General features: G+C 40.1%; 2 protein-coding genes and 2 long non-coding RNA genes across 7 annotated transcripts; 2 read left to right on the top strand and 2 right to left on the bottom strand.

The window, feature by feature from the left end:
• Positions 1-1,299: 1,299 nt before the first annotated feature.
• Positions 1,300-80,006, top strand: RASGRP1 (RAS guanyl releasing protein 1). 4 transcript variants are annotated; one of them, XM_082442960.1, is made up of 17 exons: positions 1,300-1,562; positions 6,025-6,206; positions 40,131-40,236; positions 49,054-49,116; positions 50,052-50,183; positions 52,112-52,265; positions 55,857-56,030; positions 57,043-57,159; positions 59,459-59,734; positions 61,244-61,324; positions 65,860-65,964; positions 66,782-66,891; positions 67,635-67,779; positions 68,517-68,553; positions 69,224-69,376; positions 69,584-69,774; positions 70,235-70,345. In XM_082442960.1, exons 1-16 carry the CDS (start codon positions 1,528-1,530, stop codon positions 69,748-69,750), a joined length of 2,037 nt encoding a protein of 678 aa, XP_082299086.1. In that variant the 5' UTR covers positions 1,300-1,527; the 3' UTR covers positions 69,751-69,774; positions 70,235-70,345. The 4 variants fall into 4 exon arrangements, with proteins under 4 accessions (XP_082299086.1, XP_082299083.1, XP_082299084.1 ...); XM_082442957.1 differs by lacking the exon at positions 69,584-69,774 and adding an exon at positions 77,411-80,006 and having other exon boundaries at positions 1,302-1,562; positions 70,235-70,620; XM_082442958.1 differs by lacking the exon at positions 69,584-69,774 and adding an exon at positions 72,789-77,399 and having other exon boundaries at positions 1,302-1,562; positions 70,235-70,620.
• On the bottom strand, positions 26,848-40,122 carry LOC309651109. Its single transcript, XR_014257930.1, has 3 exons — positions 32,796-40,122; positions 31,492-31,623; positions 26,848-31,291 (listed from the first exon to the last, which is right to left on the bottom strand). It is a non-coding gene; the product is annotated as an uncharacterized lncRNA (long non-coding RNA).
• A 2,737-nt stretch (positions 80,007-82,743) lies between the features above and the next one.
• On the bottom strand, positions 82,744-116,457 carry FAM98B (family with sequence similarity 98 member B). The gene is made up of 8 exons (XM_082443305.1): positions 116,310-116,457; positions 107,825-107,970; positions 106,536-106,670; positions 100,953-101,131; positions 97,793-97,873; positions 97,071-97,187; positions 85,891-86,058; positions 82,744-83,806 (listed from the first exon to the last, which is right to left on the bottom strand). The coding sequence occupies exons 1-8, from the start codon at positions 116,378-116,380 to the stop codon at positions 83,474-83,476; spliced, it is 1,230 nt and encodes a 409-aa protein (XP_082299431.1). The 5' UTR covers positions 116,381-116,457; the 3' UTR covers positions 82,744-83,473.
• Positions 116,458-131,406: 14,949 nt separating this feature from the next.
• LOC309651107 lies at positions 131,407-134,929 on the top strand. Its single transcript, XR_014257929.1, has 2 exons — positions 131,407-133,256; positions 133,710-134,929. It is a non-coding gene; the product is annotated as an uncharacterized lncRNA (long non-coding RNA).
• Positions 134,930-214,164: the final 79,235 nt, after the last annotated feature.

The following is a 214,164-nucleotide window of genomic DNA, read 5'->3' as shown; positions in this document are numbered from 1 at the left end:
GTTCATGAGGATTCTCTGGAGAAATTTCTTACCGCTCTCAGGATGAAAAGAGTTGATCTTCTCTTGAGCAATTTTTTTTTTTTTTTTGTCTTGCATGTGACAGAAATTGAATTTTAGACAAGGCTTCCCTTTTGAACATGACTGCTAGAAATCCAGGAGACAAATCTTCGGTCCCACTTGGAGCAAGTGTTTTGGACTCTATGGAATGCATTAAAAAAAATTCATTTCTGGCTCCATTTTATGTACTTTAATTTTCACTTTTCATTTCATACACTTCTTTTTGTGAGTTACACACCTTTGTAAGCTATCTTGGACTGTTTGTTTGTTTGTTGTGTTTAGGATAAGGTGGCATATACGTATGAGGCTTTAAGGTCCAGAACATTATGGCTGGGACGGGACTTATTAATATGACTAGAGTTAGAGCATGTGACACTGATAATGGGTATGTTATTAGGACAATCCCACAGCGATTACAGGGAGTCAGCCAGATCTCAGCCCAGGTTGTGGTTCTCTCTGCTGTGTACTAGTTGTGTGATGGGAAGCATATTATTCTCTAACCCTTCATTTATTTCATCTTTAAAACAGTGACCTCTTGGTTTTTGGGGGAGGCGGCGTACATGAGGAATGTACACAAAGCACTTAGCACAAGGCACTCAGTCAACATTAGTTACTGCTGTTACCACTATCTTTTCGGCAAGCAGGGGTAGGCAGCCATTTCTGACCAAATCTGCCGTCAGAAAGTCCTCCCCAGCCCTGACCCCTCTCTCCCATATCCACAGACGCCAGTCAGCTGTGTCCCGCCTGACCTGCAGCGCACCTGCACACTCGCTGCCTCCCGCAGGGTGTCTTGTTAATTGCTACCAACAAGACTCCCAAAGGCACAGGCTAAGGCGGACGCACAACCGTGTATTCGTTCTTTACCCCACCCCCGACTCTGCGCTCTGATATATACCAGAGAGGCCTGCGAGGGCACGAGGGGTCTTCGGGAGACTGGACTGAAATTCGGGAAGGCGGGAGCAGGGTGGGGGGCGGCTGTTGCCCCGGGAGCCGCCAGGTGAAGCCGGTTTCCCCCGGCTCCCAACCCCTCTCCTGGCGCTGGTTTGGTGATATCCAGGGCACCTGGAGCCTCCTCGCCCTTCCAGCTCCGCTTCCGTCTTCAGCCACGGGCCGGGAGAAGTAGCCGCCAGGGGTGAAAGGCGAGGTTGGAGGGAGGCGCAGGCCTCCGGGGACTACCGAGTAATGGGGGCAGGTTTCGGGGAAGAACTGAACAGCGCCACACATTTCCTCGGCGATAACATCAGCGCTTGTCAGGTGGTTGGAGCGGGCGTGTGTGCGCGCGCGCGCAAGGAGGAGGGCGGGGGGGCGCGCTCACACAAAGTTTGTGCCTGCGGGTTCGCCGCGGTCGGGCGTCCTGGGCGAGGAGGCCGGGGCGGAGGGGCCCGGCAGGCGGTGGTGGCGATGCGCCGCACCCCGCCGAGCCCGTCCCGCCGCGCTGGGTGAGGCGGCTCCTGGAGCGCGGCCGCGGCCATGGGCACCCTGGGCAAAGCGAGAGAAGCTCCGCGGTGAGTAGGCGCGTCCGTTTCCTTTCTTGGGGCGGGGACCACAGCGCGCGCGGCCCCAGGACCTCGCCGGGATGGGAAGTGGCGGGGCCGGCACGGCGCCGCCGCCTCCGGGAAGTTGCGGGCCCGGGGTGCGGGCGGCAGCGGCGGCCTGTCGGGGTCTCGGCCGAAGTCTCGGCCGAAGTCGGGGGAGACGGGCGCGAGGGACGGACGAGCCCGGAGCGCCCTGCGCGTCTCGCCCGACGGACTGGGGAGGGAGCCGGGTTGCGCGGACGCGCGGCCAGAGTTGGCCCGGCGCGCCCCGGAATCGCGTTTAGCGACCTGGTCCCCCGGCGCCGGGCCCCTGGAACTCCCACTCGCGGACTTTCCGCGCCCCCTGCACCTGCCGCATCTCCGGCAGCGCCACCTGGCGGCCCGTCCGGCCCTGCGGACGTCGGGCCGGACCCAGAAGGCCAGCTGCCTTTGCCGGGAGTGCACAGGGGTCAGTGAGCCACATAACCACCTGGGTGGAAACCTGCACTCGCCTTCACCCACCGTGATCCTAGAGACTTGTTTTAGGAGGGTCTTGGGGGTGACAGAAGATGAAGGAAAAGTGACCGTGAGTGAAAAAGCTATTGGCAGGAGAAGGAGGCCTGGAGGGGCCAGGCAACTTTGAGTTTGTCCCCCAAAGGGCCGGAACTGGACAACTGCCTGGCAACGGCCTGGGCTCAGCATAGGGCCGGGAAAGCTGTGCTCTTCCCACCTCCATCCACACAGACTCTGTTGCTCCTGGCCGTGCCCAGTCGAGGCAGGAAGCGTTGCCCTGCTGGACCTTATGGATCTAAAAGTTCTTGGTCCTTTATACCCTCCCCCACCCCGTCCTGTACCGTGAAGGTCCAGCACTTTGCCTTGCACCGGACTGAGAGGAGGAGCTTCAGTACATTCAACTGAGTCTGTATTATGGGAACGGGGAGAGGACAGGACTGGAAGAAATCCTCACTAGAAACCAATAAAAGCCATCTTCCACTGCAAAGAAAGTTGTGGAAGCTTCCGTTCGTTCTCCTTGTCCATTTCATCCCTTACTCTTCTGGGCTGAATTTCATGAAAAGTTCAACCCGAAATTGTGACCTCCACTGAGATACCTGAGGCTGGAGTGGATTGCACCTGAACCACTTCAGAGTTTTGACAGTCTCCTTCAGCAAACTGGATGGGGCCTTAGCAAGTTTTAGCCTCAGGAAACACTTTCAAGTTGTTTCTCTAGGGCGCTATTTTTTTTTTTTTTTTAATACTTGAGGGAGCTGGTGAGGAGACATTTGCCTACTTTCCTTTAAAAATACATATGCCTTTGCAGACTTAGAGGTGAATTCATTCTATGTCTAAAATAAAGCATTTTATAAATCCTTATCTACAGCCATTTCACCAGAAGAGAACGATTTGAAGGTTTGTCACATAGCAGCCAGTCAAGAGACTCCACAGCAAAATTGCCCAGCTTCCTAGTTTATGGTGCACATAACCCCCATCTTCCTGACCTCTCAGGATGCCATTTGGGTTTTAGCAGTTTCTCTTCTCCCTGGTTTCTCCTGCCCAAGCCCTCTGAGTCTCAGCGGCCTCCCCCCGACTGCATCTCACCCTCCCTTCCCCGTCGCCTAAATACTCCCTTCAAGTTCATTCTTTCTGCTTGTATTTTACCAGTCCCTCCTAGTTCTGATGATAAAAGCATCTACCTCTGAGAATCACCTCCTGCACCAAAGTGGTTTCCCCTACAGGTGACACTAGGAAACATTGCCAGACTTAGAGCCAGGGCAGTTTTTGGAGTCCTGAATAGTTGATGCTACCAACTGAGGGAGAAAATGGAATTTTCCCTGGATTGGCCAGATGAGAGACAGAGGTAGACACCGACATCCCGGCCCCAGCGGGAAGAGCTGTGTGTGGAGACAGCCTCCAGTTGCCGTGGCCTCTTCTCTTGGGGCTAAGGGGAAGTAATATGGGAGGCCTAAGAGAAAAAGAGGCTTCTGACAAGAAAGACTTTGTTTTCATCTTTCCCAAGTCTGCCTTGGGTAGAGGTCTTAATGGTGAAGAGGCAGCAGCTAAGGCCAAAAGCTGACTTATCCCAACACTGGACAACCAGTGCCAGGTTTAGAGAGCCCTCACTGCTTCTGCGGAGGGAAGGGAGCATGGCATGGACACGGGAGGCTTGGCTTCTACCTGGCTCTGCACTGGTGCCCAGTCGCATTGCCCTTCCCAGCCCAGACCTCCACACGCATGGGGGAAGGGCTTGGAGAATGGCCATGGAGGGGCCATCCAGCTCTGGGGTCTGAGGACTTCTGGGGACCTGAAAAAGAAGTAGGACCCAAGATTCAGCCTTTATGTTATCAGCTATGCTTTTGGAGGATTTTACTTTTGTCTTAAGTTGAATTGCCCTTTTCAGCTCCTCTTGCTAATTCTGATGTAGTGAAAGGTGCATAGTCCCAGGCACAGTAAATATTTATTAAACCAAACCAGAGAGGTGCCAAGTACAAATCCCAGATCAAGTACGTATGAGTTCTACAACCTTGTCTATGTCCTTTAGCCTCTTTTAGACTCAGTTTCAACATCGTGAAATGGAGATAACATCTCTCTGGGCTGTAAGCTTTAAAGACCATGTAAATCCCCAGCCCAGAGCCTGCCATATCAAAGGTACTCAATTCAGGGTGGCCATTATTTTCTTTCATTTTCAGATGCTGATCTGATCTTGGGGCTATCACAGGGCCTGGGTAAAAATCAGTAATGTCCAGAAACTTGATCAAGTCCTGTAACACCAAGCTGATCTTTCAGAAATCACTGCCTTGGCTTAGCAGATTCCCAAGAGCCAGTTTCTGATTGGATTTCACTGAGCCCATCCTAGGTTGGAACAGATGGCAGCAGCCAATGCCAGACCAGCATTCTGGAGCTACTTTGAAAGGGAACTCGAAGGTCAGGGTGTTCCCTTCACTAGTCTGGCTTTGTACTAAGTGGTCCCACTGTCTTTTTAACAGGGTGGTTTCCCAAAATCCATGTGTGCCCTAGCATTTTATTTTGATCTGAGTACTTCTTCAGCTCCTTCTGAGTGAGGTTACATCTTGTCGAGAAGCTTTCCTCAACACTCCACTTAGAACTGGTTTTCCCTCCTCTGAGAACATCACACGTCTTGCCCTTGACACTCACAGGACAGTTATTTAAGATTTATAGAGTTATCTTTTCTTGGTCTGGTTCTGATTCTTCAACTAGATTTTTGTATTAAGGAACTTCCAGATCACCTTCATACTACAACAACGAACATATAATGAGTATGTTTTACAGTTTGCAAAGTACCTTCACAGACTATCTCACTGGTCCTCTCTGGCCTATCACGCATGTGTTGCTCATAGGATACGTACTTATGATTAATTAATGCCATCATGTGTTTATCAAATATATAGTGGTTAGTTAAAGTTATGGATGTCCGGTATATTTCTTTTCTTCATCTCCTCTTTGGTAATAAACACGAAATAGCCAAAGCCACAGTAAGGAGAGGAGAATATACTCAAAGGAGTTATCAGCAACAACACCTATCACTAGTAAACCTTCAAAGATGATAGATATGTCTCTGTATGTTATGTTTATTTTTTTAATGGAAGGAAAAATAAAATGCTAAATTAACCTACTGATATCATTTTGCAAACAACTTGACTTACACTGATGAGGTCATGACCAAAGGTAAAGCTAAGTGAAAGTGGAGGCAGGTGACCTGTTGGGCTGTAAAGCCATTTCCAGATTCAGACTTGTCCTTTTGTATTCACTTCTGGAATAAAGCTCTCATAATCAGTAAGGACTTGATAGGATAATGTTTAATCATAAAAATGACTCAGAATGATTATCAGTAATGAAAAACAGAATCTTAGAACCAACCAAGATTTGTGAAAAAGACAGGGCTAGCTTAAAATCTAAACACTGCCCCCATAACCCTCACCCCCTGCACGTGGGTCCTCGGTCTTTGCCTTCTCCCCCAAAATCCTTAAAGATGTTTCTGAGGCCACCTGACTTTCTCCAGTAACTCTGGTGTTGCTCAAGAGGAATGAATTTAGCTGAAGATGAGACCAAACTTAAACAATTCTTAAGACCCAAGTCAGTGGTCTCAGGGCTAAAATAAAAATTTATTGCTAGGAGCTAAAAACTGCCAAGAATAGTCTTGCGTCTGCCTCTTCCTTTCGGGAACTGGAGAAAGCAGGCCAAAGCAATCCTAACCCCAGGCTGAGGAGCCCTGTTTGTTGCAACCCTGAAGTCTCACCTTGCTATTAGTGTGAGAGATGTCTCTTTAACAGCTAACCAGTCCGTGTGGTGCCTTTACCAAGTGGGAGGGGTATGTCTTATCAGCCCAACTCCTGGGATTAATTGTCTTATCTCTACTCCTTTCCTCTTCAGTCTGCCTGCAGAGCAGTGTGGTCAGCCCCTGGCCGCTCTACTCTCCCCGCCTTTTCTCTTTCCCCAGGAAACCTCATGGCTGCAGAGCAGCCCCTAAAGCAAGACTAGAGGGGAAGCCCTCCAGCAGCCCCCTCCCCTCCCATCCCAGCCTGGCCCAGATCACCCAGTTCCGAATGATGGTGTCTCTGGGACATTTAGCCAAAGGAGCCAGCCTGGACGATCTCATCGACAGCTGTGTTCAATCTTTCGGTGAGTTGGCGAACTGCCCACATGCATAAAAATCGCTCTCTTACTTTGTTCTTCCTTAAAAAGTGCGTTATAGAATAGCAACCTAGATTGCATTTGGGGTTTAAAAATAGCTCTTGAGCCTTTGAAATGTTGGAGACTGTGCAGTGCCTATGGCACATGACTATGTGGGTGTAATAGGTCGTGATGAGAAGTGCGATTTAAAGCAAGAAAAGTTACTGAGGAGAGTTTGCATTTCCAATTTTCTCAGGATGGAGGTTTTTCTTGTGGTGAAAAATATGATAAAATGCAGTGGTACATCTGGTGCTTTTCTGTCCTTGTGTTCTTGGGGCACACAAAGACTAGGTCACCTGAGCAAACGCTGTTATCAAATAGAAATTCGAAAGCCTTTGGATCATTTGGACAATAAAGTCTTAATCATTCCCCTCACAATCTTGAGGGTGGTTGTGGAGGAATAGGAGAGGACCAGGCAAAGCCAGATGTCTGTGCCTGAAAGGTTCTGGCAAATGAGCGGTGAGATTGAGGATTGAGGATCTATAAAAGGAGCAGACAGACACATGGGCGGGGAGTTATCTAGGCGTGCACTCTGTCATCAGCCGTACTCACAGTGAGGGACGAGCAACTTAGTGCAGCCGACAAGCAATTATCGACCATGATGCCCTATTTGTAGGCACTGTCTTTCTTTTGACTGTTATATGTGAAGTAGTGATTGAAAAGTACTAAATGTTTGTTCCCGTTCCAAAAAAGAAATGATGGAAAATTCATAGAGTTTTCAATATCACCGGCCCCCCTCCTTGCCCCTTTAGAAACCCCTCCACCTCCCACCGGGAAGCAGATAAGCATGTGTGTCTCAGCTCAGAAGCGCCCGCCTGCCCTGCCCCGGCGCCTCCCAGGGAGCATAGGGGAGGCTTGATCAGATCCCAGGTAGCCCAACGTGCAGGACTGTTAGAACGCAGAGCTAGGGATTATTCATTGGCTGGACCTGTTTAGTGCTCAGTCAAACCTTATTTGTAGAATTCAGAAAAATTGACATTTTGGAGATTCTCATTTAGTACAATTTAGCAAAACATTGAAAAGAATAGTTTTGGTGGGGGACAGATGTCTACGTATAGCTGATTCACTTTGTTATAAAGCAGAAATTAACACACCATTGTAAAGCAATTATACTCCAATAAGGATGTTAAAAAAAAAAAAAAAAGAATAGTTTTGGTGATTCCACCATTTGGTTTAGAGCAGCCGTTCTCAAATGTTCCTGCAAAATCACATGGAGGTTTTTTGTAAAACAGATTGCTGGGTCCCACCCGCAGGCTGGCTGCTCTAGCAGGTCTGGGGTGGGGCCCAAGAATTTACATTTCTGTCAGCTTCCCAGGTGCTGCTGCTGCAGCTGATCCAAGAACCTCACTTTGAGAATCACTGCTTCATTGTTTATTTTAGATTTTTTAACTTGGAAAAGAGGGAGTATTTTTACTAGTTTAGCATTACATTTTAATTAAATTTCTATTTAGTTACACTTTAGTCTTTCAGCTGAGGATGAATTTGGGAGCAGAATGAATGGTTTTCTGTTTCAAAATAATCTCTTTGGAAAATATCCATCCAGGGAGAGAAGCTAGAAGATGGGGGGGATGGGTGGAAGCATGGCTGTAATGAGCCATTATTCATCGTGCACTTTACTTTCACCTGGTTCCCAGCTTGATAAGCTGCAAAGTTCCTCACACAGTCGTGACAGTCTTATTTACTGGTCTTTAGCAGGGCACTCTATTTCATGAATAAGCATTTTTATTCTCTTTCCATTTCACTGTTGAGGAAACAAGGTCCAACAATATCTTTTATCATGCCATCTTTCTTCCTCCCCTGCCCGCTCAGTTCAAGGCTGTTGCCCTAACCTTCAAATCATCATGACGTCAACCTGAAAAATACATGACCGATTCTCAGGTCCTGCAAAATAAAAAATAACCAAGCCTGACCCACTCCCCTCAGTGGATCCTAGCAGGGCTAAAGATACTGTTTCCTGGATTATGTTGAACTGAATAGTACCTTAAAATCCCAAAGCTATTTAAAAAAAAAAAACCCCATTGAGTCTAATAGTCTTTTATCCATTATCGTGAAGTATCAGTAGCCCCTAATTAAGCCCCTAATTGCATCTGACATTCGGCTGGGCCTTGCATGAGAGAATTACAGTGACCGAACCCCTATTCCGTTATTCAAGCTTAGAATACCTGAGGATTGCACCATTCGGGGAAAGAAAAAAATGTACCAAAGACAGGGCAATGATAAGGTAAGGTGTGCAGGAAGAATAAATTCTTTGAACCACGTAGGCTCTGAGTGAGTTCCCTCCAAGGGTGAGGGCATAGACTAGGGAGAGCAGCCACGGTCTGTTCAAACCCCTCTCGTGCAGGGCGTGGGAATGCCGCCGGAAGGGCAGCAAGGAGCCACCACAAGGCAAGGCTTTGCACCTGAGGTCCTGCAGGGTTTCCTGCCACAGAATTTACATGAAAGAGGCAAAAAAGAAAAGACACCCTATGTCTGGAGGGAATGGGAGATGACACTTTTGTCTGTGAATTCCACTCTGGTTATCACTTGACGTCTAGTGGGGCAGGGGTGTGGAGCTAGAGCTGGGGGCCGGGGAGGCCAAAGCCGGATTGTGCCAGGCAGCCATCCACGGTAGGACATTGCTTGTGCTTCTGTAGGTCTCCTTGGAGGTGATCCGAGAATAGTAAAGAGCGAAGCTGATGTTTATCTTGAAACTTACCTTACTGGTTATTTTCTCTGATTAGTATAGAAGAGTTTTTGCTTTAGAGTAAAACAGTCTAGCATAATTTTTTGTTCATGAGTTTAGAAGTCTTCTCATTTGAATACCCATGGAAAGAGAGGGAAATAACACCACCAAAGTATGGGGAAAGTTTTTGTATCAGGGGGAGTGGGGCGGGGGTCATCTCTCCCTTCAGACTCAGGTTTCAGCCACTCCTCCCGACAACTTGAAAGAAAAAAAAAAAAAAAGGGAGGAAATAAAACCTCTTTTGAACACAAAGACTGACTAATTAGTCCATTTACTTTTTACTACTGTCTCAACCTCACCTTGGTGCAGATGCTTTGAAGAGGTTTGAACTGACTACAGCTGTGCTGTCCAGTATGGCAGCCACTACCCACCTGTGGCTATTTATGTAGACATTTTAATTAATTACAATTAAATCAAATGTAAAATTTAGTTCCTAAGCTTCACCAGCCATAGTTCAAGTGCTCAATAGCCACAAGTGGTACCTGCTGCTGGACAGAGTAAATAGAAAATATTCCCTTCTTTGCAGAAAGTCCATCGGATAGCACTGGCCTGGGTAGATGGTTGAGCGGAAGGGGAAAAGCAGTGTGGGATTTGCATTTTTCTAGCAGCTCCAGCTAATAGTCTGAATACTGTCTAAGGCATCCTGGGCATTTGGCAGTCTTTACTGATGGCTATCTCTTTAGTATTATTAACCATTAATTACCACCCACACTGTCCTCAGAGGAAGGACTTATTACAAGGCTGTTAGGGATGGGTGGCCTGCACGTACAAATTAAGGCCTCTAGCAAGCCTCTAGCAAGCGTCCCAATGCCACATACAAGGTTACAGATCTGTGATTAGAAATTCAGAGCCTTGAGTCATAGTGCGTTGCTTTCACCATGAAACAACCCACTCCCACCTTCTGTTTTAATCAGAGGTCATGCTTTACATTGTCACCATATTATTGCTTATTAATCCACTCTTCCACTGAACATAATGAGGCAAATCATCACAACCCTGGTACGTTTATGTCAAATGTATGTGAATCACACCATCTGTTTCAGAGGTAGGAAAGACCTATGAGATCATCTGGGCTTTTTATAATGTTTTCACTTTGTAAGAGGGCTGCCAGCTTTGAGGGCCGAATGGAAGGCTTCAGATGTCCCAGTTCTGCCCCCCTCTGAATGCAAGACAACTTCTGACAGCCTCAGAAAGAAAACTGCAAACATGTCCCAGCAAGGGACCCTCAGCAAGCAGCCCTCCTGCTCCCAGGTCGAGTGTGGGAAGAAACTCAACATCTTTGTCTTACCTGACAGCGAGAAAGGAAACACAGCTTAGCTAGTATCTTATTTATGGTGTGTTGTTTCTTTCTTTCTTGTAGGGCTATATGTATTGATTTTCTTTTAAACTCAAAACAACTCTGAAATAGGTCAGGTATTAGTGTCTCTATGGACAGAGGAGACAATAAGTGGAGCCTGTGAGAACTAAAACAACTTGCCTCGTGCCCCCAGCCCCCCAGCCCAGTCTAAAGAGAAAACACGCTCCCAGAAGCCTCTTGAAAGCTGAGCTGGGCCATGCTTAGGTCCTTCTCCTAGGGCAAGCTCCCTCCACTCGGGGGAGACCTGCATGCCCCACAGGACAAGTCTGCACTCTGTGCCCGCAGTCTGCAAGCCTGGTGTCTCCCAGATTAGAAATTAAACAACATTCAATGTAGGAAACATTTATTGGACCCCATCTATATACCAGATATCTGCTTGAAATTCTCTCAAACAAATTCTGAATTAATTAAAATTAGTGTGTGCATTGTATCTCCCAAACGAGAAAAACCTCCAGACTAATAGGTATGTTTCCCGTACCACTAACAGATGTATTTCCTGCAGTTGGATGTTAAAAGCATTGTATAGACCTCAGCTTATTAAGGGTAAAACACTACATCTATTTTTTAAGTTAGATCCAAAAAAGGCAAACACATAACTTGTTGGGACTGTTGTTCCCTCCATGGCAGAGGGAAGATTCAGTGTTCCTCACCACTCTGCAACTTAGTCTGTGCACCAAAGCCAAGTGCCCAGAGGCAACAAAAGCACAAGACCAGATGCCAAGGGTCGTGATGTTGAAGGGCAGTCAGACCCAGGAACCAGCAACTCTAAGGAACAAAGCCAAGTGTAGGGTCAGGAAGGCTGGCCACTGTGAGGACAGGCCCTTTGTGAAGAAGACCACAGCTGTCCCAGTAGCCTCCTCAGTGGAATCTCCCATCTCTGGGAGTCATGGTTGCAAGATTTCGTATGTATAGGATGGTCCTTGGGGCACCCACGTCCTGAGGCTCCGGGACATCAGAGCAGCTCCCGGGCATGACTGTTCTTAGCCCTCTGGAGTGAATTCGTATTCTATGATTGGGATGCTGAATATTGCAAGGAGCCTCCTTGCTGCATCTTTGATAGGCTGGCAGGTCTGCCCTCTCCAGGTGTGAGGCATGGTGACTAGAAGGAATTTCCCATCTCCTCCTTTCTTAGGCCTGGCGGGCTGGGCCTTGACCTGAATTGGCCCCATTCATCTTCACAACAGCTCTGTGAGGTGGATATTATTTTGCTCTTTTAATTAACAGGTAATTGAAGCTCAGGAATGTTAGTAACCCGTGGAAAGTGGCCAAACTCATTAGTGGGAGAGCCGCTGAGACCTGAACTCTGGCACTCCTGTTCTCTCCACTCTACCAGAGGTTCTCCAGCTTCAGCATGAACAGTCATCATTGTGGGGTGTGTTCAACATTCAGGTTCCTGAGGGTCAACTCCAGAGCTTTTCATTCAGTCGTGGTTTTGAAGGAGGTGACCCCACAAACTGATTTTGAGAAACACCATCCTACAGCACACTTGCTTCTTGGACATCCCAGAGCATTTTCTCAGGCTTTCTAGGGAAACACGGAAAACTTGAAGAATACAAATCCTCTGAAAAACGTTAGAGCAAATAGGTTTTCAACTATATGAACTAGACAATCACGAGGCGAAACCAGTGTCCTGGCCATCTCTAAAGCAATCAGTCCAGATCTAACTAGAGAGAGGCCTGCCTTTGAGCAGGTTTGCAACTCTGGGCCCACTTCTGTCAGATTTTCCTGCACTTCTATCCCTTTTCAAATGCAGAAACTCTTGAAAACTTCCCGCCTGTCAGTCTTTTGGCCGTGGAAATAAACGGAAAGTGGTGGTCTATTATTACTATGATTTGCTTCCTTGCACTCAAAGGCAGCATTCCCAGCGTGCATTTCCACCTTTAAGCCACACTCGGACCAGTTTACTGTGGTGCTGGGGGCCTGGCTCCCTAGTGTATGCCAGTTCCCCGTGGGTCAGAGACCCAGAAGTAGTGGCTTAGCTGAGGGGACTGGAGAGGTGCTCCTCTGAGTACTTCTTCAAAAGTGCTGCTTTTGCAGCAGACTTTTTAAGGCCCTATATTGACATGAAGGTTGTTAAGTCCATGATGGAAACACATTAGGAAATAACATGAAAGCAAAAACGGTGTGTTCAGTTGTTGGCTGTGGTTGGCAGTGAGACCACCGGGGAAGGTTATCTGAAGTGCAGACCCACGCCTGGCCCACCTCCTGTTGGTAGGACCTGCCTGCTTCTGCCTGGAGCTGTTACAGCTGCTGGACTCGTTGCCTTGGTCTGCAGGTAGTTTGGGCTACCAGCTAGTTGGGGTTGTCCTAGAGTGGTTATGAGGAAGACAGCAGGGAAAGAGCGAGAGAAGAAGCAGGGTCAGCTACGCACGTCCCACGCAGATGCACAGGGCACCACACTTGACTGGATGCTGTCACAGTCTTGAAAGTCTTACTCTGTGAGAGCAGGTTGTTACATCATCAGGAGTTTAGCAGGCCAATTGCTAAATACAGGCATCAATAAAAATTAAATTATATAAACTTACAGTTATATTAAAAATAAAAATAAACCCTCAAAACTCATCATTTCCTAGTATATTACCACATTTTACTGTCATCCATCTTCTTGAGATGGCCATTGTGTCTGTATGGTACAAATGCTATATAGTGATATGCTATACATGTATAGCACATACGTATCATACATACACATATAGTGGTGTGGAGATAGCTGCGTCTCTTCCCAGCTCCGTGGTCCGTGAAGTCACGCCAGGAGCTTGACGTTCCCTGTGTTGGGAGTATCTATTCCAGGGAAATGGGCAGACACTACCAATCGGTTCGTCTCGACCCCACCCCTGGAGAGGCCATCGTTAAGCATTTACCATCACCTTCCCCCAGCTACAGAGGATGCTTACACGGCAAAGGGAAAAGGCGGCAAGCTGAAAACTGGAAATTTTACTTTGTGTTACCTGTTTAGGAGAAAGTATTATTTGCCGTTGTTTTGCTTCTTTCATCTAAGTATCTTATAAAACAACTCTCCATGTGTTCTTCAAAGAAAAGGAACCATATATCTTAGAGATAAAGAGTCACATATCAGTGAAGTTGAGAAATTTTTTTGAAGTGACAGATCTGTGGTCACAAGAGGGGAAGGGGGCTGGGGGAGTGGGTGAAGGGGGTGAAGGGGGTCAGTTGTATGGTGACAGATGGTAAGTAGGCTTTTGGGGGTGATCACTGTGTAGTGTATATACAAATATTGAATTATAGTGTTGTACACCTGAAACTTATGTAACAGTAAAAAAAAAAATGTCACAGTGGAAATTTAAGACTGAGAGATTCTCATTTTAGAGTCGAAGTTATTCTGTGTTTCTGTTTTTTTTAATTTACCTCCTCTAAAAATTCTCCGTGATTAAACTTTCCCTTATTTCTGATCAACTAAACCTCAATTTTGTGACTTCTGTTCTTCATTAACGCATTAATGCTAGCATTATATGCTGTCTCTCTTCGTTTCTGATTCCATCTGTTTAATCGTTTGCCTTCATTTCTCTCTATGTGGTAACAGGCACTATCGATACATAACACCAGGCTTTTGTTGAGTGTGTTTTCATAAGTTTGTTTGCTAACTATATTTCTAATTTTGTGAGCTGTCCATGTCTTTGCCTATTTATCACTTGTTTAATGTTTTTATTATTAGAGGTTATGAAAGCTTATTATGGTTTTAAAAAAAAAAGCCTGTTAACTTTCTTTTTTTAAACTTGCTTTTTAATTAATTTATTTATTTATTTATGGCTGTGTTGGGTCTTCGATTCTGTGCGAGGGCTTTCTCTAGTTGCGACGAGCGGGGGCCGCTCTTCATTGCGGTGCGCGGGCCTCTCACTATCGCGGCCTCTCTTGTTGCGGAGCACAGTCTCCAGACGCGCAGGCTCAGTAGTTGTGGCTCACGGGCCCAGTTGCTCCGCGGCACGTGGGATCTTCCCAGACCAGGGCTCGAACCCGTGTCCCCTGCATTGGCAGGCAGATTCTCAACCACTGCGCCACCAGGGAAGCCCTGTTAACTCTTTGATTGGCATTTGCTACAGGCATTTTTTTCCTCACTCTCATTTCAGTTTTTATGTTGTTTTTGGGACATTAATGAAATATTACATTTTTATGTCGTTAAATTTTTCATGTTTTCTTTGTCTTTTCCTTTATTAACTCTAAACTTGAAGAAAAAAATCCCTATTCCAAAGATTTGGTGACTATTCCATTGTCATTTTAATAAAAGTTTTATTAAATCCATTGTATGATATAATTCCATATTCCACTATTGTGGATGATCAGTAAAACTTTGTCAATAGTTTTTGCTGAAAAAAAAAGAAGCCTTCAGTCTTGTTTTTGAGGTTGTCATTGGCTTAAACCCAGGGCACCTGGACTGTCACTTTGTAACTCAGAGTCTCAATTTCCCCTCACCGTCATACTCCTGAAATGATTTCTGAGACTGAAAATGTCTGGGAGAAGGCGTAATGGGGTCTCAATCATGATGTTGACTGTGAACTTTTAAGTCCTTTGGGAATTTGTCTGTTTTTAAAGAAAGTACTTTTGATTATTAGAAGAGCCAGTATCCTTAGGGTGAAGACTTAAAAGACCAACCAAATTTAAATCTATTTTTTCCCTAAATTATTAATATAGACTGAATCTATGTTGTACTTACATAGACTTTTTTATTGTGGTAAAATGTACATAACATAAAATTTACCACGTACATAGACTTTAAAATTTTTTCTAGTAATAGTTACCTTTTGAGTATTTACTATGAACAACACAGTGTTTATAGTAATATTTTTATATACATATTCTCATTTAATTCCCACTACTTTATAAGTTCTTGTATTTACAAAGATCTGACTATAACTCAGCTCACATACTTACTTTTTTTCCAGTTTGTTTTTTTGAGACATAATTGACATACATCACTGTATAAGTTTAAGGTGTACAGCATAATGGTTTGATTGACATATATTGTGAAATGATTACCACAATAAGTTCAGCTAACATCCATCTTCTCATATTTGTATTTACAAAGATCTAATTGTAACTCAGCTCTCCTGTCTTACTTTTAAAATTTTAATAACTTTTTTTTAAACATCTTTATTGGAGTATAATTGCTAACATTTTAATAACTTTTAAAATTATTTATGTTCACTATAGAAAGCTTAGAAAATACAGACTAGCAAAAAGAAGAAAATTGCATTCATCCATTCTACCACCAAAAGCAAGATAAGCACTATCGACACAGTTGGGTATATCTTCTAGATTCTCTTCTATGCATGTTTATGTACTGCAATCCTATTAACTATTTTATGGTAGATTGACTACAATTACCTCTTTGCTTTTCATAATTCACATTTTAAACAATTATGATCTTAAAATCAGTATTAGTATTTATAAAGAGGTGTGCTAGCACACAAAGTTGCTATTCCATCCTAAAATTGATTTTAAAAAATAATTCTGGCATAATCTCTTCACATGTGAGGCATAAAAGTGAAGGTTGCTTGGCAACTAAAATGATTCTAATGAGGACTTAAAGACATTACAAGGAAAGAAAAGTAGTTACTCATTTCTTTCCAATGCTAAATGCTAATTATGATAACCATGACCGATTATAGTTGTAATAAATGAAGGAAACAAAAAATGCTCCCATTAACTTAAAAGTCTAGAGGTGAGCTTTTTTTTTTTTTTTTTTCTTTTATGTATAGGGAAAGTCAGCAGGGTTTTGCTGGAGGGAAACAGAAACAGTGGAAACATCTTGTGTCTTTGTTAACTTTCTAAGAGAATCTTAAGAAGTAGCAACTGGGAAAGATACATAGTAGAAGCACAAAGATGCTACAATTTGGTACATTTGTGATTCTTCTGCGGAGATGGTGGGCAGTGGTGTGAGGGAGGACATGTTGTTTGCTTTGGTTTTCTCCAAAGAGTGTTCAAGGGCCCTGGGGCGACTGCTGAGGTTCTTACCAAAATCTTCAGGCAGAAGATGCTGCCAGGATGGAGGTTGGATTAGAGGGACACCAGCAATTAATTGAAATGAACAAAGGGAGTAGGGACCAGAGGTACTGTTCTCGAGGGGGAAGGGGAAGCAGAGATTGGCAGTTTTATAGTGAAGGAGAGAGCGGAATAACCAGAGTAGTAAGGCAGTCAAGGATGAAGTCACTTGGGAGTTTCTGGGGTAGGGGAGCAAAGGTAGCTTTGTCTGGCTTCCCTTCACTGATGTCTGTGAACCACTGTCCCCCCAGGACTTGTTTTTGTAATCTTGCGAAGAGCCCCATTTAAAGGAGGCACCCAGGACATTTAGGAAGCCAAGAAACGTCCCAGCATTATGATTTATGAGTCTATCTTGTTAGAATGTAGTTACAGACTACAGAGTATCCTTAAGTCTGGTGAGCAGTTAATCCTTTTGGTTAATTTTGCATTCACTTATTTAATGCCAGATGCATAGGGATGTTTTCATGCTCCCTTCCCCCGTTCTTCCTCGCCAGCTCACTTGCATCCTGGGTTCCAGATTTACTCCACCCAAACCTCCTTTGGTGGGTTCACCATTTCCCTCCACTCCCAGGTAGTTCAAGACACACAGTGAGTCACTCCGGCTTCTGATGTGTTGCTTTCCAGAAGACAGCTGTAGTTCCCACACTCCTGGCTGCTGGACTTTGTCTTCAATTATTGCCAAGGATGAGCCGAGCGCGTGGTGACTGGGTTTCTCCTGCTTTAAATAAACCCGGAAGGACCTATTCCCCACAGTTACGGTGCCTGTGGCTCCCCCGCCGTCTCTGCCCTCAGTGGCTTAGAGTCCTGTTACCCGGTCAGCAACCACCAACATCTGCCCGAGATGGACTTAGCTTCAGTTAACTGAGAAAGTATGCCCTGAAAATTGCAAGAAAGATAGAGGAGGATTCTCTGGACTAAAAGAGATTTAAGGGACATTTCAGCCAGTCATGACATGTGAACCTGTTTTCTAAATGTACACACACACGCATACTCGTAATTATTATATAATTATATGTACTTGGAAATTTGTATGCTGAATGGATATTTGATGATATTAAGGAATTACTATCGATTTTATTTGAGGCATGTTAATGACGCATTGGGTTTTTTTTTTCTTTTCTTAGGAGTTCTTATTTTTTAAAATACATACTGAAATAGTTACTGATGAAATATCATGTTTGGGATTTGCTTTTAAGTAATATGGGAGGGAGAAGTGAGTGGAGTATAGATGAACTGGCCGTGTTCTGATCATTGTGGAAGCCAGATAGGTCCATAGAGGTCCCTTACATTGTTTTTGCCTACTATGGTATATGCTTATAATTTTCCATGTTGAGATCTTAAAAAGAAAAGTATTCTCAAACCTAAGAAAAATAGATGATTAAGAATTCCAGAAAATTCAAAGGAATCTAGTCTAATTTTCTTGGGTGATGAAATAGAGTGCTATGTCTGTCTTAAAGAGGGAAGAGGAAAGTCAAGAATAAACATAGGGTACTTTGGTTGCACAGCACTGAAATACCTTATTCATGTCCTGTACTTGACATCCCACATCACATTCAGCCCACTCCCTGCTTCAGCACTGAGATGTTGAATTCCCGGTATCCAGAAAGACCAAAACAAAACAAAAAAACTGCAGACTTTAATCTTTAACCCTTCTATCAGAGGCAGGACTTGGAGTTATGTGACTGAGAGAATGTAATACTCTCCTCCCCACCCCACATCATACATACACACACACACACACACACACACACACACACACAGTTTTGATCAGGGAAATGCCGTGGTCGTGATAGAGCCGTGGTCGTGATCCCAAGAAGGCAGTGAGCAGATTACAGAGGAGGCCATGGGAGGCCACGCATAATGGTAGTCTTTGGAATCCACTCCTGGCTCTGCCATTTACCAAATGTTGGCAGGCAAGTTATTTTACTGCAGTTTTCTCATCTGCAAAACAGATAATAATGGTGAAAGGTTTTAAAGGTCATTTTAGTTTGGGTGAAAATTAAATGTTTGTCTTAGTTAGGTTTCCTCAGAAGCAGATCCTGAGACAAGGATTTGAATACAAATAGTTTACTTCGGAAGATGATCCTAGGAAAAAACTGGGAATGTGGCTTGTAAAGGGTGCATTGTCAAGTGGGTTATTACTCTAGAATCAAGGTAGAAGACTTCAGAACTATCCTACCGAAGGCAAAGGAGCTGGGGTATTTATATGGCAAGTACCTCCAGTCATTGGTTAAGGGCTGCTTCTAGGTGTTAATTCTCCGGCATGTTTTCTCCAGCATGTCTGGGCTACCTTGCGTACAGGTGGGGATGGGAAGGACCTCCAAAGGAAGCCCTCAGGCAGGTGGAAGTTGGGCGGGCATACACTATAATGGGAGGGCCTGAGAGTATGTGGGTGGGGTACTGACGGCTCTGCTACAAAGTAAATGCTCAGTAAATGTTGGATGGGCAAATATAGGCTACATATAGATCCAGATAGACAGATTCAGAGCTGGTTAATAATCATACTCAAAGTGTATACATACAGACACGGGTATGGGTGGATGTCGTTCTGCAGGTGTAAACACTTATGAGTGGCTCTGGACATTTTCATCAGACTTAAACACAATCTATGTTTTTGTTAGACACACTGATGGAAATAAGTACATTAGATGAAAATCAAAGTTCAGGAAGATCAATAAGGAAGAGCAAAGAACTTGGACAGCACTTCAATAGGAATAAATGTCTTGTGCTGAAATGTAATAATATTGCTTTATATATATTCTGGATGGAGAAAAACTAGGGTAATTGTCATCTTATGAAAAATACCAAAGGATATTAGTAGATTTTAAATTCAATATGAGCCTATAGTGCCATGTGACTTCTCAAAAAGTTAAAGTAATCTGGGATTACCTTAATAGAAATAGACTTTCCAGGTTAAGGGACTAATACCCTGATTGAATTATGAGGTCTACTCATAGTGCTAGAACTTTTTGCCCTTAGCGAGTTTCTTAATGTTTCTGAGACTCAGTTTCTATCAACATGAAAGTTAATACATATCCTCTATATTGTTGTGAAGTGGATATCTTAGTAGAAAGAAATCATTTATGTAAAATTTTATCAAAATACCATTATAGTAGATAATCAAAAATAGATAAATCAAAAATAGTAGATAATCAGAATGTTAGGGTTAGGATTTAGGGTTTAGGGTTGGGTTATAGACTTGAATGTTAGTCTATCATCCTCCCAGATTAATAATGCAAACTGCCAAAGGGTGCATAATTGCATCTTGGAGATACAGGATGGAGATATCTGGTTGAAATGGCTGTGTCAAAAAAATTACCGGATGTTGTCATAATAGACACAGGCAGGTATGAACCTAGTACATAGTACTATAATTTTAAATTTTACATGAATATGAGCTATATTAATAGGTGTTTAGTGAATAAGACCCCAAAACGTAATTCCCTCATTTTTCAAAATATTAGGACAATGACAGAAATCCAACATGAACTATCTTACGGAATTTATTGAAGGAATACAGGTATTTCATATAACTGAAGCACAGAAGGAGTACAAGATACCTGTAGGCCTTGGAAACATCTGAAATTAGGGACTAGAACACCATCAGGAGATACCTGCACTAGAGTGCAGGGCATTATTAAATTTAGGTTTAGTCTCTGGGTTTTAAGACAGGAATGGAAGGCTAGAAAGAGTACAGAGGAGATAAATAGTTAAGGAATGATATAGAAATAAAATCTATGAAGATATAAGATGGCAGCACCTGAAAAGAAGACAAATTAGTGGTTTTTCCTTTCTTCTTAGTCTTAACAGTGTTAAGCATATGTATGTCTTGATAATGTTATGCGTAGAAGAGTTAGTATGTATATGTCCTCCCAGAGGACAGATACAGAGTAAATGGACTTCCCATTTATACACATATTAAATATCAAAACACGAACTCCCGGTTCTAGCCAAGATAGATTATTGGGTATTGGAATTATTTTTCTGCTGTAAACAACTATAAAACTGGACCTAACATGTGAAGCAGCTATTTTTTTTTTAACATGCATTTTTTAAATTTATTTGTTTATTTATTTATTTATTTTGGTTGAGCCGGGCTTAGTTGCAGCATGTGGGATCTTTAGTTGGGGCATGCGGACTTCTTAGTTGCAGCTTTCGGATTTCTTAGTTGCGGCATGTGGACTCTTAGTTGTGGCATGTGGACTTCTTAGTTGCAGCATGCATGTGGGATCTCGTTCCCCCACCAGGGATCGAACCCGGGCCCCCTGCATTGGGAGTGCAGAGTCTTACCCACTGGACCACCAGGGAAGTCTGAAGCAACTATTTTTAGGTATTAGAAAACAGGACAGACTTGTGATTAGGGATAAAATGAAAAGATATAAGGTAACCTCAAAACTTATCTTGGCTTTTTCCTGGCACTATACAAATTGTTGTACAGAGGACTAGAACTCAGAGAGCAGCATCTTGCCTGGCAGAGGATACAGAGTTTGTGTTCAGGGCTTCTGGGATGGCTGGAATTTGTGGAGTAGGGTATTGGAAAGAAGGGATCTCTTTTGTCCTTGGCCAAGTGCTAAACTGTGTACAAATATGGTAAGACTCCATGCCACCAAATTGTTACTGGGGGTCTGTGAGTCAGAGGAAGTCTTACAGTCTGGGAAATATTGCAGTTTGGAACCAGCCAGAATGGAGAGATATAACACCTGAGGCATTCAGCTGAGACATGGAAAAGACCACACCACAGGGGTAGGAGTACTAGAGCCCTAGAATAAGAGCTACTCTTGAGCCACCCTAACAAAGCCTAAATCCAGGCCTTGACAGGATGAGTTTAAAGCTCCAGTAAATTAAATGTGTCTATAAATTAACATGATCCAAATTCTAAACATTGTATCCACAATGCCCAGCATGTAATATAAAATTACAGGACATTTTAAAAAGCAGGAAAATGTGACCCATAACCTGAAGGAAAAAAAGAGAAATAGACTCAGAGTTGACACAGATGTTGGAATTAGTAACTAGGGAATTTAAAACAGCTATTATAAATACGTTGAAGGACTCAGAGTAAGGTAAACAGAAGAATAACTCAACAGATAAATGGAAACAATAAAATCAGAAGACTGACAGCACCAGCTGTTGGTGAGGATGTGGAGCATCTCGAACTCTTAAACATTATGAATGGGATGTAAAATGATATAATCACTTTGGAAAACTGTTTAGCAGTTTCTTATAAATATACACCTCCCCTATGACCCATCATTTGTACTCCTAGGCACTTATACAAGAGGAAGGAAAACATGCCCATGATATGACTTATACAAGAATGTCCATAGCAGCTTTTGCCATAAAAATCCAAAACTGGAAACAACCCAGATATCATTCAACATCAGAAAGAATAAACAATACTCTATACAGTGGAATACCTACTCATCAATAAAAAGGAATGCACTGCTGATGTAGTCAACATTTGTTAATCTCAAAAATGTTTTGCTTCATGAAAGAAGCATTACACACAAAAATACATACTGTATGATTCCAATATATGAAGTTCTCAAATAGGTAAAACTAATTTATGATTTAAAAAAAATAAGAAATATGGCTTTATGGCAGGCTGAGTTGGAGGAACTGACTGGGAAGATAAGGGAACTTACTGGGTCATAGAAATATGCTAGATCTTGAGAGGGTTTGGGTTATAAGGATGTATGTATTTGTCAGAAGACATCAAACTATATGTTAAAATTTGTGCTTTCCACTGTACCTCAGTAAGATAGAAAAATTTTTTTCAAAAAACAAACACCAAAACTGGCTAGCAGAAAACTGGTAGAAATTTCTTCTGTAGGAACTTTAAGTGAGAGGACGTCTTTTCACAATCTATTCCCATGTGGTAGAGCTTGCTAGAAGGCAAAGCCAAGATTTTCAAGGCCTACCAGATAGCAAGTGAAGATGACTAACTTTTGTTTCATCTCTGGTTTAATCCTTTGGGTTCCTCTATGATTGTGTGTGATCAAATATGTGAGGGCCAAGATCTGAGGGACAAATGTCTAGTGACTCAGAAACCAGAGCCCCCTTCTGATGGTCATTGGGCAGGGGTGGGGAGATAAATAAAACCCTGCCAAGAACATCCTTATTTAATCAGTTGACCTGCTGCTAGTGAAATACTCTTTGTAACACCCCACGAACTACAGAGGTGAAATGGCAGACTACTTGAACGTTAATTCATGAGACCATGCCAGTGTAGAAGAGGGGTTCATTGAAATTTCCCAGGAGCCCACACATTTCATTTTAATCATACTTGTGAGTCTGTTCCAGTTGTTTTACCAGAGTTGCTGAAATACTATAAAATGACTAATGTTCAATCCCCTTATGGTTCCTCTCTCTGGCAGAAATATTAAGAGTGGTAAAAGGCCCAAGAGTTGGATGGTGGGAAAGGGAAAATGATTTGTTTTCATATCCTGGATAAAATGCCCCTGGCCAGACAAAGTACAGCAGGGTCATCCCTGGGATTGAGCTTTTGGTGCCCCTTCATTAATGCCTGGAAAGTGATAGACCTCAGTGGACACTTCCCAGGGTTCCAGGGAAGGGGGGAGACAGAAGAGTGCCCAGACACCACAGGCAGAGACCCTTAATCAGCAGAGCCTGTGAAGGCCCCAGGAGAACTGACATCTTTATGTTGGAGAGTGTGAAGGACCCTGGTCTCCGGCTTCAGGGATAAAATATCCCCTAAGAATATGGCTGTGCAAGCCCGAGGGAGAGGGGAGCTTTACTGATGTACAACGGGAAGCTCCCTGTGGCCCAGATCAGTTACCTTTGATCGTGGTCCTCTGGCTCACCCCACATTGATTTCTGATGTGCTTCATGAGTCCCCACCCAGGAGTCTGTAACGCTGGCACCAAATCACCTATTTGTTAAGTACTTCCCTTGTGTCTAGCCCTGAAAACGACTGAAAGACCTCACCACTGATTTCTGAAATTGGAAATGTCTTCATGAGGTCATTTAGTAGCTTATAGACCTACCCCAGGGCACGGAATAAACTAAGTGGTCTAAAGCAGTCTAATCAAACTTGACTGACCATCATATCATTGGAGAGATTTTTAAAAATACAAATTCTATGTCCATCCCTGAATATTTTGATGCAATAGGTATGAGATAAGACCTTGGGATCTATTTGGGGGGAGGTCGTTTGGTTAATTTTTTGTCTCGTCTTATTTTTAAGCTAACCAGGAGGTCTTGAAAAGGCAGTCAGGTTTAATATATTCATTTACTTCTGGGTAAGCCTGAACATATGCACCCTAGGATAGAAAACCTTTGATTTTTTTCTCCTGAAACTCTCCATTAAATTAAGACCACCTCACTAGAAAAAGAAAAAAAAATCACCCACTAAAGCCCCAAAATTTACCAATTGTGAATTTTTTTTCATTATGTTATCTCCTCTCAGAGTGACAATTATTATACAAATATGACCAGAGGAATACTGAAGTCTCCAACACCTTAACACAGGAAGATCTTTCCTATGGTTTCCACAGGTGACCAGGTGTGTGGAAAGGTGAGAGGTAAAGGGGGAAAACACACCAAGTGGGGAAAGTATTGAAGTGCTTCCTACTACACAGCCTGCCCTATACCTATTCAAACTGGCTACAGCATCCTCATTTTACCTAAATCACTAGCATGGATCAGGGACACATGTGCCAGCTGGTGCACATGAGAGGCCAAAGATGAAATAATGATATGGACCCACTGTGACCAAACTCTGAGCAAGCAGCTGAAGCCAAAGCCTTGCCAACTTTCATACCCCATCCTTGCTGACTTCTTGTACATTTGGGGGTCTGAATTTGTTTGGAATTGGATGATCCAGCATCCCTGTGACAGATGGGGGAAGCCCTAGAGTCATTGCTGTCTTGTAATCATAGATGGCCATCTGTATGGTTCCTTGGCTTTTAAAGCAGTCTGGGAAGGATGTTGACAGGGAAGGAAATTGAGAGTTAAGATACTAATGCTGACCAAGTGTGGGAGGAAAAATAATCAATTCAAGTAACTGAGCTTCCTGAATAACAGCAAAACTAGTCGTGTTAGGCAAAAACCAACCTTTATTTCATGCTCTGATATGATCTCACTGTAGCAGTAAGTGTACACACATGCCCACATACACACACACACACTCACCCACTCTGTAACCTTCCCTTAGTAGCTATGCAGTTAGGGAAAAGATGCAAGTAGAAATTAAAATAAGGTACTAGGTTCTTTAGAAATGATCCACCTTGAAAAGAGCCTTTAGGGCTCGGGTTGTAAGGTATAACCAGTTTTAAAAGATTGCTAGGTGAGAGGGTGCTGCTTTCCTCTTTCTGTAGACAGACCATCTGCTTTTGCAGAATTTTAAAGTAAAGATCAGAGTAAGGGCAACTCCCCAGTTTGGTATATGAGGTCCCCAACACTGTGACCCTTATCCACATTTTCATACTTCCTATCTACAAATGCTTTCTAATTAAACCAAACTGGACTTCGCATCCTTTCCTGAATATACTTTTAACTCTCTAATCTCCAAGAGTAGAAACCATTTCTTCCGTCACCCAGAATGTCTTTACCTCCATCTTAGTCTGTCAATATTTGACCCCTCCTTCAAGACCCACCTCATGCCACCTCTTCATAAAGGTTGAGCCATTTCTTCTAGTCAAATCTAGCCTTCCCCTTTCCCCACACTGCCTTAGTGTTTTGTTTGTACCTCCCTCCAGGCCCTTCTGTGTTCTGTACCATATTATAGCCGGCAGCTTCTGGACAGTTGCTGGGACAGGACCCTGGTTATCTCTGCATTCCCCACACTACTAGGCACAGCTCTCTTAGAACAAAGACCTTGGACTTGTTATGAGAACATCCAAGCCTGGAACACCATCCCCATCCCACTGGTGGTGGTATTATCCACGGGCCAGTTGTTCATCCAGGGTGATATTCAAAATACTTAGTAACTGGTACGGCACAGACCCCATCAGTCCACACAGATGCCACTTGGACAGATTGAACATCAGCCCTGTTTTTGTGCCTTTCTCATCTGCAAAGTGACTGTGTCCCTACCCACCTTACAAGGTGGATGTGATGGTCAAATGAGACCAAGCATGTGGAAGTACTGTGTAAGGTGAAAAGTGCTGTGCTCAGGCGTGTCCAGCTGTTTAGTGGTATTTTCAGTGCCGTGTGGGGTTGGTGGCCCTGCCCTCGGCATCCCCTCCTACTCTGCTCTGCTCAGAGCAGGCTCCAGGGCTGACCAAGGACTTGCTGATCAGTTGAGGACACAAGTCGAAGAAATCTTGGCATCAACCTATTAGATCCCACAGAAACTCAGGATATCAGTTTCTTCAGGCATCTCCCTTTACCCTTTCAGTCCTGAAAATGTCAGTTTTTCAGTGGATATATTTTGGCAATTCTTATCTAGATCGCAAGCCCAGGAAGGCTTTTTGAACTGTAGTCTAAGCTTTTCTCACTTGAGGAGAATTGTTCTATTGCACAATGACATTAAATTTCAGGACCCTTAAAGATATCTGGGAATCTCTGACTGTCACCGTGTCAAGGGGATGCTCTGTCTAGATCTGTAAATGGAATTAAATGCCAGTGGCGTTAACACAGATTGAAAGAAGAGCCTGAACATTAGGTCCTGCTTTTTGTCCTTATAGTTTCTTGATTCGTCTTTTTACCCTTTCTTCTTAAAAACTGTGATTATTCCCTTACCATCACCTCCCTGCATCCCCTCACATCTCAGGCATAAAAATCCTTTCTACATACATCTTTCTTCCAAAGACATGTAACTCTTTCAATAAATGCACTGCTACTGCTTTGTGTTTATCATTGGCTACTAGTCAGTATCTGTTCTTATACAGAGCAATCTCCGTTATCTGAGGCTTTGCTTTCTGAAGTTTGTTACCCAAGGTCAACTGCAGTCTGAAAATATTAAATGGAAAATTCCAGAAGTAAATAATTCATAGGTTTTATTTTCTTATTTTTTTATAGGATATTTTTAAATTTGTGTTTTTTAATTTTTTTTTTATTGAAGTAGAGTTGATTTACAATATCATGTTAGTTTCAGGTGTACAGCAAAGTGATTCAGATACATATATATGTATATGTGTGTGTGTGTGTGTGTGTGTGTATATATATATATATATTCTTTTTAAGATTCTTTTCCCTTATAGGTTATTACAAAATATTCAGTACAGTTCCCTGTGCTATACAGTAAATCCTCATTGTTTATCTATTTTATATATAGTGGTGTGTATCTGTTAATCCCAAATTCCTAATTTATCCCTCCTCCCCTTTCCCCTTAGGTAACCATAAGTTTGTTTTCTATGTCTGTGAGACTGTTTCTGTTTTGTAAATAAGATCATTTGTACTCTTTTTTAGATTCCACGTATAAGTGATATCATAGGATATTTGTCTTTGTCTGGCTTAAATTCACTTAGTATGATAATCTCCAGGTCCATCCATGTTGCTGCAAATGGCATTATTTCATTCTTTTTATGGCCAAGTAATATTCCGGGGTGTGTGTGTGTGTATACACACACACACCCCCCACATCCTCTTTATCCATTCATCTGTCAGTGGACATCTAGGTTGCTTCCACGTCTTGGCTATTGTAAATAGTGCTGCAATGAACAAGGAGTTGCATGTATCTTTTCGAATTAGAGTTTTCTCTAGATATATGTAGTGGGATTGCAGGATCATATGGTAACTCTATTTTTAGTTTTTTAATTGCACGGCATTCCGAGTACGATGATGAACTCTCACACCATCCGGCTCCCTCCTGCCCAGGATATGAATCATCCCTTTGTCCAGCAGATCCACAGTGTAGACTCTACCCACTCGTTGGTATAGGAAGAGACATACATGGTGTATATAGTATAGGGTTTGGTACTATCTTTGGTTGCAGGCATCCACTGGGGGTGTTGGAATGTACCCCCCGTGGATAAGGGGGGACTACTGTCCTGTGATTTGGGTGAAAGAAATGGCCCCATTGTAATGTGCACAGCAGGGGACCGGAGACTGCAGGGAACTGACGGGAAGTCAGCAAACTTGTGTCCTTATCCTCGGAGGATCCCCATTTAGAAGGCAGTGCAGGACTGCCAGAGACTACAGCCCTGGACTCAGAATGAGAAAATAACCAGCACAATAATTTGTAGGCCCTTCCTGCCGCTTCCTAGCTGTGGGACTACAAACGAGTGGTAAGGATGAGTTATTTTACCTCCCTTGAGTCTGTTTCTTCATGTGTGAAACAGCAGCGTCTACCCTGCAGAGCTGTGACGAAAATTAGAATGCCTATAGCAGGGCTCTTTTGTGCCCATCTCAAAAGGAGATGGTTCTTACTATGGTTCTTATTATGATTACAAGATACTGTTCAGCAATAACCATCAGGAAACTTTGGAAAAATAAAAATTTATTGCTTACAAGACCTGGAAATTACACAGCATACCTAGGGCCACACAGCAAGGTTGGGGTGGGGGGAGGGAGAGAGGAGAGAAAGAAAGAGAAAGGGCACGCAGGCCAGGGGTTCTGAGTATATTGGGGTCGAGGGTGGGTCTAATGTTTGATGGGCTCAGTCTTTATTGGTGAATTTAAAGCATAAGGGCAGGAGTTTAAAGCATGAGGAGAGGAAAAAACAAGTAGCCCAATGGTCAGTTATTGAAATCAACCACGCTGTCTAAAACCAAGGAGCCTCAGTGCGGGGAGGTGGCCTGGCCCTTTATCTGGTCTTGTGGCTGGCCGTGTGTTTATTTGAAAGATAGCCGTCTTTGAAGGATGCCTCTTTGAAATGGATGCCTCAGCAATCAAAGCTTAGGTCAGGTCCTTGCGCTACAAAACAGAAAAAACAAATACAACTATCAGCACAATAGCCTAGCCCACCCAAGCACCAGGGATGCTCAGTACCTTCCCAGGTAGGCTGGCACCAGAAACCCTCCAGAGCTGAGATGGAAAGGATGTGCCTTTACTCTTCTCAACCCAGATTGAGCGGCAGTGGGATACGGTGGAAAGGGCCGGGCTTGAGTTGAAAGACCTGGCCTCAGGTCAGGCGCTCACCACGCGTGTGACTTTAAGCAGCTCACCTCACCTTACTCCGTTACCTCGTCTGTAAAATAGTAAAAATAACACCCATCCTGCAGAGTTGGTGTGAGGTTCAAATAAGCTAACGTGCGAGGAGCGAAGGCCCTAATAAATGCGTGTTGTTAGTACTTCAGCAGTGGCGCGAGGTTTCGTGTGCTACGTGACTACCGTACTGTCAGGCAGTCTAGATCTTTGGGACCCGCCAGTCAACCAGATATCACAGTGGTTTGGACTTAGTGCAGGACCTTGTTCTCCCCAAAAGATATCAAAGTGCTTTCCTTATCTTGACTGATCTCCTGATTATTTCTCTGCTGGGAGGGATGGAGGCAAGATATTATCAAGCTTTTATTCTGCAAATGAGCAAATCGAGGCTCGGAAATGACAGAGCTATCCCAGGGCTTGGCAGCCTGGGTTCAGATCCCAGGACTGCCATTTACTAGCTCAACTTGGGCACGTTGCCTTACCCCCTTTTTAACCTCGGTTTCTTCATCTATTATGACAATACCACCTACCTCGTAGAGTTAATACATGTGAAGACCCTCTTGGAACAGGGCCTGGTACTGCACTCCGTGTATGTTTAACAGCAGGAGAGCAACAGAGACCGCCAGCGGGAGAGGGAGAGAAAGTCAGGCTGGACTTTGAATGTAGTTCACTTGTTCCGGTCAGATGCTGTATTTCCTCCGGCAGAACACCAAATGGTGCTCCCGGCCTTCCCATCTTCTGATTGGTATCCACTTTGTGAGTTTCAGTTGCATTTTGGCTGTTTCTGTAAGACGGTGACACAGCACCAGTTCATGACTTGGGCTGTTTTGAAACCCCTTCTGATTTGGCTCTTGGCTCCTGAGTAGAGGGCAGTTTTTTCTTTCCTTCAGTTAATAAGAGATTCCTCACCCAACTGTGAAGTTCTCTCTTTCAGAGTCATTCCTGGGTCCTCATGCAGATTTCTCTCTAGCACCTCAGTAAACCCTGAGAAATCCTTCTGTCTTGAGGACCTGAGGGGCGGGTTGCACTTAGAACCTAGAACTGGAAAGAAGTTTGGAAGGCCCCTACTTACTCTGCCGTGGATTGGAGCCATGCTTGCAGGAAGCCACATCTGGTCTCATTGGCACGGGCAGTGTGACAGACCAGCGTGGAGAGCCCCTCTTTGAGTTGTGGTTATAATGAAGTATTTCATGAAAAATCATTGTTCCACTCTGGAATAACCAAAGCCTAGCAGGAGCAAAGTAGTGTTCCAAATCCAGCAAGAGAAATAAGAACAGTTCACCCCTGTGACAGTGCTTCCCAGTTTACTAAGCGTTTTTCTGTCTTTAATCAAAGGTAATCTAATCCTAACTACAACCAAAGAAGGGGCGAGGAGACTTTCAGAATAACTTCTGTCTGATTACAGAAGATTTTACTCAGTCCTTTTACCATACGTGATGGTGTGATGTCTTTTGTCCAGGCCTGTTCACTGCAGAGAATGAGCCAAGGACAGTTTGTACGGTGAAAGCACAGTTTGTGGTGAGACAGCGTTGGGGGCAGTGCCATTTTATGGTAACGTACACCAATTGCTTCAGCCCTGTTGTGCACCGGAACGAGATTATCTAGGCGTCTAGGTCTGTTAGGATCAAATCAATATTGAGAAAAACTTTCTGAAGAAGGCTGAGTTCGTGGCTAACCAGTAAGTCTCAGACAGGCCTTGTGTTATTTCACTAGGTCAGTGTTTGGAAAGTTCCCTGAGTTGCTTCTTAATTCCTATCCAGCCTGTCAACAAATATGCAAAAAAAGGCCCAGGATTTAACAGACAAGATGGAAGTGATAGGAACGCGCTCCAGTAAGCAAGGAGAGAGTGGAGCGAGCGCTGCCCCAGATTCCCTTCCCTGTTGTGTTGTGTCTTTGTCTTGGGTCCGCGCCCCTTGTGCTGGCCTCCCTCCAGCCACCTGTGGGCAGCTCTCTATGTCCTCGGGAAGCTCAGCCGCGGCCCTGCTGCCTGTCCGCCCCCCGCCGGGCACACCCTTGTGGTGCTGTGCGGGGGACGGTCACTGTGTGAGCCAAGTGGGCTGCGTTGACAGCAGCTCACCAAGGACTCAGATCACAGCTTCTCTACCCAGCTGGACAATTCGATTGTTCCCAGGGACTTAGGTGGGCACCGGAGAAGCGGCCACCTGCCCGGGGTGTTCAGTTGGTGCCGCCTTCCAACAACAGCTCTTAGAATTTGAGGTCACGGCTTCGTCCCAGAATCCATCACCGGGTCGCAGAGTCCATCACCGGGCCTACCCCACACCCGTCGCGCCTCCTCCCGCCCCTTGTCTTTCAGTGCCGGCCCAACCCGCCGACCTCCACACTCGGGACTGTGTCCAATTTGCAGAACTGAAGAGGACAGCTTCCCTCACGACTTCTCAGACCCCTGATTCTTGAGACGTGACAGGTCCGGATGGAGGCTGCAGTCCCCAAGGAAGGCCCCGGCCTTGCTCAGCAGAGGCAATAGAGCTGAAAGCTCTTTTTCACTTTAGGCAATTTGTGCGCATGGTTAGACATTTATAGATTGCAGTCGCTCATCCAAAAAATCTAGGTCATCCTTTACATAGAGCTTCACGCTTTGGAAGCAAAGCCGTGCGCAGGGAGGACCGTCCCCATTGCCGTCTGGTTTGGCTGAGGGAGTGGAGCTTCTGTTGCAGGAAGAGGGGGAGGTGGGCCGCTCAGGGGGCTGTGAGCTCTCAGGGCACTGGGTGTTTTCACCCACGTGGCCACAGGCTCTCTGGGGTCTAGTCATCCTAGGTAAATGGTGCCAGTAACAGCCTTTGTGTTGATGTCATGAGAAGTGGTGGGTTTAAGGGTTCGGGTCTCCAGGAAGATTTTTAGTCTGTACCGTGACTGCAGCGAGAAGGGCAGGGTTGGTATGTGGGTGTAGGGCTTTTTGGGGAGAAAAAGGAGATATGGGTGTAAGAGGTTTAGCCTTGTAGCATGCACGGCTGGAAGTCAGGGCTCTTCCCAGTACGCCTAGGCCTTACCCCACTGACTTCCCAGCAATCCCCTGAGGAGAGGTAGATGCCAAGGAAGGAGCCCTGGGCTGGGGGCCAGAGGGCCGATCCTGTCCAGGACCTTCCACTCACCAGCCCTAGACCATGGCCAACGCACGACACCTCAGTCCTCCTCTTTAAAATTGTGCCCACGGTGCCTGCTGCTTGCAGAGCGGTACGACTCAGGTGCCCAGCACAGGTGATTCTGTCCGTTGAGCCTCAGTGCTGTGAAAACAAAGTCTTGCTCTCAGACGTTCCCGTCCAGGGAGAGCAGTGGCTCTCCAGCTGCTGGGGGCTTCAGGGACAGCTGTGTGTGCACGCTTGTGTGTATCTAGATGCCGGGCAACTTGAATGCCTGCCCCACCTCCCACTCCACCACCCTGGCCCAGCAGGATGGTGAATAAATCCAATAGCACAACAGGAGCAAATGCAGTTCCTTCCCTTCACTAAGCGCCTCCAGGTCAGCCTCTCTGGGACAGGAGTTGAGAGAAGCCTGATTAGACCAAACCCCCTTTACGTAGGGGTCGATGAGCAGGTTTTTCTGTTCTCTGTGTCCCTGGCTTTGGCTGTCAGCACCCTCAGAGAGAAGAGGTGGGTCCGCCCAGCCCTAACCCACTCGGGTGAGACGCTGGTTAAAGGCCTGTTGCAGAAGTTTGAAATTGCAGCTCACGGTTAAACTGAGGCTGCGTCTTGTCCAGGTCAAGGTGCCCCCCAGCCGGTGCAAATAAGTAATTTAAAGCTAATTGTCACCAAGATATTCAGAGCTCCTGGACAGTGTGCCGTGCCAAGGAACAGAAAATACTCCAGCTAGACCTCCACTTTCTCACTCACGTGGCAGGCCCCCCGCCATGGGTCCGGGTATGACATACCAGGTTATCCCGGAGGGAACCAGAGCGGGGCTTAGATTTATGAGGGCTGGGAGCTTCCCTTCTCCCGAATTCTCACCCTACGTTAAAATGTTCTTCCTTGGGTTAGAGCACCAAGTACTCCAAGAAGTTAGGGTTAGGGTTATGCAGACATCTGAGAGGATTCACCCGTGCGTCCTCCCCTCCTCCCGAGGAACGCGATCACCAGGATTAACTGGTCAGTCAGTCACCAGGCAAGGCCCAGAGGGCGTGAGATCAGGAGTGGGGTGAGGAGGAAAGCGGGTTTGGGAGCACCTGGGAACAGGTGCCAGGTAGGACGGAAGCTGAGCAGGCACCGCCCTTCCGACCCCGGGACCGGCAGCGTGGTGCTGAGAGCTGACTGCAAGCATCTCCTCCCAGCTCCACCGTCTGACTTCATATTGGTGGCTCGGCATTGGCCTCAGTGGGAGTATTAATACCACAGAAATCTGCAAACACTACAAATCAGGGTCCCCCTCACCCCCCCAGGAGAGCTGTTGTTGAAACTCTTACCAGTGCATCCCCAGTGGCAGCCACGCGGGTTCTCACGCTTGCCCTGTGAAGCGAGACTCCGTCCTTAGCAAATCACTTGCTTTCTCCTGGTTGGAAAAAAGATTAAGGTGCTGCCGATACATGTTGTAAGCTGCTCAGGTAGTAGAAGCTCTAAGAGGTCAAAGTATGTGCGCGTCACCACATTCTTTCTTCACGTGCACTTCCTACCCCAGCTGCAGCTGTTGGCCCTAAAAAACCAGACCAACAAACCAGTAAACTTATTTTCAGCTTGTCAATTTTTCTGCACTCTCCAGACAGGATCTAATGAGTGTAATAGTCTTGCTGTCAAGTAGGGTTTATTTCTTTGGAACATTCATCGTGTTGTAATCCGTTCACAACTCTGTGTGTTATCTGTCAGGTTCTGCCTGAATCCAGCCTCTCCTGTTACTGGAGATACTGACCTGCATTAGCAGCTGCAGCCCTGCTCTAGGCTCTGGATCCAAACCTGCCCCGTGGCTTTCTGATACTAGCTTTCCCATTACCATTTTCTGGCCCCTGGTTTCAACACACCTGTTCTTTTGTGTGATTCCCTCCCAGTGCTGATAGCTTGCTTACCCTCAATATACCAATTTCTGACATTCTGTCTTTGGTACATACAAAATCCCTTCGCACATCAAGGGATTTCCATGGAAACCGAAACAAAGGGGAAGAAAGGACTCTGTACTGGAGTTTCTCTGGTGTTGGACATGTTTTATGTCCATTTTGCAGCAAGTCATTCCTGCCTCATCCCCCAGACAAGCCTTCACTGTAGGAAAGTTGCCCCCACCCCTCGTCAGCAAGATGCAGTGCCTCGAATGCAGCCATTTGCAAGTTTGTTGTCACAGGAGTCACATCATCAGGGAGCAGGGCATCACTCTAGGAGGCAAGCAGCTTATTTAAGATTAAACCACAGAAAGGAAGAAAAGAGTCTGTGGGCAGATTGAGAGGCAGAGGGCTAGACCAGATGGCCTCTTGAATCCTGAAGCTTTGGGTCACCTCACTGCAGATGGTAAGAGATGCTTCCTGAATCCCCACGACTGGATAGGATCTCTCCTTCCCCTGAACTTTGCCACCATTCAGCATGATCTCCACGGGTTTCACTTCTACCATTGACTGCCTGATATTATGAAGTATGTTGGGTGTGTGTCTTATTCTCCAACTAGACAAGAGTTTTCTTATAACTCTTCATATCTCCTTTGGTACCTAGGACAGTGCCTTGCACAGAGTCGATTAATTATAAAATGTTTTTAATTGAAGTAGAATGAAAGTTGCTCTATAGTGTAGTTAGAGAGCTGTATCCTCTCGTTGGAAGGGTGTTAAGTAGAGCCTAGTCAGCCAGTTACCTGTGATGCCTTTAGGAGGAAGTAATGCAACGGCTAGAAGGTTGAAGTGGAAGACAGCTAAAGTCTTTTCCACCCTGAGATTCTGTGATTCCATGAAGCATAGCTAACGCCAGCACTGAGTCTAATGATGGAAAACCAGTTGCTGGCTCACAGAGAAATGACTCTCCACATGGCTTGTCTGTTTGCTCTGTGGAACAAATGGTCCACAGGTCGGGTGGATCTTTGACTAGCATACTTCCCTAGCAGCACACATTGCTCCCCAGGTTGAGTGATGGAGTACGTAAGATGGGCATTTTATGTCACACTGAGGTTTCAACCCTTTAAAGAAGTCTCCCCCTGAAGTAGAAGGAGAAGCAGATGGTAATGAGAAAATGTGCACATTTTATTATGCATTGCACATTTTACTTATTAGAATTTTTAGTATGACACCCTACATTTTTCAAAAGCCTAAAGCTGCAAACAAAATTAAATTATTCACTGAAATGTTTAAATCAGCTTACAGCAATTATATCAAATTATCAAAATAAAATCCAGCAGTCTGGAAGGTAGATTCCCCTTGACCAGCCACTTTGAAATCTGACTTTGAAAGGGAGGCTCTTCCCCTCAAGAAGGAAGAAGTGCTGCTCCGTGAGATGAGGGCGGGAGGGGAGTGCATCCTTGATGAGGTCGCAGGGAGCTCGATGCTCGAGTTGGGGAGAGGTGGTGGCGGGAATGAGGGCAAGTGAACATGCCAGGAAGTTCTCCTGTGGAAGACGGGGCACCGACGAGGGGGTTGTGAACCAAGGTGCCGAGACATGCCCTCCTGGCCTTACCGTATGCCAGCCTGCCCTCCCACAGAGCACGTGGGGATTAACACGCCGTACTGGGGGACCATCACAGGACTCTGTGGAAGAGGGGGTGCAAGGCAAAAGTGGAGAATGACCGTGACTGTGAATCTTAGGCACAGCACCCTTCTTATTTTAAAGCCAACTTGAATGATCACTATCAATCCACCAAGGCATGTGAGAGTTTTTCAGAAATCATCAGATGCAAAAAGCTATCCTTTCAAATGTGCATTAATTGGTTCCAATCCGATATTCCAGTGGCATCTCTTAGACTTGTAGCCCTATAGGGACTGGAAGAGATCTTAAAACTCATCTACTCTAGCCCCCTCCCCCCATTTAATACTTGAATTCCCTATCCTGACAAATGGTCATGCAGTGTCTTGGAAAAAGCTGGGGATCTGGAATCAAACGGACCAGGAGCCAGATCCTGAGCTCCTCCACCCATGGTCTCTTTGACCTAAAACGAATGACCTAATCTCTCTGTGCTTTGATTTCCTCAGCTATAAATTGTGAGCAGTACCAACACTGCAGAGGTGTTGTGAGAATTAGAAATAACGTCGTTAAAGTGCTGAGCGTAGCCCCTGGTATTGAGTAGGACTTCAGTAAATAATAGGTGCAATGCCAATTACAAAAATTGAATTAAATGTCCCTCCCCAGCCTCCTCTTGAATACAGAGGTCTGTGATGCAAATGCTTCCGTTGTTGGGCAGGCTTAATGGTTAGAATTTTCTGCCACGTGTTGTGCCCAGTTCTCTTTCCCATAACTTTTTCTATTCATCCTCTCTGGTTCTGCCATTTGTGGCCCCACAGAACAAGTCTAAACATTCTCCCACAGTTAACGTTACAAATATTTGAAGAAAATTTTAATATTTCTACTGAGTCTTCTCCATGGTAAACCTATTTGGGTCCTTGAACCCTTCTGTATGTGACTTGGTTTTCATCTCACCCAGGACACTCCTAAGCCCCTTTCCCTAATATATGAGCATCCATGGAAGGATGCTAGCCAGCCACAAAGAACAATTGCGATAGCAAGTCTTAGATTCTATTCATACTGAATAAGTCTGCGACTGTGTCCATAACTCCAGGAACATTCTAATGCATACCCTACAAATATATTTCAGTTTCTCCTGCTTTGTACCGTAACGTACGGGAATAGGAGCACGACTGTATAATTCTGTGAGGAAAGGTGCATTATCAAAACTATATTGTCAGACGCTGACTTGAAAACTTACATCTGTGTAGTTGTGGTAGATTTGATCGTGTTATTGCCCCCTCGCCCAATTTTACCTTCTCTGTGTCAGTGATCTTTTCCATATGACTTTGAGGTTCCTGCCCTTTGACTTGAGATTCAGCAGTGACTTTCTTTGGCCAACAGAATAAAGCAGAAGTGACAGCATGCCAGTTCTAAGCCTAGGCCTAAGAGGCCTTGGATATTTCCAGTTGCCCTACAGCGCCCTGCCATCACCATGAGAAGAGCATACCCCGGCTAGCCCACTGGTCCAGGGAAGTTGGGGGGGCATGTAGGATAGGAGCCCTAGCAAAGCCCAGCCTATATCAGCCAACCCCTAGCCAACTTATAGACACTTGAGGAAAAAAAAAAAAGATTACTGTTTTCAGTCACTGAATTTTGGGGTGTTATGCAGAATTTTTGTGTCAGGAAAAAAATATTACAGAAATTACGTGGGCCAGAAAACAGATAGCAGTACTAACCCCACCTCACCAGAGTATAAGCTTAGAATAAGTAATGAAAGATTTATAAAACTATAAAAGGCTAGATGAATACTTCTTAAAAATGATTTATCAAATTGTAACTTTGTTCCTTTTATAAACTGTGGCCAAGAAGAAAATATGTGTATATTATATATCATTAATGAAATAGCTGATGAAAAAAGCAAACTCAATATCCAAAGATACATGAAAAGTTAAGGGGTCTCCTATTTGGTGTAGTTCACTCATTTACTCAAGAAGTGTTTAACGAGTAACTGTCATGTATCAGCACTATTCTAGACCCTAGAGATATGGTTGTGGAAAAAACAGACAAGGTCAGGTCTCATGAAGCTTATATTCTAGCAGAGACTCAGAAAATAAAAATCAAATAATAAAAGGTAACTTCAGATCACTGATAAGTGTTGTGAAGAAACTCAGGCAGGATCATGGCTACCTTAGGTAGTTCAAGGAAGACCTTTCTGATGATGTGACGTTGAAACTGAGACATAAATGACATGAATGGGCCAAGGGAAGAAAGGCCACATTAACGGAAATAACAAACGCAAAGTAGGAATAAGCTTGGAGGGTTCGAGGTATAAACAGTGGTATAGAGAGGAGTAATATGGTATGAAATGAAGTGGGAGACTAACAGGGGCCAGAACATGTAGAGCTCTGTTGGCTGTAGCAAGGAGTCCATGTTTTATTACAAGTATAATGGAACCCATTGAAGCGCATTAAGCACATGACCTGATTTATGGGTTTTAGGAGCTCACTCCTGGCTGCTGTGTGAAGAGCAGTTTGTGGGTAGGTGGATCAGAGTGAAAACAGGGAGGTCAATTAGGTCATCATGGTAATGGCTACAACTAGCATGATGGCAAGGATGGGGAAACATGGAGAGGTTTGAGGCATATTTTGAAAGTAGAATCAAGACTTGCTCATGGATTGGATGCGAGGAAAAGTGAGAAATGAAGGATGACCCCTAGGTTTTTTGTTTGGGTAACTGAGAGGATGGCTGGTGGTACCATTTCCTGAGATGAGGAAAAATGGAGGAGAAGTGAATTAGGGGAGGGAGAGGTCATGAATTTTGTTTGGATGAGTTAAGTCAGAAATTACACATCTACGTGGATTCACCAAGTAGGATGTGGGACACACGAATTCGGTACTCAGGGCTGAAGATATCTGTTGGGCAGTCATGAGCATATCAATGGTATTTTCGCCAAAGGACTAGATGAATTCCCCTACCTAGAAGAAAGAAATTAAATTTTTTAAATTTAAAGCTTAAAAAGTTTTAGACTTTAAAAATTGTTAGAGAAAAAGGAAGTGGGAGGACTAAGCCACAGAGCACAGTGACATTTAAAAGCTCAGCAAAGGAAGAGGAGACAGAACAAGAGCTGGAGAGGGAAACTGAGAGAGTGTGATGTTGTGGAAGCCAAGCGAAGAAAGTGCTCCAGGAAGAAGAGAGTTGTCAGCTTGGGTTGGGTTGGGTTGAATGCAACTCAAGTCATAAAGTAAGATGAGGACAGAGGCATGAACCCTTGGATTTGGCAATGTGGACCTTGAAAATAAAAGATTGGAGACCTTGAAAATAAAAGATTTTGTGGAATAAGAGAGGTAGGAGTCAAAAATGGTATGGATGAAAGGGAATGGGAGATGAGAAATTGATGACTGAGGTTTTGCTGAAAAGGGGAACAGAATGGAGAGGTGCCTAGAGTTTCAGGTTTTGTTTTACTTCATTTCGTTTTAAATAGGAGATTCTGGGGTGTGCTTAAATGCCAGTGGAAGTAAACCAGGAGAGAGAAAGAGGAAAGTTGATACTGGAGGAGAGAACGTGGACAAAGACAGTGTCAGTGTCCTTGAGACAAAGGAGACCCAGAGCTCAGTGGAAGCATTGACCTGTGAAGTGCCTTCCATGGTAATAGAGGAAGGCAGGCAGTAAGAGTAATAGAATGCGGGTAAATTGGTGGATTTGGTGGTGGGAAGGTGAGCGATCTTGTCACGTTTGCTTATATTTTCTCAATGAACTATGACTTTAACTCATTATTTGCGAGTGAGCCAGAACTTCTGAATCCTGAGCCCAAATGCACTATGTCCTTCATTTACCATTTGGTACACTTGGAAAGAATGAAAATGATAACCCCTTTTGTATAATGTGCTTTAAAGAGCTAGCAAATGATAAAACAATTCATGTATATTCTTTCATTTGATATTTTCCCCTGAATCATTCAAGTTCCCAGCAGGGAACAGAATTCACATGCTTTGTTTAAATGAAGACACTTTAATGATGGGGGACTACTTACAGAGATGAGAGATGCTGCACCCAGAGACTATCAACAGCCGGAAGTCATTACCACCCTCAGGAGCAAAGGGTCAAGGGAGATTAGTATATAGTATTAGATCCCAGTGAGAGCTAGAGCCCTCAAAGAGGGACCAAGCAGCGTGATCACTCACTGAAGAGACCTGTAGCTACAGGGAAGTAGTGCCAAAGCAGAGCAGGAAGGAGAAAGAAATACCTACTTCCCTCTCCTCCCATCTCTTGCCGATGCATCCCAATGGCTGAACCCAACTGGAAGCTGGCTAGTAAGGAGCCTGGTGATGCAGTCCATGGTGAAGGACAGAGACTAGATCTGCAGTGAAAAACCAGCACAGCCCCTAACACTTCATGCCGTAAATGTTAAAAGATTTTGAAAACCACTCCAGGGGGAGTCTTTGCACCCAATGCCATTGTATGGAATGCATCTTGTTATTTGGTACCAGCAGGATTTGGAAAACCCAAGTAAGGAGCTAACCATGATCTCTGATACAGATCATCATGGGTACTGGTAACCCACCCATCATCTCCAAAAGTCATGTTTGCCCATATTCTTCCTCCTTTATTCCCATCCAGAGCGCATTGCCCGTAAAACTAGGGAAGCTTACATTTCAGGGCCCCTCATTTGCATGAGCCCCTTTCCAAGACCATGGGGCGGCCCTAGAAATGTATTCATATGGTCATATGTTTTTGTAAAACTAGCAAGAGTAAGGTATTTTAACTGTAATCTGTTAAGACTATAACTTTTTTCCCTCTGACCCCAGAAAGGACTTCCTCCTTCCCCCGTTATATGCCTTTCAGGCATCACAAAGCCTGGATCTGCTTCTGCTTTCAACAGAGACTCGCATGTACCGGTGCAAACGTTATCCTTTCCCCACGATTCTACCACCTTTCCGGCAGCGTGGTTAATGAGCCTCAAAATGGACACTTGGGGGTGGGGAGAATGCAGCAGGAGGAGAAAGAGAAGCGAAGAACGGAGGGATGTGTGGTGCTAGAGTCAGTGGGGGCGGGGCGCTGGGCCTGCAGAGCCCGCACTCTGGTCTTCCACCGGGAGTGATGGGGGGCTGGCAGGTGTCCCACCAGGTAACTAATTCCTCTCTGGGGCCTCGCTCAGAAGCTGCTCTTTGTGTTTTCAGATGCAGACGGAAACCTGTGTCGAAGTAACCAACTGTTGCAAGTCATGCTGACCATGCACCGAATTCTCATTTCCTCTGCTGAACTGCTCCAGAAAGTTATCACTCTATATCCTTTAACACAGTGCCTGGCAGTCCCCAAATGGGATTCGTTCAGCAGTATCTTGAAATTTGAAGGATGCTTTCACTTTGGTTGGCTTGGCATAACCGTGAGTGGTTAATGGGTTCATACGTCCTTTCAGGGAATGGTGTGCGTGTCTGTGTGCATGTGTGTGTGTACATATGTATGTACGCATATGTATGTGTGTGTATCTTCTGTTGGGCGAGGCAATGTTATTGATGCTGATTGCTCTGGGAAGAGGCCAAAGAAATCAACACGCAAACACAGTCTTCTTTGTTAGTTCTTGCTAGTGAAAAACACTTTTCCTGTAGATTAATCAAAATTCATATTCATCCCATGCAGATTGACAAGGGTGCAAGCCTGACTCAAGTGATAAACTGCACTCTGGCTTTCCTGTGCAATTCTTCAGCCTTCCCCAGGTTCTGAAGAGAGCTTCCTGATGCCAGAGCATCTGGAGAGTCTGCTGGTGCCTTTTTGCTTCAGGCAGAGGCACTGGCTACGTGCCAAGCAAACCCTGCTGGATTCTAACCTTCTTTTGGGGTGTGAATGGAGTTGGGTGGAGAAAACGGCTGCCTTCTCCCTCTCCCTGATGACGGATGACACTGTGGGCTGTAGGTGGGCTGAGACTGTTTAGCACCTTGAAGCCCAGGTCCCTGGCACTGAGTCATGCTTTGTAGCTCTTCTCATCCTTTACCACTCTCCTCAGCCATCCCTTTTCATCTCATGGCACACAGAAAAAAACATAAAAGCCGTAAAGACTGAATCTCTTCCCTAAAGCGACTCGTAAACCTTTACCTCTCATCTCAGAGGACATGTTTTCAGTGGCATTCCAAGGGTGCAGCCTTGGGAGGGGTCCACGTGATGAGAGGTGCAGGTAATAATTGGATGTCTGGTCTGCAGAGAATTTTAAAACCATAATAAAACAGACTCAAGAGTTGGTCTACTTTTTATTAACTCCACGTACCAGCAGTTCTAAACAAGGCCAGTGATTAAATACTCCTTGCTGAAAAAATTTTGTTGCTCTAAGGACTGAGCTGTACCTGGGGTGCCCGTCTTGGTGCCCCGCCGGGTACCTGCCCCCACGGTGGAACCAGAGCCCTCTTCTTCCCCGTCCTCCCTCCCACTCTCACAGAATCTTTCTCTTTCGGTTATCTCCCCTCTCTCCTGTCCTTTTAAACCCTGCCTCTTCAGGGGCACCTGCCCCTCAGCCTAAAACACATTCAAGTCTCCCCAACCTAAAAATAAACTCTCAACCCTGCCTCCCCTTCATTCCATTGATAGGGTTAGAAATGTGATGCACAGACTTCTTAAAATAGTCCGCACTCACTATCTCCCATCGCTCAACTCCCACTCGGTCCTTAACCCGACTGCGGCCTCCACCCCTGTACTCAGACTTTCCTCTGATGTCACCAGTGACCTCCTAGCTGCCAAGCCTGGTGGCTTTTGTTTCCACCCTTGTTTACAGCGATCTCCATGTAGAAGCATCGGTGACACCCCCTGCCTCTCCAGACTCCCTCCGCGGCCCCGGGAACTGCACCTTCCCGGCTCTCCCTCCTCCTGGGCTGCCCTCCTCCACCTCTCCATCCAGCCTCTTCTTTGCGTACCTCCTCGAGATGGGGATAACATCCTGGTTTCTTCTCACTGCACTTCCCCTGGGTGATTTCCCACCAGGATTTCCACCACCATTCCTCTGAGGTCTTTCAAGTCCATATTTCTCTAACCCAAACCTTTTTTTTTTTTTTTTTAACATTCGGACCACTTTGTCCTGCAGACACTGCAATCTTAATATGCTTAAAACGTAACTCATTAACTCACCACCTCAACTACTACTACTATGAGTTCTGCTTTGACACCTGTATTTTCAGTTTCAGTTCATGGTATTGCTGCCCATCCGATGGTCTTAAAGCGGCAACATCAAAGCACTCACAATCCTCCCTGCCTTTCACCTCCTACAGAGTCCGTCACCCAATCTCAGGGTTCCTGCGTCAGAAGTGACTCTTTCTCTTCTCTCCGTTCCCATGCCTCTGCCTTCGTGTGGGCCCTCACGGTCTCTCTCCCCAGCCCCTGTCCCATCCTGGGCTTCTCATCTGCACAGCCGCCCTCTCCCTCGTTTATCCACCTCTGCAGTTACTTTCCTGAGAAGCGAATCAGGCAGGCCATGCTCCAGAGCCTCTGCAAATAGAGGGTAATGGCAGGGCCTCGGTTGCCAGGAAATGGTCCTCCACAGGCTGGCCCAGTGGGCCGCTCCTGCTCCGTCCTCAGCTCTCTCAGAAACCCTTTCCCCTCCTCGGTGAACGTCTCAACATTCCAGACTGGAGTGGCTCCTTTTACCTGTCAGTTAAAGAAGCTCGGATGGCTTCCTTTTGTTTCCAGTTTTTCCATTATCAAAAGAGAGAGAGGAAAAAAAGTTAACAACATGCTTTGAATAGTTCAGATGCCTGAGAAGTACAGCCAGAACTGTCCTGGTACTTCATGGCCACAGCACTGCCTATGGAGATGTGGAGCCTGAAGCTTCCAGCAAACAATGACGATTACCCCAGGTCAGCAGATGCCTGAGCCCCTGATTACTGGCCTGCGTGTGCTGCTGTTTGCTTCATCTCCTCACGTGAGAAAGCAGTGCCTGCCTCGCTCGAGGCTGCCTCCGCTGTGGCACAAGGGCTCTGCGACCTTGGGAGGCTCTGCCCTCCTGGATGGCATCTGCATGCCCACAGGCTCAGCCCTCACATGGAGACTCAGTGGGTTCACAGATCCTGCCCCACACATGGCGTCAGGCACTGTGCATTGGGGAACAGACGTGTGAAGAGAAGGTGAGGGAGCAAACAGAAGGAAGATAAACTCCACGATAAAAGGCACCGTGTTGATTCTTATGTCCACCCAGTTGTTTTAAAAGAAAAGTGGGTTTTTTTTTTTTGTGCCTTCCTCATTAATAAGGAAGAAGTTAAAAATTTCAACAACTAGATCAAATAATAAAAATATAGACTCTAAGACGTATTTATCTAGAATGTGCCTTATGCTTGAATCTCTTTGCACCGAAGGGATGCATTTTCTTACCCATGTGGCATAGAGAAATGTAAATTCATGTCATTCTCACTCCTCCCATTTATGTCCAAAGAAAGGCAGGCATTGGAACCATTCACTTCATGAAATTTGCCAGTTGCCTGGGCTTATGTTTTGGATTGATTACCTTTGTTGGTGTGTGTGTGTGTGCGTGTGTGTGTGGTTTTGCGTTTTGTGTTTCTGTTTGATTTTGGTGCTCTCAGGGACAGATTTTATAACAGTAAATCTATCAAAATTTAGGTTTTTTAAGTTAAAGTCATTTTATGAAACGTACAAATTTCACAGCCATAGTTTTTCTTTAGGGGTTCAAGTTTAGCTTGCAAATCTTACTGTTCTTCCTATAAGTCTAGAATGTCCCACCAAGCACTTTTAAGGAACCTTGAAAAATGTTTGGTTAATTGGAATAATGGTTTTAAACTACACTTATGAATTTTATTTCTTCTTCCAGTTTTATTGAGATATAACCGACATAAAATACTGTGTAAGTTTAAGGTTTGAAGCATGATTCATGATAAGTTTAGTGAACATCTATCATCTCATATAGATACAAAATTAAAGAAATTTAAATTTCTTTTCTTGTGATGAGAACTTAGAATTTTCCCTCTTAGCAACTTTCATGTATAACATCGAGCAGTGTTAATTATATTTTTATCATGTTGTACATTACATCCCTAGTACTTATTGATCATATAAGTTTGTATCTTTTGACTGCCTTCATGCAATCCCCCCTTTTCCCATCCCCTGCCTCTGGTAACCACAAATCTGATCTATTTTTCTATGTTTGTTGTTTCTTTGCCCGTTTTTGAAGTATAATTGACCTACAACACTATGTTAGTTTCTGTTACATAACAGTGATTTGATATGTCTATACATGTCAAACTGGTCACCAGAATAAGTCTAGTTACGGATATGTCACCCTACAAAGATTTTACATAGTTATTAACTGTATTCCCCATACGGTGCATTTCTTACCCATGTCTCATTTATTTTGCAAATGGAAGTTTGTACCTCTTAATCTTCCTCACTTATTTCTTTCTTCCCCCTACTTCCCTCCCCTCTGGCAAACACCTGTTTGTTCTCTGTACCTATAAGTCTGTTTTGTTATGTTTGTGCATTTTTTTTTTTAGATTCTACATATAAATAAAATCATACAGTATTTGTCTTTCTCTGTCTGACTTACTTCACTTAGCATGTACCCTCTGGGTCTATCCATGTTGTCTCAAATGGCAAGATTTCATTCTTTTTTATGGCTGAGTAATGTTCCATTTGTGTGTGTGTGTGTGTGTGTGTGTGTGTGTGTGTGTGTGTGTGTGTATGTGTACCACATCTTCTTTATCCTTTCGTCTCTTGATGGACACTTAGGTTGCTTCCATATCTTAGCTATTGTGAATAATGCTGCATTGAACACATGGCTGCATATATCTCTTCTAATTAGTGTTTTTGTTTTCTTCAGATAAATACGCAGGAGTGGAAATTCTGGACCATATGGTAGTTCTATTTTTAATTTTTTGAGGAACCTCCATACTGTTTTCCATAGTGGCTGTACCAATTTATGTTCCCAGCAACAGTGTGCAAGGGTTCTGTTTTCTCCACATCTTCACCAACACTTGTCATTTGTTGTCTTTTTGATAACAGCCATTCAAACAAGTGTGAGGTGATACCTCATTGTGGTTTTGATTTGCATTTTCCTGATGATTAGTAATGTTGAGCATCTTCTCATGTGGCTTTTGGCCATTTGTCTTCCTTGGGGAAAATGTATATGCAGATCCTCTGCCAGTTTTTTAATCAGGTTGGTTTTTTGATGTTGAGTTGTATGAGTTCTTTCTATGTTTTGGATATTAACCCCTTATTGGGTATATCATTTGCAGATATCTTCACCATTTAGTAGGTGGCCTTTTCATTTTGTTGATGGTTTCTTTTCCTTCACTGTGCGAAAGCTTTAGTTTGATATAGTCCCATTTGGTTTTTTAAATACATTTATTTATTTATTTATTTATTTTTGGCTGCGTTGGGTCTTCGTTGCTGCGCACAGGCTTTCTCTAGTTGCAGTGAGCGGGGCTTCTCTTCGTTGCGGTGTGCAGGCTTCTCATTACAGTGGCTTCTCTTGTTGTGGAGCATGGGCTCTAGGTGAGCAGACTTCAGTAGTTGTGGCATGCAGGCTCAGTAGTTGTGGCTCATGGGCTCTAGAGTGCAGGCTCAGTAGTTGTGGCGCACAGGCTTAGTTTCTCCACAGCATGTGGGATCTTCCTGGCCCAGGGCTCGAACCTGTGTCCCCTGCACTGGCAGGCAGATTCTTAACCACTGTGCCATCAGGGAAGCCCTAGTCCTATTTGTTTATTTTTGCTTTTGTTTCCCTTGCCTGAGGAGACATATCCAAAAACAGTGTTATGAAGACTGATGTCAAAGATCATATGCCTATGTTTTCTTCTATAAGTTTTATGGTTTCAGGTCTTACATTTACGTTCGTAATCAGTTTTGAATTCATTTTTGTGCATAGCGTGACAGCATAGTCCAGTTTGATTCTTTTGCATGTAACTGTCCAGTTTCCACAATACCATTTATTTAAGAGACTGTCTTTTCTCCATTGTATATTCTTGCCTCCTTTGTTTTAGATTAATTAACCATAAGTGTGTGGGTTAATTTCTGGGCTCTTTATTCTGTTCCATTGGTCTACTTGTTTGTTTTTGTGCCAGGACCATACAGTTTTGATGACTGTAGCTTTGTAGTAGAGTCTGAAGTCTGGGAGTGTGATACCTCCAGCTCTGTTCTTCTTTCTCAAGATTGTTTTGGCTATTTGGGGACTTTTCTTTCCATAGAATTTTAGAATTATTTGTTTTAGTTCTGTGAAAAATGCCATTGGTATTTTGATAGGATTGCATTGAATCTGTAGGTTGCCTTGGGTAATATGGTCATTTTAACAATATTCTTCTAATCCATGAATATGGTATATCTTTCCATCTGTTCTGTCATCTTCAATATTTTTCATCAGTGTCTTAAAGTTTTCTTAAGACACTTCAATTTTTTTCATCAGTGTCTTAAAGTTTTCTTAAGACACTGGGTCTTTTACTTACATAGTTGGATTTATTCCTGGATATTCTATCCTTTTCGATGTGATTTAAATGGGATTGTTTTCTTAATTTCTCTTTCTGATAGTTCCTTGTTAGTATATAGAAATGCAACAGATTTTTATATATCAATTTTGTACCCTGCAACTTTACTGAATTTTGATGAACTCTGGTAGTATTTTGGTGGTATCTTTAGGATTTTCTATGTATAGTATCATGTCATCTTCAAACAGTAACAGTTTTACTTCTTCCTTTCCAATTTGGATTCATTTCTTTTTCTTGTCTGATTGCTCTGGCTAGGAATAAAAGTGGTGAGAGTGGGCATCCTTGTCTTGTTCCTGATTGTAGAAGAAATTCTTTCAGCTTTTCACCATTGAGTATGATATTAGCTGTGGGCTTATAATATGTGGCCTTTACTATGTTGGGGTATGTTCCCTCTATACATCTTCATGGAAAGATTTTTTTAATCATAAATTGTTGTTGAATTTTCTCAAATCCTTTTCCTGTATCTATTGAGATGATCATATGATTTTTATTCTTTATTTATATATTTTATTCTTCAATTTGTCAATGAGGTATATCCCACTGACTGATTTGTGGATATTGAACTATCCTTGCATTCATTGGATAAATTCCACTTGATCATGGTGCATAATTCTTTTAATATATTGTTGTATTTGGTTTGCTAATATTTTGTTGAGAATTTTTGAATCTTATGTTCATCATATTTTTATCACTGATATTAGCCTGTAATTTTCTTTTTTTGTGATGTCTTTGCCTGGTTTTAGTATCAGGGTGATGCTGGCCTCATAGAATGAGTTAGGAAGTGTTCCTTCTTCTGCAGTTTTTTAGAATAGTTTGATAGGTGTTTACTCTTTTCTAAATGTTTGGTAGAATTCACCTGTGAAGCCATCTGGTTCTGGACTTTTGTTTGCTGAGAGTTTTTTTTTTTTTAAATTACTGATTCAATTTCATTATTGATAATTGGCCTGCTCATATTTTCTATTTCTTCCTGGCTCAGTCTTGGAAGACTGTACATGTGTAGGAATTTGTACCTTTCTTCTAGGTTGTCCATTTTATTGGCATGTAACTGTTTGTAGCAATCTCTTAACATTCTTTTGTATTTCTGTGGTATTGATTGTAACTTCTCTTTTATTTCTGATTTTATTGATTTGGGCCCTCTCCCGTTTTTTTTCTTGAAGAGTCTAACTATTTAGATCTGAAGTGCATCTCTTGTAGGCAGCATACATATGGATCTTGGTTTTGTATCCATTCAGCCACTCCATGTCTTTTGATTGAAACATTTAGTCCATTTACATTTAAAGTAATTATTGATAGGTATGTACTTGTAATTTTAAATCTTATATTTTAGATTTTTAAAATACTTCAGAGGCTTTTCTGAATTCTAAATAGTTTTTATAACTTCAGTAAATTAAAATTATAAACAGTAAAGCTAACATTACCGTAGATGTTCCAAAGCTATGCATAAACTTAATAAGATTTGAATTTAAAATCACAAGTGTAAATCCCTTAATTGTATATTCCAGATTGAAGTTTCAAGACTCTCATTCCAATATGCTCTTAAACATTACAGGTATATAAGATTTCAAAAGGCACAGATCCCTTCCTAATTAAAAAATCAGTAATATGATTTGGACTGTTTTTTACTTTGCTATATTTAAGTCTGAGTTTTCCAAGGGTTAAAATATGCATAGCCACTGAAAGAAGACTGCACAGCCCCAGTTAATTGAGACATCTGCTGGCTGCTCAGTGGATTCCTCTCAGGGGCCCTGCTGAAATTCACGGAGCCCTGGATTGTGGTTAATTTGACATGGTTTTTAGAGGAGAAAGAGGGCAGTGTCTTGGGGGGCACACAGCCCACACAGCCTGATTCCTCAGTATGTTGATGGAAGAGGGTAGGACCACCCAGGTTCATCACTGGATAGGATTTTGCATTTCTATGACCTTTACAGTAAACACTTATTCTTTCCATATATCTCTAGAGATGCGTGAACTTGGTGGAACTTTGCTATTCTTTCTTGTTCTTAGAATGGCATCATTCTCGTGGAATATTCCAAATGATATTGATCCTTAATGTGCTCTCCAGTTGTATTTGGATCATTCACATGGCTTTTTCTGACTTGCTATTACAACCTGTAAGATCAATCTACTGACATTTTCTAGGCATATATTATAATTTTTGTATTATTGCCTTGATTATCATTACAGTATATCTGAATATTTATTCCTTCCCTTTCTTCTAATTCAATGCACAGATTTTTATCAGTTGCTGAAAAGATAAGAACAAGCTCTTCTTTTTAGCTTGTCTCCAGCAGACTCCTAGTCTTGGGCATGGGCAGAGGTCACTTGCCCCTTCTTTACTTCATACAGGTCACCTGTGTGGGGGCATTGCTGTGCTGTTGACTTCCTACTTCTGCAGAGGAGATACTGTGGCCTTATTCCATAAGCGACTTCAGCATGGGCTAAAGTCACCATCTTTGCCCTTCATAAGCATACAGCTGCACACATTGAGTTGGTTTTATCCTATGGCCAGGGAGAGAAGAAACATTAAAAGAAACTATTTGCGGGGCTGGAGGAGGGTAGTTTTAGCAATACTCCCAAAGATGAAAAGTTGTTTGGTTTCTATAACAGAGGCTTCCATTTCCCTTAACCACAGCCATACCTATAAGGATGCCTTGGCAAAGAATTCACCAGGGCTTTGCCTGAAGATCTGCTATTTTGTAAGGTAACATTTCTGCATGCATTTGGGACTTCGTGGAGTGGGGTGAAATGAAAGAGCCAGAGACTCTAGCTCTTTCCTTGTCCTTCCTGCCTTTCCCTTCCTGACCATCTGTACAACACCTCTGGGCAGACCAGAAAGGGCAATTGTTAGTACTGGGAATTCCTCAAAGAGCATAGTCAGTTTTTTTCTGATGTGCCTGAGCTTAATATTTTATACCAATGTTTTTGTCAACCTTACAGCATTTTGGTATCAAGTGACATAAGGGAAAGGTTATTTTGTTTGTTTTTATTCCTAAGTATAAAACTAATGTAGCTCATATTAGAGCACTTTGAAAATATAGAGAAGAATATAACTATAGTAATAATCACTTATATCCTACTACCTATTTTGGTATATTTCCCTTGTCTCTTTCCAAGTAGGTTTTTTAACATAGTAGAGATCAAAATACATACAAAGTTTTGTATCCTATAGTTTTCACTTTAAATCATAGGAATCTTCTCTAGTCATTAAAAACTTTTTATAAACATTTTTAATGGCCATATAATATCCTGAGGTATAATAAAGTGTAATTTAAAGATGCATGGTCCAATCTTTGGACGTTTGGTTTGTCTGCCATTATCTTATTTATCATTCTCTCTGATACACATGGTTGTGCCTAAATCTTTGCAGTGGCTTCTTTCATTATGATTCACCTCATCATAGCATAGCATTTAATATGTGGGGCGCAGAGGATTGTCAGTGGGTGGTTTTCTTCTCTTTCCCCCCACCCCCACTCCAGCTCCTTATATTCTGTATAGAGAATATAGATTCTATATTCCCAGGAATATAGAACAAACCAGCCCCTGTCTTTTTCTGAATCCTTTTTGCGGGAAGAACCCACCACAATGTGAGTCCTTGGCTTCAGTTTTGGCTTGTGTTTTTTAAATCCCACCACGTAGGTATTGGATAACAGAATTCTGGATCATGTTTAAAATGGATGCCAGCTTGGCAAGCACTATGGAAGAGTTTCAGGAACTGGTGAAAGCTAACGGCCAGGAGCTGCACTGCCGCCTGATTGACACAACTCAAATGTGAGTGTCGCGGTTTTGACGCCTCTTTCGAAACCACCTCCCTCCTGTAATACAACCCAGGCCGCTCAGCAAGGCTCTGTGTCCCGCTGTGACGTCTGCTCTACCCACCCCAGGAAGCCCTCAGGCAGGTTCAAATGGCCTCATGAAAGAAAAGCTTGACATGTAGCAGGAAAGCAGAGAAGCCCCCTGGTGATACCGCTGTACGTGACTACTATCCAAGAGTAGGAAAAAAGAAGTCTCAGTGAACAAGAAATCAGCTAGCCAGATATTGACTAAAATTTATATAAGTCCCAAGAAACTGAAAGTGTGGTGACTAAATTGGTGCCTCTTCAGCAGCTAATGCCCGGAGGGCCCCTGCACTTATAAATGGGGAAGGGACTGCTGGAAAATGGATTGAGCAGAGGGTTTATAACATATTCAGTAGGCCAGAAAGTTCTGCAAGAGACACTTAGACCTATGCAGAGATGGAAAGGATCTCAGGAGTGTTGCATATTATTCCTTGGATTTCTTCTTTATGAGATGGTCCCACTCTGGAAAAATGAACGCCTGTCCTAATCTGGGGAGAGGAGCGTACACTCATCATATGCTAAGGTTTCCACAATGTGGCCCCTTTGTTTTAGAATAATACAGATCCCTAGGACATAGAATTCTAGGACTGAAACATATTTTCAAGATGATTTTATCCAACGTCCTGGGAAACTGAGGCTCAGCAAGGCTTGCTTGTCTGGGGTCACACAGCTAGCTGAGTTAACGGCAGAGCAGAATCTGGACTGGGAGAGCCCTCAGTGCCCTGTGCCGTGGCCGTATGGACATGATTTCCAAATCACATGTCAGAGTCCCAGTTAAATCTACATAGCAGGTTGGACTCTCTGTACTTCTTTGCTTAGAATTATAATAACTTGAGAGATAAAAGAAGGTTCTGCAGTAACAATGTCTTCATTTTTTAGATGCAGCACACAGGGCCCAGGGCAGTTCTCAAACCCTGATTTCCTTATCCCAATACATCCCTAGCTGACTTTCCTCTACCAGTATTTTCCACGGTATATTCTTTAGGAATTTAGTCAGTGGGATATTGCCTGACCAGATATACTTGAGAAATAGAGAGTTGAACTTCCTTTTTGCAATGCATCTCAGAGTCTGTAATATGCTCTTTGGCTAAGGGGGCTGCAGAATTTGTAGCATTTCCCAAACTCATTTGACCACAGAACCCTTTTGTCAAGAGACAAGGTTCTCAGGAATACAGGTTTGGGAAACACAGATCTGCAACCTGCTACCTTTCTCTTTGCTTCCTTAGTGTAGGAAATTGAGACTGAATAAGAAACACATGGATTGATTACAAGAAAATGTGTGTGGGGCTAACTCTAGGGTTAGCTAGGCTTCCTTGGTCATTTCAGTGGCTGGGGACACTTGAGGAAAATGCCACAAGTCTGCCCAGAGTGACCACCTGTTCCTACACATGACTCCCCAGCATGGCATCTCCTCTCTGTGGTTCTCTGTGCTCTTCTGGCATGAAAACTGCCCCACTCCCTTGAGATTTCCAACCACATAGAGTCCCCGTCACCCTCATGAGATGAGGGAACACACAGAAGGCATGGAGAGAGCAGACCTGCCAGGGCTACACAGAGGAGCCAGGACACTGTGAACAGTGCCCGAGACTCTGTCCTTCCCGCAGACTTAAGACAAATGCATTTTACCCAGTTCCCATGGCACGTTCAGAAGGCTCAAGGAAAACCATCAAAGCTTCCTAGTCGCCACCATAGGAAAAACTGATGTGGGGAAACTGTTAATGCATTGTTTTGACCAAGGAAAGTTAGGTAACGGTGCTTTGCATAGTCTTGTGGGAAGCGTTAATGGATTTATTTGCATTAAAAAGCAATTTTGATTTATTCTTTTTCCCTGTCTTCTCCCTTTCATTTTACCCACAAAAGCAATGCCCGTGACTGGTCCAGGAAACTGACTCAAAGGATAAAATCGAACACCAGCAAGAAACGGAAAGTCTCCCTGCTCTTCGACCATCTGGAACCAGAAGAGCTCTCCGAGCACCTTACCTACCTGGAGTTCAAGTCCTTCCGGAGGATATCTGTATGTACCCGAGGGGCCGGAGAAAAGCTTCCCTGGGATATCTCTGAAAATAAGCAGAGGAATTCAACAGGCCATCCACCTCCTAACCCTAGAGGCCCCCTCAGCACTGGTAGGCTTTCCCATCAGACTTTGTGTCGTTGGGAAAGTCAGGACACGCTGCCTTATTTGCTGCTTCAGCTCTGCTCCACGCTCCCATCCTCCAAGCCCAGCTCACCCAACCCACCACTGGCTCAAGTGGCAATACTGTGGGCACACATGATACCCTGCACGCGTGAGTGTACACACGGCATGCATGCGCATACACAAACACACACACATTTTACTCCTGATAATCATGAGGCTTCCAGAATGTTTTTTTAAAATTTTCCTCCAAAAAAATGAGGGTAAGTCCTGTAAGAGGACTTGAATTCATTCTAGAATAGGCTTTGGATGGCTGTGGGAAATCTCAAAATAAATCAGATGCTACTGGTCCAGCCCAGAATTTACCTAAACCCTTGAGGTGGTGCTGACATGGCCCAGCAGTCCACCCCTGATTCTAGAGAAACTCTGCTGACCCAAACCTTGCTCACTGAAACTCCATATGTGATACCAAAGAACACCGGCTCCATACAAGAGAACTTGCCAACAGAGCCTCACTGGCTGATGCGATTTCCTGAGAAATGACTCCACTCAGCCCCCAGCGCTATGGAAAGATAGAGTTTTCAGCTTTGCTCTAAAAGTAGAGACTACTAGTTGCTGGATGCATTTCTTAGATGCACCTGTTCCCTGATGAGGTGATGGAGGCCCAGGGGTGGCTTGGACCAGGTCACACAGTTTATTAGAGTCAGAGCTGAGACCAGGATCACAAGCCTCTGTCGGTCACTCAGCACCAATTTATTGAGGCTGCTTGTGTTTGGAAGGAGAGCTGCAAACCAGGTTACAGGGGTTATTATAGCTTTTCTCCCATAATGTTGACAGCCTCCCTGTTTTCACACAGCTATTTTGCCAATCAGCCAGGAACCTCCCCGCCCCCTCCAGCCCAATTTGGAAATACGTCTCCAAGCATTCATCTGCACGGGGACCTCCAGTCTCCTCACTGGCTCCCCTCAGACAGAACCACAGGCCCCAACTGGAACGCTCCCCCTGGGGGGTTTCCATTTGGCAGTGCCTCTCCTGTCACAGGGGAAGGACACTGAAAAGAGCCATTTATCACACTGGAAATCTGAGCTGTTCTGGGGCCCAATTGGTAGGACTGCTCTGTCAGGCCTGTGGGACGTCTGCTCCCTGCCAGGGCTCAGATCAGTGGAGGTGGAAGGGAAGAGTCAGTGCAGAACAAGGCCCCTGCATCAGTGCCCCCCCCAGTGTCGGTGCAGGGTTCTAGCTGTAAATGAAGGCGTCAGCTTGAACCTTATTTCTTTTGAAGGTCACGGTCGCCCCATAGAAGAAGACTTTTGGGGGGATCTTTTTGTTTTCCCTACACAGTTCTAAACACTTTTCCCCACGTAGGGTGGGAGGGAAATTTATCTCTGCTATGAATTGAGTGGCATTTGATATTTTCTGCTTATTATTATAATACTTTGGAGGGGGGAAGAATTATACTGAGATAATTCTTTTAAAAAACAAGTGGATTCAATATGTTACATTTAGAACGGGAGGGGTATATAATAAATGTATCCACTGGAGTGAATCAGGGGAACTTTTTCTTAGAACCAGTAAGATTTGTGCTGTATATGTCTCTCTTAAGGAGTAGGTTTGGTCTACTCATATTTTTCCACCTATCAGCAAACACAGCACAGAAAAGTGGGGCTCAGTTAATTTGCATTCGTTTTATTTAGGTTATGAGATCTCCTCATCAGTGTATTACTAGTCAGGCAGGGCTAAGGTATGTACACTGATAACAACCCCCTCAACCCTTCCCACCCCATCTCAGTGGCCTAACAAAGCAAAAGTTCATTTTTCACTCCCGCTGCACGTCTGACCAGGGGCCTCTGCTGACCACAGGCGCTCAGAGCCTGCGTGTGGGAGGCTTCATCCTGACATGGATCTTCACGATCTCTGCAGCCTGGAAAGGCAACATAGCCAATCATTCACTGGCTCGTCTATCTCAAAAGTCGTCACGTCTATCAGCAACTCCTAAATATCTAAAGATCTTTAGTGTGTGAAATGATAGTGTGCTCAACTTCCTAAAAGAATTTCCCTGAAAAGCATTCGTTCCAATACAATCCCAGCGAGAGGATTTTTCTTTATTTCTGGAATGTGCCTATTACTAATATAAACATCATTATTAAAACAGTTTCCTTGTTTCTGCAAAAAAAAAAAAAGTCATCACGTCACTTCCACTGACATTCTCCTGGCTAAACTGTGTCATGTGGTCACACCTGATCTCAAAGGGCAGAGGTGAGAAATGGAGAGCTGGAAATGGCTGGGGAACAGCACCGAAAACTCCCATGGGAGCGTTGGAGCAGAGCAAACTCTCCTCCCTCTGTTATACTATTTGAGCAAAAGGATTGTTTGTGACAGGGACACAGTAGCTACAGTCATGACTTATACAGTGATCTTCTGGGACATTTCCAGCTTCACATCTGCTGTTTGTTTCATTGTCAGCCATAGTGAATGCCATTGCCCAGGTGAATGGGAAGCTGTGGTCCCCAAATAATAGCTAACCAGTGTCATGTACCCCACTCGCTTCACCCCTGCTCGAGTTGGTGAATAGAGGGAAATCCAAATAGGTCTGTTTGATCATGAGGTTAATAATATCCTGTTAGCACCACCTCACACTTACGTAGCACTTTGAAAAGTTACAGTGCTTTCACAGATGATCACGTTTGATCTTAATAACAATTCCGTGTCCTAAATAGGACATGTTATCCCATTTTTAAGTTAAGAAGACAGCTAGGAGAGAGAGAAAAAGAGAGTGTGACACAGTAGATTTTGTGAGATTATCTTTTTTTTTTCCCTTACCTTCAGCACCAGAGCTGGAACTAGTACTGAGATTTTTCTTTTTTTTTAATAAATTTATTTATTTATTTATTTATTTTGGGCTGTGTTGGGTCTTCGTTTCTGTGCGCAGGCTTTCTCTAGTTGCGGCGAGCGGGGGCTACTCTTCATCGCAGTGCGCGGGCTTCTCATTGTCGTGGCTTCCCTTGTTGTGGAGCACAGGCTCTAGACTCACAGGCTCAGTAGTTCTGGCTCACGGGCTTAGTTGCTCCGTGGCATGTGGGATCTTCCCCAACCAGGGCTCGAACCTTTGTCCTCTGCATTGGCAGGCAGACTCTTAACCACTGCGCCACCAGGGAAGCCGCTGAGATTTTTCTTGTACACTGTATTCTTTAGAATTTAGAAGGGACACTACCCCTATCTACTCAACACAATATTTGGGTTAACTTGTATGTGTACACATCCATTTAGGCCTAATGACTTGATGTAGAGGGACCATGCTGTGGGTAGAATAAGAAAGATGTCCTTCCTACCATCCTTGTCTGCAGGAGAGGAAGGCCAAGAGCTCCTCTGTCCCTTAGCAGAGTCTAGCCATCAACTCAGCAGAGGTTAATATGCCCCTCGGGTCTCCCAGAATACCAGAGCGGCAGTCCTGATGAGTTTCTTTTTCCCCAGTTCTCCGATTATCAGAATTACCTTGTGAATAGCTGCGTGAAGGAGAACCCTACCATGGAGCGGTCCATTGCCCTGTGTAACGGCATCTCCCAGTGGGTACAACTGATGGTTCTCAGCCGCCCCACCCCCCAGCTCCGAGCTGAAGTCTTCATCAAGTTCATCCAGGTGGCTCAGGTGAGTGACTGGATTAAGACTTTAGGCCTGGGCTAAGAGGTAAATTATCCCCTCTTCCCCCAGCCTAGTCTATCCATTAGAGCTGCTTTCTCCTCATGAACCTCCTGGTGGGGTTTTTGCACATTTACCTGTCCCCAGATCTAGATACGGTGACTCTTCTACATCCCACACAAGGGCAGTATGGAGAGGGCCCTACAGGCCATCTTCAAGGTCAGGATATGGTTAGATCTCTTTAGATCTTTAACATTTTTCAGAAGATGTTTACCAGCCTATATTGTTTTACCAAATGTGGCCCACATGGCAAAGGAAAGGGCAATTTCAGGTTTTAGTGGAGCTGGAACAGCCTGATTTAGGTCTGTGAGCCCATGTTGTGTTGAATGGCTGGGTTTAGTGTTTGAGGGGCAGAGCTTAGGCATCTGATAAGAGAAAAGCAGATACTGTGAACACGTATTTGAAATTTCACAGAGATTCTAGCATCTCTGTCCCAGTTACTGTCCTATATAGGCACTGGCGTTGCCCTCAGAAATAAAAGTCTGGCTACTTTGGGGTGAAGGATATAAAGGATTATGCTGAATGATATATTTTTTCAGCTCTAGATGTTCTAGACCAGTGTTTCTTTAAGTGTGGTACATGGACCACCTGCTCTGATGTTAACTAAAGGTACTTTAAAAGCACAGATCCCTAAGCTCAACCCCAGATCCAGGGAATCAGAACACCTGCACTTGGGTCCAGAAATCTTTGTGTTAAACAAGTACTTTGGGTGTTAGAAGCCACTGCTGTAGAGAGTGGTCCACAGACCAGCTGAAACTAAAGGAGGAAGACATGACGCTCTGCTAGATTTGGGACCTCCTGGTCTGGAATTATGCCTTAGGAAAGAAATGGACAGAAAATTGCAATACCTGATCGCTAGCCTTTGGCCAGAATTAGGAAGACTCATAACACAGAGATGAGAGGCAGCATCTAAGCTCCAATGTAACTGACATGTACAGTGACTCTGTTTTCTGTGTCACAGAAGCTCCACCAACTACAGAACTTCAATACGTTGATGGCTGTGATAGGAGGGCTCTGTCACAGCTCAATCTCCAGGCTCAAGGAGACAAGTTCACATGTCCCGCATGAAATCAATAAGGTCAGTGCTCCCGCCTCCTCCCGGGCCCCTTAGCAGCATTCCTAGGACCAGTGTCAGCGTTTCCTCCTTGAGGGGCAGCCCAGAGAGCATTTCCAAACCACACCATCCCTTTTCAACCAGGCAAAATACCAAGGAAGCAACCCCTAAGAAAACCCACAGGACAGGAACGGGGATGTCACAGATTTGAGAGTGACTGTGACTCAGTCTGGCCGCAGTGTTATTGCACCCATTCCCGCTGGTGATTTGAAACAATGTGTGTGTCTTTCCCATGTTCGTATGCCACTGAGTATCCGGAGTCACCATCTTTAGTACCAACTCCCTTGCTCTAGCAAGGAAAAGTGGTTCAGTGACCATAGTTCAGTCTGCATTTCAAGTGAGGTTATTTAGTGACACGTTAGAAACCTAGCTAGCTGGAACCCTGGGAGAGTGACATTATGGAGAGCTGAATTTTCCCAGATAGTTGGAAATGAGCTTTTCAGGTACCATTTTTTAATAGATGGTGTTTTGTCGAGGAACATTTTTCTTAAGTGTCCTATGCACTTTCCTACGTTATTAATTAGATTTTATAGAAAGGACTTTAATCCTTTATACATGCGGCTGTTACCACACATGGAAACCACTATGATATAGTACAGATATGAATGCAGCTACTTATGGTATGGGTTTGATAACAACTGCTCTGAGTATTTCATCTCGTTTGGCCTCCCTTACTGAACTCAAACCCCAGTCCCCCCGCGAGCTCTCTTCTTAGGGAGAGATGTCTGAGCCTCGTTGCCCCATCCGTTTTCCCAGGTGTTCGGCCTCCTTTCGGAAAGCCTCTTATTAATCATCCTTGCTCTGACAATGCTGGGGTCTGGGGACACCGCTCCACCCCCACCTCCCAGTGGTCTGGTCACCTTATAATTCCCTGATAGTGCTGGCTGGGAGCAGGCAGAACAACTGAAAAGATTGCCTGTGTCTCAGAGGGAGAGAATCACAGAATTTAAAGTGCCTTCGTGTCATTTCGTTTACAAGATGTAGCTTGCTGCTCTGCAGCTTGGGGTCCCCCCATAGCAGTGCTTCCTGTCTGTAGCTGCTTGACCTTCAGGGTGGCCTGCATAGTGAATTCCTAAGTCCAGAATGAAAGCTAGTGTCCTCCAGTAGTTTATTTCACCTTCCAAGGGGAACAAAAATATCTCTGTCATCTTTGCTGCTAGTCTCTCGTCTTGCGAGCATTTCCCACACTCCACACTCGCCCACCCTATTTTCTAGAGGTGTGTGAGGAGGCTCTCTTGCCAGCCACATGACTGCCGGGGGCTGACTCCCAGACCTCAAGCTCTTCATCGGGCAGAAAGGGTACTTCTTTAGGCCACGATTCTATTACAGGAATTTCCGGCACAGTGTTTAAAATGGTTGTTTTGTGTTGTGACGTGACTGGCAGGCAGTCTCTCCTTCCTGTCTGCTTCTGAGAAGGCTGGTCACCACACATGGGGGTGGGGTTCTGTGAACTGCGTGCTGACTTAAAGCAGGCGCATTGGAAGGAACAGCAGACCTGGCTGTGCCCTTGCTGTGCTGGGAGCGGCCACGCGCCCTCTGGCCGTGGCAGAGCACAGGCTCTAACGCAGAGGCCCCCACGGCCTCCGCCTCGTCCTCTCTCAGGTCCGCTGCTGAGAATTGGTTTAGTCTGTTCAGTCTCCCTATCCAGGGTTTCGGTCCGTGAGTGGAATGTCGCCTGCTTCCTAGGCATAGGTCCATCTTGAGACTCACCGAGCCAAGGCCCACAGAGCGCAGCATAAGGAATAACAGCATGCGATAGGTGACTGAAGCGCCACGCTGGAAACACACGCTTCCCCGCGCCAGCTGCGTGGGCAGCACACTTGAAGTGTTATGCGGTGCGGTGTCTTTGGAATCATTCAGAAGACACTAGGGAAGGGGACTGAATGGCTTGGGGTAGAGGTCAGAGAGACACTTACTATGCACTGTATACTCTTGTACTTTTTAAATCTTTTTTATCATGTGCTAATTTATTTTTTAAAAGAACAATTTTAGCATAAAAATGGTAAATAAAACCTCATCTAGAATTTTCCAGTTATGTAGTAAAGCACACCTTGCGTTTTCTAAACCTACTCTGCGATGTTTGACGTAAGCTGGAGTTTTAACTGGGGAGTCAGAATCTACACCTTTAGATGGACCACCCCCTGCCTGACGAATCAGGGACGGGGTGAAATTATGGTAGGAGCTGAGAGTTAAAGGCGGCCGCTGCAAAAACGCAGCCTGCCTGGATGGTACCTGTGACTGGGTCTCTTCCTCTGCTTTGTAGGTTCTGGGTGAGATGACCGAGCTGCTGTCCTCCTGCAGAAACTATGACAACTACCGGCGTGCCTATGGGGAGTGCACCCACTTCAAGATCCCCATCCTGGGGGTACACCTCAAGGACCTCATCTCCCTGTATGAAGCCATGCCCGACTATCTGGAGGAGGGGAAAGTGAACGTCCACAAGCTGCTGGCCCTTTACAATCATATCAATGAACTGGTCCAGCTGCAAGAGGTGGCCCCACCCCTGGAGGCCAACAAGGACCTGGTGCACCTGCTGACGGTGAGGCTCCATGGGAGACAAATTACTGGGCGCTACCTTATCAAAGATCAGCTCAGTTAAGCCTCACAAGAACTCTGTGAAGTGGATACTATCATTACCTCCATTTTATGGATGGGGATTCTGAGGCACAAAGACGTAACTTACCAGAAGCCACACGTTATTAAGCAGCAGATCCTGGGCTCAGACCCGGGTGGTGGGGTGGTGGGACTCCGGGGCTGTGCTCTTAAGCACCATGCCCTTTGGACCCCTAGGAGTGTTCCCCTCCCCCTACAAAAGCCAGTCCTAAGCTCTCTGGGAGGAGCTGATAGCAAATCAGGATACAAGGCTTGGTAAGAGATTGGAGACCGTGGGTTTTCATTAAAAAAAAGGACAAGGCATTGAGTTAAAAACAACAAAAAAAAATAGGTTCATTATTTGGGTCCTGCTACCACTGGCTTGGATCCCAGAGACATGTAAGCCAAGGGCAGGCGAGCACTTGTAGTGATGCGGGAGACCAGGATTTGCACTTTGGGTGCGGGCTGAGGTCAGATGAACTCCCTTCCAGACCTGTGATTCTATAGTTATAGCTGTGTGACTGACTGTGGGCACATAACTCGCTCTGTTTCCTTCTCTGTAAAATCAGAGGGATTCATCTCTGCGATGACTTCTCCCTTCTCTTTCAGTTCTAAAATTTGACAATTTTTAATGTGCCTTTTTTTGCAGAATGGAATAATCACTGTAGCCTCTTCGTACCTCACAGGATTATTCTGATAGTGCCTCAGGCTTTGCATCCAGCTGGTGTCTAATGCCAGCCCTTTTGCTAGTTGTCCAGGTGACCTTGGCTAGTTTCAGCCTTAGACAGCATCATTTGAGGAAAGAGGTACTGAATCTTAACTTTCTTGGTTCACAAATTCTGTGAGGAAAACTGTAAGCATTTCCCCCCCAAAATATACATAAGCCATATATACTCAAAAATATGGATGTTTCTGAGTTCTGAAACCCCTGAAGCCCATCCATAGAATCCAGATTAAGAACAAGATTATTTCTAAGACCTCGCTCCTCTAAAATTTTATAGTTCTAAGGTATATGAAACTCTTAATATCGTTTGATATTACCTGTTATCATTTAAACTGGGTTCTGTTGCTGGAATCAAATTTTAATGGTATCAGGCCATGCAAACTGTCCTTTCAGATCATCCATCTGCTTTGGGAGAGAACACGTGAGATGTGGACCATCTGATAGGGCCTTTGGCCTAAGCTCTGCATAGAAGCTTAGCTATTAAACCATAGTTTAAAAGTGGGCATCTTGAGACTTCTCCAAAGTTTAAAAATATTTTAATAAGAACTAACACTTGCCCTACTGCAGTAGTAGATGTTATACCCCCAAAATTCTGTGAATTTTTAAAAACAAATGACTTAACAGCCTAAAAGGGTAAACCACTAGAGAGGAAGAACCAAGAAAGAAACACATCGGCCCTGGGAAAGGCAAACAGCATCCTAGCAATTAACTCTGTTCTCCTTTGATTTGCAGTTATCCCTAGATCTCTACTACACTGAAGACGAAATCTACGAGCTTTCTTATGCCCGGGAACCCAGGAACCACAAAGCCCCAGTGAGTTTTTCACATTGACTCCCGTGTGTAACAGGTGCTTTACAAGCCTCTCATCAAGGTCATCCACCTTGAAATGGACTTTAGTTCAGTTTAAAAAGCATATTATGTTTTTACTATGTGCCCAACATTGTGCTAGGAATAAGGAAAGCTTCAACATATGTATTAGGAATAGTTCCTGACCATAAAGAGCTTGTACACTCCTCGAGGGGATAAGACTAATATGTGAACAGTAAATAACTACATGCCATGAGTGTCAGAAGGAGTGAGGGAATCGGCCAGTGGTTTACTAGTTAGAGAAGGGATATAGCATGGTGGGCTGGAGTGACCTCTCCCGCCTATTAATTATAAAATGTCCTCAAGGCAGTTGTTTCTCTTCATGATTTGTTGATGATAATGATATGTATATTAATCAGATGCTCAGCTTCAGAGAACTTTCAACTTGGTAGATAGAAAAGCCCCCACATCTTGTATTCACGTGGGTCAGGAAGAGCAGTCTGCTGGGTCTTTTGACCTCTTCTGATGAGAAGTCCTCAAAATTGTACACAGTCCTGGCTGCACAGTAGGGACTTCACAGGTTATCTGGCCCTGGCTTCCTACAGGCAGGTGAAATAATTTCAGTCTTCCTTCTGAAGAACCAATAATTCCCAGTCTCCTGGGCAGCTCCCTAGCTCCAAAGCAAGTGGTACTCAGGGGCAGAGAGTTGCCCGTACGTGAGAAATTCAGCTTATCTGTTCAGATGGCTAAATTTCATTGTTTCTATACAGAAAGATCAAGTTCTAGCATCCTGTTGTAACCAAAGATGTTTACTGAACATATTCGGCAGGTTTCAGGGTGTTAGAGGGCATTCCAATGAAAAGGGGACCTTCTTTCGTTTTTTGAAGAGATTTTAATTTGGGCCAAGTCTCAGATACTTAGGAATGGATTCCATCTCAGCTCGTCTAGGCCTCACTTTTTTTTTTTCCTTGTGTGTCTTCCTGCCTCTTAGCTATTTTTCTCCTCATCCTTCTCTCTACTAAATAGTAAGTAGAGAACAGAGAGGAAAATTTTTTTTTAATGTTATTGGAGTGTACCTGCTGTTCAGGTGTACAGCAAAGTGATTCAGTTATACGTATACATATATTCATTCTTTTTCAGATTCTTTTCTCATATAGGTTATCACAGAATATTGAGTAGAGTTTCCTGTGCTATACAGTAGGTCCTTGTTGGTTATCTGTTTTATATATAGTAGAGTGTGTATGTTAATCCCAAGTTTCTGTTTTATCCCTCCCCCCAACATTTCCCCTTTGGTAACCATAAGTTTGTTTTTGATATCTGTAAGTCTGTTTCTGTTTCGTAAATAAGTTCATTCGTATCATTTTTTAAATTAGATTCCACATATGAGTGATATCATATATTTGACTTACTTAGTATGATAATCTCTAGGTCTATCCACGTTGTTGCAAAGGGCATTATTTCATTCTTTTTTATGGCTGAATGAATAATATTCCATTGTATATATGTACATCTTCTTTATCCTTTCTTCTGTCGATGGACATTTAGGTTGCTTCCATGTCCTGGCTATTGTAAATAGTGCTGCAGTGAACACTGGGGTGCATGTATCTTTTCGAATTATGGTTTTCTCCAGATATATGCCCAGGAGTGGGATTGCTGGATCATATGGTTGCTCTATTTTTGGCTTTTAACTGTTCTCCATAGTGGTTGTACCAATTTACATTCCCACCAACAGTGTAGGAGGGTTCCCTTTTCTCCACACCCTCTCCAGCATTTATTGTTTGTAGACATTTTGATGATGGCCATTCTGACCAGTGTGAGGTGATACCTCATGGTGGTTTTGATTTGCATTTCTCTGATAATTAGTGATGTTGACCATCTTTTCATGTGAATTTTGGCCATCTGTATGTCTTCTTTGGAGAAATGTCTATTTAGATCTTCTGCCCATTTTTTGATTGGGTTGTTTTTTTTTTGATATAGAGCTGCATGAGTTGTGTATTTTGGAGATTAATCCTTTGCCGGCCACTTCATTTGCAAATATTTTCTCCCATTCTGTGGGTTGTCTTTTTGTTTTTTATGGTTTCCTTTGCTGTGCAAAAGCCTTTAAGTTTAATTAGGTCCCAGTTGTTTTTGTTTTTATTTTCATTACTCTAGGAGGTGGATCAAAAAAGATCTTGCTGTGACTTATGTCAAAGAGTGTTCTGCCTATGTTTCCTTCTAAGAGTTTGATAGTGTTGGCCTTACATTTAGGTCTTGATCTGTTTTGAGTTTATTTTTGTGTATGGTGTTAGAGAATGTTCTAATTTCATTCTCTTACACATAGCTGTCCAGCTTTCCCAGCACCATTTATTGAAGAGACTGTCTTTCCTCCACTGTATATTCTTGTCTCCTTTATTATAGATTAATTGACCATAGGTGTGTAGGTTTATTTCTGGGTTTTCTATCCTGTTCCATTGATCTATATTTCTGTTTTTGTACCAATACCATACTGTTTTGATTACTGTAGCTTTGTAGTATAGTCTTAAGTCAGGGGGCCTGATTCCTCCAGCTCAGTTTTTCTTTCTCAGGATGCTTTGGCTATTTGGGGTCTTTTGTGTTTCCGTACAAATTTTAAAATTTTTTGTTCTAGTGAAAATTGTTCTAGTGAACGTAAAAATGTTCTAGTGAAAAATGCCATTGGTAATTTGATAGGGATTACATTGAATCTGTCGATTACTTTGGGTAGTATAGTCATTTTGACAATATTTATTCTTCCAATCCAAGAACATGGTGTATCTTTCCGTTTGTGTCATCCTCAGTTGCTTTCATCAGTGTCTTATAGTTTTCGGAGTACAGGTGTTTTGTCTCCTTAGGTAGGTTTATTCCTAGGTATTCTTTTGATGCAATGGTAAATTAGGTTGTTTCCTTTATTTCTCATTCTGATCTTTCATTGTTAGTGTGTAGGAATGCAAGAGATTTCTGTGTATTAATTTTGTATCCTGAAACTACCAAATGCACTGATGAGATCTAGTAGTTTTCTGGTAGAATCTTTAGGATGTTCTGTGTATAGTATCATGTCATCTGCAAACAGTGATAGTTTTACTTCTTTTCCAATTTGGATTCCTTTTATTTATTTTTCTTTTCTGAGTGCCATGGCTAGGACTTCCAAAACTATGTTGAATAAAACTGGAGACAGTGGACATCCTTTTCTTGTTCCTGATTTTAGAGGGAATGCTTTCAGCTTTTCACTATTGAGAATGATGTTAACTGTGGGTTTGTCATATATGGCCTTTATTACGTTGAGGTAGGTCCCCTCTATGCCCACTTTCTGCAGAGTTTTTATCATAAATGGGTGTTGAATTTTGTCAAAAGCTTTTAACTGCATCTATTGAAATGATCATATGATTTTTTACTCTTTAGTTTGTTAATGTGGTGTATCACACTGATTGATTTGCGGATATTGAAAAATCCTTGCATCCCTGGATAAATCCTATTTGATCATGGTGTATGATCCTTTTAATGTATTGTTAGATTCGGTTTGCTAGTATTGATATTTTGTTGAGTATTTTTGCATCTATGTTCATCAGTGATACTGGCCTGTAATTTCTTTTTTTTGGGGGGGGGGGCGGTATCTTTGTCTGGTTTTGGTATCAGGGTGATGGTGGCCTCCTAGAATGAGCTTGGGAGTGTTCCTTCCACTGCAATATTTTGGAAGAGTTTGAGAAGGACAGGTGTTAACTCTTCTCTAAATGTTTGATACAACTCACCTGTGAAGTCATCTGGTCCTGGGCTTTTGTTTGTTGGAAGGTTTTTAATCACAGTTTCAATTTCAGTGCTTGTGATTGGTCTGTTCATATTTTCTACTTCTTCCTGGTTCAGTCTTGGAAGCTTGTATCTTTCTAAGAATTTGTCCATTTCTTCTAGGTTGTCCATTTTATTGGCACAGAGTTGTTTGTAGTAGTCTGGATTTCTGTGGTGTCAGTTGCAACTTCTTTTTCATTTATAATTTTATTGATTTGAGCCCTCTCCCTTTTTCTTGATGAGTCTGGCTAAAGGTTTCTCAATTTTGTTTGTTTATCTTTTCAAAGAACCAGCTTTTAGTTTCATTGATCTTTGCTATTGTTTTCTTCATCTCTATTTCATTTATTTCTGCTCTGATCTTTATGATTTCTTTCCTTCTACTAACTTTGGGTTTTGTTTGTTCTTCTTTCTGTAGTTGCTTTAGAGAGAGAAAATTTAAATGATCTACTTTACTCTTTGTCAATAGCTTCAACAAAAGGTTTAATGGAGAGGGAAGTGAAACTCTAGGCATATTGAGAATTTTAAATTATCTTAGATGGAGACAGTGTATGTGAGGAGCTCTTTGTAAACTGTAAAGCACAATACTTGGGTCAGCCAAGGTTGCTGTTCTAGATTTCAATTATGTGTGGGCCCTCTGCTCCTTGCCACTGCACATAGTTGAGGGTTGTCCACAGATGCAGCTACCAGGTAATGGGAAAGGAAGGAGCTGAAGGTTATAGCATTGCATTATAGTCATGGGGATTTCTCTGAATATTTCATTTTAGCCACTAACACCTTCAAAGCCACCAGTAGTAGTGGACTGGGCCTCTGGAGTATCTCCCAAACCTGATCCAAAGACCATAAGCAAACATGTTCAGAGGATGGTGGATGTAAGTACAGCTGTGTTTCCACAGACGAAAAGCAAGGCACCGCCTTGCTTAGTTCGGGGTGGGGGGAGAGGGGAGCACAGTGGTAGAAACAGAAAGGTAAGAAATTTGAAACTCGTTCCTACGTGAGCACAGGGAACCCGTTACTTCTCATATTGTGGCTGCAGAACAGTTCAGAAGTTACATTTTGCCAACACACTTTGGCCTCATATGGGGGCAGGTGTACCTCTTAAAGGCCTAGCAAGAGAGCATATATTTAAAGGTTGTCAGTTGATTTGGGGGCGGAGAGAGGTTGGAAAAGGTTTGAGTGTAAGGGGTGATAAGGAGAATCTGAAATTGAAAAGTGTGGCACTGCTTGATTCAATTCACTGTGCTAAATGCTGAGGAGGGGTACATACCTTCATATTTCTACATTTATCCTGTGAACCATTCCAGTGTAACAAGAAAAGTACGAGCCAGCAAGTGACAGAACAATTGGTAGAGGATTAAGAGGGGGTAGGGAGCAGAGAAGTGGCAATCTGAGCTGTGCAGTGAAGAAAGGGCAGAGTGAAGGGGGAACATCCCTCAGTGCAGTGAGCTAGGAGTAGAGAGCACCTGGGGTGAGGGCATATTGACATGCTAATGGAATTGAAAGCATCTGGCCACCCTCCAGATGCTGGTACCTGCAGAGACCTGGGATGTGACCCACTGAAACTCAGCAGCAGCTTAAGGAGCAGGTTTCCTTGTTCCTCTCACTCAGACTGAGGTGTTCTGGCCCCTGTGTCATTTGACTATGATTGGTTTCTCTTTGGTAATCACCAAAGAAACTCCTTTTTCATAGTCTGTCTTCAAGAACTATGATCATGACCAGGATGGATACATTTCCCAGGAAGAATTTGAAAAGATTGCTGCGAGTTTTCCATTTTCCTTCTGTGTGATGGACAAAGACAGGTGAGGGTTTGTGTGTGGGAAGATGTGGCTATGAACCTGTTGGTAAGAATGCTTTATGGGTGTGTCACGAGAAGAATTTGTAAACTCAGATGTGTTGCTGATGTGGTCACTTAATGAATTTCGGTGCTAAGAGAGCCATTATCAAGCAAATGCCTCTCCGGCTTCAGTTTGGACCACAACAGACCATGAAAAATGCATGTTTTAAATGCCTCAGAGTTGAAGACTCCATAATTCTGCCAGTTTAGGAATAGTCAACTGTAAGTAAGAAGAAGTTTAGTCTTCCTTCTTGCTTTGTCCTTACAGATTAGGAGGAACAACTAATATTTACTAATATTTTGCATATTTACTTTTCTCAAGAAGTTGGTTCTCTGTGTGAAACCAAATGTTTGGTTGGTGGGTTCCAGTTATATAGTAGGTGCTGTCTAAAAGTCAGAAACCTCAGCATAAGATATTTCCCTATACCCACATTTCCATCACTTCTTTTTCAAGTCTTGTGGATACTGGTTAAGTTAGTTAGGAAAACCTGGTTTAGCCAAAGAGTGACTCTGGAAATGAGTAATGCCATCTCACCTCCTTACACATGCTACCCAGGCATCCTTGTTAAAAGGAGGGCTCACGGAAGTAACTGTCAGGTAATACATACTGTACTACCCCTCAAGGATACAAAGAAAGTGAGTTTCTAAGGCTAGAAGCAGCCTTGCTACCCAGCCCCGCTCACATCCTTGTTGCTCATTTGTGGGCAGGGAAGGCCTCATCAGCAGAGAAGAGATCACTGCCTACTTCATGAGGGCCAGCTCCATCTACTCCAAGCTGGGCCTGGGCTTTCCTCACAGCTTCCAAGAGACAACCTACCTGAAGCCCACTTTCTGTGACAACTGTGCTGGATTTGTGAGTTGTTCTCAGAGTGCTTCCGGGTTGAACGTGGGGAGGGGTATGAGACAGGTTAAGTGATTAAGCCAGGTACAGACCTCGTGCACCTATCAACTCTTCCTGCCTAGAGCCTAAGCACACACCTACAATAACCTCATCCTCAAAGGCATGGGTTTTACTTGCACTCATCTTTTCCCGTTTCTTCCTGATTTATTTTCTCCTCTGGTAGAAGGGCCTGGGATAAATGGTGAGGAAATGTTGAATTTGGGATATACTTTCAAAGTATTATATCCATATGCTGTTTCAGATGTTAGAAAAGAGAAATATGAGACATCCTCACCCCTTCAAAAGGAACTGCCTTTTAAGAAGTCACTTGGGCTCTGCCCCTCCTCTGTCCCACCCCGACCAACAGTTTCCTCCTAAACTCAGTCCCTGACCCCAGGATTCTGTATACTTGCTCTTTAGTTTGGAGTCTCAAGAAGCCTATTTGTCCTGTAATTCATCCACTTCAGGCCTGGGTCATAAATCCACTGTAGTAAGCTTCTTGAGAACATTTACCTCTGATCAGCACAAACTTTTCCTGTTTTCAGTTTAAGGCCAGGAGGGATTAAGACACATGAGAGATAAATGAGGTTTCCTTCCCGCTTGAGGTAGAGTAGAATGAGGGAAAATAAAGAATGGATGTCAGTGTCTAGCCTCCTACCCGGTAGATGAAGGACGTGTGGTGCATTCTAACCCTCTTCTTTGTCTCACAGCTCTGGGGAGTGATCAAACAAGGGTATCGGTGTAAAGGTAAGGCCCAGCTTTGTCCAGCGTGTTGTCTTCCCTGGTCTGAGAGGCTTTCCTGTAAAGCATGTTCTACCCATAGTAGTTGTCCATTCAGTCCACAGCTTCTCAGCACACCTCACAACCTCATCTTGTTTGCCCTGGAAATAGGGATGATTGGCAGATTATGCTCTCATATGGTCATGGGTCCCCAAAGACAGACAGGCACAGAATCACTTCTGAAACAAAAGATAAGTGATTACCAAAGGCCCTTGTCAGCTTTCCTTTTATCAGTAGATATCTCAGGATAATTGTCCTTCCTTATGACTAGAAAAGTTCAGAAGTAAAGGAGAAAAGACCTTTTACTGCAAGGAAGAAAGAATAAGACCTAACAGCTGGGAGCCTCCAGAGGGGCTCCTTAGAGTAGGCAGTATGTGCAGGATGACCAAGAAAAACACCAGTCCTGTCTAGGAGAGCAGGATGCCACTTCTGATTCCCAGACTCATAAGGGCTGTGACAAGGTTGTGAGATCCAGGGGTTGACCCAGTGAGAAGAATGCTAAGTTCAATAGAAGCGTTAAGTGTCCTAGCTCCAGAAGACAGGACAGGCATGTGTGACGAGAGCACTGCATGCATGTGGTTTTGAGACTCTGGAGGAGAAAGTGAAAGACTTCCTGATCAGGGTGTCTTGTCCACAGACTGCGGGATGAACTGCCACAAACAATGCAAAGACCTGGTTGTGTTCGAGTGCAAGAAGCGAGCCAAGAACTCAACAGCTCCCACAGAGAACAGCACCTCTGTGGGGCCAGCATCCAGCCTTTGCTCGTTGGGAGCCAAAGATCTGCTCCATGGTAAGCAGGCACTGGGAATGTTCATATTGGAAAGTGAAGGTGGACGAATACAGTTTTCAGGGAGGAAAGATTACCTTTATCCTTCCTACTTGTAATAAAAACCACCACAAATATGCTTGTGGAAGATATGCCTGTATATTTTGCACCCTGCATTTTAAGAGTTCCATTTCACCTGTGGGCACCACAATTCTGTCACACACAATGCAGACTTTCTTGGGAGAGAAGTGGCAGAGAGCAGCATGAAGGTCTGCGGCCTCAGAGTGAAGCCTGGAAAGGGGCTGCACCTAGAGGTTTCTCTTCTCCAGACCATCTCTCCCCAGTCCCCAGAGCTTTGTCCAATAGTGACAAGAGGAGGACTTCTGAGGCTTTCCTAGAACTGCCAGGAAGTACACTAATAGGTAGGTTAAACATAGGTGTATCATGGGCAACAAATGAAAATTGCTGTAGAAGTGCTATTTGGCAAGGTCTGCTTGTAATGAAAAAACCAACTACTTTATCTATTAAATGGTAAATATAAACCCTAGACATACAGAAAGCTTGGGACGGAATCTTAGGCACGCTACCTTTTGGGGAGCAAAGGAAAAGCAAGCAAATAGAAAAAAGCAACAGAAAAGGAGCCTTTAAGGATGGCCTTTCCTCAGGGTGGATGCAGCCTGACACCAGTGGCCATAGCTCAGCCAGCAAGGCCCCTGGATTTCAGCCCCCTCACCCCCTAAACTGCCTGCTTGAAAATGAGTCCACTTTGGGCCTATGGAACTCCTGTAACAATAAGAAGAGTCTCATTTGAAACTAATGTGTCAATATTGAGTGTCTGCTTTTCTGAGGCAAAGTACTAACATGTCCCGTACCTTCCTCCAGCACCAGAGGAAGGACATTTCACATTCCCTAATGGGGAGGCTGTGGAACACAGTGAGGAGAGTAAGGATCGGACCATCATGCTCATGGGAGTGTCCTCACAGAAGATTTCTGTTCGGCTGAAGAGGACCGTTGCCCACAAGGCCACCCAGACCGAAGCACTGTCTTGGCTTGGCAGTGAGGGCCCTTCCAGTCACTTTGTGCTATCCTCCCCAAGGAAGACAGCCCAGGATACTCTCTATGTACTTCCCAGCACTACATCTCCATGCCCCAGCCCAGTCTTGGTCAGAAAGCAGGCTTTCGTCAAGTGGGAGAATAAAGAATCCCTCATAAAATCAAAGGAGGAGCTCCGTCACCTCAGACTCCCAACCTACCAAGAGCTGGAACAGGTACCTTCTTTTTCCTTTTTTTCAGACTCTGAGAAAAGTGGGGCTAAACCAGGGAAGAACATGTAAACTGAAGATTCAGACCAGGTTGATTATTAGAATAAAGGGGAAAAAAAAAAAGATTGTGCTTTGTCTCAAACCAGTGGGGGCCCTGGTTCACATTACATAACTAGGACAGGATAGACAGGGCTCCTATTGCCATAAAGGTACAATCTCAAAGTGTTGGTACCAGGGCCCAAAGCTCTGTTCACAGTAGGCTCCTTGAGAAAAACCAGTTTCTATTGATCAGCTTTACTGTGGTGACACCACACCCTTTTTCTAGACTTAAAAGCAAGCTGCCTAAATCCTCCCTCCCTAGAGGTCTTTGGGGGCCTTCATGGTTGCCTGGACATCTTCCTAAAAGAAGGGAGGTGATCACTGTGCTATCAAAAAAAGGAAGAGAGTATTTAGCTCACTGCAGAAAAAGCCTCCTCCTTAATACAGAATGAGGGAACTCTTCTCTAAAACATGAGGGGATGTGCTGATTTACATACACACACACAGCTAAATCATCAACAGCAGTTGGAAAATGCACCACTGATTATAATCTATAGCAATATAATGTAAATGGTAACAGTTGTGGTAGCAGAGTTGCTTTTTTTCTGTTAGGCTCACAATGTCCTAATTATAAGTTATCTAATGGAGGTATTAGAAAAGACAAAATAAGGTTTACCAAGAAAAGAAGAATATGATGCCAAGGTTTGATAAGAAGGGGGGATAATAAGGTTAAAAAAAGAGAAAAGAAAGGAAAGTAGGAGCTAGGACAACTGGGGACAACAGGCAGTTGTCCAAATACTCAATTCCATAGGGTCATCACTAATTACTTGTTTGTTTAGAGTACAAAGCTCAGAATGAGAGCTGGTTTAGACAGACCTCTTGTCATGGGACAGTAGTTTCTTACCAAAGATAGGGTAAGGCCTGTCTGCCTTTTTTCCCCAAAACATCAAGGCTGGCAATGTGTTGTTGGAGGCCTATCAATCAGTACAAACACAAAACCAACATCTAACTGGCTAGAATTCCTTACATAATTCTACACACTACATAGTAAAACTGCCCAAGAGGGTCTCAGGATTCCCTACCTACCTGGTCCTCAGTGTTGCACCTTCCCTGTCAGACCCCCCAGGAATTGAATTGAAGAAACAAGTTAGATAATGTATGTGAAACTCTTGGTTTGGTGCCTAGAACAAAAACATAATGTTAGGAGGAACACTTGAGAAAAGAACAGATTTTCTGGATGAAAAGTACTCACTCATTCAGAATATTTTAAGACATGCTTTAAGAATCAATCAGAACATCTTCTGATGCGGGTGACACAAAGCCCTCTAGGGGTAGAAGCAGCCACAGTCAACTTTCAAGAACAATGAAAGAAAGAAACCTTGAAAAGTGAACTTGATAGAGTAGAAAGAACTTCAGTCTTGGGGACAAAGATCTGTGCTTCTAGTCCCAGATCTTTCTTACTCCTGCTGTTAAACTCTGTGACCTGTTTGGGCCTCTGTAAAATACAGTCCATGCACTCTACAGCTTGTTTCAGATCCTGACATTTTACATGCCATGTAAAAGGAGCAATGTAGTTGTTGGCAACAATGACTTCTTGCTGCAAGAAGTGGGTGGTAGAAAGATTTCAGGTGAGTGAGTTAGTTAGGTCCAGTATTCATTCCTACCCAGTAATACCAGAGCTGGTAAACCCTCTTTACTTTTATCCTTGTCATTGGGACCTAAGGACCAGAATTCACTATGCATGTTTTAGAGTATTTAAAATAATATGTAATATTCATATTATAATAAATATTATACATTATTTTAAGTATGTGTATACCTCTAAACCAGCACAGGACAAAAGAAAATGCAAAGCCTCTGAGGTTCAAATCCCCAGTCTGATACTATATCCACCTCTATTAATCATGTAACGCAGTACATAGCAAATACTCAGTATTACACAGCAGCTAATAGACAGCTATCTAGGTAATTTATGTTGAGAAACAACTCATGTATCCCAAATTACCCCCCCATATTTTGGGGGGTAATCAGTATGGTATAAGTAAGGTAAAAACACGAGATGCAAAGTCTTGAAGACCAGCAACATCAGCATCATGGTGGCATGTGTTGCTCCTTTTTATCTCTCCCCTTTACAGCTAAACTGGTCATTCATAAACAAACAAAAGTGACTCTACACCTTACACCAGACCACCCAGTAGATTTCTACCCACCTGTGCTTCAGAGAAGAGAATAGCTTCATAGGACCTCAGAGAGGGCTGTGAAGCCAAGGGAGTTGGTGAGCCTGCCCCACGTCAACTTGCTGCTATCAGGAGGAAAAAGATCAGACTGGAAATAAATAAAATAGAGACCAGAAAAAAAAATAGAAAGGATCAACAAAATCGATTGTGAATAATCATTTAACAGTAACTGCCCTTGAAACGGCCAGTTGCACCACAGTAAACCAAAGCTTCATGTACACTGACAAAAGATAAACAAAATGGACAAACCTTTATTCACACTAAGAAAAAAGAGGGACTTCCCTGGTGGTCCAGTGGTAAAGAATCTGCCTTCCAATGCAGGGGACGCAGGTTCAGTCCCTGGTCGGGGAACTAAGATTCCCACATGCCACAAGGGCAACTAAGCCCACGTGCTCTGGAGCCCATGCGCTGCAATGAAAGGTCCCACATGCCGCAACGAAGATCCCGCGTGTTGCAACTAAGACCTGACACAGCCAGAGAGAGAGGGAGAGAAAGAAAGGGAGGGAGGGAGAAGGCTCAAATATGTAAAATTAAAATGACAAAAGGAGACATTACAACCGTTACTACACAAATACATAGGACCATAAGAGACTACTATGAATAATTATATGCCAACAAACTAGATAACCTAGAAGAAATGAATAAATTTACAGAAATACACAACCAAATAAGACTGAATCAAGAAAAAACAGAAAATCTGAACAGACCAATAACAGAGACATTGAATCAGTAATCAAAATCCTCCCAACACAGAAAACTCCAGGATCAGACAGCTTCACTGGCAAATTCTACCCAATACTCAAAGAATTAACACCAGTCCTTCTTAAAACCTTCCAAAAAATAGAGGAAATATTTGCAAACTCATTCTGCAAGGGCAGTTTCACCCTGATACCGAAGCCAGATAAGGAAACTATAAGAAAATCAAACTACAGACCAGTATCACTGATGACTATACATGCAAAAATTCTCAACGAAGTATTAGCAAACTGAACTCAAGAACACATCAAAAGATTTTTATACACTATGAAAAGTGGGGTTTATCCCTAGGATGCAAAGACAGTTCAACATAGGCAAATCAATAAATGTAATCATCACATTAGTAAAAGGAAAGATAAAAATCATGTGGTCATCTCAACAGATGCAGAAAAACATCTGACAAAATACAACATCCTTTCATGATAAAAACCCTGCTCAGACTGGATAAAAGGAATATACCTCAACATAATAAGGGCCATATATGACAAACCCACAGCTAACATTATACTCAGCGGAGAAAATTTCAAAGCTTTTCCACCAAGAACAAGACAAGGATGCCCACTCTCACCACTTATTCAAGTACTGACAGTCTCAGCTAGAGCAATTAGGCAAGACAAGAAAGTAAAAAAGCATCCAAATCAGGAAAGAAGTAGCAAAACTGTCACTGTTTGCAGATGATGAGTCTGTATATAGAAAAACCTAAAGATTAAGCAAAAAAAACTGTTGAAACTAATAAACATTTTCTGTTAAACTGCAGTATACAAAGTCAACTTATAGAATCAGTTGCATTTCTATATACACTAAAGACGAAACATCTGAAAAAGAAAGAAATCTTTCCCATTCACAATAGCATCAGAAACAATAGGAATAAATTTAATCAAGGAAATGAAAGATTTCTACAATGAAAACTACAAGACTTTGCAGAAAGAAATCAAAGACACAAATGGAAAGACATCCTGTGTTCATGGATCAGAAGAATTAAGATTGCTAAAATGTCTGGCAGAAGACCTGAATTCTTTCCTTCCAAAGAAGACATACAGATGGCCAAAAGGCTCATGAAAAGATGCTCATCATCACTAATTACTAGAGAAATGAAAATCAGAACTACAATGAGGTACCACCTCACACTGGTCAGAATGGCCATCATTAAAAAGTCTACAAATAATAAACTCTGGAGAGGGTGTGGAGAAAAGGGAACCCTCCTACACTGTTGGTGGGAATGTAAATTGGTGCAACCACTATGGAAAACAGTATGGAGGTTCCTTAAAAAACTAAAAGTAGAACTACCATGTGATCCAGCAATCCCATTCCTGGGCATATATCTGGACAAAACTATAATTCAGAAAGATACATGAACCCCGCTGTTCACAGCAGCACTATTTACAACAGCCAAGACATGGAAGCAAACTAAGTGCCCATCAATAGACGAACGGATAAAGATGTGGTATGGATTTAGTGGTATATATATATATATATACAATGCAATACTCCTCAGCCATAAAAAAGAATGAAATAATGCTACTTGCAGCAACATGGATGAACCTAGAGATCATCATACTAAGTGAAGTCAGTCAGAAAAATACCATATGATATCACTTACATGTGGAATCTAAAATATGACCTAAATGAACTTATCCATGAAACAGAAACACACAGACACAGAGAACAGACTTGTGGTTGCCGAGGGGGGTGGGGGAGGGGTGGATTGGGAATTTGGGATTAGCAGATGCAAACTATTAACATACAGAATGGATAAACAAGGTCCTACTGTACAGCACAGAGAACTATATTCAATATCCTGTGATAAACCATAATGGAAAAGAATATGAAAAAGAATATATATATGCGCATAACTGAATTACTTTGCTGTGCAGCAGAAACTAACACAACATTGTAAATCAACTAGACTTCAATAAAATAAATTTTTTCAAAAAGACTGTTAAAATATCCATACTCTCCAAAGCAATCTATAGATTCAATGCAATCCTCATCAAAATACCAATGGAATTCTTTACAGACATAGAAGAAAACAGTCCTAAAATTTGTATGGAACCACGAAAGATCCTGAATAACCAAAGTAATCCTGATGAAAGAGCACAAAGCTGGAGGTACCACACTTAATTTCAAATTATACTACAAAGCTACAGTAATAAAAACAGTATGGTACTGGCACAAAAACAGACACACAAACCAATGGAACAGAAAAGAGCCCAGAATTAAATCCCTGCATATACAGTCAACTAATATATTCGACAAGGGAGCCCAGAGCACCCAAGCAGAAAGGAAAGTCGTCTCTTCACAAATGGTGTTGGGAAAACTGGATAAGCACATGCAGAGCAATGAAATTCAACCCCCATCTTACACCACTGATAAAAATTCACTCAAAATGGATCAAAGAGGTAAACGTTTGAGACCTGATACTATGAAACTCCTAGAAAAAAACGAAGGAAGAAGCTCCTTGTCACTGGTCTTTGGCAATGAATTTTTGGATATGACACCAAAAGCAAAAAATCAGCAAATGAGACTACATTAACTAAAAAGCTTTTGCACAGCAAGGAAACCATCAATAAAATGAAAAGGCAATCAACTGAATGGGGGAAGATATTTGCAAATGATATATCTGGCAAGGAGTTCTTTAAAATATGTAAAGAACTCATACAACTCGATAACAACAAAATCTGATTACAAAACAGAAGAACTATATAGACTTTTTTTCCCAAAGAAAACATACAAATGGCCGACAGGTACATGAAAAGATGCTCCACATCACTAATCATCAGAGAAGTGCAATTCAAAACCACAATGAGATATCATCTCACACCTGTTAGGATGGCTATCATCAAGAACACAAGATAACAAGTGCTCATGAGGATGTTCAGAAAAGGGAACCCTCGTGCACTGCTGGGGGGAATGAAAATTGGTGCAGCCAATATGGAAAACACTATGGAGATTTCTCAAAAGACTGAAAAAAACTACTATATGATCCAGCAAAATTCCACTCCTGGGTATATATCCAAAGAAAATGAAAACACTAATTCAAAAAGATACACGCACCCCAATGTTCTTACCATTATTTACAATAGCCAAAATACAGAAGCAACTTAAGTGTCCATCAACAGATGAATTGATAAAGAAGATGTATGTATATATATACACATATACGTACATGCAATGGAATATTACTCAGCCATAAACAAAGAATGAAATTCTGCCATTTGCAACACTGGAAATCAACAGCTGCCTCTATAACTAAATCACTGCAAATTAAATAAATCCCAGTTTAGGGGGATGGGATAAAATTCTTATCTTTCTCAAAAGTCTGTTAGTTTTCAATGATTTGGAGGAGAAAATATGTAATATGATTATATATGTAATATCTCATGTGAACTATAATATCACATATTATAGAATTCCAAGTCACTGCTTTCATACCTCAGACCTGACCAAGACTATTTCTGCCAAGTTTAGGTCTGCTACACAATATTCAAAGATTTTCTCATTATTCATCTATTGCCCAGGAATGGTTTATTCTGCCTGCTAGCCACTCACATCTTTGATATAACAAAACTAATTGTTGTTTACACATGCTCATTTGATATTTAATGTGTTATTTTTTATTCAGGGCAAAATATGTGCCTTGAAAACACTTTTTAATTCTCAGCCACAGTGAATAGATGCCAATCAAGTGTGGTACTCCCAATACTGTAACTGATTTGCCATTCATTGCTGCTTTATTAACATACCTCTTTTTTTTTTTTTTTAAGGAAATAAATACCCTGAAAGCAGATAATAATGCTCTAAAGATCCAACTGAAATATGCACAGAAGAAGATAGAAACCCTCCAGCTTGCAAGAAGCAATCATGTCTTGGCACAGATGGAGCAGGGTGACTGTTCTTAGCCCAGAAACTCAAGCAGCACAAACTGCAGAGTGTATCAGAGATCTCATTTCCTAAACCTCTTAACACAAAGACCTGGGAAACCTTAGACTGACTGGCTTTCAAAAGGCTATTTTAAAGAAGGAAAGCTGGTTACTCTTTTGTTACTTAAAAGATTCCAACTGTGCGGTATGGTTTTCTCTTCCAGCCAGTTGAATCAAAGGGAGGAAAGCTGAAGAGTGCAAAATATTTGCCATTCATACCAGAATTTTTTTTTTCCCCTGGGACTAATATCAAAAGCATGATAAAAAACATGACTATAGTTTTCTGACAAGATAGCTTCTTCTATCTATGTGGCCTGCCCAGCTGCTTCTTCCTTAGAACTAAAATCCCTGGAAAATGAATTTGTTTCCTTCCCGTTTTTTCCTGAGGCATTTATTTTGTTCCATCCAAAGCTTGCTTATAATGGAAAAATACTCACATTCCAAACGTAGAATCGCTTCCTCTATATTTCAGCATTCTTTACGAATCTGGTTCCCACTTCACTACCTCACATCTAATCAATTTGCCTTTTCCCCTTCTTCCTCACTACGTTCTTACACACATGAGGATATCTACCTAGAAGAGAACTTCTAGAGATGTAGCCATAAATTTGGGGAGAGCAGGAAGGGGCTATTAAACAACATGACATCATCCAATTACAGGTCAACTCATAGTTTTAGTCTGAGTCATAAAAGAAGTAGCCAAATTAAGTACCTGGAAATGTGGCTATTAGCACCTCACACATGGCTGGCTAATTAGCTAAAACAAACATAACGCAAACATGTTTGTCCCTCATATAATCTACACTGGATAGAATGAAGAATTTATGGCTTTTTAAAAATGTTTAACTCTCATATGCCATCCTATTTTTTTTTTCTTGAAGTAAGTTTCTGAACTGAATTTGTGATTGTACTGTCTTCACTATTAATACTATTTAGAAATAAGCTAATTGGATCAGAGGCTTCAATAATAGCTGACAGCATGTATATATGTACATATTATGTATATACAACATCAGACATGCATGTGGCTTGGAATTCTGTTTCTTCCTTAGTAAAATGTGTGAGTTAAACGACTTTTGGTCATGTACACAAATTCACAAAGTTCAGTTTGTTACAAGACAAATTGCTCAGAATATAAATTGTATTGTTTGGCAAAATCACAAGAGTCCTGTGAGTCTTCTGTTAATGAAGGTTAATGATAAATGGGCTCATTTAATTATCTGGGCAACTATTCACAAACTTCTTTGTCAAACTCTTTATGTCTCTAAAAAAAATTCATATGATCATTTTCTTTTGGTGGGGAGAACTTACCTTCCATGCTTGGAAAGCCTGACACCAAGCTGACTTAAAATTCATACACAAGTAGACCAACTGCCAAGCATATAATCTCAACAACCAAAAGTTCCAAACCTAAAGCCAACAACACCAAGTCTTAATCAGAAACAAATTATATATATAGTATAAGCTTCCTTGGAGAATTCAGATCATTTAAGAAGTTTCTTTGATGAAAGACCAGTTCCCATTTGCATACCTCCTTGTACTGAACTGAGTTTAGTAAAAAAGCTAGTGACTAGCTTTCAGTTAGCGTTTTAAAGAATCACTTTACACACAAATCTACCTTTTTCTAAATCCAAACTCAGAAATCCCCATGGCAGGGCTGCTTAGGTCCACCACTTGGTAGATAATCCTATAAGAAGTACTTTGCTACTTACTTACCTTATGTGGAACAAACATGAGTTTATAATCATCCTTAAAATTCATATTCTTCACCTATTCTTTTCCTCTGTCCAAAGATGGTACAATTCAATTTCTTTAAGCATAGTTATGAAACACAATTAAATTTTTTTCATTCTTCTTACCCAGGATCCAAAATACAGAGCCCAGGTTAGTTTCTATGTAAATAATTTGTGATCTAGAGGAATTCAAAAGGTCACAGTCTCCTTAACTAGCCAAATTAACATGGCTAGAAAGTCTCAAGCATTCCAGAATTTATCACTGAAATGGATAGGAAGCAGTAGTTTCACCACAAGTCTTTATAGTCCAGCAAGGGCCAAATAAGTACAGTGTATAAATTAATATTATTTGCTCTGAACTACATGGGATTAGTGGAATCTACAGAAATAATATGGAACAAATTTTTTGTTTGTCAAGCCTAGGATACAAATTTGTGTGTCTTGTATCAACTTGAAATAAGTTTGGGCATATATTTATCTGCTGAAACAAGGACAAATCTTGTTAACAACAATGTCACTTCTTATTTTCTTTGGTAATTGATTTGCTGTTTTACTGGCCAAATGTGAATTTCTGTTTAAAGATGTATAATGTAAAAGAACTGCAAGGAAAAAACAAAATGTACAGATTGTAAAGGTGTTTTTTTTTGATACCTAATATAAGTTTTCTTTGTGTAATATTTGTATGATAAAAGACATTAGGAGCCCTATGGCATAGGTGTCCTGTGTTTCTTCTAGTTCTTGAACATACAGAAGCCTCACCTTAATTTTTACTATAATCGACAGCTGAGAGCACTCCCTACTTCTGTTAACCAAACTGAGTCTTCCTGAAAGGAAAAGCAAAGCAACTAATTATTCAGTATACATTTTTCTAAATCCTTCTATAACATGAAGTAGTAACATACAGAAATATTCAACCTTTTCCCATCTTATTGCATAATGAATTACACTGATCCCCAAATATTAAGTCTACAAATACTTAACACTGAAGGAGACAAATCTGAGGCTGTCATTCCTGTGGCTTTCAGCTTTAATTCCACAGTTCTAAGAAAACTAGCAAGTAAAGAAGAGAAACTTTGAAGCTGTGGATGGAATTGGTAGAGGATGGTTCAATCTAGTGGACAGATCACCCAGAGCAATTCATTGGGCTCATGATTATTTAGAGTGATTAGAGATAGCTGTGATTTTTCCTTAATCATCAGCCAACTTTTGTTTAACTAGACCAATGAAGGGGGGTGGCGGGGGTGGGTGGAGAACGGGGACAGATTCCAATCACTCAAATTCCATGGTGGAATGTATTCTGGTACACTTGGATGTGGTATATTTATCATTTTGGCATTTCATAGTACTTCATACAAAACAATGAAGTCACACTGACAACTTGGCCCTAGAAGAGAGATTAAACTACCTCCCCTCCTCCACCCACAATTCCCACTCCAAATATCTCTACCCTGTGCCCCTTACAAGGTATAGATAGTATCATTGCTTGGAACATTCTCCATCACAGATATTTTGGGAGTTATCATACCTTCTTTTGACACACATAAAGGTAATTAAATGTTTTTTGGTTTAAAATGTTTTTTTCTGTTTAGTGAGGCAAGATTTCCCTGATCTGCAGAACACAACGGAACAGGTTAAAAGGAAATAATTCATCTCTTCTTTTACCAAGAGCTTATGTGTAATGTTGTGGTAATTATGTATGGATGGACAAATCCAGGTAAGAGGTCAGTTACTTCTTTAATCCAGAAACTCGCAGTAAGATCATGGCTATAGGTGCTATTAGATGCCACAAGATAGACCAAGGCAGGGAGAAGAAAAAAGGGGAGGGAAAATGAGGTAGTAGGAAAAAATAAAATTAAGAACTAGGCAAAAAAGGATGAAGAGGTGGCACAGAAGAAGGTGTTAAGATTTTAGGAAGCAGTGAAGTGCCATTCATCATACTCTGCATTTGTATTGCACTCAATTTATAAAGCATTTTCACATTATGGCCTTTCACATTAAGGCCCCAAATTGCCTTATTGCTATTCTAGATATTTCTTAGCAAACTTTTCTATGAAAGAAATTTTTACTGAAAGAAGATTTTCATGAAAATCCTACCTCACAGGAAAGAATACGATATTAGGTTCTAGACCACTCAGCTTTTCATTCAAGTGAAGTTTATAGGAATGTGTAAATAAGAGTGGTTCCGGCTCCAACAAGATTCCAGGAGCAAGTGCTAAACTTGGATAAGATTTACAGTGAGTAGCAGATAACCCAACATAACCCAACTCCTATGAAGGTACAAAGAAATCTTACAGAAATTAATAAACTAATGTTTCTACCATTATTCGCCATAAACCTTTAGTAATAAAAGAAGCTGAAAGTAGTTGTAAACCCGTCCTGTATCAGCAACTAAAGCTCCTGAAAAGAAATGAAGCAGAAATGTAAAGGTTTTAAATGAATAGTTTAAGTAATAACTTTTTTGAAATATTTTACTCCAGTGGTCTTTGTGTATATATTTTTTAAAATTATTTATTTTTCAAAGTTCATAGCTACTGATAAAAGTGTTTCCTTATATGGAAAGCCTTTTCTTCAACTATCACAAATGAAATTAAATCTTCATTACATATAAAATTTTTTAAAAATCTAAGCTTACGAATAACCAAAAAAATTTGTTTTCCCATCCTGAACAAATTTCCTCGAAGGGTTAAGCTTGAAAAATACATGGCCAAGACTGCAGTGTACACAATATGTAAAGGTTTAACATTATTTTAGATTTCCCCACAGGGTTTACTGTAAAACAAAACAACAACAAGAATAACACTGCCAAATATCAAATATCATTTGTCCACAGGTACTCAGCCTTCTATCTGTTGAGCTGGTTAGACCACAGAAAGTTGTTACGCACAAGAGTTGACCAGGAGCCTACAGATTTTAAAGTGGGATTGAAAAAGTTTATGTGACTGTATCTTTTTCTCTCTCTACACCAAGAGAAAAATGCATTACTTGGGCCACCTCTTAAACCATTCACAACAGGCCTTTATAAATTCTCAACAAATTGGACTTGTACTTAGGTCTTTTTAAAACAACCTGAGAAGGCACAAGTATCACATTCCTTATTTGACAAATGAGGACAAATTAATCCTTGAGAGCTATGGCCATTTCAACCCATAGCACCCCTAGGCTAGTGTCATGATTTGAATTCACAACTCCTGATTCCCAAGCCTTTGACTGCTCCAACCACCAAACCACATTTAATCATTCCCCAACCCTTTGTTTCCCAAATCTAGCTGAGAATCAGAACTACCACGGGATACCCTGGCCCTACCTCTGATCTACTGAAACTGGACATGAGTGTCCTAGTCCTGTGTAGCACAGTGTAGCCTGCCTTTTAATATTCGGAGACCTACAGTGATGGCACAAATGATGAAGAAACCAATTTACAGAAATATTTTTCACACCATCATGTAAAACTAGTACATGTCTTTGTCCCTTTAGAGTAATTCTGACCTCAGTCTTTAATTCTGCTGTCAGTCAAACAAAATTATACAGATTTCAAATCCAGTTGTAAAATAAATCAAATATGCATAGCAAAAAACAGACTTCAGCTTCAATTAATAGAATTTTAACACAAACCTGGCTAGAGGAATTGCTCATATAAAAGAAAGAAAAAGTCAAGAAACCTTCCTCTTGAACACAACTATCAATCAGTCCCTTTCCCTATTTTGTAAAGTAGTATTAACAAACACAAAACACAGCCACAGGAATACAGATGAGGCAATAGTCTATATTCCTTTCCACTACAAGTGGGGTCATTTATGTGTTTCAGACCTGAATAAAATACAGGTAACAATCTAAATTCAATCATGACAATAAAATACTTTCTATTTTCCAAGTTTGATGGTAATAATATATTTACACTTTAAAAATAATTTTTGCTCGGTTTTTTTTTTTGTTTCTTAAAAAGACATAACATGCTCAAGAGTACACAGAATATGGAAAAAATCATCACTTTGTCTAAGAGATCAAATAGTAGTATAAAACAATGCTCTTTACATACTAAACCCAATTCAAGAATGATATCATCAGGGAATCTAACATGGTGTTTACTTCAAAGATGACATTCAAGTAGTTATTTAGAACACTATGCCTAATGTATCTATTAAGAAGTAAGCCTGCTATCTAAATGCTGTAGCTTTTAATATCTTCTATATCCACCACCACCTCCTCCATATGGATCTCCATAACCTCTTCCACCATAGCCCCCTCTTCCTCCATAGCCCCCTCTTCCACCATAATCTCCCCTGCCTTGGAAACCTCCTCTACCACCCCCTCCTCCACCTCCACTCCACCCCCCTCCCCCTCCCCAACCACCTCTTCCACTCCCACCACCTCCTCTACCACCACCTCCACCACCCCAACCACCCCTTCCACCGCCTTCTTGTCTCTTTTGCCAAGGGGGCATTTCAGGGGGTGGTGGTTCAATTTCATTCGGCCGTCCTCCCCTGTCAGGCACCCTTCCCATCAGCACCTGTGTAAAGAAATATTTTCTTTCAGTTTCCAATATTTTAAAAGTTAAAATTTACATAAAGGATACAAGCAATATTGAAGTTATTGTTCTAATCAAGAAACAGAAGTCAAATATTTAAGGACATGAAAGTATCAGACATGGCAGTATGAATTAATATTGAAAATACAAATGTGATTGTGTGACAAATTCCTCACAATGTGCTGTTATTTTTAAGCAACGTGGGGGAATATTTCTGAAACTTAAGGACTTGTTTAAATTTGTTTAGCAAATTTTATAACAAAGGTAGTACCCATCACACTAAGAAATTTTTTTAGCAAAACATTTACAATATACATAAAATACCTACCTTACATTAATTGACTTCATATCCATTTATGCAACAACTCTGGACTTTCTATTGCCATTGGTTTGGTAATAGATTATCCAATAAAAGACTATTTCTGAGCACATTTTATTTCAACAGAGTATGAAGTATATATGATAACATGTTCATCTCTGACTGCATTATACCCACATAATGGCTCTAATCCAAGGTTATCGTTGTAAAGAGATACAAGGATTTTCAATAAACTATTCCTTTTTTATGAGAAATTAAGCTCACTAACTTTCAATGATGATACTAGTTACTATATTATAGAGAAAAGAGAGACTTGACACACTTCCTTAACCATGCTTTATAATGCTTTGAAGGATAAACCAAGGAAGAGTTTGCTTTAAGTCTCCAACTTTCTGTAGAAAGGAGCTACTTTATATGCCCGTGTACAGAGATCAACAGGAAGCAAATAGCTTCCTGCTAGTCTCTTTCAGGAAAGAAGGTAAACCAGAACTGCCTCAACCAAAATGATCTATGAATCAGTTGTGTTCTATTTCCTTTGATTCTCTAATCAAAATCACGTTTTACTACTTTATGTCATAAATGAAAGACAAAAAGTACAACATCCTCACTGTGGGACAAGGTTCGAAGAAGGAAACATTCTTTTAAAAGTCAGCAATAACATCCTAATTACCAAATCCAAAAAATATCAGTAGCTTTTTTCTTGGTCGTTATCTTCATTGAGCTCTCCACCAAACATGCTATGTTGGTGGATATACAGGGACGCTGTTCCAAGATCTCATAATAAGATTGCCCTCAAATAATTAGACTATAAATTACAAACTCAGAAAAGAGATGGGCAATGTCACTTAAAGAAATAGAACTCTTGATCCATCAAGACTAGCTTATAACCTGATGCAAGACATTAAGTAACATATTTAAAGACAGAACACTTTAAGAAGAGAGGGGGTTGGTCTAAAATGGAAGCAGGAAGGCCCAAACACTGGTGCCTAACTTAGTAATAATTAGCAAAACTGACTTTACATACAGCCATCCCTTGATACAGGATACCTTTCTCACTGCACTGAGTGAGAAATGTTTTTAAATTACCCAAATCCCTTACTTCTGATTTCTTGCTCTTTTGTAGTAGTTTGTCATAGAGTGATCTATCTAAATGAAGAGTAAGTATATGCTAATCAAGCTGATATAAACATTCTAAATTAGTTTATTGTTGCTGCTGCTGTCGTAAAGTAAAAAATTCAGACTCTGAGCTTATTTAAGACCACTGTCAGAGCAATGGATCTACACTCTGAATCAGGAAATGGAACCTCCAAGAGATTCCGCAACTTGCCCAAGGTGATTGCTCTAAGTAAATGATAGAGCTAGGATGTGAACCCAAAGCATGTACTCTTCCCTTTACATCAAAAATCTAAGGAATATGTGAGTGCCCGAAATGACTCCTACAGATTTTTACTGACAAAAAATGATTACATTATTGGAAAGAAGGCAAATAATTCTTGCTAATGCTATTCATAAAAATAATTCTTAATTCCTCTAATTCAGATAAAACTGTGGTTTAATTTATGAATACAGAAATTCAAACAAACATGCACACAGAAAACATTACTAAGCCTAAACTGACTGAAGCCCCTCCACTACTCTCTTTTCTAGGAGTTCACTAGGATTAAAAGAAAAATGGATTAAATCTGTAAAAACGTCAAACAAGGATATTATAAATTCATTATGCACTGTTACTGAAAGAAAAACCAACCTTATTAATGGCACATGCTGTCTTCTCCCGGCTGGAGCCACTACTTGTCCTGATGATCTTGGATAGATCTTCACGGGCAGCAAGTAGATGTGCCAAGGTTATTGTTGTCTTGGGTGACAAAGCATAACGCTTAGGCTGGTAAATTCTTGCTATGTCATCTGTTTTTATCTAAATGACAAAATTCAGGGAAAAAAGGAACTAAAGAACATTTCAATGAAAGAGCAATGGCGGGACTTCCCTGGTGGTCCAGTGGTTAAGACTCCACCTTCCAATGCAGGGGACGTGGGTTCGATCCCTGGTCAGGGAACTAAGACCCCACATGCCGTGGGGCAACTCAGCCTGCGTGCCCCAACTACTGAGCCCACACGCTCTAGAGCCTGCGCGCCGCAACTAGAGAGCCCGTGCACCACAACTACTGAGAAGCCCGCATGCAATAATGAAAGATCCTGCATGCCACAACTAAAGATCCTGCATGCCACAATTAAAGATCCCACGTACTACAACGAAGATCCCGCATGCCACAACTAAAGATCCTGCATGCTGCAACAAAGATCCCGCGTGCCACAACTAAGACCCAACGCAGCCAAATTAATTACTTTTAAAAAAGGGAGATGGCAATCATAATCTTCAGAAAGAAGAAAAGGAGATAATAACACAAGCAAAGAAACAGAGAAAAGCAAAACATTCAAATATCTGATAATCTGTAAGTAGAATGAGAAAAAAAAAAAGCCCAACAGATGCTAAAAGACTACATAACTACCAGTAACAACTCATTTAAAAAGTAACCGAAAAAAAAAAATTCCATTCATATTAACAAAAAGCAAAATACCTAAAAATAGCTGTACCGAAAACACACACAGAACCTTTAAGAAGAAAACATTAGTAAATCTACAAAAACAAAAGTAAAACTTGAATAAACAGAAATACCAAGTTTCTGGATGGGGACATTGAGTATTGTCGGTTTCCCTCAAAATTAACTTATAGATTTACTGCAGTCCTACTGGAATGTTTTTTTGGGGGAAGTGGTGGGCAGGGAGGTAGGGGATATCTAAATCATCACTGCCTTAACAGTTAACATTCACTGACTACTTGTTAAATGAGCCAAGCTATTCTTCATCTAACATCATATCTTTAATCTTCAAAACATCCTTTTAGAGTGGTTGTATAGATAACACCATACTATCCTACCTCAGACTAATTAAATGGAACTGGTGGGGGGAATAGATTGATGAAACAAGAGGCAATTGAGGTTCAGGGCCTCATAAATGCATGAATGCAATAAACGATAGAGGAGGCATCAAAGATCAGTGAGACAAAAAGACATGAAGGAAACTTAAATGTCTATTATTAAGTGAAAGAAGCTAATCTGAAAATAATAATCTGTATGACTTCAACTATATGACATTCTGGAAAAAGCAAAACTATAGAAATAGTAAAAAGATTAAATGGGTTGCCAGGGGTTGTGCAGAGGGAGGGAAGAATAGGCAAAGCAGAGAAGATTTTTCGGGCAGTGAAAATATTCTGTATGATACTATAGTGGTGATACATGTCTTTGTGTATTTTTTCAAAACCACAAAATGTGCAGCACCAAGAGTGAAACCTAATATAAACTATGGGACTTTGGATAATAATGATGTATCAATGTAGGTTCAACAGCTGCAAAAATTTACTACTCTCGTGGGGGATGATGATGGGGAGGTTATGTGTGTGTGGGGGCAGGAGGTAAATGGAAATCTCAAAACCTTCTGTTCAATATTGCTATGAACCTTTAACTGCTCTAAAAATAAAGAATATTAAAACATTAAAAAAAAGAGCAATGAGAAAAGAAATAGATTTTTTAAATGGTGCTGCAATGAACTGTTGTCTATTTGTAAAATAATAATAATAATAATAATCAACATATAACTAAGGGGATTCCAAATATAATAAAGAGTTCATTGTTTAACTACAAGCAACTATATGCCAATAAAATGGACAACCTAGAAGAAATGGACAAATTCTCAGAAAGATACAAGCTTCCAAGACTGAACCAGGAAGAAATAGAAAATATGAACAGATCAATCACAAGTACTGAAATTAAAACAGTGATATTAAAACTTCCAACAAACAAAAGTCCAGGACCAGATGGCTTCACAGGCGAATTCTGTCAAACATTTAGAGAAGAGTTAACACCTATCCTTCTCAAACGTGCAGAGAAAGTAACAACCCCCAAGCTCATTCTACAAGGCCACCATCACCCTGATACCAAAACCAGACAAAGATATCACAAAAAAAGAAAATTACAGGCCAATATCACTGATGAATATAGATGCAAAAATCCTCAACAAAATACTAGTAAACTAAATGCAGCAACACATTAAAACGATCATACACAATGATCAAGTGGGATTTATCCCAGGGATATAAGGATTCTTCAACATACATAAATCAATCAATGTGATACATGACATTAACAAACTGAAGAATAAAAACCATATGAGCATCTCAATAGATGCAGAAAAAGCTTCTGACAAAAATCAACAGCCATCTACGATACAAACTCTCCAGAAAGTGGACACAGTGGAAGCATATCTCAACATAGTAAAGGCCATATACAACAAACCCACAGCAAACATCATTCTCAATGGTGAAAAACTGAAAGCATTTCCTCTAAGATCAGGAACGAGACAACGATGTCCACTGTCTCCACTTTTATTCAACATAGATTTGAAAGTCCTAGCCATGGCAATCAGAGAAGAAAAAGAAATAAAAGGAATCCAAATAGGAAAAGAAGTAAAACTATCACTGTTTGCACATGACGTGATACTATACATAGAAAATCCTAAAGATGATACCAGAAAACTACTAGAGCTCATCAATGAATTTGGTAAAGTTGTAGGATATAAAATTAATACACAGATATTTCTTGCATTCCTATACATTAACAACAAAAGATCAGAAAGAGAAATTAGGGAAACAATCCCATCTACCATCGCATCAAAAAGAATAAAATACCTGTACTCAGGAGGCAAAAGACCTGTACTCAGAAAACTATAAGATACTGATGAAAGAAATCAAAGATGACACAAATAGATGGAAAGATATACCATGTTCTTGGATTGGAAGAAACAATATTATCAAAATGACTATACTACCCAAAGTAATCCACAGATTCGATGCAATCCCTATCAAATTATCAATAGCATTTTCCACAGAATAAGAACAAAAAAATTTTACAATTTGTATGGAGACACAAAAGACCCTGAATAGCCAAGGCAATCTTGAGAAAGAAAAACGGAGCTGGAGGAATCAGGCTCCCTGACTTCGGACTATACTACAAAGCTACAGTAACCAAAACAGTATGGTACTGGCACAAAAACAGAAATATAGATTAATGGAACAGTATAGAAAGCCCAGAGATAAACCCACACACCCATGGTCACCTAATCTATGACAAAGGAGGCAAGACTATAAACTGGAGAAAAGACAGTCTCTTCAATAAGTGGTGCTGGGGAAACTGGACAGCTACATGTAAAAGAAGGAAATTAGCACATTCCCTAACACCATACACAAAAAAAAACTCAAAATGGATTAAAGACCTAAATGTAAGACCAGATACTATAAAACTCTTAGAGGAAAACATAGGCAGAACACTGACATAAACTGCAGCAAGATCTTTTTTGATCCTCCTCCGAGAGCAATGAAAACAAAAACAAATGGGACCTAATGAAACTTAAAAGCTTTTGCACAGCAAAGGAAACCATCAACAAAACTAAAAGAAAACCCACAGAATGGGAGAAAATATTTGCAAACAAAGTGACTGACAAGGGATTAATCTCCAAAATATACAAACTGCTCATGCAGCCTAATATCAAACAAACAAACAACCCAATCAAAAAATGGGCAGATCTAAATAGACATTTCTCCAAAGAAGACATACAGATGGCTAAAAAGCACATGAAAAGATGCTCAATATCACTAATTATTAGAGAATGCAAATCAAAACTACAATGAGGTATCACCTCACACTAGTTAGAATGGCCATCATCAAAAAATCTACATACAACAAATGTTGGAGAGGGTGTGGAGAAAAGGGAACCCTTTTGCACTGTTGATGGGAATGTAAATTGATACAGCCACTATGGAGAACAGTATGGAGTTTCCTCAAAAAACTAAAAATAGAATTACCATATGACCCAGCAATCCCACTACTGGGCATATACCCAGAGAAAACCATAATTCAAAAAGACATATACACCCCAATGTTCATTGCAGCACTATTTACAATAGCCAGGTCATGGAAGCAACCTAAATGCCCATCAACAGACGAATGGATAAAGCAGATGTGGTACATATATACAATGAAATATTACTCAGCCATAAAAAGGAACGATATTGGGTCATTTGTTGAGACGTGGATGGATCTACAGACTGTCATACAGAGTGAAGTAAGTCAGAAAGAGAAAAACAAATATTGTATATTAACGCATATATGTGGAACCTAGAAAATGGTACAGATGAACCGGTTTGCTGAGCAGAAACTGAGACAGAGAAGTAGAGAAAAAACATATGGACACCAAGGGGGGAAAGTGGTGGGGGGCAGGAGTGGTGTGATGAATTGGGAGATTGGGATTGACATGTATACACTGATGTGTATAAAATGGATGACTAATACGAAAAAAAAAATATCTGATAGTGGAATGGACCTGGAATCTTTGATCACCTAAGACAGTTCCTTGAACTTTGTAGGTGTCTAAAATAATATTCAGTAATTCTTTGCCAACTATTGATCTTAATGAACTAAATCAGGCTTTTGTCTTAGCTTTCTTAATAAGTTATAACACAGAGAAAAGTGCATTAAGTCATAAGTTTAACTATAAACTTATGACTTATGTGAGTTATCTGAACTCCCACTAGTATAACCACTACTCAGACCAAGAAACAGAACTTTCCCAGCACCTCGGAAGCCTTCCTTATACTATTTCCTGGTCATGACCCCTGCTTTCTGCCCCCATAATAACTATTACCTTCACCATAAATTTGTTTTGCCCAGTTTTGAATTTTTTAAAAAGAAACCATACAATGTATATAATTTTATGTCTGCCTTGTTTTGCTGAATATTGCTCATGAGTTTTATTTCTGTTGTTGCTTATAGCAATACTCACTTATTTTTACTGTCTTCTATATTTTATTATATAAATGCAAAATATATTCTAATGTTGATGAACAAAAAAAAAAAAAAAAAGAAATCCTGGGCATGGATTGACTTCGTGTTAAGAAACTCATTACAGGCAGGGAAAAAAATGACAAAATGAATATAGAAGGTCAAGAATTTGTATGCCCAAAAAAAAAAAAAAAAAAAGCACAAGAAAAGATGCTCAATATCACTAATTATTAGAGAAATGCAAATCAAAGCTACAATGAGGTATCACCTCACACTTGTTAGAATGGCCATCATCAAAAAATCTACAAACAATAAATGCTGGAGAAGGAGTGGAGAAAAGGGAACCCTCCTACACTGTTGGTGGGAATGTAAATTGGTACAGCCACTATGGAGAACAGTATGGAGATTCCTTAAAAAACTAAAAGTAGAGCTACCATATGATCTAGAAATCCCACTCATAGGCATATATCTGGAGAAAACCATAATTAGAAAGGGTACATGCACCCCAATGTTCACTGCAGCACTATTTACAATAGCCAGGACATGGAAGCAACCTAAATGTCCATCGAAAGAGGAATGGATAACGAAGATGTGGTACATATATACAATGAAATATTACTCAGCCATAAAAAAGAATGAAATAATGCCATCTGCAGCAACATGGATGGACCTAGAGTTTATCATACTAAGTAAGTCAGACAGAGAAAGACAAGTATCATATGATATCGCTTATATGTGGAATCCAAAAAAATCGTACAAAAGAACCTATTTACAAAACAGAAATTGAGTCACAGATGTAGAAAACAAACTTATGGTTACCAAGGGGGAAAGGGAGGGGGGAAGGATAAATTGGGAGATTCGGACTGACATATACACACTACTATATATAAAATAGATAACTAATAAGAACCTACTTTATAGTACAGGGAACTCTATTCAATACTCTGTAATGACCTATATGGGAATAGAATCTAAAAAAGAGTGGATATAGGTATATGTATAACTGACTCACTTTACTGTACAGCAGAAACTCACACAACATTGTAAATCAACTATACTCCAATAAAAAAATTAATTATAAATTTTTAAAAAGAGTTCACTGTTTAAAGTTTTATTTTAAACCGAAAAACTTAACCATATTATAGACTAAAATTTCTGCACATCAAAAGACATAAAACAAAAGACCACTGGGGAAAATATTTTCAACAAATAAAGCAACTAGCTAACTTCCTTAATATATAAAAAGCTCAATCAGAAGGAAAACAGGAAGACCTTAAGGGGAAAAAAAGACAAGACACAAATAGAAATTTCAAAAAAGAGGAAATTCAAATGACTAATAAGCTTATGAAAGAGTTCAACTGTACCACTAATAAAAAATATACAAGTTAAAACAATTTAGTCTTTTTTAACCATCAAGTTAGCCATAAAATTGGTAATATTCTAAATATTAAAGAAGCTAAAGTGAAGGCAAAATTTCATTTACCCTACTTGTAGGAACTTAAATTCATACAAACTTTGCAAAAAACAATTTGGTGATGTGAATCAAGAGCATTAAGAGTCATAACCTTTCACACAGTAAATTTCCATTTAGGAATCCCTAGGAATCCAGGGGTTTCACATCTGCAGACATGGAGGGCAGATTGTGCAGTTACATGGGACAACATGGATGAACCTTGAAAGCATTATGCTAAGAAGCCAGACGTAAAAAGCCACATATTGTATGAATCCTTATATATATGAAATATCCAGACAGGCAAATCCAAAGAGACAGAAAGTAGGTTATAGTAGTGAGTGTCAGAGAAGGAAGGTGAAGGTACTGCAAGTGACCACTAATAGATGCGTGTTTCTTTTGGCAGTGAGGGAAACGTTGTGGAATTAGATAATGGCACAGAATACAGTGAATATACTAAAAACCACTGAACTGTATACTTTAAGATGGTGAATTATATCTCAAAAAATAAGAAATAAATTAAAAATTAATTTAAAAAGGACACCGAAATAGAACTTTTACAGATATGGGACAATGATCACAATATATTCAGTAAAAAAAAAAAAAAGCAAACTATAAAAGTATACTCAGTCTTATTTCAATACCCGCAAAATAACAGAGAAACCAGATTAACCATACTAATAAACATGTATAATCTTTTTGAAGGGCAGCTCTAGAGTGTGCATCAAAAGCATTATAATGCATATTCTTTGATCAAGAAATTCCACTTTTAGGAATATATCATGGACATGAACAAAAATTTAGCTGCCAAAAATTTCATTACAGGGTCAAAGGAGACAAAATTAAAGGAAAACTCAATGTCAATCAATAGAGTATATCTGTATGCAAAAGATTTTAAATGCTGTAGAACAATATTTGATGAGTCTTTCAACAACATCAGACACATGAAATAGGGAGAATAAGATAAAGATATATTAAATTTAACAGGAAAAGAAAACTCAGGGTATAAATGTATATACTCATATAATCAATTGAAAAGGATGGCATGAAAGGCCAAAATTTGACCTATACTCTGAGAAAAAAAGTATTTTAAAAATCTTCCGGACTAAGGAAAAAACAACAAAAACACAACCTCCTTGTCCTAAAACATGATGAAAAAAGACCAACATGAGATGATAAAATATCAAGATATTTCCTAAAGGTATCTTCTCAAACACACTAAATTATTTAAAAAAATTAAAAATACACATATACTACAATAAAGAGAATGGAAAAGGGGATACAGGTCAGAAGGGAAAACCAACATCTCAGAAAATGAAACTGGGAGCCAAAAATAGGGGTTAACTGTCTATATGTGGAATAGTCTATTCTTCCAACCCCTGGTGCCATGTTGCCACTCCTCCTCCTCTGGCCAAAGGAGAATAATGTACAGAAAAAATTGAGGTTTCCCTTCTTGAAAAAATGAGCAGCTACAGAGAAAAGACTTCTCCAAGTGAGCATCAGGAATTTCCACAGCACAGGAGGCAGCTCCAAAGTCTGACATCAACAATCCTGATCAACGACTACAGTTCCCAATCAGTTTTTCAGTGTCTTCTCTTAAATATGAACAAAGGACCATCATGATTTGAAGAAAGCCACCACAAGAGAGAGACCAAGAAAAACAAACCAAAAATTGCCCTGGAAGAGACAGAAATAATTAAAGGGAAAAAAAAACACAAAACCTTTTATTAAAAAAATCTTTCATCCCCATTGAAGAAGACAGCACGTTCATAAAACAAGAAAAAAAAGAAAAAAGACATGAAAAAGGAAAACTCAAGAAGCAAAAAGAATTCCTGGAAATGAAAAAATGATGGCAGAAACAAAAATTTAGTGCCAAGCACAGAATAAAATTGAGGACATTTCCAAGAAAGTCAATCAAAAAGGAAGAGATAGAAAATGAGAAAAAAAATAAAGCAACTCAAATGGATCTATCCAGGGGGTCTAATATCTGAATAACAAGAGTTTCAGAAAGAGAAAACAAAAGGGAAGAAATTAATAAAGAGAAATATAAAAGCTAAGAGTCTACAGATTGAAATGCCCACCTAATGTTTAGCACAATGAATTCAGGAAGACCCAGACTGACATATGCTGCGAAATTTCAGAACTCCAAGGATAAAGAAGAGAGTCCAACCACCAGGGAAGTCCCTGTTTTTCTTTAATTAACAATGATCTTATCCACTGCACCACCCAAATGTAAAATAGATAGCTAGTGGGAAGCAGCCGCATAGCACAGGGAGATCAGCTTGGTGCTTCATGACCACCTAGAGGGGTGGGATAGGGAGGGTGGGAGGGAGGGAGATGCAAGAGGGAAGAGATATGGGAACATATGTATATGTATAACTGATTCACTTTGTTATAAAGCAGAAACTAACACACCATTGTAAAGCAATTATACTCCAATAAAGATGTTTAAAAAAAAAAAAACACAATGATCTTTTTTTTTTTTTTTAACAATGATCTTTTGATGTTCCTACTACCTGGTTTCTTGCAAAAACTCCTATATATCCTGGCTCCTTCCTTACCTCTTCAGAGCAGTCCCTCAGAGTCATCTGAGAGGCTGTCTTCCAGGCTTAAGTCCTCAGCAAGTCTGTCAAATAAAATGTAATTCTCAAAAAAAAAAAAAAAAAAGAAGAAGAAGAAGATGGTCCAAAAGCTCCCAAAGAAAAATAAAAGGTCATCCAAAAGGACAGGGAATGGCACTGGGTTTCTCAACAGCAGCACTATATGCTAGAAAACAATGAAGCAATGCCTTCGATATTCTTAGAGAAAAATGTTTTCCACCTAGAATTTTATATTTACCCAAACTATCAATCAAATGTGGCAGCAGAATAAACATATTTTCAGAATTCAAGGGTTCAGAAAAATCACTCCTATGCACCCTTTGTTAGGAAGTTATTTGTGGATTTACTATGGCAGATTGAGGGAATAAACAATAAAAGAGAAGGCCATGGGATCCAGGAAATAGTGGAGTAGCCAAGGATAGGCACGCAAGCAGCCCAATTTGCAGTAGAAGGATACAAGCTTTTAGGAGGGAAAGTATAGAAAAGAGGACTCATTAGAATACTTGATTTTTAAAAGTATATTTAAAACAGAGAAAAAGAAAAGAAAAGAAAAAAGCAGCAGCCGCATATGATAATGAAATACAATGCAGGAAAAAAATAAGCTCCAATTAGAAGACACCTGGTAAACAGAATGGCTCCCCCGAGATCTCCACATCCTAATCCCTGGAACCTGTGACTATGTCACCTTGAAGATACAGATGCGAGTGAAGTTAGGGATCTTGAGATGGATTATCTGGGTAAGCCCAGTGTAATCATAAGGCTCCTGATAAGAGAGAGACAGCAGAAGGCATGTGACAATGGAAGCAGAAGGAGAAAGTCTGGAAGACCCTCCACTATTGATTTTGAAGTTGGAGGATGAGGTCATGACTCGTACACAGGTGGTGTCTGGAAGCTAGTAAATGCAAGGAAACAGATTCTCCCCTGAAGTGTCTGGGAGGAACGCAACCCTGCCAATACCTTCGTTTTAGGACTTCTGATCTCTAGATCTGTAAGCAAATAAATGTGTATTATTTAAACCACAAAGTTTGTGGTAATTTATTACAGCAGCCATAGGAAACCAATGTGGGGCACCACATGGAGAGAGAGACCACCTAAGAGCCAAGATGACAAGTGAAGCACCCCAAGAAACAGTTAGCAAAACACAGACATGTGAGACAACCGTCCTGGATGTTCCAGCCTAACCCAGCCCAGGTATCAGTTGAATGAAGCTGCATAAATGACCCCAGTTGATACAATATGGGGGCAGGACAACTGCCCAGTTAATCCAAAGAATGTAATAATAATATCTGAGAGTAACAGGCACAGATTTACCCTCCTACCTGAAACAACTATAAAACTGGACAACCCATGTGAACCAGTGATTTTCAGACACTGGACATCAAGGAGCACAGGACACAATGATCCCTCAAACAGGGGAAGCCAATGTTTTCCTATAATTGTCCCAGCTTACAGTCTGGAGTGGAGGATCCCAGACGACGCCTGGGTACAGATTACAGGCATAAAATGGGAATGATGGGTGACAGCTCTCTAGAAAACTATCTGAAGAGATTCATATTTGGGAATGCCCCCAGCCTCCAACCCCCTCTTCAACTGGAACACACTCCACAGCCTTAAGCCACCTTTAAGAAGGTTTGTTCAGACATCAGTGCTACCTGACTCATTCCTAAATCCTTCTTTCTTGACCAGTTGCTCACTATATCTATCTCACTATCACATATGATGCCTTTTTTTTATGTATATCCTTGCATAAATCACAACATCTATGAGTTTTAAATAAATGTGAAAGATATGGGGAGAAATTAAGATATTTGCAAACAGGGACTTATACAAGACCAGGATCATTATTTAAGACCAGCAGTTGGCCTGGGCAGGAGCTTCAGACAGAGTGATAAAGTACAAATGTGGCATCGTTACCTAACAGACAAGAGAGCCTGAAGAGCTGTCACAGAGTACCACCTACAGGACACAAATGGAAAAACAGCCTTACCTTTGCTCTATCAGACCATCCAAAGGACTGCACTGTTACATCTAATCGTTTCATCAACATCCGCCGACGGCACTCATATTCACAGGAAAGGGCATCATTGATTCTTTCCAGTTGTTCCTAAAGAATTTGGAAACAAAAATCATAACCTTTAGACTCATTATGCACAGAAAAGAAATTCAGAATTGTGGTCAATACTTCCTATTAATTCAAAAGGTGGTACTTGATGGTCATTTTCTGATCCCATGAGACTTTACAGTAAATTATTTAAATAATAAAGATATTTGATAGAACATTTAAAATATTCGCAAGATATTAAACATACAAATTAAACTCTACAATTGGTACAGTTTACCTGATCTTCAATCAAACATGTTAATTTAAGTAAAACGTCTACTTGCAAAGTAGTCTGGACCAATAAGGAAAGAAAATACCAACAACTTCCCATCTTGTTGGTGTTGAGCTACTTACACTTTTCAAATTACAACTATACTAACATATTAGGCACTATAAATACTTTTGGCCAGGTTTGTTTTTTTTTTTTTAATTAATAATCTGAGTGAAGAAATGTTAGGACCTACTGCTCTAGAATATCATTCCATTTTAATTCTCCAATATAGAAAATGCATGCTACACACTGTAGAGTATAGATGTCCATCTATAAAATTAAGTCATATTCACTACTTTAATTACATAAAGTTAATAAAAAAGGGAGGGTGACTTACCGCCTGTTCCAGACTTAAATCAATTTTTAGCAGTGGTTTTCCCACATGATTTTTCTGGACTTGTGAGAGAATATCTTTCACCTAAAATTAAACATAAAAGATTGTGAAAATGTATATCCCTAATTTAAAACAATCTTATTCTTGCTTAAAACGCTTTGAATGCTAGAAAATAAAATGTTAAAGAGAAATAGTTAAAATATATCTTCACATACTAGAAAAGAATATCACTACAATGCAGAGTATCTTTCTCAAAGAAGCATTAGTTACATTAATTCAAGCTATAGCACACCTTTTCCAGAGTAAGAGATAATGTACAGGGACAACTAAAGAAGTAGCTACTAAAAGGTTTTATTATGAGAATCTATAATGTTTTATGTGAAATAAATTCAGAGTTTCTTAAGATGGCACGCTCTTACATGCTGACAAATTCTCAAAAGGGATACTAAAACCTTTGCTGAGTATGTTGGTTTTACTCAATTAAATATTTTGTACACATTCCACTGTTCAGCAAGACAACACAGGAGAGCAAGCCCTCTCAATTAGTCACCACATACACATTTCATTACTTTTGCAAAGCCACTGATTTGAATTACTTGAAACATTTTTATTTTGGTGAACAAGATTTAGACATTCGCTTTTGCTTTAGCAATATCACAGGTCATTCAAACAGAATGAAATATTTACAGTTGCTTAGTTATAAAGTAACTAGAGAAAATAATCAGGAAGAGTTCACATTTTGAGGAGTATGAACCTTATTTAATGTTGGGGGACCTCTTTTAAAAAGAATTAAAAATTATGAACACAAAATTAGCTTGGAAAGTGGTGGTGGTAATGGGAAGTGACTGTAAATGGGCACATGGTTTCTTCTGAGAATCATGGAAATGTTCTAAAATTAGATTCTGATGATGTTGTACTCTGTAAATATACTAAAATTCATTGAATTGTACACTTTAAATGGGCGAATTTTATAGCACTTAAATTATATCTTGAGAAAGCTATTTTTGAAAAATGAGCTTAGAAAGAACTTGTGCAAATTAGGGGGTCCCAAAGCTTAAGCTTTGCATCACAGTAAATCTACCACTACAACAGTGATTACTGACACTATTCTTACACATTAAAAAGAATTATTATTTTCTTAAAACATACCATTTCTGTAGATTCCTCACTATTGTAAATACCTTCGATTTTGATATTTCATATACTACTAAAAGTTTTAGTCATAACCCCTTACTCAAGAGGGACTCTGAATGCATGCTTAAGTTTCTCACATATAATCACATTCCCTGTATTTCAACATTAGATAACAGTTTTAATAACTTTGAGAATTACTTGTGATAAAGAGGGAGTTAAGAGCAGACTCTGAGGTTGACCACCTGGGTTTGAAACTCCAGTCTACCACTACTCCTACTTAGAAACTTGTCTAATTTATTAAATCTTTCAGTACCTCAATTTTCTCAAATGGCTGTTGTAAATAATAATATCACTACCTCATTATAGGTGATGTAAGAATGCAATGAGTTATTACATATAAACATTGAGCACAGTAAATGCTGTATGTGTGCTGTTAATATTACTATAATTACTTTAGATTTACATTTGAACAGCTTCGAGCTAAAAAATAATGATAAATTTCCTCCCCAATGGTGACAAAGTGTCTGCTGGACACATCGTACATAGAAGAAAATATGGAAATTTCTGCTTTTGATAGGAACTGAATGGAGAAGTAAGTCATTATAGGTAAATATTTAGCCATGATGGCCATAGTAACTACTGCCTTATAATTAGCCTGCCAGCACTTGAACACAGGCATTACAGCCTGCTTTAAGTAGGGAAAAGAGGTTTGGGGGTATTTTTAAATTCTAACTGAAACTCATAAAAGGAAAAAACCTCTCTGGGATCAATATGTGGAAGCACTGGGAGATTAGGAAAAGTCTAGAAATCTGTCTCAATTTGAAATAGCCCCAGATATTTTAGCCAACCCCAGATCATTCTTAATCCAGAGAAACAAATTCTTAAGAGCAATTTATTAACTCTACACCAATGCTTCTGAGCTGGGATTCACAGGCTTATTCTTTGGTTTACAAGTTCTAGAGGAAAAAAATAAGTTTTTATACTGTGTTTTCATCTTAATGATACTAAAATTCTCTGACATTCAGTAAGACAAATCTTTTTATTTTTCAGTTCATAAATTATGAATGCAAAGAGTACTTTATTCAAGAATTTAGTTTAAAACAGCATGTCTAAAAACAGAGTTTTAGTACCTATTCTTGAGGGTGAGAATTTTCTTTTCCTTAAAAATGAATCTTGTATTATTCCCCTAGAGGACTCCTACAAAACCTAGGAATTAAGCCAGAATTTGGTCTGTGAGAGTATCATTCTCTCTAATCTATGGCTTGACTGGGAACAAGGATAGTTTAATAACTGAAAAAAAAAAAGCTAGAAGTACACAGGTTTTAGTTGTTTTTAACTACTCCATCAGGGTACTCATTCATTTATTCACTATACAACAAACATTTACTAAACACTTATCCACCAGAAATTGTGCATTTCAACCACACTGCAATTCTAACAACATCCATTAAAAAGGAATTTAGTTTGCCTTTGACTTCATAGGATAAGTCTACTTCTTTCATTATACTGTAATACAACCTTGTTTAGAAAAGGGACCCTTAAATTTGCAAAAGGATTTCTATCAGGGCAAACCTTCACAAAGCCTAGCACTCACTCATTAAGATCTGATTCCTGAATATTACTTATAGTCAAATTAGGTCACATGCATATTAACTCCAAATCCAAAATTTAGTTTACACGAAGATAAATGTTTCTTTAAATAGAATGTATATCTTGTACTTAAAGGAAATACAGTTGACCCTTGAACAACATGGGTTTGAACTGTGCTGGTCCACTTATATGTGAATTTTTTTCACTAAATAAAATTACAGTACTATCCAATCCACAGGTGGTTGAATTTACAAATGCGAACCGCAGATACAGAGGGACAACAGTGAAGTTGTATGTTAATTATCAACTCTGCAGAGGGTCAGCACCCCTAAGTCCCACATTGTTCAAGGGTCAACTGTATTTTCATTTTTAATTCAACATTTACATATCAGCATTTAATTGAATTTGGGGGAAATGAAAAATAAAACAAATACAATACCTTTGATTCCACTTGGTTCAGCATAAGTGGAATGTCAGAAGTTGCTGACTTGGGAATACCAAGGGTATCGCAGATAGCTTGAACTTCCTGATAAATTTCACTATTTTTATCTAATTGAGAATTTTTACGTTTCTTGTTCTGTAATATCTGTAAAGCTTGAAGCTCTGTACTTAAAAATACTATAATAAGAAAAGGGAAAAACAAATAATGTTAAAATGCACAAGAATGCTTTAAAGATCCCACTTCTGGGTATACATGCAGAGGAGCGAAAATCAGGATCTCAAAGAGATCTTCACTACCATATTCACTACTGTATTGTTTATAATAGCCAAGATTTGGAAATAACCTAGGTGTCCTTCAACAGATGAATGGATAAAGAAAATGTGGTACATGTATACAATGGAATTATTATCCAGCTTTAAAAAAGAAGGAAATCCAGCCATTTGTGACAACATGGATGAACCTGGAGGACACTGTGCGAAGTGAAATAAGCCAAACGCAGAAAGACAAATACTAACGATATCACTTTTATGAGGAGTCTAAAACAGTCAAACTCCTAAAGTAGAAAGTAGAATGGTGATTGCCAGGCTGGGGAAGGAGGAAACAAGGAGTTTAGTTAAATATAAATTTTATATTCGTTAAATATAAATTTCTGAAGAAATGGTGATCTGTTTTATTGAAGTTTTAAAATCAGAGGGACCGGGACTTCCCTGGTGGCACAGTGGTTAAGAATCTGCCTGCCAATGCAGGGGACACAGGTTCAATCCCTGGTCTGGGGAGATCCCACATGCCGTGGAGCAACTAAGCCCGTGTGCCACAACTACTGAGCCTGCGCTCTAGAGCCCGCAAGCCACAACTACCGAAGCCCATGCGCCTACAGTCTGTCCTCCACAACAAGAGAAGCCACCGCAATGAGAAGCCCACGCACCACAACGAAGAGTAGTCCCCGCTCGCCGCAACTAGAGAAAGCCCGTGCGCAGCAACTAAGACCTAACGCAGCCAAAGAAAATAAATTAAGTTAAAAAATCAGAGGGACCTTGGCATAGTCCTCATAAGCAAAGTTTGATACATACTGGTTATATAAGATGAATAAGTCCTAGAGATCTACTTTACAGCATAGTGCCTATAGTTAACAATACTATATTGTACACTTAAAAATTTGCTAAGACGGTAAATCTTACATTAAGTATTCTTATCACAAAAAGAAATAATAATAAAGAGGGCAGAAGGAAATTTTTTTTTTAAATAGTGCCTACTTGCAAAGAGTTTAAAGCCTAGTAGGAGAGACCCACTTGTACCTCAACAATTTTAAAATGCTTAAGAATGTGTAAGACTGATAAAATATTCTCTGATATACACAGCTCAAGCCAGGGGAGAATGTATAGCTTTAACTGATCTATAAGCAGATAGAGCAATTTGAAAAACTGCCTTTAAGACAGACCACCCCAGGCTGTTCACAAGTCCTTTCACTGTCACCATTTTATTTCATCCTTTCAACAGCCATATTTTTAAAAATCATTCAAAAATCTTAGATGGAAAAAACAAAACAAACAAAACAAACAAAACAAAATGGAAACAGACTCATATACACAGAGAACAAATGGGTAGCTGCCAGAGAGAAGGGGTGTGGGGGTGGGATAGAATAGGTGAAGGGGCTTAAGAGGTACAAACCTCCAGTTAGAAAAGGAATCAGCCACGGGGGTGTAACACACAATATAAAATACGGTCAGTAATACTGTAATAACTTTGTATGGGGACAGATGGTTACTAGATTTACCATGGTGACCATTTCATAATGTATGCAGATGTCAAATCACTATGTGGTACACCTGAAACTAACAATATTTTATGTGAACTCTATTTCAATTAAAAAAAAACTAAAAAATATCATTTTGGAAAGCAAAAAATTATCTTAAATCATTACAGTCTTTTTTAAAATTAACTTTTACAACAGTACAGTTAAGATATTGGGGTTTGTTTTTATTTGTTTAAAGTTATACACACACACAATTTAATACAGCAGTTTCGACTTCAGCTGAGCAGAAAAAATATCTGAGAAATTGTTTAAAAGTACAAGTACCAGGGTCCCACCCTCAGAGATTCTGAACCAGTAGGTCTGAAGTAGGATCCGTGAATCTGTGTGGTTTTAGACCCAAGATGACTCTCATGGGCAGGCAGGATTGAGAGCCACTAATTTAAGATTTTTCCATGTAATCTATACACGATAGTCTAAAGAACCCACAAAAAGTTAAGACCAACATGTATCAAACTTTGCGTATGAGGACTATGCCAAGGTCCCTCTGATTTTTTAACTTCATTAAGCAGATCACCAGTTCTTCAAAAATTTATAGTTTGTGCAGAACCATGGCTGAAGTCTGTCTTTGTTCTATGGAAACATGCTGTATGTAATAGTACAAACAAGAGTTCAGTCTAGTATTTAAAATGCTAATCCTCACAGATGGAAAATAATACAGTGAAAAGTCTTCTTCCCACCACAGATCCTCAGATTCCCCCTCCCCAGAGGCAATCACCAGTGTTAGTTTCTTGGACATATTTTTAGGTGTGTGTGTGTGTGTGTGTGTGTGTGTGTAGTATATGTCTCTACCACCTATGCACTTTTATTTCTTTTATAGAAACAAGAGCATACGATACATGTTCTGTATATTTTTTATTTACCAATATATCTTAGAGATCATTCCATATCTACACATTTTATCTACTCTCATTCTAATGGCTATAGAATGGTATCACTGCAAAGATGTACCATTTCTATTTAACTACTACAAACAATGCCATAATGAACATTCTTTTCATATATCTTTGTACAGTTAGTATGAACTCCTAGTCATTAAATTGCCAAGTCAAAAGACAGGTGAATTTTAATTGTGTTATTGAAAATTTGCCTTTCCAAAAGATTGTACCAATTATTCTCCCACCACACTACAATGCCTGTAGTATATGAGAATGCTTACTCCCCCCAAACTTGTATTATGACTTTTTTTTTCTGGTATTTGCTAGCCTGGTAAGTGAAAAATGGTATCCTGTCTTTTTTTTTTTTTGGTAACTCTTTAACTCTGGGGGATAACTGTGCATCTTTTCATGTTTAGAAGCAATTTTTTTTTTAACTTTTTTCTGTAGAATGCCTTTTCATGCCTTATGTACTTTACATATTTTTCCAGTGAGTTTTTATCGCTATAAAAGCTCTCCACATAGTAAGGAATATGGCCCTTTTCATTTTACACACGTTGCAAACAATTCTAAAAGAACATGAAGAAGCTTATTATATCAGTATGTTTTAAAGGTAGTCAAACTAAAGATAAAAATGAAATAGATGCTGGTAAGATTATGAATTGGTATAACCTTTCTGGAGCAAATTATGGCAATATATCTAGACCAGAGAATTTTTTTAAATGTTCATGATCTTTGTCTAAGTAACCAAAAATATGAACAAAGAAATTAATTTAAAATAGAAAAATCGGGACTTCCCTGGTGGCGCAGTGGTTAAGAATCCGCCTGCCAACGCAGGGGACACGGGTTCAAGCCCTGGTCCGGGAAGATCTGACATGCGGCGGAGCAACTAAGCCTGTGCGCCACAACTACTGAGCCTGTGCTCTAGAGCCCGCGAGCCACAACTACTGAGCCCACGTGCCTAGAGCCCATGCTCTGCAACAACAGAAGCCACCGCAACAAAGAGTAGCCCCCACTCACCGCAACTAGAGAAAGCCTGCACGCAGCAACAAAGACCCAACATAGCCATAAATAGATAGATAGATAAATAAATTAGAAAAATCCAAATACCCCCAAATTTGAAATCTATTAAAAATGCCCATTGCATAGAATGTTATGTAGCCAATTTAAATTATTTTTTCAAAATATACTAAGTGATGGGAAAATGCTCACATTAAATGAAGAAGAGGAAGAGCAGGAACTACATCTGTAACAGATCTCAATCTTATTTAAATACGTGTGTACAAAGGAAAAAGAGAAGGAAAAGGAAATACACTGAAAAGTTATTCATGATCCTCTCTGGGGAGTGAAATTATAAATTATTTTCTTCTTTTCATATTTATCTACTTTGTAAGATTTCTATGATGAGCATGTATTTTTTCAACATGTAACATAAAATTTACCATTCTATTTTTAAGTGTACAGTGGCATTAAGTACATTCACACGGTTGTATAACCATCACCACCATCCATCCATCCATCTCCAGAACATTTTCATCTTCCTCAATTGAAACTTCGTACTCATTTAACAATTCCCCATTTCACCCCACCTCCTGAGCATGTATTTTTATAATCAGAAAAAACTATACCAACCTCTCTTATATCTCCTCTTTACTTTTATTTGGACCAGAAACTTATATTACCGTTATTGCTGAGCTTCTTAGAAGCAAAGGCAAAAAGGGAAACATGATGATTTACACAGTTCTCACTGACTAACATAAAGAATTACAGATTACCTATATCTAAGGTAAGGATAAGGTAATCTAAGGATTACCTATATCTATATGCAAGCTCCTCATGGCCAGTGCTTCTTACCTTCCATTTTTGTCCCAATACACCTAAGGGTTACCATGACCTCCCATTAATAACAATGGTTCATTAAATCAGTGACTTACACTGAATGGGAGGAAGACAAGGAAATAGTGTAAGAAATGGGGGAAAGGACACATAATTTTTATCCTCCCCAAAACACACAAGATAATTCAAATGTCAACACTTCCAACATCACCACTAGTTAAACACATAAACATGATTTCTACTCTGATGAAACTAACATTTTAACACTAGAACACAGAGGAATATATCACATGCATCTTTTTATAAATGGTACAACCTAAAATAATAGAAATCTTCAATAATAGAAGATGTTAGAAAAATTCTTTCAAATAGTCACCGCTTGTCGAACTTTCAAAATAGCATGAAATTAAACTAACTGAATTAAAAAAAATTTTAAGGGAGCCAATATAAATAAATGGATGTTATTTATAGTAATTGTTTAGATATAGGTAATCTGTACTCCAAATTCACCCCTGATGAAAATAGGCCACACTCACTAAAATTCAAGTGGCGCAAGGGCACAATTTTTTTTTTAAACTGATACATCCCTAATGCTTAGAGCAGTTTCTGGTACAGTAGAAAGTGATCAATAAATATTTTTGAACCATCATTCAGTGCCTATCATCTAATAATCTGCTTAGCAGCCTAGTTTCAGAGTTTTAAGATTAAATAGGAGTTTGGAGATCACCACTTTAGCCAATTAGTCATAAATATGTAAAGAGATGAATTAGGTGAAGGAAAAATTACTAAAGTACCATACAAGTCACAAACACTGGGCATTCTATATTGGCCAAATAAATCATAAGTGTTAGAAATCTTAAAGAGTACATTAGTAGAATTTATACTACATTTATATAAAAATCTCTGAGTCAGTTTCATATTTTAAGCCAAATATTAAAAACTTTCTAATACACAAAATATCTAATGCTTCATTAATTAAAGTTCATAAATCTTGACTTGAAAATAACGCAAACCAGATTAAACACATGCATTTAAATTGTTCAAAGAAGCATAACTTACATAGAAGTTTCAAACAGTCATCCTTCTTTTTTAAACGGTCTTTAATATCTCCTGATACGAGTACAGAATATGGACATGCCATTTCTTTTAAAAAGCCACTTATCTCAAGCTGGAAGCTTTCTAGATCATCTTTCCCTTTAAACAAGAAAAGGTATAAAACATTTACTAAATATTTACCATGTAATCTGATACTATCAAATCTACCACTAGTTGATTTTAATTTTATATTCAATTCCAAATTTTCACTTTGACATTAAATCCTTAAATGTGTGACCCCAAAAGCTTAGGTCAAAGTAACCAAAACATATTTCTACATATGGAAAGCAACACTTAAATTCAAGAACATAAGTATCTAATCATGAAATTATAAATATTTTTATATTTAAATCTCTGATATCTTCCAATGGGCTTTCCATAAAAGCAGATAAAATGGAAATATTTTATGTTAGTAACTGAAATATTAAAAGCATTATTATGGCTATAATTATTAATTGGCTTCAGAGCAAATGATCCATTTCTATTGTATTTCTATGGATTTGGATAATAAATGCTATCATCAAATTAAGCCTCAGCGCTTATCTTTCTTTCATAATCTAATTATGTGGGAACTTGTGTCATAAGTTCTGAATTCAGCTTATTTTACTTAGCTTCAAGTGAATTCTATTAGATTTGGCAAGGAAAAAAACAATTTAAAAGTAAGGACAGCATCAGAAGGGAAGGCTACTGGTCTCCTAGCAAATGCCCCCCAAATTTTATTTTTTGTTTTATTACACTGTCTGAAATTCTACCAATCAAAGACCCACAAGAACTCCAGCTACCAATACAGTAGTGAATTAAATAAACCTTGTGAGCTAGTACAGGAGTTTTTTTATAAACATATTCCTATGTGAATCCATGTCCTGAGTTATAGGTTTGGTAATACAACTTAAACTAGGGATTACATATATGGATACTTTAGGGAAAAAAACACCTTAATTCAAAATAAGCAGTATTCAAAAATTAAACTTTTTAAATAACCAAATTCAGACTCTTCTTTTTCTAAAGAACAATACTAAGTTCAAGACAGCAGGTAAACAATAATTATTTATAATTTTATATAAATTTCAGAACCAACTTTGGATTAATCAATATAAAATTTAATCCAAAGATATTTAAATCACATATTGAAGTTCTTTGTAGTAATGACTTTTCTTTGTACAGTGAGCACATTATAAATAAAACTGTAAATCATAACCTATCATTTCATTTTACTAGTAAACAGAAAAGTAAATAAAACTCAATAGCAATACCAGCTGAAGTGATACTTTCTTCCAAGTTGCACAATGATTTTATTTGAGAGCCTAACCAAACACAGAGCTCTGAAAATTCAGGTGAAGATAGTCCACCCTCTGCTGCCTTCATAAGGGCTTGCTCCTCTAACAGTGGTCCCTCATACCTAGAAAGGAAGATATAAAAGGTTAAAACAAACAAACAAACAAAACCCTAATACACCTAATACTTTTTAATCAACGTCTGCTGCCTGTCTTTGTAAATAAAATATTATTGGAACACAGCCAACAAATGTACCCATTTACAAACTCTGGCTGTTTTCCTGCATTTGTGACAGAGACAGTGTGGCAAGTAAAGCCTAAAATTTTTACTATCTGGTCTGTTATTAGAAATAGTTTGCTGATTTCTGCTCTATATAATTAACATTTGACTTTGTTTTAAAATTTTTTAGTAAAATTATCAACCAATTTTAAGATAAATATTACATATAACAAAGTCAAATAGAGTCTAATAACTATACTAGTTACAAGAATAAGAAAAAGGTAATATAGTGAAAAAAGAACAGATGCAAATTTAAACTTAAAAAATTAAAACTGAGGACATAGGAGATTATTTTAACCTTAACCATTTCTTTTATAATTTTATACTTTTAAACACTGCTAACAAAGTGTATTTGAATAGAACCTTAAATTTTCAAACCATTTTTATATATTATCTTAATTGAATTTGATACCAGTTTTCTACTTTTACTGTTCTTTCTGTAACTGAGCTTTTTTTTTTTTCACATTATTAAACTTATAAGTTTTAGCACAGTTGATGGGTTTTAATCCATTGCATTTATTTTTCTTTTGATACTCAAATTGTCCTAACTCTGATTAGTGGGAGCCCATTCATGTTACTCAATGAGTCCTTTGACTTGTCCCCATTATTCTTTGAATATTTTCCTTGCTTTCTATGACAATATGTTCCTCCCCTATACCTGTAATCAGCCATTTCTCCAAGAAGCCCTGATTCTCTTTAATGGTATTTAGAATACACAATCTGGTCGTAAAGGTTAGTCACTGTATCTGTACCTTTTTAAAAGAAATTATATCAGGAGTTCACACTGCTATTACCAGTTTAAATTTAGAATTATAGGGTTTTTACCTATTTTGTTTTACATTTTTATCTATTTTTCTCTTACAATGAAAATGCTGGGTTTTTATGACATTTACAGAATCCTAGAAATATAAAAATAAACATAAATTACATACAGTTTCAGAATAGAAAAACCAGCATTATTACTAAAAATAAAATTAATGAAAACAATTTATATTTTTATCTTTAGAATATATTCCAGTAAGGATGTATAGAAAAACAATTCCTTTCCATGTGATTAAATCTCCTACTCAATACACTGATAGATTTTTTTTTCATTTTGCTTTTAATTTTTAGGGATTTGTCTCTCTTTTTTTGTTTTGATTTCATTTTAATTTTGCTTTACAATTATGTAAAACATTTATACGGTTTCAAAGTCTAAAACAAAACAAGGTACATTCAGACAATTCTAGCTTGCAATCTTAATACTGTTCCATCTAGTACTCTGTTTCCTCCCTTCCTCATAGGAAACTGTATTTATTAGTTTAGGGTTGTCAAACCATAATGTTTTTAAATATAAATATATACATACACACAAAAAATATATATATATATAAATGTATACTTTTTAGATAAAAGGCAGCCTACTATCTACTGTTCTATTCCTTTTTTTTTTTTTTTTTTTAATGGCTGTGTTGGGTCCCCGTTTCCGTGCGAGGGCTTTCTCTAGTTGCGGCAAGCGGGGGCCACTCTTCATCGCGGCGCGCCGGCCTCTCACTATCGAGGCCTCTCTTGTTGCGGAGCACAGGCTTCAGACGCGCAGGCTCAGTAATTGTGGCTCACGGGCCTAGTTGCTCCGCGGCATGTGGGATCTTCCCAGACCAGGGCTCGAACCCGTGTCCCCTGCATTGGCAGGCAGACTCTCAACCACTGCGCCACCAGGGAAGCCCATCTACTCCTTTTTTTAAACACATACACACGCACAGACACATATTTATATATACTAGAGATCTGTAGAGATACTACTCAAACATTTTTATAGTTGTATCCACTGTCTGGATATACCATATTTTATTTGCTATGCCCCCACTGAAGGACATTTTGGTTTTTTGTAATGCTTTGTTATTAAAAAAAATTGGGCAAATTTTTGTCAGTGTATATCTGGGATAGATTTCTAGAGGTGGGATCACTGGATCAAAGGGTAAATGGCTATGTAACTTTGCTGGATAATGTTAAATTTGCCTATGCAGGAGATGTACCATTAAAGTAGGAGAGTATCCATTACCCATAACTTACCAAACATTTGACTCATATCAAACATTTGGATTTTTGACCATCTGGTATCTCAGTATAGTTTTAATTTACATTTCTCTTACGGCACGACTGTACATCTTTTGATATGTTTAAAGGCCATTTGCGTTTCTTTTTCTCTAAATTCTCTGGTCATATTTCACGAAGGGTGAGTATTTTCAAAACCCCATTTTGCAGCTAAGAAATTAAGGCTCAACAAGGTTAGGATACCTGCCTTAAGTAACAGGCCAGATGAATATTCCAATTCATCTACTCTTTACAGCAATGATTTGAAGTTATTATCCTAATTCTGTAGGACCAGAAGATAATATCAGAAGATAAATGACGACACTCTGATTTAAATCCAGATTTGACCCCAAATGCTCCATGTGAACTCAAACTTCTGTCTACACTAATAAGAAAACAAAGTAAATAACCTGGCCAGGTAATGCAGCCAGGTAAAGACAGCTGGGACTAGACCAGTCTCTGCTCCTCCAACCAAGACTGGTTCCCCTGTATTACCTTTCTACCATGTCTTACAGCACCTCTCATTGAGACTTAACAGTAAACATCTTATTTCCCCCTATTTGCTTTCACTTCTGCAATAAAGCAATAATCATAAGCTCCTGAAAAAATTTAACTAATTCATATTATTGGTAAGTTATTTTTACTGAAATGCCAATTATAAAATTCAACAAAAATTTACTAAATCACCAAAAATACTAAATCCTGAATACATAAGCTTTAATGCCTCAGTTCATCAAAATAGGTAAAAAGAAAAGATAAATGCATTTAACAAACCTGAATATCTAATAACAATCATAATCATATAGCAACTAACATTTATAAACTAATCTTAGGCCAGTGCTATGTGCTGTATGTATATTACCTTATTTGTCACAATATCCTATAAGATCGGTATTATTATCATGCTTAGTTTGTCCTATAAATTCTTATTTAATTAGGAAAGTGCTACTCTTATTCCAAAGAGTAATTCCAAAGAGTAATAACTTAGTAGTAACTGGGGACACCTCCCCTAGGCCTAGACTCGCCCAGGGCCATGCACACTTGAACCATAGTTGCTGATCTGACACTGCTCTAAGCTGGGTGAACCAAACCTTCAGTCCAGTAGGGCCATTGGTAAACCTTCACGAAGACACAGCCGGGGTCTAATTTACTTTCTGTTTTCTATTTTCATCGGCCAACATATAAAATATTAGACCCTTTCTTTCCCCCTGTCATTTACCCACCCTACTGGCTTGCCTCTGATCCAGCTCTCCACTTCTTCCTGCTTCCCAAACTCTTCCATATGTTCCATCCATAAACAACAACTCTCCTATTCTGTCAATGTCTTCTCAGAAAGCTTTATCCCCACTACCTCTAGCTTTGCGTATTTTACTCTTAAGTGCCTGACAGTCAAATGGTGGGGTTTTTGTCCTCCTTGCTTCCCAATACAGCATCCATATCACTGCTCCCCCATTATCTTTTTTTTTAATTGAAATATAGTTGATTTACAATGTTGTGTTAGTTTCAGATGCACAGCAAAGTGATTCAGTTATACAGACATATATATCTATTTTTTTTCAGACTCTTTTCCCTTATAGGTTATTACAAAATATTGAGTATAGTTCCCTGAGCTATACAGTAGGTCCCTGTTTACCTATTTTATATACAGTAGCATGTATATGTTAATCCCAAACTCCTAATTTACCCCTCCCCACCCACACCCTTTCCCCTTTGGTAACCATAAGTTTGTTTTCTATGTCCTGTGGGTCTATTTCTGTTTTGTATATAAGTTCATTTTTGTATCATTCTTTTTTTAGATTCCACATGTAAGTGATATTATATGATATTTGTCTTTCTCTTGCTTACTTCATTTAGTATGATAATCTCTAAGTCCATCCATGTTGCTGCAAATGGCATTATTTCATTCTTTTTTATGACTAATATTCCATTGTATAAATACACCACATCTTCTTTATCCATTCCTCTGTCGATGGACATTTAGGTTGCTTCCATGTCTTGGCTATTATAAATAGTGCTGCAATGAACATTGGAGTGCATGTATTTTTTCAAATTATGGTTTTCTCCAGATGTATGCCCAGGAGTGGGACTGCAGGCTCATATGGTAGTTCTACTTTTAGTTTTTTAAGGAACCTCCATACTGTTCTCCATAGTGGCTGCACCAATTTACATTCCCACCAACACTGTAGGAGGGTTCCCATTTCTCCACACCCTCTTCAGCATTTATTGTTTGTAGACTTTTTGAAGATGGTCATTCTGACCAGTGTGAGGTGATGGTAGTTTTGATTTGCATTTCTCTAATAATTAGAGATGTTGAGCATCTTTTCATGTGCTTCTTGGCCATCTGTATGTCTTCTTTGGAGAAATGTCTATTTAGATCTTCTGCCCATTTTTTGATTGACCCCCTCATTATCTTATAAATATCTCCTGCTCTCTCCAGGCTCAGGCCAGTCAGATTTGCCACCCTCTTTCTCTCGTGGTTTTCATCTATCAATCTCTTGGACACTCTTCAACATTCCCTGTGCTCAGTTTTTCCTCTCCATTCCTATTTTTTTCAATTATATTGAGTTTCTTCAAAGTCCATATGTATACCCTTTCCAATACCCTGAGCTCTCAATTCCCTAACCTCCTCTTTTCCAACCTTTGCCACTGCACATAAGCCACGCCCAGATCATGCCATCACCTGGAACTACGTCACTTCTGAAATCACTAATTTGAACATGTCACTCCCTGACCATAGCCTACTATCTATCCTTCCAGCTTGCTCTTTTGACCACACTTAATATCATCTCTACCTCAGTTCCTATGGTCCCTCCGCATTCTCTGTATTTCCTAGCTCCCGGCTGCCTTCACTTTCTTCCCTGTCCAATCGAGATTCCAAAGTGTATCATTTTATTTTGTTGCTCAATAAATACCTGTTGAAGAAATGAATCCTTTACACTGTCATCTCCTTCAGCTCTAATATTCAATCAAATCACTAAGACCAGTAATATACTTCTTTCTATATCCACTGCCACTGAGCAACCATCACTTCTTGCCTAGACTACTAACTAATTCTCCAATCTATTTTCCACCTTGCTGAAAGAGGTAAATTTTCAAACTAGACATCTAATCCAACGGTCCCCAACCTTTTTGGCACCAGGGACCAGTTTTGTGGAAGACAATTTTTCCACAGACAGGGGCAGGGGGGAGGGTAGGGGAGTTGGTTCAGCCGGTAACGTGAGCTGAGGGGAGCAGCAGATGAAGCTTCACTCGCTCCACGCTCACCCACTGCTCACCTCCTGCTGTGCGGCCTGGTTCCTAACAGGCCTCAGACCAGTACTGGTCCACGGCCCGGCGGTTGGGGACCCCTGATCTAATCACTCCCTTTTTTATTTAAAATTCTTCAATCATGTCGCATTGCTGTCATGACAAAGAACAAAATCCTCAACATGGCCTAAAAGGTGCTGCATGCCCTGTTCCTCGCTGATCCAATCTTCTAACACTGGTCCTTGCTCTCTGCCCTCCGGCTACATCAGCCTCCTTCCAGTTCTCCTAATATGGCAGATCCTTTCCACTTTAAGGTCTTTCATATTCTGTTCTCACTGTAAGGACACCTTTGTCCTCCTTTCCCAGCCAACTTCACCTAGTTAACTCCTACTCACCCTTCCTATTTCAACTCAAATGTCACTTCCTCAGTAATCTGTCACTAACCCCTAAGACTACATAGGTCCTCCTGCCACATTATGTCACCCTGTTCTTTTCCTTTGAAACACTTATTTTAGTTTATAAATATTTGTGTGATCATGTCTTTTTCTCCACCAGACTGTAAGCTCCATTGGGACAGGAACCAAGTCTGTTTTGCTCACCAATGACTTCTCAGAACAGCGTCCAATACAGAGCTGTGCTCAGTAAATATGTGAAATAAATTCCCCTCCACAATGGTGGTTCTCAACCTAGGTTGTGAAGCTTTTTAAAAATATGCATGCTTATATTGCACCCCTGAAGATCATGATTCACTCAGCTGGTGGTATATACCAGACTGAAACATTTTTTTACAAGCTTCAAACATGATTTTGATGTATAACCAGGGTTGAGATACACTGTTCTACAAAATCATAGACTGTCAGAACTGAAAGAGACTTCTGAAATCTGATCCAGCCTGCTCCTTTCACAGATTAGGAAACTAAGTTATTACTACCTTGTTTTCGTTTATAACGTACTACATCACTAAACTGTTCTTTCACATAGATTTTCCCTTTTAATTCCTCCCTTTAATTCCCTATTTTATCTGAGAAGTACCTTCACTGATATCCTAAATGTTTTAATCACAACAGAAAATGCATTATTCACAATCTACATGGAGACTTTGAAACGCATGTTCAATTACAACACATATTGTAAATAAACAATTACTCTTTTTTCACTTTTCATTATCATTATAGGAAAACTCAAACTTCAAAATCTTGTCCTTAATTATTCCAGGAAAAATCAGTTCTAAAGTGTGTAAACTGTTTTACTTTCTATATTGAATAATCTGAAACTAATTTTCCTTGATAAAAGCCAAGATTATACCAAACTTCATTTTTCAAAACACCTATAATATAAACAAATTCAAAGAATGAAAGAAATTTTAAAAAGCACTGACTTTCCATTTTTCAAAAACTATTTATAGAATCCCACTAGTCTTATCTGGAATACTTGGGAGCTCAAACTGTTTGGGTCCGAAACACTTTAATTATTTTAACTTTTTGTGTTGGTTACTTCCTTAACCAAGTTACGTGAAAACTTCCACGGGATTTCACAGAAGTAAAAATGCCCCCTAAATAATCACTGGCTCTGTTCTTTCACTTGACAAATATTTATTCAGGATCTAGTAAGTGCAAGGCTCTGTAACAATGAGTCGCTGCAAAGTAGGTACTATCAGGGTCCCAAAGAAGCAATTGATAGAGGAGCAAGTGGTTTTAAGAAAAATAAAAGGGGGGTAGGGCGTGGTTCGAGCTTCACGATAGCACTGCAAAGGCACAGCCTATCCTATCCAAGAAATTCCAGATGTGGCAGGGCACACAATTGTACAGATGGCTCCAATGTCTTTAATTAATGTGTATTTTTTGACTTGCAACTATCTGGCCCTATGCTTACCTCTGTGCACTCTCTGCTTTGAACTTTTCTTCATTCATTTACCCATTCATCCAACCACTATTTATTGTAGCAGATCTGGTTGTAGGATGTTTTGGGGAACAAGACAGGTAAGGTACCTGTTCTCCTGGAGCTGACTTTTGTGTATTAGGGGGTGGAGGGTGGGGAGGGTGGATGTTCAAGAGACAATAAATAAATGTTCAGGACAAGATAATTTGGGATAGGGACCCCAGGGCTGTGAAGAAACACAGGATGAGGCTGAAGGAGAGACTATTTTGCATGTATTGATACCCATGCCTGCAGGTATTAACATCATTCCAGGAGCTCTCATAGCACTTAACCACCCTGAATTGCAAACACCAGTAGACTCTTTATCGTCCCCGACTAGGTAACCTACTAGTAATCTGAAAACTGTCTTCTTCCTCGGCCTAGCACATAAATACGCATTAATGAATACAGATTAACACCAAATTAATATGTTGTTAATGAATGGAAGAAACGGTGAAATGAATGGACTTGCATTTAACTAAAACCCCTTTCTCGGGTCAAGGAAGCAGGAGATTCGCTCCCGCCCCCTAATTAAGCCACAGGTTGTACAAGGTAGGAGACAACAGTCGACAGCTGCACTCCGGCTTCCAGCGCCTCGCCCCCGGCGCGTCAACAATAATAGCACCCGCGGGGCAGCAATTCCCCAAAGGAGTTCTGCCAGCCGGGCCCCTCCGCGCCTTCGCCGTGGGTCCCGGCTGCGGAGTTCCGAGGCAAGGAGTTCGGAAGAGGGGGCCAAGCGCCCCAGCTCTCCGGGCCTGCTCCACCCCCCAGGCGGATTTCTCTCCCGCCTCCCTCTTAACTCTGTCCGCGCCGGAGGCGGCGAGGCAGGGACGGAGGCCTGCACCGAGCGGCAAGAGCTCAGCGAAGGCCCACGGGGAGGAGACGGAGGCAGCCAAGCGGAGGGACAGCTTACGTTTGCGGGGGAAAGGCGGCCGCAGGACTACTCACCCCAGCGCCTCTAGAGTGTCAAGCACGTCCCCCTCCATCGTAGCTTTGGGACCCGGTTCCGGCCCTCTCATGGTCCTACGGCCCAAAGCTGTTCCGCGCTCTAAGGAACCCGCCGGAAACCGGCGTCGCGGCGTCAAGGTTCCGGCCGGGTCTCAACCTGGACTGCCTAGGAGTGCCTCTGGCCCTGGGGGGACAAAATGTTCCCGGCCCGGAGGCAATTGGCTCTCCGGCCTAAAACCAATTTATGTAATAATGCTAACTTTTAAAAATAATAATAACAATAAATAGTAGAAATAAAAAGACTTCTTTGAGTTGTCTTAGCAAACATCGTGATTCTACCAAGTTCTCAACCGATCAGATTCCGGCTTTCTCTTTTTATAACAAAAATCCTTAAATGAAATATTAATTATCTTGAGCTAAAGTTGTACATAATATCATGTACCTACACAAATAATTTTTAAATGAATATACACAACAAAGCTCCAACTTTAAAGAAGAAATAGAGAAGGAAATTTATAACAAAATACTGTTTCATTATGAAATGTAGATCAATGAAGTGATCAAATGCTTGCACCTATCTATAGACTCCTCTTCAACACACATACAGACTATGTGTTGCACTGCTGACAAAATATAGGCGAGTTGTATAAAAAACAAAAATTCCATGGGCAGAATAGGGTAGCTGATGTGCTTTTCCAAAATTGTAACTGAATCTCCATAAAACTCCAAACAAACAAAACACAGTAGTCCCTCTGTGTACTATTTACGGAGAATTCAGTGTCTATCTAAAGAAAGCAAAAAATATTTTAGGGTTCATATGTAAAAGAGTCAGCATAGAGCATAAAATCATTAACAGTTATATCACCCAAATGAATAACCAAATGAACTATTGAAAGTTGTGCAAAACAGTAACTATTGGTCCTTGTAAACAACTGTCCCATGCCTCACAGAATACATAACATCCCTGGCCCTAATGCACTAAAGACACTAATGCTCTCACCTCCCAAATCACTGTTACAAATAAAAAGCTTACCAATAAATTTGTAAAATCCCCTGAGGGAAGCTTACACATAAATTTGAACAAATATCAATAATGACTCCTCTACCATATACCCAGGCTTAAGTATAAAATTATTTGCAGCTTAATGTATTTGAATTCATCTCTAAACCAAAGACAGAAAATGTATGTTCTAAGTGGTTATTGCCTCTCTCAAAGAGTTGAAGTCATAGAAAGTACTATTCTTAGTAACCTTAGGAGACATCAATAAGGACATTTCATAATGATAAGTGTGTCAAGACAACACTATGCTATAACAACCCTAAATGTTTACTTGCTTAATAACCAGCCTCAAAATATATAAATAAAAAACTTAACAAACTTGAAGGAGAAATAGGCAAATCCACAATCACAGAGGAAGATTTTAAACACATTAACTGATGTAATAATCAGTTAAAAAAAAGAAAAAAGAAAAAGAAAAAAATCAATAGACATACACAAGACTTGGAAAACATGATTTACAAATCTGATATAAGAATCACTGCTCCCCAAACCTTCAGAATATGAATTTTTTCAAGTTCATATATGTCATTTATAAAATTGACTTTATACTGTACCTGAAAGTAAGTTTCATCACTTTCAAAGACTGAAATCATAAAAAGTATGTTCTCTGACCACATTAGAATTAAACAAGGAATCAATAAGAAAAAAAGAAAATGAAACAAGTCCCCAAATATTTGATGTTCGGAATTTAAGCAATGCACTTCTAAATAATCAGATTAAACTAGAATTAAACTAGGGATTAAACTAAACAACAAATGGATATAAGAAAATATTTTTGAACTGAATGGTGATAAAAAAATACCACATCAACATGTGAAGGATGCAGGTAGACCCATTCTTAAAAGAAAATATATAGCATTAAATGCAAATATTAGAAATGATAAAAGATTGAAAATTAATTATCTAAGTATCAATCTCAAGAAGCCAAAAAGCAAACCAATTAAATTCAAAGAAACAAAAAGAAATAATAAAGAGTAGACATCAATGAAATGAGGGAAAATACAATAAAGAAATTAAGCCAAATTTGAGTCTTTTTGCAAGGACTAATAGTATTGACAAACCTTTAGCCAAACTGATCAAGAAAAAATAAGTACAAAAGAAGAAGCAAATAACCAGTATCAGGAATGAAAAGGGGGACACTGGTACTGGTTATCAGATATTAGACAGTAAGAGGATGTTATAATTTTATGCCAATAAATTTGAAAATTTAGATGAAATTGATAAATTCCTTGAGAACCACAATTTAACAGAAATGATACAAAGAAAATTTAAAATATGAAAAGTTCTACATCTATTAAAGAAATTGAATGACAAATTAGAAATCACCCACAAAGAACACTCCAAGCCCAAAGTGTTTTCCTGATGAATTTCCCCAAACCCTTAAGAAAGAAAGAACACCAATCTTATACAAACATTTCCACAGACTAGAAAAACATGTAGTATTTTGCAATGCTTTTTAAGAGGACATTACCTTAAAACGAACATCAATAAGGACATTATTAAAAAGAATTTATTGACCAATTCCTCTCATGAACAGATACCTCCACTTACACAGTCACTTGCGTATGACAAAGTCACCATTGTAGTTCACGTCTTTTCAATACATGGTGCTGGGTCAATGGGATATCCAAATCGTGCTACCTCATGCTATTATCAACATAAATAATCAATAAACAATCTATATTAAGGAATAGAAGAGAGTTTTATTCAAGCCAAGCTGAGGACTATAGCCAGGGAGCACAGATTCAAGAAGCACTTGAACTGTGTTCTGCCTGACTGCAAAATGCGGGAGGCTTATATAGGCAAAAACCACAAAGTTACAGAAGTTGTTTGTCAAGAAATAGGATTGGAGCCAGCAAGAAGTAAGCATACTTGTTAAGCAAAGTTAGTTGATGTCCAAAATAGTTGCACAGTTACAGAGGGAGACCTTGAGACCATAAGGTTGCAGCTGGCAGCTGCTGGCAGATATTGTTTTGAAAATGAATGGTGGTATCCTTGAGTTTGATACAGCTCAGAAAATTCAAGTTCTCAGGGATGCAGAAACATGTCTGAAACCATATCCACAATGGCCACCAGGCTCCATTTGGGATATGTGAACCCCAGTTACTCCATTTTAATTTTTAATTGATCTTAAATATGTCATCATTGAAATCTTTCCTTTAGAAAGCACTGATGATCAATTTTGGTCTCATGTCCCTTTCATCGCCGGAATGGCTAATAACCTGCTCCAGATCCACTGAGTTCCTCAGAGCTGGGGTAGATTTGCCCCAGGAAACTCACATTGCGAGGAGGAAAAAGAAGAGTATGCTACACGCCTGGGTCACATTTGAGCCCAGATAGACTTCAGGGTATGGTTTCAGGCAGGTCGCGTTTTGATTACAATCGAGGTTAGTTGATCCCTCAGGGATGTAATTGAAACTGCACACCTCAGATTGGGACTCGAACCCATTTGCACTTCAGATGGGACTTGAATTCACAATCTCTGGCTTAGGAAGGGACTCAAACCCACAACCTCCCAGCTGAAATCACATACCTGGTCTCAGGACTTAATGAAGTTCAGCTTCTTTATGTCTCAGCACAGAAGGAATTCTGCAAGAGGCAAAGAAGATAGGCAAGAAGTAGATTAATATAGGATGCTTGTGAAGGATACAAGTGGGCAGGCAAGGGGGCTCTAAGTGGGAAAGCAGGTTTATTTAGAGAGAGACACGTTCCATATGTGTCTGTCTCAAAAGTGGAAAGCAGCCCTGGGAGATACACACTCCATAGGCAGAGTGTGGGCCCTCTCAAAGGTCTGGCGGTGGCTAGTTTTTATAGGGCGGGTAACTCCATAGGCTCATAATTGGGAGGATTATTCCAAATATTTTGGGGAAGGGGCAGGGATTTCCAGGAATTGGGCCACCACCCACTTTTTGGCCTTTTATGGTTGGCCTCAGAACTGTCATGGCACCTCTGGGTGTGTCATTTAGATGCTCATGTTTATATTACAATGAGCATAAAATGAGGCTCAAGGTCTACTGGAAGTCTAATCTTCCTCCATGTTGGGCCTAATTGGCTCTAACCAGTTTTTGTCATATCCTCAACAACTGTGTCATTCTTTTCATGGTTGTGCCCTGCTCCTTCCCCCCCACCACCGCCCCCCCCCACCGTCTCATTCTCCCTTCAGAGATTTTACTCCTGTAATTGTATGGGAAGCAGAGGGGCGATAGATGGTCTGTCTCCTGTAGCTGCTTCAGGGTTGAGCAGGGGCATTGACCCTGCCTGTCAGGGAGTAAAAATCTCTGGATGCCTTATTTAGGGGCTCTAGCTGCAGGACAGCTCCTTGTTTTAAGTCATTGTGGGCTGGAATCCTCGCACAGCCATCCTCTTGATGTGGAACTGTTGTTAACTGCTTCCATAGGCTTCTTATGAATCGTCTTGAAGATGAAGCACTTTTGCAACAGCATCGGAGTACAATAATAACTATCTATAAATAAGACTTAAAAGGCACCATTCAATATCTGGTTACAGAGTAATCAATATAGAAACTTGGTTACAATAACCAGAATTACACCTGATTATATTTAATTTAATTACTTTTAATTTAACAGAGTTTGGGCTTGGTATGGTAACTTAAAGACATAATAATATTTGTTTCTATAGGATTCTTGGCCTGAACTTCCTATCTCTGGTGATAAGGGTGTCCTTCTACTTCCAGATGCAGGGGGTGCACTTTTCACATGGGAGATATATTTCCTGCTTTCAGGGAGACAGAAAGGAGGGTGAGAGTGTCCCCCCTTGCATTGGCTGTTTCTTAAGTAACTTTAATTCAAAATAATCAATATGCCATTGAGGCACATTTTGTGGTGGCCTACCTAGGGCCCCAAGAGTTTCCTCTTCTGAAACGTCTCTGGAAGTTTCACGTATTAAAAGCTGAGCTGGTAACTGTGAAGAGAATGGGTTAGCAGAGTCTTCCATTTCTTTGAACCAGTTTTTAGTTCTGAAAACAGCTCAGTTTAGTTAAATAGTTATATCTCATTTTAGGAGGTGGTGATACAGGTGTGCTCCCAAAGCTGGGACTATGGGGCAAGCAATCAGGTATTTAATAAGAGGACTTTCATAGAAATGAAAGAAAAACAAAGGTTAATAATTAGAGCAACTTATAAACCAGTTTCTGGGCCCAAGAGGCAGTCAATCAAGATTTCTAGATGTCAGGGTCAAAGCATCTTTTGCAGTTTGAAATGTCTCTAATGATGTCATCAGGTGTTCAAGTAAACTTTCTGAGTGGCTCATACAGAAACAAGCATGAGGATTATTTAAATATGAGCTGTTGTGGCAATTTCTCTGAAGTTTGTATCAAGTCATTTAGCTTCAGGAAAAGGGCTTAGTTTGAGAATTCTGGAGAAATCGGATAGGGAGAAAAAGATAAGTGTTTCAATTCTGCTTAAAAATGTTTAATTTCGGCAATTATACTTCAATAAAGATGTTTAAAAAAAAATGTTTAATTTACCAAATTGTTTTAAGTCTTTAAAATTTTATCTGGAAAACAAATGATTAAAAAATCAGTAGTATTTTAGACAAAACGATAAAAAATTATAATCATATTTATCAGTTCATTCAATCCTATGTAATTCTTCTTTCATTTTATTTTTGAATTTTATTTGTTTTTTATACAGCAGGTTATTAGTTATCTATTTTATACATCTTAGTGTATATACGTCAATCCCAATCTCCCAATTCATCCCACCACCACCACCCCCCTGCCATGTAATTAATTCTTTTTTAAAGGATTTTTTTTGTTTGTTTTAAAATATTTGTTTGTTTGTTTATTTGGCTGCACCGGGTCTTAGTGGCAGCATGCAGGATCTTCATTGCAGCATGTGGGTCTTTAGTTGCGGCATGCAGCATCTTTAGTTGTGGCATGCGAGATCTAGTTCCCTGACCAGGGAACGAACCCCGGGCCCCCTGCATTGGGAGCGTGGAGTCTTAACCACTGGACCACCAAGTAAGTCCCCCATGTAATTAATTCTTGTTCTGCTTGAGTCCAGCTTTTCCATTAGTTCCATTGACCTTGCCTGATGATTGAAGGTGATAAGGACAGTGATAATTTCAAGAGGTTTGCAAGGTTTGTTTTTCTCTTTCTTTCTTTTTTGGCCGCACCACGTGGCATGTGGGATCTTAGTTCCCTGACCACGGAACAAACCCACACCCCCCTGCAGTGGAAGCGCAGAGTCCTAACCACTGGACCACCAGGGATGTCTCCACAAGGTTTTTCTTAACACTTTCATCATTTGCCTCGTGAAGTGGGTGTCTTCATCACTAGACATTGTGAAAGGTATACCCCAAGGGGAAAACACATTTTTTAAATAGTTTCTTTGCTATCGTGAGGGCATCAGCCTCATGGCAAGAGGAGGCTTTCACACATCACATGAAAAAGGAGGTTTGCCAGGGAGCTGGGAAGAACCAAGAGACCATCTTGGGTTTCCCACTGCTCTGACTGTTTGTTTCCTTTATAGCTGTTGTTTACTCATCTTTTTTTTTTTTTAATAAATTTATTTATTTATTTATTTTTGGCTGTGTTGGGTCTTCGTTGCTGCATGCGGGCTTTCTCTAGTTGCGGCAAGCGGGGGCTACTCTTCCTTGTGGTGCGCGGGCTTCTCATTGTAGTGGCTTCTCTTGTTGCAGAGCATGGGCTCTAGGCACACAGGCTTCAGTAGTTGTGGCACGCGGGCTCAGTAGTTGTGGCTCGTGGGCTCTAGAGCGCAGGCTCAGTAGTTGTGGCACACGGGCTTAATTGCTCCACGGCATGTGGGATCTTCCCGGGCCAGGGCTCGAACCTGTGTCTCCTGCATTGGCAGGCGGATTCTTAACCACTGTGCCACCAGGGAAGCCCTGTTTACTCATCTTAAATTCTCTGATTCAGGAGCAGACTGTTGCCATGTTACAAGGACATCAGGATGGCAAAAGTCTGGCAATGAGGGATCAAATTTTTGCAGAAGCGGAATGGGCTTTATCCACATGTGTCACACTCTTTACAGATTCTTTTATTGTTTCTGCCTTTGTATGAAAGTCAGTTTGGGCATTTCCCTGATACTTGGGTTCAGTCCTCTTAGTGTGAGCTTCAATTTTGATGACAGATAACATTTTACCTCAGGACATACAAGCCTTCTAGAAATTTCACATAATATTCTGGAACATTTATATCTGTACAGGCACAACATAAAGGAGGCTTAACATTGCTTCTTATCTGATAATGCTTCTTATGTAATTTAACATATCAAATATACATGATTAGTTAAATGTCTCTCTTTTTTGTAAGGAGAGAGGACATCCAAAGTTTTAAGTCAAAAGACTTTATTAGAATTTGATTTGGAGGAAGTTTGTCAAAAATACCAAAAAAGTCTTAAAACAGTTACTCAAATGGGGTCATAGGTCACTGCAAAACAATACTTATTCTCTAAACCAAGGTAATGAAAACGATTTCAAAGGCAAATACAGAAAGTTGCAACAGATTCCTTAAAAGGTTAAAGAAACTTTACAGTGTTTTATCAAAACCAGATAATTATTCCAAGAAGACTTTTTCTTAATAGACAGAGAAAATCAGATTCTAGTTTTGTACCACCCTTACATTTAATATTAAAACTCATTTACTTAATTAAATTCATTCCAACCTTAGCCAGTCCTGATCACATACAAAATTCTTTTCTTAGGGTTTCTTTTCCACAAACTTTCTATAACTTCTTTTTTTACCTTCAGATTTTGTCCTATGCTTTCCCTCTTTCTCTTTTTTTCCAGCCTCTCTTAGTACAAAATTATTTTCTTTTCCTTTAACAAGATGCATTTCCATTCCTTATACTTTCTCTTACTGACAACATATATCCTACTTTTACACATACATTTTTTTAATATTATTGCTAATAACTTTAGTACAATATTTCAATAAAGCACAAAATATATTTATTAATAGTCTCAAACATATTTAGTCTCTCTATAATAAGGGGTCAAAAGTAGATAAAAATAGACTTCTTAAGCAATTAATGTTTCAGTATTTTATCTCATTTAAAAATTATCTAGACATTCAATGAATTCCCATTATTTAATTTAACTTAGCAAAACTCTAAGGTTTAAGTTACCAAAAGTTTTGAGGAAACTATTTTTAAGTAGACATACCCTAAAATATAATTTTTCTATTAGCTAAAAACTCTATCATTTATATCTATTTCATTACTTATAAAAATTTTATCATACCAAGTCATTTTTCTTGTTGACAAAATTTTGTAACAGAAATAAGATGAGGAAAGGTTTCCACACACTGTAAGTCCCCTCACTGACAGGGAGATCAGCTGAGACAAAGGGGAAGCTTTGGAGCCTCAGAGGAGAGCACAGCAACCGGTTTGCTTTGCGGAGGGCAAAGCAGAGAGAGACCTGCACAATTGGTGCCACCACCTGGCACTCCCCAACCTGAAATGCCCCTCCACTGGGATGGGCGGGGGCTGGGGGCTGAGGCTCGGGCTTCGGAGGTCAGACCTGGGGAAAGGACTGGGGTTGGCTGTGTGGAGACAGCCTGAGGGGGCAAGGGTGTGGTGCACCATAACCCAGGGAATACAGGAAGGAACCTGGGCCCACCAAAAAGGCAAGGTGCCATTGTTGGGGAGGGGTTGTGAAAAAAGGGGAGGGACTGCCATAGGAGCTTCTCTCTCCACTCAAGCTCTCAGGTGGCAGGGCACTGCCTACATGAACTTCAGGGGCGGGCGTGAGCTGCCACTACCATCTCAGACTCCAGAGGTGGGTGCAGACCGCTGCCACTGCTGAGGGTCCCACAAAAGGGTGCCAACTGCCGCCCCCACCTTCCTGGGAGTGTGTGTGGGCTGCGCACCTGCACACACCCTATCAAGGGGATAACAGCCAGCATGCACTGAGGAAAGAGATGGCAAGCATTCAAACCAGAAACAGCCTTCACACCAAAAAAATATTATACCCACACAAGCTACACAGGGCCACTCCCACATATAAATAGCCTCCAAGACTACAGTAGATAATTGTTTTTCCTTAGAGAAATATAAGCAAAGTGAAGAAGCAGAGGAACCACTCCCAGTTAAAAGACCGACAGAATTCCCCTGAAGGAACAAACAGTGAAACAGACCTCTTCAGTCTAATAGACACCGTGTTCAAAAGGAGGTAATGAAAATACTGTAGGAATTAAGAAAGGCTATCAACAGAAAAGCAGATTACTGTAAAAAGGAATTAGAAATTTTAAGGAGGAGTCAAGAAAAATTAGAAAATTAATTTGCCAAGACAATAACTGAGCTAAAGGCAATGAATAGTAGAATGAATAATGCAGAAGAAAGAATAAGTGGTCTGGAAGAAAGAATAATGGAAATTACCCAATCAAAATGGCAGACAGAAACCAAATTTAAAAAAATGAAAGCAATATAAAAGACCTATGGGCTAATATAAACTGGGTCAATCTATGCATATAGGGATTCCAAAAGGAGAAGAAAGAGAAAAGAGGACTGAAAATGTATTTGAAGAAATTATGGCTGAAAACTTCCCAAATCTAAAGAAGGAAACAGATATCCAGATACAGGAGGCACAAAGGGTCCCAAACAAGATGAACCCAAACAGACCTACACCAAGACATATTATAATAAAAATGGCAAAAGTTAAAGAGGATTCTGAAGGCAGCAAGAAAAAAACAAAGAGTTAATTACAAGGGAACCCCCATAAGGCTATCAGCTGATTTCTTTACAGGCAAGAAGGGAGTGGCAAAACATACTCAAAGTCTTGAAAGGAAAAAAAAACTTCAACCTAGAATACTCTACCCAGCAAGATTACCATTTAGAATAGGAGGCGAAATAAAGAATTTCTCAGACAAGCAAAAATGAAAAGAATACAGCAATACTAAACCTATCCTAAAAGAAATATTGAAAGTGTTCTCTAAATAGTAAAGAAGCAAGAAGATACAGGAAGGAGGAAATCATAATTGGAACGTAAATCACTTAAATTAGCTAGTAAACAGATCGGAAAGAAAGAAAAGAAAAACTATGAAAGTGATGATAAACATAAGGAACAGCAAAAGGACAAACATGAAGAACTGAAATAGGACATCAAAATCATAAAAGTGGGGAAGGAGAGTAAGAAAATGTAGAATCTTTTTTTTAGAATGTACCTGAGCCTATATTACTATCAGTCTAAAGCAAGCAGATATAGGAAGGGGTTAACATACTTGAAAAACAGGGCAACCACAAATCAAAAACATACAGTAGATTCACAAAGTCCAAAAATAAGAGAACACAAGCATAAAATAGAAGGAAATCATCAAATCACAAAAAGAAAAAGGACCAAAGAAGAAACATCAAATCATCTGGAAAACAATGTTTAAAATGGCAATAAATACATATGTATCAATAATTACCTTAAATGTCAGTGGACTGAATACTCCAATCAAAAGACATAGAGTGGGGACTTCCCTGGTGGGGCAGTGGTTAAGAATCCACCGGCCAATGCGGGAGACATGGGTTCGAGCCCTGGTCCAGGAAGATCCCACATGCCACGGAGCAACTAAGCCTGTGTGCCACAACTACTGAGCCTGCACTCTAGAGCCCATGAGCCACAACTACTGAGCCCACCTGCCACAACAGCTGAAGCCCGCATGCCTAGAGCCCGTGCTCCCAACAAGAGAAGCCACCACAATGAGAAGCCTGTGCACCGCAATGAAGAGTAGCCCCCGCTCACTGCAACCAGAGAAAAGACCGCGTGCAGCAACGAAGACCCTACGCAGCCAAAAATAAAATAAATACAATAAAATAAATAAATTTATATTTTTTTTAAAAGACATAGAGTGGCAGAGAGGATAAAAAAATCAAGAGCCTACAATATGCTGCCTACAAGAGATCCATCTTAGGGCAAAGGACACACATAGATTGAAAGTGAGGGGATGGAAAAAGATATTTCATGCAAACGGAAATGACAAGAAAGCAAAGTTGCAATACTCATACCAGACAAAAATAGACTTTAAAACAAAGGCCATAAAGAAAGATAAAGAAGGACATTATGTAATGGTAAAAGTGTGGTGGCCCCCAAGCTGTAAGCTTATTCAGCTTTCTGCTTTCCGGAGAACTGCTTGTCTCTTTCTTGGTATGCACTCCTGACGCTGTGGTATTGAGCGTAAAAAAGGAAAATGGCTTGCAGCCAGTTTCGTTCCAGGTGCCTGCTCTGAATCTAAGAGCCCCTGGTTGTTCCCCAGAAGAAGGACGTGCTGCCCTGAGGGGGAAGTCTGCATCTCCAAAGAATGGCCCATAAGGCATGCTGACGCATAGATAGTGGTGCATAGATAGTGGTGCATAGATAGTGGTGCATAGATAGTGGTGCATAGATAGTGGTGCATAGATAGTGGCGACAGAACTATGTGGAAATACAAGGTTTACTGATTTGTTGTTTAGTATTCGTTCCGTACTAAACCTATATATACATTCATGCTCTTTGAATAAACTTGCCTTGCAACCATCAGTTGTCTTGGCCCTTCTGACCCCATACTGGTGCTTTTCAGTTCCTTACCCCTCACCGCCAGGAACTTCTAGCTTTCTGCAGCCGGTCTGCGGCAAGTGGCGCCCGCACAGGGACCTGAGTGCGTGAGGCATTTCGGAAGATTTCAGGTAAGTAGAACTCTCGAGTGAGATAGTGTGGCCACAAGAAATAATTTCGTTTTTAGGACGGTAACTCGAGAAAGAGTCAGAAGTAAAATAATATGGGACAAAAGGGCTCTAAGGAGCGTGATTTATTTGCTCAGGTTTTGCTTTCAATGTTAAAAGCCCGTGGAACTAAGGTAACTACCTCACAACTCTTGGAATTTTTGCAAATAGTATATGATGCTTGTCCTTGGTTCCCTGAAGGAGGATCAGTGGACTTAGCAATTTGGACTCGTGTAGGAGATGAGTTATCTAAATATCATGAAGCTCATGGACCATCTTCTGTTTCAGTTTCCATTTTTAGCTTGTGGAATTTAATAAGAGATTGTTTTAATCCAATTTATGATTCAGTTCCAAAATTAACAGCTAAATCTGTAGAACATATTGCTGCAGTAGCTACTGCTCCTCCGTTGCCACCGAGGATAAACAGTGTTAATTCACTTGATGATGATGACTTTTCTTTTGATTTAGCGGGTGAAGAAACCAAATATGAGGCTGAAAAATATCCTGATGAAAATATTCTTCCGCGGTTACAGCAATTACATGTCTCTGTCCCTATCCCTCCTAAGCTTAGTCCTTTACAACAAGCAGTACGGGGAGCTCTTAATAGAGGGGAGGATCCTTTATTCTGCTGCCCGGTGGTGGAACGACCCAATCCTCAAAATCCACAACAAAATAATCGGGAATATCAGCCTCTCTCCTTTAAGGTTTTGAAAGATTTAAAAGCAGCCTGTGCACAATATGGGCCTATAGCCCCTTTCACTATTACTATGTTGGATACTATTGCAACAGAAGCATTGCCTCCAGCAGACTGGAAATCTATTGCTCGTGCTTGTCTCACTGGTGGCGACTATTTACTTTGGAAATCAGAATATTATGAAAAGGCTGCTGAACAAGCTGAAAGAAATACTGCACATAATGTGCTAGTAAATTATGAGATGTTGATTGGGGAAGGACAACATCAGTTATTACAGGATCAATTAGCTTTCCCTTTTGTGGCTTATGCTCAGATCAATCATATAGCTCTACATGCATGGAAACATTTACCTGCCTCCACTAGGACTGAAGACCTTGCTAAAATAAGGCAAGGGGCAGATGAACCTTATGCTGATTTTGTGGCTAGATTATTACAGGCTGTTAATAGAATTATTTCTGATGGTCCTTCTGGAGCAATTATCGTCAAACAATTGGCTTTCGAAAATGCTAATAATATTTGTCAAGCAGCTCTACGTCCATGGAAAAGGAAAGGAAATTTAGAGGATTATATTCGAGTTTGTTCTGATATTGGATCATCTTACTTACAGGGAGCAGCTATAGCTGCAGCCCTAACTAAGGCAGGATTTGGGCCAAATGCTAAAAGTAAAAACTGTTTTAAATGTGGGAAGCCAGGTCATTTTGCAAAAAATTGTACTGTTGATACTCCTAATATGCCTGTCGTAAATTCTGTGCCTCAAGGTAAATCTCCTCCTCCCACAATTTGTCCCCGATGCCAAAGAGGACGGCATTGGGCTAAAGAATGCCGATCAGTGACTCATAAAGATGGAACTCCCTTGTCGGGAAACTTCCGGAGGGGCCTGCTCCGGCCCCATCAAACAATTGGAGCAATGTCAATAATCCCCCCACACCCTGCTCCACCGCCTCCAGCTCAGACCTTTGTTCCTCAGGGAATGGAATCTCCTCCCTTCAAAGGGCCACGCCAAATAGTGCAGGACTGGACCTCTGTGCCTCCACCCAATTCTTATTAACCTCGGATATGGGACCCCAAGCCCTTCCTACGGGAACTTTTGGGCCTTTACCCCAGGGAACAGTTGGTATAATCCTTGGAAGAAGTAGTATGTCTATGAAAGGCTTAACTATTATTCCTGGGGTGATTGATGCTGATTATGAAGGGGAATTAAAGGTTATGGTTCAAACATCAAAAGGATCTTTTCTTATCATGCCTGGTATGCGAATAGCTCAGCTTCTATTAATTCCATACATACCAGAAGGAAAAATTTTACAACATAACAAAAGAGGAACTGGGGCTTTCGGTTCCTCTGATGCAGTTTACTGGATTCAACAAATTGGTAGGGAAAGACCACAATTGGTATTAAAAATAAATGGAAGGCCTTTTTCTGGGTTATTAGATACTGGTGCTGATGTTTCTGTTATTTCGTTTATACATTGGCCAAAAAATTGGCCCGTGCACCAAACCATTACACAGTTGCAAGGTATTGGCCAATCTAATTCTCCACAACAAAGTTCGCAATACCTACATTGGCAGGATGCTGAAGGTAATCAAGGAATATTCAAACCCTACGTATTGCCCGGATTGCCAGTTAACCTTTGGGGAAGAGATATATTACAACAAATGGGAATCCTATTGCTTAGTCCCAACCCTACTGTAACTAATATGTTGTTAAATCAAGGGTATGATCCTAGGAATGGTTTGGGAAAAAATCAACAGGGAAATAAATTACCCTTACAGACTGATAATAAACGGGATAAAACAGGCTTGGGTTTTTTCTAGGGGCCTTGGATTCTCCTCCACCACATGCTGACCCTATAACTTGGATTTCTGATAATCCTGTCTGGGTGGACCAATGGCCCCTTTCTAAGGAGAAATTAATGGCGGCCCATAATATAATTAATGAACAGCTTGCTTTGGGCAGACTAGAAAAGTCTAATAGCCCTTGGAATACTCCTATATTTGTTATAAAGAAAAAATCGGGAAAATATCGTTTATTACAAGATTTACGTGCTGTTAATCAAACTATGGTAATTATGGGAGCTCTGCAACCAGGTTTGCCTTCTCCTGCAGCCATACCTAAAAATTATATGATTATTATTATTGATCTTAAGGATTGCTTTTTTACTATTCCTCTATTTCCGGCTGATAAGTTGCGATTTGCTTTTAGCTTACCCTCTTTAAATTTTATAGAACCTATGCAACGTTATCAATGGAAAATGCTGCCTCAGGGTATGGCTAATAGTCCTACTTTATGTCAACAGTTTGTAGCTCAAGTTATTGCCCCTGTTCGTAAACAGTTCCCTCAGATATATTTTATTCATTATATGGATGACTTATTACTTGCTTATTCTGATAAACATATTTTACTTAAGGCTTATAATTCCCTTCAAAGTCATTTGTCACGATCAGGACTAGTCATTGCTGCTGACAAAGTACAGATGAACCCACCTTTCTCATATCTTGGTAAGTATATCACAAATTATAATATTACACCTCAGAAGATAGAGATACGGACTGACGTTCTTAAAACTTTAAATGATTTTCAGAAGTTATTAGGAGATATTAATTGGCTGCGACCTTCTTTAAAATTAACTACGGGTCAATTACAGCCTCTTTTTAATATCCTAAAGGGAAGTTCTGATCCTTCTTCCCCTCGTATTTTAACTTCTGAAGCTCAACAAGCACTCAAGCTTGTAAACAAAGCAATACAATCTGCTCAGCTAACTAGAATTGAGCCTTCTTTACCTATACTATTAATAATCTGTGCTACGTCACATACCCCTACCGCCTTATTATGGCAAGAAACAGGAATTCTTGAATGGATTCATATGAAAAATACGCCTAATAAAGTCATTACACCTTATTATGAGTTAATAGCAACCCTTGTTCAATTGGGTCGTAGAAGAAATATTCAGTTGGTAGGATATGAACCAAATTCTATTATTATACCTTATACTACTTATCAATATTCTTGGCTATTATTTGTCTCTGATTTTTGGGCTCTTGCTTTTGCTGGATATTCAGGAATTATTGATAATCATTATCCTTCTAATAAGCTCCTTCATTTTGCTACTCAACATCTATTTATTTTTCCTAAAACTATCTGTTCAACTCCTATTCTCAATGCCCCAAATGTTTTTACTGATGGTTCTGCCAATGGCATCGCTGTTGTTATTTCTGATGACTTACTTCATAAAGAACAAACAGATCATACCTCTGCCCAACGAGTTGAATTACATGCGATTTCCTTGGCTTTTCAAATCTTTTCACATTGTTCTTTTAATCTCTATACGGATAGCCATTATTTGGTTACTATTTTGCGTAACATAGAAACTGCTATAATTGGCAATACTGTTGATTCTCAATTGTTTCAGACTTTCTTTCAACTACAAAAGATTATTCGTCAGCATGACTTTCCTGTAGCCATATTACATATTCGAGCCCATTCAGGTCTCCCTGGCCCATTGTCTTTGGGAAATCAATTGGCTGACGAAAATACAAAGATTATAGGCTTAAGTTTATCTCAACCTCAGGATCTTGCTACTCAATCACATAATTTACATCATCAATCTGCTGCTATGCTTCAAAAACAATTCTCTATTTCTAGAGAAACAGCCCGATACATTGTTAAGTCCTGCTCTAAATGTTTACCCCACCTTCCTGTTCCACAATTTGGAGTCAATCCTCGGGGTTTACTCCCTCATCATCTTTGGCAAATGGATGTTACTCATATTCCCTCTTTTGGTAAATTACAATTTGTTCATGTAACTGTTGATACTTACTCTAATTTTATATGTGCTACGCCTTTGGCTGGGGAATCTACTAAATATGTAATTACTCATTTATTTCATTGTTTTGCATCTATGGGAATTCCTAAAGCTTTAAAAACAGATAATGCTCCAGGATATACGAGTAAAGCTTTTGCCAATTTTTGTGCAACTTTCCATATTTCACATAAAACAGGCATTCCCTACAATCCTCAGGGTCAAGGTATTGTAGAACGTGCCAACCAACAATTAAAAATTACATTACAAAAAATAAAAAAGGGGGAATATGATAGATCTCCTCAGATTATGCTTAATCATGCTTTATTTATTTTAAATTTTTTAACTTTAGATGCATTTAGTCACACGCCTTACGAACGATTGTTTACAGGTCTTTCTGGAACCCCTCCTGAAAAAGCGCTTGTTAAATGGAAAGATCCCATGACTAACCTTTGGCATGGACCAGACCCTGTTTTAGTATGGGGCCGAGGCCATGTTTGTGTTTTCCCTAGGGAAGCAGACTCTCCTAGGTGGCTCCCGGAGCGCTTGGTTCGACATTATCATGCCATCACCAATAAACATCCTGACTCGAAGAATGCGTCGCCTGAGGCTCTCGCAATCGACCACAGCACACCCCAACCGGTTCCCCCGGCGGACGAGAAGAATGCGGCGACGGAGTAGGAGACAACTTGTCAGGGAGGCGAGGGGAGATCGAAATCAAATTACTTGGTATCAATTGCAATGTTTAGTATTTCAAGCACGTAGGATTATGGAGGAGAGTGCTCATCCTCGCTCTCCTCTTACCTTTTTTTTTTAGCCATGATAGCTGTATTGGCAGCCCCACCTATAGAGGCTAAATCTTATTGGGCTTATGTACCCGATCCTCCTTTATTACAACCTGTTACATGGTCTGAAGCTGACCTTCCAATTTTCTATAATGATTCTACTTTTGGAAGAGTGCTAGGAAATTTGCCTATTACTAATACTTCTGTTAATTACTCTAATTGGTTTAATACTCCCCCTGTTTGTTTAAGTCCTATGAGTACCAATTCGGGTTGTGTTAAGGCTGTTGCTTTAGAACATGCTATTTCTTACCAAACCACTGTAAATTCTCAATTTTTTACTCATTTACGTAAAAATTATAAAGCTGTGGGATCTAATATTTGTCTTCCTTGCAAACAGACTGTTTCTAGACGAGAAGATTTATCCACCTTTGTATTTTGGTATAAGGATAACGTTCCCATTCACATGAATGCTAGAGTAACTAAGCTTGCTTCTAATACTTCGTTGGATCATTCTCTATGCATATATCGCTTGAGGATTGAAGATACTGGACATTATTTGTGTATTGAAACTACCATAGGTAATCAAGGGACGTTATTAGCTGGACATCAAATTACGGTCGTAAAGACTGTCACAGGACTACAATTTCCTGCTTTTATGGCTTCTGAATTCCCGCAGTTTGATTTTCCTGTTTGTAATGATACATGGACTAAAGCCTCTGTCTGGTGTACTTTAGATTATGATAATGGCACCATACTAGTTTCTTCTGTCCCCGTTAATAATAACAGCCTTGTTTTTTACAAGCAATGGGAATTCTGGAAACTTGCCTTATCCTTTTCTTATAGACCGGTGATTACTTGCGTCGCTCCTCCTTATGCTTTATTGATTGGAGATTTAATTGTAGAAAACACTATGAATCCTATAGGTTATAATATTACTTGTGTTAATTGTATCTTTAGTAGTTGTGTTTTGCCCGTTAAAGGATCTACATCTGTTATGATTATGAAGCAACCTTCTTATATAATGTTACCTGTTAATTTGTCTGAACCATGGTATCATAACACTGGCATGCAAGCCTGGCTGGAATTGACTGAAGCATTAAAACGACCAAAGAGATTTATAGGTGTTCTAATATGTGCAATCCTAGCCTTAGCAGCTTTAACTGCTACTGCGGCCACTGCTGGGATTGCTCTTTCACAAACTATTCACCAGGCTCATTATGTTAATCAGTTATCTAAAAATACTAGTGTAGCATTAGCCCTGCAAAGTCATATTGATACCCAACTAAAAACGGAAGTAGATGAATTAAAAAATGTTCTAATAGGAATAGGGGATCAAGTTATGGCTTTAAAATTAAAAATGCGTTTGATTTGTCATGCCAAATATACCTGGATTTGTGTAACTCAACATTTATATAATGATTCACAATGGGATTGGGAAAAAGTAAAAATGCATATATTAAGTGTATGGACTGATGGACACATTAGCCTTGATATTCAAAAGTTAAATGCCGAAATACAAGCTATTCAAGAGGCCCACCTGGACGAAGATGGACCCCAGAATTTGATTCAAGGATTATTAGATCAACTACAAGGGCTAAATCCGATACAATGGATTCATGGAGGGCTCTCAGGCCTGATATCAATTGGTGTACTACTTTTATTGGTGATCGGTTTATTACCTTGTGTTGTTAGATTTGTAATGGGGCGCTTCGCTGTCTTGCGTCAGGATGTTCATGGCTTAAAACTACATTATCAAGCTTTAAAAAATAATAAAAAAGGGGGAAATGTGGTGGCCCCCAAGCTGTAAGCTTATTCAGCTTTCTGCTTTCCGGAGAACTGCTTGTCTCTTTCTTGGTATGCACTCCTGACGCTGTGGTATTGAGCGTAAAAAAGGAAAATGGCTTGCAGCCAGTTTCGTTCCAGGTGCCTGCTCTGAATCTAAGAGCCCCTGGTTGTTCCCCAGAAGAAGGACGTGCTGCCCTGAGGGGGAAGTCTGCATCTCCAAAGAATGGCCCATAAGGCATGCTGACGCATAGATAGTGGTGCATAGATAGTGGTGCATAGATAGTGGTGCATAGATAGTGGTGCATAGATAGTGGTGCATAGATAGTGGCGACAGAACTATGTGGAAATACAAGGTTTACTGATTTGTTGTTTAGTATTCGTTCCGTACTAAACCTATATATACATTCATGCTCTTTGAATAAACTTGCCTTGCAACCATCAGTTGTCTTGGCCCTTCTGACCCCATACTGGTGCTTTTCAGTTCCTTACCCCTCACCGCCAGGAACTTCTAGCTTTCTGCAGCCGGTCTGCGGCATAAAAGGATCAATACAAGAGGATTTTACACCCATCAACATATATGCACCTAATATAGGGGCACCCAAATACATAAAACAAATGCTAACAGACATAAAGGGAGAAATTGATGGGAATACAATAATAGTAGGAAACTTTAACACCCCACTCAAGTCAATGGGTAGATCTTCTAGACAGAAAATCAGTAAGGCAAAAGATCCTAAATGATACAATGGAACAGTTAGACTTAATTGATATTTTCAGGACATTACATCCAAAAAGCCCAGAATACACATTCTTTTCAAGTGCACATTGAACATTCTCTAGGATTGACCACATACTAGGGCACAAGACTAACCTCAACAAATTTAAGAGTATAGAAATTATTTCAAGCACCTTCTCTGACCACAAGGGCATGAAACTAGAAATCAACCACAGGAAAAGAAATGAGAAAAAAATGATGACATAGAGCCTAAACGACGTGCTACTAAAAGACCGATGGGTTAACAAGGAAATCAAAAAGAAAATTTAAAAATACCTTGATAAAAATGACAATGAAGACACAACCATACAAAATCTATGTGATACAGCAAAAGCAGGTCTTCGAGGGATGTTCATAGCAATACAGGCCTTCCTCAAAAAACAAGAAAAATCTCAAATAAACAACCTAACATACCACCTAAAAGAATTACAAAATGAGGAACAAACAAAACCTAAAGTCAGAAAAAGGAAAAAATAATAATAAAGATCAGGGAGGAAATATATAAAATAGAGATTAGAAAACAATAGAAAGAAAATCAATAAAACCAAGAGCTGGTTCTTTGAAAGAGTAAACAAAATTGACAAACCTCTGGCCAGGTTCACCAAGAAGAAAAGAAAAGAGAGGAAACCCAAACAAACAAAATAAGAAATGAAAAAGGAGAAATCTCAACCGATACCACAGCAATACTAAAAAACCATAAGAGAATACTATGAACAACTATATGCCAAAAAATCTGACAACCTAGAAGAAATGGACAACTTCTGAGAAACATACAGCCCATCAAAACTGAATCAAGAAGAAACAGAGGGGGTCTGGGCAAGATGGCGGAAGAGTAAGACGCAGAGATCACCTTCCTTCCCACAGATACATTAGAAATACATCTACACGTGGAACTGCTCCTACAGAACACCCACTGAATGCTGGCAGAAGACGTCAGACCTCCCAAAAGGCAAGAAACTCCCCACGTACCTAGGCAGGGCAAAAGAAAAAAGAAATAACAGAGACAAAAGAATAGGGACGGGACCTGCACCAGTGGGAGGGAGCTGTGAAGGAGGAAAGGTTTCCACACACTAGAAGCCCCTTCGCGGGCGGAGACTGCGGGTGGCGGAGGGGGGAAGCTTCGGAGCCACGGAGGAGAGCGCAGCCACAGGGGTGCGGAGGGCAAAGCGGAGAGATTCTCGCACAGAGGACTGGTGCCGATCAGCACTCACCAGCCGGAGAGGCTTGTCTGCTCACCCGCCAGGGTGGGCGGGGCCTGGGAGCTGAGGCTTGGGCTTCCATCGGATCCCAGGGAGAGGACTGGGGTTGGCTGAAGTGGTTAGCGCACCACAGCTATCCGGGAGGGAGTCCGGGAAAAGGTCTGCAGCTGCCGAAGAGGCAAGAGACTTTTTCTTGCCTCTTTGTTTCGCGGTGCGCAAGGAGAGGGGATTCAGAGCACCGCCTAAACGAGCTCCAGAGACAGATGCGAGCCGCGGCGATCAGCGCAGGCCCCAGAGACGAGCATAAGACGCTAAGGCTGCTGCTGCTGCCACCAAGAAGCCTGTGTGCAAGCACTGGTCACTATCCACACCGCCCCTCCCAGGAGCCTGTGCAACCCGCCACCGCCAGGGTCCCGTGATCCAGGGACAACTTCCCCGGGAGAACACATGGCGTGCCTCAGGCTGCTGCAACGTCACGCTGGCCTCTGCCGCCACAGGCTCGCCCCGCATCCGTACCCCTCCCTCCCCGCGGCCTGAGTGAGCCAGAGCCCCGGAAGCAGCTGCTCCTTTAACCCTGTCCTGTGTGAGCGAAGAACAGACGCCCTCAGGCAACCTACACACAGAGGCGGGTCCAAATTCAAAGCTGAACCCCAGGAGCAGTATGAACAAAGAAGAGAAAGGGAAATCTCTCCCAGCAGCCTCAGAAGCAGCGGATTAAAGCTCCACAAACAACTTGATGTACCTGCATCTGTTGAATACCTGAATAGACAACGAATCATCCCAAATTCAGGAGGTGGACTTTGGGAGCAGGATATATTAATTTTTCCCCTTTTCCTTTTTTTGTGAGTGTATATGTGTATGCTTCTGGGTGAGATTTTGTCTGTATAGCTTTGCCTTCACCATTTGTCCTAGGGTTGGGTCCGTCCGTTTTTCTGTTTTTGTTTTTTTTTACTTAAAAAATTTTTTTTGTTAATAAATTTTTTCTTAATAATTTTTTCCTTATTTTCTATTTTAAAAAATTAAAAAGAATTTTTTCTTGTTTTATTATTATAAAAAATTAATAAATTTATTTTTAAAAATTAAAAAAAATTTTCTTAACAATTTTTTTCTTATTTTTTATTATAATAGCTTTATTTTTTATTTTATTTTATTCTATCCTCTTTCTTTCTTTCTTTCTATTTTTTCTCCCTTTTATACTGAGCCGTGTGGATGAAAGGCTCTTGGTGCTCCAGCTGGGCATCAGGGCTGTGCCTCTGAGGTGGGAGAGCCAACTTCAGGACACTGGTCCACAAGAGACCTCCCAGCTCCACATAATACCAAACGGTGAAAATCTCTCAGAGATCTCCATCTCAACATCAAGACCCAGCTTCACTCAACGACCAGCAAGCTACAGTGCTGGACACCCTATGCCAAACAACTAGCAAGACAGGAACACAGCCCCATCCATTAGCAGAGAGGCTGCCTAATATCATAATAAGGCCACAGACACCCCAAAACACACCACCAGATGTGGATGTGCCCACCAGAAAGACAAGATCCAGCTTCATCCACCAGAACACAGGCACTAGTCCCCTCCACCAGGAAGCCTACACAACCCACTGAACCAACCTTAGCCACTGGGGACAGATACCAAAAACAACGGGAACTACGAACCTGCAGCCTGTGAAAAGGAGACCCCAAACACAGTAAGATAAGCAAAATGAGAAGACAGAAAAACACACAGCAGATGAAGGAGCAGGGTCAAAACACACCAGACCTAACAAATGAAGAGGAAATAGGCAGTCTACCTGAAAAAGAATTCAGAATAATGATAGTGAAGATGATCCAAAATCTTGGAAATAGAATAGACAAAAATGCAAGAAACATTTAACAAGGACGTAGAAGAACTAAAGAAGAACCAAGCAATGATGAAAAACACAATAAATGAAATTAAAAATACTCTAGAAGGGATCAATAGCAGAATAACTGAGGCAGAAGAACGGATAAGTTACCTGGAAGATAAAATAGTGGAAATAACTACTGCAGAGCAGAATAAAGAAAAAAGAATGAAAAGAACTGAGGACAGTCTCAGAGACCTCTGGGACAACATTAAATGCACCAACATTCGAATTATAGGGGTCCCAGAAGAAGAAGAGAAAAAGAAAGGGACTGAGAAATATTTGAAGAGATTATAGTTGAAAACTTCCCTATTATGGGAAAGGAAATAGTTAATCAAATCCTGGAAGCACAGAGAGTCTCATACAGGATAAATCCAAGGAGAAACATGCCAAGACACATATTAATCAAACTATCAAAAATTAAATATAAAGAAAACATATTAAAAGCAGCAAGGGAAAAACAACAAATAACACACAAGGGAATCCCCATAAGGTTAACAGCTGATCTTTCAGCAGAAACTCTGCAAGCCAGAAGGGAGTGGCAGGATATACTTAAGGTGATGAAGGAGAAAAACCTACAACCAAGGTTACTCTACCCAGCAAGGATCTCATTCAGATTTGATGGAGAAATTAAAACCTTTACAGACAAGCAAAAGCTGAGAGAGTTCAGCACCACCAAACCAGCTTTACAACAAATGCTAAAGGAACTTCTCTAGGCAAGAAACACAAGAGAAGGAAAACACCTACAATAACAAACCCAAAACATTTAAGAAAATGGGAATAGGAACATACATATCGATAATTACCTTAAATGTAAATGGATTAAATGCTCCAACCAAAAGACACAGACTGGCTGAATGGATACAAAAACAAGACCCATATATATGCTGTCTACAAGAGACCCACTTCAGACCTAGGGACACATACAGACTGAAAGTGAGGGGATGGAAAAAGATATTCCATGCAAATGGAAATCAAAAGAAAGCTGGAGTAGCAATTCTCATATCAAACAAAATAGACTTTAAAAAAAGACTATTACAAGAGACAAAGAAGGACACTATATAATGATCAAGGGATCGAACCAAGAAGAAGGTATAACAATTGTAAATATTTATGCACCCAACATAGGAGCACCTCAATACATAAGGCAAATACTAACAGCCATAAAAGGGGAAATCGACAGTAACACAATCATAGTAGGGGACTTTAACACCCCACTTTCACCAATGGACAGATCATGCAAAATGAAAATAAATAAGGAAACACAAGCTTTAAATGATACATTAAACAAGATGGACTTAATTGATATTTATAGGCCATTCCATCCAAAAACAACAGAATACACATTTTTCTCAAGTGCTCATGGAACAGTCTCCAGGATAGATCATATCTTGGGTCACAAATCAAGCCTTGGTAAATTTAAGAAAATTGAAATCATATCAAGTATCTTTTCTGACCACAACGCTATGAGACTAGATATCAATTACAGGAAAAGATCTGTAAAAAATACAAACACATGGAGGCTACACAATACAATACTTAATAACGAAGTGATCACTGAAGAAATCAAAGGGGAAATAAAAAAATACCTAGAAACAAATGACAATGGAGACACGACGACCCAAAACCTATGGGATGCAGCAAAAGCACTTTTAAGAGGGAAGTTTATAGCAATACAAGCCTACATCAAGAAACAGGAAACATCTTGAATAAACAACCTAACCTTGCACCTAAAGCAATTAGAGAAAGAAGAACAAAAAAAACCCCAAAGCTAGCAGAAGGAAAGAAATCAAAAAGATCAGATCAGAAATAAATGAAAAAGAAATGAAGGAGACAATAGCAAAGATCAATAAAACTAGAAGCTGGTTCTTTGAGAAGATAAACAAAATTAATAAACCATTAGCCAGACTCATCAAGAGAAAAAGGGAGAAGACTCAAATCAAAAGAATTAGAAATGAAAAAGGAGAAGTAACAACTGACACTGCAGAAATACAAACGATCATGAGAGATTACTACAAGCAACTCTATGCCAATAAAATGGACAACCTGGAAGAAATGGACAAATTCTTAGAAATGCACAACCTGCTGAGACTGAACCAGGAAGAAATAGAAAATATGAACAGACCAATCACAAGCACTGAAATTGAAACTGTGATTAAAAATCTTCCAACAAACAAAAGCCCAGGATCAGATGGCTTCACAGGCAAATTCTATCAAACATTTAGAGAAGAGCTAACACCTATCCTTCTCAAACTCTTCCAAAATATTGCAGAGGGAGGAACATTCCCCAACTCATTCTACGAGGCCACCATCTCCCTGATACCATAACCAGACAAAGATGTCACAAAGAAAGAAAACTACAGGCCAATATCACTGATGAACATAGATGCAAAAATCCTCAACAAAATGCTAGCAAACAGAATCCAACAGCACATTAAAAGGATCATACACCATGATCAAGTGGGGTTTATCACAGGAACGCAAGGATTCTTCAATATACGCAAATCAATCAACGTGATACATCATATTAACAAACTGAAGGAGAAAAACCATATGATCATCTCAATAGATGCAGAGAAAGCTTTTAACAAAATTCAACACCCATTTATGATAAAAGCCCTGAAGAAAGTAGGCATAGAGGGAACTTTCCTCAACATAATAAAGGCCATATATGACAAACCCACAGCCAACCTTGTCCTCAATGGTGAAAAACTGAAACCATTTCCACTAAGATCAGGAACAAGACAAGGTTGCCCACTCTCACCACTATTATTCAACATAGTTTTGGAAGTGTTAGCCACAGCAATCAGAGAAGAAAAAGAAATAAAAGGAATCCAAACCGGAAAAGAAGATGTAAAGCTATCACTGTTTGCAGATGACATGATACTATACATAGAGAATCCTAAAGATGCTACCAGAAAACTACTAGAGCTAATCAATGAATTTGGTAAAGTAGCAGGATACAAAATTAATGCACAGAAATCTCTTGCATTCCTATACACTAATGATGAAAAATCTGAAAGTGAAATTAAGAAAACACTCCCGTTTACCATTGCAACAAAAAGAATAAAATATCTAGGAATAAACCTACCTAAGGAAACAAAAGACCTGTATGCAGAAAATTATAAGACACTGATGAAAGAAATTAAAGATGATACAAATAGCTGGAGAGATATACCATGTTCTTGGATTGGAAGAATCAACATTGTGAAAATGACTCTACTACCCAAAGCGATCTACAGATTCAATGCAATCCCTATCAAACTACCACTGGCATTTTTCACAGAACTAGAACAAAAAATTTCACAATTTGTATGGAAACACAAAAGACCCCGAATAGCCAAAGCAATCTTGAGAACGAAAAATGGAGCTGGAGGAATCAGGCTCTCTGACTTCAGACTATATTACAAAGCTACAGTAATCAAGACAGTTTGGTACTGGCACAAAAACAGAAACATAGATCAATGGAACAGGATAGAAAGCCCAGAGATAAACCCACACACATATGGTCACCTTATCTTTGATATAGGAGGCAAGCATATACAGTGGAGAAAAGACAGCCTCTTCAATAAGTGGTGCTGGGAAAACTGGACAGGTACATATAAATGTATGAAATTAGAACACTCCCTAACACCATACACAAAAATAAACTCAAAATGGATTAAAGACCTAAATGTAAGGCCAGACACTATCAAATTCTTAGAGGAAAACATAGGCAGAATACTCTATGACATAAATCACAGCAAGATCCTTTTTGACCCACTTCCTAAGAAATGGAAATAAAAACACAAATAAACAAATGGGACCTAATGAAACTTAAAAGCTTCTGCACAGCCAAGGAAACCATAAACAAGACCAAAAGACAACCCTTAGAATGGGAGAAAATATTTGCAAATGAAGCAACTGACAAAGGATTAATCTCCAAGATTTACAAGCAGCTCATGCAGCTCAATAACAAAAAAACAAACAACCCAATCCAAAAATGGGCAGAAGACCTAAATAGACATTTCTCCAAGGAAGATATACAGATTGCCAACAGACACATGAAAGAATGCTCAACATCATTAATCATTAGAGAAATGAAAATCAAAACTACAATGAGGTATCATCTCACACCGGTCAGAATGGCCATCATCAAAAAATCTAGAAACAATAAATGCTGGAGAGGGTGTGGAGAAAAGGGAACACTCTTGCACTATTGGTGGGAATGTAAGTTGATACAGCCACTATGGAGAACAGTATGGAGGTTCCTTAAAAAACTACAAATAGAACTACCATACGACCCAGCAATCCCACTACTGGGCATATACCCTGAGAAAACCATAATTCAAAAAGAGTCATGTACCAAAATGTTCATTGCAGCTCTATTTACAATAGCCAGGACATGGAAGCAACCTAAGTGTCCATCAACGGATGAATGGATAAAGAAGATGTGGCACATATATACAATGGAATATTACTCAGCCATAAAAAGAAACGAAATGGAGGTATTTGTAGTGAGGTGGATGGAGTTAGAGTCTGTCATACAGAGTGAAGTAAGTCAGAAAGAGAAAAACAAATACAGTATGCTAACACATATGTATGGAATCTAAGAAAGAAAAAAAAAAGGTCATGACGAACCTAGTGGCAAGATGGGAATAAAGACACAGACCTACTAGAGAATGGACTTGAGGATATGGGGAGGGGGAGGGGTGAGATGTGACAGGGTGAGAGAGTGGCATGGACATATATACACTACCAAATGTAAAATAGATAGCTAGTGGGAAGCAGCCGCATAGCACAGGGAGATCAGCTCGGTGCTTTGTGACCACCTAGAGGGGTGGGATAGGGAGGGTGGGAGGGAGGGAGACGCAAGAGGGAAGAGATATGGGAACATATGTATATGTATAACTGATTCACTTTGTTATAAAGCAGAAACTAACACACCATTGTAAAGCAATTATACTCCAATAAAGATGTTAAAAAAAAAGAAGAAGAAATAGATAAATTTGAACACCTTGATCACTAGAAGGGAAATATAATCTGTAATTAAAAAAAAAAAAAAAACTCCCTACAAACAAAAGTCCAGGACCAGATGGCTTCACAGGCAAATTCTACCAAACATACAAAGAAGAACCTATACTGATCCTTCTCAAACTCTCCCAGAAGACTGAAGAGGAGGGAACACTCCCAAAGACATTCTATGAAGCCACCATCACCCTGATACCAAAACCAGACAAAGACACCATCAAAAAAAGAAAATTACAGGCCAATATCTTTGATGAATATAGATGCAAAAATTCTCAACAAAATATTAGCAAACCGAATCCAACAACACATAAAAAAGATCATACACAATGACCAAGTGGGATTCATCCCAAGTTCACAAGGATGGTTCAACATATGCAAATCAATCAATGCAATACACCACATCAACAAAGAAAAGTCAAAAATCACATGATCATCTCAATAGATGCAGAAAAAGCATTTGACAAAATGTGATATCCATTCATGATAAAAACTCTTACCACAGTGGTTATAGAGGGAACATATCTCAACAGAATAAAAGCCATTTATGACAAACCCATAGCCAATATAATACTCAGCGGTGAAAAGCTAAAAGTGTTCCCACTAAAATCTGGAATAAGACAAGGATGCCCAGTCTCGGTACTTCTATTCAACATACCACTGGAAGCCCTTGCTCCAGCAATCAGACAAGAAAAAGAAATAAAAGCATCCAAATTGGAAGGGAAGAGGTAAAACTCTATATGCAGATGACATGATACTACTGATATATATAGAAAACCCTAAGGACTCCACGCAAAACTACTAGATCTAATAAATGAATTCAGCAAAGTAGCAGGATACAAGATCAACATTCAGAAATCAGTTTCATTTCTTTACACTAACAATGAAATAACAGTAAGGAAATGTAAACAAACAATCCCTTTTAAAATCACATCCAAAAAAGAAAACCTAGGAATAAATCTGACCAAGGAGGTGAAAGACTTATATGCTGAGAACTATAAAATATTAATAAAGGAAATTGAAGAGGATCCAAAGAAATGGAAAGATATCCCATGATCTTAGATTGGAATAATTCATATTGTTAAAATGGCAATACTACCCAAAGCGATCTACAGATTTAATGCAATCCCTGTCAAATTACCCATGACATTTTTCACAGAACTAGAACAAATAATCCAAAAATGTATATGGAACCATAAAAGACCCAGAATTGCCAAAGCAATCCTGACAAAAAAAACAAAGCAGGAGGCATAACTCTCCCAGACTTCAGACAATACTACAAAATCTACAGTAATCAAAACAGCGTGGTATTGGTACAAAAACAGACATACAGATCAATGGAACAGAATAGCGAGCCCAGAAGTAAACCCACACAATTATGGTCAATTAATGTTCAATAAAGGAGGCAAAAATATAAAATCAACAAGTGGTGCTGGGAAAGTTGGACAGCTGAATGTAAATCAATGAAATTTGAACACACCTCTCACCATGCACAAAAATAAACTCAAAAAGGCTTAAAGACTTAAACACAAGACATGGCACCATAAAACTTCTAGAAGAGAGCATAGGCAAAACATTCTCTGACATAAATCATACCAATGTTTTCTTAGGTCTCCCAAGGCAATAGAAATAAAAACGAAACTAAACAAATGGGACCTAATCAAACTTACAAGCTTTTGCACAGCAAAGGAACCATTAAAGAAAAATTAAAAGACAACCTATGGAATGGGAGAAAATATTTGCAAACAATGCAACCAACAAGGGCTTAATCTCCAAAATATACAAACAGCTCATACAACTCAACAACAAAAAAACAAACAACCCAATCGAAAAATGGGCAGAAGACCTTGATAGACATTTCTCCAAAGACGTACAAATGGCCAATAGGCACATGAAAAGATGCTCAACATCACTAATTATTCAAAAATTGCAAATCAAAACTACCTCACACCAGTCAGAATGGCTATCTTTAAAAAGTCTACAAGTGGGACTTCCCTGGTGGCTCAGTGGTTAAGAATCCTCCTGCCAATGCAGGGACATGGGTTCGATCCCTGGTCCAGGAGGATCCCACATGCCGCAGAGCAACTAAGCCCGTGCGCCACAACTACTGAGCCCACATGTCACAACTACTGAAGCCCACGCGCCTAGAGCCCATGCTCCACAGCAAGAGAAACCACCGCAATGAGAAGCCCGCACACCACAATGAAGAGTAGCCCCCACTTGCCGCAACTAGAGAAAGCCCCCATGCAGCAACAAAGACCCAACACAACCAAGATAAATAAATAAATAAATAAATAAATAAATAAATAAATAAATAATTTTTTTAAAGTCTACAAGTAACAAATGCTAGAGAGTGTGTGGAGAAAAGGGAACCCTCCTACACTTTTGGTGGGAATGTAAATTGGTACTGCCACTATGGAGAACAGTATGGAGGTTCCTCAAAAAACTAAAAATAGAGTTGCCACAGGATCCAGCAGTCCCATTCCTGGGCATCTATCTGGACAAAACTACAATTCAAAAAGATACATGCACTCCTATGTTCACAGCAGCACTATTCACAATAGCCAAGACATGGAAACCACCTAAATGTCCATCTACAGATGAATGGATAAAGAAGATGTGGTACATATATACAATGGAATACTACTCAGCCATAAAAAAGAATGAAATAATGCCATTTGCAGTGACATGGATAGACCTAGAGATTATCATACTAAGTGAAATAAGTCAGAAAGAGAAAGGCAAATACCATATCACTTATATGTGGAATCTAACATATGGCACAAATGAACCTACCTACAAAACAGAAACAGACTCGCAGATGTAGAGAACAGACTTGTGGTTGCCAAGGATGGGGGGAGGGAGAGGGATGGAGTAGGAGTTTGGGGTTAGTAGATACAAACTATTACATTTAGAATGGATAAACAAAAGGTCCTACTGTATAGCACAGGCAACTATGTCCATTCTCCTGGGATAAACCATAATGGAAAAGAATATAAAAAAAGAAATGTACATATGTGTATACTTGAGTCACTTTGCAGTACAGAAGAAATTAGGACAACATTGTAAATCAACTATATTTTAATAAAAAGTAAAAATAAAAGTAAAATCAATATTAATTTAATATTGAGTATTTCCCAGATCATGTGAACCTGAAATTCCTTTGGGTAGTTTCCATTATATTTCTGAGAATTTATACAAGTGTTTAATTTTCTTTAAGCCAATTAAATATAGCCCTTTTACAAGTTAATTTTGGTAATGCCATCTGAAAGTAGAGACATATATTTATAATATACATACATACATCCAGACAGACACAGACAGAGGTCTCAGTTTTCGTTTTAAGACTTAGTCATGAATCAGGTATTACAATATAAAACTCACTAGTCTATATATAACAGATGGAATAAGTTAACTTTACTCATTTGAGTTTAAAAAGGCTTCGTTTCCTTTTTTTTTTTTTCCTTTTAGTTTTAGGTTCCTCTGATTGAGCCAAGGTTGTAGTGTCAGGCAATGTGGGCTGTGTTTACATTTCAAAGACATAAGATTTATAACTTTAAGGGAGAAAGAAAGAAAATGTAAGCTTTCTCTAGAAGGACTTTTGCTCCCTTAGAGTCAGAATTTTGAAAAGACATTTCATCAAGCTGGCTTTCTCACTGTGTATGCAAAAAACCAATTTTGGAATGTCAAAAGAGCCCCATTTTGGCCATTTAAGATCTAACTTATTTTTTGTTAAATCTTCCCATTTGTCAAGTACTTGCAATTATTGGCTCCCTACATGTTGTACATAAAACCAGCCAGAGTTCCAGTGGGTGCCTGCCCATCCTGGAGCTGGTAGGTTTTAAAAGCACAACTTTGCATTTTGTTTTTGTTTCATTTTACTACAAAGTCTGAACAATTTCTAAGGACAGTGTATTGGGTCAGAAGTGTGCTGCTTGTGAGCTTACCTTCTCAAGGTGGCACCCTTGGTTCACCTCTTTTGTGTCTTGGTTTTTCCTGCTGGCAGTCTAAAGCCACCATGCGGGCTTGAAGCACTGGATGACCAATCCTTATGTGTGTGTGTCCCTTGGTAAGCCATCAGTTACTTAAGGTGTCATGATGGGGTTCCCTATGGGACCACTACACATCGCAAGGATCAATCCTCAGACTCTTCTGCTAGGTTCTCAGTCACCTAAGAACACCTTGAGGCTGGAAGGAGCTAGTGTCCCTTCTCTTTGAAGCTGAATGAACTCAGTCTCTCATTTTGCTGTCAGTTTGTTAAGACTATATAGATATAGATATAGGTATAGATAAATCTTTCCAATTTTAATCCAAATGAAAAAGAGGTCAGCCAACCCAGTTCATTCCAAAATTCCCCCTAGGCTTTCCTTGCCTAGGAAATTCCCCCTAGGTCCCTTTCACCTAGGAAATGTACCAGTAACCCTGACCCCTTAAGACTCCTAATCTTAAGATCTTAACAGCTTGAATAAAAGTCAGGACCAACAACTTAAAATAAGGAGGTCCTGATAACAGGGGAGGAACTCACCTAATCACATGAAGAGTTCTGTAAAGCCAGGGGGCTCAGGGGCCCAGGCTTGGTACCATATGCCAGTTCAAAGTAGATTCCAGGTAACCTCAGGTGGGTTTATCTAATATCCTGCCAACTACACCAAGCAATATTGATGCAAATAATTAACAAACAATCTATATTATGGAATAGAAGACAGCTTTATGTGAGCCAGGCTGAGGACTATAGCCTGGGAGACACAGATTCAAGAAGCACTTGAATTGTGTTTCACCTGACTACAAAACGGGGGAGGCTTATATAGGAAAAACCACAAAGTTATAGAAGTTGTTCGTCAAGAACTAGGATTGGGGCTGGCAAGAAGTAAGGATGCTTGTTAAGCAAGGTTAGTTGGTGTCCAAAATGGTTGCACATTACAATGGGAGACCTTGAGACCGTAAGGTTGCAGCTGGCAGCCTCTGGCAGATATTGTTTTGAAAATGAATGGTGGTATCCTTGAGTTTGATACAGTTCAGAAAATTCATGTTCTCAGTGATGCAAGAACATGTCTGAAACCACATCCACAATGGCCACCAGGCTCCATTTTGCATGTCTGAACCCCAGTTACTCCATTTTAATTTTTAATTGATCTTAAATACATCATCACTATACACAAAAATCAATTCCAGAGGGACCGTAGATGTAAATTACAAGATTAAACAAAGTTTCTAGAAGATAATATAAAATATATTCATGAAATCGGGATAGGCAGATGTTACTTAGTCTATTAGTTAGGGCTTTTCTGTCCTATTTAAGAAAATTTTGCCTATTCCACAGGACATATAGATACTTTATATTACATTGACAACTTGGTCTTTATCAAAATTAAGTTCATAGAAAGATCCCATTAAGAAATTGAGAAGGCAAGCTAAACAAGTGAGAGAAAATATCTACAATACATATATCTGACAAGGGTTCATATTCAGATTATGTAAAGAAATCCTTCAAATCAATAAGAAGTCAAACAAGTCAAAGGGGGAAAAACTGGACAAAAGACTTAAATAGCCACTTCACAAAAGAGAGTATTCAAATGGTAAATAACTGTATGAAAGTGTTCAACCTCACTGCCATTAGAGAAATGCAAATTAAAGTAATACTGAAGACTTCCCTGGTGGCGCAGTGGTTAAGAATCTGCCTGCCAATGCAGGGGACATGGGTTTGATTCCTGGTCCAGGAAGATCCAACATGCTGTGGAGCAACTAAGCCTGTGCGCCACAACTACTGAGCCTGCCCTCTACAGCCCGCGAGCCACAACTCCTGAGCCCATGTGCCACAACTATTGAAGCCTGCACTTCTAGAGCCCATGCTCCACAACAAGAGAAGCCACCACAGTGAGAAGCCCGCACACCACAGCAAAGAGTAGCCCCTGCTCACCACAACTAGAGATAGCCCACGCGCAGCAAGGAAGACCCAACACAGCCAAAAATAAATAATAACACTGACATATCACTACATATATATAGACACACACACACACACAGAGAATGGCTAAAATTACAAAAGAACGCAATATCTAATGTCAGCAAGAATGTAAAACTAGAACTCTTACACACTATCAATGGGAACATAAATTTAGGGGGAAAAATTAAGCAGTGTTAATTAAAGCTGAACCTATACAATCCCTATGGCTCAGCACCAAAAGCCATGTACAAGAATGTTTACGGCAGCATTATTCATATCAGCCAAAGACTGGAAAGAATCCAAGTGTCTGTTTACAGTAGAATGGATAAATAAATTAAGGAGTAATCATGCAATGGAATGCTATATGCAATGAAAATGGACAAACCACTGCCACATACAACATTAATGAACCATAGAAACACAACATTAAGCAAAAGCATCCAGGCATAAAAGAGTTCTTTCTACTGCAAGAGTTCTTTAAATCTTTTAAAAAGACTTAAAAGCAGACAAATGGTGATAGAAGTCAAAATTGTGATCTTCTTTGGGAAGGGAGAATGACTGGCAGAGGTATGAGGGAGGGGCTCTCTGGTGTTGGTAATGTTCTGTATCTTGAGCAGATGTGTTCAATTTACAAGCATTCATTGAGCTGTATACTTAGGAATTCTGTACTTGTCTGTATATATGATTTACTTTATTTTTTTAAAGTTTACTTTAGAAATAAATTAATAATGTACACTTAAAAATGGTTAAAATGGCAAATTTTTTATGTTGTATATATATATATAGTCACAATAAAAAATGAATAATGTAAAGTACTCAAAATAGTGTCTGTACACAGTAAGCACATAATAAATGGTATCCATTAGCTTGGGTTCAGTAGAAAACAGAGTTTGTGGAAAAGCTTAGGTGGTAAGACGTTATTGGTAGGTCCAACCCTAGAGAAGCAAGAAGGATAGAAGAAGCAAGCGAGGCGGGAAAGTGGAGCGAATATATGGTAGGGCATCACCAAGCTGGCCACAGCTTGGTAACAACAATTGCATTGCTCTGCCTTTTCACTGATGTGCTATGAAGCTACTGAATTGCTCAATCATCCCTCTGGGTGAAAGATGAAGAATTTATCAGCCAGCTCATGTTTCTGTCTGTCAGAGTTTGCTCCAAGAGGAGGATAACCCCCACACACATCTAGGTTACATGTGCACCTCAGCAGCTATATTGAGTCTCCAGGGCAGAAAAATGCCAGGCACATGACATGGAAATAACACTACAGTGTGCCCACAAGTGGCCTGAAGATTTCAGAGCAGGCAAGGCAATGGGGCCTTCAGTCTGTAGGAGCAAGGGAGGCCACTTAACAGCACAAGCTATTGCTAGGGCCACTCTGGCCAGAGCACAATGTACATGCATGGCTCTGAGTGATGCCTAAACTAAGGCCAGTCAGTTCAGCCGTTGCTTCACTCAGAGCCACTTGCACTCACTTGTAATGTATTACATATCCTCCCTTCTTCCTTGACAGGAGAGATACAAGACTAATCTGTCAAGGTGGTAGACTCTGTAACCTCCTCAAAAGACTTTAAAATGATCAGCAAACCTGAATATCCAATAGGCCATTTCAGCATTCTATCAGGACAGCTGCTTCTCAGAGGGCACATGGTAGGTAGCACCTCTAAACATTTTTGTGTTTCATTCATTGTCTCACCATCTCTGTCATAAAATGGATAACTTATTTCAAGACAATACTGTCATCGGTAAAACATTCTGTGAGCCCTCAATTGGTGATGACAGCAGAGAAACTGTAGCCAGAAAAGGCAGTCTGATCCAGAAACAAAACCCTCTCTAAGATGGAATATAACCAACCTTCCACCAGGTGCCTGGGTGGAATCCCTAAGGAAAAAACCATTGTCAAGCCTTAGCTTCCTGCATGTTAGCATTCAGTAGTGCAATAAGGTACTCTATATATCTTCTCTCCTTTTCTGCCTTACCTTTCTCTTCAATTATTCTTGCTTCTCTAGGATTGAACTTACTAATAACGTGTTAGTACCTAAGATTTTGCCTCCAGCTGTGTTTTCTAGGGAACCCACACTAAGACAATTGATAGCATTAAGTGCTTCCTATGTACCTGCCACTGTTTGAAACACTTTACCAATTTACTAATCTTTAAAGTAAACTTTTAATAGAAATTAAAAGCAAAACACATACACAATCAAGTACTGAGTTCCTCAGCCTTGATGAAGGGAAACCCAAGTTGTTGGGTCAATGCATAACTCATCCTTGCTACCAGGGCTGCTCCATTCATGGGCTCTTTAGGAAAGCACTGTGGTGGCTGAGGATAGGGTCTGGCTGACAACCATGGGATGGAACATCCTGTCCTCCTGCTTGTTGAGTGTTATCTTTTGTGCTAGACATGTTCCCATCAACCTTAAGATGAGACACAAAGATCCATTTCCATCAGGCCCACTCCCTTAGATCTAAACATTATCTCTCCCCCCAGACCTCCTTTATCCCTAATTTTCCAGTCAAGACATTTGCTTTCTCGGGAGTCAATACCCATACCTCCAACATGCTGGACTGTAAGGAAAAACTGTTCTAAGACAGTCCCTGAGCTAGAGAAAAAGGAGGGTATTTACCAGCTCATCTCCTTCTATATCTTTCCCACTGGCCCCAAATTTCCTGCACTTAAGGTTGCATCATTTTTCCCCTTTGACACTCTATCTAGGTGCCAAATCCCATGTCCTGTGGTCTGGGTTTCCTCCAAGTGCAGAAGTACAGAAGGAGCCAGAAACTCCAGATGTGCATGGCTGGTTGGCCAAGAAACATGACAATGGCAAAAGAAGAGAACCTAGAACTCTAAGGACAAGAAACTAGTTGGCCTCAGACAGAGGCCCAAGAGGTGTCAGGCAGATGCAGTGGTAGCTGAGGTAAAGCAAGCAGCTACAAGTCCAGGAGGAAAGCCAAGAAGGCACATAAAATCTGTGTCCAATATACACATGGCCTAAAAGGCCATGCCTCATACGGCTGTTGCTTACCTCTCCACATTCTTCACTTCACTGGCCTCTGATCACTTTCTCTGTTGAGCTGCATCCCTCATTCCCAGAGTGTACTCAGTAACTATTTGTGGAATAGAAAGAAGAGAATAGAACCGAACCACGGTATCCACAGATACATTGTTTTGGATTCTGTGAATATTGTAAAACTTCTGGCCTTCATATCATCTATTATCAGGAGGTATTAACTTCTGTGGCAATTCCTAGATTTCATTCAGGTTACTTTTACCTTCAAGACATCAGTAATAGTGCAGGAACATCATTAGACAGATTGGTTTGATTAGAGGAATGATGGTCCTTTACCCAGGGCCAACTATATAATGTGCATGTCCCAGTGCAAAATGAAAAAGTTAAAAAATTATGAACAATTTCAAGATGGTGGGAATTCCCTGGTGGTCCAGAGGTTAGGAGTCTGTGCTCTCACTGCCGAAGGCCCGGGTTCAATCCCTGGTTGGGGAACAAAGATCCCACAACCTGCATAGCGTGGCATTAAACCAAGCATGGAGCTCTGCTAAAAGTAGGTTCAGTGCAACTGCACAGGTCACATGCCCATGAAGCTGGCCCTCCTGAACCCACCAAAAGGCAGAGGAGCTTATGAATTCTAGTATTGAACTATCAGAGGCTGTACAGCAAAACTGTACTCTTCTGCATCAACCCCAAGAACCTGTCTGACTGGTCTCAGTGCATACTGATATATTCATAAAATGGTCTGTGTTCAAACTTATCTTCTTGACTAAGGGAACTACCTCTACCTTACTAGTTGCCAAGAATGGGTGGGCCCTCCCAGACTATATTACATGTGTAGGAAATCCAAGGAGAGTTTCTACTGGCATCATACACACTGGAAAAAAACAAGCAGTAGCCATACACTCTTTTTTTTTTATCAGCTCTTTGGGTCCCTGAGCAACATAAACAAGACTCTTGGAAAGTAGAAGTGTTAAGACTATACCTTTGACCAATATGTAGTTACCAGGCAAATGATTCGGAGTAGGCCCTACACAAAGAGGTGTATAGCAAGGACCCTAAGAATCTCTTGAAGAATGCTTACAAATAATGCAATATGTAAAATTCATTTGAACATATCCTTGGAATTAGGGGTAAGTTCATTAGGAAAATACCTTGGCAATTGAAATAAGATACTTGGATTTGCAGACTAGAACCTACTATTTGAGGTGGATGCCTGACCTGAACCAACCAGATGTATGGAGGTGGGCAGTTGTGCTTGTTCCATGATTCTGCCTGTAATGTGATTATTTCCCAGTAGAACTTCAGCCAGACCTTTGACTTGGCAGCTGAAACTTGGTGCACCCAAATGGCCATGTGAGTAAACATAACAGGTACCTCCTTGCACCTGGGACTAAATATTCTGCTTGAAATGATGATATCCTCATTTGTAAGATAAGGTTCCTTATGCAAGCTGGGAAGAGGCATTACTGTGAATCTGAGAGACAAGAGGGTGGTCCCCTCAGTTGATACAGTATTATGTATGGTACTCAGGACAAAGTAACCACTATAACAATCCCAAAATCTCAGTGGATTAAGACAATATAAGTGTATATCTGTTCATGTCATAGTCCAAGAGGTGTTTGGTGGGAGAGTATGGCATATTGTGTTTCCAAAGATGATCATGACAATGTTATCAATACCATATGCACTTTGGCAAAGTGACTTTGCCACTCTCCCATCAAGAGGTAGAATTTATTTCTCCATTGAATCGAGGCAGGCCTGGTAACTTCCATCAATAGAATATGGTGGAAATGATGCTGTGCCAGTCCAGGTGTAGTCCTTAACTATCTGGCTCCTTCCACGTCTTGCCTCTTAGAATGCACACTTATGAGATGCTTCCTATTGGAACCCAGGCACCAGGCTAAGAGAAACTCAAGCTACATGGAGATGCCACATGGAGGCATGCCAGGTGACAGCCCCAGTTGGGTTTCCAAAAGATAGCCTGCATCAGCTTCCAGTGTGAGTGGACCCTCTTGGTCCATCAGTTGATTCATCAGATGACTGCAGTCCTAGCCAACAATTGCCTGCAACTGCATGAGAGATCTCAAGTAAGAACCGCTAGCTGAGCCCAGGAAACTCACAGAATCATAAGAGATAATAATACACTGTTGTTTAAGCCACTAAGTTTTGAGGTTGTTTATTATGCAGCAGTTGGTAACCGGAAAAATATTCTTCCATGTCATAATTCAGGGACCTAGTATTCTTCTCATGACTCTGCTATTTTTGACACATAGCATAAAAAGGAAACTGAGAAATGGCAGTTTATACAAAGAGTTTTATGGTAAGATCTAGAAGAAAGCTCATCGCTTTCTGCCCACATTGGACAGATTAAAATTCAGTCACATTAACCCCAACCTATCTGCAGGGAAGCTGGGAAATATAGTCTCCCCAAGTGCATAGAAGAAATAATTGATTGGTGAAGCCACTGAATTTTTTCTATCACAATATTCTTCTAAAAGACTTATTACTCCAATTAGGAACATCTGGCAGGGAGTATCTGAATCCCCTTGATCCCAATTGCTGGCTAGACATAACTCTCTCATTATTGTCTCCTGTCTGAAAGTTCTATTTTTTCTAGCATTGGAGACTGTAATACTGGCCTTTGCTTTGCATCAACCTCTAGGTCTCAGAATTCTGTTGTTTAGAAATGTACTAAAAACAAAATAAAAATAAAAATAAATCAGCAACAAAAACTCAACTCAGTTTGGCTTAACTAATAATTAGGTACATAATTCATTGGTTTACGTACCTAAAAAGTCCAAAATCCAGGCCAAACACATAGTGTAGTCAGGGCTCCAGATCTACTTATCCATTTCTCTATGAATCCCTGAGCTCTGGCCCTATGGTTGGCTTCATCCTCGAGAAGACTCCCCTCATGGTCACAAGATAGGTGCCAGTAGCAATCAAAACTACATACTTCTTCATTTACATTCAAAGGCAAAGAAATGCTTGCTTCCCACCACCACTGGAAATAAAACTAGAACTTCATTTGATTGGTCATCCTCCAATTAATCAGGTATATTAGAGATGGTTGCCTCCCTGACATCCATTCTCCATTCACCCTTCCTAACAAAACTTCAACTCAGTAGACATGCAAAGCCTTCCCATGCAACCATACACTTTAAAGTTAGCTGGTTACAGCCTTGGTCCAGAGCAGGGTTATTTGGTCTAATTTTATGGCATTCTCCTTGTGAGAATAAAAATGTGACCTAAATTCATCAATAAGACACAGCAGGGGATATCTATCCAACAAGAGGATATGACATTTGTAAATATTTATGCACCCAATATAGGAGCACCTAAGTAGATAAGCAAATGTTAACAATCCTAAAGGGAGAAATAGACAGCAATATAATAACATTAGGGGATTTTAATATCCCACTTTCATCAATGGATAGGTCATCCAAACAGAAAATCAATAAGGAAACATTGGCCTTAAATGACACATTAGACCAGACATGTTAACAGACATGTATAGGACATTCCATCCAAAAGCAACAGAAAACACATTTTGCTCAGGCACACATGGAACATTCTCCAGGATAAATCATATGTTAAGCCATAAAACAAGACTTAATAAATTCAAAAGATTGAAATCATATCAAGCATCTTTTCCAATCATAACGGTATGAAGCTAGAAATCACTTACAAGAAGAAAACTAAAAAATTCAGATACGTGGAGATAAAGTAACATGGTACTGAACAACAATGGGTCAAAGAAGAACTCAAAAGAGAAAACAAAGAATACCTTGAGGCAAAGGAAAACGGAAATGCAACATGCCAAAACTTAAGGGATGCAGCAAAAGCAGTTCTGAGAGGGAAACACATAGTGGTAAATGTCTAAATTAAGAAACAAGGCAGGTCTCAAATAAACAAACTAACTTTATACCTCAAGAAGCTAAAAAAAGAAGAACAAATGAAGCCCAAAGTTAGTCGAAGGAAGGAAACAATAAAGATCAGAAGAGATCGATGAAACAGAGACTAAAAGACAACAGAAAGATCAAAGAAACTGAGAGCTTATTTTTTGAAAAGATAAACAAAATTTAGCTAGACTCACCAAGAAGAAAAGAGAGGACTCAAATAAAATCAGAAATGAAAGAGGAGAAACTACAACTGACACTACAGAAATACAAAGGAACATAAGAGACTACTATGAACAATTTTAATTATATGCCAACAAATTGGACAACCTAGAAGAAATGGATAAACTCCTAGAAATATATAACCTACCAATACTGAATTATGAAGAAACAGAAAATCTGAACAGACTGATTACTAGTGATGAAACTGAACCAGTAATTAAAAACCTCCCAACAAACAAAAGCCCAGGATCAGACAGCTACACTGGTGAATTCAACCAAATATTTGAAGAGGAATTAATATCAATCCTTCCCAAACTCTTCCAAAAAATAGAAGAGGAAGGAACACTTCCAAACTCATTTTATGAGACCAGCATTACCGATACCAAAACCAGACAAGGACACTACCAAAAGGGAAAACAGGCCAATATCCCTGCTGAACAGAAATGCAAAAACCCTCAACAAGATATTAGCAAACCTAAATCAGCAATACGTTAAAAGAATCCTCTACCACAATCAAGTGGGATTTATTGCAGGAATGCAAGGCTTGTTTAACATCTGCAAATCAATCGATGTGATACACCACATTAACAAAATGAAGAGTAAAAATCATATAATCATTTCAATAGATGCAGAAAAAGCATTTGACATAATGTTTCAATATCTATTTATGATAAAAAAAAAACTCAGTAAAGTGGATATAGCTGGAATATACCTCAACATAATAAAGGCCATATAAGACAACCCCACAGTTGATATCACACTCAACAGTGAAAAGTTGAAAGCTTTTCCTCTAAGATCAGAAATAAGACAAGGTTGCCCATTCTCACCCCTTTTCTTCAACAAAGTATTGGAAGTCCTAGACAGAGCATGTAGGCAAAAGAAATAAAAGGTATCCAAATCAGAAACAAAGAAGTAAAACTGTCTCTATTTACAAATGACCTGATAATATATGCAGAAAGCCCCAAAGACTCTACAAAAAAAAAAAAAAAAAAAACCTGTTAGAATAAATGAATTCAGTAAACTTGCAGGATACAAAATCTATATACAAAAGTCTGTTGTGTTTCTATACAATAACAACAAACTGGCAGGAAGAGAAATTAAGAAAACAATCCCATTTACAACTGCATTAAAAAGAAAAAATACTTGAGAATAAATTTAATCAAGAAGATGAAAAACTTGTACACTGAAAACTATAAGACATTGATGAAAGAAACTGAAGAAGATGCCAATAATGGAAAGATATTCTGTGCTCATGGATTGGAAGAATTAATATTGTGAAAATGTCCATATTACCTAAATCAATCTACAGAGTCAATACAATCTCTTCCAAAATTCCAATGACATTTTTCACAAAAATAGAACAAACAATCCTAAGATTTGTATGGAACCACAAAAGATCCCGAATAGGTAAAGCAATCTTGAGAAAGAAAAACATAGCTAAATTCATCACACTTCCTGATTTCAAACTTTATTACAAAGGTATATTAATCAAAACAGTATGGTACTGGCATAAAAACAAACACATAGATCAATGTAACAAAATAGAGACCCCACATATAAACCCACACAGCTATCATCAATTAATTTATGACAACGGAACCAAGAATACACAATGGAGAAAGGATAGTCTCTTCAATAACTGTTGTTGGGAAAACTGGACAGCCACATGCAAAAGCATAAAAATGGACTCCAAACTTACACCATACACAAATATCAACACAAAATGGAACAAGATATTTAACATAAAACCTGAAACCATAAAAATCCTAGAAGAAAAAATAGACGGTAAGCTCCTTAATGTCTTTGACATCTTGGCAATACTATAGATAGATACTTTTTATTGTATCTATCTTGACAAAAAAAGCAAGAGCAACCAAAGCAAAAATAAACCACAGGACTACATCAAACTAAAAAGCTTCTGCATAGCAAAGCAAACCATCAACAAAATGAAAAGGCAACCTATGGAATGGGAGAAAATATTTGCAAATTGTATAACAAATAAGGGGTTAATATCCTATATATACACACACACACACACACACATATATATATATAAAGAACTCTTACAACTCAGTAGTGAAAAACAATCCAATTAAAAAAATGGGCAGAGGATCTGAATAGACATTTTTTAAAGAAGACATACAGATGGCCAACAGGCACATGAAAAGGTGCTAAACATCACTAATCATCAGAGAAATGCAAATCAAAACCACAATGAGATATCACCTCACCTACTAGAATGGTTGTCATATATACACTACCAAATGTAAAATAGATAGCTAGTGGGAAGCAGCCGCATAGCACAGGGAGATCAGCTCAGTGCTTTGTGACCACCTAGAGGGGTGGGATAAGGAGGGTGGGAGGGAGGGAGAGGTGGGATAAGGAGGGTGGGAGGGAGGGAGATGCAAGAGGGAAGAGATATGGGAACATATGTATATGTATAACTGATTCACTTTGTTATAAAGCAGAAACTTACACACCATTGTAAAGCAATTATACTCCAATAAAGATGTTTGAAAAAAAAAATGAATGACAGTCAAAAAAAAAAAAAAAGACAAGGGAACCTTTGTGCACTGCTGGTGGGATTGTAAATTGGTACGGCCACTGTAGAAAACAGTTTGGAGGTTCTTCAAATATTAAAAATAGAACTACCATATGATCCAACAATTCCACTTCTGGGTACTTACAAAGAAAACAAAAATACTAACTTGAAAAAATATCTGTATCCTGCCCCCCCTCCATGTTCATAACAGGATTATTTACAATAGCCTAGACATGGAAACAACATAAGTGTCCATCGATGGATGAAAAGATGAAGAAGTTGTGAGATATATATCTTGCAACAACATGGTTGGATCTTGAAGTCATCACGTTAAGTGAAATAAGTCAGAGAGAGAAAGACAAATACTGTATGATCTCACTTACATGTGGAATCTAAAACAACAACAAAACCCAACCAAACTCAGAGAAAAATAGATCTGATTTGTAGTTACTAGAGGCAGGGGGTGGGGGTGGGGGAACTGGAGGAAGGTGGTCAAAAGGTACAGACTTCCAGTTTAAGAAAGATAAGCACCAGGTATGCAATGTACAACATGATAACTGCAATACTGACGTATGATAGAAAGGAAAGTTGTTAGGAGAGTAAATCCTCAGAGTTTTCCTCACAAGGAGAATTTTTTTTCTTTTCTTTTTATTGTATCTATATGAGATGATGGATGTTAACTAAACCTACTGTGGTAATCATTTCACAATGCATGTAAATCAAACCATCATGTTGTCTACCTTAAGCCTATATAGTAATATATGTCAATTATATCAATAAAACTGGAAAATTAAGAAGAACAGAGTTGAAGAATTAACACTACTTTATTTCAAGATTTTCCATAAAGGTGTAGTAATTAAGACAGAATTTTTTTTTAACATCTTTATTGGAGTATAATTGCTTTACAATGGTGTGCCAGTTTCTGCTGTACAACAATGTGAATCAGCTACATGTATATATATATATCACAATATCCCTTCCTTCTTGCGCCTCCCTCTCACCCTCCCTATCCCACCCCTCTAGGTGGTCACAAAGCACCGAGCTGATCTCCCTGTGCTATGTGGCTGCTTCCCACTAGCTATCTATTTTACATTTGGTAGTGTATATATGTCAGTGCAACTCTCTCACTTCGTCCCATCTTACCCTTCTCCCTCCCCATGTCCTCAAGTCCATTTTCTATGTCTGCATCTTTATTCTTGTCCTGCCCCTAGCTTCTTCAGAACCTTCTTCTTTTTCTTAGATTCCATATATATATGTTAACATACGGTATTTTTCTCTTTCTGACTTCACTCTGTATGACAGACTCTAGGTCCATCCACCTCACTACAAACAACTCAATTTCGCTTCCTTTTATGAAGACAGCATGGTTTTATTGTAAAGACAGACAGATATATCGGTGGAACAGAGAAGAGTGTAAATAAACCTAAACACATATGGACATTTGTCTTTTGACCGAGGTACAAAGGCAGTTCAGTGGAGAAAGGATAGATTGATTTTACAAATGGTGCTGGAAAAATTTAAATAATCATATGAAAAAGAAAAAAATAACTGATTTATATCTTTTATCACATACAAAATTTACCTTAAAATGGATCAGAGGTCTAAATATAAATCCTAACAATATAAAGCTTTAGAAGTAAACATAGGAGAAAATCTTCATGACTTTAGTGTAGGCCAAGATTTCTGAGATATGATGCCAAATACATAATCCAAAAAGGGAAAATTTGATAAATTGCACTTCATCAAAATTAAAAATTTTGCTCTTCAAAAGACACCATTAAAGGGCTTCCCTGGTGGCGCAGTGGTTGAGAATCTGCCTGCCAATGCAGGGGTCACGGGTTTGAGCCCTGGTCTGGGAGGATACCACATGCCGCGGAGCAACTAGGCCCGTGAGCCACAATTACTGAGCCTGCGCGTCTGGAACCTGTGCTCCGCAACAAGAAAGGCCGCGATAGTGAGAGGCCCGTGCACCGCGATGAAGAGTGGCCCCCGCTTGCCACAACTGGAGAAAGCCCTCGCACAGAAACGAAAGACCCAACACAGCCATAAATAAATAAATAAATAAATAAAATTAAAAAAAAAAAAAGACGAGATAACAAATGCTGGTATGAATGTGAAGAAAAGGGAACCCTTTTCTGTATTGTTGGTAGGATTTTAAATTGATACAGTCACTATGGAAAACAGTATGGAGTTTCCTCAAAAAAATTAAAAGTAGCAATACCACATGATCCAGCAATTCTACTTCTGGGAATACATCCAAAGGAAACAGAAACACTAACTCGAAAACATATCTGCACTGCCTTGTTCATTGCAGCATTATTTACAATATCCAACACATGGAAAAAATTTAAGTGTCCATCAATGGCTAAAGAAGATATAATTTATGTATATACATATTATCCATATATGTACTATTTAGCCATAAAAAAGAAGGAAATCCTGTGGTTGTGACAATATGGATGGACCTAGAAAGCATTATGCTAAGTGAAATAAGTCAGACAGAGAAAGACAAATACTCTATGAGCTCACTTATTTGTGGAATCTGAAAACAAACAGACAAAACCACTAAACGTATAGAAATCAGATTTGTGGTTAGCAGAGGTGGGGGGTGGGGGGCAGGGACTGGATGGTCAAAAGGTACAAACTTCCAGTCAAAAGAGAAATAAGTACTGGGGATGTAATATACAACTTGAATATTATAGTTAACACTGCTGTATGGTATATTTGAAAGTTGCTAAGAGACTAAGTTCTATCAGTTCTCAACACAAGTAAGAAAACATTCTTATTCTTCATTTTTGTATCTAAATGAGATGATGGATGTTAAACTGATTGTGGTAATTATTTCATGATATATGTAGGTCAAGTTATCATGCTGTACACCTTAAACTTTTACAATGCTGTATGTCAATTATATCTCAATAAAACTGGGGGGAAAAGATCTTAGCAACTTTCAAATATACAATACAGTATTATTAACTGTAGTCACCATGCTGTACATTTCATCCCCAGGATTTATTTTCTTAAAACTAGAAGCTCATACTTTTTGACTACCTCCACCCATTTTACTAACACCTCACCCCTGTATTTTATATTTTTGGAGGAACATACACATTACTTTCCACAATGGCTGCATCATTTTACCTCACCACCAACAGTACACAAGGGGTCCCTTTTCTCCATATCCTCTCCAACACTTACCTCTTGTCTTTTTCTTTTCTAATATATTTAAAAATTGTTATTGGTGTATATCTCTTGCCTTTTAATGACAGCCATTGCAGCAGGTGTGAAGTGATACCTCATTGTGGTTTTTTTTTTTTAATCAGTCATCAATTTTATGCACAGCAGTGTATACATGTCAATCCCAATCGCCCTCATTGTGGTTTTGATTTGCATTTCTCTGATGATTAGTGATGTTGAGCATTTTTTCATGGACCTCTTGGCCATTTGTATGTCTTTTTTGGAAAAATGTCTATTCAGTTCCTCTGCCCATTTTAAAATCAAATTGTTTGGGGTTTTTTTTTTGTTGTTTTTTTTTGCTATTACATTTTATGAGTTATGTTTCAGATATTGACCACTTATCAGATACATGATTTCAGAATATTTCATCTCATTCTGTAGGTTGTCTTTTCATTTTGTTGGTTTCCTTTGCTGTGCAGAACTTTTTAGTTTGATGTAGTTCCACTTGTTTATTTTTGCTCTTGTTGCCTTTGCTTTTTGTGTCAAATCCAAAAAAATCATTGCCAAAATTGATGTCAAGGAGCTTCCATCTATGTTTTCTTCTAGAGTTTTATGGTGTCAGGCTGTACATTCAAGTCTTTAATCCATTTTGAGTTGATATTAGTTTATGGTGTAAGACAGGGTCCAGTTTTCCCAACAGCAGTTACTGAGACTATCCTTTCCCTATTGTACATTCTTGGCTCTTTTGTTGAAAATTAATTGACATATATGCATGGGTTTATTTCTGGGGTCTCTACTCTGTTTTATTGACCTATGCATCTGTTTTTATGCCAATACCATACTGTGTTGATTACTATAGCTTTGTAATAAAGTTTGAAATCAGGAAGCATGATGCCTCCATCTTTGCTTTTCTTTCTCGATACTGCTTTGGCTACTTCGGCTCTTTTGTTCCACACTAATTTTAGGATTATTTGTTCTATTTCTGTAAAAAATGCCATTGGAATTTTGATAGGGATTGCACTTAATCTTCAGATTGCTTTTGGTGGAATGGACATTCTCACAATATTAATTCTTCCAATCCATAAGCACAGAATATCTTTCCATTTATTGGTGCCTTCTTCAATTTCTCTCATCAATGTCATAGTTTTCAGTGAAAATGTAGACAATTGTTAATGACATTATCTTGAATTTCTTTGAAGTATAAAAAAAGTATTACAAAAAAATTATCATAAAGTTAGAAGTAGACATTTCCCTGTTTTATTTCACATAGTACTAAGTTATTAACTGGTAATTTTTATCCAGTTCAAACTACAAACACTCTCTTTTCTTGATGCATACATAATGCTAGGAACTTCTTTTAAATGGTAGACATGGTAACCTACAGCTACAAAATGCCAAATCAGATACCTAATTGATTAAGTTTGACTTTACATTTTTCAATTTCAAGCATTTATGATGATGAAGATTATGATCATGATCATGAACTACAAGCACCTGCAGCATATTTTGTACCCTACTGCACATAAACTTTTTGGGTTCCAAATCTCAATGCTGCCTTTTATGGAGGATAGTATTCTATCCTGTGTTGGTTCAACGGTAGAAAATCTTCATAGACAATGTTGTGTGACTGCCATACCACTAGGGGCTTTGGTGAATTGTGATGCCTATTTTATGAGAAACACTAACAAGCAATTAGAAAGGAAAACAAACTCAGAAATATTATAACAGTGGTTAATAATCCACCTGCCAATGCAGGGAATATGGGGTCAATCCCTGGTCTGGGAAGATCCCACATGCTGGACAGCAACTAAGCCTGTGCACCACAACTACTGAGCCTGAGCTCTAGAGCCCACAAGCCACAACTACTGAGCCCACATGCAACTACTGAAGCCCATATACTCTAGGGCCTCCGTGCCACAACTACTGAGCCTGCACGCTGCAACTACTGAAGCCCGAATGCCTAGAGCCCATGATCCACAAGAGAAGCCACTGCAATGAGAAGCCCGTGCACCACAACAAAGAGTAGCCCCCACTCACCGCAACCAGAGGAAGCCCGTGTGCAGCAACAAAGACCCAATGCAGCCAAAAATATATATATAAATAAATAAGAAATTTTAAAAAATGAAATATTATATCTAATAAAGTCTGTTTTCCCAGAAGGAAATGATTTGGTTGTCTTTATGAAAACAAAAGTCTGTCATTTTTCCCTCTTCCAAACTTCTCAGCCTTATGCTAAGGATCCAAAAGCCTTGCTTGCTTTCAAAGGTTTTGGATGAAGACCAATAAAAATTCCTTTGACACTAAAGTGGATTCTCCCTGAAGAAAACTTGCTGGGAGGCTCACTATATGTCCCTTTCTTTAAAAGAAAATCTACTGACATTATAAATATACTTAGAATACTAGAATGAATTAATGTGATTTATCAGTGCTAGAATCTAGTTACTGTTAGTGGGGGACTTTAGCACCCCACTTACACCAATAGACAAATCATCCAGACAGAAAATCAATAAGAAAACACAGGCCTTAAATTGGTTAGACCAGATGGACTTAACTGATATTTATAGAACATTCCATCCGAAAGCAGCAGAATACACATTCTTCTCAAGTGCACATGGAACATTCTCCACGATAGATCACATGCTGGGCTACAAAGCAAGCCCCGGTAAATTTAGGAAAATTGAAGTCATATCAAACATCTTTTCCAACAACAACGCTATGAGATTAGAAATCATTCACAAGAAAAAACTGTAAAAAACACAAACAAGTGGAGGCTAAACAATATGTTACTAAACAACCAATGGATCACTGAAGAAATCAAAGAGGAAATTTTTTAAAACCTAGAGACAAATGACAAAGAAAACATGACAATCCAAAACCTATGGGACACAGCAAAAGCAGTTCTAAGAGGGAAGTTTATAGCAATACAATCTTACCTCAGGAAACAAGAAAAATCTCAAATAAACAACCTAACCTTACACCTAGAGCAACTAGGGAAAAAAGAACAAACAAAACCCAAAGTTAGTAGAAGGAAAGAAATCATAAAGATCAGAGCAGAAATAAATGAATTAGAGATGAAGAAAACAATAGAAAAGATCAATGAAACTAAAAGCTGGTTCTTTGAAAAGATAAACAAAATTGATAAACCTTTAGCCAGACTCATCAAGAAAAAATAGTCTCAAATCAATAAAATTAGAAATGAAAAAGAAGTTACAACTGACACCACAGAAATAAAAAGGATCATAAGAGACTACTACAAGGTACTATATGCCACTAAAATGGACAATCTAGAAGAAATGGACAAATTCTTAGGTACAATCTTCCAAGACTGAACCAGGAAGAAATAGAAAATATGAACAGACCAATCACAGGTACTGAAATTGAAACTGTGATTTTAAAACTTCCAACAAACAGAAGTCCAGGACCAGATGGCTTCACAGGCAAATTCTATCAAACATTTAGAGAAGAGTTAACACCTTTCCTTCTGAAACTCTTCCTAAAAATTGCAGAGGAAGGAACACTCCCAAAACTCATTCTATGAGGCCACCATCACCCTGCTATCAAAACCAAAGATAGCACAAAAAAAGAAAATTACAGGCCAATATCACTGATGAACATAGACGTAAAAAATACTCAACAAAATACTAGTAAACCAAATCCAACAATATATTAAAAGGATCATACACCATGGTCAAGTAGGATTTATCCCAGGGATGCAAGTATTCTTCAATATCTGCAAATCAATCAGTGTGATACATCACATTTACAAACTGAAGAATAAAAACCACATGATCATCTCAATAGATGCAGAAAAAGCTTCTGACAAAATTCAACACCCAGTTATGATAAAAACTCTCCAGAAAGTGGGCATAGAGGGAACCTACCTCAACATAATAAAGGCCATGTATGACAAACCCACAGCAAACATCATTCTCAATGATGAAAAACTGAAAACATTTCCTCTAAGATCAGGAACAAGACAAGGATGTCCACTCTTGCCACTTTTATTCAACATAGTTTTGGAAGTCCTAGCCGCAGCAATCAGAGAAGAAAAAGAAATAAAAGAAATCCAAATTGGAAAAGAAGAAGTAAAACTGTCACTTTTGCAGATGACATGATACTATATATAGACAATCCTAAAGATTCTACCAGAAAACTACTAGAGCTCATCAATGAATTCGGTAAAGTTGCAGGACATAAATTTAATACACAGGGACTTCCCTGGTGGTGCAGTGGTTAAGAATCCACCTGCCAATGCAGGGGGCCTGGGTTTGATCCCTGGTCCAGGAAGATCCCACATGCCATGTAGCAACTAAGCTCTTGCTCCACAACTACTGAGCCTGCACTCTAGAGCCCACAAGCCACAACTACTGAAGCCCGCGCACCCAAGGCCTGTGCTCCACAACAAGAGAAGCCACCACAATGAGAAGTCTGTGCACTGCAAAGAGTAGCCCCCACTCGCTGCAACTAGAGAAAGCCCGTGCAGCAATGAAGACCCAACGCAGCCAAAAATAAATAAATAAATGTATTTTTAAAAATCACCCCCCAAAATTAATACACAGAAATCTCTTGCATTTCTATACACTAAAATGAAAGATCAGAAAGAGAAATTAAGGAAACAATCCCATTTACCATCTCATCAAAAAGAATAAAATACCTAGGAATAAACCTACCTAAGGAGGCAAAATACCTGTACTCTGAAAACTGTAAGATGTTGATGAAAGAAATTGAAGATAACAAACAGATGGAAAGATGTACTATGTTCTTGGCTTGGAAGAATCAATATTGTCAAAATGACTATACTACCCAAGGCAATCTACAGATTCAATGCAATCCCTATCAAACTACCAATGGCATTTTTCACAGAACTAGAACAAAAAATTTTTAAATTTGTATGGAAACACAAAAAGACCCCGAATAGCCAAAGCAATTCTGAGAAAGAAAAACAGAGCTTGAGGAATCAGGCTCCCTGCCTTCAGACTATACTACAAAGCTACAATAATCAAAACAGTATGATAGTGGCACAAATACAGAAATATAGATCAATGGAACAGGATAGAAAACCCAGAAATAAACCCATGCACTTATGGTCAATTATTTTACGACAAAGGAGGCAAGACTGTACCATGGACGAGAGACAGTCTCTTCAATAAATGGTGCTGAGCAAACTGGACAGCTACAAGTAAAATAATGAAATTAGAACATTCTTTAACACCATACACAAAAGTAAACTCAAAATGGATTAAAGACCTAAATGTAAGGCCAGATACTATAAAACTCTTAGAGGAAAACATAGGTAGAACACTCTTTGACATAAATTGCAGCAATATCTTTTTTGATCCTCCTCCTAGAGTAATGAAAATAAAAACAAAAATAAACAAATGGGACCTCATTAAACTTAAAAGCTTTTGCACAGCAAAGGAAACCATAAACAAAATGAAAAGGCAATCCACAGAATGGGAGAAGGTATTTGCAAACAAAGTGACTGACAAGGGACTAATCTCCAAAATATACAAACAACTCATGTAGCTCTCTCTATATATATGTCGTAAAGAAAAAAAAAAACCCAATCAAAAAATGGGCAGAAGATCTAAATAGACATTTCTCCAATGCAGACATACAGATGGCAAAAAAGCACATGCAAAGATGCTCAACATCACTAATTATTAGAGAAATGCAAATCAAAACTATAATGAGGTATCACCTCACATTGGTCAGAATGGCCATCATCAGAAAGTGTACAAACAATAAATGCTGGAGAGGGTGTGGGGAACAGGGAACCCTCCTGCACTGTTGGTGGACATGTAAATTGGTACAACTACTATGGAGAACAGTATGCAAGTCCCTTTAAAAACTAAACAGAGAACTACCATATGATCCAGCAATCCCACTCCTGGGCATATATCTGGAGAAAACCATAATTCGAAGAGATACATGTACCCCAACGTTCATTGAAGCTCTATTTACAATAGTCAAGACATGGAAGCAACCTATATCTCCATTGAGAGAGGAGTGGATAAAGAAGATTTGGTACATATATACAATGGAATATTACTCAGCCATAACACAAAAATGAAATAACGCCATTTGTAGCAACATGGATGGACCTAGAGATTATCATACTAAGTGAAGTAAGTCAGACCAAGGCAAATATCATATGATATCACTCATATGTGGGAGCTAAAAGATGATACAAATGAACTTATTTACAAAACAGAAACAGACTCACAGACTTTGAAAACAAATGTATGGTTACCAAAGGAGAAACATGGGGGGAGGGATAAATTAGGAGTTGGATTAACATATACACATTACTATATGTAACATAGATAATCAACAAGGACCTACTGTATAGCACAGGGAACTCTACTCAATATTCTGTAATAACCTGTATGGGAAAAGAATCTGAAAAAGAATGGATATATGTATAGCTGAGTCACTTAGCTGTACACCTGAAACTAACACAACATTGTAAATCAACTATACTCCAACATAAAATAAAAATTAAATTAAAAAAAAGGATCTAGTTACTGTTCTTTTATTTCTTATGTGATCAGAGCCCGAAACCCCACCTTTGAATAATCTTCTCCCACTGTCCAGAGATTCAAACACACAGTTACTGATAGGTAAGTGCCTTTTCTCGTTAATTAGTACTTTTCTAACAGCAAAGATAGACTTTCCTCTTCTCTCTCACAACAGAAGCCAACGCCATTACTCAAATTGCTCTATTGGACACACCTTTGTTTTTCAATCCCCAGTTAAACTAGTATAAATTAAACTCAACTCTTTGGCAGAATATTTTTCTCAGCCTTATCAAGTTTAATTTTATCCAAATATATAAACATCCACAAATATAGTTGTATGTCCAAGAGAGAGAAATGGGTTCCAGAGAAAAATTCCTGGAGAGACACCGCTACACCTTTATAATTTATATAGTGTATTTAACGTGGTAGATACCACTGGGATGCATATAAAGACATGGGGGTGGGGGCAGAAGAGAATTATCTGAGTCATTAATTGGGGTGGTTTAAAAACTTGCCCACAAATTCTTTGACACCACTTCCTCTGAGAGGTGGAGGCTATACCTTTCCCTGGCATGTGGGAGAGTGTGTGACTGCTAGACCAGTAGTGCACGGTGGAAGTGATGCTATAATTTAGGCTAGATCAAAGGCCACGCAATTCATGACTCGTTTTCATTTGACAGTGGACTTTGGTTCTCTGGTCTGCCATGTAAAAAGTTGAAGGCCACTATGCTATGAGAAAGCATAGTCTACCTGAAGAGGCCCTTGTGGGTGTTTTGGCCCCAAGCCTCAGCAGATATCCCAGCAGACAGCCAGCATCAACTCCCAGCTTCTGAGTCATCTTAGCTGAGGCCCCAAATATTATAAGCAGAGATAAACCATCCCGACTATATTCTTTCTGAATTCTTTTTTTTTTTTTTTGGCCGTGCTATGGCTTGTGGGATCTTAGTTCCCCAACCAAGGATCGAACCCGGGCCCTCAGCAGTGAAAGCGTGGAGTCCTAACCACTGGGCTGCCAGGGAATTCCCGCTTTCTGAATTCTTCACCCATAGAATCCATAAAAATGCTGAAATATTTTAAGCTGCTAAGTTAGTTTGATAAACAGGATGGTAAAGGAATAAGCTTCTAAAGGGAAGACGTTTTGGGCTGGGGAAGAGAATGGGGAACACTGGATGATGTTGCTGTTGTCTAGACCTAAGGTGATAAAGCTGTGAATGAGTCCTGGGGCAGAAGGAATGAAGGGCAGGGACAGCTAGTGTACTTACTGAAAGGGGGGAAAAGATGCTCTTACCACTGATAAAATATGAGGAAAAGGAAGAAAGAAGAATCATAGATCAAGTCATAACATTTTCTTAAACGAAAGATCCCTTGGGATGACCTAATTACATCCATTTTTACAGGTGAACTGTCAGTCCCAGAGCAGTTGAGTGACTTGCCAGGGCTCAAGTGCGACTCCAGTCACTACCAGAGCTGAGCAGCTGTCATAAAACCCAAGCCTCTCCTCCTTGCTCCCACCTCCTCTGGGTGAAGACATGGTGATCAGTAAGGACTGCCCTAGGACAGAGTGATGGAGAAGGCTAAGAAGGCCCCAGAGCACAGCAGTATGGATAATAATCACTGATACACTCAACGTAGATGAGATAATAGCCCAGGGAGGAGGGGAGGATGCAGGAAGTTCTATCTAACCACTCCACCCTTATCTCTAAGATAAAACCATCAGGATATTAGGGAGTGGAGCCTCTAATGGGAGGAGTGAAGGGACTATAAATATCTGAGAACCGGTAGGATTGGGCCCTCTGAGACATCTGCTTGAAGAAAAGACATTCAGGGCTTCCCTGGTGGCGCAGTGGTTGAGAATCTGCCTGCCAATGCAGGGGACACGGGTTCGAGCCCTGGTCTGGGAAGATCCCACATGCCGCGGAGCAACTAGGCCCGTGAGCCACAACTACTGAGCCTGCGCGTCTGGAGCCTGTGCTCCGCAACAAGAAAGGCCGCGATAGTGAGAGGCCCACGCACCGCAATGAAGAGTGGCCCCCGCTCTCCACAACTAGAGAAAGCCCTCACACAGAAATGAAGACCCAACACAGCCAAAAATAAAAATTAATTAATCAATTTAAAAAAAAAAAAGAAAAGAAAAGACATTCAGAAGCGCATTTCAAGAGGATGACGCCTGGAGAGGCTTGAACCATCAACCTGCCTTCCAGCTTGTCCAGCTTCATTCACCAGGAAAGATCAGGAGTTAAAAATCCAAGCTGGGGCCTGTTGTCTGGGAACAAAGACAATGTCTAGAGCACCATGGGCTTTATATCCTGAGAAACAATGAAGGAGAAAAGGTAGAGACTGTAGGGGTCCCCTAATAGGCAGCCTCCTGACTCCTGGGCTTCTGACTCCTGAGAACAAGAAGGACGGTGATATTAACAAAAACTGGGAAATTTCCAGTGGGCAAGGCAGAGGGAAAGAAATAAAATGAAAGCCAAATTTGTAAATGCTCCCTTAAGAGCCCTGGGGGTTCCTGCCAGCCCCCTTTAAGCCAAGGGGAGAATGCAGCTAATCTCAGCCACCTCTGCCCCCATACCACCATCAGCTGGAGTAATTCCAGCTTATCTACTTGTTGTGCTCACAGTTTACAGACCAAGCTAACATTTCTTTGAACAAAGATTTCTAACTTAAACATTTTTTGAGAACTAGGACTGCAAGGCATCATTCCAGCTGCATTTTGGTTCCTAGCTTTTCTGTGTTCTACGATTAAAAATATGAAAACACAGGTATTTGACTTAATTCACCTGTGCCGGCCCAGAAGCAGGGACGCCTGCCGCTCAGAACCATATGGAGAACTTACTCCACAAAGACATATCCAGACTCCATCCTCAGAGATTCTGATCCAGCAAAAGAGGTGGGACCTAGAAATATATATATATATATTCAAGGTTTTCAGATGATTCTACTGAACAGTAAGGTCTGGAAACCACTCTTGTACTAAATATTTACGTATATTTTGAATTTAAACAATAGCATAAACCAGTTAACTTCCCCTTTTCAGTTGTACTTTTAAAAATATTAATTAAAATTTTAAATATATTCCAAAAGTGTGAGGGGAGGAGAGGAAGGTAAGGAGATTCAATGAGGTACCTTGCATTATGCGTCGGTTTTTTTCAGTTCTCCTCAAAATGTGCATGTATAAGTCCTTCTCTTACCAATTGGTCATCACGTGCAACTTCTAACATCCACTGTTCCTGTAAGCCACCATTCACAGGGCAGGTGTCTGTCACGTCTCCAGTCCTTTGCCTCTTCTGTTTTCTTCCAGTCTGAGCCACTGTTCAGCAACCACGCCATCACGGAGCCTCACCCTTACTACCCAAGCCAGTGACTCCGCCCGCCTGAGCCCGGCTTTTATAGGCTACTCAGGTGTTGCAGCTAATCAGCCAGATTGGGAACAGCCGCCTAAGTGCTAGTTTCAATAGCCTACCTTGCTTTCCTAAACAGTGGTGTGTCCCTTCCAGGTGAATGATATTAAGGTAAATAAACCTTATTCCTTTGGAAGACTTTGAAACAAATCGAGATAAAACATTAGTTTTACAATCTGAAATACATTTCTTCACACTGATATCAATGAAGCCCTGCAAACATCTAAGCCGTGAATAAGTGCATCAGTTAAAATCTATTTCCCCATGCATAAAATAAGTGATAAGACCTTCTTATAGGTAGGTTTGTGAAGAAAGAGGGATTTGAGTTATGAGGTTTCCTAATCTGAGTTAGGAATCATGTGAACTCAATTCAAATTGATTAAAAGCACTTTGTTTAAATTTCACTGGATAGTTCTAATCTGTAACTGTAAAGCCGGCAGTGTCTGAGTTCAAAGTATTGCTTAAAAACAAAAACAAAGACAAGCAAATGCTATCATGTATCGATTTAAATTCTGCTCAGTGAGCAGTAACTTCTGAAAATACCTTTTGGGAGGAGGAATGTTTCACACTTTTTAGAGCAAAGTGAAACTTCTGATTGGAAAGATATCATTAAGGGAATTTTTGTGTTCTTGGAGGCTTAACATATATAAACAAACATTTCTTATCCAGTTAGTGAGATGCAGAAGAAAAGATTGACTTTAGCAATAAATATACAATTTGACTCCCTCAATTGAAATTGCCACTGAATTCAGGAAGAGAAGAAAAGTGCAAGGATTTTTTTAAAAGTTTCATGCTAGATAAAAAATATTTGGAGCCTGTGCTAGTGATGGGAAAGGTCTGATAGAATTTAGAGTAAGTTATAAAGATACATACTAATGAAACTCTAGAACTAAGACATGAATCAGATTACAGTATAACTGATAGTTGGTCATGATTAGCTACAGATTTAAAGCTGCAATCAGCTTTATTAGGAAATAAAGGTGATTTTTCAGTCTTCATTTTAATAAATCTTATATATACCTCTCACCTGTTCCCAAACGCTGACGAGAAAGAATGGGGTATTATATACGACCCTTAAAACTTCAGCATAATATTTCAGCTTTTCCTTCAATTCCATGGACTACCCCCAATTCTCTAATAATTTATTTTTAGCTTAAGTTAGTTTCTGCTGCTTGCAACCAACCAAAGCAAATGGAAACATCACTCCATAAATATTTATCTGAAACTAAAATCTGTAATAAAATCAACATTAAATTTAGGAGTATATGTTAGAGAATAATATTTAGCTGCATTTAAAAGGAAAGAATGCCTCTATCATGAGTCCTTTAGCTCCTACCTATAACTTCCAATACCCTATAGCCCAAGTATTATGGAAATCATACTGTTGACAGCAGGACTCATTTTTCATCCCATTCTCATAAATCCTGTTATTATTAACTTGGGATGCCAGGTTTTTCCTAAATTATAGCCAATTCTATTCACTAGTGTTTCGTGGTTTATTTCAAATTGATTACAAGACAAATCCAATGATCATTAAACTAGAAGGTAACATAATAAAAATTTCTGAAAGTAGGTTAATTTTATCTGAAGTCTGTATGTGATATTTAAAGATATACTTTTTTCTTTCCCCAAAGACATAGTATCAAATTATTCCTTGTCTAATAAATTATTATGTAAAGCTATTTTTTAAGAACCAAGTAATTTTCATGTCATTCTAAAGTGCTTGCTAAAAAAATTAGATAACATTTAGTACTGTTGGAAATGAAGTAATCTCTCAAAACAGAATTAGTATCTTTATACCTGAAATAAGCAAAAGCATAAGTATGTCACAGGTGTCTCCTTAGTCCATTCTTTTTGTACAATTTGTGACAAATTTTCAAGGATTATATTTTCTTGAAATGATGAGATAGATGTTGGCCCTATTGCTTGGAACGATGAGGTCATACGATGTTGTTTGCTGCAAAGCAGGAGTCACAAATAAGATGCAGAAGCATTGAAAGGACGTGGGTGTGAGATCACAGAAGAATTTGGGAGAGGTTTTTCAGTCTTGTTATATACAGACTCTGTCAAGCTCAATTTTTCACCAGCAGAGAATGTTAAATTGCTGATTACCCATGTAGATTTTGGAAGCACCAGGCAGACCCCATTATTCCAGCCCCCCACCCAAAGTCATCCTCACCCATTTGCTGATTTCTGGAATCCCACCAGACATCCTGTGTCAGTCATTAAAACACAGATGCCACTCAGCTCTGGGATTCATAATGGTTTAGGAACTTGGTGTGGTTTTAATCCTAGCTCAGTCACATGCTAGGTTGAAGAGACTCCGGCTGCAGAAGTACACACCACACGCCTGATTATTTCATAAGGTCTCTTTGAAAGAAGAAGATCTTCCCAGCATTCTGCTGCATGGAGAAAGCTCAGACTCTCACAGGCCTCTTTGAGACCAACCTTTTCAGATCACACCTTGGCCGCTCCCAGGAGGGCTGGGACCATCTCAAAGCCCTGGATCATATGTCATTCCTAAACCAGTGTCAGACTTGTCCACTAATTCCACCCCCCTGATGCTTCAGGGCAACTTTATTTCAAAGGACCCTTAGCCAGGGTCCATCTCAACAGGGCTCCCTAACTTTGACTCTTTCAGGCTATAGAGTTTAGGCTATCAGTTCCTTTCGCCCCAGGAGACCCTGGTCTCCTTATGCCCATTGTTCCACCTTCTTTCCTGGGGCTTTGCTTTCTAGTTCAGTCTGCTTCCAGTTTTTGAGGAGCAACAACAGACTACATTATCTGGCCAAATGAGAGAACTGTATCAGAAGACAGACTCAGGGAGGGCTGTGTTATGACCTGGTGACAGAGTTTACTAGATAGTAGGGGATATGCTTTCTATTCTCACCACTCTTTGGCAAGGTAGCAGTCAGAGTGGGGCAGATCAGGAGAATGCAGGGCAACAGATGGTGGGTGCAGGAGGAGGGGGTCCTGGGGAATCGTGCCAACCTAGGCGCGGGGCATCTTGTCTAGGAAAAGCAGTGCCTGGCAATGATCTGACAGCCACATGATGGACTAGAAGAGGAAAGAAACCCAAGGGGTGGTAGGAGGATGCTGGATACGTAGGAGCATGCCTGAGATACTCTAGCTCAAGAAGGGAACCATTTCCTCAGTGAGACTGGGCCAGAGACTACTGCTTAGTTGCAACGATTCATAGTCCTCCATTTAATTTTTTTTTTTAAAAAACAAAAGCTAAGATGATTGGCTCCTAAGACCAGACTATTTTAAAATTTAGAGGAAGAATCACAGACTCCTATAGCAGAGCTGGCAGGGACTTTAGAGTTTACCTATTCTCCACTAACTTCCTGTGTTAAACTTTTCTTTATACCATCCCTGGCAGAGGCTCACATGGCCCCTCCTTGGAAGTCACTCCCTCAAATAGCAGCACATTTTGATTGTTAGATCAAATTGTCAGGCTAGTAGGCTCTCTATACGACTCCAAATGCATGGACTCCATGTCCCCACATCACTACTAATCACAGGTCTGCCCTCTAGATTGAAACAGTGTTACGGTCTAGGAGCAGGCATGGTCTATACCTACAGATTTATTCCCCCAAGAAGGGGTGAAAAACAGAAATACTGTGTCATTAGACACAGTGTTTATCTCTTCAGGGATGATTTTCAAGTATTCAATGATTCTGAAGGGAGAGTATGCCAGGGGAAATAATATATTTTCCGTATGAAACCAGAGTTGAGACAGGGTGTCATATACACAGAAGTACCTATTCATTATTTTATTCAATCAACACATATGAAGCACATACGATGTGCAAGACTCTATGCTCAGAGACAAAGGGGTCCAGCACTCGGGGGCTAGTCTACAAGTCGGAAAAATTTCTAGGGCCCCGGGGCCTCTAAGATATGTCCAAATTGCCTCAAGAGGTAAAAAGAAATCCTTAGTCCTCTTGCAGCATAAGGGCCTTGGAGCACAGATTAACAGGGGTGTGTTCAGAAAGAGCTGGGATTCTCAGGAGTGGACCACTGGGGTGGACCGTGTGCCCTGAATCCACACCTTTAATGTCTCTGTTCATCTGACCACACTTGTGTTTTTTTGGGCAGAACATGGGAAGGATTAATCTAAAGAGAGCAGGCAACTAACATAAAAGAAAATGAAGAATGTCAATTACCTACTGTTGCCATGTTTCAGGGACCTTTTTTCATGTAAAGCCATGCAACATGGAACAAAAAGCCCTGAATGCAACTGATTTCAAAGAGATGCAGAACTTGCTGTGATTCTCTAACTCAGACAAACACTCGGGAGCCACCAGCTGGCACGCGGCGCAGTCTAGCTTAACAAGAAGCAGAAGTCGCTGCGGAGCCGCTAGGGGGGACCTCAGCTCCAGGGAGCAGAGAGAGACGCCCGCACGCTCGAGGAAGCCACAGCGATGTTGCCTCTTGCCTTAATTTTGTCCTTTAAAATTTTTAACCACGGATTTCTGCCTCTTCTCTTGAACATCCACTAACAGGAGCGCACTCAGTCCTGCGTTTATACATTAGAAACAATCATTGAAAATAAAAGGATATTAAAAAAAAAAAGAAAATAAAAGGATATTAAATGAAACGAGCTAATTGAGGCCTCTATGAAGGGAAAGGAAGTTTAGGGTCTCATCTCAATCTGTCCTTTTAATTGTCATAATTTCCCATGAGCACGAAGTAAGAGATAAATGGGGCATTGACTATTCTGCATGTCGTTAGTGGGTGGAGACGCTCAGGCGGGGTGACGGGACGGTGGTGGAGGCAGTCACCGCCCAGCCCTGCCTCCCCGCCCCGCCCAGAAGATGCCTTAAATGCAGCAAACTCCTCAGCCTGGCCAAGGGAATGTTTAGAGCTGAGAGCTATTTCTATTAGCTGCGTCTCCATCAGTCCAAGAATGAGACCTGCCTCTCCTGTGTGGGACAAGTACTTAGCCGAGGACACCCAATACACAATGGACCCAACTTTTAGAAAAGTCAAAATAAATGTGAGATCAGACGGAACCTATAAAAAAACAAAATACAGACCTCTAGTCCCATTGTAAAAGCGCTATTACAAAAGCACTATCACCTTTTAAAAGGATGACCTTGTTGTGGGATTTCATTTGAAAGAAATCTTAGTGCATTTAAAATAGGTGAAATTACAAAAATTTTAAAGCATACCTTTCACATACCTTATGGCATATTGAATTATCCTAGTAACAGGGGGAAAAAAGCATAATCTTTATAAGAAATCAGTGCCATTACCATTAATTTTTATTCTAAGTTTAGTTTTATGTGCTATGTAATTATCTCATAATGGTGGTATTCAAATATGAGATGTAAGACAATTTAAATGTAAGGAGGAAAATGCCAATCAGTTGTTTAAAAAATACGATGGACACGTTAAGGTCAGACTTAAAAGCAATGGGAACAAAATTTCTACTCAAACTGTTTTCTCCTTTGTTCTTAAATATCTAGCACTTCAACCATTTAGCTGTTGAAATGCAAAGATTTCGATTGTATTGCTGAAGTGGAAATTGCTGAGATCTTTTAAAATATCATTTATGAAGGAAAAAAGAATTTGCATGAACCCTGCACTAATTAAAGCTATGGATATACACTTTTCGGGGAATGTTTGAGCCCCGGGTTAACAATCTCTGCTTTAGACTGGAGATGACATGGACTCTGAGAAAAGATGAAATATATGGAAGCTGGAGGGCCCATCCCCCCCCAAATAGCATCGGTTCCTCGCGCCCCCAGGCAGCCAGAGTGCCAAGCAGAGAATGCCTTTGGCAGAGAATCTGTAGCGTCCAAGCTTTGCACAGGAATGACCTAGAGAAGCGTCTTCACACAGGCTAAGCATCCAGCAGATGGGACTGCTGGTCTATCGTGGGCAGCGAGGGTCAAGTTGAGCAGCTGGGCCCCAAGTCTCCCACCTCCTCTCCAACCCAAGCAGCTTCATCTGTTTCCATATTGGGCTTCTGAATATGATTGTATCTGAAGGAAAGTTTTTGCTGCTAAAAAATATGGATAAGAGGATTTACAAGTTTTGAAAAGGTTATCTCTGGATGGTTTTTTTTTTTTTTTTGGATCATCAGTGGTTATTTTCCTATTTTTGCTTTCTGCATCTTCCAAATTTTCAACAATGAAAAAGTATTACTTGTGTAATTAAAATACACACAAATTTATATTAAAATAAAAGAATAAGCTTTGCCTACTTCTCCAAAAAAAAAAAAAAAAGTGCTGAAAACAGGCTTTCTGCCAGGATTGTAGCATTTTGAATGTGAGTTGCAGTTTTCAAACATAAAGCACAGCTGTTTTGTCTCTAACCCTGAAGCTGTGAAAAAGGGGAATGATTTTGAAAGCGGGAACAGGAAAAGACTATTGAGAAAAGTGGCTGCTATTTCTAGGCTGAAGTCTCCCTGGCAACACTGTTCTCAGAAGCTGTGCCTTCCTACGTGGACTTATCGGGATTCATGAGTGATGAATCCAGAGAATTCACAAGACCCTAAGTCAGCAGAGACCAGGAGAGATTTGAGACAAAGCAGAGAGTCACGGCAGGCCAGAGAGATGTGACAGACAGATGATGTACTGCAGTGGGTGCTGCTCGTGTTTAGTGCAGCCCCGTGGTCCACAGAGATCTGCAAGAAGTTGGGAACAGAGAGGTTGCTGAGTTTGCAGCCAGGAAGGTAAGGATGAGGTTCCTGAGATGTGAGAGGGCTGAAGACAACAAGAACTGTGGCTGAATAAAGAGTGTAGCTTCAAGCGACAAAGAGCAGCATGTGAGCTTAGTCAGCAATTGGCCAGTACAGGAAAACTGCAGCATGACCAAAAAAAAAAAAAAAAAAAAAAAAAAAAAGGGCAAGGAATGATCTCGAGGTGAGAAACTCTGAAGCAACCACCATCAAAGAAAAACTAAGCCCAGTGCAATTTTAGAACAAAGTACAAGAGGTAAAAAGAATAACCATAGTTTTCCTGACTAGATCCAGAGATACCCCATTCAGTTGGATACAGCAATTCATGATTGTATGAATGCAATGAAACAGAGATACATTAGAGATTTAAAAAACAAAAACAAGAAACCTGCATCAGAAAAGGTCTAAAAACATACATAATGGAAACTGGACAGAGCCAGTACAGAGAGATCCTGAGTCAGATTCTCAATCAGCATACATCTAAAGCAATGGTTCTCCAAGTATGGTACCCAGCCCAGCAGCACCAGCAGTACCTGGGAGCTTGTTGCAAATGCAAATTCCCAGACTCCACCTCAGACCTACTGAATCACAGGCTCTAGGAGTGAGGGCCAAGAATCTGTGCCTTAGCAAGCCCACAGTGTTTTGACACACACTAAATTTTGAGAACCATCGATACAGAGGCATTGAAATCACCAGGAAAAGCTACCTATTGAACATAGTAAGGCAAAGCAAGGAACATCAAGAGAGCATGATGCCAAATGTAGCCAATCAGGAACTGAGATTCATCCTTAAGCTGCCCCCCCACCCCCACCCCATGGCCAGAATGCTTATCAATCTCCCCACCCTCGTTCAAGTCACCACTGTCTGCTGTCTGGACTACTATAATAGCACCTGCCCAGATTTGGCCAGGGAAGTCCTGGCTTGAACCTGTGGTCCTGCTGTAATGATAAGAAGTCTCCCTTTCACTCTCAAAATCGTCCAGATTTTGAATTATGTGGTTTCCCCCGTAATTGCCTCCTGACCATTTTCCCTGCCTCCACTCTTGCCCAGCTCCAGTAGGTTCTCTTCTCAGAAGCTAAAAAATGTAAATCGTTCCTGTTACTCCTCTTTTACAAAACCCTTCAATGACTTTTCGTTGCTCTGAGATAAAATGCGAACGCCTCCCAGTGGCCCACAGCACCGATCCTGCCATCTTCGCCTCATTCCATTTCCCCCGCTGGCTTTCTTTGTTCCAGGTACAGTAGCCTCCCGTCAGTACCTTCACAAGCCAAGTTCATTGGCCCTCAAGGCCTCTGCTGGTCCTTCTTCCTGGATTGCTCTCAATCTCCATCCCTCTGCCAACGTCAGGGACTCTCCTGTTCTTATTTCATAATATCCCAAATGAGTTCGCAAATATTCTTTGAAGGTTTTGTTTTAATGACTATAATTTCCCATAGTATGGATGCAGCATTATTTATTTAACCATTCCCTAAAATTGTTGATTAAGATTGTTCCCTACTTTTTGTTGTTGTTGTTAGTAAAGCTGTTATATGAATTAGTCACTGTTCTTGGTTACAACCAACTCAAAACTACCTCAGGCAAAAAGGGAAATTTATTGGAATGATACTGGAGTTTCTCCATAAATAACATAAGGGTTAAACAGTGAAACTGCAGAAAAGGCAGGATTAGCGGAATAACTGAGACCAAGGACATAATTGTAATCAGGACACCATTGATAGATATAGAATGTACATGTACATGTCCACACAAACATATACATGTACATATATACACACATATGTATATATACATGCATATTAAAACTTCCATTCATCTCTCCTTCCCTCTGTGTGCAGTATTACCCTTTCTCACTAGGAAAGACTCACTCCCCTTGGTGGGTAACACGGCTGCAAGTGCTATCAAATCATGACTCTCAGCACCAGAGACAGATGTGGATTCATACTCCCAGTTCCAAATTCAAAATTCTCCAAGGAAGGATTCTAATTGGCTCAACTTGGGTCAAGTGCCCTCCCTTGGGTCCATCAGCTATAAGAGCTTTTGTACAAACCCCATGGCTGCCGAGGAGAATGACACCCAGCAAAAGGGGACTATTTTTCTCAGAACAAGGGCAGAAAGATGCTAAGCAAACACAATTATAGACATCTACTGTAGATAAGCTATTTGCCTGTAAGGATATGGGGGCTGGAATCTTTTTAATCACATGATATTTCTAAATTACTTAATGTGGACATAAAAGGAAATGGTTTTTAAAGCCCATAATTTCAATCTCTTAAAAGTCTTTCTTTTTTTATATTTCTTTCAAATATTTTCCCACATGTATAAATGTAACTGAGCAGGACCCCATGGGGCCTTCCCAGGACAGTCAGTCCCATGTCCTCTGCCTGCTTCTTGTTTGTAGAAAAGCTTTAACCTCCTAGGTCTTCCCCAAGTCCCAAAGAGCAAATTTAATCAAAGAAGTGAGAAAATGCCAAAACAAAGGAAAACAGTCAAGCAAGACAAAACAATAATAGTTTAGCCATTAAACAACGTCAAGGACCTTTAGTTCCTCCTCAAGGGCTATAGATGATGTTCTGAACCATACCTTGAGCTGTTTTGCAGATACTGAAACCTCCACCAGGTGGAAGAAGTTAAAACAAGCACGTAGACTCCCAGACCAGCTGGAACCAGAAGGTTGATTATGTTGACTCCTGATTACCTCACCTCTAACCAATCAGAAGAATGTCCATGAGCTGATCACGCACCCTGCAACCCTCCCTCTTAACCCTGTCATGAAAAACCTTTCCCTGAAAGCCACTGGGGAGTTCTGGTCTTTTGAGCCTGAGCCGCCCTTACTCTTTGCTTGGCCTTGCAATAAATGCTGTACTTTCCTTCACCACAACCTGGTGTCAGTAGATTGGCTTTACTGTGTGCAGGTGAGCAGACCTAAATTTGGTTCAGTAACATACATAGTTTTATATAATTGCATTCAAATTAAATGTAAAATCATAATTAAGGCTCTGGCCACTTACAATTTTGTCAAATATTTTTCTCATATTTCTGCATTGTCTTTCCTGTTTTTTCTTATCTCATTATAAAAATAATATTTGCTCACTGTACTACTACTACCATTAATAATAATGGCTAAAACTTGTATGGGACTTCCTGTGTGCCAGACACTGTCCTACAAACATTATATATTTTAATGCATTGAATTTTGGCCCATCTGCCTGAGTCCTGACCTTATGAGGTTGGTGCAGTTATTATCATCATTTCTTTGGAAAAGGAAACTGAGGCACAGAGAGGTTGACATATGCTAGCAAGCGGCAGAGCCGGGCTTCAATCCCAGGGAGGCCAGCTCTAGACCCACAATAGCAACACTTAGAGGAAGCAGGAAAAACACCACTCGTGATCCTGACTCCGAGGCCACATCTACTTACATTTTGGTGTATCTTCCTCTCATCTTTGTTTTTTCATTTGCATTTTTCTTCTGACACAGTTGAAATTATACCATAAGATGGATGGTAAATATTTGGCAGGTATCACACCATTCCCTACCCTGACCCCCATCCCACCCCAAACAACAACATCCCATGTCCACTTTTGTTCACACCATTCTTTCCCACTGAGCCCAGATGTGGCCTCAAAGTCTATCTGGAAAAAACCCACAAAAACAAAACCAAAAACAGCCACTCACAATCAATTCAAGTTAACACACAGCATAAAACTACATACAATTTCTGTACTATTTATCCTTATGACTCCTACATTTTGACAGATTGTTGAAAACCTTTTTAAAACATTAGTTTTAAGGCAGAGTAACTTTTCCATTTCCTAAAGATAATCATTTAAGTTATTTATAATATTTTACTATTATGAATAGTACAGAGCTATTTTTATATAGTAGATAATGCTGTAATAACATAAATTTTATCCTTTTTTTCCTTAATATAGATTCCAATAGAGAGCATACATGTCAGACCATTTATATCACAACTTCCCCAATATGCAGTTTTTTTGTTTTCACTTATTTCTCAGACAGCTGCATTTGTGGGCGGGGGGTATGCAGGAAGGAGAGCTCTGAACTGATGTAATGGGGAGGGCGGATGCCTCGCCCTTACTCCTGATGTCACAGGTGGAACACTCCTGGCTCCTTTCCCGTCCCTTCACTCACTTCCCCCGGGTGAGTGGAGCAGTGACTTATCTGTCCAGCAAGCTGAGCCTAAAAACCAGTCATGTTTGGGATCGTCTCATCCTTTCTGAGCCAAGCCTGCCTTCAGGAAGCATCTGTTCTGCTCAGCCCCTCCACGCTGGATGTTTACAAGACAGACACCCACGTCGGGAAGACATCTGTGGGTACAGCTATCTAGTCCTAGGGTTCAGTTAGGAAAGCCAGTAGTCCATAGAGATAAGGCACATCCTCCAATATGAACTGTAGCAACAACATAGGAAATATTTTGGCCCATCTCCCCAAGTTCTGATTATTTCTAAATCAGTGCAGAACTTGGGCAGATAAGATGTGTGCTATTTACCCCAAACCCTCAATAAGCTGGAATAGTTATAGGAATTTTCATGATATTTTCCAAACTCTAACATATTTTAAACTATTTTTGCACTTTTATATAAAGTTGTGCTTTGTATAAGCTTACTCATTTACAACCATTTAGCTTCAAAACGTTGGCAGTTTTGCTACATTTTCATCGGGTATTTTGTTTTACAAGTGAAAATTCTGTGGCCAGCCTGGGTGCTGTTTCTCTGTAGGTAATTCTTCCCCTGCGTAAACATTTTTAAATCATTTTAAAAAATCAGTGTTAGTTTTTTAAGAGTTTTTTTAATGTGGACCAATTTTAAAGTCTTTATTGAGTTTGTTACAATATTGCTTCTGTTTTATGTTTTGGTTTTTTGGCCGCAAGGCATGTGGGATCTTAGCTCCCTGACCAGGGATCGAACCTGCACCCCCTGCATTGGAAGGCGAAGTCTTAACCACTGGACCGCCAGGGAAGTTCCGCATTGTTCGTTTTTTAAAACATTCAGGTTATGCCTAAAGATGATTCTCTTTTCACTGATTTTGTCTGGAATGTTGTAAACTAGTTCCATGTACATATCATATTTATGTATTTAATTTTTAAGCTTAGGAAATTTATCTTTGATCAAGTTTGTACTCCAATTGTCCTTGTTTTTTAATCTTTGTTTTTGTTTTGTGACCAGAAGCCTCTGTTACTGCAGGAATAGATCTCTACTCCTGTCCTGTCAATCATCTTCTCTCTCATTTTCATCTCTTTGTCCTCCCTGCATTTTCAAGAATCTTCTCAGATTTGTTTTCCATGTCTTTGATTCAATTTTTACTATGTTAACCCTGCTCCATCCTGCTTCTATTTTTGTGCTTGGCACATATGTGAACAGTAAATGTTTCCTGAGTAAATAATGAACGATTACTATGGAATTTTTACTTTTTCTGTTTGTTCTCTTTTCTCCTTTCATGTACTTCTTTTCATTTAGTGCCAGTGTTTTTTCATGTCAGCTACATTCTCTCTCTAGTTTTTTGTTCCCATTTCATAGAGGCATGTCTTTCTGCAGTCTAGGGGCACACCAAATGATTTTCTCCTCGTTCTTATGATAAACCATTTTTCAGAGGTTTGTCCTTTCTCTGAATCTTGAGAATGATGCTTTCTTCCTTTTATCGATACTTCGCAATACTTTTCTCCACGAGCCCCACATGTTACTCTCTCTTCTCATCCTAGAGTGAGGTGAGCTCCATTCAGATCTTGTGTCGGCTAATACATACATAGAATGCATGCTTTCCACCTGACCCCACTCCAAGTGGGTTGGTTTGAGTTACCTTCTCAGATCTGGTGTCTGTGTATGAGTTGATGCACAAAGTTTTCAGCTAGTTCCCAGTTTCTAGCATTCATTTTAGATTTCATCTAATAAGGATATGCTGGAATGAAACAGGCTCTTGCCCTGCCCCATTGCATGACTCTCAGATGCTCTGAACAGATGGAGTTTATAAAGCACGACAGTCCCCATGCGCCGACAATGCTTCCTGACTGCTCCCACCGCAGCACTTTACTTGTGGGAATCAAACCTCCCAGGATGAAATTCGGTCCTCTCTTACTTCCTGCCCAGTTGTTTCCTGAAAGTGTTTTATTCTGCTGAATACAGAAAAAAGAGGTACAGATGGGAAACCGGGACAACACTGGCTGCTTCAAGGGAAAGTGCCAACATAGGAGAGGGAAGACTCCATTTTTTGTCATTTGGTTCAAATCTTCTAATTCTGAATGACAGACAAAAAGGTGGGTCCACCCATGTTTGTTCTGGTTGGGACAGCACGGAATAGATCACCAGTCATTTTTTCCAAATCAGCTTCTTGGGCTTTATAATTGTTGTAAAAATCTTTCAGATTCTGGCCCTGGGTTGACTAGTGGTCAACCAACGTTTGGGGATGGTTTTCAAAGTAGTCTTCTAGAGTCAGAAAGGCTTCCGTCTGCCCCCGGCTTCTCTACTCACCAGCTCTTTGACCTTTGGAAAGATGCTTTGTGTCTCCAAGCCTGCTATCCTCATCTGTAAAATGGGGATGATATATTATCCACTCTATCAGTATGTTGTCAGAAATAATTGGGTTAAGCATCTTTCATAGAGTAAATGCAGATACTCCTAGCGCTGTTGTTTTTAGTGCTATTTTAAGTTTTCATTTTTATCTGCATAGGTATTAACAAATAATTTTTATTTTTATTATGTAATTATTGAGTATTGAGTATTGAGTACTCATTTTATAACATTTGGAAAATACTGTCAAGCAAAAAGAAAAAAAAAATTAAATCACCTAGACTCCTACCATCCAGAAGAACCACCTGGACATTTTGCATGTTTTTTCCATTTTCTTACCATGAGTGTGTGGTTGGGGGAGGTATGGGTGTGTGTGAAGAAAAGCAAGCTAATACTATTTTCTAACCTATTCTTTCACTGTTTTCCACATTCTCCATGTTGAAAACTATTCTCTGACATTACTTCTGATGGCTGCGTAATATGCCATTGTATGGATATGTCAAATTTTATTTTATTTAGCCTATCATTGGACATTTAGAATTCTGAAAATTATTTTATTACCATCAACACAGAGATGGACATTCTAATAAATAAACTTTTTCTCTTCATCTACGTTCATTTTCTTAAATAAATTCCTGGAAGCGGAAGTGTTAGGTCAAATGATGTTTCTTACATATTGCCAAATTGCCTGCTACAAAGTTCACAGCATTTGCCAGTTTGTACCACCTTCAATAGCACAAAAATGATAACTTTTTAAATGTAATTATTAGTGAGAAGGAACATTTTAATAAGTTTATTGGTAATTTAAGTTCCTTTTCCTTTTTTCTATGAGTTACCTATTTGTGCTTTCCAAGTTTTTTAATGAAGCATTTTTTTCACTGACTTTTAAGGGAACTCTTTATTTAATAAGCATTTTAATCCTTTTTCAGTATTTCTTTCTCTATGAAGAAATATATTTCTTTATTAAATGTTTGGTATAATTCACTGGTGATGTTATATTGACCTGTAGTTTTCTTTGTGGAAATATTTATAATTATGGATTCAATTTCTTCACTAGATATAGATTTTTAGATCTTCTCATTCTTTTTTATCAGTTTTGGTAAATTATGCTTTTCTAGCAATTTGTGCACTTCATCTAAAATTTCAAATTATTTGCCAGAAAAACATTTACAATATCCTTTATTATCTTTTTAATTTACATGTATTGATGTTCCTTTTTTTTCATTCCTACCATTAGTAACTTGTGATATCTCTCTTTTTCCCTTGATTGCCAGGAGACTATCCATTTTCTTAGTCTCTTTGCTTTTACATGTGTGTGTTTGTATTGGTAGCATACTGATTTACAAAAATTTTATTCTGTTATGTAAATCTATCTTTCTTTCTCTGTGATTACTCTTCCCTCTCATAATCAGATAAATATTTATATGTATTTTCTTTCAGTTATTTTTAATTTCTTCGGTGGTTGTTATTATGTTAACATTTTAAAATAAAAATAACATATGCACATATTTAAAGAAAATGTACCAAACAGTTCAGAAAGGTGTAATATGAAAAGTTCAGGGGCTTCCCTGGTGGCACAGTGGTTAAGAACCTGCCTGCCAACGCAGGGGACACAGGTTTGAACCCTGGTCCGGGAAGATCCCACATGCCGCGGAGCAACTAAGCCCACACGCTTAGAGCCTGTGCTCCACAGCAAGAGAAGCCACCGCAATGAGAAGCCCTCGCACGGCAACCAAGAGTAGCCCCCGCTCGCTGCAACTAGAGAAAGCCCGCGCGCAACAAAGAAGACCCAATGCAGCCAAAAATAAAAATAAATTAAATAAATTTATAAAAAAAAAAGAAAGAAAGAAAGAAAAGTTCAGTTCTCTCTCTCTTCACCCCCATTCCCAGTCTCACTTCTCAGAGCTCCTGTAATAAGTTCTATGCAAACTTCCAGAATATATTTCTGCATGGGCCAGCATGTGTGTGTATGCACTACATATAATTATTTTAACACATTTTGGAACAGACAGTTCTAAACACTATACATGTATTCCAAACATTCTATACATGTATTCACATGTTGTTATTCACATGTTGTTATTGTTAGACATTTGCTTTCAAAATAATGATTATGTCCTTCTAAATTTGTGATTTTCGGGCTTCCCTGGTGGCGCAGTGGTTAAGAATCTGCCTGCCAATGCAGGGCACACGGGTTCGATCCCTGGTCCGGGAAGATCCCACATGCCGTGGAGCAACTAAGCCTGTGTGCCACAACTACTGAGCCTGCACTCTAGAGCCTGCGAGCCACCACTACTAAGCCCGCGAGTCACAGCTACTGAAGCCCGCACACCTAGAGCCCGTGCTCAGCAACAAGAGAAGCCACCACAGTGAGAAGCCTGTGCACCGCAGCGAAGAGTAGCCCCCGCTCACTGCAACTAGAAAAAGCCCACGCGCAGCAACGAAGACCCAATGCAGCCAAAAATAAATAAATTAATTAATTTTTTAAAAAAGGTAAATTTGTGATTTTCAAACTTTAACATAGACATTTGCTTTCAAAAATAATGATTATGTCCTTCTAAATCTGTGATTTTCAAACTTTAACATGTATCAGAATCACCTGCCAAGTTTATTAAAACACAGACTGCTGGTGCTACCCCCAGTTTCTGACTCAGTAAGTTCTGGGGAGGGGCCCAATATTTTGTATTTTAACAAGTTCCTTAGTGTTGCTGATCCTGCTGGTCTGAGACCACTCTTTAAGGACCACTGCTCTCATTGATTATTTCAAAGCCCCAGAGTAAAGCCCTCCATTCAAGCGTATTTAATGAAGAAGAATGGAACCCCATGAATGGGAGCAGTCACTGGTATGGCAGGACCCGCTCAGGAATTCCATCTTCTGGGGCTGCCAGCCAGCCCCTTTTCCACACAGACACCGCTTTCAAAATTGACATCCTGTTGATTAATCGAGTGCTAATACGTTTCCAGAGAGACCTGAATTTAAGCCATTATTGTATGTGACCACATGTGTGTGGCTCACAGGACACGTGGCCCATGTCTAGAGGCCGCCTGTGTGCCAAGTGCAGTCCTCAGCCCTGCACCAGCATCACGCTTATTTGAGACACGGATTCCCGCTCCAGCCCTGAGAATCTGGAGCTCCTGGGATCTGCATTTTTAAAAAGCACCCAAGGCAATTTTTATGCACCCTTGCATTTTCTAACTCTGGTCTGGGGAATGGAGCAGATGTCAAGACCACTAGGGAAAAAGTGGTTAAGGAAGCCTCTGGAAGCAGGGCATGGCACAACAAAAAGGAAAAAAAAAACGGAAACAGGAGTGCCTCCCAGAGCCAAATGCCATTTATTAGTCACCTCCTGTGTACCCAGCACTCTTTAACACTTCATCTGCATCTCCTCTTTTTATGCTCACAATACTACAGTAAGAATGAGGATGCAGAGTTGAAGGAAGAAGGAGGAAGTGGTGGTACTGAGATTTGAACCCAATGCCTGTGTTCTTTTTCTATTCCGTACCATATCCTTCACCATTTCACCTGAGTGAAGCAGGAGGTAGGTGAGGGTGCTTCCACATAGGTAGTGTCCTTTGAGTGAGGAGGTGAGGATAGTGGCAGAATTGTTGGTGCTCCTTACATGGATGTGCCCAGTGATAAAGAGGATGGGAATGGCTGAGTCATTGGTGAATCTGGGGATACAGAGAACCAACGTGAATGATAAGAGCTCAAGTAGAGTTTTCAGTCTGAAATGCTCAATTTGGCCATTGGCAATGCCTCATTTCTCAGGCAACTATTCAGTCAACCATCCTGTGAGTCACCATCACAAAAAAACGAGTGTGATTATGGAAACCCACCAGGCACCAAGAACAGGAAAGCATTGGGAGTCTGGGAAGGCCCCAAACTAACATTGCCAAGATCTCCTTCCTTCTGATTTTTAAATCCATGTGTGCTTCTTGGAAAATTTAATCCACATGTTTTGGGATCATTTACACTTAACCCATCAAAATGTAGTTTTATTAGAGCCATTTGATGTCTAAGAAGCTTGATGTGCTTTCTCCTTCTTTTTTTTTTTGAATATAAACCTCTAAAAGCATTCTTTCCCACCCCTAGCCCCAACTTCTAAAGCTGGAATTTATATTTTGTCAATAAAAACTAGCCTAGAACCTGAAAACAGGCAACCTCAGGCCTAACCTAGCCTGTGAAAAGTTACAAATATGTTCTCTCATTTCCCAGAAAAGGCCCCTAGCAGCTGTGGGAAGAAAGCCCACCATCCTGCAGATTCAACCTCCTCCACAGACAGCCTTCCGCCTGGCAGGGGAACACAAGATGTATTCCAGACCCTTGCTTTTAATTCAAAGAGAGCTCTGCCCACTTATCTCAGGGTAGCATTCTGGAAGCCCAGTTTAGTGATTCATTCCAGTGAAATCCACAGGACACCAAACCATGGTGAATAGACTCTAAACTGTTTCCATCTCACTCCCATGGAAGTATTTCTCTGAAAAGAGCATCCCAGCCTCTGCCAAGTGCTAATCACCCAGAGCCTCATCAGGGACACCTGAAATAGAAAATAGTGAGCATTATACACAGCACAGTTCCAAGTAGGGAAAGAATAATTATATCCAAATCCATTGTTTGTTATTTATTTCATATGTTCTATTCCCCTTTTGCTTTGCTAGGTTGGTTGCAACTGTGATACAGTTTTTCCAACTTGGGGCTACCATTAAATTACTTTCTAGCTTCTAGACTTTGTTTTCTGTAGTCCTTCAAAAGCAAACCCCAACCCAGGGTGAATTGCCCCCTGGCACGAGATTTCTTTTTTAATTTTCTTTTTTTTTTTTTTTTTTTGGCCATGCCGTGCAGCATGAGCAATCTTAGTTCCCCCACCAGGGATCAAACTTGTGCCCCCTGCCGTGGAAGCGTGGTGTCTTATCCACTGGACCACCAGGGAAGTCCCGAGATTTCATTTTAAGTTAAGAGGCATAAACTGATATAAAACAGTATGGTAATTCCTCAAGAAATTAAACAGAATTACCATGTAATCTAGCCATCCTATTTCTGGATATATATCCAAAAAATTACGGAGTCTTGAAAAGATATTTGTACATCAATGTTTATAGCTGCATTATTCACAGAAGCCAAATGGTGGAAGCAACCCCAAGTATCCACTGACAGATAAATCGATAAACAAAATATGGTATATATACACTTACAATGGAATGCTACAACACAGATGAACTTGAGGACATCATGCTAAGTGAAATAAACCATCCACAAAAGGGACAATTACTGTGTAATTTCACTTACATGAGGTACCTAGAGTAGACAAATTCATACACACAGAAAGTAGAATGAGGTTGCCAGAGGCTGGAGGCGAAGGCGAATGGGGAGTTATTCTTTAATGGATACAGAGTTTCAGTTTTGCAAGATGAAAAGAGTTCTGGAGATGATAGTGCTGATGGTTGCACAATAATGTGAATGGACTTAATGCCACTGAATTATACCCTTTAAAATGGTTAGGATGGTAAATTTTATGTTATGTCTATTTTACCATGATTAAAAAAAAAGGAATAGGTTGACCCCAAGCATGTGAAGAGTGGTAGACTTGAGGCTATTTTGCAACTCATCAGCATCCACCTTGGGAAGTTTAATCTTGTTTTGTCTTTGACCTTGGAATCATTTTCCATTGGCTAAAAACACTAATGGATTCCATGGTCTTTTATTATCTCTTAATTGCTATTATCACTGCTTCTTAGCTTTAATATTAATGCAGAACTGGTAAGGTCTTATTGAGACACTGACTTTGAGAAGTAATCAGTTGAATAGTTCATTTTTTCTCCCAAAGCCTGAGGGATAATAAAGCCTTCTAGAATAGAGTGACAGGGTGAAGCTAAGTATTAAATTTTATCCCTCAAAACCCAAGAAAAATGGTCCAAAAATAAGTAAAATCAAGTGATAAATATAGGGATACAAACTCATGCTATAATCTTTAAAAGTGGTGACCAGAAAAGATATCCCATGCTCTTAGATTGGAAGAATTAGTATTGTTAAGAAGGCAATACTACCCAAAGCAACCTACAGATTTAATGCAATCCCTACCAAATTACCCATGACATTTTTCACAGAACTAGAACAAATAATCCTAAAATTCAGAATTCCGATGTAGTGATTACAGTTTTAGCAATCAGTTAGGGCCATAGGACCATTGAGAATGGAAGGCATGCATAGTGGGGCAACAGAACAGAAGGAGCCCAGGTCTCTGACACTGTGCAGTTCCCAAACTGTCCTGGATTGACAACCTCTACTTTTCAACATATTTGCAAATCCAACCATCATGCCTTAAACTTATACAGTGATCTATGTCAATTATTTCTCAATAAAACTGGAGAAAAAGGAAGGTAGCCGTAGACAATATGTAAAGAAACAAACATGCCTCTATTCCAATAAAATGTTATTTACTTACTACATTATTTATGACTTTATGTATGTATGTATTTACAGGTGGTGGGTGGGCCTGATTTGTTTGGCTTACAAGCTATAGTTTGCCAACCCCTGGTCTAGAAGAACTGAATTCTCTAGACTCTAAATCCTGTCCTCTGTTCTCTGGGCTAGGTTACAAATAAATAAAAAATATATATGAACTCTGGAAGTCTCCACACTAATTGGCGTGTGCTCAAAAACGAAGATTCAAAAGGAAGAAATGCACCATCCATGAACCAGAGCCTCCCTGCCCCATCCATCTCCATCTGGATCTACAAATGATAGGGGTGTGGTGTCTTCAGATCACTCTGTTCTGTGACATAGATACCATTAACATAGCACATCCTAACTGTAAATACACATGACCTCTAAGTCAAGTTGAAAAGGGGGTAGCGGGAGGAAGGAAAGATGTTTCTCGGAGACTCTTTTCAAAAGAAGACATTATCACACATTGTCCTGGACAGAATTGTTTTTAAGTCAGTCTTTTGGTTTTACATACTTCAGAAGAAATTTGATATTCCAATTAATCTTGGTTAGTACATTAATCGACCAATATAAATAAAAGTTAGTAAAGATAATAATATCTAACATTTCATGAGCCTTAAGTTCCAGACAGGCATCCTGATACAACATGTAATATCATATTGAATCTTGACAAAATCTCAGTCTCCCAGAATGTATGGAGCAGCTATTTGAGGATTCTGGAAGGTAAATGGTAGCAGGTGGGTTGAGGAAGAAAACCAGATTAAAATGACCACCATACTGGCGATGTTTACCACTTTTTTCCCTCTCTGATATCCCCAGGGCCTGAACTCAAGGCAGCCTGGAACTCAGAAGTGGACACTGGTGTGAACAGAGTTCCAGGAAAAGACCTCTAGATCTAGCTCCGGAGCAGAAAGGGAACTCCTAAAGCTCAGAGAGGATGCAGAGGTCCCCCTCCCTCTATTTCCCTTCTCTCTTTTTTCCTATGTCTGCAATCCCGAGGCAGCACTGCAGAGGCTGCAATTCAACTGGAGCCAGACTTTGAGAGAAGGGAGCCTTCCTGTCCAGTGGGTGGAGCTGTGATCCCAAGACAGTGGGGCGAACCTAGTTGCCTGTGTTTTTCTCTCTCTCTCCAATCTTCCACCACTTGGCCCTGTGGACAACATAGTGGGGCAACTAAAGCCACAGCATTCTGGCCAGAGGACCAAAGAGGGGAGCCCAGGGAACCAAAAACTACAGGAAAATTGCAGAGAGGAATAAGCTCAGGAAAGTGAACCCATAAAGTTTTTTTGTGAACTACCGGGCTAACCTTCCTGTGCTTACATGGGTCTGATCCTAATGGGCATACCAAAAGCTTGGAAAACTGAACTAACAATAGACCACTGCCCAGGCTGCAGACTGACTACTAGGTGGTGCACATGCCGGCGAGCAGGCAGGCCTGCCTATAAAGAAATAGCAGGAGGAAGTTTTTCCCATTATGGAACTGTTCTGTATCCTGATTATGGTGGTAACACAAACCTGTGGCGGTATTAACATTCATAACACTGGACACCAAAAAGAAAGCCGACAACAACAAAAAACAATTTTGCATGATAATTTAAAAAACAGAATCAACAACAACAAAGTAAATCACAGCGAGACAGTGTACCTCTCACATTTCTTAGATGTGTCAGAATTGACTCACGCTAACTTAGGCAGAAAAGGGTTAAATTTGAAGACTATTGATTGGCTCACAGAATTGACAGGAAGGGCAAAGAACAAGGACTGGAAAAGTGATACTATAGAAGTCTCTGGTAGCACGGGTGTTCAGTTCTGCCACAGACACTCATGACTACCTGCCCCTTTGGCTGCCATAGAGATTCCCAGGATGGGCAGGGGGGCAACTGTAAACAGGAGAGGTGGTCAGATGTCAGGTGGCAAAAATAATTAAACAAAATACTATTGTTAGCCCCTCCTGCAGATAACTAGTTGAGCAGAGTTTCTACAACTTCCTTGAGTTCACGCAATTTCACCAGGACTCAAAACTTGTGCTGCTAAAAACCACACAACAATGGCTGAGAATCTCTCCAACTGCAGGAGAGCTTTGTGGAAACAATGTTGCCTGTCTAAAAGCAAAGAGGAGAAGTAATTTGAAGCAGAAATTCCAACTTCCTCCTGGCTCTGCAATTCAAGGGAATGCTAACCCAGCTGTTTGTTTTTCTTTTTAACAGTTTGTTTTGTCTTTGAAATATAAACACTGAATTTTTTAGTATGTGCACTGCCTCTGATATATTCCCTAGAGCAGTAGCATTCGAGCTTTTTTGTTCACATACCCATCAGCAAATATTTTTGAGCATTGCCCCTAATAATATATGTAAGTTTATTTATAAGTTATATATACTACAATATTTATATATTGTGTGCATTCTAAATAACATCTTAAAAAACATGAAATAATATTTTAAAATAACATTTATTAAAACAATACAAAATCATTTTGTATTTCATTAAGACATTATTAATGTGAACAATGGTACTAATATGCTTCGAATATCTGATCCTAAAGTCAGCTTTTATACTTGATTTAATGGAAGCTGTATTTAGAAAAAAATTTACAAAGACACGTAAATCCAAATGAAAGAAGTACGTTATTGGCTATGTTTATTAAACTATGGTTCGTATTATTTAAACTTCATCTACCAGTTTACAAAAGGGTTTTTTGGGGGGGAGAGGAGGGAAATCTGGTTAGTAAATTTCCATTTCTGCTGCTGTTGGGCAAACAATTGGAAAATGTTGCATTTTTGTATTTTTAACAAATGACTTCAAGACTCACTGAAAATTTTTTTTAGCTAGAAAAATTTTAATAGGTTAGAAAACCATAAGAGTTCTAGTTTTTAATGGCTGTGCAAATGCGAGATTTTAGAAGTGTTGACCTGATAGCATTTGCAACAACAAAATCTTGAGATGATGGAAATGTTTTTCAAACATTCCTTTTCACAATTCTCCATAGCACAAATTTCTTTTGAAAAGTGGTTCTTTGCTTACTGTTAAATATCACCTTTTACCTTGTAGGAATAGATCAAGAATGCTAATTTTAAAAAAAATGTGCTAGCGAGCATGCTATCAGTAACTATATGGCATCAGAGAAAACATCAGCAAATTTGGTACACTTCATCTTTCATAAAACAAATCTCATACTTCATATTTCCCTTTCAATGGAATTCTGCTTCCAGTTTTGGTGGACTAGGTTGTTTCAGAACTACTTCCCCATTTATAACAACTAGAAAAATTAAACAAAAAAAATTTTTAAATGTGTTTGCTACACTGTTGGTGGGAATGTAAGTTGGTGCAGCCACTATGGAAAACAGTATGGAGGTTCCTCAGAAAACTAAAAATAGAACTACCATATGACGCAGCAATCCCACTCCTGGGCATATATTCAGACAAAACTCTAATCCAAAAAGATAAATGCACCCCCATGTTCATAGCAGCACAATAGCCAAGACATGGAAACAACTTAAATGTCCATTGACAGATGAATGGATAAAGAAGATGTGGTAGATATATACAATGGAATACTACTCAGCCATAAAAAAGTACAAAATAATGCCATTTGCAGCAACATGGACGCAACTAGAGATTATCATACTAAGTGAAGTAAGTCAGAAAGAGAAAGACAGATACCATATGATATCACTTACATGTGGAATCTAAAATATGACACAAATGAACCTATCTACAAAACAGAAACAGACTCACGGACATAGAGAACAGACTTGTGGTTGCCAAGGGGAAAGAGGTTGGTGGAGGGATGGAGTGGGAGGTTGGGGTTAGCAGATGTAAGCTATTAGATATGAAATGGATAAACAACAAGGTCCTACTATATAGCATGGAGAACTATATTCCGTATCCTATGATAAACCATAATGGAAAAGAATATTACAAAAAAAGAATGTATTATATATAACTGAATCACTTTGTTGTACAGCAGAAATTAACACAACATTGTAAATCAACTATACTTCAATTTAAAAAAATGTGTTTGAAAGTATTAGAGAGCTACTAAGGTGGTGGGAAACTGTGGACCAAGATCCCAGAGAGAGGTGAGCCCAGCATTTAGCGCTGCCTTTCCCCTCTAAGCAATTGCCAGTCTAAAAACTAATGTTTGAAAGCCTAAATAAGCTTTTAACAGATTCACAGGACTAGGGGAACAAAAATCAGAGAAGGAGCCCTGGTAGATAGATAGATAGATAGATAACCAGATACAGAAATATAGATGTAAATGTGTATCTCCGTATGCATATAGATACATATATTCCTGAGTCTGTCCACTGAGAAGGTCTGCGAGCAACACCTCAATAATAGTGAAGCATTTACTGCCCAGATCTTGATCTCTAAGTACCATCCTCCACTAATAGGTACTACAGCTTAGTGGAGAAATGGCAGGTTACAGGGAAAGTACAAGATGAGCCTGGAACATCTGTTGTGCCAGAAAGTAAAAAAGTGTTCAGAAATTGATGGGGACATGTCAAAGGCACAGAAGGTAGTGTGAAAGGGCTCACAGTGGCCAAATCTGGGACAATAGAGTATCAAAATAAATGATGATAAGGTGTCATAACTCTTTGAAAAATCATGAGTCCACACTTAACATAATGAAATAAATAATAAACAAATGTGGGGAAGAGAAAGCTTCACCTTACGGTGGAATGTCAACAATGTAGAAAGGGATGTTAAAACCAGTGGGGGAAAGTCCAATGACTTTGATGAATGAATAAGTAAATGGTAGTATACCACCACCACCACCACCACCAACAACAACAACAGAAGGACAATATTGGGGAAGCCAAACTACTTGAGTTTCTACTGACCAAGAACAGGACAATGGGAACATCAATAAAGATAATGATGTGTAAAGGATTAAAACATGTCAAATATGTTAAATCCAGGAGTTCCTGGATTTAAAAAATACTCCAAAAAATCTCATTGACTGCTTCTGAAGGATTCTAGAAACCACCTCACTATTTTGAAAACTGATAAGTGAAATGAAAGTATCAAGCATTTATCTTGCCTGTCCTGTATGACCTAGCAACCAAATAGTCGCTGAGAGAACTTCCCTTTTATGGAGAATCTCACTTCATAAATGCAGAAGGAACAAAGGAGTTAGAAAAGCATCATTCTGCAGCCCCTAATGAATTAATGGTACCAGACAGAACACTGTTGGCTGATAATATCACAAAAAGATAGAAAAACAACCACACATATGCATCTCCTAGCAGAAGTATAACCCACCACCCATGAAGTCATCTCACCAAAAACAAACAGCAAAACAAAACCCTGCATCTGACCAAGACTCTTGACTCAATTTCCAATTTACAGAAAATACCAAGAATAATATATACTGGCAGATGTTATATCACAACAGAGAAGTGATCAGTAAAATCCAGACTGTGGAAAACTACTAAACAACCTCATTTCTTCAACAAAAAATTGCAAGGCAGAAAAAAGAAAAGAAATTAAAAGAGACTTAAGAGACATATCAACTAATCACAACACATGGACTTTATTTGGGTCCTGATTCAAACAAGCAAACTTAAAATTATGAGACAAAAAAGAAGATATGAACATCAACTTGGATATTTGTTGGTATTAAGGAATTACTATTAACTGTTTTTAACTGTTTGTGATAATGGTATTACTTATATTTTTATAGGAGTCCTTATCTTTTAGAGACACATACTGAAATGTTTACAGATGAAATGATACAGATTCAACCCAATCCTTTTAGAATTTTCTTTAGAATACTTGATGTGGGGGAGAAAGTTAAGGTATATATAGGTAAGATTAGCTCTGAGCTGAAAATTGTTGAAGATGGGTATTTTGTATATTGAATGTTTATCTTATTCTTCTTATTCCATCTACTTCGTATAGGTTTGAAATTTTTCATAAGAAAACTTTTTTTTCAAAATTAGCGTGCTGTCTCAAATACAAGGCCTCCACATATGCTGTTCATGGGGCACCAACCAGGCTAAGAGGACAAATGGGGACAGAAGTCCTGGCCTTTCTTGCCAAGCCATTTGCCTTGGAGGGCAGGGGTATCAGCAGGAAGAAGGAACGTGTATTTTTTTAATGTTTCACTTAGAAGCCATTTTGTATTCATAATGAGAAATCATCTTTTTTTTTTTTTGGTCGCACTGCACCATATGTGAGATCTTAGTTCCCCAACCAGGGATCTAACAGGCGCCCCCTGCATTGGAAGGGCAAAGTCTTATTAACCACTGGACCACCAGGGAAGTCCCGAGAAATCATCCTTTTAAAAATTTGCATAAAGGCGACTATCAGAGGGCTCTCGTTGGGGGTTGCATTCAAGAGCTAGGATCACTGAGGATAACCTCGAATTTGGAGAACTGCAATGGAGCTATAAGAGCAGCTCAGATACCACCAGCAGAAGCAGGGAAAACCAGATTAGAGAGAACAGCACCAACCCCAGTTTTCCAAGTAGCAGCAGCTGCATCAGGAGGAAAAGGGGACCTAGTTTGTGCAAACTCATGGCCACTAGGAGGTGCAGAAGACTCACTGCAGCCTCAGTGACAGGAGGAGATAAAAGGCATTTAGTTCCAGTAAGTGCTTTGGATGAGGCTCAAAGCATCCACCTTGCAATTATCTTCAAGCCTGTGTCCCTAAGGTGGGGGTTAGCCTCAGGAAACACAGGCCTACAGAACACAAGCGCACACACCACCCTGCCCCAAAGCGTTCAGAAATTCTTACAGCCCCAGGATGCTGGCTAATATCCCACCGGTGACTATTCATTGATTCTGGCCAGCTCTGTGAACCTGTATATCCCGAGGTTATTAGGCAACTAAACATGAGGAGTCCCTTTCAAAATGGTGATTGGCTTTGCTTCAGTCACTAGGATTTCCATGGCTAAAAAAGGTATTTAAATTGCAGGTGATCAGCTGCTTGGAAGGCAGCCTCATCACGTTGCAGCACACGCAGCGTCCTTCTCGCCGCCCCCGCTCCCACTCAAGCACAGCCCGCGGCCTCCCACACGTTCCCACGCCGCGCGTGCACAGAGAGAAGAAATGCCGGTTCTCAGACGAGCCGCATGGGGAGCCTGACTCCTGGGTTTCCTCCCTGGTGATTTCCCGACTTGGCTTCTGCAGGAAGCAGAGAGCTGCTTTTCTCCCAGAGGAGGCCAAATGTCATAAGAGAGGAAAAGGCTGCTGGCAACAAAGGGGCCCCCGAATGAGAGAGCAGGGGAAAGGTTGGACCTAAGATCCTGCACAGATCATTTTACCGGAATGGAGAGAGAAAAATGAAGGTTTTTCTAAAGCTGATTCATGGACTCCAGACCCTTCTTGTCCTGATGCCTCTGCATTCCTTCCTGGATTCTGCCCCCCGCCCCCGTATATCCCTTCATTGCTAGTTCTGGAAATCAGTGATAGGTTACATGGTGCTCATCCCATGCTGTCACCTAGCAACGTGATGTTCATAAATAGCCACAATCAGCTCTTCTCCAAAAACGGCTAAAACTTCTTTTAAAGACATCAGGAAAAATGCTTAGCTCTTTCCGAGCTGGTGTGAAATAGTCCCTTGTCTCAGCCCTCCTATTCCCAGTCTTCCTCTTCCCATTCTCAGTTTGACCTCCCAGCATGTTTACTGTTTATACTGTCCTTTTTTTTCAAATGCACATTTCCTTCTACAGGGTCACATAACATCTGTTCATGTAAAAGCCTCCCAGTAGTTCTGTGGACTTTATTCGGCTCAAAAACAACCCCAAAGCCAAAAACATTCCTGCTTAATCCGCATCCCTTGCACTTTAGAATAATTCAAACTAAAAGTCGTAGAATACTAAGGCTGAGAAAGAACTACTTCAGGTAAGTTAAGACCTTACTAATCAGAAAAAAGTTTTACACTTTTATTTAAAAGTTTAAATATACAAGAACAAAAAGTGTCCCTTTAACTAGGCCAACATCTAGCGAACATTAATTAACTCAAAAATCCAACATACATATTTCGGTCATCTACTATAGTTCAAATACTGTTCTGGGTGATGTCACAAAGATGAATAAGGTTATGTCATTGAAGGGTTCACAAGGTAGTGGGAAATGGTAGGAAATTCTCATTGCAAATGGACTAAACAGCATTCAGGACAAGCCCCAGACTTTGAAGTGTTACCACTACAATTGTAGTTGTTAAAGACGGAGAGTCACAGATGAACAACCTTCATGTAGAAATCATGAGGACCGAGCAAAATGCCAGCATTTTATGGTAGAATTGAGTCTCAGGGTCGTGGCTGGAGCAAGGGGATGCATGCTGGTGCCATGCACTGTACTGTGATGGGAGAACTGTGAAGTTTAGGGGGGAGAGGAGTCTTAGTTGGGCAGTGTTAAGTTTGAGATGTCTAGTAGATGTCCATTTCCATCAGTCAGGCAGAAAGCAGACACACACTCAAACTGGAGCACTGAGGAGAGTTGACTAAAGGGACAATTATAAGAGCAGGGGCAAGGAGACCAACAAGTGGTGGGGAAGCTCCCTGGACAAGCCACAGCACAGAGAGTGACTGTGACCTGCTCCAGGACTAACAGGACAAGGGGAGGAAGGGCGGGCTTATCAGAAGCCAGAAAAGATAGTGGTAGCTGGTGAGCAGGCAAAGAGGAAGACAAGGCCATGCCTGCCCCACCTCCTCTCCTTCCTATCTATCGCTGATGCCTCCCATTGGGAAAGACAGCTTGGTGATGCTGTGCATAATGGTCAGCTTTGCAGGACTCAGTACAGATGGGAGGAGAGTGAAGCTGGAAGGGGAAATGGAAAATATCCAGCACCACATCCAAATGGAGAGGTTAAGAACATTTTGTTTTTTTTTTTTTTTTTTTTTTTGGTTATGCAAGTCTGGGAGTTAGGGGAGAGGTTGAAATCAGAGATACAAATTTGGGAGCCCTTCAGTTAACAGATGGTAATTAGAGCCATGTTTCCGGCTGAGATCACTCAGAGACGATAAAAGGGCCAAGGGCCAAGCCCAGGGACACAATTTAGTCGCTTAGCAGAGGAGGAGGAGCTAGCAAAGGAGCCTGAAAAGGAGAACCAAGAGTCTACTCCTTTCTGTAAAAACCAGAAAGGAGTATTCCTAGAGCTAAAGGAAAAAAGTTTCAAGAAAGAAGGAAGGGTCGGTCTAGTGTCCTGAATGAAGCTGGGAGGTTGAGAAGGAGTCTCTTTCGTGTAGAGATACAAGGACAAGAAATACCAAGCACAAATGTAATCATTCTGTTGAATAAGCAGGACTTTAAAGGTACAGCAAAAACAAACTTTAATCTCTTTCTCACAGTTGCCTTAATAATTCTTTTGAGTGGGCTGATTTTGTTTCACCAACATAGATACAATTTAAGCCAGGCCCATGATTTTTCTGGTCACTCTCAGATTAATGACTTATTCATGGCTTCCTGAATTTTCTTCCTGTTGGTTTTCAGACCTGGAAGGGCCCTTAGAGCTCAGGGACCAATGGGTGGGTGCCCTCTGTCCATGTAGGACCTCCATACACAAGCATGCAGAACCACTCCTGGGCACCAGGCGACACAGGTGTGTCTTATCTCATCTACAGCACTTCTCATTTCCCCTCCCGGTGTTCACTCTGCACTCGAGTTACCTGCAATGCCAAGTATGAAATGATCTCAGTGCCCCTCTAGGTGGTTATTGTCTACAAGGAAAACAGATCTAATAACTTGGAGTGTTCTGGTCCGGGGGTACTTGGGCCTCAGGGGAGGACCAGGGGAAGAGGGCAATGCTTAATACTATTCATTTATTTCAAGAATATTTATTGAGCTCTCACTTTGCTAGGTGCTAGAAATTCAAATGATGAACAAAAATAAACACAGCTCCCGATCTCATGGGAATTACAGTTTATGATTTATCAAACAATTGCACAAATAAATGTCAAGTGCGTGCAGGAAGCCATGAGAGAGCGTAACCAGTCAGGGAGTCCGGGGAAAGCTTTCCTGAGGAAATGATGCCAGGGCTTCTTGAAAGATGAATAGGAATTCATCAGGGGAGGAGACTTGTGGGAGCTGTCAGGTTTAGGAATGCCTGAGCAAAGGCCTTGTGGCGAGAGGGAGCTTGGACTGAAAGAAAGCCTGAATGTCTGGAGCCCTAGAGGCCAAGGGGGCTGTAGAGTGCACATGGCAGTATTAAGGGGCTGTGCTTTTGTCCTAGGGCCAATGGGGAGCCATGGAAGGGATTTGAGCAGGAGAGGCCCTCCATATGATTTGAAGAGTAGGGAAGGGACTGAGGGAGATGGGCCAGGGCACAGATGGATATGGGTGGAACAGACTAATGGTGACAAGAGGCAGTGGCAGCTTGGACCAAGGAGGTGGTGCTGAGCAGAGGCCCTGGTAGTGGGAATGCAGGAGAGGGTGGGTCCAGAAGAGCGCTGAGTTTCTAGCTTGCAGATTGGTCAGACGGTGATGATGATCACTGATTCATGAAGCAAACAAAGGGCAGAAGACCATAAACAATGTGAGGATCATTCTCTTCTTTCTACCATCTCTCAATAGAACCTGCTTTCAGCCATTTCTCTCCTTTGTGGACTCTCATTAGTATGAAATAATCACCAATTCTGTTAAGGAGATAGCAAGCTACTGAATGCAGTGTTTCACTCTTCAATGTGGGCCGCACTTCTCACAAAATGCATAGACATTTCCAAAGCACATTCACATCCAGCATTTTATTTTATCCTCACCAAAATCTCATCAGTTCCCCTACTCATCCTTATTTAAAGATCGGCGCTTTCACAATCTTGATCCAATTGTGGTGTGTATTTCTGGGCACATCATCAAAAACCTGCAGCTGCTAAATCCATTATGAAATCTTAGAATCTCAGAGGTTTAAGGGAACATTAGCTCTCAGTTACTTCTAAACCACTCATTTTGCTGAGGCTCAAAGAGCTAGCTAGAGGCAGAGTCAGGGTTATAGTCAAATGAAACAAACACATAACAAGTAATACTCCCAATCACTGATAGTTACATTATTACTTTCTTATAGGGTTTTTATACACGGAAAACTCAAGACTCATCTAAATGTGTCCCCATCACGCTCGCGGGACAACCCAGTTCTGCTGACAAGCAGTCCTCATCAATCAGCGAAGGGTGTTGTGCTCCATACTACGTGCTAGACTTTCTCAACTGCCTTCTCTCAGAAAGCTGCCCCAGCTCTGACAGAGGTCCCCAAAGCGGGAGTCGGTGAATCAGAAATGCCTGCTCTAGCAGAGGCCCAGGGTAGTTCTTTGAAGGCACACTAGGGTATTGTCAGTTGGGTGGTTGCCTGGAACTCACTGGTTGGGGGATTTGAGGACAAGAAGACTGCTAAAGGGAGAGGAGATGATGAGTGGTGTGGTGGTACTCAAATAAACAAACCAGCAAACAAACCAAGCTTCACATATATAAAATCAACCCCCAGACTTTTCTGTGACTCTTTTACCCTTCAAGCTTGCTCTTGATGTTTATTTGAATCTGATTTGTTCTGCAGGAAAATGCTGGAGGCAAGAAATGAGAGATTTCCAAACAGAAGGTTTGCCCCAAACTTAAATTCAGTCCTTCACCCTCAGGACTGCCTCTGTCTTGGGTCATTCTTCAACAAACGTCCCTTAAGAACTCTCAGTGCTAGGCATTGTGCGAGGGTCTGGGGACTTGATACAAACATGGAAAAGATACTCTCCCTGTGCTTAAGGGGATGGCAGTCTAGCAGGGGACAAAGACTCAGAAATAGATATCACCATACAAAGATAAGTGCTGGAGAAGGTACTAGGAAAGATTGTTGGGGAATGTTGGGGGAACCATCACAAAGGAGATGATGTGAAGTTTTGAGGAGTACATATAATTTGAAAGGCAGCCAAGGGCATTCCAGGAAGAGGAAATAGAGTGTGCAAAGGGCATAGAAACATGGAAGTGCTAGGGAGAAATTGTCAGGTGACGGCAGGAGATAAAGGGCCAGAAGCAATCCACTGCAATGTAGTCTATATATGCTCAGGGTCTTGGCACATAGTAGAAGCTCATTTTGCTACAGTCACACTGAGGAACAAGAAACTTCAAATTCTCAGTGGTTTGCAACAATGAAGGTGATTTGTCATTCATGTTACATATCAGCAATGAACCAGCTGGGGTTCAGCAGCTTTGTGGCTCTGAGGTTCTACCGCAGGTTGCAGGTGGACTGTGTGCAAACTCCACATCTCCCCATTCTAGGACTCAGGTAGACCAGCAGCCCCTCTAGGAGATGCACTATTCTCATGGCAGAGGGCATATCTCTAAAAGCTTCTGTTTAGAACCCACACTCACATCTCCATTGGCCCAAGCAAGCCAGGTGGCCAAGCCAAACAAAGGAATGGGGAAATATACTCAGCCAATAGGAAGGCAATAACAAGGATGATGATGTAAAATTCTCTTCCAGGGGAGGGAACAGATGATTGGAAATGATACCACAATGATTATATACCACAAAGAAGAGGCTATTGTAGTAACAAAAAGTAATGGCAGTGGTTCAGTTACCTACTGCTGCATAACAAATCATCCCCAAATGTAGTGGTTTAGCCACAACAGTCATTTTAGTATTGCTCGTGGTTTCTGTGGGTCTAGAATTCAAGAAGGGCTCAGTTGGACGGTTCTGGTTTGGGAGTTTATAATGCACTTGCAATGGGAGTTTGGGGATGGAGGGATGGCTGGGACGGGAGACTGGATCTGTGCTCTCCCATGGACTCTCCATGTCAGTTGGTTTGTGCATTCTCACAGCATGGTGACTCCAGGGCACCCAGACTGCTTATATGATAACTGAAGGCTTCCAAGTTGAGTATTCCAGTCAACAGTGCAAAAGCTGCATCATCTTTTTTGATCTAGCTTGGGGAATCACACCAGAGTAGAGATCAACAAACTTTCTCTATAAAGGCCCAGAGAGTAAATGTTTTAGGCTTTGTGAGCCATACGGTCTCCGCCACAACTACTCATAACCACTCAACTTGGCCATTGTAGCATGAAAGCAGCTACAGTCAATTAAATGAGCATGGCTATGTTCCAAGAACACTTAATTTATGGACAATGAAATATGAATTTCACATAATTTTCACGTGTTGTGAAATATTATTCTCTTGATTTTTTTTCAACCATTTAAAAATGTAAAGAACACTCTTAGCTTGCAGGCTGTATAAGAACAGGCATCAGGACAGACTTGCACAGGCTATGGTTTACCAACCCCTGCTCTACCAGAGAGATATCCAGTTGGGTATGTCCACTGCCAGTCGGAAACACAAGTTTTATACTCATGAGAAATGTCTGAGCCAGAGTTATAGAGTTGGGTGTCACCTGCACAAGGGTGGCAGCTGAAGCCCCCCCAAACCAATGGGATTTCCCCAGAAATGGGCACTGAGTGGGAAGTCAAGTTATCTAAGGGTGAAATCTTTGGGACTACAGCAATCAAGGGGTGATTTGAGGAGCCAATGAAGAAAATCCAGAGGAGGACCAGAGCCCAGACCCCGTTTGACCTTTTACCTCCACTCTAAATTTCAATCTTCTTGTCCTCACCTCCCTTCCCTTTTCCCAACCCTAATCCCCACCCCCAGGCACTACTCTCAAAGTTAGAGGTAGAGAACAAGGCATATAACACTTGAAATTGGAGATTTTTTCACCTTCCTTTCCATCCATTCATTCATGCACAAAACAAAATAACTTTATTTGTGAAATCGTACATCATTTAAATACTAAGTGGCATTACTGCATTTTAAAGATTTTCTTAAAGAAAGCTGGCATAATAGATTTTTATGAACCATAATAATTTACCAAATAGAGAAACAGACCAACAAATTCAACCCTATGGGTTAGTATTTGAAAACATTATTATCTGCATCTTACTGACTGAGAAGGAAAATAAATGTCTCTAAAGGAGGCACTAAATTGAAGCCTTTTGGAAAGAGACTGAAAGTTGCTTAACTACATTTTCTCCACTTCTTTAGTCTTTCAAGAATCTGTTTAGAATTTCTTCAGAGAAGAGACCCTAACCCTGGGTAAATAATTGAAGTAATGAATGTATTTTATTCATTGTTGGGGGGCGGGGAATGATAGATCTCTTGGCACATGAAAGGTCTGTGCAGGATGCGCAATAATATTCTATGAGCAAGGTATTAGAAGTGAGTTCAGATAATTTTGTGAATTGAGGCCAGGTTAAAAGTGACAGAAAAGCAGAAGTAGCAGTGTCATGATGCAGCTCAAAAGAAGAAAGGCAAAAGGAGCCCAATCACATGACAAGCTCTGAGGGGACAGATTTCTAACCGCGGTGAGGTGGGAATGTGTGGGTTGGTGGGGGGACCCTCAGGGACCTTTCTGTGATTCATTTATACAGTTTCCACATAGCCAATCATTCATTTATTTAGCAAATACTGAGCGAATTTCTAAGCAGAGATACAAGTCAAAATGAAGAGTACTCCGTGGGGCTGAAGTATAAACAACATTTAAATAGCATTCAGTCTTTGCCCAGTGGAAATTATACTTTGTTAGTGAAGATTCCACATGTGCTTGAAAGGATGGCTCTGGATTGCAAACATAAAATTTTCTATTGACCCCCCTTCCTTTGAGATTGGTGAAGCTAGAAGCCCAGCCTAAGGAAACTGTAATTTCAAAGCCCTTTGCTTGTGGTGCCGACAGCCAAGGATCAGGAGGTTGGCACCTTTATTTAAGAAAACAACTTAATGAGTGTTTCTGTTTTGCAAATTAGGTCCTGGGGCCCAGTCTGGAGAACTATAGTTTCCAGTCTAATAATGTAAGGCTATCTCCTTGAAGGATAGGGGAAATCTTTGCATAATTCTGTTCTGCTATTTCAGAGGTTACCTTAGAATTTGTAGTATAAATATTTATCAGTCTGTCTTCATGTGATAACATTTCACATACAATCTAAGGACTTTGTAATTCCATTTCTCTCCTCCTAGCTTTTGTGCTATTGTCATACATTTTATTTCTACATCTGTTATATACCACACACTACATTGTTTTTATTATTAGTTACACCGTCAATATTCTTGTAAAAAGAATTAAATATGAGTAAAGCATTTATTTGATCATGTAGTTACTACTTCTGGTGCTCTTCATTCCTTTGTTTATACCCAGATTTCCATCTGGTATCATTTTCATTCTGGCTGAAAGACTTTTTGCATTTATTACAGTGTAGGTCTGCTAGTAATGAATTCTTCCAGCTTTCATATAACTGAACCGTCTTTATTTCAGCTTTGCTTTTGAAATATATTTTTGTTGAATATAGAATGCTGATCTTGTTTATTTGTCCTTTGTTTATTTGATCCAATTTTGCCAAAAGTTTATCGACTTTATTAGCTTTTTCAAAACCAACTTTTGGCTCTATTGATCTTCTATATTGCATGTTTTCTAGTTTATTAAATTCCAACCTTATCTTCTGTAAAAATTTTAATAAACAGAAACCTCAGTTAAAGAGAGTCAGGAGACCAGAAGGGGGCACTCTCATGTCCTGTGGTGAGAGCAGAGCCCAACAAGAAGAATGAACCCTCTTCTTTCCGGGCAAGGACTCAGCCAATGAAAAGGCATGGACTCCATCTCTCTCAACTTCCTTTTCCTCTCTGTAACGTTGTTCTCCTTCCCTTGCCATGCAGGACATGCATGTGGCCAACCATGGTTCCAGACCCTGAATTACAATTCTCGGCCGATCCCAAATAAACTCATTTTTGCTGGAGAAATATCTGGCAGTCTATTTATCTCAGGTCAACTCTTCTTCTTTTCTTCCTTTATAAACTTTCTTCACCTTTATTATACTATTATTTTTCTAACTTTTCATATTGGCTTTTTAGTAGCTCATTAGTTTTAAAACTTTCTTCTTTTCTAATATTAGAATTTAAAGCTATAACTTTCTCTCCAAGTATTGCTTTAGCTGCATCTTTCATGCTTTGATATTTGTTATTTTAATTTTTGTTCTGGTCTAAAGAATCTTAAATTTTTATTTTAAGTAACCACAAGCTATTTAGAAGTGTGATTCTAATGTTCCTTATATATATTTTTTCTAATTATCTTTCTGTTTCCTAACTTCATTGAGATCAGAGATCTGTTTTTGACCAAATTTGTTTTCTGGCCCAATGTATAGTCAATTTTTATAAATTTTCTAAATGTGTTTGAAAACAAAGTATGTTCTGCAATTTGGGGGTACAATATGTATTCATTAGATGAAGCTTATTTATTATGTAATTAATCCTATGAGCCCCATAAAAGGTCAGGGCAAAATAATTTATATACCAATTTTACATCTCTAAACCTGATTGCTCCTCAAAACTATATTCATATATTTAAGTCCCTAGTCAATTTCTCCACTGCAAATAGTCACTGCAAATGTGATACAGCCTCCCCACCCCCACCCCCAAGACTTGCTCCTTTCCCAGGCTTGTCTATATCAACATTTCTCCAGATTTAAGCCCCCAAATTATTCTCTTCTACTGATTCTCTTCTCCCACCCACCCCATTTAATCCATTAGGAAATCCTTTTGATGTCTCCTCCAAAACATATGTAAATTTTGTCCACTTCTTTTCATCCTTGTTACCTCCACCCTGATCCAAACAAGAATAACTAAAGCAGAAACTAACACACCATTGTAAGGCAGTTATACTCCAATAAAGATGTTAAAAAAAAAAAAAAAAGAATAACTCACAAAGACTAACAGTCTCCCAGTTGGCCTTCCTCCTTTCTGTTTTGCCTCCCTCCTCCCCAATCAGTTCTCCGTACAGTTCTCAGAGTAATCTTTTAGAATTGTAAATTATAAAATGTCATCCCCCACTTAAAACCCTTCAATTATTTCCTCTCATACTTAAAATAAAATAGAAACTCCTTACCTTGGTTTAAAAAGCCTACGTGATCTGGCTTCTGACATTCTCCCCATGCTCACTCTGTTCCTGTTCTGCTCTTCTAGCTCATCCTGTAACCCATAAAGCTTGTTCCCAGCTCAGGGCCTGCATTAGACAGGATGGGGATAGGTTATGCTACTGTAAGACACAATCCCCAAATCACACAAAGTAACCCGAGGGGCTAGGTCATTCTCTAAGACAACTGTTGTCCATGAGAAGACTCAATAATTCAGGCTGCCTCAGTCTTGAGGTTCTACCATCTCAATATGTGGCCTTACCCATGATTGTTATGGTAGAGGAAGAGGGTACTAGAGGGTCTTCTGTCAACCTGGAAATTATTTATATCACTTCGTCTCACAGTCTGTTTTCCAGAACTTGTCCATAAGCCCACCCACCTGCAAGATAGTGGGGAAGTGTGTACTCCTGTCTGCCAAGAAGAAACAAGTCAGATATGAATACCAGTCTCTACCACAGGACTGTTCCCTCTTCCTGGGATGCACTTTCCTCTAATTTTCACATGGCTGGCTCCCTATTGACACTTGGATTTCATCTCAAAAGCCACTTTCTTAGGCTGTCATTGGCCACCCAGGTATACAACTTTTAACTCTCTGATTTAGTTGTTTATTGAATACACTCTCCCCGACCTAGAATATAGGCTCCATGAAAGCTGGTAACTTGTCTGTCTTGCTCATCCTGGAATCGCCTTAATAAATATTTGTTGAGTAATTTAATAATTACTCAAAAATGTAAATCTGATCATGGTATCCTCCTCCCGTTAATGGATTTTTATAATCATCAGGATAAAGTTTAAACTTTCTGGTAAGACATATGAGTCTTCATAATATAATGTCTGATTACCTTTCGTTCATCCCCAGGGACTGCCACTGGGGATATGGCAGTAAACTTAGAATCTTCAGCTTCATATCTTGGTGTGACTCTTTCCTGTACTCAGTGTTAGACAAAGTCACATACACAACCTAAGACAGCTAACAAAGTTCTGCTTCTTCAGATAGATACTCTTTAAAGTTTAGGATTTATTTAGTGAGGATGGGGACAAATTAATGGTCTACTGATACAAACTGTACATAGAAAGTGATTCACTTTGTAATTGCTTTCACTGGCTAAAGTTGAATCAACACTCTAAAATGATTCAGGAAAATGCTTATCACTTAGCTAAATTATGCTTATCATTTAGTTAATGCTAAATTATGTTGCTGAAACAAGATAAAACAAAACAAACAAAAAACCCCAAAGCACCATGGACTTAAAGGTTTATTCCTTACTTGGGTAAAGTCCAGAGAAGTTCAGGTGGTCCTCCTCCATCATGTTACACTAGCTATACATGACTTCCAAGAAATCCTTAGCAGGGCAAGAGACAAAGGAGGCACACTGGTTCTTAATCGCCTTGCCCCAACACTTCACTACCCCTCAAATCATCTGGCTAGAATTAGTCTTATGGCCTCAACCTATCCCCAGGGGAAGCTTGGAGATGTAGAGAAGCACATGGATATTGGATCAGTGGTAACAATCTCTGCTTTAATCAGGTCATCAGTTATTCCTTTGATCCTTTCCATCCACACTAAGAACACAATCAATCCATTCCCAAGTGAGACAACATAAAGTACCATCCTAGTGTTGTATCCAGCTTAATGTCCTGGATCTCCAAATGACCTATGTATTTCTCTTCTTTTGAGACATGTTTCTTCTCCATATATCTAATAGTCAATTGGTCTGCCCCTCCCTCCAACACATCCAATATACAATGCTGAAGCAAGAATGGGCTAATTATAATAAAACCTCTCATTTGAAAAGAGAGAGGAATAGTAGATATAAAGCAATAAATAAATCTATTAATCATTAAAAAAAATAGGCCACATAGCAGCCAGATCATGAAATGTCTCTGTTCAAAACCTTCCAGTGGATTTTTATCACCCTCAGAATAAAATCTGAACTCCTCCCCCTGCCTTACAAGGCCCTGAGATCTGGTGCCTGGTACTCTGTGACGTTCCTCACTCTGCCACCTCTAGTCAAACTAGCCTCCTTGCTGTTCAACAAGCCAAACTCCTTCCTCTTCAGACCCTTTGCATTTGCTCTTCCTTCAACTTGGATAGTCCTTTTCCTACTTAAAATTTACATGGCCTTCCCTTACTACTCTACATGAAATGGCACCTCCCAAACATCCTTTAAAGAGTTGGCATTGCCTGGAGATGTAACATTCAAAAGAGGAAGAAATCTGTACCACGATGGCTATTTCTGACATTGCTTTAGGGAAAAATGAGTTGTAGAAAGAAAACCTTTTGACTATGGGCTCACCTGATTATGGAGCTATTAATTTACTTATATTATCAGCAATAAGATTCCAAAGGTTTCCAGTAACAGACATTTCTTTCGCCCAAACTCTCAGAAAACAACCATCACAAGAAACAATAGACAACAAGCTTATATTACTGAAAAAAAGGGAATGGGTGTAAGGAAAGGGGAATATAGTTCAAAATTTATCATTTCTCTATGTTTGCACTCGATAGTTCAAGTTGCTCTTAACTCCCTAGTTGGTTCTAGGTGCTGAAGTATTCTTTCAAGTCACCATCATTCGATTCCTCAATCCCACACAAACCACTTCTTTTGTCTAAATCTGGGGATATCTCAACCTGAAGATCTCAATTTATCACCATTTTATTGCAGTCTAGAGTACTTTCACCTTCCAGTCATATTTACCATCTTTTGTTAAAAATAAAGATGTTCAAGTGATTCAGTGCCTAAGCCTCAACATCAGTAGCGTGAGATGACTTCAGGGAAAATGAGAAACCAAGGATAATAACCAGGTTGCTGGCTTAGACTACTGGATATACAGTGGTATCACCATCTAACAAGGCAGAGAAGAGAAAAAAGGTTTAAGGAATGGGGGAAATAAGTTTTGGGCTTACTGAATTTGAGATGCATGCAAGAGATTCACTGTAGGAAGTTGGATGTATGGGTTTAAAGTACAGGCTGTGTTTCTATATAAGTTAATGACCTTACACTAATATCTTAACCTCTTTGGACCTGTTTCTACATTTGTAAAATAAGGGTGTTATACTGATCTCTAAGGGGCCTTCCAGTCCTAAAATGTCAGTGAACTCAATTTTTTCAGTAATCTTAAATAATTTGGTTTGGATCCCTATTTCTTTCTTAGAACTTTGGGGTTTCATGCTATCAGTATATTTTACTTTGATAATTTAACAAGAACTATTAACTAGCTGGGAGCTTATACATTCATACAACCTTGTTTTCTCTTAAATTTTAAGAGAGAGTGAAACACTGTGGATTCCTCTACTGATGAAAGACACACATTTAAGCTTGCTGGTCATTCTTGCTAAGAACACAAGAATTTAAAAATGAATTATAATACACTATTGAAATTTCTTCTCCATGAATTCTTCCCTTCATAGATTTGGAGAAGTTGGAGACATTATTCCTATAACAGGAGAGAAAAAAATATTGAGAGCACAAAAGGGGTTTATGTTTGACAAGTAATATCCATAAGATCTCCTATATCACACTTCTAAAAGAAAGTATCTTGCAATCTGACAATGCAAAATTAATAAGTAATGGAAATGAAAGCTAAACAGGTCTCAGTTTTATCATCTAGAAAGAATCTTATTTCAGTATTAGAAATTCTGGAATTCTTCCTACTTCTTTCCAAATTGTACACAGACTCTTGGTTATTGTATTATTTCTAAGTTAAAATTGTATTATTTCTAAGTTAAAATTAAGTTTGAGGGAAGAGGGGACAGTAAACTCATCATTCTGACACGTGTGTAAGTAGTAGCCCTGATACTAAATGCAACTCTGGTTTAAAGACAGGCTTTGTCTTTAAAGGCTTTGTACTTCACAGAATCATCATATTGTTCAACTTAAACAAAATTTCATTTTAACAGAACAATATGATGATTCTATGAAGTACATCTGTGACTCTTATAACGAAACACAAAACTGCATTGTGACTAAAAGCAAGGGCTTTGGAGTAAGACAATTTGGTTCAATCCCGGTACTTCTAATGTGATCTTGGGGATACTTTTTAAACTCTTGAAACCTAAACCTCTTCTTTAGTAAAATGAGGATAATACTTACATTATATGGTTATTTGAGGACTATACGTGATCATTTAAAAACATAAAGACTGCTAGACAAAAGAAAACACCATTTCAACTATGATTTTGTTAGACGTTTATTATACATTTTTTTAGCCATTAGTTTAAGGATCCCTCTAAAACTGCAAATCTTAAGAGTAGTTGATTTTAAAGTTGACTCCAACTTCCATATTATTAATGCTGATGTTTTTTAAGGACTACTGTGTGCATGACACTATATTGACAGCCAAGCAGAAACCCTAGTTTCAATTTCTCTCGTGTAAAAACTATTCTACTTACTTGTGGGTATTAACTTGATGTGAAGAACATAAAGTAAATTTCTGAAAACCTGTAAATAAACGCATAAGACTAACATTTCATAATTCATGGTAAAGGTATAAACAGTTCTTGATTTTTCAAATAAATACAACTGTAATATAAGTAATTCAAAAGTTATTCTGGTGTTGAAATACATTATGATTTTTGCGTACTGTCCTAATAATTTTTCATTTAGATTAATTTTGCTTATATTACAAGTTAAGTGAAACTCTGAAACTATGATACAAAAAAAAAAAAAAAAAAGAAGAGTAAGAGTAGTGGGTTAAAAATTTCCCACACATCATTTAAGGCCGTTAATCCAGACTTAGTTGTAACATGTTCCCAAACCAAATAATGTATCAGGTAACAAACTATAAAAAAAATCTGGATACAATCAAGGGTGAATAAATATGTCATTAAAATGAACTATACATGACCTTTTGGTTAAAAATACACCTTAAAAAATTATGATCAAAAGCTTCCATTTCTACTACTGCTTTCTCCTTTAGTAATTATTATCTCTTATGCGATAGTTTATCTCTAGAAGAGTAAGA

Source organism: Balaenoptera physalus (assembly GCF_965194825.1).
Source record: "Balaenoptera physalus genome assembly, chromosome: 2".
Classification (NCBI taxonomy): domain Eukaryota; kingdom Metazoa; phylum Chordata; class Mammalia; order Artiodactyla; family Balaenopteridae; genus Balaenoptera; species Balaenoptera physalus.
This window is presented reverse-complemented; position numbering and strand designations above follow the sequence as displayed.

Excerpts from the sequence above, each read along its gene's own strand:
- RASGRP1 (XM_082442957.1), top strand. The coding sequence starts at position 1,528 with ATGGGCACCCTGGGCAAAGCGAGAGAAGCTCCGCG. Across the intron at positions 50,184-52,111 it reads CTGATTGACACAACTCAAAT|CAATGCCCGTGACTGGTCCA; the intron begins GTGAGTGTCGCG and ends TACCCACAAAAG. Across the intron at positions 66,892-67,634 it reads TGTGTGATGGACAAAGACAG|GGAAGGCCTCATCAGCAGAG; the intron begins GTGAGGGTTTGT and ends ATTTGTGGGCAG.
- FAM98B (XM_082443305.1), bottom strand. The coding sequence starts at position 116,380 with ATGAGAGGGCCGGAACCGGGTCCCAAAGCTACGATGGAGGGGGACGTG. Across the intron at positions 97,874-100,952 it reads TGAACCAAGTGGAATCAAAG|GTGAAAGATATTCTCTCACA; the intron begins GTATTGTATTTG and ends GTTTAATTTTAG. Across the intron at positions 83,807-85,890 it reads CAGCATGTGCCATTAATAAG|GTGCTGATGGGAAGGGTGCC; the intron begins GTTGGTTTTTCT and ends TTCTTTACACAG.